The sequence below is a fragment of the Catharus ustulatus genome, chromosome 28 (assembly GCF_009819885.2).
Source record: "Catharus ustulatus isolate bCatUst1 chromosome 28, bCatUst1.pri.v2, whole genome shotgun sequence".
Lineage (NCBI taxonomy): Eukaryota > Metazoa > Chordata > Aves > Passeriformes > Turdidae > Catharus > Catharus ustulatus.
This window is the reverse complement of record NC_046248.1, coordinates 6,259,602-6,526,994: the sequence shown is the minus strand read 5'-3', so window position 1 is coordinate 6,526,994 and position 267,393 is coordinate 6,259,602. Positions and strand designations below refer to the sequence as shown.

The following is a 267,393-nucleotide window of genomic DNA, read 5'->3' as shown; positions in this document are numbered from 1 at the left end:
AGTGGGGCTGCCCAGCCCTGCAGCCCACAGGTGAGGCCCACAGAGACGCTTGGAAAGCTCCAGCCATGGCCTTCAGGGTCATTTCCCCACGTCCTGGCACGGGAGTCAATCCCTCGTCACTCCTCCCCGGTGCCTTCCATTTCCCTCCCATCTCTCCCCATCAGTTTCCAATTTATTTACTTTTCTGATCTTAATCCCCACCTTGTAGTGTAACGTGTTTATTAGAAAGGCACCAGCAGCTAAATGAAGCCAAGCTGGGCTCCGTGTTAAGTAGCAGTCACGCCCAAGTGCCTCTCCATGTGCCATTACTCCCAGTGATTGAGGCAATTTCTTCCTCCGCCACGAGTTTCACTTGTAAATCTCTCAACCAGATACGGTGCAATGATGTGCTGCCTCGTGCGATTATTATTAACCTGCAGCATTAAACCCCTGAGTCGGTGGCTCCTCAGGAAGGGCTTTCTGTGTGAGGACCAGAAGCACGGACATCCTTCCCAGGAGAATGAGGGATCCATTCAGATCCACCTGTAGCCCTCAGCCCGATCAGTTACTCGACAGGGACACACAAATGTTTGCTTTCCCAGTGGAAATATCCTGGTCAGCAGCGCCAGGCCTGTGGGGAGACAAGGACTGGGCGATGCAGCAACCTGTATTTCGAGGGATGCTTCTCCAAGAGGCAGCTAATGTGTGGAGAGGAGAGTAAAACCAAGCATTCTCCACACGTACAGTAAGAAAGGAAATTCCTTGTTCAGGATACAAAAAACCTCCTGGAAGACAACCTAGCCAGAAGGTGCCCGAGCATCACCCATCCTGTCTGAATGGAAAGGGAAGAGGAGCAGCTCCTCTCCACCATGCCCAACACAACAGCCTCTTCCACTCTCTGCAGACAAATAAATCCTTTTTCCATCATGCACACTACTCCAGCACTGTTAGACACAATCTCCCCGTCCCACCCCAGAGAGGCACACAAGGACAGCTCCAACTTCCCCGGCTTGCTCGACCCTGACTTGACTTCAGCTGTGCCCACCCAGCCCTGCTCCTGGACCTGCTCTCCCTGCTCCCACAGAGAGCCAGCTCCCGACAGGGTGGGGGACAGGCACGTTCCCGTGTTTTCCTAGGACTAGTTGTGTTTTGCTTTTGATGCATTTGGAGTTTTCCAGTATACTGAGTTTTCTAGCACTGCTGGTGCGGAGCTGACTTACGAAACACTGGAGCAAAGATGCTGTGCAAAATAAGATCAGTTTCAAATTCAGTGGAACATCCATGACTTTCAAAAACTGATTTTTGATCTCACCCCAGACCCCGAGGAGCGCTCACAGCTCCTGATCCCCCGTGTGCATGCTCCCAGGATTTCTCCAGGCATATTTGCTTTGCTGGGAGCCGGGGCAGAGCGCGCTGCTCTGCTTTGGCGCGCGGAGAGCTGACAGCTTATGAAAAGATGATTAAATGTGTTAGACTTTATTTAAAAAAAAAAAAAAAAGAAGAAGAAGCCTAAATGCACAAAGCTGTTTGCAAGGGGGAGGGCGGAAGCCCGGGGAAAGCTGCTCAGTGTGCAGCCACGGTGCATTAAGCTTCCTCTGAACCCCCCTGATTAGCACCAGGCTCCGTCCGAGCGTGCGGACACCGGAGCCCTGTGCCTTGTGGCAGCCCAGGGGAGCGGAGGGGCCAGGAACAGGCCCCTCATTGTGCCCTGTGCACTGCACAGGGGAACCTGAGAGTCACACCGAGGACGCAGCTGGGTCGGGGGCTGTGGCATGGGGTGGTGGGATATGGGTTATCCACCCAAAGCAAGTTACTGCTGGAGCTTGGCTGTAGCCAGCCCAGTGGAGCTGCACAGGAGCTCCCTGCTGGTGTGGGAGAGGAGAACACAGCCTGACAGTGGGGACGGAGCTGAGTGGACACGTGTGGACTGTCCCACTGCAGATCCCCTGTCTGCCCGTGCCCACATGCCCACCTGCCTGCCCTGCTGGGTGTGGGATGTCACCTGGCCAGGCTGGAGCACGCGACAGAGCCACCAGGGCCATCGTGTCACTGCCATGTGAGCCAGCACCAGCGTGCCACTGCACAGCTCCAAAGGAGCCTGCTGCACTCCTGGTCTGTGCACAGAAATCCCTCCTGCTCGTCAGCGCTGCTCCAGGTTCCAGCTTTGCTCACATGGAATCTGTGCCATCCCACGGAAGGAGTGGACCAGGATCCCTCTGGGACTGGTGAGAGGTGGGTTATGACGCACGGAACACCAGTGCCAGGAGAAACGTACAGCTCATGGGTTTGCAGCTTTGTCCCTCCATCCTCCCCGTGCCAGGTTATGGATGCTGCAGCTCTAAGACAATGAGGCTAATTAGTGGCTTAGGGCCCTGAGCCTGCCAGGGCTGGAGGATGAGCTGAGCCGTGACTCAGGAGGGCGGCAGCCTGGCCCAGCCTTCCCACATTCCTCCCCTAAATCCCCCACACAAAGGGGAATTTAGCCACAGTGACTCAGCGAAGGAGCACAAACTTTACAGCCGGGCTTGGAGCGCCGTGTTTATGTATTCCCCCCCAGCAACACGCTGCTGGGTTTGTAATTAAATAAAAATGTCTCCCTCTAGCAGGCTGTGACCCAACCATCAACACAGGACGTATTTTTACAGTTACCCTTCGTATGTATTCGAGAGGGCTCAATCCAGAGGTAGCAACTTTTGAAGCCCTAAGAAGCGGGAGGGGTTGGCCTTGTTTAATTTACTGTGTAATTATTTTTCCTCTTTTTCTCTTCTCTTAACCTGACACACTTGACATCTTGCATGGGACAAGGAAAGAGATGTGCCGAGGCATTAAATGTCAGCCCCGACTTCATGGTGCTGTGGAGGCTGCATGTGTGTTCGGTAAAGTTCATCCCAGAAAAAATCCTTTAAATAGAGCAGAATCTACACCATGACCTCAGCAAAGCACTTCTGGGGGCTCGTTCTGCCTCCCAAAACAGGGCATACTTAGTGAGGGATTGTGTTCCAGTTTCATCCCGCTTGTCCTGCCTGCCTTTGGTTTTGACTCTCCTCAGGATGAATACAGCACTGGGGAAGATGTTTTCAGTCTGTCCAGGCACCATTCACGCTCGTTGGTCCCCTCAGGAGTGGGGCACAGGGCTGCACCTCCACCAGGGCTGCTCCTTCTCCAGGAGGATCACACCCAAGTTCAGACACTAGTGAGAATTCCAGGTGAGTTAAATACTCATTGCATGCTTCTCTGAGCACAAGATCAGCAATTAAAACTCCATTCCTTTAACAGGATGATTTCCAAGAGCCCCTGAATGCCTTTAGAGCTCAAAACCAAAAAGTCATGCAGGACCACAAGCAGCACCCTCAGCCCCACTGGAAGCAGCCAGTTTCTGTGCCCTCATGGTGCTCTCCAGCAGCAATCCACGTCCCATTTCCAGCTGCACAGTGCTCTGCTCTCCCTTCCCAGGCGAGAGGATATTTATATGTATTTATGTGCTCTGTGTGCGCACAGAGAACACGTTACTGCTTCTGACAGGGCAAACAAAAGCCCACACTCGTGGAAGGCTTTCCCCCACTCCTTTCCCTGCTCTTAACATATCTCTGCATTAAATATTCACACAAAATGCCTTCACAGCTGGGGAAACTTCTGCCAAAGGGGCTCCTCCTCCTTCCCTTTCTTGCACCAGGACAAAAAGATCGAGTGGCTGCATCACACATGGCACAGACCTCATTTCTGAGATGCTCGAGCTGCATAATGATGGTATTTTAGGTTCAGATTAAATTCCTGTTCATCTCTTCCATCATTCCTAACAGCCCTCTAAACTGTACAACTCCTGAATGTACAAGAGAGGCAGAACGAAGTCTGAGGCTAAATGTTTTGGTCTGGGTTCAAGGTTAGATATTAACTGATTTTATTTTCTTAATAATTGCCAGAAGATACAATAAAGCCCTGGTATCTTATCTGGTCACAGATTCCTCAGTGACCAAATCAGATAACATTGGTGCAGCAAGGCAGCTCACAATCTGCCCTTTGAGGGTGGGTATTGATGAATCCTTCCCAAAGGTCATGAGGAATTGGTGTGTTCCAGCTTGTATCCATCGCCACAAGTCCCACGGACACGGGCTCCACATTCCAGCCATGTGGTGGGGTCAGCCCTGGGAGCGAGGCGAGTCCAGCCAGGGCTCCAGTGCCCTTGGACCCTGCAATGTTCATGCTGGATGGTGCTTGGCAGGGTCCCCCTTCGGCCAGGGCACATTCCTAGCTGGAACAGCTCGATCAGCCTCCCAGGAATGAGAGTAAACACTCCTGCAAAGTCATTCCTGGATAAGACCTATCTGCCCAGGGCCAGAGGCTCCACGTGTCCCTGCCAGGGATGTGAATGGGGGAGGCAGCACACTGTGACACGGCTGTCACCGGGGCTGCAGCTGCTGCCACCACCCCCAGCTCCTCTCCAGGTATTGACTCCCTTTGGAGCCCAGTCCATTCCTTCTCACAGTGTGCCCCTCCCTCCACGGCTTCTGCTGCCTCAGGTGCTGCATCCTTTGGTTGGGAAATGCCAATTCCGCCACAAATGGACTGGAATTCCATTTCTCTCTGCAGTTTGGAAAACGGTTCACAAAGAATTCCCCATGTAGGGTTCAGTGTTGGAGCACTGGCACCACCGTGCTGCCTGCAAAATTCTGTGGCATCACCAGAGGGCCGAGGGTCCTTGCAGCTGTGCAGAGGGACCGACAGGGCAGGTGGGAGCAAAACTGCTTGGGGATGTGGGGTGAGATATTCCAGCCCAGACGCTTTTGAGGGGGGGGCACATTTTGGAATGTCTCTTCAAGGGCTCTGAAGGGGGAAAAAACCAAATCCCAACTCTCGTGAGAAAGGTAATTAGCTGAAAGGAAAACATGGAATAGTGAAAACTCAAAGGTGCTGGTGGTGGAGGAGCTGGCAGACTCTGGAGAGAGGCACTGAGGCCAGCAGAAAGGGGATGGAGGTTCAGTGACTGTCTGGGGGGACAGGGCTTCATCTTTGGCTACACCATCCTCCCATGCAGCATTGGATTCTCGGGATCAGGCTCTGACTCTGTTACAGGAGTGTGCCATCCTCTGCCATAAAAAACAGAGCAGAGGGGCTCCCAAAGCCCCCAGGGGCTGTAATCCCGGTGGGAAGCAGTGCTGTGTAACTGGCAGGTAGAATGCTTCACCCACATCGCTTGAGAGTTCAGCTGAGGTGATGGGAAGTAATCCTAGCCGGCATTAAAGCCTGTGAGTTTTGCAGCGCTACAGCTCTTTGTCACATCCCTCCCTGAGAATGCAGATCCAGCAGGACATCCAGGCAGCTCTGGGGTGGGCGCTGACAAACCAGGGCACAACTGCTGCACACAGGCTGAGCCTGGTGCCAGCCAAACACCACTGCCCCAAAAAGGAGCAGTTGTTCTGTACACCAAAGCATTTTGAAGTGACCATCACCACAGCAGTCATCCCAGAGCTGCTCCAGCCTCACCACCAGCTGCTCTGCCAGCCCTGATCCCCCTGATGGCTGAGAGGAAACAGGAGCTGGCACTGTGCTGCTGCAGCTACCTGGGCTGGCTGTGCACAGACCACCAGAGCCCATGTGCAGGAGCTCAGACCATTCCTCAGCTCACACGCTGGGAGAGTTGTCTTCCTGCAGATCAGAAAGTTGACCCAGGAATCAACAAAGAGCAGGACACAGGAACAACCTCACCTAGGCACCGAGTGAGCCTTGCCTAGGAAATATGGCAGCAGTGCTAGTTGTGCCTCCAACTCATCTTTCTGACCCATTTCTGGAAATTCAGAGGTTGTCAAGGGATACTGCAACAGGATCACAAACAGGTTTAGTCTGTGCTTTCAGTACTACCCCGATTTAAGTTGCACTTTGCCAAAATCACCCTTTGGACAGGTTTATTCCAGGAGAATCCACTCACAGACCAGGAATGTAAAAGTACCTTTTGCTTTTGGCCACACAGGACCCAAGAGGAGACAGTCCGAGTCCCTGTGACCTGAAATGCTGTCCCTGGCTCTCGTAATCCTAATCCTGCTGAAAATAGGAACCAAGTGTGGCGTACCCAGTGTAACAGCCTGGGCTGTAACAGGTCCTGATCTCCTCCCAAGAGCACTAAACTAACCACAACCAGGATTTCCCCCTTTTTCGGGTCAGAATGCCTAATTTCATGTTCTGTCATTGGGGTCCCAATGAGCTGTTTCTGAGGCTTCACCCCCACACACAGACACAGACAGGCTCTCTGTTCTGCAGAGCAGCAGTCGATGCCGTGCACTCACTGGCACACGGGAGCCTCCCTGCAGTGCCCAGTGCTGAAGTTTGGGCAGGAGCAAAGGATGGTGCTGGACAATTAATCCTGTCCCCAAGAGCCATCAGAAGAAATAAAAGTCGAGAGGCATAAATGCAGCACGATCAGATGGAGGTGGGTCCTTGCTGTGGCTGCTCCAGCGCTGTCCGTGCTCGGAGGGAGCGAGGGGAAGGGAGGGAGATGAGTGAGCACGCTGCCTGCTGCAAATATTGACAGAACCATTATGGGCATGTATAAAACTCCCATTTGCGTGATGCAAGCGGGATAGTCTTTGAATACTTCTGTCTCAAGGAATTCTTTATTTTGCCATAGAAGAAAAATGTTTTCATATTCTCTCCTGCCGTGCAGACCTGCAGCCCGGCAAGCCCTTTTGCCCTTGAGAGCCATAACATTATTTGTTAACATCTTTATGATGCCAAATGGTCTGTGCTAGAACGGGTGCCATTCTTTAGCTGGGAAACCATATGGCATGCCGAGTAATAAATAAGGTATTGTGATAGTTAATGAACCTAATTGCCAGCAAAGGCTTTAATACAGGGAATGTGCTGCTGAGAATTTAGCACCACATTAGAGATGCAGCAGAGCTCCTCTGACTTCTGAGGCTTAATTTAAGTTCTATATTGCAAACTCCAGAAAATAATTCCAAACCCTCCTGCTGGAAAAGCAACCTGCTGGTAGACTGTGATTATACTGAATTACTAAAATCGCAATCAATTTTATACACTCTGTTAACCCTTGCTGGGGAACTTGGCTCTCCAGGAGTGTAGGGGATGCCACTCTGAAGAGGTGCCAAGGCCAAGTGAGTTGGAGCATCATGGTCATCATCCTCACCACGACTGGTCCTCTCCCCTGGTATCTCCTCTTCTGGGAAACACCCCTGGCCCATCTGCTTACCAGCTAAACTGGCTGTGGGCAAAGCTGGGAAGAAAAGCCACAGCTGTGAAGGGTCACCACTGTTCCTCTGTGACCACCCAAATAGCTGCTGTTCCCATGCCATGGTGACACAGCATGGCACAGAGTGCTGGTGCTGCCACTGCCTCATGGCTCCCAGGAAATGCTCCTGAGGGCAGAGCAGTGTAAGCAAACCTAAAACCACAGTTAAACTCGCTTTTACCCCCTCAGTCCTCAGAGTGGGGAGAGTTCTTCTGGGCTAACAGAATCCCTGGTGCTGCTAAAGGCTGTGAATGTGACCACAAGAGCCCCTTCGGTCCAGAACACCCTGGGATCACCCACACCTGCAGAGATGTAAAGATGCCTCCCGTGCATCCCGGGGTGCAGAGGCCCCTGGTCCTTCAAGGGACCAAGGATTCCTTGTTGAGCTGCTGTGCAGCCTGCAGAAACCCACAGAAAGACAAGGAGGATATACGGGTGCTGGAAGGGCTGTTTACAAACTTCCAGTGGCAAACACGGACCTGCTGTCCCATGGAGAAAGGATGTCCCTTGCCACAGGTCGGAGCTGTGCTGCAGCATGACTGCACCTTCTCTGAGGACTGCTCCAGGTACTGCAAGTGCTCATCAGCATCAGAACCTTGGCTCAGACTCTGCACATCATCCCCTGAAACAGCCTCTTCCTGCAGGAAAAGCTGCCCCTGGCTGGCAGGTCCTTTTCAGGGATTCATCCTTCCCCAGAGGCCACCAGCTCCACAGGGAGACACAGAACGCTTGGAGAAGAGCAGCGCTGCTCCTGCAGCACCTCCGGAGCGGCCAGAGCAGGTTATTGGTTTCTTCCCGGCTCTGATTGCGCTCGGCTGCCCTGCAGTCACGTCCTGCGGCTGCGGCGGGCAGCCCGGCTCTGCCAGGCAGTGACATCCCGGCTGGATGTCTGCCCCTCTCCATCCCCTGGCTCCAGCTGCAGCTGGGTCCTTGGCCACCTGCGGGCCTCTCCTGCCCTGGGCTGGGGCAGGTGGCACAGGGAGCCAGGGCAGGGGGTGGCCAGGGCCAGCACGGAACGGGCAGAGCAGCGAGATAAAGAGCGGCGCAGGGCGGATTTAATACTGTACATAAATACACTTTACAATCTGGGGAAGGCTCAGTGCTAAGAGGAAGCCATTGGAATATTTTATCGTGATGCAGATCGAGTGAAAAGACTGTGAATAAATAAAAGGGAAGATAATTATTTGATGGAGTTCTCTTAGGATATGCCACAGCGGGGAATACTTACAGAGAATACATATTACTAGAGAGACTCAGCTATTCAAGCATCAAACCAACCTATAAATTGTCAGAGGAGAAAATTGGAGGAGAGGAATGGATGGGGGTTTGGGCACCGGTCTCATCAGTAACGCCGGGTTGCTCTTTCCACCTTCCCCATCGCAATTCCCCCTGCCCGAGGAGTCACAGCCCTGAAAAAAGGAAGGCTGCCTCCAATAAATGTCTTTCAGGAATTACGGCCGAGCCACTACAGTACGGAGATGGTGTCGTTTATCTCCTCGCCATCTGCACGGGCTCGTCGGGCCGGGGCGCAGCCGCCTGCTCCGGGCAGCCTCGTCTGTGCTGCACTTGTGCAGGTTCAGGAGCTTCAGCCCCGTCTGTGCTGCACTTGTGCAGGGCCAGGAGCTCCAGCCCCGTCTGTGCTGCACTTGTGCAGGTTCAGGAGCTTCAGCCTCGTCTGTGCTGCACTTCTGCAGTGTCAGGAGCTCCAGCCCCGTCTGTGCTGCACTTGTGCAGGGCCAGGAGCTTCAGCCCCGTCTGTGCTGCACTTGTGCAGGGCCAGGAGCTTCAGCCTCGTCTGTGCTGCACTTGTGCAGGGCCAGGAGCTTCAGCCTCGTCTGTGCTGCACTTGTGCAGGGCCAGGAGCTTCAGCCCCGTCTGTGCTGCACTTGTGCAGGGCCAGGAGCTCCAGCCTCGTCTGTGCTGCACTTGTGCAGGGCCAGGAGCTTCAGCCTTATCTGTGCTGCACTTGTGCAGGGCCAGGAGCTTCAGCCTCGTCTGTGCTGCACTTGTGCAGGGCCAGGAGCTCCAGCCTCGTCTGTGCTGCACTTGTGCAGGGCCAGGAGCTTCGGCAGCAGAGCCCAGAGCGGCTCCTGAGCGGCACAGCCTCTCCTGGCACCTCGCTGCCATCCCCAACCGCATCCTCCGAGGCTGCATCACCCGGCCCCGTTTCGGAGTCCCTGCACAGAGAGGGGTTCCCGGCTGCGGGACCGGGCTGGTGCATCCCCACGGTGCATTTCCCAGAACCTTGAGCCGACAGGCAGCTGCCGAGTGCCCAGCTCTGCCATGCCGGCATCCCCCGACCTCCCCCGACCTCCCTTCTCGCCCGCTCCCAAGTCCAGGCTTTCCAAAAAAAGCGCTGTGCCAAGCCTAACGATGCTGCGCGCTCTGGCAGCGGTGCTCGGAGCGATGCTCCGCGTTTCGGGGAGCGAAGCAGCCTTTCCCTGAGGTCAGAGTGCTTCCTAGAGGCGAGAAAGTGCCCGGCACAGCTCGCACCAGCCCTGCTGCTCTCCCACCCGGCGCCGGTCCCTGCTCCCAGGTCGCAATCCCTCAGGAATTGTATAGAGATGGCACAGACCGAAACCCTGTGATACAGGGTCCGTGAACAACAGCTTTTTAATATGGTACCAGTGCTGTATTCTTTTTTTTCCCCCCACTGTTCTTGGCCCTGTTCCCTACTAAAGCACCCTCACACCCATCCTCTCCCTCCTGCACAGCACCAGCTCTGCTTCCTGGAGGCAGCTGGGACAAAAGTGAATATCGGGAGGGAGCCGAGGAACACTCCCCATCCTGCCAGCATCTCCGCCTGGCACCAGCACCAGGTCTGGGTGGGAGCAGTTTACATCCTTTCCTGACGGGGCTGATGTCACCAGCTCTGAGCATCTCCCGTCTCTCTGGGGCTGAAGGAAACCTTCGGCTCCTTTATGGGGATGAGGTAAGTGACAGCCTGCGGTTCAAAGAGGCAGCCTCAGGTAATTAGCAGAGGTGCTCATTATTTTAAGCGAGACTTGCCACTGCTTCCAGAGCCCTGAACAGGAGCAAAGCTGGTCTCGAGCACGGGCAACCTTTAAGGCTGGCTCAGACAACACAATCAAAGGCAGCCTGACAGCGGCAGGTCTCCCTCCCTCCGCCTGCAGAAGGGAATTGCTCAGTCACCTGCACCCAGAATAGGACTTTGTCCCTGTTCCTGTCATTAATTTATCGCCTGTGAATTAGCAGGGCCCCAGAGACGCACAGAGCCCACCTGTTCCCTCGCCCAGCTCTGACATTTGCAGCCTCCCCGGCAGGTACAGGCCCTGGAATGGTGCCATAAACCATCCTGTGAGGCAGCGCTGCCGGGGGGTGCCCGCCCTGCTCCCCCAGCACTGCAGGGAGCACCAGCCTGCTCCGGGATGGACACAGCCAGCCACGGCTCCTGAAAATAGATCCTATTCTTCCCTGGAAAAGCAGCTCTAATGCCGTGGGGGGATGCTCAAAGGGATGAGACAAAGCACCCTGCTTTTGGTAACGGGGCAGGATGAACAGCAGCCCCCAGCCTGTGCCACCCTTTCAGCAGAGGTCATTCTTACACCAGTATCACTCCATTTACCCCAAATGCACAGCGCTGCTGTAATCACTGCCATTCTGGACTCCAAACAAATCGGCCCTAAATGCTTTTCTGTTTTGTTAAAAGGGGACGGGAGGAGGGCGGTTTCAAAGCCGCCATGGCTGTAATGCAAGGAAATTACCATGTAGGACGCAGGGGTCTGAAAGCTGCACTTAATATCCCACACCTTTCTGAATCCTTTGTGTCATGACAGCCCCAGAGCAGCGGTGGCTGGTTGGGTCGGCAGACGATCCCGCACTCCTCCTCTTAGCCCCACCACCAGTGCAGGGGCTCCAAGTGCCCTGCCTCCTTCCCAGAGCCCTGGCAGAACCAGCGGCACACAGAAACCAGCTCTGCCTCCACCACCAGCTCTTGGCTTGGCTGCTGAAGAACAAAGACACTGGCATTTGTGTCCACAAACTTGGCTGGTTCCGTTCATGGACACTTGTGCCTGTGTCAGGCATCTCCAAAGTGTTAAAAAAAAATGGGCACTAGGGTAAAAGAGCTCCTCAATGTTCTCATGGAAATAAAAACTACAGGGTGGTTAGAAACAACACAGCCATGTCAGACCTAAACCCACAGGAACCTCAACGTTCGACCTCTTCATTTGTCCCTGTTAGTACAGGGAGAGCAGAGAGACTCCATGCTAATCATAGGAAAAGAAAGTTTTTTTACAAATAACCTGTAAACAGTCCATAGGAGAGGAAAAACTCCAGCTAAGACAGCCTTTGCTCCAAGGCTCCACAATGGCAGTCCCAGCTCACACTGAGCTAGATCTCCACAGGGATGTGCAGCTGGCTCTGGAATGCCTTGGCTGAGTGACCTGCTGCTGCCAGAGCTCTTCTACAGAGCGCTGCACCTTCGGGCAGAGGAGAGACACAGGTTTGGGATGAATCACACCACGATGCGTAGAAAAGTCGCATTAGTGGAACCATTCTGAGGCACTGCAGCTCCTAGTCAAGTACTGGGAGCTGGAAGCCATATTTATGAGTGAGATATATCCGCAGAGGGAGCAATAAACTGCAAAGCAAAGTATGAAGGTTTGCAGCAAACGCTGTAAAGTTTTACACTCCCGAAAACTGGGAATAAAAGATGTACCCATTTAAAGCAGAGTGGATGGAAAGGGTTTGCACAGGACTATAAAACAGCCTTATAATAGTTAATTGCTACTTTCTTCTTGCAGCCCAGAGAAAAGAACAGCTTAAATCCCTGTTGAAGAGTGGGAGCAGAGAAAGGAGAGTGAGGAGCAGGGAGAGGAGTGCAGGGAATGTGAACCTTTTGTCTGGGATCCTCTAACCACGCAGAGAAGAGACGGCTTTTGTTCCTGGCACTGGGCTGCTCCTGCTCCCCTCTGTGGGCAGAGCGAGACCTGGGGCAGGGGCCCAGCAGCGTGGCCAGTTGTTAATTATGTGTCATTTAACGAAGATCCCATCGATGCCCATGCGACAGACACCCAGCCAAACATCTGTCCTGCCAGGAAAGGGCACAGCAGTGGGTGGATCCCTCTGGCTCTGATAGGACCCTTGAAGCACGGTATTTCTGACCACAGAAATACAGGGGAAAACTCAAAATGTTTTCTGCAACGACCAAAACAACCAGCCACCTTCAACCAACTCCCACAGAAGCACCAGCACCCACTGGTGCCCTCAAAGGACACTCATCCTTACCACAGCACCTCCCCAGCCAGTGTTCCACTGCAGCAGCTGGAACTCCAAATCTCCTTTGGGACACCAACAGGAGCTGTGCTCATGCAGGGGCCACGCAGAGCCTGACCCAGTAATGCCCTGAGGTGCTGCAAACACCAAAATACACCCCCCGAGCTCTCTCTGCCCTTTATCATCTCCCAGCTGCTGCCCAGGTGAGGGGACGGGGCCAGGGTGCTCCCCCATAGGGTGGGAAAGCTCCCCTCTTCCCTCTCCAGCCCTCTGCAGCCGCTGCTTTGTTTTCAGTGTGATTTTCCCTGCCTGCAGTGGCAGATTTTGTGCAATATCCAGGAAAGCAGAGCCGTGCATCCCTCACTGTAAACATCGAGATGCTGTTTCCACCCATCAGAGCAGCACTTAGGTGGAGATGACAATGGAGCTGGCGCAGCCCTAATCACACACTTTGATTGAAATAAGAGTACAGGGGAAATGGAAATCAGACGTCAGGAGCCAGGCTCTGGTGGAGCTGAGGAGCTGCAGCATCAGAGCCATTCTGGGGGCTGCCTTGAGCTCGGGGGCTGGCTCTTTGGGCTGACCTGATCGTGGCTTGCTAGTGCCTATTTAGAGTTTTTAATCTTCACAGCCTGGAGTCACAGGACAAGGGAGAAAGGCTTCACACTGACACAGTAGGTTTAGATCAGGTATCAGGAAGATATCTTCCCCTATGAGGGTGCTGTGACCGTGGCACAGAAAGGCTGTGGCTCCCCCATCCCTAGAAGTGTCCAAGGCCAGGTTGGATGGGGCTTGGAGCAGCCTGGTCTGGTGTAAGGTGTCCCTGCCCATGACAGGCCAATCCCAGGACATTCTGTGATTCTGTGATTCCCAGGACCAGGCAGTGCCAGGCTGGCAGTGAGGGCAGTAAGTGTCAGCTCCGAGATGCTCTGCCACCTCTGCTCGGTGGCCTCTGGGTGCTGACAGTTTGTGCTTTTATTTCCAGGTCATGTCATTCAACGAACAAAATCAGGCTCTAAGGACTGGAAGCTAAGCACTGCACTGCCAAAAGCCCCTGGGTCAGCTTGCCTGACCTTGCATATCCCAGCACTGCAGTAGCAGGGAGCACAGATTGTTGGCTTTGCTGTCAGAAGAAAACCTCTTTACCATGTTCATCTTTCTAGCTGACATCCTTTTCACGCCTCGTGTGCTCAGCAGAGGGTTTGGCAGTGGCAGGTCTGGCTCAGTGAGGAGGTTTGTAAAGCAAATGCACCTTGGATCTGCACTCGCACTTGTTAGTTTGATGATGCTGCGGCAGCTCCTCGGCTGTCACTCCTAACGATGGATCCTTAAAAAAGCAAAGGCCAATTATATAGATTTGGAGTCGGTAATGAGCCTAAAACTGTTTGATCATTTTGGCTCCAGCTGGGCGAGTGGGAGGAGGACGAGCTGCTGTGGGGACCTGGCAGTGCAGAAGTGCGGGGCTCTGCTGCCTCTTTGTGGCAGTGAAGGTGAAGGAGCTGTCACCATCGCGTCCCCTCCGTGCTGCTCAGGAGGGGATAAATATCTGTAAATATGTATATATAAACACATTAAAAAAGCAAACAAACCCCCCAAACTGCCTAAATAAATAAACCACCACGTCTCTTCTGTAGTTGAAACTTGCAAGTGGAATTGGTTGGAATCTCAGCAATATTTCCAAGCGCCTGAGCATTTGGAGTGAAAACAGGCAGCCAAAGAATGGGCTTTTTCTCCCAAAGCAAAAGTTTCTGGTTTCCCACTTGGCTCCTTTGAAGAGCAAAAAGGGCACAAAAGAGTGACACAAACAACAACTCCAAGAGCATCTCCGAAGCACCTGAAGCGCTTCCTGTTCTCTCACTGTGTATTTTCCAAGCCTGGGCTGGGTGAGGCTGTGCCAGGCAGTGCCTGAGGCCACCAGCTCCTACCGTGGCCCCTGGTCAGGGCCATGGCACCCGCCCGTGGAACAAGCCACGACGGCACAGGCACCACACGCTCCCAGCCAGGCCCGAGGGGACCCAGGGAGGGAGAACAGGCACAGCAAAGTAAACGAGGCTCCAGGGAAATTAAGGCAAAGTGGAAGTCCTGGCAATGCGAGGTAATAATTCCCTTTCTGAACGAGTGACGGTTTGGAATTTAACCAGGCGAACGCGATTAAACCAAATGGATATAAATTCTAGGTGCGGCGGCAAGTAATGAAGTGGAGAAAATGAACAGCACCCAATTAACAAGGAAATCGGATCTGCTGCAACGTGTGGGGATCTAATGAAAAATGAAGACTCAACTGCCCCTCTCAAAATTTTTCCAGATGGAGAACACCCGTTTTACATCCAGCATCTTCTGGGGTACCCAGGGGATTGCAGTGGCTGGGGAGAGCCAAGGATGCTTTCCAAACCCCTTGGAGAAGTGAAACCCCTGGGAAGGCTGGTGTCCGCCTGCTCCAAGGGGATCCAGCCACAGGAGCAGCCGGGCTTGGAGCCCCTGGACAAACCCCAGCACTGGGGCCAAGGGCAGGACCTGGCTGCAGGCTCGTGACAGGGGTGCGCTGTCGCGACAATGGGGCTGCTGCACGTGATGTGCAAACGACTCCCCTATGGCAAACGGGGTTTTACTGCCAGGTATTGGTTAATTACAGGTCAGCAGTGAATTCCCGGGGCTCTGCACGTCCTGTGTGCCCCATTGCCCCATTCCCGCTTCCTGTTCCTATTGCCCCATTCCCGTTCCCGTTCCCATTCCCATTGCCCCATTCCCATTCCCGTTCCCTATTGCCCCATTCCCATTGTCCCATTCCCATTGTCCCGTTCCCGCTCCCCATTGGCCGTTCCCGTTCCCATTCCCATTGTCCCGTTCCCATTCCCACTGTCCCGTTCCCATTCCCCACTGTCCCGTTCCCATTCCCATTGTCCCATTCCCATTCCCACTGTCCCGTTCCCGTTCCCCATTGGCCGTTCCCGTTTTCCATTCCCGTTCCCATTCTCCCGTTCCCCATTGGCCGTTCCCGTTCCCATTCCCATTGTCCCGTTCCCATTCCCACTGTCCCGTTCCCGCTCCCCATTGGCCGTTCCTGTCCCCTTGGCCCCGCCCCCGCCCCATGCGGCGGACCCCGCGCGCACGCCGCGCCCCCGGTGACGTCACGCCGGACGCCGCGGGGCCGCAGCCGCTGCGAGCGCGCTCGTTCAGATCCCGGCGCGGCCATGGGCGCAGCGGCTGCTGAGGCGAACCGGACGCTCTTCGTGGGGAACCTGGACCCCAAGGTCACCGAGGAGCTCATCTTCGAGCTCTTCCACCAGGTACCGCCCGGCGCCCGCGCTGTGTGTACCGGGGAAGGGCGCGGCGGGGCAGGCCGCGGCCGCCATGGCCGGCGGGGCTACGGCGGCCGCCGCGGGACAGCGCTCGGCGGGGCGCACGTGCGCGGGGCGGCCGCTGCCTCCCGGTGTTTGCTTAACCCTCGGTCCCCCGTGGCAGGCGGGCCCCGTGATCACCGTGAAGATCCCGAAGGACCGGGACGGACGGTCCAAGCAGTTCGCCTTCGTCAATTTCAAACACGAGGAGTCGGTGCCGTACGGGCTGCGGCTGCTCAACGGGATCAAGCTCTACGGGCGGCCCATGCGCATCCAGTTCCGATCAGGTACCGCAGGGACCCTCACCAGTTCTCTAGAGGGAAAGTGAACTGCTCTAGCCTGGTTAACCGGGTAAATTGCAAGAGCCTCTCAGCAAGAGGTCCCTCATCTGGCAGCTCTGCTCCTCTCACACCCTCCCGTCCTGGTGCTTCCACCAGGGACCTTCTGTCCCTCATGGCCGGAGTAACCCCTTGGCCGAGCCTTCTCTTTGGGGTTTTATCGGTTATTCCTGCAGCACCTCTAAGATCTCTTTTAAATTATCACACGAGCATTAAAAATCGCATCTGACAGTGGTTAAATGAGGCACATTGGCTACAATATCTCTGCCCTTTCTGGCGGGAGTTAAGACAGTTACAGTGCTTTGTTTTGGTAACTGGGTCATGCGCTTTTGCAGATCGCTGATGAAACTTGAGAGCCAATTCAAAACGTGTTGAGTGTTGCAAGTTCACTTCACAGCCGAGTTCCTTAACTGGTATTTGTAGGTCTCCTGAAATATTTGTCTCTCTCCAGGGAGCAGTCATGCAGCGCAGGATATCAATCCATCCTGTTCCCAGCTCGGAGCTCCTGGCATCAACCCTCCTGGGATGCCTCATCCAGCATCCAACTGCAGCAGGTACGAGTCTCACCAGCCCAGGAGCGTGGAATGGACATAGACATTGCATGATTTACCATGTTCCCGGCTACTTCCAAGGGCAATTTGGTGTTTCTTTCCTGTGGAGGGAATACTAGTGGGATGCAGATGCCCCTTGGACTGCAGCAGTTGTGTGTTCAAGGCTGAAACTCCTCATCTCTTTTCTGTGCAGGTATGATAGAGTTCCAGATGGCATGGCCAGCCCAGGGTTCCAGTCGAGCCTGCAGAGACAAGCAGTGGTACGTGCACACACTCACAGGTTGTGGGAATAGACTTTTGGGATGCTGAAATGACAATTCCAGAAGATTTGAAGGTCCTGGTACAGCGGAGACCAGCTGGGAGGGCTCTGGGTTGTGGGTGAAGTAATGGCTCTCTTCCACTCTGGTATCTGCAGCGTGAGTTGGAGGCCAGCGCAGGGTTTGGTTCAAGCACTCCAGCGAATGTACCAAACCGAGCATCCCTTTTTTCCCTCTTTCCCTTCCAGATGAACAGCGCGGCTCGGCAGCAGCCCCAGTTCGGCGGCAAATACGAGCAGCCCGGCTTTGCCCCTCCTGGCTACCCGCACTCCTTCCACGGCCTGCCCGGCTCCCCGGGGCCGTGGCGCCCCGAGGGGTCAGCACCGCGCAAGGGCCGGCTGGGCGGCCACCCCTACCCCCTGGACAGCCGCCACTTCGGCCGTGAGCGCTACGGGGACTGCGGCCCCGACTACGGCCGGGGCAAGCGGGACGAGTACGGCTACGACGAGAGGGGCCACGAGCCCGAGCACCACTACCGGGGCCGCGAGGAGCACTACGACGACAAGCACCGCGACAGCTGGAGCTACGAGTACCGCAGGGAGAGCTACAGAGAGGCCAAGTGGCACTCGTCACGGCACTGAGGGACTCGAGGGCAGAGCAAATGCGACCTGTTTCTCACTGAGTACATGTATAAACTCCCCCCCCCAAAAAAAACCTAACCCCAGTGAAGTCACCTTTTAGTGTTTGTAAAAAATACCAGCAGTGCAGTCCTGCCAAACTTTGGTCTCAGTATTAAATGTGTTAACTCACACTTCAGGGCTTTACATTAACATTTACATTGTACATTACGGTTAAAAAAGCCGTAGTGGAGTTCTGGAGAAACCACCATTCTGTCCTTGTTCACAGAGAAGGGCTGTTAGAATTTTTTGTGTTAGATGGAAGGGTTTAGCGTTTTGTGGGACTGATGCTGCCTGGTGTCTGCAGCATTCCTCATGTCATTTGTTACACAGAGAATCACACAATGGTCTGGGTGGTACCTTAAAGACCACCTCCCACCCCCCTGCCAGAGGTAGGGACACATTGCACTAGACCAGGCTGCTCAGAACCCTGTCCAGCCTGGCCTTGAACGCTTCCAGTGATGGAGCATCCACAATTTCCATGGGCAACTTGTCACAGTGCCTAAGCACCCTCACAATAAAAAAAATTTTCCTAATATGTAATCCAAACCTACTCTCTTTCAATACCCCGTTGTCCATCTAAAATATCACAGTATTGTTTTGGAGAACATTAAAAGTCTCCCTGGGGAAAGCCCCTGGGTCAACATCCACCTTTGAGGCGGGGACAGCGGAGCTGCTCCGCGAGACCGGTGACGGTGGGGGCGCTCCGGACTGCCGCGGACTACATCTCCCAGCAGCCCTTGCAGCGCGTCCGCCCCCACGGAGCGCGGGCGGCGGCGCGGGAGCCGCCGGGAGCTGTAGTGCGGCGGCGATGCTGGGCGGCGGCCGCGCCGGCCTGGGCCGCCTGCGGATCTGCGCCGGGCGGTTGTGGCGGGGCCGGCGGAGGGCGGCGGCCATGGCCGGCGGCGACATGGGGCAGCGCATGGTCTGGGTGGACCTGGAGGTGCGGGGCGGCGGCGCGGGGCGGCGGGGGGCGCGGGGAAGGAGCGGACGGGACGGGGGGCGCGGGCCCCCGGGCGCGCTGACGCTGCCGCTCGCCCCTGGCAGATGACGGGCCTGGACGTGGAGAAGGACCAGATCCTGGAGATGGCGTGTCTGATCACCGACTGCGACCTCAACGTGCTGGCCGAGGTGAGCGGGCCGGGCGGGACCCCGCGGCTCCGGGGGATGCTGGAACAAAGGCAGGGCCGGCGATCCCGGCCCCGCCGCCCCGGGAGCGCGGCACCGGCACCGGAGCGGGCCCTGCGTCACCGCGCTGCGTGTCCGCCGGCGGGAGCTGCTCCGTGCGCTGCTGGTGCTGGGCACTAAACTTTTACACGCTTCTAAACTTGTTTTCCTCCATTACCTTGATGTTTTGCTCCCCCGACAGGGCCCGAACCTGATTATCAACCAGCCCGACGAGCTGCTGGACAGCATGTCCGAGTGGTGCAAGGAGCACCACGGCAAGGTACGGCCCCGGTGGGCCTCGGGCGGGGCACGGACGTGTCATTAATCCTGGGCGATGAGCTCAGTCCGGCCTGGGCTGGGACAGCTCCTGAGCCGGGCACGCTGCACAGAGACACAGGAGGCACTGCCCGAGTCTGTGCTGGGAGCCTGTGTGCGATGTTTTGCCCAAGGTCTCGCGAGTCATCTGTGTCACAGTTCACAGTGCACTCAGGGAGCTTTAGCCTTCAGCTTCCAGCTTGCCTGAAGCAGCCTGTGCTTTGCAGGCTGGTTTCTGATAATTTGGAATAGTGCTGGAAGCGACCTCCTGGTTTGGGAGCGGGAAGCATCAGCGCAGCACAGCAGCATGAGGCTCCCCTGGGAGGCTGGAGCAGCCGGGGGACCAGAGCGGGATCTGTCACTCAGGGATGTGCCACAGGCTCGCATCTCCCAGGCCAGGGGCTCAGCCTCCTTTCTCCCACTGGGGTTTGGTTCCTTGGTCCTCTCACAGAGCTGCTGGGCACTCCTGCCTCTGTGGGAGCCCTGCTGCAGGCTGGGTTGGGTTCAGATTCTGACACCTCCTCCTGCTCAAGTCTTGTGTAAAATAATTCAAAATAATTCCAGTGGGGAAGGTGAAGCTTGAATGCCTGAGTAAGAGCAGGTGCAAGAGCAGTGCAGAGCTAGTCAAATGCAGATTTCTTCCTGTGGGCTCTGGTGCATGTGGGATTAAACAGGCCTGTAAACACTGGGCTGTTGTCTGTCCCATCAGTGCCGTGAGCCTTGTGGATTTTTTCACTGAAAGCCTCACTTTTGCAGCAAGAGATTATTTTTAGTTCTTTGGGCCACCAAAGAAAGGTTCCTCCTTGCCAGCAGCAAGAGAGCAAATGAATTTTCCAGTCCCTGATGATGAATTGAAATTCAAGTTAGTTTTCAATTAAGGGCTGAAGTTTTAAGATATCCATAACCCCCCCTCTTCCCCCTTCGGCATCTTGCTCTCCCTGGGAAGAATTAGCAAGAGTTTGGGAAATGAATATTAATTTACTGTGATGGGTGCTTTTCCCTGCTCCAGCCGAGGATTCCGGCTCGGCTTCAGCTCAGGAGTGAATTGGAGATGGTAGCATGCGTCCTTGCTGCTCCTGAGGAGCTACTTATTTTTAATTGACTAAGAGAAGAGAAGCAATTAGAATATAGATGAAAATGCTGCCACATAATGAATTTTTTAACCACCACTTGGATCTGTCAAGTAGATTTTTGCTGCACAGTCGTGGAAATATATAGCGTAGCCAGATGGAAATAAATCACTGAGAACACTTGGAGAGGATTTGACATTTAGCTATTGAAAAAAAAAAAAGAAGGGAGGAACTTTCCTGATTTATAGGAATCTTGATAAACCCTGAAGGCAGGATCCTGTTTATTTGTGTTCACTGGTACCTGCTGCTCCCTGCTGGGGAGGTGAGTGCCTCTCCTGAAACAGGCATGGAAAGGGATGCAGCGCTCTCCTGGCTCAAGGATGTGCAGGTGGATAAACAATGCCTCACATCTTAGTAACTGAAAGGAACTCTGAGCAAAGAAATCAAAAAAAGGGAAGGAGAAAGCCCCAAAGCCCACAGGAAGGTCAGTGCTGTCAGGACTGTTCACCTGCCTTGGTTTTCCTTCCCAAGCAGGAGATCCCTGGTGGGAGTGAAGGCTGGGGGTGCCCCAGAGCACTGAGACAGAGTTCAGGAGGTACCTGGGGAACAAACAGCACTCCAAGGGTTGACCTTCCACTGCAGAGTTAAACATTTCCTTGAGAACTGGAGCATTCCTGGCCGTGTCTGTGACAGGGTGTTTCTGATTTATGACTGGTTGTTTTTTGCAGTCTGGCCTCACTAAGGCTGTGAAGGAGAGTAAGATCTCGCTGCAGCAGGCCGAGTACGAGTTCCTGTCCTTCGTGCGGCAGCAGACGCCCCCGGGGCTCTGTCCTCTCGCAGGTGAAGCATCTTCCTCATCCTCCTCCTTAACTACAACATCTACTGCATCATCTGTCCTGCTCTCCCAGCAGGATGCAGGGACACTGGCACGTGTGGCAGGACTGTGTTCCTGTTCTGTGCTGTGTCTTTTCATCCCTGGGTATCCAACCAAAGGCTGAATAAAGATCTTCCAGGTGTCCTGTTACCCAGAACTGCTTTTAGAATTTCATAGATGATCTTGGGACAGGTGCTGAGTGAAATTAATAACAATGGCCACTTTCACTTGGCGAAAAACCTGATGTTAGCATAATTCTTTGATATTTATCTATGTGACACAAATTGTGGGAGTAGTAACTGAGGAATTACTAGAGGTATTAGTATTAAACCCCGTGTGATCCTGCAATGAAAATCTGACAAACCTTTACAATCATATTTGCTAGAAAATGGGATAAATGAGCTGCTTGTGAATGGCTTTGCTTCCCCTGTGATCTCTCCCAGCTCGCCCCGCCTGCTGCTCGTTTCCATGTTGCTCTGTAGTGTCTTTGAAGAAACATCTTGTTTGTGTCTTTGTAGGTAACTCTGTTCATGCAGATAAGAAATTCCTTGACAAATACATGCCGCAGTTCATGAGGCACCTTCATTACAGGATCATTGATGTGAGCACTGTCAAGGAGCTTTGCAGGTAAATGTTCCCCCAATTAAGTGGTTTGAAAGATACCCCGGGATGCCTGTTTGTAGTGCTGGGGCTCTGCAGATCACAGCAGGGGGACTCGCAGGGCTGTGGCTTCTCTGGGTGTCAGTGAAACCAAGGTGCCTTCACCGAGTGTGACAAACCCACAGCAGCCACCAGACATGGTTTTGAATTCAGGTTTTCTTTTTAAGTGGCAGTTTTTCTGCTCACAGGCGCTGGTATCCAGAGGAATATGAGTTTGCACCAAAGAAGGCGGCTTCTCACAGGTGAGCTTTGTGCCTCTGTTTCTGACAGAGCAGAGAGCTCTGCTCTTCCTGAGCAGGATGTGGGGCTCCCTGTGAATTCCAGTACCTGTGCCTGATGCAGGTGGAGACTGTGTTCTTCTGCACCATGTCAGATGTTTGTATTCTCCTGTCCAAAGCCTACTAGTGTAGGGAAAGAGATTTTTAAAATCCAGAGAACCAGAAGTTTCCTCAGTCCTGATTCACTCTGCTCTTCAAAGTGCATGTTTGTTGATCGTGCAAACAGTCACTTAATGGGGGTTATCTGCAAACACAAGAATTGGAAAACTGAGAATGGGGGGTGAGAGTCCTTCTCCTGCCTATTTCCTGAGCTTGGAATGTGCCAGAGGTGGTGGAAGGAGCCAGGGATCTTCTGTGGCTCCGCTCTGATGTGCCCATGCTGGGCAGGAGGGAGGCTCTGGTACCCACAGAGGAAGAGGAGGACTGGCAATTGCAGAGGTCTGGCCAAAGTCGTGGTTGGTGTGCTGCTGCATGGAGCTGAGCCCTGAGTGTCCCTGGCTGCAGCTGGGCAGCTCTCTGGAGCCCTTGGCTCTTCCTTGGAGTGAATTGTTTTTGACAGCCGATGTTGTAGACCCTGTTGGTTTCCAGCAGCTCCGTCCCAGGGTGACATAAACTAATGAACCATGTGTTACTGGTGGTACCACTGGACTTTTACTGCTTCCCTGAGACAGTGAGGGTTATTTTCATTTCTGACAGATGCACCTTCGTGTGCATTAGCTTGGTTTCCCGCAGCCTGGAAGTTTTCAGCAGCATTAGGATCTGGGCATAGCTGGAGATGTACCCAGGCACTTTGAAACCCTCCTTAATTCTCTTTCAGAGCACTTGATGACATCAGGGAAAGCATCAAAGAACTCCAGTTCTACAGAGACCACATCTTTAAGAGGAAAACGGATGAGAAGAAAAGGAAACTGATTGAGAATGGGGAAAGTGATAAAGCTGCCAGCTGATTTCCCCTCCCGCCACACCAGCCCGTAGCACACTCTAGATGCGTCTCCTGGTTCTTTTTTGTTTGCCAGTCTCTTGGGAAGCTGCCCCCTGGGTTACCTTGTTTCTTACCAGCTGTTCAATGCAGACAGAAGCCTGAGTTGCTGCTGCTTTTCAGTTTGAGCGGGGAATCAGCACGCTGGGCCCCAGCAGCGCCCAGGTTCGGATGTTCTAGCTAAACCACGCTGTTTGATACTCCCTGCACCTGCTTTTAGGTGCAGTCTTTCTTTCTCAACACAATAAAACAGGTCAGTTAAAAGCTGGTGGTTTTGGACAGCTTTTCTTTGGTGCTGCTAGGTGAGCTGCTGTTCCTGGCCTCCCCTGGGCTGTCCTGGAGCGGGAGCTGCCGGCCCATAAACCAGAGGGTGTAATGGAGCGGGGTGTGTGGCTCCCAGGCATGTTTTTATTATGGGCATTAATAATAATGGCCATCCAGGGCTTCTCAATCCTGCTGATTGTTGGAACACCTGCTCTGCCAACCCTGGGAATGATTGTTATTGCAGAGAGGCCGTTAAAATGGTTAATGGGGCAAATAAATGAGTCTGTGAAACGTCTCTCTCTTCTGTCACTGACTCCCAGGTAAGCTGGCAATTCCAGTGAGGTTTATTTTTTGTGTGGGCAGGCTTGGAGCAGGGCAGAGCTGAGGGACATGGCTGCACAGGGTTATCCACCACAGCCAGCACCTGCAGAGATGCCTGGATGCATCCCTGTAGAGCTACTGGGGGCCTGGGACTTTGTCACACAGCTCACCCTTGTCACACAGCTCACCCTTGTCCCAGCAGCTCCCTGGTCCCACTTCACGGCCACGTGCCACCAGGATCCACTTTGTCTTTCATTTCCATGTGTTGTTAGTTTTCCCCTCCTTCTTCTGACTCTTTTCTGACCTACTTCTCCTGCTTTTCATATTTTATTCCTTGTTAAGATGCTTTTGTTTTTCTTGAAACATTTTTTAAGGAAAATATGCCACCTGTGTTTATACATTTTTAAATATTGTTTATTTTTGCTTCTGAAGCAATGGTGCCGTATGGGGGATTTTTATCTCATTTCCCTGTATTATGCAATAGCATTCCTGGTTTTCTGCGCTGGCATCATGCGAGGTTCCAATTGAGTACAAATTTGTCACGCACTTGGCAGAGCACAGATAAACCCCACTGAAGTGGGTGTTATTTTGGGCTGGAAACAAAGCTCCCTCCTGCAGGAGGGGCTGGGGAGAGGGGGCAGCAAGGACCCCCGGCTTGCACCGTCCCCTCCTGTGGGAGCAGTTGTTTCCATGCTCTGGAAGCTCCATCAGCATCACACAGTCACGAAGGTTCCAGACACAGGGATGCAAATAAATCTGTTTTGGGATAAAGGATTCCTCAGAGGCAAATACGGATGTGCAGGGAGCCCTTGGTTCCACCCCTTAACCTTGTGGATGTCTGCCGGGTCCAGGCGGTTAACAGCACATCAAACCTGTGACTGCACCAGGACTCGAACAGGAGTCCCCACAGCTCCAGTCGCTGCCAGGATGGAGAATTTCCCATGGAAACTCCTTCCAGACATGAGGCAGCAAAAAGAGCAACCAGTTATCCCTCCCTCCCTCCTTCGTCTTTTCTCTGCCCTTCCCTGCACCTCTCATTCTCTCCATCCACCCACACCGCACTGTTTGGGTGCAAACCACAGAAATCAGGAAAAACACCAGCTCATGCCACACTTTTGCCCAGCTTCAGTGCGGTCTGCTCCCATTCTCTTTTTTAGGGAAACCCTCCTGCTCCCAGACACAGCTGCTGGCTCCACCACGGTGGGCCAGAAGAACTTCTGCCCTCTGGCAGCTGCAACGCAGACCACACCAAGCTCAGGAGGGCAGGGGATCAAACAGTGACCCTCGAGCAGCATTGGGGCTGGGGCTCGGAGGTGCTGGGATGTGCAGGGATGTGCAGGGATGTGCAGGGATGTGCAGGGATGTGCAGGGATGTGCTGGGGACACTGCCCAGCCCCGCCTGGCCCCGCTGCCAGCGCTGCCCGCTGGCCTTGGGAGCTGCGGCTGCAGCTGCATCGCCTCAAGGTCGGCTGCAGAGAGCCCGGAATAGAAAACCTTCAGACATGATTTTTGTCTCCTTTTTTTCCTCCCACTGCCACTGATGATACCCTTTTACTGGAATAAGTCTCTCCTGCTGACAGATAAGCTTTTAGGGTAGTGAAATCTCTGTGACACTTTAAGTGCCCTAAATGACAAAACAAGGACGTGCAAGATTACCCTGTGACTGCTCTGTAGAACACAACTTGTCAGGAAGTTGCCACAGCTGCCCAGGCCCCGGGAGGATGGGGCACCCCATCCCTGCCAGGACCGTCCTTCCAGCAGGACGGTGAGCAGGGGAAAGAGGGAGAAAGGGGCAAGATGAGGAACAGCCTCGCAGGCCAGGGACACGGAGGGGCCTCTGGAATCAGGGACTTGTCTCCCTGCGCCTCCCCACTGATGGATGGGATCCAAATGGCCATAAATTGCCGGGTGCTGCAGCGATGTTTCATCCCCGAGCCGGAGGAGCCGCCGGCGGCAGCGCGGTGCCACGAGCAGGGCACGGGCTGTCACTCACATGCCAGGGAGGGAGAGGTGACACTCAGGGAGATCCATTCCCCTAACAGCACTAACAGCAGCAGGCAGAAGAGCATAAATGGGTGTGATAATGGTGTGCAAGGGCCTAGCAGACACCGTATTTTGGAAAAGAAAACAATTATCTGGCGAGTCAAGTGGCACCTACTGACCCCTCAGCTCTGGGCACTGAGGGCAGGTCACAGAGTGCAAATCCTTCTGCTTCCCTAAGACCAGGCTTTGCTGTTTACCTTCAAAATCCTCTTTCCTGGGAAGTCTGGGGGGAACGCTGTTCAGAAAAGCCACGCAGCCTGTGTGAGGGCACAGCTGTGGAAACTGCCCTGCACCTTCCCCAGACAGAGTGCTCTGCTGTACTGCCAGGGAATAAAATCAGTGTCTGCTCCCGACCCAACAGACAGGACCGGAGGGAGGATCACGCTCTCCAAACTTTGCAGAAGGGAAATGAAGCACAGAGAGATGAAGTGACCTCCTTAAGGTCGCATGGGGAATTTGTAGCAGAGCCAAGAACTGAGCTGAGATCTCCAGGGTCCTCATCTTCTTCCACTGTAAGATATTCCTTCCGCTTTCCCTCCAGCCAAGTTAAAAATAAAACTGAGTTTCGTGTCCCCTTGGCAGCAACGTGACTCCAGTGCAGCATCTGGTCCATGAGCAGCCGGGGCTGCAGCACCAAAGGATCTGCCTGGCTCTCTGCAGTGCCCAGTCTTTGGGGATGGCTTCATGCACGGGTATATATTTGTGTGCATACATTAGTTACGTGGCACTTTCTGTTTTCTAATTAAATGGAACCGCTTCATAGGCCCCTTTGAAGCAAATCTCTGTTGGTTCAGAGAAACTTTCATCACCATCCAGCGCTCTGTGCTGCTTGTTCTCATTGTTCCCCCAGTCAGAATAAACTCCTCACAACGACAGAGAAGGTAGCTCTGGATTCCCAGCGCCATCCCACACGCAAAGCCCAGCCCTTTCTTGGAGGGGAAATGCCTGCAGTGGTCTCTGCAGTGTGAAAGGCTGCCCCGCTGTCCTCAGGGCTCACTCTGGCTGTTTGTGTCCCCTCAATGCCCCAGCGTGTTGCACGTTTCCATTTTCTGTGCCCTGCTCACCACCAGCCCTTTGCAGCAGGGGCAGGATGTTCCCTGCCAGGTGTGGCTCCAGGTGTATCAGTGATGCCCTTACCGTCCCCTGCCCAAGTTTAGACCCTCAAACCGCAGCTCTTTAGCAGCCCAGAGCACCACCCAGCCCGTCCTGAGCTGCGTTCCCCGGTGGCATCGCTGCTGTTGCTGCAGTTGGTCTTGTGGTGTCTCCCAAACACAGGAGCTGCGAGCGGAGGGAGCGGCTGCAGAAGGAGCCGGGGCAGGGTGGGGATGTGGGGATGAGGGGATGTGGGGATGTGGGGATGAGGGGATGAGGGGATGCGGGGATGAGGGGATGCGGAGATGTGGGGATGTGGGGTGTGGGGATGTGGGGATGTGGGGATGTGGGGATGTGGGGATGTGAGGATGTGGGGATGTGGGGATGTGGGGATGAGGGGATGCGGAGATGTGGGGATGTGGGGTGTGGGGATGTGGGGTGTGGGGATGTGGGGATGTGGGGATGTGGGGATGTGGGGTGTGGGGATGTGGGGCTGTGGGGATGTGGGGATGTGGGGTGTGGGGATGTGGGGCTGTGGGGATGTGGGGCTGTGGGGATGTGGGGATGTGGGGTGTGGGGATGTGGGGCTGTGGGGATGTGGGGATGTGGGGATGTGGGATGAGGGGATGTGGGGATGTGAGGTGTGGGGATGTGGGGATGTGGGATGTGGGGATGTGGGGCTGTGGGGATGTGGGGATGTGGGGTGTGGGGATGTGGGGCTGTGGGGATGTGGGGATGTGGGGATGTGGGATGAGGGGATGTGGGGATGTGAGGTGTGGGGATGTGGGGATGTGGGGATGTGGGGATGTGGGGATGTGGGGATGCTGCAGGAGCCCACGGGCTTCCCTTGGGTGCCTGGGCAGTCCACGACAGGTCTGAAGGTACATGCTACCTTTGTAGACACAATCCCTTGTTTCCACAGGGGTGAAGAGCTTCCTGCAGGAATTAGATTGTTTTGTTCTTTGTTTCCAGGGGGGAAAAGGAAGGAAAAGCCCAGGCTAAATTCCCCTGTAGGTATCTGCATAAGCCCAGGACTCTGGTTTGTGTCAGTGTAGAAGGGAAGGGTCCCACCTCTGATTCCCCTGTGATTGGTGTCACACGCTTGGTGCTGTCACTCCTGCCTTCTCCCCTCCTTGGCTCCGTGTTGCAGGGCGGCAGGGCAGTTTGGGATGATGGTTTTGGACTGTGATGATGGTTTTGGCTGGCTGGGCCCCGTGGAAGGCACCAGCAAGCCTACAGCTCCACATCTCCTGGAGAAACAGATTATCCACAGATACCCTCTTCCCACCTCAGGCTCACAGACCCACCCAGTCAAATGGCACAGGCAGCTCGTGCAAGGTCCGAGCCAGCCTGTGATCACCAGAGTGCAGAAATTGGGGCTAATCACATTCCCCCCCACCCAGAACAAAGGGTGATGAGCAGAGGAAAGGAAGGGAATGCATTCCTGGCATGAACAGCTCTGACCAGGAGTGCTGCATGCCCTGGGGCACGTGGAGAAAGGATCCTGCTCTGCCTGGTGCTGACCACACCGTGCAATGGATCTGCTTCTGTGTCAGGCAGCAAAAATGCGAATAATATGTTCTGGGACAATTATTTCCCTTTCCAGAGGGACAAAGTGACTTGTCTTGGGGTCTTGTCTGTGTCCTCTGCTATGAGCTCTAATTGCCCCAAGATGCTCTACCTGGAGAGAGCCTTAATACATAATTATATACCATTAGCAATGAGAATAACATGACAACTGCTTTGGATAATCATGGAGAGCACTGTTCCTGCCAGTCTCCTAGCTACCACAGCACAAACGTACTGGGCTCAATTTGTACAAGAGGGCATTTTGGAAGAATTATCTGAAGCTGGAAATAAGAACAGTAGACACACAGTCCTGATTTCATGGGACTCAGATGGAAACCAACAGGGAAATTCACTGCAAAGGCAAATCAAGTAGTAGGATTTTTAATTTTTTAAACCCACCCTAATTAAGAGCAGAGGTAGTGTAGCCCAGAGGAAGCCTTCAGAAGATTGCAGATGCTCTCTGCCTGGAGATCCTGTGATATCTGGTGTTGATTTAAAGACTCTGGGAAGCTGCACTGCCATCCCTAGGTAAACCATTCCCATGTTTTATGACCATGCTGCTAAGAATTTGTCCCGTATTTCTTGCCTGAATTTGTCTTACTTTCATTCCTAACCACTAAGGATAACTTTGCCTTTCCCTGTGCCCCTGCCCAGCCACACGCCATCAGGATTTCCCTCTCCCTGGGCAGGCATGGCACTGTCAGCACTCCCTCAGCCAATCCTGCAGCACACCTCCTCCCTTTGCTTCTCTTCTTCCTCATTTCTGTGTATCCCCATTTTCTAGAAATCATCCTTACAACTCCAGGGTGTAAACCTTCACTTAATCACTGTGAGGACATGCACAAGTCTTTCTTCTACAGCTGAAATCATCTTTCTTGCCTGAAGCACCACAGCAGCTCCTGACTCCATCTCACCTTCCCTCAGGACTCCTTGCTTTGTCCTCCCCACAGCAGGACCAGGTTTTAATCCATCACAACAGCACAAATCATGCCATGATGCTGCCCTGGGATGTTTGGAGGCTGCTGGAAGGTGCTGCTCACCACGGTGCTGCTGTGTGCTGCACCTGGCTGCTCCTTGCTGGGGGATGTGCTTGGTGCTTGTTCCCTCCAGGAGCACAGAGCCCACGGCAGCGAGCTGTCCCCGTGTCCTCCCTGCCCAGGGCATGGCCCAGGACGTCACTCACACCCTCCTGCTCCCCCAGCTTTTCCCCTGCATGTGTTTTTCAGCCTGAAGGACAGCACTGTCAACCTGTCCCTGGAGAATGAAGAAAAGCAAACGGGAACCTTGGGAGGTGCTCCGAGTGCCAAGGACAAGGCTGGCTGCTGCCAAGGTCACAGGCATGAGGATATTCATCTTCATTCCTCACCATCACCATGAGCCTTAGCTGGAGAGAATCGAGCTGCTTCCGCTGCACGTGTTTAAAGGATGAGGGAGCACAGGATGGTTCAAGAGGAGATTGCTTCATGAGACAATGGCTGAGCTGATAATGCCAGCTAAAGTCGGGCCACTGGGGACCTCTTACAATTTTAAGATCCAATCAACTTTAAAATATTACTGTCTCAGGCAGGCGACAAGTCTTGGAGCAGAAAACAAGTGATCCTGTTTTATTTACGGAGGAAAGGATGTTCTCCCTGTCCTCACCCACGTACTGAAATATTAATGGTGTTTGTCTGCGTAGCTGTGTTAACATCACATTTCCAGAGCTCAATCTATAAAAGCTCTGGTTAAAACACCTAATGCCATGATGCCTGGAGAAGTGGACAGCAGGGATGCAGAGGGCAGGGGCAGCAGGGACACAGAGAAATGCCTCAGGGAGAGGATCTGTATGTCTGTATCTGAATCCCCCTCTCTTCCCAGTGAAACCTCTGACTCCATCACCTTCCTGGCGGCCACTGGCACTGCCCTGCAGCTCGTCCAGCAGCAGCAGATGCCCAGCCTTTTGAGGAGACCTTGACCTTGGCTTAGAAACCCCAAAATTTCCAGGTGCCTGTGACCTCCTTCACCCCTTGTAGCTGCCACCCAGCAATTGCACAAACCCCTGCAAGGTTCAAGCCTCCCTTGCAGAAGTGGAGCTTGGGAGCAGCCCAGCAGCAGCAGCAGCCATGCTGTGGTGCCTGGGCTGGTCATGCTGCAGTCCTGCAGCGCTCCCCACCTGTTGGGATGCTGACAGAGAGCCTGGGAGCTCTTGGCAGCCAGTCCGTGTGCTGGGTACGGCTGCTGCTGTCTGGGAAGCGCTTGCATGACACATCATCACTCTGCCTTAGCCTGTGGTCACAGCGGGACGGCAGCAGGGACGACTGCATTATATATTTTATCATAAACACAAAAGCAACAACCACCACAGATTCTTAATAAAAATGTGTCTCTGGCGCCCGAGCAGAGCGCCAGTTAAACATTGTACCATCAAGCAATTTGCGGCTCCTGCACATGCGATCGTGCAAACGTCCCCAAAGTGCCCCATGGAAAAGTCAATAACATCAATAAAATCAACAACAAATAAAAGCAGCCTGGCTCAGCAGCGAGCTCAATTCACAGGGAACATCTCAGCGACCTTCTGAGCAGGCTCAGTGTGAGAAGCATCCCCACATGCGGGGCGGACGGGGGCTCTCCTGTCCCTGAGCAGCTGCTGGGACAAGTCCTGTCCAAGGGCAGGAGCCCTGGCATAGCCCTGTGCCTCCTCTCTGGACCACACCAGATTTCAGATGGCCAGCAGTGCACTGCCTCCTGTGTGGCACTGAGCACCCTGGCACTCTGACAGCACCCACTCATCCCAGGAACTGTCACGATAGAAGCAATAGCTGAGAGTCATCTTTGCAACCTACTGCCCTTTGCTGGCATGTAAAAGACCTCTCCCAAAACTCTTATTCTCTCCTGTGTTGCCTGACATTGCCCTTCTCTTCCCACCTGCCAGGACCTGTGCTCTAAGTCGTGCACCTTCTTTTATTATGTGCCCATTCATCCATCCCTGAGATTCACATTCCCCTTCCTTTATGAAGAATTAACTTGTTGGAGCTGATTTATGAAGACTGGCAGGCACCTGTGCTGGAGCAGGGCTCTAATACGTTCATCATGAAGTCCTGTAGTTATTCCTAAAAGAGCTCATGTTAATGCCTCACATTAAAATTCATATTTTATTTTTACATAACTAGATGACTCTCTGCAATCTTTAAGATATGCCCTTCAGAACCTGGATTTTTTTTTTTATAATTCTTTTTTGGTGAGGGATTGAAGCTGTGTGGTGACAGCTTCTCAAACACAGGGTGGTGTTGGTGCAGGGTGGCAGGTCGTGTTGTGTGCCCCAGGTCTGGCTGACAGCGAGGACTCGCCAAGGTGCGTCCTCCATCAAACACAGCTCGCTTTTGTCAGTGCAGCAACAGAACCATTTTCCTCAAGAGCATAACCTTTCCCAAATCTCCTTTGGCTAACAGGAGCCAGCTTGCACTGGAAAAGCAGTGAGTTGAGGTCTGTACTCTTGTGGAAGAGCCTTCAATGCATGAGGGGAAAGCGGAGCTGGAGCGGGGGAGCCGCTCCCAGGGAGCCTTTGGTGCGAGCAGGGACGGGCGTGAAAGAAGAGCAGCAGGGGGAAAAGGCCTGAATTGTTTGGTGGGAACACTTCTTTCCCCTTTCAATCCAGCGTGTTTCATTCCCTGGTAGGAACAAATCTACTGGAACCCAGCGAATTTGGCACAAGTTCAGCTCAAAATATAATTGCCCTCAAAACTCAGGCTGGCCAAACTCAAGCCCAGCCTCACATCCCACATTTTCCTGCCATGTTTCCCTTTGGATGCCAAACACCCCAGAGGGATGACCAGGGACCCTCGGGATGGTGGGGACAGGGGCTGCTGGCACCTGCCCAGGGCTGTGTGTTGCCTGCCCACGCAGCTCAGAGCCAGCCCTGCGGGAAGGCGTTGGTGGGAACAAAGCGCCGCAGGAGAACGAGCGGCTCCAGCGTTCTGCTGCGGATCCTAATTGACCACTGAAAGCTGAGCTGCACTACTAATTTCATAGGACTGTAATCAATTGTGTTTCTTGCTCTCAGATGCAGAGAGAGAAAGAAAAGGAGTGGGAAAGTTAATCTGGGTTTTTTTTCACACCGCTGCAGCAGCAAAACCTTGTCCCTGGTTATTGTTTGTGTTCAGAGCAGATTGCTGTGTTGGAAACACACATGGATGATCCCTGCCCCAAAGAAGGTCTGTCCTCAGCCAGGCAGACACAGAGGCCATCTGTGGCATAGCTGTGGCACAACTTTTGGCTTTCTCTGAGGGAAGTGGGGCTTGGAGGAGCCGAGCAGCCAGGACGGCTCCGAGCAGGAGGGGCCACACGAAGCCACCGGCATTGGCCATTGTCCAGGCCATCAGAGACTGAGTGGATATCTTAATCCTGCTCCCACCCTGGACCTGATCCAAGACAGACTGAAGTCAGTGGAAATCTTCCCGTTGCTGCCCTGGGCTTCCAGCCAGACGGGCAGTGGCGTACGGAGTTCCTGGGACACGAGACAGACAGACAGACGGAAAGCCCGAGCAGAGCTGCTGCCTGGCTCCGGTGTGAATGCACAAGCAGATTTTGCTGCAAAGGGGACACCAAGGCTTTAATAGGACTGCCACAACCCCGTGGGGAGCACTGGAAAACTTTCCCCTGGGATGCTGGCAGTGCTCAGCACAGCAAGTTCCTCTGGGCATCCCTGGCAGGGTGTCCCTGCCCCTGTCCCCACATCCCGTATGTCCAGAGGGGTCACCCAGCCCAGCACCGTGGGACAGGACAAACCACGATCCTGCAGTGCCCACAGCAGCAGCACTGCGGGGACAGATCTGCTCTCACTTATTTATTTGTTTTTGAGGGCGGTACAGAAGATGACAGCTCATAAACTGCCTGCCAGCGCCCTCCCTTCCCCGTGTCCTTTGAAGCGCTGCTAACCGCTGGCTTTGAACCCGCTCTGTTTATTGTGAGCCACAACGCTCACGCCTTTGCGACTGACAGAAATTATAGAGCAGGAGGAGAGAGAAAAGCAGGGAGATAATGCAAAATGCCCTCCCAAATAACTTTGCTAATTAAACCAGCTCTGAAGCCTTCCCAAACACCCCCATGTTATGACAAGACGAACAGCGCATTCCAGTGAAACTATTAAATTTATATTGTGCAGACAAAGTTCAGATGCGACCATTGTTGGTTAATAGCTGAAAGTAAGCCAGCATGTGCCCAGGGGGGCAAGAAGCCCATTGGCATCTTGGCTCATGTCAGAAGTGGCCATCAGGAGGAGGACAGTGACTGTAACAGTGACTGTGACCATGTACTCGGCCCTGGAGCGCTGGGTCAGTTTTGGACCTCTCACAACAAGAAAGACCCTGCAGTGCTGGAGTGTGTCCAGAGAAGGGCAACAGAGCTGGGAACACCTTATGGGGACATTGCAGGGCTGGGTTTATGTTAGGCTCGGTCTCAAAGGAAGAGGGATCCCTCTGAGCCTGGGCTGTGTCTCCTCCTGCCAGGCTCTCTCCAGGACACCACAGCACAGAGCAAACACATCCCTGCTGCGTTCCTTCCTGGGTTACAGCAACAGCACAGTGCTCCAGGCTGTGCCAGCACAGCCTGTGAAATGGGAACTCACTATCCTAACAAGAATAATATTCCTTGCAGAGGTTCACGCGCTGCTGCAATTGAGTTATGAAACACCACGAGGGATCAGGTGGACTTTGCAGGAGCTGCTCTTCTCCTGGAGCATTTTTTCATTGTCTTTAGCTAAAATAACCTTTCAGAAAGCTGGAGCAGCATCCTCCTCCCCCTCAGCCCTCCAGTCACCGTCCTCTGCTGAACATTGATTTTTGCAGTGCTCCTCATTTTTCCTGCTCTGTGTATGACTGTGTGTTTCTGCAGAGATGGTAGAAAAGAGACAGCAAAGGCAGAGATGTCTGCATGACCATGAGGTCAAACTGGTCCAGCTTTTGGGAGTCCTCAGAAGAGGCTTCAGGTTGTCCTGTCTCAGGCACTTTAAATGCAAGACATTGACAGCTGAAAAATCCGGGTTTCTCAATGCTGGAGGAGGATGAGTCTGACCCTGTGCCAAGGAGCAGAGTCTGAGGAGCCCCGTGGGGGTGGCAGGGACCTGCCCCGGTTAACTCATCGTTTGTGGTGATTCTGTTGCACTGATGGGTGGCCATCATTTGTCACTAATTAGCCACCAGCCCCCCGGAGCTTTCTGCCTGCTAGTTTAAATCATTATTCCCTCTAAGCAAACAGCAGATAGAAGCAAGTTCCATTCCCTAAATAAGGCAAAGAGCTTTCGCTCAAAGGAGGAATCAGAGTGAGCTGGGCTGCTGTTGGGTTTGGGTACAGGTGTGGTGTTGGTTGGGAGCTCGAACCCAACATGGTCCTGCTCAGCCTGATAAACAACGCTGCAAAGAAGAGACTCCAAAGGAAAAAAGGCAACTTTTGCCTCCAGGTCTGCGTCTCGCAACTCCTGAGCACACGGGGAATTCTGCTGGGGAAGCATTTCCATCCAGCTGCTGCACTGACAGCACAGGAGGGCTGGAAAGGCGTGGGGTGGAGCTCTGCCTGTTTACCACTATTTATCCTTTGTATTTCCCCGGCACCGAAAGGCTCTGGGTCTGAACAGCCCTTGTGTAAGGGGGAGCACACACGTGAGAAAGCAGATTTCCCCCAAAAACATAAAAGTGAAAAAAAGAGATTACAGATACATTATCGCTAACCAGTTATCTATAACCATACAGCGATTTAATTCCAGACCCAAATGATGAACTGACAAATTGCACAGCCCCGTTTCTATTCTGGAGACACCCCCTGCTCGCTGAAGCTCATTTTTTTGGGGAGGAAAATGAGCTCTTCCCCTCAGATCTCCCCGGGGAGCGCTCACACGATGCAATCGCTCCCTCGCAGCATCCCCGACACACGAGTACAAACAGCGACATTTCCCAATATCAAACGGGGAGCGGAGGGGAGCTGCTCAGATCAAGCTCTGCTCTGATCTAACTTGCATCTTGCCAGTTTAAAATCTTAATTGAAATGCTGCTTGAAAGCCTCCTGAGCGCAAGGAGGGAAGATAAACCCAGGCAATGGGCCCGAATGCCAAAGCGCGGCGAAGGAAATCCAAAGTGCTGTTTTTTTCTGGAAATATCATTTTGGGTTGGCAGAGGTGTGACATGTTCCTTCTCCAGAGAGGTCAAGAAGGGAGAGGAAAATCAACTTGCAGTCTCAGTGTAAGTAGCAAGGACCAGCTGGGCAGCAGCGCCTTGTTTGCTGTGACCCTCAGGAGTTTGGGAACAGGGAGGGGGAGCACAGAAGGCAGCAGAACACCAGGTTTGGGCAAAGCTGGGCCTGAAGGGCTCTGCCCACACCAGCTCCCTGCTGTCCGGCCAAGCTGCTCCTCCACGTGGGACAGAGGGTGGGGAGAAACCCCCAAAGTGGCCAGAAACCCCCAGTTATTGATGACACTCAGCAGTATCTGCTACTTGTGAGTGTTTATTTTAATATTTCTATTTCATACATCGGAACACTCTGATTTTTTGTTGTCTGGAGCTGCAGAACCGCCTTGAAGAGGAGCAGCAGTGGAGCAGGAGCAGCAGCACGCTGACACCAGGGCGAGGAGCGCTCACGGCTGTTTCAGCGGTTTGGTTATTTTGGGCACCGCAGACAAACCCTTTGTTCATTTGGGAACAACAGAGCCTAAAAACAAACGAGGTGCTAAGAGCAGGGGGCTCAGAGCTGGGCTCTCATCTGCAGGGGGTGGCTTTGATGGGCTGGGGAGCGGCTCTGCTCTGGGGGACGATGATGATGGTGATGGTGATGATGGTGATGATGGTGATGATGATGATGATGATGGTTTTGGCTTTGCCAGGTCCGGGGGGCTGGATGCTCGCAGGCTCCCTGCTCCCCTCCCCGCGTTCCCACTTCGAGGCAGGGGGAAGAGCCCCGAATATTATCATATATATTATATTTGTGGGTCAAAATCCGCCACTAAACAGCGGCCCGAACAAGAAACAGGAGAGCGGCAGATGAAAATCGCGCCTCGCCCGGGCCCGGCAGCCGCTCCGTCCCGGACAGGATATCCCGGCGATATCCCGGCGATATCCCAGCGATATCCCAACAATATCCCAGCGATATCCCAGCGATATCCCAGCGATACCCCAGCGATATCCCAGCGATATCCCGGCGATATCCCAGCGATATCCCAACAATATCCCGGCGATATCCCAGCGATATCCCGGCGATATCCCAGCGATATCCCAACAATATCCCGGCGATATCCCGGCGATATCCCAGCGATACCCCAGCGATATCCCGGCGATGTCCCAGCGATATCCCAGCGATATCCCAACAATATCCCAGCGATATCCCAGCGATATCCCAGCCGCTGAGGAGCCGCGCACTTCCCCGCGCGGGCGGAGCACCTTGCTCAGGGCACCGGCATTTAGGAGAAAATGGTTTTCTTTCATCTGTCCAAGTAAATCTCTTTCGAGCACTTGTGAGCTGATTGCTGCCAATTTCCGCTGCTGAATGCGGCCATTCGGAGGGAAGGCATTAGGACTAAGAGATACTCATAACATTTCAAATGAAGCAGTTTTTTCTCTTTTTCTCCCCCATCCCACCTCGGGCTGTGTCTCTTTCACCATTTGGGTATTCATTCTTTGAGAACAAGAGATATTTCTCCGCTTGAGCTCTCTGCTATGCAGTGCCTGCCCAGACAGGAAGGCATTTCTGCGTGGAGGGATGAGTCCCCTTTGCAGCTGGGTGCCATATAACTATAGAAATACATAAATATATAAATATAGAATATATTTATATATTTATATATAAATATATAATATATAACTATATAAATAATATAGAAACATAGAATATATTTATATATTTATATATAAAATTATAATATATAAATATATAATATATTTATATATACATATGCATTCATAGGGTGGTTTGGGTGAGACAGGCCTTAAAGTTCATCTTGTCCCACCCCCTGCCATGGGCAGGGACACCTTCCACTATCCCAGGTTGCTCCAAACGCCGTCCAGCCTGGCCTGGGACACTCCTGGGATGGGGCAGCACAGCTGCTCTGGACAATCCCCTGGTGCCCATGGTGTGGGATGAACCCAGGAGTCTCTGAGTTGTCCAGCTCCTGTCCAGCCTCTCATCCAGCAGCTCCCCCAAGTTTTTCTTGGCAGGTCTGCTCTCCATCCCTTCATTCCTGGGCTGCATTGATACCCTGGTGCAGCATCAGCCTTGTTAAACCTCATGAGATTCCCATGGGTTGCTGCCTGCCTCCAGACTGTGCTTTATCTCCTGCAATATTTGCATTGAGAACAGAGCAGAGGGCCTGGAGCATCTCCCAGTGGTGCTGTGCAGAGCCGCAGCCGCTCAGGGTGCGTACCAGAGCCAGGCTACAGCCATTTCCCACTCATCATTCTGTGCCTGAATATTGCCACACATATGTTATGAAAAATTACCCGCTGCTCAGAGAGCTCCGAGATACAATAAGATTCACATCAACATTAATGAACCCCTGTCTCTCTTGCGAGGGAAAGCTAATGTAATAACAGCGTTATATTCGGCAAACAAATGCTTGAGACAATTTTTTTTTAAGCGCCAGACAGTAAACAGGACTGAAAATATCCTCATGAATTACAAGAGTCTAAAATCCTCTACTGAGAAATTAATTTAATAGCAGTAAATACTGGAACAATTTCCCCCATGTGAAAAGCCAGCGCCACATTCAGTTAAGAAGCTTCATTTAAACAGCACGTGGGCACCCACGAGGGCAGGGAAACGTATTTCATCACCTAATGGTCCTTTGGAAAAGGCTTTGACCCTCCCGTGCTGGCACTTGGTGATGGATGTGCCTTCCCCAGTGAAAAGATCAGGAAAGGAAGAGGGAGAAGCTGGAGAGGCTCAGAAGGAGAAAAACACCCAAACCACCAAATGATTCAGGAACAAACTCAGGTTCGGGGAAATTCTTGAAGTTGAGCCTCCCTGACCAAACCCCAGACATTTCCAGGCAGCCCCCACATTCATTGCTGCAGAAGAAAGAGAATGTGGCACCAGGGCTGGTAATTCCCATTGATTTTTGGATGGGGCTGCATCCCCTGGAGGCCCTGGTGTCTGATCAGCAGCATCTGCCCAGGGCAGCGCCGGCTCCTCGGCCGTGATGAGAGCTGGGAGCGCTGCAGGAGCCGGCACCGGCCTTGGGGAGGGCTTTGCAAAGAGTCCTGGTAGTCAGAGTAGCCTTCTCCCCCCATCTGTTCAGCTGTTATTCCGGGCAAAATTAATAGGTCCGAGGATAGATCCGATCATAATGACAATCTGGTCTGCGCAGCAGGAGATTTTATAAAGGAGCCGAACTGCGGCTCGTTGAAAACACTTAAAGTAATTAGTTACAGGGCTAGTAGCTTTCTTTCCTTTTAATAGTAATAACGGTTATTAATGTTTACAAATTACAGCGCCCTGCTGCAAATGAAAGAATGGCTGGAGCGGTTGCCCAGGGAAAACGAGCGCTCCGAAACTCAGCCTGCGGCTCCCTTGGAGATGGATTCTCCCTCCCCCAGCCCACGGTGCTGCTGGAGATGGGCTCCCTCTGCCAGCTGTGGGCATGCCATGACCAGCACTCTCAAACACGAGCTGGTTCCAGGCCCAAACAGCTCAGGTGTGGCCAGCCCTGGCCAGCAGGCACCGTGCTCTCACGTGCCAAGCACCAGGAAAGGCACGGAGAGAATCGCGCTGATGATAAATATGTAGCAGAAGCTCAAATCAACCTGAACTTTAGGAAAGAAGAAAGATAATTAAAATATAAATAGACATGTTTGTTTCAAAGATTGATGGCAAGCACTCGATTCAGCCTGAAGATTAATCAGGGAAGTGTAATTATGCCTTTGCACAAAAAACCCTGCTAAGCCCCCTCCCTGCCCCAAACAGCAGAGGAAGGAGGGCGATGCTGCCAAACCACACTCGAGGCTGAAGCCTGAAGGACAGTCCCCCAGCACAGGAGCACTGATGTGCAGGAGCTGGCACCTTTGCTCCACTCCACAGGTTTGACAGCAGCTTCCCTCGTTTCCCCAGAAATGCTTCATTTCCACACTGTGAAACTCTAACGTGGGATTTCCTTCTATCCCTGTGCCCCCTCACACCACCAAAGCCATTTGTGGGCATGCAAGACTTTATCCCAACAAGAAGACATTTTGTCTGTTATTCTCCTTTCCTTGTAGCCCCTGCAGGTTCTCCAAGGACGTTTCACGTTGTAATTACGATGCTAAATGTGATTGCCCAAGCTCAGCTCGTATGGCCGGCTCATCATGCAGGGGGTGCTGCTCAGTGGAGCGTCTCCGTAACCCCATTACACCCTGGGGCCCTGGGGACAGGGGTGGGAGGTGGATGTAGCACCAGGAGCCTCAGACTCCTCCCCAGCCAGGGCTCACACAGCCAGGCCACAGTGAGAGATTGATTTGTGGGGAGCTGTGCGCGCGTGTCTCAAGCCATGTGTGACGAGCACAAAGATTTGTTTGACATCTCTTCCACGCAAGGTCAAGCTGTACTCTGCTGCTGCTGCTGACTCAGGCACGGGGATGCTGTGGAGCTCCTGCGAGGGTGGGATGCTGTCTCAGCGTGCCCAGCCAGCAAAGACACCACATTTCCCTCTGTGCCACTTCCAGCTGTGCAGCATCAGCCCATCTGTGCACCTGCTTCCACCAGCACCCTCTCCTCCAGACCATTCAGTGCTTTCCCCGGTATTTACTCAGAACTAGGGGGGTTTTCCATCCTGAGTCCTTTGGAACAAGCCTTCAGAGCACTGTGTGCCAAATGGAAATACAAGAAGAGGAAATTCTATGCAAGAGGCAAATGTCTTAACAGCTTTCAAGTTGCTCTCTGTTGCTGTTCTGGCTCTGAGGCTGTTCTGCTGCCCCAGGCTGTGCATCAGACGCTCGCCCCACGGGTCTCTCATTTCCTGGCAGGTCCAAGGTCCCAAGGGAGCTGCCCATCACAAGGCAAAGCACGTTCTCAGCTCCTTGCATGTGCCAGCTGGGAGATGGGTCTCTGCTCTTCACATTATTTACTTTTTATAGACAAACTGTGACCCTGGACTCCTTTTTAAAGCTTATCTATCATGTACTTCTCTCTCAGTGTTGTGCTGAGAGGAGGATGGTGTGTGTGGAGGGATGCAGGATTTATCCTGCAGCATCAGTGCTGAGGATGGAGCTGGCACCCAGAAATCCCCCCGCCCTTCCCAGTGCTGGCAGCAGTGGGACCAAGGTCCCCACACTCCTCTCTACAGAATGCAGGAGATGAGCAAACAGAAACAAAGGAACAGTGGGAATTTTTGCATGGGAATCGAAAAGAACAAGCTGTCATTGACTGCTGAGTGAAGTCAGGGCGCCTTGAGTGCAGCACATCGAGTGCTTTATTTAGAGTATCTGGAGAGAGAACAGGTAAAATAACTGAGTTCAAGGATGAGGCCACGATTCCCCTGGCTTCGGAGAGCTGAGACTCTCCATACGAGAGGTCAGAGTGATTTTCATGAATCAGAGTGGTGGTGACAGATGCTCTCCTCTCAGCTGGAAAAAGAGGACTGAGAAAGCTCCATTCCCCCTTTTTAAATCTCTCTCCATCTCCAGGAGAGCCCACATCATTCCTGGGCCTTCAGCACTCACACCACACCCTGCTGGGACCCCGTGGTCCTCAGAGGGGTCTGGGTGTGGTGGGGCACCATCATTCATACACACACATATGGAATACATAAATACACACACATATATAATGTATAAATACACACACATATATATAATACACACACACACTGGCAACGTGACAGCTCCTGCATCAGAGGGGAGGCAGCTCCCCCTCCACCCACACTGCTAATCTGTCATTGTCTTCTCTTCTTTCATCTCTGACCAAACCTCAGAGCCACTCTGTCTCTGCAAGGAACGGGATGGAAATGCTGCAGGGTCCTGAGGCAGATGCTTTGTTTGGTTTCTTCTCCATGCACAAGGATGTTGGAAAACAAAGTTAGACATAAAATCCCCTAAATTATTTGATGAAGAAAAAGGCCTGAGTGTGTGCCAGGCAGCTTTTAGGGGAGAGGGGAGAGAGGCAGCCCAAAAGCTACTGCTGAGCATATTAAAGAATGGCATTATCAAGTGGAACAGACAAGACATGTATATAATGCATAAGTAGTGTTTGCTGCTTCTCCAAACAACTCATAGATCACCAGGACACCAGCTCCCAGGAAGAGCAGAAAGGAAAAGAGAGAGGAATGCACGATAGCATCAGAAGAGACGTGGCTGCTCCTGAGGAGTGGAAAAAGCCCCAACCAAAGCCTGGGATCTGGACAGGGATTGGCAGTGCCTGAAGGTCTGGGCAGAGCTGGAAGGGATTGGCACTGGGAAACCCAGGAGCCCCACGCCTGACTGAGCTGTCCCCTGCCTTGGGGTGTCCCCAGTGCCACCTGCAGTGCCAGCCCTGGGTGATGATGGGCCCTGACAGGGCATCAGTCTGCCAATGGAGTGACCTTCAGCCACGCAGGGATGTTTTCAACAACTCATAACCATGAGGAAGGTTCATTTGTGTTCTCATCTAGCATATCAAAGGGGTATTATTGCTACAAACCAGAAACCTAAATGAGCCCCTGGTTGCAGCTTTGGATGAAGGCTTTGGACTGAAGGTGCAAGGCGGTGATTAACAGTGGCACAAAACACTTATGCTTCACAAACAAGGCCAGACATGCTGTCCCTCATGATAAGTGATGGAATGAATCGGTGCAGAGCAGAGGCAGAAGGAATTTGTGAGCACACGTGGCTGTGGTGGCTCTGCACTGGGTCCCCCCATTTCCATAATCCAGCTGTTTGGACAAGCTGCTGTTTACAAATGCAATGGCTCAGTGCATGCCCCAGGTCCTGAGCCATCCTGCTCCATCTGCCTCTGCCAGGGCTCTCTTACTCCTGGCAGGTTTGTAAGACCCCCTGTGCCAATAAAAGAGTTGTGCAATTTCATTTCTGCCTCCTGCTCTGAGCTGTGAACCTTTCCCTGTGCTGCTTCCATGACAGAGAAGGGGAGACAGGAGACAGGAGAGGTCCTGCTGGTGCAGCCTGGCAGGGAAATGAGATTGTTATTATTTGTGGGCTGAGATGCTGCTCTCGGAGCTCCGGGCTGTCGCGGCGCCTCTGACGGGAGGTGACCGGGGGTGGCTGTCCCCTGCTCGTGCCACTTCAGAGCATGGTGGCACCTCTGGCTCCCCTCCCTGCTCCAACACAAGGGCACCGCAGCAGTGAAGCCTTGGGAAGCTCCTGCCATGGAGAAATCAGTCACTTTAATTACCCCTTGCACTGCATTTATCTCCATGAAAGGTCCCTGGCTCCTCCAGCGCTGACTGGCAGGGGGGGCAGGAAGGAGCAGCAATGATCTATATGTTTGTTTATTTATTTCAGTGGCACCAGCACAGGACAGGGGCCTCTGCACCCCGGGCTTTTCCCTATGGATCACCAGCTTCCAGACCCTGCTCCGACAGACAGGGGGAGGAATGCTCCAGGATCCCAGCCAGGAGGTGTGGGGGGTAAGGAGACCTGGCACCAGGGCAAACACTGCCCTGCTTTGAGGGGAGAGAGCACAGAGGGGAGCTACGTGCTGAGAAAGCAGGTGAGGAGAGGCAGGGAGGGCAGGGAGGGCAGGGAGGGCAGCGGGCTCTGCCCTGTCCCCACCGCGCCGCTGTCGTGTCAGCCCCGGCAGCTGAGCAGCACTTTGTGCTGTGACAGGGTTTTTTCTGTGATTGACCCCAATTACAGGAGCCAGCCCGCACGGACACGTCTCTGCTGTCAGCCCAGCAGCTGCTGGCTGCTGGAAATGTGTCTGCCCAGATCCGAGCACAGTGAAGGGCAGGAGCTGGGGTTAAGGGCAGCTGGCAGCAGAGCAGCATCCCTGGGAGAGCCTGACACACACAGAGACCTTGTGCGCCCCGTGTCACCTGCTGGGCACCCCAGCACTGCCCTGTCCACTCACACAGGACACAAAGAAGGTCACCTTGCCCCCTCACCTGGCTCCTGCTGCTCCCCCACCACGCTGGGGGCTCACACAGCTTCTGCCTCCCCTGCCCTGTCCTGCTCTGCCTTGGCTGGGAGTGCCCACACGGCTCCACCTGTTCTCTGGAACGCAGCAATTGTGCCCTGCTCAAAGGCCCACTTCTGTTATTATTTTTTTCCACTGTTATTAATACTCAATTTGATTCCATTTGTTCCATTTTACAGCTTGTCTCCTGCAATTGCCTGGCTTTAGAAACAGTTTTATCTGAGCAGGTGAGGCAGATTATAAATAAATGTTGTACCACACTTTGTATTTTAAGCAAATTTGAGACTTTCCTGATTAGGTGCTTTCACTGGAGAACCTCGTTCTGTCGGATAATTGCAACCTCGGTTCTTTATCCTCTCCTTTTGTTCTCTTCTCCCCTTGGCAAAGCTGCAATCTCGCACGAGAACATCAGCAGACAAAACCCTTGAAAATAACTCTCCAGAAGAAATCTCATTTACTTTTTAATCTGGTTCGGATATTTGCCAGCAAAATTTTCCCCGACAAGCAGAGGCATTTATTCCTAGTTATCATACTGGGCAGATCCTCACTCCCAGCCCAGGTAATGCAGTGGAGTGATGGAAACTGAAATCTTTTGATATGTTGTTTATTTGATATAATCTTCCTCCCAGTAAGATCAGCGAGCAGAGGACAGAGTGACAACCTTATCCATTCCAGCTGAAAGGCCACACGGATACAGAGCCTCATTCCACGCACTTTGGTAGGCTCTCCTTTATTTATTTATCTATAGGCACACATGTCTATACATTGGTGTTTACCATTCCTCTTGTTTCCTCCTGACAAGGAGAGTTTCACTGCATTAGTGACTTGGGAGTCCTTTTTCCACGGGACAGAGCTGCTCCCTGAAGCCATCACGGTTTTGTTTAATGAGTGGCTAACGAGTGTCTGTGGGAAGGGCCATGAATTTGTTCTGTGTGGCATCTTCAGAGGCCAAGCAGAGGGAAGGTGCACACCTTCCAGCACAGGGAATGCCCTGGTTCCCAGTGAACTCATCAGACTGAAGCTGGTGAGGTCTGATGAGGGCTCTGCTGCACCCAGAGCAATCCTTGTCCCCCTTTTTCCCTTGGAGCTGTGTGATCTCACTGCAGGGGTCAGGGGGCTCCTGCCGGGGGTCTGTGCTCTCCTGGCACCCCTCTGAGCCCTGCCAGCCCCTGGGCATCTCCAGCCTGCAGCTCCCCTCGGCCAGGCAGAGTCCCCAGCCCGGCCCAGCGCAGGCGCTGAAGTTTCTGCGTAAAAGTTTCCGTCTCTCACTTTTCCTTCTTGGAACGATGCCTCCTGTGGGAAGTGTAAATACAGAAAGATGACAACGTGTGCATTAGCGCTCGTTAGAATGTCATCATTATATCCTGCGAAGTGTCTGCTGAAGGGATCCCTGAAGGACACTTAGAGATGGAGCAGCTGCTCCGGATTTGTTCCAGCTCACATCTCAAAGAAAATGACATTGAGATGGATACGGCACCGCGAGTGGCTCCGGAGCGGGGCAGGGGGGAGAGGGGGATCACCAGCAGGGCAGGATGGACCTCAGCAGGCTGCCCTCTGCCCTCTGTCATCACTGGAGTGCGGGTCCCCACAGGGGAGGGCTGGCCTGGGGATCTGTGCCCCGTCCAGTGGATTCACTGCAGCCACGGAGGTTTGGGTTCTTTGGGGGGAAAACCCAGACACCATCCAGATGTCTGCAAGATAACACACACCTCACCAAACCCTCAAGTGTATTTTAAGCCAGGTTCTCATCTGCTGGAATCAAAACAACCTCACTTATTCCTTCAGTGGAGTGGGAGGTTTGTACAACCAAGGCTTCACTGGCACCAGACCCAGGACGGCGCCAGGCTCAGCCTGCTTTGATGGGCTGGTGCCAGGGGACAGGGGACAGGGGCTGTGTGACAGCCTCCCCCCTCCTGGCTGCCTTCAGAGAGCCAGTCCTGGAGCTGAAATGCAAACAGTCCCAAGGAGGCTCGCTGCAGGAATGAGAAAGGTTAAGAACAGTGATTGACCACAGGAATATCCAGACTCTTACACTGCTGGGAGCCCTCACACACTTCCCTGTGTGTCTGCCCAGCAAATAAAGAAAAAAAGCATTGTCTTCAATTCCCCTGTCTCCCATCACGTCAAGTAACAAAGGCACAGACAGTTTCTTCACCTGACAGCAGCAGGCAGCTCCTTCCCCAGGAGCAGGGTTAGGGCTGGGGACCCTCCTGTGCAGGGGACACAGAGACCTCTCCACACCACACAACACTCGGGGAGCTGCCAGAGACCAGCTCTCGTTCCCTGTTTGCATTTGGCTGTGTAGGTCCCAGCACAATTAATATTTTTTAAAAATCCCATCTGCCAAAAATTCAGCCTGCCTTGAACACATCCTTCCTCACTGTCCAGCTGCTCCGGAGCTGCCCAGCAGCGAGCTGGGTGTGCCCTGGGACAGAGGCACATCTCCTGAGACATCCCCCTGGTCCCGGCTGGGCTGATGGGGGGTCCTTTGTGCCCACAGCCCTGAGATCCCTGCCTGGTGTCTGCAGTGGGTGGCAGGACGGGGGACAGTGGGGCTGGGACAGTAAAACACCAGGGAACAGGATGGGGAAGGGCTTGATTCACCTTCTGCTGGAAGAGTGTCCCTGAAATGGAAAGGAATGGGCTGAGGGTGGAGTTCCAGTGCCACAGGTCGCGTTTGCAGAGGCAGAGGGAGGGACAAGGGCTGCCAGGAGCTGGAGCAGAGATGGTGCCCAGCAGCTGCTGCAGTGATGAATTTGCTGTGAAATTGTGTCGCTCTGGGAGGAGGAAATTAGCCAGAACCAGCTGAAAATTTTTTTGGAAAACCAGAAAATTTCTGTTTTATCAGTTCAGAGCCTTTGGAGAAGCGAAGGAGTGTGGAGTGACTCATGTGAGTGCTGGTGCTCCAGGTCTGGCCAGGGCCAGGACCCCCGGGTGCCACCAGGGTGAGGATGCCTGTGACAGCTGCAGGTGACCTGCTCTGCATGTGGCACACCAGAGGATTGCTGCCTCCCTGGGAAGGAGGGCTCAGCATTTCACACCTCCCTGGGACCTGCTGGCAGCTCCACAAGCTCCATTTCTCTGGGTGACAGACTGCTCCCGTCAGACCCGGGCTGTGGTAACCCTTTCCATTGCTAAATCACCCATGTTCATGGGGCAAATATTTCACACCTACAGAAGCAGATGTACTGTATATTACATACGGTATTGTACATCATACAATGCATATTTGTGTGCTCTGAGCTGGGAGTCAGGTGCTCCACAATCTCTGTGAGAGAAGTTTCCTTTCCAACAGGCGCTTCCAGCCATCCAAACATCGAGTTTCCCAGCTGACATCCACCATTTAACAAATTCCGAGTGAAAAATCTATCTCAGAATGAAATATTGCCACGCTGCAGCCCAGCAGGGCTGAAACATTTCAATCCTGCTGCTGCATCCCTTCCTGCTCTCCCGTTTTCTGCTGGAGGTGAGAGGACCGAGGTGATGGAGGGATGCAGGAGGTGCCAGCCCAGCTCTGACCCGAGGCTGCTGAAGCCACTGCGCTGTCCCCAAGGCTGGGGTGTCCCCAGTGCTGCAGAGAGAGATGGAGACAGTGTGAGAGGAAGGCTGGGCCATGGGTGAGTGCCAGGGTAACGCAACTCCCAGCACAACTCAGCGAAGGCGCAAGAAAAGTGCCCAGATGGCTGTTTTGTTGGAAACAAGCCTCGTTTGGGGTTTTTGTAATGATTAGGAACTAGTTTAAGCTAAAAGAACTGGGATAAGAACAGATGAAAGGCACAATCTGCCGAGGTTTATGGCATCCCCGAGCTGGGTGCCGAGCACGCCCACGGTGACTTACAGCACAGCTGACAAACAGCAACTTGTTAAGCTGCGGTGCCTGGATGATACATCTGAGACTTAAAAGCACAAACAGAAATTCATCCCAGCCCGCCTGAACCCAACACAACTCCCCATACAGGCGAGGCCTCCTCTTCCCTCCTCCCTGCCTCTCTGTAATGCTGACAGAGCGGCTCCCTCTCACCAGAAATCTCTCCCGCATCAAACCCAGGGATTTTTATCCTGTTTTTTTTAAAGCATATGCCTGACTCGGCACCTGCAGCCTCCTCTCCGTGCAGCAGAGTTGCCACCTCCCCAAATAGCTGTAATTTCTTTTTAGTGCAGTTATTTCTGCCCCGTGTTGTTTGCAGCAGCTGAAGGCAATGGTGCTGCTCACATGCGATGAGTTCTGTCTCTGCTCCATGAAATACCAACACTACAACGGTCTGAAGTCACAACACATTAATAGTTTTCTTCATTTTGGCTGTGGAACATGGCAGAATAATTCTTTTTTTAAACAAATGTGTGGATTCTGATGAAGCTGGGGCTCTGGTAACTTTTGCATTAAATCTGCATTTACCTGTGCCAATACACTTGGCTTTATTGCTTTGTTTCTGGTTTATTTGCAGAAAAATATTTTCTTCTGCTTTGTTCCAAACCACTGCAATGGCCAGGTTGAGGACTAAGAACAATGAGTCACATTTCTAACTCCAGGTCTAACTTCCCATTCCCAAAGTGTTTGAGAGGAACTGGAATGGGGTAGTTCCTGCAGGAGTCCTCCTCCCCACATCCCCATTACACTATTTTTTGGGGCATCTATTCTGAGGCTCAGTAGATTCACACTTGCACCTTCTTTTCTTAGTAAAGAGGAGACCTTTTTTTAATGTTTTCTGGCAAATTTACATATTCCTCCTCCTCTCCTTCCATGCTTAAGCTCCCGAAATACAATAAATATTTCACTTTCAAATCTAGATTCATTAAAGGATGCCCAGGAGGGAGAAATAATAAGATATCACTTTACAGCCCAAATAAAGCACAGAAAGACACAGCCTATAATGTATATTTCAGGCTTTAGGTTGAGATAACTCCGACATCGCTCCTGGTTAAGAAACACGGATGGTGCTGTGTCAGCACCTTGGCTGAAAAGGCATCTTCTTGTAATATTTTATGCCTTTGGGGAAGGTCTCCCCATGCTCCTCTGCTGCTGCAAGCAGGAAATGAGGCAGCCAGAGCAGCAGCCCCTCCACTGGGGGAGAGCTCCCATCTCATCCCTCCCTCCTGCACCATGCCAAGGAAACCTTCCAGTTCACCCTCGGGGTTTTGGGTGCAGGCAGCAGAGACCCCGCACTCCCCAAGACCTGCCGTGAGCATCATCACTGCTCAGCCACCGAGCCCCGCAGGTCTGCAGGGCCCGGGGTGGGCAGGGACAGGAAAATCCAGGGATGCGCCGAGAGGGAATCACTGCTGGAGGGGTTTTCCGGCTGTGATTGTTGCTCTCCCACGTATACTCCGGGCTAATCCAGTAATCTCTTATTTATGTGCAGCCTAATTAAGGCTGTGAGTAGCTGGATCTGTGTTTACTCGAGGCACAGCACAAGGAGAAGAGCTCCGGGCAGGGCTGCGAGCCCGGGGTGCCCGGACGGCTCCGGGAGGGACCGCAGGACGCTGCAGCACGCCCTGCTGCTAATTCTGATAAAGAGCAGATAACCCAGACCAGGCCAAAGCAGCTGAGAGCAGCTAATGGGAGGTGATCAGCGCTTGTCAGTCTTTGCTGCTGCCGGCAGCACCGCGCATCCCCAGCCCTGCTTGGGACACCTGCACAGGTGAGGCGGGGGGACACCAGCGTGGTTTTAGATCCCATCCCTATGAAATAAACCCATGGCTGGGCCGATACCCGGCTGGAATCGCGACACAGACACCCCGGTCTGCTCTCTGGTCAGCCCTGCTCGCCCTCCCTCCGCTCCCATCCCGCTGGATTCCCCCCGAGCTGCGCTGGGAGCGCTCCGGAGCTCCCGGAGCTGGGGCCGGCTGCTCCTGCCTGTCCCACCGCCCTGATCCTGCATGAATTCCATTAATTCCTGCAGGGGATTGCACGGGACCATCCTGTGAGTGGCTGTGCACCGACAGGAACCGGAGGTGCAGGTTGCCGCTGCTGATTTACGCCAGGGAAGCAGGTGAGGCATCCACTCGTGTCGGGTCCCGTTTACTCTGCTGCTCTCTCTGAAAGGGGAGCACGGATAACGCCGCCTCTCCGGAGCGTCACAGATGAAATATGCTCCCAGCATTGCATACATTACGATTTTTACACTTACCACAGTGGGAGCTGCTTCTCCCACCAGCTCCCGGAGCAGATCCCACAAGCTGAGCCAGCTAACGAGACTATTACATTCGCAATGTGCACTGCCACCCTACATCTTCCAAACGCTCTCCAAATGGATCTGTTTGGACCCATTTTAAATATAAATATTGCTGGGTTCTGTGCTAAATGTGTACGCAATGCGTTTTATGAAACCTTTAACAAATTCTGTGCAGAAGAATATGTTTTCCCATATGGGCTGCTTAAAGAAAGGCAGATGTGAGGCAATCCAAATCCCTCATATGCTTCTCCTCCTTCTCCCTTTCCTTTTGGCAAACTAAGTCAGGCAAAGACAAATATTGTATCAAAGAGTTATGGAAATAAACATGAATGTAGCTCAAGGGCACAAGTAAGGTTCTGGAATATTTTCTCTGTGCAATTAATAGGTAACATTGCGGGGGGAGCACGAGTACCCAAAACATGCCCGAGGAAGCCAATTTTATTGTGCAGACGGTACTCTGGGATCCAGAGTGAGCTGCGTTAAGCAACATTAGCTCAGGATACTCGTAATAGGCTGCAGAGAAAGATGAGGAAATGTCACAGGCTGAGGGAGGGCAGGTAACAGCGAGCTGCAGGGAGCTGGCTGAGCTGGGACGTGGGGACAGGGTGTGAGGGGTGCTCAGCCCTCGGAGCAGCCTCCAGAAGCCTCTGCAGGTGGCACTGCCTGTCCTGGAGCCCACGCTGGGAAGGATGCTCTGGGACAGCGGCCAGCCTTGCCGTGAATTCTGCAGACGTGGGAACTCTGTGGCCAGTGAAGCGTGCGCTGTGCTGGAACTGCTCATCCTGTGCCCAGGGCCATGGAGAAACAGATGGCAGGGATGCACCCAGATAAATCAGGGGTGTGCTGCACTCTGTGGTCGTGCCCTGGCACCCTGTTCCCGTGCCGTGGGCACACGGGGTCCTGCAGCTGAACCTGCTTCTGCAAAAAGCAGAGGCCAAACAGCACCAAGCTGTGTCTCACTGCAAACCCCACTTCTTACAAGAAGAAAACGAAATAAATATCTAGTTCTTCTGCCAGGTTCCTCAGTTCATTAAATAACCTGCAAACATTAAACCAGATGTTGTGTTTTATCGCTTGACTCAGATCATTATGACTTTATTTCTGACGGGCCTGGAATAAATGAAATGCAGTTATAAAGGTTATTTAACTATTAAAACAACTATTAATTAAAGTTTGCCAAGTCCTGGGGGCCCTGAGGACAAGAGGCAGCTAGGTAAATGTCAGTTATTATTTAATAAGTCCTTGTTGTTGAAATACGTGGCACGTGAGCTGCATTCCCAGCAGGAGCTGGGAGCTTGCAGATCCCTGCTATAAATATTTTGCCCGGTGTTTGCAAGGCAGAGGAAAGGTGGGAGGTGATTTAGTGCCAGGGTCGATACTGCCAGCGACTGAGGGCTCAGTGAGCAGAGGAAAAGGAGCTGCAGGGTGGGCACCCAGCAGAACTCAGCTCCCGAGGGGCTCAGGGGAGTGGGAGACACCGAGAGGGGCCTTGCTCCCTGTTCTGGGGTGACATGGGTGGCACAGACAACTTGTACCAGGGGTGACACAGTGGCACAGATGATTTGCACTACTGGTGACACAGTGACACAGATGATTTGTAACAATGGTGACACGGTGACACAGATGCCTTGCAGTAACGGTGACACAATGGCAGAGATGCTTTGCACTAATGGTGACACAGTGGCACAGATGCTTTGTACCAATGGTGACACAGTGACACAGGTGCCTTGCACTACTGGTGACACAGTGACACAGGTGCTTTGTACCAGTGACACGGTGACACAGATGCCTTGTACGAGTGGTGACACGGTGGCACAGATGACTTGCAGTAACGGTGACAGAGTGGCACAGATGATTTGCACTAACGGTGACACAGTGGCACAGATGCCTTGCACCAGTGGTGACACAGATAACTTGTACCAGTGGTGACACAGTGACACAGATGATTTGCACTAACGGTGACACAGTGGCACAGATGATTTGCACCAGTGGTGACACGGTGACACAGATGCCTTGCACCAATGGTGACACAGTGACACAGATGATTTGTACCAGTGGTGACACAGTGACACAGGTGCCTTGCACTACTGGTGACACAGTGACACAGATGATTTACACTAATGGTGACACAGTGGCACAGATGATTTACACCAATGGTGACACAATGGCACAGATGCCTTCCACCAATGGTGACACAGTGACACAGATGACTTGTACCAGTGGTGACACAGTGACACAGATGCCTTGCACCAATGGTGACACAGTGACACAGATGCCTTGCACCAGTGGTGACACAGTGACACAGATGCTTTGCACTAACGGTGACACAGTGACACAGATGATTTACACCAATGGTGACACAGTGGCACAGATGCTTTGCACCAGTGGTGACACAGTGGCACAGATGCTTTGCACTTACGGTGACACAGTGACACAGACGCCTTGCACCAGAGGTGTGTGTGCTTTGGGCTGCCCTGCCCTCTCCAGCCTGGCAGTGCTGTGGGGTTGGGGCTCTCTTGTGTTTTCTGCCTGCACAGACACGGCCCTGGGCTGGAGCCCTGGGAGGAAGAGAGGTGGCAATAAATTGTACAAGAGCAACAGCTCTGAGCTCATCCAGGATTTCCTGAAACTGCTCTAATGCCACTAATTAGCAGAAATAATGCTGAATAAGCTTCCAACGCATCAGAGCTCGAGGAGTAAAGGACTCCACTGAGCTGGAACCTAGGGGAAAGAAATATGGAGCTGCTTTTGCACATTATGCTGTAATTAGGGCTTGCTGCAGCTTTGTCCCTGTTCCCTCCGTGACGAAGCACGCTCGGTGTCCCACGGGTGACATGTACCGAGAGGAACAGCCACCTCACAGTCCCTGCTTTGTACACGGGAACAAAAATAAAACAATAATTTGATTCTTTTAAGCATGAGGGAGGGGAAGAAGGGAGAGAGAAATGAATATGGAACAGAGCTCGAGCATTAAATCGGGATGAAATGCTGCCAATGTTCTTTTAAAGACAAACCAAGAAAATGAAGGGGCTACACTCAGCTGCCACTGCGACAACGATCGCTCATCAAGTCAAAGTTTCACTCTAATCACTTCAGTTGTTAAGGGGAAAAAAGTAGAGCAGGGCTGGGCTTGGAGGATTACCGCTCCTTGCCACCCTCTGCTCCAGGTGCCATCAGCAGGGCTGAGCCTTTGGCTTGTGAGGAGCCTGCTTGGGGGCCAGAGCACCCCAGATTTCTTGTGTGATCTCTGATAATACTTTGGAATCCCCAAAAACTCACTGCAGGGAGTTTCATCTTATTCAGGAAAGCATTGCTATGATTTTTATTTCTCCTATATCTTCTCTGAGGTGTCTCAGAACTAAACACTAAGGCTCAGGTGAGCATTAAAACCTCCTGTTTCCAGGGCTGGATTTTCCCTGCTGTACACTTTGGAGGGAACTGTATTTCTTGGCTTTCAGGGTATGGGCCCAGGGTTTCCTCTGTGTATCAGCTTTCTGAGCTGACAGGGCTAATCAGGGTACAGAAATTCTTGCCAGCACCTCAGGTAATTGCAGTCTCAGTTCATCATTTTGTGTTGGGCAAAGCAAACACCATCTCCAAGCCAGGCACTCGCTCACCAGCTACTGGTAGATGTCCTTAAAATTTCTCCAGCTTCTTTAAACTTGCCTGCTTGACACAGCTGTGTGTCATTGCAAATTCTGTTCCTTCACAGCTTATTGCTTCTCTAGATCATTAATGACTGCATGGCACAGTCCTGGAGCAGAGCAAATCCCAGGGGCTCACTCCCCTTCATCGTCTCCAGCCACAATTTATCTGCTATTCTCTTTGATGCCACGGCCAGCGAAGCAGTGATGAGAGCTGTGTCCCCACAGAGCCCTTCCTCCAGAAACAATGTGAGGAGCCATGGTCCCACACAGCCCTGCAGGGAGGTGGATGAGCAGCAGCTCTTGGAGAGCTTGGCAGAGAGTCAGGGTTTGGAACACAAGAGATGACATAAACTGGAGCTCTGCTTGCCAGGGCAGCAGGAGCAGGACTCCCTGAAGCACTGGCTGGTGGGGAAGGAGCCCTCTTGTCCCTTCAGCAAAGCGACTTTTGAAGTTTTCCTCATAAATCCTTTCTTAGAAATTCCCTATAAATGCAACTTTGCCAATTTAGTCTTTAGCCCAAGGGAGAACCTTTTGGTGAAAACAGAATTGGAGGTGGAGAGGAGAAGGAAATGAAAGTCCTTTAACACCTCTGTTTTTGTCTTTGGCCAGAACAGCAGCCAGCAGCACGGCACAGTGACTTGTTTTATTTAAAGCTCACTTTCTGCCAGGAGCAGCCTCCTGAGCACCTGGCTGTAGTTGGGATGACTGCCCTGCCGTGAGCGTGGGGATGTGACAGTGCTGGAGGATTTGCTGCCTCGCTCTGGAGCTCTGGGTGTCCCCTCCGTGCTGCCCTGTGCTGCTGTGACAGGCGACAGGGCTCGGTGTCAGCGCTGAGTGTGCTGCAGGTGCCTTTGCCAGGGATTCAGTCCGGAGCTGAAAGGCACCGGAGGAGGAAGAAGTAATTAATGCAAATCCCCAGGGCTGGATCAATGCAGATATGGAGGCTTTATCGTCTCCCTGGAAGGTAAAAGCTCTTGCTGGTTGCTTATTTGAAGAGTTCATGGCACACAAAAGATCTGGAAGTGCTATAAATACCTGCCCAGGTGCCGTCAGCGCCACGGGGACCGGCCACAGCAGGAGAGGGACCCTGTGGCCTCTTGGATCACTGCCTTCATTTTGGTCTAGATAAACAATAAAAACCAACTTTGTGTTTGTTCAGGACCTCCTGCTCTGTCAGTGCCTCTCAGAGCCATGCCATGGGTGCTGCAGCCAGGAGCACTGAGTGGCTGGGGTTAAGGCAAGCTTTAAATACAAATGTTTTTTGTTTCCCAAGGGTCTGTCTGCCTTTTCCTATAATTTCATCCAGTGGACAATTTTAGCTTTTCTTACATGTTCCTAAATTTGCCCACACTTCCTTTCCAAGCCCATAACAGTTACAGAACACAGCTGCCACAGCCCCAGAAGGAACGAGGACAGTTTGGGCTCGGCCATCCCGAGGTCAGGGTCCCTCCTTGCACCCCAGCCTTCCTTCTGCAGGGATGCAGGAGGAGATCAGGCCAGGAGCTGGGATGTGTGTGACAGCTGCTGGGCAGTGGGGCTGCCAGAAGCAGCAGCTCCCCGTGGCTCACCCCAAGGATGCCCTCGTGGGATGGGTGGGAGGTTGTGGTGCTCTCTGTGGGATCAGCGCTTCGCCATCTGCTCCTGAGCAGGCTGGAACCCTGCCAGTGCCCCCTCTGTCAGAGCCAAGTGCAGTTAATGAAGGCAATCCCATCCAGCTGGGGCTGGTCAAGCTCTCCCCAGAGGAGCACAAGGGTGTTAGTGATGTTTTCACAGGATTTAAACTTCAGTACAACAGCCAAAAATAAAGCCAGCGCCGTGCGTGCGTTACCGCTACCTTTTTTGCATACAATTGAATAAATTACCCTTTGTTATGAAACATTAATCCTCTTTGCTAAATGGAATAATTCCCACCTCGGATGCTGCGGAAGGTTGGAGTGCCCTCAGAGCAGACCTGGGCATCCTCTGGAGCAGGGCAATGACAGATGGGGCAGGGGAGCTCCTGCACCCCGTGGGGACAGCCAGGACCTCACTGGAGGCTGAGAAATTCCCTGGGGCATCCTCAGCTAGAGAAACCTACATGTATTTTATTTATTTATACATATATGTACACACACACATACAAAATGAATGTATATTCCAGTCTAGAGAGAAGTTGCCAACTCCCTTTCTGTGGCACTGGCAGATTCCTCTGCTCTCACACAAACACCAGGATCTGATGATGGCACCAGGAGGGATCCATTAGGAGGACACTCCACAAATCTCAGTGTGATGCTACACCTCCTGACAAAATGAAGGCAAGTATCTGGTTCAGATCTGCACTTAAAACAATCCAGAGGGCCATTAGTATTCATCCTGCGTGATCCAGATGGAGTAATAGCAGCTGTATGAATAAAATTAAAATTGGAAAGCTGAGGCTGCCTCTCGCTTAGGAAGAGGCTGAAGATTAGAGCTGGCACTGGCAACGCTTCAGCAAAGTCGGTGCCTCTGTCCAGCTGTGTGACCAGCCCTTCCCTGGGGCAGTGTCCCTCTGCTCTCCACTGCAGGTGGGCAGCCTGCCCTGCCAGAGGGGCCCCAGGACATGGGGACAAGGAGAACCTTCACAGAAAGACACTTTCCTTGGCCTGCACCCCTTGGCACAGCTGGGGAGCATTGCTGAGCCTCCCCCCAGGGCAGCAGCATGCAGGGAGCCTGGCTGTGCTGGGCAGAGGGGATCAGGGGACCCCTGGGAGCACACAGGGGGCACAGGAATCCTGTCTGGGCAGCAAGTGGGTGAAATCCATACTGCTTTTGACCAGGCTGCGAGTTTCAGACTGTAGTTCATTAATTCAAGGAGACAGAATTGATGTCCCTCCCCTTGCCATCGATGCAGTCCCAGGGTCTCTCCAGTCTCCCATCGTATTCCAATAGCCCCGAGTGCCCCTGCAGAGCTGGATCATTGCCTCCTCCAGGGACCCTTCAGAGACGCCCACAACAAACCCACCCAGACCCCCCGGCCCCAGGGAGGAAACTGCTGGGTGAGGATTTCAAAGAGACGGTGGCTGAGTCAAAACACCGATTTTTGCCAAGAGTCCCTAAGCACTATTATTCATGGTTGCTTATGAAACCCCTCATTAGCTGAAAAAGCTAATTGTTGTTGTTGGAAAAACGAGCAGTGAATCTCCAGGTCTGGCGTTCTGCCACCCCAGGAGCCTGGGCTTGTTTACGGGGAGCCTCAGCATCCTTTGCTGTTGCAGTCAGGAAAACATTCCCCAACAAACCCCACCTTTCCATCCTGTACTGCTGACTGTCCTTGCTTTTTCCCTGCCCAAATTCTATATACAGAAACACTCAGGGGCACTAGGGGATGCCAACCAGTACTTTGTGACTGATTTCAGATGGATTCTGGACAGCAGCAAAGTGACCTCTGAAGTGCCCATAGTGGGGAAAACATCCTGCACCTCTGCAAGGACCCGGGTGGAGCTCCTCCAGCTCCCTGTGCCCACCTGAGGCACCGCCCTGGGGTCAGGAGCAGCACCAGGGTGACCACCAGCTCACAATCCACCCCTCCCACCCAGCTGCTGGCAGCTGCGAGGCTTCACTCGGCAGGAAATTGTTTTGCAGGTATTGTTTTGCTAACAATAGCTGTTTCTGCTTCTGAGAATGCTGTTTTGCTTAATACCTGCTTTCTGCAGAGTGGCAACGTGATGGAGTAATAGCCCTGGCACAGCTATGAGGGGTCTGGCTGGTGACAAGAGAACAGACAGCTGTATCCATCAGGAAAGAAAGAAAACAAGTGTAAAGGAAATAAGTGCTCCACGTAGGAATCCCCTGACAACATAAGGTTTTAATCTTCAGGATTAAATGGTGTTTTGATCCCTTACTGCACAATAAATGTATTTGCAGGGGGAAATGTGCCAATTTTATTCTCTGCAAAGAGAAAAGAGAGCTGGACCTGAGCAGTGCTCTGCTTACAGGAAATAAAATGCAGGTTTGTTTTGAAAAGTTATCTGATGGAGGTGACATGAGACCCGAATCCTGCGGTGTGGCACAGAGCACAGCTGGCTGGAGAGCCTGTCCCAGTCCCCTGTCCTGTACCTGCTTTCTGGGGACACTGGAGATCACTCAGGGGCTGCACAAACACCAGAGCATCAACTGCTGATAAGAAAGTGGGAAACTGAGTCCTAGTGATAGAGGGGCTGATCCTGCTGTGGGACAGAGGCAGAGCCAACACTGCAGCCCCAGCCCCTGCTGCCAGCCCTGCCATGTCAACAGCTCTGAGCCCTCTGAACTGAGCCCTAAAACACCCAGTGACCCAAAATCTGTAATTATTCCTTCACATGATCCTAGGATGGTTTCCCTGCACAGAGGAGGCTGTCACACGCCGGGCACCGAGTGTTTGTGGCAATGAATTATTCAAGTTGTGAGCAGCCAGGCATCATTATCCCCATGTGAGATAAAGGAGCGGGTGCACATCTACATGGATGCAGATATAACACCGGCTTTAAAAGGAATCACAATTCTTCGTATTCTCCTCCCAAACAAAACCCCCAAGATGCAACGCTCTGTTTTTCCTTCCTTTGAAAGAAAAGCAGTGAACGCCAAGCCCTGCCAGGCTCCTAATGAGAGGCTGCTGTGCCTCTCATCCCTGCCCAGCAGCCACCAGCCCCTGCTCCACCCCGGCTGCAGCCCTCAGCATGCCCAGTGTGACCCACTGCACACACTGCAGAAATCCTGGAGGAGCTGCTGAGGATTCCCAGCTGCTTCTCGCTCTGTCTCTGAGCTCTGTGTTGATGTCTCGCCTCTGTCCACGCTCAGCAGCTCCAGTGTGGGTGTGCAGCAGCCCCCACAACCCAGCCACGAGCTGGGGGCACCTGCGGCACCACGAGAGCTCAGAGCATCCCTGCAGCCTCTGCAAACCAGCCAGAACACCTGATGTGGTGCCACTGGCAGTGTGGGCCCAGCAAAGCACTGTGACCCTGCTGCCCAGAGCCCCCCAGAACCCCCAGAGCAGGGGGACCACAGCTCCCAGTGCCACCCCCACACTGCCAGGATCTCCAGGATCTCCGTGAGCCAGGCTGTGTGTCAGGGCAGTAAAGCTTCTCTGCAAAAGGAAAAAAAAACCCACCAAAACCCCCTGTGAAGTGTGTGATAAACATGAGTGTAAAAGCAAGCACTTGTTTTAAGAACGGGTAAGAAATCCTTCAGTGCTGTCCCTCTCCGCAGGGCTGATGGAGGGGGCCAGTGCTGCTATTGATCTGACCCACAGCACCCCGAGCCAGCTCGTTACCAAAACACAAAAACAATGTTCAGCAGCACAACATCTTGTTAACTGGGGAGCTGGGGAGCCCTCCTGCTTCCCAGCAATCATTCCAGCCCCGGCTGCCTAAGCAGAGCCGAGTGGCACCGCTCTAATGGGGTTATTAATAACTGCCACGGCCCACGGAGGGGAAATAATGTGCTTGCTTCCATCCATAGATTAGACTAAACCTGGGGGAATTGTCTGGGTGCCTGCCCTGCTCTGTGCCCCACTGACACCGTGGCCATCGGGATGGCCCAGGGCAGCTCCCAGCACCAAACCTCAGCAAAAACATCTCCATTTCTGCTGTGAAACAAATGCACTCGGCGCTTTCTTGTTACGCTTCTAGACCTAAATATAACTAAAAGCCAGAGAGAGGAGAGTGTGTTAAGAGACTGTTCAACTGCAGGCAAGAAAAATCCCAGTCCCCACGTATTAATTTAAAGTTTGAGGTTTTTATGGGGATGCTGCTGAGACAGACACAGCTATGAGTAAATATGTCAAAATAATCTATCAAGTGGAAAGCTGGTCCCTGAGCTGTTCAATGCAAGAGGTAAATTACACAAAGATTATCACTAGATTTCCAAAATGCCTTCCAAAAAAAGAGAAAGAAAGGGAAAGGACAAGATTTGGGTATCTTTCCTAAGGCTTAGACTGTTCCCAGCCCTTTCTTGCTTTCAGGGGCAGTCATTAAATATTGAGGTTCCCAAGCACAGGGTATTCCTGCTGTGCTGGAGCTCCTGACCAGAGCAGGGCTGCTCCCCTTCCCCTCTCTGGGTGCCCAGCCCTGGCTCTGGTGGGAAGGATGCTGCCAAGCCCCAGGGTAACACAGAGCTGGAAACACTGGATAAAATTTGCCCACCCTGCCAAAGGGCTCCAAGTGGCTTGCTGCTAGAAGGGCTAAATTAATCCATTTAATAAAGAAAAACCCTGCCTTCAGAATAAAACAAGATCCAAGATCTCTCTGAGCAGTGTTTCCCTCGAGGCTTACCAGCGCTGTGTTTTCCATCACAAAAATAATGTCCTGTAAAAGACTGATTAGTCAGCTGATAATTGAGTTCTTAAATGTCAAAAACAATATGGTATGAATATTCAACAGATCATGCCATGAAACTTACCTGTTCCATCAACAATGACTAACAGTTTCTATCCCCATTGTTCTTTTACAGATATTATGTTAATTTGACTTTTCTGAGGTGATGAACAAGGCTCCCTTAAAACACAGTTTTGCAGGTTAATGTGTAATGGGCTGCTTAAAAGAAAACAGTTTGGAAGTCGTGCCTGACTTCCTTCCCTGTGCATTAGCTCCAGCTCACAGTTCAGGGAGAGGGCCAATTGAACCACAACTGCTCAAAGCAGACAGAGTTCCTATTTTGTCCTCTGAGAAGAAGAAAGCCTTGGTGTGTAGATTGAAAAAAAAGTCAAATTTTTGTGCTGCTTGAGGTTAAACGCAGCCCAAGGGTCAAGGTCACCACACATTTCAGATATCATTTAATTTGCCAGGGGAAAACACAGGCTGTGCTTTGTTCAGGGCTGTAGCTCTGGTTTTGAAAGGGAAGCAGGGTGGTATTGGCTATAACTCCATCTCCCACACCCTTGGGTCCCAGCCACCCAGCCGGGTTTCCACTCAGCCTTCAGCACTCCCATCCCAGCCAGGAGCAGCCAATTTCTGCAGGAGAACCCTGCGGGATGGTGCCACAGGCTCTGCTGTGCCCTGGGGTCACTGACAGGACCTGGCACCCAGGGCAGCCACAGCAGCACCTTCTAGGGCTGAAGGATTGCATCTCTGCATCTTCCTGAGCGTGTGTTTAATTAACACCTCATCCTAACTGGGAGCTGGAGCCTGGCTCTCAGTTACCCAAGCCCAGATTTATGGGCTCGATGTGGAGTGGTTAGCAAAGACATTTAAAACCCATCAGGCCCTGGGAGAAGCAGATCCAAGCAGCCCAGGCTGCACTCATTATGCTGGAGAATACAAAAATAAAGCCATCAGGCTCACCAGAGAAGCAGGTTATTTGTACTATATTTTTAGTGATTAGTTTCTTTAATAACGCCTTTTGCCTGCAGTGGGAGAAACTCTCCACGGTGCTCTTGCACGGCGCTGCTGATGGATGACGCTCCCATGTGACCAACCAAACTCAATTTTAATGTTTCCTGATGCCACTGAGAAGAATGAAAAGGCAATTATCGTTTTCCTCCAGCCCCAGATGTTGCCAAGCACGAAGGGGTGCAGGCTCCTTGGTTGAGGAACTTTACACTCGACTTCGCTGGGGATTTTCAAACACATGAGCCAGAGCTGAGCTTCAGAATTGTCAACCTTTTAGGGGAAAAAGCAAAATGGAATGTTGGGTTTTTCCCCTCAATCTTGCTATCCCTTACCAGTCACTGGCTGAACCTCCCATGCACGATGCACTCAGGACCCTGAGGAGAGGAGAATGTCCCAGCTGGTTTGGGTGCTCTCCATCCCTCCCAGATCCCAGCTGCACCTCAGCCTTGGCCTGAAAGGCATTTTAAGCCAGAGCTTAAGAGGACAGATCTGTGCACTGCCTTTGCCATGGTGCAGACTTTGTGCAGGAACCATCACTACAAATGATATATCAAGGACCTTTTTAAAGTTTGCTCTGGTGGGACACAGAACCAGGGAGGGCACAAGGGAGGAATCTGCCTTTTAAATACCACTATTTTGTAAAAAATCCACCTGTAAAAAATGGCATAAAAAGGACCCTGTTTAAACAGCATCAATATTCCACCTGACAGAAGCCAGAGATTTGGGGGAATTTCTTTCACTCTTTGAAGGTTTCCATCTCATACAAAGCTCTGAGTATTGTTATGGACAATACCCTGTCACTCACACAGTTCCAGCATGTCTGGTGGGGCTAGGAAAAGAGGGATTTTTTCCTTTCCTGGCAGGGTGAGAGGAGGTGACCTCTCGAGTTAATCACCACCATGGCTCTCCTCTGCTGCCCGGGCTGGATCCCTAATTACACTAACCTATTTTTCATGAGTACAATGGGAGAGAGTTCCAAAGGACCAGCGCTCCCGTGGGGAGGGATTAACCTCCTTCCCTGCTCGGGTATAAAGCTGTTTGTTCCTCCTGTGGCACCTTCACTGCCAGCAGAGCAGCCAGGGGACACGAGGGGAGCGGGGCAGGCACAGGGATGGTGCAGGTAGCACAGGGGATTCCTCAGCAGCCAGGTGATGGCACCTGCCAGGGCAGTCCAGCCTCCCCCTGGAACACACTGCAACCACCAGAGCAACTGGAACTTTGATCAGCAACGCCACGGAAGGGTTTCTGACTCAGTCGCCTGTGTAAAAACCATGCAAATAACCCCAAAATGAAACCCTTGGGAGGACTGTGGATGGCCATCCCCTTCAGAACGGGAGGATTTCTTGGCAGCATCGCCTGTCCCAGTGCCGGCACTGCCAGAGCCGGCAGGAGGGTGCAGGGGGAGATGGGAGGACTCCCCCAGCCCTGGCACAGAGCACAGAGCGGGGGACAGGGATGGGGATGGGACAGGGACAGGGATGGGACAGGGACAGGGATGGGACAGGGATGGGACAGGGACAGGGACAGGGATGGGACAGGGACAGGGACAGGGATGGGACAGGGACAGGGATGGGACAGGGACAGGGACAGGGATGGGATGGGACAGGGATGGGGAGGGGATGGGGACAGGGATGGGACAGGGATGGGGACAGGGATGGGGACAGGGACAGGGATGGGACAGGGACAGGGACAGGGATGGGGAGGGGATGGGGACAGGGATGGGACAGGGACATGGACATGGACAGGGACGGGGATGGGGACGGGGACAGGGACAGGGATGGGGATGGGACAGGGACAGGGACAGGGACAGGGATGGGACAGGGATGGGGACAGGGATGGGGATGGGGATGGGGACAGGGACAGGGATGGGACAGGGACAGGGATGGGACAGGAACAGGGATGGGGACAGGGACAGGGATGGGGACAGGGATGGGGACAGGGATGGGGACAGGGACACAGATGGGGACAGGGACAGGGATGGGACAGGGACAGGGATGGGGACAGGGACATGGACAGAGACAGGGACACAGACCCGGAGCCTCTCGCTGCATCCCCAGGGCCAGCCCCGGGTACCAGCCACACCCGGGGATGCTCAGCATCCCTGCCCCACGATTTCCCTTCCCCGATCCTTTCCCCGACCAGCTGCAGGTCGGGTGCTTGGTTCTGCCTTCCCCAGGTCTGCAACCCGCCCTGCTCCTACCGCAGGAAGCAGAAAACTAGTTTAACATCTCATTTATTTCATAGAGGAGAAAGTAATTCCCTGCTGAATGATTGTCCTGAACCAACAATTCAGAAAGCAGGAATTTACAGTGCCTGCCGGAGCCGGGAGTGCATTACTGTAGTGCTGCTCCATGATGGAGCTGAAATATGTTTTTTTCCCTCCTGTTAGCCTGAAGAGAAAAGCCATTAAATATGATTAAGGTTAAGAGATTGCTAAAATTACAAACAGCCGCCATTCAATTATTTTGGTCTATAAAATGCAACACAGATTGGAGTTATTTCTCCGAAATGTGTTTTTAGAAAATAACATAACACAACTAATGTGGTTTGATGTAGCAAATCAGGTTTCAGATACTCCTTGTAATGCAAAACTAAAAGGTTCATAATTTAGCTCAGAGTTCGTAACTTGAAGTCATCAGGTGGCTGCTCTGTTTAAAAAGTGGGGGGCAAAAAAAAAATCAATCCTGCCCCAACAAATACACCGTGGAGTTGTCTAAAGCCAGAGAGTCAATCAGCTTTAGCACCCATTAAAGCAAAGACAGAAAAATGCAACAACTTGGCATAACAGTCACACATTTTTTATGGAGAATAAATCTCCCCAACAGTTTCTGCAATTTCTAACGCGGCCTGAGGTGGGTGTGAGGGACGTGCAGGGATGGAGAGACTCTGCTGGAGTGGGAGAGGGTCCTGGGAGGGCTGCTGGGTGTCACACAGCTTGTGGGCAGTGGGCAGCACCCGTTCCCCTCCACGCCTCTGGTTCACACAGTGCCAGGTTCACCGTGCCCCAAAGAAACTGCACTACAATGCATTTTCTGTCAGCAAGGTGCAAGGAGCTGAAATAATTGGAAAGTTGGAAAAAAATGTGGATGGGGATATAGCAGCGGCTAGAGACTGGTGTTATTATGGTTAATAAAATATGAGGAATTGCATTATTCTGCTGAAAGCAACACAAACCTCACGGGGTCCCTGGAGGCTGGCTCCAGAGCTGATTCCATCAGCAGGCTTGGAGTGAGCTGGGCAGGGCAGGAGGGTTCCAGGGGTTCCAGGAGGGTTTCAGGGGTTCCAGAAGGGTTCCAGGGGTTCCAGGAGGGGTTCCAGGAGGGTACCAGGGGTTCCAGGAGGGGTTCCAGGAGGGGTTCCACGTGCTGGGCACTCACACCGTGTTGGTGGCTGCCCCATCCCGCAGCCAAAGGAACCATCCAGCTGACCCAGCAGCATCCAGGCCTGGCAAATCCCTGCCTGATGAGGATTTCTCACCCCCTGGATGTTGATTACTCACCTGCCAGCATCTGCATGCCTGGGGGATTCACACATTCCCACTGTGGTTATTCCAATGGCCCAAAGAGATGCCCAGGAAATAATTTCCTTCCACTTGTCAGAGTTCATACCCAAGATCCTTTTGTATTGGGTTGAAAAGGGTTAATGTGTGAGAACTACATCATTTGATGAGTAACTGCATGACCAGGACCCAACGGATCGATAATTTCTTATAAATGTATAAATAATTCGTTCTGCTAATGTCCTTATACCAACCTCTCACGTACCCACCTGTGTCTCACAACAGCAACTCACTCCTTTGTCAGCCCCACACAAAGCAGCCCAGGGCAGAGAAAACACAGCAGACACTCCTGAAGCAGCCAGGGTCAGCTGAGCAGTGGGTTTTCCAGCAGAAACCTCGATAAAAGCACTGGAGCTCAACATCTCGCCCTTGGGAAGATACTGGCAGAGCAGCTGATGGATTCCTCAGCTGGTCAGCAGCTTCTTCCCACAAATCCAAACCTTCTCCACCTTCCTGGAGAGCACTGGGGTGGTCAGGACACTATTTCCTCATTTTTTCCACCTCCAGTCCCTCAAGAGGAGCCTTGTGGAAACACAGATGGGGAATTTCCAGTATTCCAGTCCAGCATTCCCCTGAGCAGCCTGAGGACTCCCTGCACCTCCCTCCCCATGGCCAAACAGCCACTGGGCACACGGACCAGCAGAGAACCCTCTCTGACAGGTAATTAGCTGCAGAAAAAAGCGAATGAAAAACAGAGCCTGAATTAATAACAAGGCGCACACACATTTGTCTGGAGATGAACAATGAATTACTTTAATTTACCAAAAGCGCCTGGTTTATCTGCGGATGGGAGCAGATACATCTTCATTTCTGCTTATCTCTGGGAATTGCAGCAGCAGCTGGGGAGCAAGGCAAGGCAGCCATTCCCATTCCAGTTCCCATTCCCATTCCCATTCCCATTCCCATTCCAATTCCCATTCCCATTCCCGTTCCCATTCCCGTTCCCGTTCCCGTTCCCATCCCCATCCCCGTTCCCATTCCCATTCCCATTCCCATTCCCGTTCCCGTTCCCGTTCCCGTTCCCGTTCCCATTCCCTCGTTGTGCCAGGGAGCACAGACCTGGCACTGCCTGGCTGTACCCACAGTGACCCTGAGGGGACACTCAGAAAGGACAGGGGCAGATGGATCCTGATAATCATTGCTGTTTTAAAGAGGAAAAGGAAAGAAAAGTGCCACTACTTCCAGCTAACCCTATGAACTTCCAGGGGGTCGCTGTGTGATGAAAAAGGGCAAAAAGAAATTAAAACAAAAGCACCAACCAGGCCTGCAGAGGAGCACAGAGCCATGGCTGGGCTGTTCCTGGGGCACGTGGCTGCTCCTCGCCCGGGGAGGCAGGAACAAGGTGGGAGCGAAGGTGAGCTTTGCCTTTTCCTTCAAGGCTCATTGCTTTGCAGTTTCAAGCTTAAAGCTGAATTTCAATTACATGACCACTAATATTCATTTAATGAAAAGTATCATCCTTGCCTAGTGGGCTGCAGGGGGAAGGAAGGAGAGGAAAAAGAAGGACTGAGCATCACTCCTGTGAGACAGGACCTCACCTGTGTCCCAGTGCCTCCCTCACTCCCAGCACGGTGATGCAGTGCAGGGGATACTTGTGCCAGGTGCAGCTTCCTGAATCTCAGTGGGGTGATGCAATTTGGGGAGCTGGGCATTCAGAGTGTTGGCAAAACCCACCAGCAGCATTGCTCTGCTGGTGGGAGGGATGGAGGGAGGGGAGGATGCCTCCCATTCCCGGCTGGAGGGATGGAAATGCAGCAGCACATGGCCCATCAGGGATTGCAAGTGCTGCCACACACCCATCCCAGGCACAGCTCTGCTCACAGCTCTCCTTCCACACAGCCTGGGCCTCCCTGGCTTACAGGGAACAACATTACTGTAGGATTAGGCTTCCATCTGATCCCCATCAAAGGCTCTGGTCACCACCTCTCTGCTTAACACCAGACCTTTCAGGCACCATCAGATTTAACAAGGCTTGACAGATTTGGGATTAAACACAAAAGCCAGACAAATCCGTATTTTCACAGGAGGCCCCAGTGGATGCACTAGGACAGGCAGGATTATGGGGAGAAAAAAGGGAAAAGAGGAGAGAGACACTCACAGAGGGTCTGGCCGGTGCTGCTCATGCCAGGAGCACTGCCCCTGTGCCAGCAGCTCTCTGCCCACTCTCCTCCTCTGCCAGGATGCTGCTCGCTTGTTTTGCCCACTTTCCCCAGCTCAGTCCCTCTCTGGCTGCTGCAGCAAACACCTGGAAGCCAAAGGCATGGGCAGGGCACAGAGCTGGTGAGCCTGGCAGCAGAGCCCAGGCATTCCAGGCATTCCAGGCACCACTCTTCTCCCTTAGCCAAACAGACGCTCAAAAGCAGCAGCTCTGATTGAATTACATGTTTAATATTTAACAAGGGGTCAGGTTAGATAATCAAATACAGTAATTTCACGAATACAAGCCGCACTGAAGTATAAGCTGCATCTCTGGGTGTTGGCAAACATTTCGTTCTTTGTCCATAAATAAACCGCAACTGGAGTATAAGCCGCTCTGTCGCATGCAGCGAGGACCCGCGTGCAACAAAGTTGTCAAATAGTAACAGAACTGCGGCATGGCGGGGTTTACTGGCTCAGCCCGCTCGGGGCTGCCGACGACCAGCCCGGCGCTGCCGCTCGGCAGGGCCGCTCGGGGCCGGCCGCCGCCTCTGGGCTCGCTTGCCCTGGCCCAGCGCTGCCCCGTGGCGGCAGACAGGGACGGAGCCCCCCTGCTCCCACGGCAGCGGGTGGGGACGGAGCCCCCGCCTCCTCCCCGAGCCGTGGTGATGGTGGCACGGGGCCCCCGCCGCCTCCCCGAGCTGTGGTGATGGCGGCACGCGGACCCCCGTCTCTCCCCCGGGCTGCGGCAGAGAAGGGAAGGAGAGAGCTCTCCCGCCTCTCTCCCCGCCTCCTGTGCTGCCTGCAGGCAGCCAGGCTCTACCCGTGGCCCAACAGAGTAACAATTTGTAACAATCGCAAAATGCCGGCTTTTACTGGCAGGTGCTCGGCTCGGCACCCTGGCTGGCACTCCTGAGGTTGTAAATGTCAGAAAATTATTCACATGTTACCCGCTCCTGAGTATTAGCCGCATTTCCGGTGTGGGAGCAAAATTATAGTCAAAATAGTGCGGTTTGTATTCGTCTAATTACTGTATTTTAATTATTTATTATATATAATGCATTATGGAATTGGGGGGGGCGCAATGCATTATGGGTAGGCGGGGCCGCAATGCATTATGGGTAGGGGCCCGCCGCAATGCATTATGGGTAGGCGGGGCCGCAATGCATTATGGGTAGGCGGGGCCGCAATGCATTATGGGTAGGGGCCCGCCGCAATGCATTATGGGTAGGGGCCCGCCGCAATGCATTATGGGTAGGGGCCCGCCGCAATGCATTATGGGTAGGCGGGGCCGCAATGCATTATGGGTAGGGGCCCGCCGCAATGCATTATGGGTAGGGGCCCGCCGCAATGCATTATGGGTAGGGGCCCGCCGCAATGCATTATGGGTAGGCGGGGCCGCAATGCATTATGGGTAGGGGCCCGCCGCAATGCATTATGGGTAGGGGCCCGCCGCAATGCATTATGGGTAGGGGCCCGCCGCAATGCATTATGGGTAGGGGCCCGCCGCAATGCATTATGGGTAGGGGCCCGCCGCAATGCATTATGGGTAGGCGGGGCCGCAATGCATTATGGGTAGGGGCCCGCCGCAATGCATTATGGGTAGGCGGGGCCGCAATGCATTATGGGTAGGCGGGGCCGCAATGCATTATGGGTAGGCGGGGCCGCAATGCATTATGGGTAGGGGCCCGCCGCAATGCATTATGGGTAGGGGCCCGCCGCAATGCATTATGGGTAGGCGGGGCCGCAATGCATTATGGGTAGGGGCCCGCCGCAATGCATTATGGGTAGGCGGGGCCGCAATGCATTATGGGTAGGGGCCCGCCGCAATGCATTATGGGTAGGCGGGGCCGCAATGCATTATGGGTAGGGGCCCGCCGCAATGCATTATGGGTAGGCGGGGCCGCAATGCATTATGGGTAGGGGCCCGCCGCAATGCATTATGGGTAGGGGCCCGCCGCAATGCATTATGGGTAGGGGCCCGCCGCAATGCATTATGGGTAGGCGGGGCCGCAATGCATTATGGGTAGGGGCCCGCCGCAATGCATTATGGGTAGGGGCCCGCCGCAATGCATTATGGGTAGGCGGGGCCGCAATGCATTATGGGTAGGGGCCGGCCGCAATGCATTGTGGGTAGGCGGGGCCGCAATGCATTGTGGGATAGGGATCGTGGTTTTTGGGGGCGTTTGAATTTTCGGGGGGGTTCTGGGGGCCTCTCCACCCAAATTTTGTGCAGTTTTTTGCACGAGGGAAGTTTCCGAGAGGCCACCGCACGCCAGCAATTATCGATAATGAGTCCACGTTAATCAGCGGCGCTGCCCCGCCCCCCAGTCCTCACCCCACGGCGCCGACGTCACAGGCTCCGCCTTTTCTTCTTCTTTCCCCTCCCTCCCCCCACCCGCTCGTCCTCCTTGTCCGGTCCCAGTGAGACCCTCCTAGGGTAGCCCAAAAACCGCCGCGTTTTACCCCAAAACTGCCCGCCCGGCCGAGGGGGGCTACGTGTGGGCGGGGGTCCTATTTTTGGAAGGTCCCCTTTTTTTGGAGAAGTTCCCATTTCTGGGGAGGGGTCCTGGCCTTATCCGAGCCCTCGGGCACTTCATGCTCACCCTGGTGCGGGTGCTGCCCCGCCCCGCGGGGGGAATCGGGAGGGGGCTTGGGGGGTGGGATCAGCGGGGAAACACCGGGTGGGGTTGGAATATTGGGGGAGCGTCTTTGAGCTGCTTTGGGACCCCGAGGATGGGGAGGGGAGTTGGAATTTGAGGGGCGTTATTTTGGGGGTCCCAAGTGCTGGGGTGGGGCGTTCAGACATCCCCTGAACCCCACTCCCTCCCCTTTTCGGATCCCACATTTCAGGGGTGGTTGGGGTGCACTGGGGGGTTCTGGGGGGCTCTAACCCAGTGTCCTCCCCCCGTGACCTCCCCATCCCCCCCAGCTCGGGGGGCTCTAAAGGATCTCTGTGTGTTCAGGGGTCTGTGTGTGTTCTGGGGGGTTCGTGCCCACTGTCCCCCTCCGTGCCCTCCCCCATGTCCCCCCCTGACCCCCCCTGAGCTCGGGGGGCTCCGGGAGGTGCTGGAGCAGCTCCAGCTCTGGGCGCTGTCGGTGTCAGACGAGAAGGCGGCGCTGGACCAGGGGACGTTCTGTTCACCGGCGATTCTGGGACCCCCAGGAACCTCCCCCTGACCCTCCAGGGGGTCCCAAACCCCCCTGCCCTCCCCAGGGTGGGAATTTTTTGTGGGAATCTCGCCCTGGACCAACCTGCGAGGGGCTGACGCCTTCAGGGTGAGACCCCCAGGGGGTTTGGGGGGCTCTGGGTGGGGTTTGGAGAGAATTTCAGAGGGAATTTGGGGGTTCAGACCTGCAGAGGGTTTGGGGGGATCTTGGGGGAAATTCAGGGGGCTTTGGAGAATTTTGGGGGCAATTTGGGGGGGCTTTGGGGGGGGCTCTGGGTGTTCAGACCCCTAATTTTGGGGTTCAAAGCTCTGGGGGGTTTGGGGGAAATTTGGGGGGATCTTGGGGGAATTTTGGGGGGCTTTGTGGGGAAATTTTGGGGAATTCAAGAGGGTTTTAGGGGGCTTTGAGGGAGCTCTGGGTGGTTCAGACCCCCAAGAAATTTTGGGGTTCAGAGCCCTGGGGTGTTTGGGGGAATTTGGGGCAGCTTTGGGGGAAAAATTTGGGGCACTTTGGGAGGAATTTGGGGGGGCTTTGTAAGGGAGTCTTTTTTTGGTTTTTTTGGGATTTTTTTTGGGGGGGGGTTTCCTCGGTGTCTGCAGCAGTTCCAGGGGGTTTCTGGGGGTCCTGACCCCCCCCACACCCCCTCCCCAGGAGTTCATGGTGTCCACGGTGCCCGTGGGGGGCGGGGGGCACCTCAAGGGCTCCCTGAGCATGGCTGACCCCCAGACCATCGCCCAGGGCTGCAGACAGGCGCCCAGCAGGCCCTCAGGGTGGGGGGAAATCCCAGTTTGAGGAGGGGGCTCCCGGAATTTGGGGAGGGGTCAGCCGGGAGCTGCACGGAGCGAACCACGGAGCCGCGGATGAAGCGGTTCTTGACCGACAGCTGGGCAGGGGGAGACCCCCCCAAGGGGGCCCCAAAAAACTCAATGAGACCCCTGAAGGGGCCCCAAAATTCAGTGAGGCCCCAAAAAACCCAGTGAAACCCCAAAAATCCAGGTGAGAACCCCCCCCAAAAATCTGCTGAGATCCCTAAAAATCCGCTGGGATACCCAAAAACACACTGAGACCCCCAAGCAGCCCCCAAAAACTCAATGAGACCCACAAAACCCACTGGGATCCCCAAAATCCTGGTGGGACCCCTGAACAGCCCCCAAAAAACCCAGTGAGACCCCTAAAAAACCAGGTGGGACCCACAAATTCCCCCCAAAATCCCACTGAGGCACCCCCAAAAAACCCCTAAGACCCCCAGAACGGCCCCCAAAAACTCACTGAAACCCTCTGAGACCCCCCCAAACCCCCCTGAGCCCCCCACCCCGCTCCATGTGCAGGTATTCTCGGGGTCCATGACGCTGTTGTCCATCAGTTTGATGTTCAGGTACTGGGGAGAGAGCAAGGGGGGGGTCAGAGGGGTCTGAAAACCCCCTGGGAACCCCCCTGGGACCCCCCACTCACCTGATCCACCGAGTGCAGCGTCCCACAGATCCTGGGGAGAGACAATGGGGAATTTGAGGAGGGGTCTCAGAGGGGCCCTCACAGAGACCCCGCCTGCCCAGCAATCCCCGCACAGAGATCCCGACCAATCCCGGCACTCCCAAAATCCCCCCTGACAATTCCAGACCCAGAGACTCATTCCCACCCCCGCTGTGGGTTGAACCCCTGCACTCATCTGTCAGAGATCAAGGGATTAGAATCCAGGTGAGAAGAATCAGGTGTGTGAAGAACCAGGTGTATTAGAACCAGGTGTGAAGAGCTGTTCCACTCTCTGGGAAACTCCTGCCATCACTGGGCTGTTGTCTCAGTCAGCTACAATAAAGAAAACCAGGCATCAGTGCATTCTCTCAGTAGCACACAAGCCAAACCCTGATAATTTCACTGCTCACCATCTCCCAAGAATGCCCGGAGCCTCAGGGCACATCAGCTGCACTCTGTCCTAGCAGGGTAGGCCTGGCTTAAGAAGAGACGAGGTGATGTGGCATGGCTGAAACTTGGCTGGATCTGCACTTGTTCTCCCGGACTCACCGCAACTGCTCCATCTTTGCCTTTTCCCCGACCCCCACCAATGACAGAGCCACCTCCTTTGTCCCTGGGCCGTTCCCTTTGTCCCTGGACCATTCCCCTTGCCCAGGGACCATTACCTTTGTCTCTGGACCATTACCCTTGCCCATGGGCCACCTCCTTTGTCCATGGGCCATTCCCTTTGTCCCTGGGCCATCACCTTTGCCCGTGGGCCATCACCTTTGTCCATGGGCCATCACCTTTGTCCCTGGGCCATTCCCTTTGTCCCTGGACCATTCCCCCTGCCCATGGACCATTACCTTGCCCATGGCCCATCACGAGCTGGGTGCGGCCCGAGGAGCTTTCTTTACCATGATAATGGGAAGGAAATGCTACAGCGAGAAAGAGTAGGGGGGAACAAAGCCCCCAACCCCCAAAACCAGGGCAGCACCAGAAAACAACATGGGAAAGGCAAAATGAGCGTGTTTTCTGCCAGAAAATGAGTAATAATAGTAATCAGAACTTCTGGAGAAATTTAGGAACATCACTTTGATGTGATGAATACAGGCCATGCCCGTCCTTCCAGCCCAGGTGAAAACAGGAAGGAGAACTACAGCAAAAGCAGAGTGTCTCTTATTTAGATGTATTTCCTAAAGGCTCTGTACTGTTCCCTGCCCAGCTCAGGAGCTGGAACTGCTCTCGCAGGACACGGTGTCTGAAGGAACGCTGCTGCTGTGATATTAAAGCCACCAAAAACAATGACCAAATAGAAACAGATCCTTACCTGGCTCGATGTCCCCATCTCTGGCTCCTCCTCACGGGGGTTCCCTGCTCCAGGGAGGAATGTGCACGCAGCTCCCGACACCTGGGCTAAGACGCTGTCCCTACCAAGCAGAAGACAAGGGGTTAACAAAGCTTTGGACACATTCTGGCCTCAGAATAGTTAGACAAAGCATCCATCAACGTGGATCTTTAATAAGGACAGCTTGCACCTAGGCTTGCAATAGACTTTTGTATGTTATTACTGCAAAGTCTGAACTTATTTTGATATTAAAAGTGTTTAAACAAGACTTACCGTGAGCTCTGCACCCTGCCATGCTGGATATCCTCACACCCATCCAGGCTGGGGCAGCTCTCACACAGGCAGAGTAGTTATAAAAGCATCCCCAGATTCATCAACTGAAAATCAGATTTTCTGACAATTAAAATCAGCTTTAAGCAAAAGAATTGAGTTATATCCATAACCATAAACGAGCAAAGATGCAACGTCTTTTATCCTACAGGCACTTTAGAGATGAGAGTTTCTAACACAGTATGGCAAATACCTTGTAGGTTCTAGAGAACTCAAACAAGCCTTTAGTAGCCATGTGGTACAGCTTAAAGCAGCCTGTAGAACATTAAAATAGGGCCGTGGCAGTGATTGCTTTTTGCAGCCTTTTTAAAGGACTGAAAGTTTTCAGATTCACTGAGACCAATCAGCAGTTGCAGAATTAAGTCTGTGGAATCTGAGCAGGAGCTTCTGTTCAAGGTTTGTTATAAAATCAATTATTCAGGTAACACAGGAACCTCTTCACAGCCCAGACACAAAGGTGTATTTCCCATTATGGTAAAAATCAGTGTACTGTGCTGGCAATGCTGTGTTCTGCAGCTGTGTTCTCACACACACCAGGAAAGAGCTCGACACACACGGACACAGCCGGACACTGCACCCTCAGAAACGCTCAGACACACTCATGCACACTCGGACACTCAGAAACAGACACACGTGGACAGAATAAATATAAAAAGTCATTTACGGCTCACCCTTTACATAATAGGTGATATAAAACGTGCCCCCCTATGTAATAAGTGAAATATCACATGTCCCCCATGGGAAAAGTCATAATTAACATCATTAAAAGAATCTAAAGTACTAGAAAATAAAAAAAAAAAACACTACCACGGGGAAAAAAAAAGACCAAAAAACAAACCAAAACCCTACTTTAAAAATCCACCCTATAAGTATCCATGTTCCCTAAAATAAAACTTATAAAAGACACAAAAACAGCAAACCAATCAATCAAACTACAAAATTAAAAATAGCCCAAATAAACCTAACTTAACAACACAAAACTAAAGTTACTCCTAACTCAATGAACTCGTTATGCCTCAAACCATCAAAACAATAATACCACTGATATATAAATACAAAATCAAAAGATAAATTTAACCATAAAGAGTATCTCCCAAATTATCCATAACTATAAAACATGTACTACAATCAAACAAACCAAATAAATAAAACCCCTATGATATAATAATAAACCAACATAAACATACAATAACACCCCATATATAATGTTACAATTATATTATTAAAAAAACCTAATAAATTAGCTATGACATGACCTCAAACCCACCAAAACAACCGCTACATATTCACAATAATAAAAGCTGTCACAAAATAATTAAAAATCCATCCTCTGCCTTATGCTACAGCCCATAACACCATCGTAAACCTTAGAAACATATCCTTTAAAAACAACACCCCACCAAAAAAACCCCAACAATAAAACACAATTCAAAGAAAACCTTACCAATACCAAAACTAAGACCTTATCCTACACCATGTATAAACAAAACAAAACTATACATTATGAAAAACCATCTTAAAAGCACTACATTTAAAAAAACCTTTCAAATATTAAAAACTGCATCTAAGAAAAGCCGTCTAATAAATTCACAACCAAAACTCCGGCAGCAGAGCCGGTCCTACCGGTCCTACCCAAAATCCCCATCACACATATCAAAAGTCTCTTTTAAAAACCTATTTCAATTCATCCTACCTCAAATACAAAGCCGTCCACCTTCATTCAAACCCAAAATTGCACATAGTCAATAACACCAAAAAATAAAACAACACACTATATACCACCAAAAAAATAAAATACTGAATTAAAACCAAATATAAATACCACTATTTATTAAAGAGCACAGTCACCATCTATACTTTACTGGAATATACTACTATACATCTATACTTTACTGGAATTAAACTAAAACTAAAACTAAATGTATATGTGCAATTAAAATGCATAAGTTTCGGGCATATACCTGATTATATAAAATAATAAAGGATATTATAATATGATATCCTCTATCATCCTCCAATAAACTCTCTCTCAACTATATAGACTAACACACACACACACACAAAAAAAAAAAAACTTAAAAAAAATCTAGTTTTTACTTCTCTTTCATTAGCTGTTATAGATAATAACCAAATCAAGCCGAATTAAATAAATTTCCTTTACTGCCCGCTCTGGAAGCAGAGGACACAGGGGACCCGCAGCTGTCCCCCCCTCTTCTCCAAATCTCTATGCAATCATGGATTAATTTTCCTTTAAACTTATTTACTTATTTCTCTTATCGGGACTCCCCTCCCCGTGTTCTATCATTTAGCCCAGCGGGCTGTCCCTTGTTACTTCGGGCAACTTACCTTTTTTTTTTTTATCTTTTTCGGTTTCTCCGGGGTTTTCCTGGGGTTTGTTCGTTTTCTGTCTTACGCTGATCTGACCTCTATGGCATCAGATCCCCCTGTGTTCTCACTGCCATCCTGGGGAGTTTTTATACAGATTTTCCTGGCCTGAGGCAAGAGTTCCCTTTGTTTCTGCTGAGTATTCTCATATTCAAATAAAACTTTTCTTGGTGGTACCCGGGACAAAAGTCCCTCCTGCGTGTGATGAGGGCTGTGTGTGCTCCCCATTCATGTGTAATTCCTTGGGAGTGCTGGTTTCTCACTTACGGGAACCGGTGATGGGCTCTGATATCGGTACTTGACAGCTCTTTATGGACGATCTGTCCCTCTGGTTGTCTCAGGATCGTTGAGCCAGGTTTGTTGAGATGCTAATCAAGGCCTTTGTCCATGGCTTGGGGTGTGGGTGGCAGTGGCTGAAAAGTTTCTTACTTTATTTATTTTATACAACTTTCTTATATATAAACACGAATTATAACAACATGTATCACAATGCCTCCCCTTCTATATAACCAAATCCTTAGATCCTTAGATATTAATTCCCTCTCATCTGGTAATTTCTACTCACCTTCTTCTAATATACCTCCTATCTTTTTTTTTTTTTTTTTTTTTCCCTTCAATCTCTTTTTGGGAGGGACAAGGGGGATATCCCTGAGTCCCACCTCCTCCGAGTTCTGGGGTACTTACCGTTAGTAGTGCTGCATTTTTTGTTTCTTTATCTGCTGAATTGTTCCTTCTAATCCGAAATTGTATTCCTGTTTGATGTCTGTTCACATGCACGACCGAGATTGCTGAAGGATCTGGGGGGTCCTGAGGGGGTTCAGAGGGTCCTGAGGGGGTCTGGGGGGTCCTGAGGGGGTTCAGAGGGTCCTGAGGGGGTCTGGAGGTGTCCTGGGAGGGTTCAGGGGGGGTCTGGGGGGTCCTGAGGGGGTCTAGGGGGCTCAGAGGGATCCTGGGGGGGTCCTGAGGAGGTTCAGAAAGATTTTGGGGGGCCCTGAGGGGTCCTGAGGAGGTTCAGAGGGGTCTGGGGGGGGGGGGGCTCTCCTCATTTACACAAGTGAGGGTTTCTCTCTGGCTGAGCTAAATTTTGGCTCCAAGCATGGCATTGACACTGCTGGGAATAATATCCAAGAAGTCACGACTGACAGGAAACTTCTGATTGACTGTGATGTGATTCTTTGGGAGGCTGACACTCTCTGAGTTAAAACAGCATCACTAAAAAAACAGAAATCACTGAAACCCCCAGGCTGTCCGGCAATCCATTGCCCCAGGAGCCTTGATGTGCTGCTGTGATAACCGTGGAAATACCTTGTGTCATCTCATTTTGTCACAGAAGGGAATAAATTCCTGAGCTCCACCCCAGCCTGCAGGGATGGTGAGGGGGAATCCCACTTTTCCATCTCCCTCTCCAGCAGGGCAGGGTGGAGATGTGGCTCAACACCACACTGGGCACCCCTGTGAGCATCCTGGGAGTGGGGTCAGGGACCACAGAGCCCCTGCTCTACTCTTCTTCCCAGGGGATGAACCTGAGGCAAAACAGGTGCTTGACCCACAGCAACATCAGGGCGACAAAGTTTGCCCTGCTATTTCCCAGTGCATTGTTTTTGGGTTTTTAATACCCCTCTGAAAGCGGTGCAGCCAGCTCAGCTCTGCCTCTTGGAGTGGGAGCAGGAGATGAGGTGGCTGCAGAGCTGTGTGGTGACTTGGATGTTCTGGCTAACACACCAAAGAGTGTTGATTTTATCCTCCTCACTGGTCAGATCAGCTCGTGAGCACAGATCCAGCCAGGCTGTATAAAAACTCCTTTTCCTGCAGGGAAGAGGACAGCTGAGAGCAGAGAGCATTGGTTTGAAACCCCACTCCTCACTTTGTGGCACAAAAGCGCTGCCAGAGAGCTCTGAAATTCCTTGGTACCCAGGTGAGTGCCCACAGCACAGAGCCAGCTCTGCAGGCTCACACTGCACTCACCCACAGCCTGTGCCAGGGGCAGCCTGCACCTGGGAATGGGCCTGGGACAGGAGCAGGGACTGAGGAGGGGACAGCTCCAGCACCTCTCCCTGTGCTCAGCTCACACTGCAGGTCAGGTCTGGATAATTTTCCCTCCACTTCTGAATTTGAGCAGCTCAAATTCACATCATCCCCCACCATGTGCATCCACAGAGTTGTGGCCAGGTACATCTCACTGCTACAGAGCCTCTTTTGCTGCAAGTCATGGCTTGATTTCAGTGCATTCTTCAGCCTCACTCCTCCTCACACAGCTCCCAAGAGCACAGCTCTGTTCCTCTCCTCTCCACGCAGCTGCTGCCATTGTGCAACCCCAGGACTGAATTGCAGCACCACTGTGCAATGCCCATGCACAGGACAGGAGAGCGAGGCACAGCCAGGAAATCCAATCCCAAATCCAGGTTCCTGCAGCTCCCTGTCCCCCCAGCCAGCTATGGATGCTTTGGAAAATCAGCCTCACAGTGCAGAACATGTTGGGATGCTAGCTGGGATGTGGGGCTCGGCCACCACCAAGTGATCAGTAGAAAAAAGAGAGAACAGCACTTGTTTAATCCCAGACTGGTGCCCTGTGATTTGTATTCTGCCTCTTGATCCAGCAGCTGTGCCCTGCTGCCCCTTTTTTGTCTGAAAATTAGTCCTGAGGTCCGTACAGAGCCTGCATAGCTTCTCTGCAGCAAGGGGGGTGATCACAGAAGGCTTGGGCAGGGAGCTCAGGACAATGCCAGCAAAGTCCAAGATGTTTTTACAATACCAGTAGAAAAGAAATGTAAAATACGCTTCATCACCATATAAAACTTCCTTGGTGTCATGGAAACAAAATTTTGGAATTAACAGGTTTGCCTCTGTCATAGCTTGTTGTCTCACCCTACTCACAGGAACAAGAAAATGAAGGATGGAGTTTGGTTTGGAAACTGCTGTAAACACATCCAGGCCCGAACCTCTTTTAAATTTTAAACTAAGAGACATAAAGGAGCAGATGATTTGTTCTGACACAATGAAAGAAAATCCCCTGGCTGCTCTGGCACCTCCGACCAGCCCAGCCTGCCCTGGCTGCCCACCCCAGAGCCCTGAGCCTGCTCAGGAGCAGCCTGCCCTGGTTTGTCTGGCACTGGAGCCCTCCTGACACTGCCCCTCCAGCAGGGACAGCTCTGCAGAGCACAGCCCTCCCTGACATCATTCATCTGCAGCTCTAGACAAGCCTGTCCATTCTGTGAGCAAATTGGAGCGATGGCCAGTCACCGGTAGCAATTCCCAGTAATTAAACGAGAATTAATTGATTAACCAAGCAATGCACTGGCTTTATATATGGTGTTTTTATTAGCAAACCCTAGTTACTTAAGTAATTTCCAAGGCATATTTATTAGCGCTGCATAAATCTGAGTAAACAAGTCATTTTTAATAGTGGGAATAATTAAAAATGGCTACGTGTGTTTATTGAAGAGCACACCCTGCCAGAGCTGTGTGTGAGGAGGCTTTGTCCCTGCAGCCTGGCACCCTGGGCTGTGCCACCTCCTGGTGTGGCCATCCCAGGCACCAGCAGCCCACTGCCCTGGAAATCATCCCCTCTCCATAGGAAAATGTCCCTTGGCAGGTTTATTTCCACCAGGACACTCCCAGTTGGTGCCAGGGCTGCTCCCCGGTGTACCCCAGCCTGGCAGCAGCAGAGGAACATTCTCCTCCATCCCCCCAGTGTCCCCCACACTCCTCCTCACCTCCCCACTCTGCACAGAAAAACTCCAAAGGCTTTTTTTTGGGGGGGTCTCATGATTAAAAAATTGGCTCCCCAATGCTTTATGCATGCATCTGTTATGCTAAAATAACCCTCCTTCCTAACCATGCCCACCTGCTGTCTTTTTCAATTTTAAGTATTTCTAAGTAGCAATCAAATCAGTATAATTTGTTCTTTATCTCAGAAAAACCATTGTGAAAGAAAAATGTGACCATTATGTTACATCAGGGAAAAATACCAGCCCTTTCTTTCCAGCCTTCTCTCTGTTCTATCAGATCTCAGTCGTCATTATGCCCGTCAGATTTAATATTGCTCGAATGCTCCCAGCTTTCTTTAATCACCGCAACCTTTCTGCCATCCCCGAGCTCCCCCCTCCCCAAGGTTAAGGCTTTTTTCCTTTCTTTTTTAATTCAGATACATAAATACGCATATTAAGAATGCGTTAAGGGTTTCCAGGAGACGGCTGCGGGGCTGCCATCAGCTGCTATTGTGCAGGACGGAGGGGCTGGGGCCGGCAGGGAGGGATGCTCCAGCACCCACGCCTGCTCCGGAGGGACCACAGCCACAGCCCCGGCAAATATTGATGCTGTGATCAATGCCCAGATTAGGATTGACTGCCGGAACACACCCAGGTCGCTGTGAAAACATCCAGTGCTGCAGATTTCAATAAGGGCTGCGGAGCAGAGGGCAGTGGTAAATGATTATTTATAGACTGGCTGCAGGGGCAGGGCAGAGAGGGAGCCCATTAGAGTTCGGATCAATCCCTTCACGTGCCCAGCGCTGGCTGCGATGCTTTGGGGCAGGCTCTGGGAAGATCTCTGATTAGAAGGATGGGCCAGCAGAACCTTTCATCCATTTCCAATCACCTGATCCTTGCAGCCTCAGTCCCCTTTGAGATCAGTGATTATTCAAACATCTTCCCAGATCCCCCTCTGCTCTCTGGCCACCCTGGCGCCCCAAACGCCTCTCTGGAGCCCGGGACTGGCAATACTGTGCTGAGCTGAGCCCTGATCATCCCTGATCATCCTTTGGTCCTTTGGATGAGACTCCAGAGCAGCCTCTGCAGGCACTGCAGCAGCTGGGGAGCCCCAGACACGAGGGTGGCCTCGGCTGGCACCGACCCTGTGCTGTGTCCACGGGCTCTGCCCTGGACATGGACACAGGGACAGTGCTGGGGACACAGGGACCGTGCTGGGGACAAAAGGACGGTGCTGGGGACATGGGGACAGTGCTGGTGTCACAGGGACTATGCTGGTGTCACAGGGACAGTGTTGGTGTCACAGGGACAGTGTTGGTGACATGGGGACCGTACTGGGGACACAGGGACCGTGCTGGGGACACAGGGACAGTGCTGGGGACACAGAGAGTGTACTGGTGTCACAGGGACCATGCTGGGGACACAGGGACAGTGCTGGGGACACAGGGACAGTGCTGGGGACATGGGGACCGTGCTGGAGACACAGGGACCGTGCTGGGGACACAGGGACCGTGCTGGGGACACAGGGACTGTGCTGGTGACACAGGGACTGTGTTGGTGACACAGGGACAGTGCTGGGGACACAGGGACCGTACTGGGGACACAGGGACCGTGCTGGGGACACAGGGACTGTGCTGGTGTCACAGGGACCATGTTGGCATCACAGGGACAATGTTGGCATCACAGGGACAGTGTTGGTCACACATGGACTGTGTTGGTGACATGGGGACCGTACTGGGGACACGGGGACCGTGCTGGGGACATGGGGACAGTGTTGGTGACACAGGAACCGTGCTGGTGACACAGGGACTGTGCTGGGGACACAGGGACTGTGTTGGTATCACGGGGACCGTGCTGGGGACACAGGGACCGTGCTGGTGTCACAGGGACCGTGCTGGGGACACAGGGACTGTGTTGGTGTCACAGGGACAGTGTTGGTCACACAGGGACCGTGCTTGTGTCACAGAGACCGTGCTGGTGACACAGGGACTGCGCTGGTGACACAGGGACCGTGCTTGTGTCACACAGACTGTGCTGGTGACACAGGGACTGCGCTGGTGACACAGGGACCGTGCTGGTGCCATATGGACCATGCTGGTGACACAGGGAGCGTGCTGGTGACACAGGGACAGTGCTGGTGACACAGTGACCGTGTTGGTGCCACATGGACTGTGCTGGTGACACAGGGACAGTGTTGGTGACACAGGGACTGTGCTGGTGCCACAGGTGTGCTGCTCTCTGCATCCCAGCATGGGAGGACACTGAGGAATTGGCCCTTGGAGAAATTTGTCCTTCAGCCTGCAGACCTCAGATCTGCTTTGGCAAGAACAGATGCTAAAAATAAATCCTGTCCTTTCCTTCCCTTTTGACTTCCCAAAAGCCAGGCTAAAAATAAGAGCTATTTGCAGGAAAATCCCCCACCACTAAGACTCCTTTTCCCCATCTCTCTCCCAGGACACAACACTATTGCTGTTAAGTGACCTGTGAGCACATCTTCAAGAGATGAGAAAAATGGCACACAAGGTTCAGAGCATTAAACAGGCGCCCAGGGCTGGGGTCAAGCATTTCTGGTGAGGAGGGAGCTCCTGCTGCCAGCTCTTCTGTCCACTGGGGGATCAGCACTGACCTGCTGACCACATGCTCCGGACAGGGGCTGCAGGACCAGCCCTCCTGGCCAGCACCCCGCAGCCTCCACCCCCTTGCTGCTCTCCCACCCAGCACACCCTGCACACGTGCTCTCCAGCCAGCTCAGCTACACTTCACAGACTCTAGTTTCCATAAATAAAAATTAAGCAAACACTTAACAAGCGTCATGCATATTAATACCCTCCAGGTGAAGGTTAGCATGAGCTGTGATTGTGGCAAATCCACATTTGATTAGATTGACTTGAAAACAGGGGAGATAAACAACCCACAAAAACCTAAAAATTACTGTAATTTATTCTTTTGACCTCTACGAGTTTCTCAGTTTTATACAGCTTCAGCCTCCTTCCCTTCTCAGGGCACTTCAAAGGAGCAGTTGGGGGCACGTGAAAAGTAATTCTGGAATGGCTCCCCACACATACACACAGGCTCTGCACAGTCCTTGGAGTGTTTCACTCAGCCTGGAAAAGCTCCTTGTGGAAAAGAGAGCCTGGGCCTGGGTGGGACATCAGCAGGAGGGGCGAGGATGGGGCAGTGTGGCTGTGGGGACAGCAGGAGGGGTGAGGATGGGACAGTGTGGCTGTGGGGACAGCAGGAGGGGTGAGGATGGGGCACTGGCTGTGGGATCAGCAGGAGGGGTGAGGATGGGACACTGTGGCTGTGGGGACAGCAGGAGGGGTGAGGATGGGGCACTGTGGCTGTGGGGACAGCAGGAGAGGTGAGGATGGGACAGTGTGGCTCTGGGATCAGCAGGAGGGGTGAGGATGGGACAGTGTGGCTCTGGGATCAGCAGGAGGGGTGAGGATGGGACACTGTGGCTGTGGGGACAGCAGGAGGGGTGAGGGATGGCAAACCTGACCCAGGGATGGCAGATCTGACCCAGGGGTGGCAGACCTGACCCAGGGGTGGCAGACCTGACCCAGGGATGGCCCGAGCTGCCTTCCCTCACAGACTGAGCTGTGCTGCTGTTGGGAGGCCAGCAGGATGAGGCTGGCTTGGGAAGCAGCATCCCCCCTGCCAGCCCCCAGACAAACCCTCCAACAGATCTGGACCTTTGCAATAACTTTCCTGCAGCCCATTCAGCTCCCTCTGGGCCCAAGCACACATCTGGGGGAGTGCAGATGTTTCATGAGACCCCTCATGGATGAATAAATAATCTCCCAGCCCCAAACTTTTCCCAGCACAGCAGTCACTGCGTTCCCCACCCTCTAACCCAAGGACATTCCAGCTGCAGACAGCTGTTAACAAACCCCAGCAAAGACGATGTGCAGGATCCAAACCGGGCTGGAGTTGTCCCTGCTGCCCTGCTGAGCAAAAGGAGCAGTTGCAGTGGAAGCTGGGCCGTTGTTGCTCATTCCTGTCCCGTCGGTGGTGACAGTGTTAATCACAGCAGTCTCTGGGAGAAGGATGCTAATGAAGATGTGATGCGGGCAGCGCTGTCCGCAGCCATTTCTCAATTCATTAGCATCCTGTCACTCCGAGGGGCGACCGCAGAGACCTGTGTTCCCACCTTTCACCAAAACATGACAGGATAATAAAGCAACACTATTTTTACTGGGAAAAAGCCAAGTACATTCCTTAAGCTCAGTGTTTGCTGTGGTGAGTCCCTAAAACTGGGAACAGGAGAGGGAACAAAACCCCAGCACCACCAGCAGCAATGAAATGCCTTGCACCCACAGGCAGGTCCAGCAGCCTCGCTGCTCAGTTCAAGGTGCTGCTACACCCATGGCAAGGAGCAGGGAATTGCATGGAATGAGCCTGGAAATCCGTGTGGGTGGCCAAGGCAGGACAGACCTGGCAGCAGTGCCAGCGCCCTCACAGCTGCACAAACTCTTTGTTGGGTGGCAGGGATATGGAGAAGGGAACAGTGCACAACAGGAAGAGCTCACATCTCTGGGTCTGAGGTCCAGACTGTGCTCCACCAACCAGACAATTGTCAGTGTCCCCCAATATTTGTGCTCCATCTCAGCACCTCTTTGGTAGGGCTGATTTACTCCAGCAGCTCCACATAACGAGTGATTTCTGCTGAAATCAGAGCATGAAATCACACTGCATCCTCAGGAAAGATGCAGTGTGCCATAAGCAGCTTTAGGTTAGGAAATGCAGTTCTTCCAGCTGTCTGATGGGTGCCTGAGGTAGCGTGGTGAGAGATAAGGCAGGTTTCCATCGTGGCTGTGAGCATCCCTCTGCTCTGGGCAGGTTTCCATGCTGCTTCCATCACCATGACATCCAAACTCCCTCCCTCTGCTCTGACCATGTCATATGCTACCAGCAAACACTCAGGTGGGCTGAGAAGCTCATGCAAATACTCACTAAATCTGGGGAGACACAGGTTTTACTGTTATCTGTTCTCTTGACAGTGGTTTCATCATCCTTCTGGGAATAACAGCAGCACAGTGCGAGCCAAGGACAGCAAACAGCTGGCACAAAGCCTTGGAAAATACACCTTGTACCCACCCCCAAAAGCACCTGCCTGGCTGATTTGGGATAGAGCCACAAGCCAGGTCAGAGGATGCATCTGCAGACACTGGGAAGAAATCAGCCAGTTCCCAGTCTGGGGCTCGCTGTCACCCTCGGCAGGCAGGGAGGGGAGTGACCCTCATGTCCCTGGTGCAGCAGAGATGAGGCACTCATCCTCCTGTGCCAAGATCTCCTGGAGACACTGCTACAGCTCCTGGGCATGTCCCAGTCCCTCTTGGTGTGGTGGGGTCCTGTGGAGGGCAGACCAAGCCTGCATGGGCAGGTAGGGAGCTGTGTGTCTGCAAGCCAGAGCATTCCAGCTAGGAAAATTAAATTACACTTTGGAAGGTGGAACGATGTGCCTGTGTATGAATGGCAGCATCTGCTTCTAGTGAGATGCTCATGAGCAGCAAGTTTGGCAGATGCTGGTGCCACAGAGCAGCCAGGAGGTCCCTGGCCATGTCAGCTTCCCGAATCCAAGAGAAATCCCACTGCCTGCCTTGCTGTAACGCTGAGAGCAGTCCGTGCTCCGAGGCAGAGCGAGGCCAGCACGTGTTGGCAGTGCCTGGGCAGCACCAGAGACTCGCCCTGCTCTGATTGAATTTCTCTCCTCTCCCCTGGATCCCTGCTGCTTCCCTGCCAGCCTCAGCTGCAGCACAGCACAGTCTGAGCTGTGAGCACACTGCCAGCACCTCCTGCCCTGCTGCCCGAGCCCTCCCCAGGGCTGCCAGCTCTCCACAGCCGTCACTGCACGGCAGAGAGCTCCTGGGGATGGCTCTGGTGCCCAGGGTGGGGGAATCACCACGGGGAGATGCAGGGAAGGCAAGCAGGGAACAGGAGCACACCCAGAGCCAGCCCTGTTGGAGACACAGCCCTGCCAGGACCCACAGGGGGATCCCATCCCCATCCCTGTTTGGAGCCACCCAGCAAGGACAAGTCTGCAGCAAGCAACCTTGTGAGGCAAGGAAAACGTGTTTGCTGCCTTCCCAGATGAAAGAAAATGTTCAGTGCACACTCTGACAATATGGACCTCTCCTGATCTGATGCTCACTCCTCTTGAAAACACTCCAAAAAAGAATAATCTTGCTCCCCATCCTCCTCTCGCAGGCTCACACAAAGGCACCAGCTCTTCTCCATGTGTCTTTTTTTTTAAAAAATAAAGACCATGCACTTCCATTTAATTAAAAGTATCTACGTAGGAACGAGATTAATTAATTCTCCTTCTACCCAAGAGCCCTCTCATTGTGTTCACTTAAATGAGGTTTTAAATGTTGTCTCTGTGCCGTATCTGGGCCAGTTGTCTCCAGACAACACTTGGAATGTTCTTCCAGCTCGTGCTATGCCACCCTGCATCTCTTGGAGGGAAATGAAGAGCGCAGGGCCAGCTACTCCTGCTTTGGAGGATGTTCAGAGGAGAGCTCAGCGTGCAGGTGGCCATCTCCAAGGATCTGCTGGCCCTGCCTGTGCAGTGCAGGACACAGCAGCCTGCACAGCCCTGGAAATGCCGGGGAGAGCAGCCAAAGCTGCACAGCACGGCCGGAGCAGGGTGGGGGAAGCAGCAGCTGGGACAGGACCTTGTGTCCCACCCCAGCAGTGCTATGATGAGGAGCACCAAGGAAACCTCTCCACCCCTCCCAGCAGCAGCACCAGCTCCAACTTCTGTGATGCAAATCAGTGAATCGACACTCTGGGAGGTGCTGCTTGCCAAGCTGACACTTTCTGTAGCCACACGCCCGTTTCTCTGCACGGGTCAAGCACAGGGTGACAGCTGACATGAGAACTCAGCTTTAACCACCCCTAATAAAAGGAAAGGGAGCAAAGAAAATGAACAGGGAGAGGTGACCTCCAGCAATGCTGCAGGAATGGCCTTGTCCACTCCGCTGAGGAGTAGCACGCTCATTCTTTGCACCCAAATCCCACCTGTTGCAGGGGAGACACCTTTGTGCTGCTTTGTGCTTTGATCAAGGCAGGGATCTCTGCTCTCCCCTTTCCAAATGGCTCCCCCAGGTAACCCCTGGCAGAGCACCATGCCTGCATCCCCCACTTCCCAGAGGCAGTTCATGCTTCACCCAAATTCCCCATGAGGAATCCTTATCTGAGTGCCCATGGAAGCCTGTGGGCACTTTGTTCACTCAGATCAGCTCCTTGTGGCACTCGGCCAGTTCACATGGATTTCTGATAAATGTTTTGACAGACTTTTCTGACTTTGGGGGAAAAAACCCGAGAGGAATGGAGGGGAAGAAGAAAGAGAGTCTTTGCCTGCCCGCAGTGCAGATAGTGCTGGGATGTGAAATATTCATTGCTCTTCAACCAGACAGGGACAACAAGCTGGCAACACTTCTCCACCCCAGGTAAGAGGTGATCTCTGTTTCCCTGGCCCTGCCCCAGCAGCAGCTCCTGGTCTTGCTGCTTTCCTGCCCCATCCCACGCTGCCTGCCCTGGAGAAGCCAGGTCTCCATGGGAGGATCTGCTCCTCTGCTCCTTCCTCTGCACCCCGAGGGCAGCTGGAGGCTGCAGGTGGATCTTTAAAGCCGATTTGGGATGCCCAGGCAGCACTCACCTCCTCCCGATTTATGTCTCTGCAGCAAATTCAGCAAAGTCAGTGGATCGCCTTAACCTTTGGTGTTGTCTCTCCCCTGTAACTCTAATCTTTTATTAATCTCAAATACAACCAAAGGCTTTCTGGATAGCAAAGTGACGATGAGGCTGGCAGGTGTGTCACCTTTTGGTCACACATGGGGTCTGTGGATGCTCCTGGTGCTGCCTGCAGCCCCCCCTGTGCAGGACTGGCCTCAGTGAGGATGAGGGACCTGAGTTCCACTCCTGTGATATCCGAATCCCCCAGGGCTGGCAGAGAGGAGCACACAGCCTGCCTGAGACAGGGCTGCGATCTGCCTGGGATGGAAATTTCCACCATCCCCTTCATGCTCCCGTTTGCTCTCCCTGGGTTTCTGTGCCTGCCTTCAGAGCTCTGATTTGTCGCCCTGTCATTTGGACAAATGTTGACGGGCAGAAACAAGCAGGGCTTTCTTTCCCCCCTCCCCTTTTCTCTCTTTTTCCACCTTCCACACTCTCCACTGCCAGTGAGAACATCAAGGGAAAAGGATGAACAACTGACCCATAAAATAAATACAGGGCTTACAGTTTCTGATAGAGATTAAATATTGTAGGAGTCATGACTAGATAAAAGCCAGTGGAAGGAAAAGTCTCAGACCTCAATAGAGCATTAAATAAAAAGAAAGCAGCACATATACACACACCCAGACACAAGAAGATGTGCTGCAAGATTTATGGGGAGCTCCATAATCTGAACTGGTTTTGCTCCAAGCAGGCTCACCTGGGGAGTGCAGCACACACAGCCCTGAGGAGATGAGCAGAGGGAGGACACAGCTCTGCTCACCCTGGCCATGGCTGGCAGCCTCTATCCCAGTCCCAGAGAGCCCCCAGCAGCACTCCCAGTGCTGGACACGGTGACCAGTCCACGGTGACCACAGGGGCAGGGGCAGAGCGTGGGAGCACAGCGGTGCTGGTGGGTGGTGGAGCTCCTCCAGACACCAGGCTGTGATTTGGCATGATCTGCTTGTGACCCTGCAGTCTCAACAGGAGAGGCTGATGCTCCAGGGATTTCCACTGAACACACAAAGGTCCAACAACCACAGCAAACCCTGCTCCTCATTCCCTTTGTCTCACTGAAAACTCTGCTCAGCTCTCCTGTGACCCAGCTCCCGAACCTGGACCTGCCAGGCCAGCACAGATTTGATTTCCCCTCCCTCAGCTTGCAGATTTGTGAAGTTTGGGTTTGCTCTAAAGCAGCCTGCATGAGCAGTGTGTGCCAGGGCCCTGCTGCCCTGAGCCCTGAGCTGTGTCCCCTCCCCAGGACAGGGACACCCTGGAGCTCCAGCCCTGCAGCCAAGCAATCAGACAAACACCAGGCAGCTCAAGCGCAGCACAGCCAGAATTGGAGCCGCTCTTGGCCGCAAATTAGACATTTAAAAACTGAGGAGAGCGAGTGGTGAAGATTAAATGCGTTATAGATTTGCTGGAGGAGAGGCAAGTGAAGCAAAGGTGGATCATTGACACCCCTCAGGCAACTGGGTGAAGATTTGTTTATGTACTGGTGTATAATCAAGTAGGAATGAATTCGAGACACGGGGCCTTAATTTTTCATTTGCAATCAAGGCCACGTACACACCTTTTCTTAGTCACAGAAAAACACTGCCACGCTCGCTGTCCCTGCTCAGCAGCATTACCGGAGAAGGGACAATTACCAGGGGTAATGGGGCTGAGTGTGGGCAGCAGCAGTGGGGGAAGGAGTGCTGGGGCTGCAGGATGGGCTGCCGGGCTGGGGGATGTGGGAAGGGGCTCCCAGCAGGTCCCAGTCACCCCTGGAGGATGCTCTGTGTTCCCCTGGCTTGCAGCAGGTTGTGTGGGAGAAACGTGAATGCCAGAGCACAGCATGGGCACGGGGATGTCTGAGGAAGGACAATGTCTGAGCAGGGTGACAGGGGCAGAGCCTCCCATCCTGGGAATGGACACAGGGACCAGGAACAGAGAGTGGAAAGCTGACCAAGGGCACAGGAAACAGTGGAGAGGAGCTGGAGCAGAGAGGGAACAAAGGTGCAGAAAAGAGCGTGGAGAGCCACAGGCTGAAGATTGCCTTCTCCAGCTCATTGAGATTCCCATGCAGGTCCCGTTTTGAGGAGCTGCTGCCAACCTGTCGCAGCTTGGAGGCAGCGAGGTGCTGTCCCCGAGGGAGGCTGAGAACAGAGCGGAGAGGAGGGCGTCTGATCAAATATTCCCTTTGCTCCTGGCAGCCTTCACATCTCCTGTGCTCGCTCCGTGCCTGCTCGGGTGTGCCAGTGCTGCTCACCCCGCTGGCTGCAGCCTGCAGGGAGCTGCAGGGGTCCCAGAGCAATGCTGGGAGCTGCAGGAGTCCCACAGCAATGCAGGGAGCTGCAGGGGTCCCACAGCAATGCAGGGAGCTGCAGGGGTCCCACAGCAATGGAGCTGCAGGGGTCCCACAGCAATGCTGGGAGCTGCAGGAGTCCCACAGCAATGCTGGGTGCTGCAGGAGTCCCACAGCAATGCTGAGTGCTGCAGGGGTCCCACAGCAATGCAGGGAGCTGCAGGAGTCCCACAGCAATGCAGGGAGCTGCAGGGGTCCCACAGCAATGCTGAGTGCTGCAGGGGTCCCACAGCAATGGAGCTGCAGGGGTCCCACAGCAATGCAGGGAGCTGCAGGGGTCCCACAGCAATGCTGGGAGCTGCAGGGGTCCCACAGGGATGGAGCTGCAGGGGTCCCACAGCAATGCTGAGTGCTGCAGGGGTCCCACAGCAATGCTGGGAGCTGCAGGGGTCCCACAGCAATGCTGGGAGCTGCAGGGGTCCCACAGGGATGGAGCTGCAGGGGTCCCACAGCAATGCAGGGAGCTGCAGGGGTCCCACAGCAATGCAGGGAGCTGCAGGGGTCCCACAGCGATGGAGCTGCAGGGGTCCCACAGCAATGCTGGGAGCTGCAGGGGTCCCACAGCAATGCAGGGAGCTGCAGGGGTCCCACAGCAATGGAGCTGCAGGGGTCCCACAGCAATGCTGAGTACTGCAGGGGTCCCACAGCAATGGAGCTGCAGGGTCTCACAGCAATGCTGGATGCTGCAGGGGTCCCACAGGGATGGAGCTGCAGGGGTCCCACAGGTTTGGGTGTCCCCCAAAGCACACTCAGGCTGCCCAGTGCCCAAACCCCGCTCACCTTGCTGAATGGCATCTCTCCCTACCCTTCCCCGTCCAGTTCTGCATCCCTGTGCCACCTGTAGGCGCTGTCCCTGTGCTCCCCATCACTGCAGGTCTGTGGCTGCTGCTTTCCTGCAGAACAGGATAAGGAGCTGGAGCAGGAGCACACGGCTCTGGGCTGATAGAGGCACACGGGTTAGAGCTGATATCAATGCAGCTCGGCCCTGCTGACAGGGAAAACAGATGGAGAGCTCTGCAGGCAGTGCCAGGAGCGAGGTGTGCGGCACTGAGAGCCCTGAGCAGAGCAGGGCTGCCAGTCCAGGGCCCCTGGGGACCAGGAGAGGGACAGGCTGAGCCTGGAGGGCTGAGCAGGGACAGGGACACATCCTGTGAGACAGCTCAGGAGCTGCTGATGTGCCCAGGCACAGCTCTCAGGGGTCTCTGTGCTGGGCAGGAGTGCTGAGCTCTCATCCTCCTCCTCCCTGCCACAGCTGGCCCTGAGCAGAGTTTGCTTATTTAACTCAAGCTCTTTATTGCACTGAAGTTTGCTTATTCAACTGAAGTTTATTTTTTCACATAGTGTTTGTGCATCTAAAGTTTATTTTCCCTCCTAAAACCTGTTTGTTTACACAAAGTGAGTTTATTTAACTGAAACTAACCGGGGAGCTGCTCCGTTTGCAGCCCAGCTGCAGGGTGTGCAGAGCTCTGAGGAATTCCCTTTCCAGCCTTTTTCCCAGGAGCCTGCAGAGCCCCTGGAGACTCCTCCAAGTGCTGCAGGGATCCCCTCCAGGGCCGACTCTGGAAACAGGACAAGCCCAGCTTAAACCCTTAGTGGTCAGAGACTGAAATTCTTTTCCTGCTTACACTAATTCAGATGTAAATTTTCAAGCCAGCTGTTGGGGTTTAGATGGAATTCTGGTTTTCCCTTCACTGAAATGACAGAACAGCTGAAGCTGCTGGGACACAGCGCTGGGGTGCCACACGTGCCCTGCCCGATCGATGCCACCTGGAGCAGGTGTTATCCCAGGCAGCACAGCACCAGCCTAGAAAATGGGATTGGATCTTCAGAAAAAGCTATTAGCCCCTTGTCAGGACCCTCTGATGAGAGCTGACTGGCCAGCACGGATCGATGCTGCCAGCTCACGCCTCGTCCGTGCTCCCGTGTATTTCAACCACCCAGCCCAGACCCAGGTACATCTCACCTGATGTGAGCTAAAGTGTCATTTATTGCTAATTACTTTACATGGCATAAGGTTTTTGGCAATTTCAGCCTGGCAGAACAGGCTGTAATTACACAAGTCAGACTCAGATACCCAGTTAAAACAATTCCTCACTGTATTTAGTTGAAAAGGGAAGAAAATTAAGAATTGTATTACTGACCTAATAAAATAATTTTGCAATTAGGACCAAATGACTTCTGCAACTTGTGAAAATGTGAAATTCAGAGCAAAGACGACATTCTTATTTGAAGTAATGATTATTTACTTAATTTTCATAAAATCCTGGCAGTGTCCTCAGCTCTGTGTAACGGACCAGGCTCAGCAGCTGTGGGTCATGGGGAGCGTTTCTGCAGCTGGACACAGGACACAGGGGCCACTAAGCCTTGCTATTCAATTCTTACTCTTTCCAGCTTTCCCCATCCAAATTCTTTGCATCTCAGTATCTGAAAAGTTAATGCAGAGGGCTTCGTCAGGTACCTGATTCCTCATGCTTCAAGTACAGTTTCCTGCCATGTACTTGTAATGCCCGTGTAGGGCCAGAAAAGCAAAGGACCGGAGTGTTTAGATTCAATGGGAAGAAAAGCACCACTAAATAACCTTAAAACCCTGAAAGACGTGGACCCCTGAGAGGATAAATTACAGACCCCACAAGTGTGAGACACAATTAGTGCTGGCTTGAGGGGAAAACCATCGTGAGCCAGCGTTGGGGCGTGTGAGCCGCAAACCTCTTCTGTGCTGAAATAATTGCAATAGCCATGGAAACCATCAAAGCTGCTCTGCTCATTTCAGGTGAGAGAAGAGCAAGCTGCTTTTTTGGCTCTGCCTGATGGTTGTTCCCTCAGTGTCGTGGTTTCTCTCAGAAGAACCTTATTTGTGGCATAACCACGAGGTGCACTGAGTGCCCAAGGGCTGGGCAGTGCCCTTGGTCTGGCACCCACACCTGGTCTGGGCAGCCCCTGTGCTGCCACGCACGCTGCTGTTCCTGGGGTGAGCTCCTCCAAAAGCAATTGTCTTCCTCCTCATCCTTTGTGCAAAACATAAAAGATTAATGACTCTAATTTCAGTGCAGCAGCTGCCTCGCAGCCGGATTTGGGGGGCTGTGGTGGAGGGAAAGGCAGGAGGAGCAGCGAGCTGCCCTGGGCTGAGCAGAGCCAAACGGGTCCTGAGGCAAACAGACATTGTGTGCCACCCCCTGGAAATGCCTCCACCTGGAAATGCCACCACCTGGAAATGCCACACCCTGGAAATGCCACCACCTGGAAATGCCACCAGACATCGTGTGCCACCCCCTGGAAATGCCTCCACCTGGAAATGCCACCACCTGGAAATGCCACACCCTGGAAATGCCACTCCCTGGAAATGCCACCCCCTGGAAATGCCACTCCCTGGAAATGCCACCCCCTGGAAATGCCACCCCCTGGAAATGCCACCACCTGGAAATGCCACCAGACATCGTGTGCCAACACCTGGAAATGCCACCCCTTGGAAATGCCTCCACCTGGAAATGCCACTGTTTTCAGGAAATCTGGCAGTGCCAGGACTGAGTGGGAGTGAAGAACGGGGTGAAGGAGGTCACGTATCCCAACACTCACCTTCCAAGGGAGGATTTAAGGATTTGTCTGCTATTAAGAACTTGTGTACTGACCTACCCCAGCTTGGGAAGGCTGGAATATCAGTTTCAGATCAATTTTCTCCAAGGCATTACTCCTCAAAGAAATTAGCAATTATAAACAAGAAAGTTATGAAATCTGCTCTGTATTATAGGCATCAGTACATCAGGTTTAACTCCTTTTGTGCTGGCAGTGCTGTGTGTGACCTGCTTGGTCCCAGCTGCTCCTGCCCAGTGGTGGAATCTATAACAGCTGGGATAAAGAGTGCAAAACAAGATCTAGTTTTGTAACATTAACTTTTTTTTATTAAGAAGACAGATATTTTATAGTACTTCTTTTCCTTTGTAAAAATGGGATACATGAACCAATACAAAATGTGAATGGGAACAGATGGATATGTATTTTCTTACACTGTAACATCTTCCATGGACACCTTAAAACAGAACTGGCCTAAGGGGAAAAAATAAAAAGGCCGGGTAAATAAAGAACAAGGTTGTTTATCATCAGTTCCGCGTTCTTCATTTGTGATCCTCCTTTAAACAAGGTTGTTCTTTCTTCACGCTTCAAAGTCCTAATGATCTAAAGCTGTACAAAGTAATACTCAACAATACATTTCAACAGTGCACTGTATACTGAAGAAAAAATACATAAACCGATATACAACTAAAATTAATAATTTCCTGTTTTTTCTCCTGTTTTTATGCGGGTTTTTTTTTATTATTTTTCCAATGAGTGGGGCCGAAATTTTGCAATCTACCTGAGACGGAAAACACCAATCAAACACATGAACCTGAGACATGTCAACATTGTAAGTCAAAGTTACATCGGTAACACTGCACTACGGTACACTTCCAAACAAATATGGGCTGCTCAGGGCCAGGATGCCCGTCCCGCGCCGCCGGGCCACGGCGCCCCGGCTCCAACCCGGCTGCTTCTCACCGCGATGGGGTTTGGCAATGGTGCTGAGGGCTCAGGGGAGAGCTGCGCTCGACAAAAGCTGCTCGGAGTACAGGGGTGTTCCGCGAGGTTCTGCTCGTGCGGAGGGCACAGACGGAATGCTGCTGGGGAACGGCTGCCGCGCCGCCCTGCTCCCAAAGGAATCCCACTTTGTAATGGTTCTGCCCAAAGACAGCAATTAAAAAACAAACGCACCGAAATGGCCCACCCCCCAAACCCCTAAAAAAAACCCCCAAACCTGACACTAAGTTAATGCTTTCCTTAAATAAATCAGATACATTTGCCACATAAACACAATAAAAAAGTATCGCTCGAAATCCATGATTACTCACCAAAAAAAAGTCAGCATATATAACTTTATACCATCTTCCCACTGTTTGCTACCTGTCGCTTACAATTCCGATTGAGCCAGAGTCTCCTGTGCACCTATGGCTTTAGTGGTCATTAGCACGCTCGTTTCAACACCAATTCCCGCGTTTTACTCAGCAGGTAGGAAAAAAAAGGCAGTTTTGTTCATCCAGCCGCTCTCCAGGTCTGGGCTCACGTGCCAGAGGGGAGAGGATGAGGAGAAGCCCCCGCAGCCGGGAGGGCTCTGCCTGCCCAGCAGGGACCCTGCTCCTGCACCCCGCGGCCGAGCAGCGCCTCTGCCGAGCTCCAGCCCAATTCCCAGCCGCCACCATCGAGAGCACCTGAAACAGCCACAAAAGGGGGCTCGGGGGGTGGTGTCCGAGCCCTGACGGCAACAGGGGAACGGGACATGGGCACACTGAACGGCAGACTACGCATCTAAAATGTGCTGGTTCTCCTCCGATGAGCTCGAGTTCTGAACGGAAACCGGTGAAGAGAAAAAAGGGGAAACACCTTCAGAGAAACGCACCTACTCCACGGGGTCCCAGCTGGCAACTCCAGAAACAGGAAAGGGGAAATGAAGAGCCACAGAAACCCGAAGGGAACTAACGCACAGAAGCCCCTCTTCTTCCCAGCCTCCCCCCGACCCGAACAAACAGAAATTAAACAAGGCACAGAATCTTCTGCAAATGACTTCACTAAACTAAATCCAAGCTGGACTTGGCCAAAAAAATAAAACCCAAACGAACTGAGGTGTCGAACAGCAGAGTGTACTTTACGAGGAATATTTTTACACAGCAAATCCCAGACCTTCCCGGCCTCACCGCTCTCCACCCATTTGCTTTTTTTTCCTTAAAAAAAAAAGACACAAGCTGGTTGCAACTTCCAAGATCACTGTCTTTGTAGCGTTTAAATAGGGCCAGTAGTAACCGTCCACGGTTGGACACCTCATGGGAACCAAGGCTGCTCTAGATGAAGTACTCTTTCTTTTCCTCGGAGTTGTTTTGTCCCCCCTCTGCGTTGATGATGGCTGTGTCTGCGTCGGCCGCATCATCTGCTCCTTTGGCTTCGTGAGTGAAGTATGTACCTGCAAGGGAACGGAGGCTCAGTGACTCTTTGGGGGTGTTGGTGCGGCGCTGAGGGAGCGATCGACAAAGGAAACAAAGGTGGCACCAGCAGAGAAACGGGGGGTCTGTCACATCAGACATGACAACACCACCGAGGGGACACACGCGCCTGGCCTTTCATCCTCCGGCTTTGGTCTCTGTCTTACCTTTATGTCTGGCAAAATATCGCCCTAAAATGATGAGCAGGCAAAGCATCGCAAAGACGACGACGGCCACGACGCCACCAACCACGGCGTGGTCCACGCTCCGTATGGCCCCCTCCTCACCCGCACGGGAATCTGTTGGGATCAGAGCAGGAATGAGAACTGGGCACTCACTACGGCTCTCGGCAGGCTCTGGCTGCAGCTGCTGTCAGGATGGCAGAGCTGCCCTCAGGCTCTCCAGAGGAGCAGGGGTGAAGCACGGAGCTAACTAGACAGATGAGTTCAGGCAGAGGAGCCGAACTGATCTGGCGCTCGACTCGCGAGGTGTTCTCCGCTAAAAGCAGCAGCACTATGACTACGCACGTGGGAGACAGCAGGAGAGGGACGAAGGGCACATGGAGTCATTGGTGGGGGTCCTTTTGGGAATTTCCCTACAGTGCTCCCCAAATCTCAGCCTTCCTGGTGGCTGGGGCACGGAGAAGATCAGTACAATGCGGGAATATTAATTGTTAGCTCTGAGAAACGTCATTAACGAGTGCCCTGCTGAAAACACTGCAACTTCCCAAAACACTCCTTGTCCCAAACCCAACCCACCCAGCACAGAAAATGTTTACAGCCATCCTCTGCCCTGACTGAACTGGGTTCCACCACGAACCCCCAGCTTTACTGTTCAGTGTCCACAAGGACACAGCACTCCTGACCCAAAGCTAGCACTGAGGCTGGCAGTAAGCAGTGACTGCACAGTGCTTCCCCACGTTTATTTAACTCCTCAGCACACAATTAGTTTCCTTTCAGAAGCGCCTCTCCCTCGGGATGCCGTCACCTGGGAGAGGGATGACTGATGTGGCTGAGGAACAGCTCCGGAATGAACCCCGGATGAGCTATGGCCATGTAAAATGAATGTATAGCAGTGTAAACAATTTTAATTTAAGAACGCAGCTACATCAACCCTCGCTGCAATCCTAATGGCAACTGAGATTTATAACACAGTAAAAAACAATTATTCTCCCGCTGATTAATACATTAACATTTTGGAATGGAAGCTAAACCATTGTCTCTTTTTTTTAGTGAGTCAAGCGCGACACCTCTATTAAAATGATTTACTGGCCATACCTTACAATTTAAGCACAGCAGCAACAGAAACGGTAAAAATCTTTTAACTTTACATGATTTGTGAAGTCATATGTGAAGGATTTACCATTTAAATCTTTCACTACAAGAAGCACATGGCCCATAAATCTGCCCTGCCTGCGCCTGCCTGGACACCTCGGAGAAATGCGTTTTGCCAGGACGACTGAGAGAGCAAATGCAAGTCAATTTTTAAGAAAGATTTATCTCCGTCTCCCTCCAAAGAACAGAGCAAATCTCTGAAGCCTCCACCTCTAATAATATTTGAAGTTTATCGATCAAGCGTACAGATCCGTGACAGCTAAAGGTAATGGGGCTCTTTTGAGCCGAGACCTGATACAAAGCTTTCGAGCAGCAGCTGGGATTTACGCTTTCCATCGATATTTCCAATTCTGCTCCAAGATTAAGGAGTGAGGGACCCAAGTAAATAACTTGGGACCAAGAGCACCACAAAGCGCCTTTTAATTAAAACAATTTAAGAAAAAAAGCCCCTCTGAGTAACCTTTGAGAGCAGGAGCCTCAGTGCGGGCAGGGAGATGCTGGGATGAGCTGGGGCATGGCGAGGGACACTGTGGAGATCCTTCCAGCAGCTTGGCAGATAAGGTAAGAACTGCAGCCAAAAAAGATTATCCTCCTGCAAACCAAAAGCCTTCACTGTCACATCCCTGAACTCCACACCATGGCACTGTGGTGACAGTGTGCCAAGGAATTCAGAAGCACAGCAAAGGGAAACCTTCTGTCTCATCTCCAGTGGGAACAGACCATGCTGTGATCACTTCCCAGCATCTGCTCTGTGGTGAGCAGCTCAACATCCCTGCACGCTGAGGGAAAGGTGCCCATGGACACCCATGGGGTGCTGAGCTGGTCCCATGCCCAGGCTCAGGATCTGCTGCTTGCCCAGAGTGGCAGCTGGGGAAATCCAGTCACACCAGAGCTCCCAGTCCGACAGAGCCTTCCCACTGCCGCTCCAGCTCGGCTAATCTGAACCTGCTCTCTGCAAAGCAACTAAACTGGCTCATCTGCTGCAGCAGCTGCTTTAGGCACGCTTCACTCTGCTTTTTCCTTGTTTTTTCAGAAACTTTGCGCCCAGTTCCGCTCAGTTGCGTTTGGAGCAGGCAGCAGCATCCCAGCCTGGGTGGATGAGTGCCTTGTTGACATCTGGAACAGCTGAGGGGCATAAACACGCTGAGTTACGGCTCTGTAATGTGCTTCCAGCAGGATTTTGCATCAAGAGGCATTTTTTCTTCATCATCATAAATTAAGGTTCTGCAAAGACGAAGCTGTGTGTTCGTGCTGGCGGCGGCAGCCTCCACGCTGTCCCACCGACCCACTGCTGCAGAGGGGGCTGTGCCAGAGCCTCGTGCCTCACACATTGCTCACTCTTCCCCCTGACCGGCATCGTGCCAGGAGCAGGGACAGAGGGCTCCCCTGGGAGGGGACTCTGGCCTAAAGCCTTGCCAGGTTTGCTCAGCAGACATTGTTAAGCGTGAGTTCCTCTGCTGAGACGTGCAGGGCCATTTTTCTCAACTGCTCCTCTTAAGGAAGACCCCTGCCAGGTGCCAGCCCCAAGTTCACACTGTCATACACGTGGCTAAACATCTTCAGGCTTACACACAGCCCACAACACGCCTGCTGCAGCATCTCCTCTCCTTGCCTCACCAAACCCCGCATGCTCTGGCAGCATGACCCAGCACCAAGAGCTCTGCCAGCCCAGCAAAGCCCAAATCCAGCGCCAGCGATCCCCACACTGCTCCAGCAAACCTGGCTGTGTGCCACCAGCACAGGAACAGCCCCTCCACATCCTGTCCCTTGCTATTTCTTCGGTAATTAACGAAGTGTCAGGTCTATGGAACAAGGAATAATTCCCCAAAGCCAAGGAAAGACTTGACCTTAATAACCGGAATCTGCTTTAAATGCTGTCTCCAATTCACCCGAGCTATTCCCGCCTCCTATCTCTGATTAAACCAGAAATCACAACTTTATTGCTGAAGAGGGAACAGTCGAGATGGCAGGAACTGACAAAATGCCACATTATTTGCTAATCCTAATATGTTATTCTTCCTCAAGATTTGCTTTTCTCAGCACCAATTCAATTACAGATGCTACAAATCCTTCTGACATTTAATTCCCTCTTGTCAGGGCGCAGTAAATGTATACATGCAGAGCTTTCCCATTAGGATGTTAATATATATTGGAGCAAGCTGGATCCCGGCCTCTCCAGCGAATCATCAGGAATTTTCCTACCAGGGTTTTGTTTTGGGTTTGCTTGTGAGTTTTTGTGGGTGGGGCAGAAGGAGGGAGGGAAGGGCAGGGAGGGAGCAGACATGACAGCATGTTGTCACCAACATGCCCCTCAGGGCTACTCTGCAGCTACGGTGCACCCTGGCTGAACCACTCTTGGGTCGATGCTTTGCTTGGCACCAAAGCACCTTAAAGGAAAACTGCAGCAGGAATGGCACAATCCACTTGTCAGAGCTGAACTCATGCAGGAAAAAAAAAAAATCAATTTGTCTTCCCAAGTGCTGTGCTGCTCCCCCAAGGGACTGGCATGGCTGTGCCCCACAACAGGGGATGCCAGGGTTTCATGGGGTGCAGCACTGGGCCCGTTTGCCCGTGGTGCAGATCCATGAACAGCAGCAGGAGCGCTCCAGAGCCTCTTCCAGGGTGGCCACAAAGAGACTTGGGCAGCTTGAAATTTGTTTTTGCTGATTATTTTTGCCAGCTGCTCGTGTAATCAACAAAATAGTGATTACACTGCTGGAATGGCAACCTTGAAGTTTTCCTTTAAACAAAAAGCACGGCTCAGCAAACAGCACATAGACAGGAGAGAAGGGGTTTGGGACTGGCTCCTACTCATCACAGAACTAAGGAACTAATTCCAAAGGTCAGGAGCAGTACAGAGCAGATGCTGAGCTGGGGATGGTCCCTCTAAGCACTGACAATCATCATCTGCAATTCACACCTGCAGGTTCTCAGCTATGGGGGCTTTGGGGGACTCTCCTACAAAGTGAATGCATTAATGAATCCAGGTTTCTAACATTTCTACCAATGTAAGTGCTAAAACCAGCTTTCTGTGGGCTCTCAAGAAAAATGTTGGTGATGGTAAGAGCAGCACTCTGACAGTCTGGGTCAGTGCTTACACTGAGGTTTAGCAGAGTGAAGACTTCTCTGCTCCCAACTTCTCAGTGAAAAGGTTCCACTAAATTCCACTTTAATGAGGCTTTAAATATAGATGTATCTACGAGTATCCCACTCTTTCTGTCAGCAGCAGCATCTCAAGACTAAAAGCAAGACTGGGTTGGACCGGGCTGTCTGTGATTTAAATCCTTCTACCCACACTAGCAGCTCCAGACCCATCTGGGTGAAACCACCCCACATTTACCTTCAGCCGCGGCTCCCGCGAGGCTCGAGGTGGTGACTTGGGGCTCACCTTGGTGACTGGGTCACCTCTGCACACACGAGCATCCTTGGGGCTCACCTTGGTGACCTGGTCACCTCTGCACACACCAGCATCCTGCAGTGCCCAGAGGCAGCGGCTCCTTCCAGGGACCTCCTGCAGCCGGGCTGAGCCAGCGCTGCCTCTCCACCGCCGCCGCACCGCTCCTGACCCTGCTGCTGCTGCAACCTGCTCCAGCACCCTCCCCAGCCCATGTTTTATGGGACCCCTGCCTCCTGTCCTTTCTCCTCAGCTCCCTCCAGCTTCACATTCTGCAACGTTTTGGGTATCTCTGACCTTCCTCTATGTGCATTTCTGCTGTAAAAGCAGAGAACAGAGGGAAACTTCTATGAAAATGTAGTTTAGACATTAATTTTGGCATATTGGGATTTATTGCTGCACTTGCACAAAAATTTACCTTCAATTTCTGGGTGAAAATTCATGTCAAGCTCCTGACATCGGACAGTGTGGGCTGAACTTCTGGGCAGGAGCAAGCTTATACACACCAACCCCTCTGACAGCTCCTGAGCTTCCAAGGTAACACCTGCACCACAGCAGGGGAAAGGAAACCTCTGCCAATGGCTTTGAGTAATTCCTGAACAAGTGATCTCTTCTAAATCTGGTTACAGTTTAGTTTATTAAATGATTATCTCATCACTATGCCTGAATATCCCACAGGTCATGATTTGGGTGCTTAATGGCCTTAAGTCACTTGAGCACTCCTGAAATTCTGGTGAGCCAATTATTCCTTTTCCCTGGAGGTAGGAAACATCAGGATTGCACTGACACTTCCCAACTGAATCTGGGGTCAATTATTTTGTGGAATAAAGCTTTTGAAATGATGGAGCAGCACCAGAGGTTGGACTTGGCAGGGGGTGCTGGTGGAAGAACAGGCTGCTGTTACTCCATGAACACTACAGACCACTTAGACATGACTTGGGAGGACAGAAATCACTGCCTGTGTGTGACAGGATGAGCTATAATGTTATTCATTCCCACAGCGTGGTGTGGAGCAGGCTACCCCTCCTCCAATTTATTGAGGGGCCGTTAAAGAGCAGCGTTAACCTGCCTGTCGTATCGTAATTGAATTTGGTCTAATTTAAACCAGAGAAATTTGAGGAGTTCATCCTTCTTCAATCAATAAGCTCCCCTTCAGCGACCCATTTCAAGATCGCTTCATAAAAAATAATGCTCCTTGTTTGAATAAATGTGCTCAGCCTGGCAGAGCCCAGAGCTGCATGGCTGCTCCCATGGACTCTGTGTGGAGAGGGGAGCCCTCGATCCAGCAGCACCCCTGGGCACAGCTGCTGACGGGGTTTTGGGCAGGGAACGGTGCTCTGCTTGGCAGGAGGTGCCCGTGCTCTGGAGCAGGGCCAGGAGAGCTTGGGGCAGGTCCCTGGAGTGCTGTGCCCTGCCCATGGCAGAGTCTGTGTGTGTGCACCACGGCAGAGTCTGTGTGTGTGCACCACGGCAGAGTCTGTGTGTGTGCACACCATGGCAGAGTCTGTGTGTGTCCACCTGCACGCTCAGGTGTGCACCTGCATGGCCAGGTGTGCACAACACACACACCCAGATGTGCACAACACACACCCAGGTGTGCACAACACACACAGGTGTGCACAACACATGCCCAGGTGTGCACAGCACACGTGTCCAGGTGTGCACAGCACACACACGCCCAGGTGTGCATCTGCATGGCCAGGTGTGCACAACACACACACCCAGGTGTGCACCTGCATGCCCAGGTGTGCACAACACACACACCCAGGTGTGCACAACACACGTGCCCAGGTGTGCACAGCACACGTGTCCAGGTGTGCACAGCACACACACAGGTGTGCACCTGCATGCCCAGGTGTGCACAACACATGTGCCCAGGTGTGCCTCATGATTCCCAGTGCTGCAGGAACCCTGCCTGCAATAAGGAGCTGACAGGTGCCAGGCCAGCCCTCTCTGTACCCCGCGGGGCTCAGGATGTGAGGAACAGAAGGAGGACTGCGAGAGGCACGGACACACAGAGCTCACAGAGCTCGGCTCTGCACTCAGGCTACCTGGGCGGGAGGCAAGGGATGCATTACTTAATTGCTCAGTCGGCAGAGCCTCGGAGGAAGCTGTGGGCAGGACAGATGTACCTGGAAGGAACAGCACACTGAGCAAACACGGAGCAGCCCCGCGCCCGCCACGCCACGGCCCGTGGGCGAGCAGTGCCCTGCATCCCTCGGGGTGCCCAGGGCTCCCAGAACCGCTCCCAACTGAGCTCAGCTCCAGCACTCACCTGCACCACCCACCTGAGAGCCCCAAGGTCACAAAAACATGAGCTGTTTCAGTTTCCCAGCATTCTGAGCTGGGGCTCTCTCTGGTGCCTCCCCCATACTGACCCATAGGAGCCTGACTACAGCTGACCAGCAGTGACCACCCTCTGGGCAGGCAGCAGCAACCTTGAGAGCAACGAGCAAAATTTTGGAATTCTTAGGGGAAAAAAAATCAGTGGCCAAACGAGATGCTCCACAAAGGCTGTTTGGCAGCACGGACAGGTGCTTGCTGTGTTCTGTTATGGTGGGGGAAATTTTGCCTTCCATTCCAGGCTCAGAAAAAGGACTACACTGAGCTGTGTGCTTAGGGAAAGGTGTGAGCCCCTCTGGGCAGCACAGGCAGGGGTGCAAACACCCATTCTGGGCAAATCCTTTGAGGAATTTTTTCAGCTTCTTCTCTTAATTCATCGAAAGTTGTATTTTTCCTTAAAAAAATGGATTTTTAAAAAGTAAAAGAACTTACTACAGCAAAACAATTTCCCCCATCCACCCAGGGATGTTCACCAGAGCCCTGGTGCATCTTACCTACGGGATCTGTCCTGGGCCTGCAATAATAATTGTTAGCATTGCTCAGTGTTAGAACATCCAGAATGAATCCATCACTTCTGACCTCTTGGCCAAAGCACACCTGTAGTGGCTCGTGGGATGGAAGGTTCCTGATCAGATCAGGTGAGAGGGAACCATTTGATGGAATAAGGTGAGGATTTGGGTGTTTTTTGGGTATTTTTTTGCTCCATGCTGAACCCCTGAGAGGAGCAGCACTGGGCTCCAACCCCCTGGGCTGCTCCTGCCCCATGGCCAGGGCTATGCACCAACCAGAGCCTGGCAGGTACCAGGAGTCTGCAGGGATGCTCTGCAAGGGGGGCAAAAAAAAAAAAAAAAAAGGTGCATTTCTATAGGAAAAAATGAAAAACAGAGATTTAGGTTTGTACCACTGTTACAGGCTCTGCTCTGAATGCACCCAACTGCATCCACTAGAGATGCTGTTATGCTTTAATCAGCACTAATTGGCAAGGACCAGCCATGAGGATGCATTTATACCCCTTTCAGTCCAGTGTGGATAAAAAGAGGCTTGAACCATTAATTGGTTTGGCCTCACTGATGAAACAACACCTCCTTTTATCCCCAGTCTGATGTTGGCATGGTGAGGAATCCCCGAGCAGCCAAGGGTTAGTGCTGGCCACCTGCTTTAAGGGGGGGTTCACACAACATGGCAGAGTCAAGTGTTTTACAAACAGAAGAATAAACTCAACCGGTCTCCAAATCAGCATTCAAAAAATCCCAGCCAGGAGGGAACCACGGTGGTTGGCCTTGGTGCCCTGCACCTCCTGTCCCATGTCTGAGGATGCCACACAGAAATGGGTGACAAAAACAAAAAAAAAATTAAAAAATAAAAAAAAAAAAAAGGGGAGGAGAACCCCAACAGAAAGGAGAGCACTTCCAAGCTGCGAGAGCATGGGGGAATGGCTGTGCCACAGCGACTGCACAATGCAACATGGGCAAGATGCAGAAATCAGAGTGGAACCAGTGTCTAGCGAAGGACAGCAGCGGGGTGCCTACAGACTAGCCCTTACCTGAGAGATCCCCATAGTCCAGCTCCTCGGCCGAATTGGGCAACTGAGTAAAGCCTTACAAGTAAAAACAGACTCGTTTTTCTCTGCGTTTCTCAAGCGACAAAAAACAACACACTTAAGAACTGAGGATGAGTTTCTTGGGGGGGAAAAAGAGAATGTGTCAGTCACTTGCCACTGTCTGCCAGGGCGGGCAGAGCCATCGTGTGACACCAGTGGCCTTTATTACAGACAGAAATGCTCCTCACTCTACACTGTTGGCACACGAACCATGGCACTGAGACCACCCATAACAGCATGCAGAGCCCCCAAACTCTGCCTCTGGCCGCCACAATTTCCCAATTTAGTCCAGGCTGATTTCGGCCCTGCATACAGAGAGCAATGCAAAACTCGCCTCCAATTTTGCACCCAATCCAATTAGTTTTGGTGATGGTGACAAGCCTGGACACTTCTCGATGAGAGAATGCAAATATTGCACAGTGCATGTCATGGCCTGCTCGCAGGCTGCGGGCTGTGTCCTCTGCCAAACCATCCCACAAACCAGCCTGTTTTCATTTGCCCAAACGTGCTGGATTTATGGGAAAAGCATCTGTCCTCTGTAAAGCCATCAGGGAGGCATGTGTTTGTGGCCAGCACGGGCAGCCAGGGCTGTCCCTGCTTGGTTTGGGAGTGCGAGGAAGAGCTGGGGTCTGCAGGCAGAGCATCCCCAGGCTGCACATCCCAGCACCAGTGACACCAGTCAGGGCACACCAGTGCAGGGAGGCCACCCAGACTTACTGAAATGTGGGCTGGGGCAGTGTCACCCTGTGGGCTGCGACTTCCAGGGCTCATCCTTGCTGCTGGCCACCAAAAGCAAATGCATAAGCAAAGAAAAAAATTTGCTATGAAGAGATCCTGCATCCCTGGGCACTGGGGAACCTGGGATTGTCAGCTCATGGGCTGCTACCAGAGCTGGCTGACTGCTAAAAAAACAGCCAAGCTGTGAGTGCAGTATGGTCAATGTGCAGACTTGGCCCCACTGCAGAGCAGCAGTATGTGTATTTATATATTTATATTTATATATACACTGCTCTTTAAAAAATGAAACTCATTTGCAGTGACTGGTTTTTAAATACATCAAATCACCAGGAAGCTACACTGGAATTACCTTCTGAAGTGGGAAGCCATTTAGATTAATAGCAGGAAATTTGCTTGTGTGCCACTCTCAGGATTCAGGGAGCCCTTTTCAGATTTTCAGGAGCCTTTTTCCTATAAGTGATCTGTAAATATAACAGTCAAAGAAGCACTGGCCATACAAAGCTGCACTTGGCAGAGGAGCCCTTCAACTTTTCTCTCTCCAAAATTGCTTCTGTGCAGAGCTCCCTTTAAAGGAACTACATTTTCTCGCTGATGAAAAAGGGCAATGTTGCATCTTTTATGAAGCAAAAAAAAAAATCCTTTTCAGAATGAAATTTGCAACAATTCCACAATTCCGTTCCTCCCTGCACCTGGGACACTCACAAATGCCACCGGCCGGTGTCAAAACCTGTTGTGAGGCATTTAAATAGGCAGTAAATTACTTCTTGATTTTTCTCATTAAACTTTCATACTGGCTACTAAAGCCCCTTCTTCTCACTTCTGAGGGGATGAACTCGAAGTCTGCCACTACTCCTGTCAGAGGAATGGAAGGGAACTTTTCACTCTGCTGCATTTCCCTGGAAATGATAAATGCTGGGCGGGCAGAGCCGGCTCGGTGAGCGCGTCCTGCAGCTCAGCCAGGTGCCCTCACCAGTTCCAGGCACCCTGGCTATATTTAGGTTTCTGTGGCTCCCATGCTACATCCAGATTTTAAGGAAAAGCCGATTTCTCTCCCATGTCAGGCTCTAAATAAGCAATTAGGGATTCCGTTTCATGCCATGCTGCGCAGACAGCGCTCTGATGTTTTATTCAACCGCCCCAAGGACGGAGCTGTAAAATACATTGAGGAACGGATTTGCTATTAGCTGTACTTTTAAGTAGGGCATTTCCAAGGGGGAAGGAGGCAGCTGGACTGGCAGAGCTGCTTGGTGGTGGCACTGCAGAAAGCTCTGAGCCCTTTCCGTGGTGTCCGAGTGGCCGGAGCTCTGGCCGGGCTTTGGTTTCGGCCAAGCAAAACTCATTTTCAGGGACTGAGCACTCTCACAAAAAGGAACAAGAGTGTAACACAATAGTGTTACCTGTTCCTGTACCAAACCTGCTAAGGCCATAATTAAAAACCCACACAGGCCTTCAGGGAAGATTTTTCCAGCCTGTAAAATAATTTACCTGCTGCATTATGGGCCAAGTATTTTCTTATCACTCTTCATTTGTGATTGGGGTGTTCTTATTTTAACCTTCACTCCAGGCTTCCTGCTTTGCCAGCTTCAGAGGAGGCTTTTCCAAATGGCTCCAAACCCTACCTTTCCATGAGAATGAGCAGAAATTGTGCCTGTGCTGAAGCAGCATTACCTGGCTCTTGCCCTGCCAGGGGACTGGGGGAGCCCTGAGCCCCCCATTGCTGGGCAGACAGACGGACAGACAGGCACAGTGCCCTGTGTGGGCAGTACCCACATCCTGGGGAATCACTCTGAGCATTTAAAGCTCTCTGCTTCCAACAGGGTAAGGGCAGAATTTGGAAAAAACTGGGCACAAGGTCAGTGTGTCCAAGGTCATGGCTGCTCAAAACATCCTGCCTGAGTAGGAGCAAACATGAGCTGGGCATCACCCCAGGGGCTCCACAAAGGCCAGCAGCTCCTGGGGGGCCAACCGAGGGGCAGCAGGGGCCAGGAAATTAAAAACTGGCACCTTGATTGTGGTGGGGAGAGGGCAGGGAGGAAAATTGCAGGGCATGGCAGGAAAAGCGCTTTCTGCCCATTCTGAGTGGCGCAGACACTGCAGGCTCTTACACTCCTGGCTCCACCGAGTTCTGCCATTCTGTACTCCAGCTCAAACAGTGGGACCTGTGATTCCAGCCCCACGGGCACCCTGACCCCAGGGGCACACCGAGAGGGAGGAGGGCTGAAGCTGGGGAGCCCCAGCTGGGTGGGGTGCAGCGGAAGCACAAGCCTTCCTGCCGGCCATGACCATGCTGTTATTGGAGCTCTGGCAATGAACAGTGCAGAGAAAGGAGAAAGTGCATCAGAAAATTCACAGTTAAGCTCTCATTTTTCAACAGAAGAGTCAACAACGTTCGTGCGTTAGGTCACTCATGCATCGCTGCCGTCAACTCCATCCCGTGGGGACACGGGGCTGGCAGGGCCTTGGCTACTGCTGGGACATGCACACACACACAGGACTCCTTCCCCCCAGTCCTCTAGGATACACTCCAAAACTTTCAGTGGCTCAAAACCCTCTTTCCCCAATTGAAGCATTGTGCTGGCTCCACACTGGCCTTACATTCCGTTTTCTTTGCTAGCAAGCTCTTTTTTTTTGGGTTGGTTTTTTTTTGTTTGTCTGTTTTATTTATTTTTTTTTTTTGGTTAGTTGGTTGATTTTCTTTTTTCTTCCCCCAATTCATTTTAAATTGTTTTTGGAGAAAATCCATTTGGCTGTATTCATGCCCATGCATTTCTAGTCATTCACAGACATGCTCACTCCCATCGGACATCGGAAAGAACAAATGGCCAACATACAGAAACACCTGGTATACTCCATACACACTCCAGCAACACAAGCTTGGAAAGAAATCCAGAGTCTTCACGGGAAAAGCACCCCACAAGGGCAAGCATGGGGGAGTTCAGAAGAAACTGGCTGGTTTTAAGGCAGGAAAGTCTGTGGCAGCTCGTTTGACAGGGACAGGTTGTCATTTCAGCTGGCCACATCCCTGGCAGCGATCCTCCCCACGGAGGGGAAGTCCTCTGGTTAAAAACAGGCTTTTTGTGGCTGCCTCAGAACAAAGAAAAAGAAGGAAAAACATCAGGAACTGCTTTTAAAAATGGGGCAAGGGCTCACACTGAGCATATGCCCAGCCTGTCCTGATTGCAGCCTAATAAATGCCTGCACTGAGCCTTTCCTGATGCAAACACCTAGAAAGGATGTTGGGAGCTGTGCTGTCACCAGGGCTACCTGATCTTCTCCAAATTTAGGGAACAACACCTAGCCACAAACACGCAGCTGCAAAATCAGCTCTTGACATTTAACACAGGCAGGGAGATCGTCACACAGACAAAGCACAGTGTGCCCCAAGATTTCCCATCTTTATGCCAAGGGGGAAAATGCATTCAGGTAGGTAAATTATTTAGGATAAGAAGTGCAAGCCCCTCCACTTGATATGGCACTGAATGCTTGCTTCCCTCAGTCCTGCCCCTGACCTCTCTCAGAGCCTCAAGGGGAGCAGGCAGCAGAACAGGGTGCTCTGTGCTGGGGATTTCTGTCAGCCAAAAATCAGCCCATTTATCAGAGTTAAAAGGAACTAGAACAGCAAAGTCCAACACGGATTAGCTGTAATTAAAAATTGTCAGAGGGGTTTTGTTCGGTTCTTCAGCTGCAAAGTGAGCTTGTGCCAAAATTGGGATGCTCAGCTCCCAGCCTGCCGGCGTACGTAGGCTTGCTGGGGAACGCAGGGAGCTCAGGAAGCTGTCAAGCTGTTAGCTAGACTGCCTGCAGCAGACGAGAAGGGTTACTTTGCTAGACTGCTATGCTGAGAGGAAAGTGTTGCTATTTGTTTTCCCCATCTCCTTCTGCAGTGTAATAACACAAACTTCCCTGCCGACCTTGGAGGCGAGCGCTGCTCTGTGGAGCATCCCTGGATCCCCAGGGCTGCCCCAGGCCGGCAGACCTGACTTAAAAACTAACTCAAAACGCAAGAAAAATGTTTAAAAATAATAAAAAAAAATCTAAAAAAAAATAAAAATCTAAGAAAAAAAAATCTAAGAAAAAAAACCTCTAAGACAAAAAAAATCTAAAAAAACCCCCAAAAAACCACAACTTTTTCACGTGTGAAGTGGCTCTCTCAGTCAGTAGTGGAGAAGCACTGCCTGGACCTGGGTGCCACTTCCACGGGGTTGTGCTCGCCTGGCACCAGGATGATGCTGGGGAGCTTGCAGCAGAAATGACAAGAGCAGACAGACTTTCCAGCCTTAGACCCATGCTGTGTTTATGAGATGAGTCCACCTGAAACACAGTTTTCCCTTGAAGACTCCAGTTCCCTTTTTGGCTTCCCCTTCCCAGGCTTGTCTTGCCACTCAGCAGCGCTGAGAAATAAGATAAACAGGAATGTGATACCAACCGTGAACTGCCGGTTCTGTCGTCGCCGTTGTGTCTACACACGGGAACAGAGGATTGGAGGAAGGGAAGAAACAGGAGGAACAGCATGCAAAAAAAGGGAAAATGGAAAAAATGGAACAGATAATATATGAGCAAGCTTTCAAAGAACATTGCGTGACAAGCAATAATAAAATGAAAGGCAAAAAGCATTTGAAGTGAGTTGCACTGTTTAGAAGACATGCCTCCAGTTCAAAAGCTATGAGCCTGAGGAAAACAGTAAATTTTTCTCTTTTTCCAGGTCCTTGCCAGAACAATTACTGGTGGTTGCAAAGTCAGGGGAACAGGAGACAGGAGAGAACACCAACACCAACGGTTTGGTTGGCGGGGACAAAACAGAAGCTCCAGAGCAGGATGAGGAGCTGAGGCTCAGCACATCACTGTTACACACTCAAACACTGCCTCACTGGAGCACCCATGGCCAGGGAACAGTCTGCCCCTGCCTCTCCTCCAGCTTCCCAGCCACCACCTGCATGATGAACCATTCTTTTCAGCATAAAGTGTGTTCTAGAACTGGCAACTGTGGACAAACATTGCCAGTCCCTCTGCTGCAGCAGGTACCTGAACAGCTATGGGTAATTAAAATATCCTGGATGCTTTTTTGCTGGTTAGTCTGAAGGTGACTCTACTCCATATAGATAGATCTCACTGCAAATTTCTTGGGGGGCACTGCCTTGCCAACAGAGAGATGCTCTGTGTTTGCAACAGGCAGTTTTAAACGCCCTACCCAAATCTGAAGGCTTTTTCTGACAGTTACTTCCTCCACACCAATAGGTCTAAGCCAAATGTAACCACATTATCCAAATTTACTGGCTTATTTAGCTGTTGGAGGCTGTTTACTCTCCCTGGAGGTAGGTATTCCATGATTCCATATATTCCATATATTCCATGTATTCCATGGCAGGGTCAGTGGCTGGAGCAGGCTGGCTCCTCAGAACGTGTCACTGCAATAAATCCTGGAGCCAAGGGCCCAGCCCAGGCTGGAGGCAGGCAGTGTTTGAGTGAGTAACAGCATGTGGGAGAGCACACAGCAGCCTGGAGCTTGTGTTTTGCAGCAAGGACAGACAATTCACAGCGGCGTTTCCCCTCGCTGACATGCTGGCACACAACCCTGCACGGCCCCTGGGTGGGCAGAGGCAGCAGTGGAAAAAGGAGGACCTGGTTCTTGGCAATTTAGCTGAGGACAGCCCAGGGCTGAATTCCTGAAGCAGCAGCAAAGACAAGAATCATACAAGGAATACACAATACTTACAGATACAAGGTCTACATGCTTTAATTATGGAAGCAAAACAAATAAACCCTGCACAGTTTAACAAACTGCACCGAGATTTGCATAGCAGATTATCAAGCAGTCATTAGCCTGTTTCCACTGCCAACATAGGCTGTTCTCATCTTGGCAACCAAATCTAAGGCACCCTCAAGGAGGCCAGTGCTTGTTCTCCTGCAGAGCTCTGGGGGCTGCAGGGGAAACCTTCCAAAGCCACGAGGAGACCAAGAGCAGGGCTTTGCTTTGGTTTTGGGCAGCAATCCCCATTTGTTTTAACCAAGCAAATGGTGGAAGGGGAAATGGTGGTGGAGGTGGGGGGAAAGCCATTGTTTAGAAGGGGCTGTAAAACTGAGTATTAATTCCTGAGATAGCATCTTGGCATCTATAAATAGTCTCAATTTACTGTCTTCCTGAAATAAAAAAAGTTATGTCAGCTTTTACACTAAATAGAGAATCTGCTGGAAGCAAACTTGCATTGATGTGCTGGAAGAGATTATTAGTCAAGAAACAGTGCAAACTGGACAGTGCATCTCGCTTCCCCGTCCGGGGACAGAGACCAACAGGTTACACAAAATAAAGTTCTCAAGCAGTTGTAAGTGCGAACAAATATCCACGTCAAACAACATGTTGGCTGCAGCTGGAATGACAAAGTTATGATTAGCAAATGGTTTGGATGGTTGCAATAGGAAACACAGACCGGTTAAAGTTCAGAGTGAGCTTTGGGGAGTCCTGTGCAGCCCCGGTGTTCTTTGGGAAGGAGGACTGTGCACACTGACCCCGTGTTAAACACATGGTGCTTCTACACCAGCACGTGCCACAGGAGAGAATGTGAGTGCTTTGGTACCAAACCAGTGCATTCCTGTAAATCCATGTGTGTCCCAGCCCCTCAGTGCTGCTGCTCCCATGACCTGGAGCTTTAGGCTGGACTGGCTGACTCCAGGTGCTTTCCTGAATCCTGGGCACTGCCACCAGCTTCTGCTTTGCTTTCAAGAACAGCCACACCTCCATGTCAGAGCAGGCACACAGCACCCCAGGGATCAGCCCTCTGCCCATGTCCTACAACAAAATCCATCTCTTCTCCAGAAATGCTGACCAGCCAGAAGTCTTTGATACACTCCTGACGTAACTGATGTTGACCAAAGCCAAGGAAAGGCTCTGCTGCCACAAAAAAGCACTGTTCTGGTCACAAGCCATCAATGTGCAGAGCAGCTACACAATCACCCAAGGCTGATAGCTATAATTTAAAACAGAAAGTGGTGATGAAGAATGGGCTGGTTTACCAGGTGCAGCAAAGCCAAGAGGATGTAGAAATCACATAACCAAACAGACTCAACTCAACGTGGGATTTTCTATCTTAATATCAAGGCTTCTCCTCCCAAAGCCAATCAGGAAGAGAACTAAACATGCTGCTCAGGAAAAGCAGAACAAGGCCTTCCAAAATCTTTGTGTACAAAAGCTGCTCAGAGGCCTGGTTTATAGCTACAGAAGGCACCCAAGGGAGGAACCATTGGCCTCTACAAAGCTGCAAATTTCAGTTTACTGGGATTTCTGTGTACCACTGGCCATAAGAAATAAATATCTGCCAGCTAAGACCACTCAGATGACACCCAAGCTCTGGGCACTCCCCACCTCATTAGGCAGCTACACAAGGGCACACACACATATTCACACACATATTTATAAAATTACTGCGTGCAGGCAGCTGGGCAACATTTCTCAGAGTTACGAGCTCCACTACTGAGCCTCCTCATTTTCTCAAATGGATTCTCTCCAACTTCAAACTGTTTGCAGAGTGTGACAGACCAGGCCCTTTAAACTTGGCCGTAATTAGTCCACAGCCTCAAACAGAACAAGCACGATGGAGGAATATTAAACCCCAGCAGCAAAATGGAATTCCCCTGGTTGAATGCTGCAGCTGCAGTGCTGCAGCCTCGCAGAGGTGCTGGGGCTGAGGAGCACACACAGAATTACAGCAGCACATCCACAGAGCAGCGCCAAAACACGCTGCTGCCTTTTAAATTCAGAGAGGCTTTAGCAAGTATAGATATCCATTCAATATACTGCTTTTTAAATTGCTTTCTGAACTGAAACCAAAAGCCAATCTGATCCCTGACGCGTGGAGCTCTTATTCTTCCCGATTTTCCAGACTGCTTCACAAGTACTGACCGGGGCGAGCGCGAATTCCTGCACATCACAGCCCCAGAACAGCAAGCAGCGCTGCAAACGGATCCCTGCTCTGCTCCAGGTCCTTGGGGCTGATGGAAAGGCTACAGAACCCTTCCTGTGACGGGGTTCGAAATCAGAGTCATCCATCCATCCTCTGCCTGACCTCAGCCATCCTCTCCTTCACCACAGCCATCCTCTCCTTCACCACAGCCATCCTCTCCCTCACCTCAGCCATCCTCTCCCTGACCACACGCTCCTCCAAGGATGGATGGAGCTCTCCTCTCCGTTCCAGAGCCCTGATCTGCTCTGTGCAGTGCTCCAGGCTGGTGCTGAGTGCCCTGTCCAGCCGTGCTGCAATGGGCCCTGGGGACAGCTTGATTAGTGGACCAGATGTTTCACAAAAATCATCACAATCTGTATGGATATTGTGTGTGACCAGAACAAAAATAGTCTAAAATTAGCAGAGTGGCTGCAGCCATGCTTCTCCATACAGATTTGGGAGGATTTGGGCTTGATTTCAAGTGCAAGTTTGCACATACCCCAGGCTTCTGCTCAGAAAGGTGATGGTTTGTGCACTGCCTATGCTGTGTCACCAAAGGTAAGGCCACATATGACAGGTCCTGCCCGCTGCTGGCTGGACATGGGACTGAAAGACTGAATTTTATTTCATTTTATTTCCTGCCCCAGGCCTGTCAGCTCTGCTTTTAGCCCCTTTAATGCGGACACATCCTGGATGAAAATGTCAGAAAGGCGCAGAATCATCTTTAAATTAACTTGACATTTTACCAGGGACAGGCAGAACCTTCAACAGAAAGCAAAAGTTAAATAATAAAAAATTTGGGGGAACAAATCCCTGGGCTGCGTCCCTGCACTGTGGCATCAAGCACTGGAGGTGTCACAGCTCGAGAGCAGAGTGGGAATGCTGAGAGTAAACCCAGAGCCCTGGCTGCTCCTGCTGATGTGCCCAGCTCCTGCTGGCAGCCTGGGCATCTCCACATCCCTGGAAAAGCCAGAGACTGCAAGAGAGTCCAATCAGCCAGGCTGAAGCTGCCCTCTCTGAGCTGACTGGGGAGCAAATGTGTTTTTGTGGTTAAATTCCGTGTCAGCACCTGCAGCAGCCCCAGGCAGAAGTGGCCGTAGCTGAGCCCATCCCCACGCTGCCTCCTCACCTCCACTGCAAGGAACCCTGCCAAAAGGATCACTGGGACTGCATTCCTCCTGCCCCCAGCCTTTTTGACTTTTTACTGCTGGGATAAACCCCCTGCAGCTGCAGCTTCTCACACCACCAGCTGTAATGAGAAAAGGACAAACTCCCAGTGCGGATGAAATAACGTCTCTTGTTTTGAGCAAGTTTTTTGGCATGTGGAACGCTCTGAAAACCTGAAATGCTGTTTGTGCTCACAGTTCACATTTCCATGTGCTATTATTTTTAGAGCTCCTGGGGTGACACAAAGGTGTGCTCCTCAGGAGACAGTGCCTGCCCCCACGGGTGACAGCAGTCCCACCACCAGCTCCAGAGCTGATATTCCAGCTCAGCATCCACTCCCAGCTCTGCTCCTGCACACCTCCGAGGCAATGAGAGCTTGCTCCTGCTTGTACCAATCCTGAGCCTCAGGAGGGACTCGGAGCTGTTTGCACAGGATGGGCTGGGTGCTTCCCACGTGCATTCACTGGGGGGGCTGGAGCACCTCTGGGAATTGCCAAGTGGGAACCACTGCCTGCAGTGTTACATCCCCTGAAATACACACACACCCACACCTGCTACTCCAAGGGATCAGTGGGATTTAAAATACGCTCTAATGGGCATTCCAGGGAGGACTCAGTGCTGCTGATGCTGCTGCACAGGATGGAGAGCAGCGCTTTGCAGAGTCAGCAGCATCCACTGCAGGGCTGGCAACACCAGCAGCGTGCACGTGTCACCCCCAAAACCAAGACACCTGTGGAGAAAGTGTGGGAAATGCAAAGGTGCACCCGTGGATCCTGGGAAGCTGGGACAGGCAGGGGAGAGGAGGCTGGGACAGGCAGGAGAAGCTCTGCACCTGCCCTGAGGTGAGGGCTGGGCTGTGATTAAGGACCTTCATTTCCCAGGAAACAACAGCTGCCCAAGCCCAGCATTTCAAGGAGCGACTTCAGGGTAATTCAAATGATGCTGTTCGCTCTCTGTATCGTATTGTACATCTTAATGAAGAAAGCCACAAGGACAATTTAACTGATAAAAAAGGGCTCGGCAGCGATAACAGCTCAAACACCAAAGGATGGCTGGAATATCAATGCTGCTGGAGGATACATGGAAAAGATCAAGCTGTCATGCAGGAAATCTTTTCAAGCACCTACACTAAAGTGACAGAGGGAAAGCTCTAAAGGTCGTGGTGTCTGGAAACTTTACCACTGCTCAGCTTGTCCTTCGCTGGAGAAAGCATCAGGTCAGCTTTCCAAGAGCTCCCCCAGAAACGCCCTGAACCAATAAATCAAAAGGACAACTCCAAGGGCAGAATCTTCTAGGGTCACCTGCTAGAAACTGCTTCAGTGCAGCCTCTCTCCCCATGTTTTATTCAATTAAAGCAAGACAATTGTTTTTCAGAACTACTCCATGGTTCCAGGGGACATGAACTAGGTCAGGGTTATACTAAAAGTAGGGGGAGAAAAGCAAAATAAAACAGATTTCAAGCCCACCTCATCCTAAGGATTGGATTCCACTGGGCTGGCTCCAGGTGCCTGGATTGCCAGCAGCTCAGGGAACACCCTGCTGGCTCCCACCTCTCCTCTGCCAGACGGGAGGAACGCTGGAGCACTTGGGTGAGAAACGGAATTAAGGTATCAGGTGTCTCTCAAGGCTTTGAAAAGTGTTCCAACACTGCTATGTAATTCTAGAGATTATGTTAATTTGATCTAATTTGTTTCCAGCCACAGAGACTCTTAACTACCGAAGGGCAGGATCTGGTGTGGCTCCTGGGCACTGACTGCAGAGGAGTCAGAGGAGAATCCTCAGCTGCTCTGGCTGGGAAAAGCACACTGCACTCATGGGCAGAGGATGGCAAGATGCATGTCAGCAAGACTCAGTGCCAGGGAAGAAAAGAATAATTTCTCTTATCGGCAATAGCAAATCTTCTTCGGACAGATCGCGAGCAGGAACTGCTGGAATCAGGGAGCAATATCACACTTTCATTACTTCCCCAGACTCCTCAGCAGTTCAAAGCCAACACAGAAAAGCATCAAGAAGGCAATGGAGACCCACTGGGTCCTGCCACCAGAGTCTGAGATCCTCCACCCCTGCAAACAAAGGTGAGAGAACAGTGCTGGACAGTGCTCCTTACCCAAGGGACCTCTGCCAGGCTGATGACACGGCCACTTCCAGCTGCCATCAACACCTCCCTCCCCTTCTTATTTTTCATATAAAAAAGCTGGAAAACTGCATGAAGGAAAGCCCAAAGGCTACTGAGCATCCACAGACAAGCACTCACAGCAGGACAGCAACCAACCAAACTGTTATTTATTGGGAAGGACCAGCCACTGCTGTGGAACTGACACAGCAGGCGAGGACAAGCGAGGACAGCACAGGCTTTGGAAAGCAGTGCTGGGGCAATCCCTAAAACGACAGGCTGATAACAACCCAGATCCCAGAAAAAGGACAGTCATTAAGGTCTGCAGGCACCAAGATTAACTGAAGGGGTTATCCAAGCATCAAGACACACTTGTTCCTCTTAGCCTTCCAAAATCCACTGAAAGCACGAGCAATTACCGTCAAAGAAAGAAACCTGTGAGCACGTCCAGGTACAGCCTGTGAGACATGGCCCAGCTCCTCTGCCAACAGCTCTCAGGGAGGCTCTGAGAAAGCTTCAAACCTCCTCTGAAACGAAAGCGGGTTAAGTGTGGGAATCCAGAGCAGGGAGGAAGGGAGAGCGACCGCGGCAGAGCATCCCCGGGCGGGGCGCCCGGAGCTGGGAGCACCTGCAGGAGGAAGCAGAGCACGGCGAGGGTGGCAGGGCAGGGGCTGCTGCCCCTGGCTCGTGTAAGGCACGTTGGGAGGGAGGCTCCGCCGGCGTGTCCCTGCCAGCTGCGGGGCAAAAACCTCGAAAGGAAAAGAAGCCACGAAACGCCCTGGGCAGGGGGTGAGAGTCAGCTGAGCAGCGTCATAAAAGCAAATAAAACGTGAAGGCATTTACACAAGGGGTGGTTTACAGCAACAGTAAATGTTGTGCCATTAGCTATTCAATGGTCCATCCTCACCTGCTGTTTGTCACCTCTGCCTCAAAAAAAAATAACAAACCAAAAAATAAAACCCACAAAAAGCAGCAAGCAAAAGCAAAGGCAGCGGTTGGAATAGGAAAGGTCAGAGAAATGACAATGCGAATGGTTACAAATAAATCAGAAGGGTTTTCCTGATGAGTCAGGTCTGTGAGGAGGTATGAGGATGTGTCAGAGACGTGTCATGATCTTGCTGGTTGTTTTTAGTCATCTTTTCTCACAAGACATGGAAAATCTCACAAGCTGAAAGGCAGCTCCTCAAGAAAGGGGCTGTGGATGGCATTCACTCAATAAAAACCTCTGGTGGAATTCCCTTTTCTGGAGAGTGAGGGAGAAGCTCATCACAGAGAAAGACCAACACTTTGGCACGAGAAAAGGCACCTTGAGTCACACCAGGAGAACTGAATGGCCAAAGACCAAACTTGGTATAAACTGCTCAGAAATTGTCAGTGATGGGATGGAGCTGACATGACTGCCTGTGCTAAGGCAGCTCCAGGGCTGCTGGCACCCTGCCTTTGAAGTACCCAGTGCTGGCCACCAGTAACTGAATTAATCACTTTTCCTGCCACAATTCCCACGTTTCAGGAACACCCACACCCACAGCAAGGACCTGACACATCGAGCTGCCAGACCAGGGCTTGTGCTGTGGGTGGGTGCATTCCAGGGAAAAAAAAAAATACTGCAAGTGATTGGTTTGTTGTTTTTCCCCAGGCTTCATGCTCTGCTTATATACATAAAAGACAATAAACATTCAGGACATTTCCAATGGTTATGAAGGTACCATACCTGTGATGGTGGTAGGGATGGTGGTGGTAGTGGTGGTGGTTGTTGTGGGAGGAGGGATAGTTGTGGGGGGATCTGGATAAAATATAAAAAGGAAAATAATAAAAAAGCAAATTAAGAAAAAAAACAAGCAGAACACAACAGCGGTCAATCGTGATCAGAGGAAAACAAGGATGCTAAGAAGCAGTGCAGGGGTTGGGGACCCTTCCTGGCTAAACCCCAGGGGGAGAGCCCAGCAGCTGCAGGGACAGTGGGGCCAGATCCTCTGCCCACGCTTCCTGGGTGGAGAACCTGGCCCCAACCTCTCCCCCCTTCCTGCCTTCTACAGAGCTAAAAAAATAAATAAAACTCAGCACAAATTAGTCAATGAGAGAGAGAAATGGAATGGGAGAAGCATAAGGAAAATAAACTGCACGCTTTCCACAACGAAAAGACCAGTTTGCACATACAAGGAGAGACACAGTGGAGCTTTGGTGGGTGGCTAGGGACACATCTGCAAACCCAGGTGGGAGGGTTGTGTGAGGGGCCCTGCTGTGCTTCACAGCCCGAGCATTAACAGCACATGAACAGGTCTCACTGTCTTCCCAGGGCCCTGAACCTCACTGCTCTTCCTCTACAAACACACGGCAGCAGGATGTTAAAAATGACTTCAAAGCTGGTAAGGAACACAGAGAAACGACAACATCATTGCTGAATATCAATTTCCAGGTATGAGGAATTCCACCAAGATCTTTTAATTTAAAAAAAAAGTCAATATTTTTCTGACAATTTCAGTTGCACACGCTTGTTTTTTGCTACTAGGGCATCGTTAATGAGAAGTTTCTCTCTGTGACCATTTCTCAGATGGACTGGACCTGTTGAGATTCAAACCCTGCTGCTCGTCACGGGATTGATGTTACACACAGGGACACATCCTTATCAAAACTATCGGGCAGGAGAAGGTAGATATGAGAAGATGTAAAAGAAAAAATATGTATCAATGCCCAGATGATCAAACTGAATGCGCTAAGTAGTCAGAAAGACTTTGAACTACGGATTCATTCGGCAATAATAGAGCACGAAACCTTTCATGGGCTTTTGATTTTAGGTTTCCTCCGTAGCACGTCAGCTGTTCCTCACTAACACATCTGCTACTCTTTTATCTCTGAGCGAGCTCCCTTGGATCCCCTAATTAAGATATCTGAACTTTAATTATATACTGCACCTTTATTATATTCCACCCAACTTCCCAAGAGTTAAGGAACATCACCTCATGGCTGGCTGTGCTGTGAGCAGTCACTGACTCCTCTGCATCCCAAGGATCTCAGCCCTGTGCTTCCCTCTCTCTCCTGACCCACCCAATTCCCCAGGAGCAGTGGGGACCCTCCCAGCTGAGGCACAGCAGCCCTGGCCAGGGCCCCAGACCCACCCTGGCCAGCCTGGGACTGGCTGTGCTGTGGGCTCTTCCTCCATAAAAGGAAAAAAATAAAAAAAAAATTTAAAAAAGCCCCCCAAAAAGCTGGAGTGCTAATCGAGCTGGAAGTTTCTAGCAATGCACCTGCCCACGCCCATGGGGAGGAAAAGCATCAAGTGAATTTTAGAAATGAGCAGGTTTGCAGTGTGTGTCAGTGTGACTGCACATCCCCATCCCACGCTGGGAAGGTGCTGGGCAGGGCTCAGCTGCTGGAAACCACAGCAAACCCTGCAGAGATGTCCCTTTGAACAGGACTGCCTGAATGCTGCCTCTCCTGGGGCTGTGCCAGACCCTGCCCTGTGTCTGCAGCCCCCCAGCTCCCACCCCAGCGTGGCCTGGACAGCTCACACAGCTGGCCTGGAGGGGACAGTGAGGCACGGCCACCACGGCTCCTGGTGCCCACAGAGACTGGAGCACAGACACACACCCAGAGCTGCTGGGGAACTGGCTGCTGCTGCTGGTGAAAAAAGCCAGAGGGGTAAGAACTCCACTGAGCAGGGTGAGACCCCCAGGCTGAATCCCCTCAGCAGCAGCTCTGGACCAGGAGGCTGCAGCTGACACCCACAGCCCAAACACTCCCTGCCCCCTCTGGATTCTCCCTTTCCAATCAAGGGCTAAAAGGATTCCTTGTGCTGTCCAGAGTGGCACACCTAGCAGGATGCCCCCAGATGTGCAGGAACTGGAGATGATGGTGTGCAGAACCCTTCTCCTCCCACGAGCAGCCCTCCTCTACATGGGCACCCCATCTGCCAGTTGGAACCCACAGCTCTCCATCCCCTGGGAACCTGCATCTCCTTCCAAGAAATGCTGTCCTGGGTCTCCTCCTGGGGATTTAGTCCCAGGAAGAAGCAATCCCAAGGAAGTCCTGTGCTGTCTATTCTCGCTCACATGCAAAATGCAGAGTAATTATGTGAGGTTTCCCACCAGCTCTAAACCTCAGGTCAGTAATGCTGGGGAGGTTCCCCAGCCCTGCCTTGGCCCAGGATGGCTACACAGAACTACAGCTGCCCCACAGCTGCCTCATGGCAGCAGCTTTCATGGTTTCCACCCCGTGGGGAACTCCTGTGTCCAACTGCTCTGCTCTCTGCAACATTGGTTGTTTCTTCCAACACTGATGTAAGCAAGCGGGGTTTTTGTACTGTCACCATGTAAATTACCAATCATAAATGCCTATCTGACTTCATTTTGTAAACTGGAGTCTTGTGGAGTGAGAGGCACTAGAAAAACTACCTACATTATGGGGTACATGGGTTTTGTATAAGCTCAAAGCTGTTGCGACCTTGAGTCTTTAGTCTTGAGTTTCTAAGACTGGGCTTAAAATCACTCCTGCAGAGGTGGCATTTGGAGAGGTATGGGAGGTTCTCCACTCCTTGACTGGATCAGAGAAACTACCAGAAAGCTCAGACTGCAGAGCTTCAGGCTGTGCATGGAACAAACTTCAAACCAAGGTTCTGTCCTGCAGCATCGTTCAGGTCGGGAGAGACCAAAACCCACCAGGAACTCAGCCCAGCCACACACAGCTCCCCTTCACAGAGAAAGTTCAGATATGCAGCCCAAGGAACAGCTCATCATTAAACTGGGGGATTGCTCTGCAAGTGTCTCCTGAATCTCCACTCCATGCAACACCTCACGGCAGGAGCGTGAGGTTCACAGCGATGCCAAAGGAACGCAGAGGAAAGGAAGAATTAGAGCAGGTACTCAACAGTGCTTTAAATGATGCTGAGGCATGGTTTAGTGTCTGCCCAGCTTCAGACAGGCTGAGGGCATCTCATTCCTCCAGTTTATTTACTGGTTTGTAATTATCTGGGGATGCTGGCTGATTAACTCGCTAGTGAAAGGCTCAGAACCCCCTGGACCATCGCTCAGGCCACTGGAGGAGGCGTCACCAGAAGAAATGACTGAGAAGTCCAAGGAGAACTTCACAGTTCTCCCCACGCCCCTGCTCTGGCTTTTCCTAAAAGCTCCCCAGAGCCAGGACAGGCTCTGTGCCCGCTGCACACAGAGAGCCCCAGCAGCACCCCCAGCCCCTACCCCAGCCCAGCACAGCCTCGGGGCCTCAGCAGCTGCCTGCAAATCTGGCATTGAGCAAAGGTTAAGTTCTGTCACAGCTTTCGGAGCAGGGCATGTTGCAATGAGGTGCAAAGGATCTAGAAGAACGGTGGTTTTCTCACGTACCGTATACAAACAGCATGTAATCCGCATGTGATTTCCCCACCGCGTTGGAAGCCTCACAGCGGTATGTACCATTATCTGTTTTGTTTAGGTTACTAATGAGAAGGTTTGAACCAGACACTACAACGTGTTGAGGCATCTCATCATCTACTCTTAACCACCTCATGTCCGTAGGCCTACAGAGGAGGGAGAAAAAGAAACAGTCACATTACTATTTTCCTATGGTCAAGATGGCATCTTCAAAAGTTCATCCACAGACAGAAAGCCCAAACCAAGAAAAACTGTAAAGAAACAACACATACTTTTTTTTGCACTACTCAAGCCCAGATGCTGTCAGGCTTCCTCAATTTTAATTTATTTTAACCCAACAGGAAACTGTATCCAGAGCTTAAATTTTCTGAAAACACTAATGCAAGCAGGAAGAAAGTTCATTAGTGGTTAATCATTCGCTTACTCAGCAAACCTGAAAGCTCTGAGGCTACAGACTCAGTGTTCATCCACGGGGTGCTCTGAGGGCAGAGCTGGACAGCAGAACAAGTGAGGTTTTGTCAAGTTTGAACCCTTCCCCAAGCTGCCAGGGACCTGGTGCCCTCAGCAGGGGCTGTGCCGTGCACTGAGCGAGTTCCAGCCCTTCTCCTGCCCCCCAGCCCACCTGGCAGCCCCTTCCTGCACCCCACACTGGGGGAACCCTTGTGGGCAGGGGGTCTGCATCATTCAGGGAATGAAATGAGCCTGGTTTGTTAGAGCTGGTAAAGACTGGAAGTGCTAAAAGGCTTTTGGGGGGTTGAGTTTGTGAGGGTGTTATTATGATGTGTTTAAGCAGCAGTGAGGGGACAGATCAGCTCTTTCTCAGCAAGAAAATTTCAGCACCCTCCAGGAATGCTTTAACTCCCTTAAAGGGGAGTTTCCAGCAGCACAGCACTCCTCAGCCTGCCTGGCTCCAAGGCTGGCAAGTGGCACTTCACCTTGCTGGAGGTATCCCACGGCTCAGGCTCTTCCCTGGGTCCAAACAGCACATGAGAGCCAAGATGCAGAAGCTCCTGATGCTTCAACATCCCAGCCATGCCACTGCATGGATCCAGCACCAAGCAAACTCAGCTGGGACTGGCTGGCTGGATTTGGACACGGGCTCAGTGCTCTGTCCCTCGCTGCTGTGGCACACGAGCCACGGTGTGGGCAGCAGAGCCCAAATGCAGTTTAACTCCAGCATGGGTGGGAAGGGTTTGAATGCTCCTGGTTGGAGTTTTTGAAGGGCTCTTTGTGCTGTGCAGTCCCCAGGTTTCCCAGCTGGTACATGGCACGGCAGCCACTGCTCAGAGAAGTGTGTCCCTGGATGCCCCACAAGTGACCATTTCAGCATTTTCCCACTTCTGCCATAGTTTTAGGGGATTGTGTCTAATCTAGCAAAATATCTCTATTAATACCAAATAGAAGTTTCTCCTCTCTGCTATTTTTCCCCTCTGAGCTTCCTTCCCCCAATATTTATGTTGCCAAATTTTGCAGAGAAATCACTTTGCTCAGCTGGAGAAACCCCCTTCACCTAAAACCTCTGTAAAAGATTTCATGAAGCCTCTTTCTCTTAAAAAGATGGAGCCAAACGCAGCTCATTATTGGACTGTGTATTTTCTTAGCTTCAGGAGACCCAGGCAGAGTGACCTAGAGAAGCCAATTCCCAGCACATCACCAGCACCACGCAATGTGCAGCGGCAAGCTGCCAGGGAGATGTGTCTGTCCTATTTAACATGGGAATGTCTTACTCATAGCCTGCAAGGAAAAAATGTAGAGAAGCCTGTTCATTAGATTCCCAGCTGATGGCAAATGGGAGGCACTGCAGGTACCCAGGGGAGCAGGAATGCACAGGGGCTTGGCAGGCTCTGAGCAGGGAATAGCTCCTAAACGGAATTCAGCAGGGACGTGCCAGCCTCTGATGCACGGGGAAGGGATTGGCCTCGTGCCCAACAGAACAAACTGGCAAGTGGGAATCAAGCAAGTACTATGGGAACCAAGAAAATCGTGTGGAAGGGGATGCAGGCTACCAGGGAGGATGGCACTGCCCTGCCCACAGCGCCGAGCTGGACGGGGTCCAGCTGCCCACGCCCCAGCTCTGGGCACGCTGCCAAGGAGGCACTGACAGAGCTCAGGGATGTTTGCAGAAATCTTATGGACATGACGAAAATAAAGAAGGATAGTAAATACTTGACAGCCATAAATCCAAGTGGAAGAGAAAGTATTTTGAAAAAAAAAAAATAAAGCCGACAAAACTTAAATTAGAACAGCAATGAAAGTGTGAGAAAATCTACCCTCCCTTGCCAGGATTTTCCTAATGCATAAATTTCTTCAACTGCCTAAGAAAGCCTCAAGGGCTTGGCAAGAAGACGAGAGAGAATAAAACTGGTGTTGTATAAAAACCACAGGGGGCACCAAGGGGGAGGAAAACCATCACACAGTCAGCACGAGCAGAAGCATGGACTGCCTTACCTGGGACCCATCCCACCTCCCCAAGGCCAGTGCTGCCTGCTGGGCTGGCACCCACACACCAGCACCTCCTGGGGCCACAGCTGCAGCCCTGACCTTGCTTCTGCAGACTAACCAGACCCAAGGTGAGCTGCAGATTAATGCCACCCAAGCCATTCCCTGGGGGAAGAGGTGTCCAGCCGGGAGCCTTTCCCTTCTGCACCCGAAAGCTGCTGCACGGCGGCCAGTGGAAATCCCTTGGCCATTGGGTGCACAGGAATAAATGCAAATCTAACCACATGTCTTTGGGTGCAGGAAGCATCTCTCTCCTTTGCTGTGGGACATTGTCTTCTCAGCAGAGAATGGCAACAGGAGCAGTGGCCACGCAGCATCCCGTCACCACCGGCCACCCCAGGGAAGGGTCCAACTTACTGTGGCTTTCCAAAGGCTGTGCACGTCAGCTCCAGCGGCTCCCCTTCTCTCGTCAGGCCTTGCAAGGGGTAATTCTGAGAAACCCGCACTTGAGGCTTATCTGCAGGACACAAAACACGGCTCTGTGAGCCCCGCTGCAGGAGGAGCCGGAGCCCAGCACCGCCGGCACCGCGCCGGGCTCTGCTCTCCGCTCATCCCCGACCCGCTGAGCCAAAGGGAACTCCTTCCATGCTGGGGGGAGCTGCAGAGACGTGGGATGGAAGGGATTGGGGTGTGTCAGCGGTTTCTGCACCACAACACCCCGAGTCCACGAGTGCTGACGCTGGGCTGGACAAGAGATGCTCGTTAGAGACACAGACAGAGCCACGGCCACTGCTGCCTCTGTGTACACAACAGGAGGCTGCACCTCCTCCAGACGAAGCTCCTCTAAATCCTACAATAAACAGAGAATTAAAGCATGGATAGTTAGGGAGCCAACTCAAAAACACTTTAGTAAGACCCTGCAGGAAAAAAAAGAGCCAAACCACAAACCCAGAGTCCACAATTAAAAAATTCATTACCTCCCATGACTGAAACAGAGATTAAAAATGCAATCTGAGCTGTAGCTAAAACATTATCAGTGCAGGGAATCAATTCAAGGCTACAAGTGCCATTAAGCCATAGATATTTTTCAGGAATTTACTCAACTGTAAGGAACAAAGGAAGGAAAAAAATCAGTATGCATAAAGGTTGAAACAATTTAAATGTTTCTATTTCCTTTGAGAGTAACTGCTACCCAAAATATTGGCTGGCTGCATTTTATTAACTGTGTTTAACTCATTAACATGCCTCCTATGGAATAATAGAGATTAGGAAAAAAAACCTGCGTGTCAGGATTTAACCAATTTAAACTCTCATAATTTTCAGTAATGGAATAAGCTACACAAGTAAATCCTCTCCCGAGATGACTCTACCACAACATTTCATCAGCTAATCCCTGTTACAGATGCTTCCTGCAGCTCTGGAGCTGGGCTGTGCCTGTGGGCTGGGGCAGTGGGACAGCAGCACTTCGGGGTGTCACCAGCTGAGGGGACACGTCCCAGTCCCACAGGACATGGGGCAGCTCTGCTGTGCCTGGAAATGCCTCCAGCCCTGGAGTGGCAATAGCTCTGCACGAGGAGCACGGCAGGGCGAGTTCACCGTGGTGTTACACAGCAAATAAATCACCTGCCACATCCTGGGCACTGCTCACCACCCCATCCACAGCTCCCACCCCAGAGCATCTGATCCCCTCTGCTGATTGCTCTGTGTCCATGCTGTGGAAGGAGCAGGAAACCTCCCCAGCCCAGCTCACTCAAGGACTGAAACACTTCCTTTTGCTGCTTGCCTTTCCCTCTGTATCCCCCTTCCATTAGGTGAGTTTAGTATTTCTAATGAGCTGTTTACTAATGACAATTACTTATGGAAATCAGGACAATACAGCCAGGCTCACAGCACTGAGAACAAACTGCCACCTCCACGAGTTCCCACCAAGTTGGGTGAGCCCTTCCAGCCCCTGGGGTTCATCAGCCCAGCGAGGGCACTGAACTGGAGCTGTGCCACGGGATCAGGCACTGCGAGCTGTCACCTGCAGCAGCAGTCTGGGTTTGTCAGCACAACCCCAGAGCTCCCTAATGGAGCTACCACAGCAAAGGACTCGCCAGCACGCTGGGAATTACAGAGGGCATTAGGAAAATGCACCCTGAAGGGTTCAGAGGGATGGCTGGACACTCCAGAGAACTGGTTGCCATCAGGATCACGGCACGCAAAAAAATGTCACAAGAATCTGGCAGGGCAGTGGTGTCTTCTTCCCTTTGTCCAAGGACGTGCCTTCAGACAATCTCACACTCTACCTGCAGTGCTCAGGCCGTGCCTCACGCCCAGTGAGTGTATTTGCTGCGGATTATGGACTCTGAGAGCAGTGAAACACTCCTGGTTTCTGAAATGCCGAGCGCTGGGGGACCCCGAGCCCGGCTCCTGTGACATTTAACAGCTCATGGGCAGAGCAGTGCTGGCTCCACGGCGTGCTCCAGCCTTTGCCACTGCCCTGGAACCAGGGAATGTTCCAGCAGGGATGCCTGGGGCTCTGTGATGACCACCTGGGATGGAAACACAGGACACCAGGCAGAAGCAGCACTCCTCACCACCAAGAGCACCCCAGTACCCCAAAATCCTCAACCTGGAACTCCCTAACATCACACCTGGATTGTCACATAGAAAGAAACTCTTGCATCTGCACACCCAGGCCCTGCATGCTCCATGGCAGCCAATTAGACCCAACAACCCAGAGCTATTTCCTACTACGCCTCTTTCCAGCAGCTTAAAAAAAAACAGCCTCGTAATTTAATAAGGCACCTTTATTAAGCTAAATTCATTCAAAAGCTCAGAGTGATATACAAGGTTAAATACCAGTCGTCTAAAGGTTATACTGTAGCAGCAGCCAATTTGAAAAACTTATTACAAAGCCATTCTGCATTTGATGAGATTTCTCTCACAACAGGCACAGCACGTGTCTGTGCACCGGGGTCTGCTGGGGGCTGCAGCACCCCAAAACCCTCACCTACCAAAAATCCTCACCTTCCTAAAATCCTCACCTTCCTAAAAACCTCACCTCCCAAAACCCTCACCTTCCTAAAATCCTCACCTTCCCAAAAACCTCACCTTCCTAAAATCCTCACCTTCCTAAAATCCTCACCTTCCCAAAACCCTCACCTTCCTAAAATCCTCACCTTCCTAAAACCCTCACCTTCCTAAAATCCTCACCTTCCTAAAATCCTCACCTTCCTAAAAACCCTCACCTTCCCCAAAATCCTCACCTTCCCAAAATCCTCACCTTCCCAAAAATCCTCACCTTCCCAAAACCCTCACCTCCCAAAAACCCTCACCTTCCCCAAAATCCTCACCTCCCAAAAATCCTCACCTTCCCCAAAACCCTCACCTTCCAAAAACCCTCACCTACCAAAATCCTCACCTCCCAAAACCCTCACCTTCCCCAAAATCCTCACCTCCCAAAACCCTCACCTTCCTAAAATCCTCACCTTCCCCAAATCCTTATCTTCCCAAAACCCTCACCTCACAAAAACCCTCACTACCTCAAAACCTTCACCTCCCAAAAACCCTCACCTTCCTAAAAACCTCACCTTCCAAAAATCCTCACCTTCCCCAAATCCTAATCTTCCCAAAAACCCTCACCTCCCAAAAACCCTCACCTCCCAAAAATCCTCACCTCCCAAAAACCTTCACCTACCAAAATCCTCACCTTCCCCCAAAAGCCTCACATCCCAAAAATCCTCACCTACCAAAACCCTCACCTTCCCAAAACCCTCACCTTCCCCAAAATCCTCACCTCCCAAAAATCCTCACCTTCCCCAAAAATCCTCACCTTCCCCAAACCCTCACTACCCCTCAGGATGCCACCAAAGCCTGCAACCCATTGACTTTCACAGCTCTCAAGCTCTGTGCTTGGGAACTTACCAAACCACTCCAGTTATTCTGCATTTGTCCCAGTTCTTCCTTTTTTAGCTGCTCGCCCATTTTTGTGCCATCAGCAAAGATTATTAACAGTGACTTTTTAAGAACTTCAAATGCTTCAACTGAACAGCATCAGGCCAAGCACCCAGGCCCCTGTGTTCCCTCTAAAAATACCAGCACTGCTGATTACTCCCTAATGACTATCCTTTGAGATCTGCCAGTTAGTGATTTCTTAATCCATTTAAACATGCACTTCATCGATAATGCTTAGATGTCATTAATCAGCCGAGATAAAACATTACACCGAGTTCGGGCCCTTACAAAAGCCTAAGCCTGTTATTTGCAGCCTGTTATTTCCTTTCATCAGGCCAGGCCAGGATCTGGGAGGCAGGGGAGCTCCCTGCCCCACAGCCTGGGTGCTCCAGGGGCTCAGAGCTGACCAGCACAGCCCTGGGTGCTCCAGGGGCTCAGAGCTGACCAGCACAGGGTGCTCCAGGGGCTCAGAGCTGACCAGCACAGGGTGCTCCAGGGGCTCAGAGCTGACCAGCACAGCCCTGGGTGCTCCAGGGGCTCAGAGCTGACCAGCACAGCCCAGGGTGCTCCAGGGGCTCAGAGCTGACCAGCCCAGGGTGCTCCAGGGGCTCAGAGCTGACCAGCACAGCCCAGGGTGCTCCAGGGGCTCAGAGCTGACCAGCCCAGGGTGCTCCAGGGGGGTCAGAGCTGACCAGCACAGCCCAGGGGCTCAGAGCTGACCAGCACAGCCCAGGGTGCTCCAGGGGCTCAGAGCTGACCAGCACAGCCCAGGGTGCTCCAGGGGCTCAGAGCTGACCAGCACAGCCCAGGGGCTCAGAGCTGACCAGCACAGCCTGGGTGCTCCAGGGGCTCAGAGCTGACCAGCACAGCCCAGGGTGTTCCAGAGGCTCAGAGCTGACCAGCCCAGGGTGCTCCAGGGGCTCAGAGCTGACCAGCACAGCCCTGGGTGCTCCAGGGGGCTCAGAGCTGACCAGCACAGCCCAGGGGGCTCCAGGGGGCTCAGAGCTGACCAGCACAGCCCAGGGTGCTCCAGGGGCTCAGAGCTGACCAGCACAGCCCAGGGTGCTCCAGGGGCTCAGAGCTGACCAGCACAGGGTACTCCAGGGGCTCAGAGCTGACCAGCACAGCCCAGGGTGCTCCAGGGGCTCAGAGCTGACCAGCACAGGGTACTCCAGGGGCTCAGAGCTGACCAGCACAGCCCAGGGTGCTCCAGGGGCTCAGAGCTGACCAGCACAGCCCAGGGTGCTCCAGGGGCTCAGAGCTGACCAGGCCAGGGTGCTCCAGGGGCTCAGAGCTGACCAGCACAGCCCAGGGTGCTCCAGGGGTTCAGAACTAACCAGCACAGTCCAGGGTGCTCCAGGGGCTCAGAGCTGACCAGCACAGCCCAGGGGCTCAGAGCTGACCAGCACAGCCCTGGGTGCTCCAGGGACTTAGAGCTGACCAGCCCAGAGTGCTCCAGGGGCTCAGAGCTGACCAGCACAGCCCTGGGTGCTCCAGGGGTTCAGAACTGACCAGCACAGTCCAGGGTGCTCCAGGGGCTCAGAACTGACCAGCACAGCCCAGGGTGCTCCAGGGGCTCAGAACTGACCAGCACAGCCCAGGATGCTCCACGGGCTCAGAGCTGACCAGCCCTGGATGTTCCAGGGGCTCAGAGCTGACCAGCACAGTCCAGGGTGCTCCAGGGGCTCAGAACTGACCAGCACAGCCCAGGGTGCTCCAGGGGCTCAGAGCTGACCAGCCCAGGGTGCTCCAGGGGGCTCAGAGCTGACCAGCCCAGGGTGCTCCAGGGGCTCAGAGCTGACCAGCACAGCCCAGGGGTCAGAGCTGACCAGCCCAGGGTGCTCCAGGGGGGTCAGAACTGACCAGCCCAGGGTGCTCCAGGGGCTCAGAGCTGACCAGCCCTGGGTGTTCCAGGGGCTCAGAGCTGACCAGCACAGCCCTGGATGCTCCAGGGGCTCAGAGCTGACCAGCCCAGGGTGCTCCAGGGGGCTCAGAGCTGACCAGCCCAGGGTGCTCCAGGGGCTCAGAGCTGACCAGCACAGCCCAGGGTGCTCCAGGGGGCTCAGAGCTGACCAGCACAGCCCAGGGTGCTCCAGGGGGCTCAGAGCTGACCAGCACAGCCTGGGTGCTCCAGGGGCTCAGAGCTGACCAGCACAGGGTGTTCCAGGGGCTCAGAGCTGATCAGCCCTGGGTGCTCCAGGGGCTCAGAGCTGACCAGCCCAGCCCAGCCCAGCCCAGCCCAGCCTTTCCAAAGGGCACGCTCTGCTGGGTCTGCCACAGCCAAGAGGCTCCTGCCCAAGTGCTGGGAAAGCAGCACGTGGTGCTTTTGGCAGTGCCAACAGGAAATCTGGCACCAAGGGCTGTGCCAGGGATTCAGCCGAGCAGGCTCTGGCCTCTGCCAGCCGAGCAGGGGCCGGCTCCAAGTCTAAAATCCGTTTTCTGATCCCTGCGTGGATGGCTGACGCACCTCCTGGCAAACCTGCTGCCAGATGGCATCCCCAGGAGCAGACCTGCTGGCCAAGCCGTGCTCCTGCCCACTGCAGGTAAATCCAGCCTCAGCATTTCCCAGATAATGCTCTACACATCTCCCTTCAGGTGGGCATTGCTTCATCCAGCTCCTCACCCTGCTCTCTTCGGTGCCCAGGAGGGCTGCTCAAAAAACTGACTTGTGGGAGTCTCTGCTCTCACTCAGGGAAGAGCAGAAAAAATGAGGTTTTCGATATTAAAAGAAGTCAGTAAAGTTACCACTGATCCTCAGGTGTAAACAACAGCCACCTTTATTCCAAAATCCAGTGGGGCTGCTCATCAGGAATGCACTGTGCGTCAGAGCCAGCCCAGCCTGGCAATCCCCTGCCTGCTCCTCACCTCTGACAAGGACAAGAGGCTGCACTGCTGGTTTTCAGCCAAAATACAGAAATCTATTCAATAAATAGATCCCGTGTCTAAAATAAGGAATGAGCAGGACTGGCAGATCACAGCTTGTCTGGAAGAGCCTGTCAACCCCAAACACAACTCTGCAAAATTCACCCTTAGCAAAAGCAATTTAATCATTTTGCTTGTTGCGGGAAAAGGAATGCCAGAGCCCGACAGGCATTTTGGGGATAAACACTTCTCTTTTAATATTTAAGCACACTCTGCTGCTTAATGCCTGCAAATGGCAGAGCCCCGGCCGCCCCACACGCTCCGTGCTCCCAACAACATTCCTCCGAGAAAACCTTATTAATGAGCTCACAAACGAGCACCCAACTGGGAAATGTCACAAACAAGAGTGGCTAATGCCCCAGAAAATCAAATAACTGAACACTCGGCTGATTGTGCTGCTTTTCATATTCACTAAAAGAAAAAAAAAAAAAGAAAGCTTTAAATCAAAGTTTCTGAAGGGGTCAACACCTCGCTGAACAAAACAACTCATTTATTTGCTTTTAGCGATCTCCAGATGATAAATTACATTGATGTTAATAACTTCACTGCAAACTATGCAATTAATATTTGTACTGGACGGAAATGTAAGGATTACTGGAGATGAGGCAGCAAACGTATGTGGCTGATTTTAAACATAATTGGGCACAAAACGTTCTCCTATCACAACAGCAGAGGCTGCAACAAGACTCCACTGGGGCAGGCTTTCAAGGTACACGTGTAGGAATTACAAAAATGAATGCACAGGTAATTATAACTTCAGAGAAGGACAAAAAGCCAGCCCAGAGAAAAGGCCAAAACCCAGTATCATGTAATGAGAGCAGCAAACGCTCCACACGGGCTCACCTCGCACGTCTCCCAGAATATCTGGTTCCATTCAGTTCCTTAATGATATTTTAATGCATTTTGTTGCTTCATTTCCTCTCTAAAATTACACCCAACGCAGTGGTGTCCCATGGCTCGCTGATGGATCGGAGCCACGGGAAGGGAGAGACTGCAGCAGACCTGGGGCATTTCCACTCCAGGGCATCTCCACATCCAGGATGTTCCTGGGGCATGGAAGTGTTGTTGTGGCCACTGTGAGTGCACAGCACTCTTGGTGCAGCCCTGCTCTGCTTTTGAGGATGTCAGGGGAGGGTTTCACACATTTGCAGAGATTCCTGTTCACCACAGCCACGTGCAAGCTTCACCTCAGACTTCACCACGGGTGTGCTGTGCCAGGCAGACATGCAACAAATGGCTTACTCCATGAGTAGGGCCAGTTAACACCCAGCACTGCTGTTTTCTGCTTTTTTCTGGGAAAACAAGCCCCACAACTTGCGAGTTGCATCTCAGAAAAAATATCTCCCTACTCTGAAATTTAGTCAGACAAAAAACACCTCATTATCCGAGCAGGCTCCATCCATCATCCCCCTGTCCTTCCCCAACACATTTCATGCTCCAGTTGGATACATTAATGCACAGAAATACGACATCTGCTGAGAAAAACATTTTCTTGTGCCCTGCTGATGTTCTGGAGGGGTGGATCCGCTGTGCCCATGAGGGGAGCGGGCAGGATTTGTGGGGAGAGGATTTGTGAGAGCAGAGAGTGGAACACGCAGCCCAGGCAATGCCCTGCTGCAGGGAAAGCAGCTGATCCACACGGGAGGAGCAAGGAGCTCCAGGTGTGACTGAGCAGAGCTGGGGGCCTGCAAGGACACGCCATGGACAGGGGCAGGCATGCAGGAGCTGCACAAGCATCTTCTGCTGCACATCCCACAGCTAAACCAGCTGAGAAGGCGCCAGTGCAGCAGCCCCAGCTCCCCAGGGCTGAGCTCCACGGAGCTCTGATGGAGATGCCTCGGCAAGGACAAGAGGCTCTCCCTGCTGCCCACGCTCTCCCACTGCCCAACAAATCATCCTCAACACAGGAGAAGTTCAAGGGTAAGAGTTTGCTCTGAAATTGCCTTTTCTTTGAGCTGCAGCAGGTATGAAATGCAGGTGTCTGGCCATGCTCCAGCCCTGGAGCCACAAGGTCACAATCCAGGACAGTTCCTGGGCAGGGGCTCCTCTCTGGCCATCTGCTGCTGCCCACCCAAGGAACACGCTGGGCTAACGGGGTCAAGTCCCCACATTGGAACGTAATTACTTTTAACAACCTCAGAGCTGAATTCAGAACATAAAACCAGAGCAGCTGAGCTCCCTTCTCCTGCTCATCCCCGAGGAGGCTCCGTGGCTCATTCCCACAAACAGCTCTGGAACAGCCAAGGAGATGCAAAAATCAGCAATAAGGGCAGAACCTGTGCAGGGATGCAGCAGGGCCTCCAGGGCAGGAGCTGAACAAAGAACTGTGCTCTAGGGGAGCTTTGTTCTCATTGCATGGGCAACCCCTAAGGCTGCCAACCAAGGAGGGATTCCCTTGAGGAAGAAGAGAAAAAAAATGCTAGCTTTTTTTCCCCCAAAACAATGGCCCTCTCCTACTGCACCAAATCACCAGGAATCCAGAGAGATTTCTGAAAGGAAGCCTCAAGGTTGTCCAACGCCCTTTCAGCCCAGCAAGCTGCAATCCCCTCACACAACAGGGTGGATGGCATTTTTTGCTCTTCCCCGTTAAGTATTTGATCAAGCCTCACAAAGGTGCTAATGTATTATTAAAGCTAATGGAGCTCTACAAGAAATGTTAATGGACATTAAGTTTGCATAAATGAATTACACATTAGCACAGTCGCAAGAAATCTCGGATCTGTCAATTTAGGCAGTATCTGATCATTCCTGTTTTCCTCATTACAGGAACATTACTTCCCGCTAGTTTCGGAGATACGAGAATTGTAACCAAGATGTTCATAATGAAACTACATAATGAAGCAGATGAAATAAATTAATGCAAAACTTCCTCTCCTGCTTTCAGTGTGATGTAGTTGAAGGGACCCTACAAAAACAAGGACTTTGAATTGTCTCAGGGCCGGGTTTTGCAAGCACACGGCCTCGCTGTAGGGACCATCCCACTTTGCTTTTGGGAGATGTTTCAGAACACAGGGATGCATGTACACAGCTCCACAATTTCCACCAGGTGCATTTGGGACCACAGATATTTCCAGGTAGCTGCTTGCTGCTGTCATGTACAGTGGAGCAGCTCCTAAGGGAAGTGAGATGCATTATTAACAATGAACATGCCAGCAGCAGCACAGCAAGCAGGCTGGCTTCCATCAGCGCTGCTACCACAGACTGCACAGAGCTCCACACTCTGATGTGCAATTCCAGGTGATGCTGTATGTTCACAGAGGGCACAACACCAGGTGTTTCCTCCTGCACAATACCAAGTTTTTGCCACGGTGGCCAGTTGCTTTGGAGGGGAAGTAGAGAAACACTTTTCAGCGATAAGTAGGTTGCTAGAAGAAAAATACTCAGATTTAATCTGTTCTGACAATTAACAAGCCCAGACAGAAACCTTTGATGAAAATTCTATGCACAGAGAGTTATTTCATCAGAGAACAAAGGTAGGTATTTATGGATCTCAGAGGGCTGGGAAAGTCATGGCTTCACCCATGAAGTGCTGCCTTCCACTGTGACTGTAACAGGATACAACGCTGGGATTTTAACCTGTAGGGAATGGCTCCTGAGCTCCCCAGCACACAGCCTCACACATGAAGAGAATGAAAGGTTCTGCTACTCACACATGACTTCCAGGTAGCGCTGTGTCTGCAGGTCTTTGACCGCAGGGTGATCCACCAGGCAGATGACAGGGACGCCGTCGTCCTCGCGCCCCACCTTGAGCAGGAGCTGGCTGGTCACCGTGTACATGTCCGACCACCGCTCCACCTCCGACTTGCCTGGGCCAGGAACAGGGACAGGCTGTGAGGCCAGGCTGCAGCTGCACCCTGCCCCTGCCCCCTCTGCGCTCCCATCCCCTCCTCTCCACCCCAAGGAAGTCCAGGTGATGTTACCTGATGGTTAACAACCATCCCCAAACCCAAATCAATGAGCTACAAATCCCCTCCCACTCCTGAACCAACAATTAGCTACAAAAGTGGCTGAACAGAATAATTAATTAGAAGTAGTAAGGGTAGGTGGGAGCGTTCAGCAGAGCTCTGTTTGAGGGAGGGGAGCCCGTGATGGAAACGAGCAGGAAGACAAGACAGAACGAGACAAGACAAGACAGGAGAAAAAGGATTTTTCCAGGAACTCAGCAAGCACCCGCTGACAGCGCTGCTCTGCTCTGATCTGTGCCTTTTTATTTAAGAATTCACAGGCAAAATGCTAAGAGTAACTTCTGTAGCAGAGCTCTTCCAGACACCAAATATTGCTGTATAATATATGAGAGTGAAACAGGTGACACACGCAGACACCCCTTGATATTTGGAGGAAAAGCTTTCCCACGAGCAAAGCCACACTTCCTGTGATTCACAAACTCACAGCCAAGTGTTTAAGTCTCTACTCTGCTAAAAAAACACATCTGAAGACTGAGCAGGGTGAGGTGGTATTAGATGAAGCTCAGCACTCTTGGCAGAGAACTCAGAGCTGGGATTCGACTGCCAGCACAAGAAAACTCAATCAAGGAGCTGGACAGGTGAGGCAGAAAGGGACAAACATTTTGTCCCTGCTGCCCACTGCTCTGGGGAGGGGATGCAGAGGGGATCATTAACTCCCTGCACACCACGGTGCTGGGACTCAGCAGGCACCACTTGGCCAGGCAGCAGGATTGCATCCCACCTGTATCAGCATCCTCCCAGCATGTGGCCTGCTCAAATGCTCTGAAGTGCTGGGCTTAAAGAGAGGATTTTATCCTGTCCTTGCAGGGGGGTGGGTTTGAGGTAATGAGTCTGGACTTCTGCAGAGAGTCCGTCAGTGTCTCAGACTGGGTAAAGCACAAAGGTGTTGTCAAGCGAGCTCACATCTACATGCAGACTTAAACTAACAGGATGTCACATGCAATCAGAGTCAGTGACTTGAATGTGCAAGTACTGGGAGCCTCCAGACTTCAGGGAGTCGGAGAAACCCATCTTAGATGAATATTCAACTGAACACGGGGAAAAGGCTCCACAAACAAGGGAGCCAGTCGTGAAGGTGAATTGCAAATCTTTCCAGCCCAGAGCGCAGACGATCCCCCTCGTACCTAAAGCAGGGCAGGAAGTTACACAAGCCATGCAGAAATGAATTCAGTGCACAGCTCTGGGCTCCTCAAGGTCACCTGCAGTTACAGCAGGACTCCAGAACCCGGCACTTGAGGCTGGCAGGTAGGCAGAGGACCAAATGGAGTTCAGCCCCCTGCGTTAGGGAATAATCTGTCTGCCCACACAGTCCTTTGTTCCTCAGCTGGTGCTCAAAGAAACTCGCTCTACTTTTTTTTTTTCCTTTTTTTTTCCCCTTAAACTGGCAGCAGAGAACAAACACCCAGCGTTACATAAATCACTTCAGCTCCCTGAACAAAGCAAGGGGCTGAGAGGACACATCTACCCGTGAGCTCCTTGTTGCCTTTGAACCATCTGATGGTGGTGGCTGGTCTGCTGGCCATGGCAGTGCAGTTCAGCTCGATCTCCTCTCCCTCCACAGCCGTCTCCTTCTCGATATCAATTACCAGATTGCGTGGTGGGACTGCAGTGGGAAACACAACACAACACACGCCAGATGAAAAAAACATCTTTTGATCGCTAACACAAGACAAAACCTTGAGGAAAACCTGTAAAATCTACTGAAGGAAACGAGCAACCAGCATTTATTTGATGTTTCAATCAATCAAACCCTTTGATAGGTGGTTTTGCAGTAATTGGAGTGAGCACTTTCACTCTCCACCTAATAATCACCGCAGTCTCACAAATTATTGCTTATCAGGGTTGTAACTCTGTGTTCCCTCTCCCAGGCAGGCAGGGCTCCAGGGAGAGCCGCAGCCTCCTGCGCCACTCGGGTGTGTGCTGCTATTTAAAAATCCAGCTTGACTCCGTGCACATTTCCTGACTTCCCTGACAAGGAGAGGAAACACAAAAGCTGACACTTGGCACTGCATTACTTACCAAGCCTCTAACCTCCACGGCAATTTTTCTCTCCTGCTGTTCAGCTCCGAGGCTCAGCCGTGAGCATGGAAGGAGGCCAGCAAACATCAACCTCGTTTAAGATGCTTGAAAAGCCACTGAGCACAAGCCTGGAGTGGAACACCATCCCTTGGGAACAGCCCTGCCTCCCATCACACCCCCACAACATCCCAAAGAGAGGAGGGGGCTGGCTCTGCACCCAGCCACAAGTGCCACGTCCTCTGGGGTGGGGATCTGCTGCTCTGCCCAGGCACAGGATCAGGAAAACACAAAGCTGGAAGACTGTACCCAATGAAAAACCATCCAGTAATACTGAAAAACAGGCTGTAACTCCAGGGGTAACAACCACTGCAGCACAGCCCAGAAATGGGACAAATGAGCTTAAAAATTCAGGCACAGAAACAAGGGAATCTGTTTCCCATGAAAGCACCAGCAGCAAGGCAAAACCCAGGAAAAAGTGAACAGTGAGAGTCCTTATGGCAGAGTCACGGCTTCAGAAAATCCCAGAACTTCCAAAGGAAACTCAACTTTGCTCTGATCAATGTGATTAAGCAACTGCATAGTTCAGATGTGACTCACAGGTCTTCAAGCTAATGAAGAACAAATATGTATAAATACCATCCAGATGATCAAATGGACTAATTAGTCACTTGTGGCTTCTCTCTAAAAAGAACAGAATGAGCTACATATTTGAGACTTTCACATGTTCCAATTAAGCATGAATAAATCTACATATTGTGTGACAGAAGACATGGAAGTGCTGCAGCAAAGGTGCAGCTCCCTCTGAACAGAGGGGACACCTGGGCACCCCCTGTGCCCTTCTGGGCTGGCAGCACTACAGACCAGACAGCAAAACCAGGCTCTGCCACAGCTTCAGATCCATCAAAGGCTGGGTGATGGCCAGGGGATTCCTGGTGGGGAACAGCCAGTGCCACTCCTCCACCCTGGCTCGTTAGTTCTCTTAATTAGGGAGCCAACGATAGAAAAGACAGCAAGAAAAGCCACCCCTGGCATCACAGTGCCCAATCTCTCCAAAATCCCTCCTTCATCTTCTCCTAGTAAACCTCCCTCGCCCTGGCCTGCTTCCTGAGCTGAGGTTTGACCCCAGTGCACGATGAAGGTGAAAAGAAACCGATCCCTGATGGATGAGGGGGAAAGGCAGCACACACACACTGGCCATGCCACAAAGGCTTCTCAAAAACAACTGAAGCACAAGGCAAGAAAACAGATTTTTCCCTCTGTTCTGAAGCACGACTCGTGCTTAAAAACCCAACAAAACCCTGCATTATGTCTCCCACTTGAGAGGCATGCAGTGCTGGCTTACAGGTGAATGAAATGAGTATTCTCATTTCAAACATCTTCTCAGCGTTGCCAGCAGTGAAATTAAATCCAACAAACTGTTTTTGCTTGTGCACGATTAGAGGCAGGAGCTGGAAGAGCTTCCCTTGCCTGTGAGTGCTGGAAAGTGCATGGAAACTTTGAAGGTGTTGATAACTGCAATAGCTGGAGTGAAACTGCTTATAAACATCACTTAACAACGTATAAAAACCCAGGACCCAAATCTCATTAAGCAAAAGAAGGAAGATTTAAACTAATCAGCAAGTGAGATCTCACATTAAGTCACCCTCCCTGATTCAGGTTCTCCCATTAATGGAGCCTTAAAAGCTGCTGCTAATCGGCAGGAGCTGCTCTGATGGAGCTGCTGCCACTGCCAGTGCTCCTGTGGCCACATGTGCCCAGCCATCAGCACCCAGGGATCAAATCCTTGCTTCAAATCCCCTCCAGGGGGCTGGAGCTCTCCCAGTGAGCACAGAGCCCCATCCCAGTGACCCTGTGTGCCCCAAGGCTCCCTGTGAGCACAGAGCCCCATCCCAGTGAGCACAGAGCCCCATCCCAGTGACCCTGTGTGCCCCAACGCTCCCAGTGAGCACAGAGCCCATCCCAGTGACCCTGTGTGCCCCAAGGCTCCCTGTGAGCACAGAGCCCCATCCCAGTGACCCTGTGTGCCCCAAGGCTCCCTGTGAGCACAGAGCCCCATCCCAGTGACCCTGTGTGCCCCAAGGCTCCCTGTGAGCACAGAGCCCCATCCCAGTGACCCTGTGTGCCCCAAGGCTCCCAGTGAGCACAGAGCCCCATCCCAGTGACCCTGTGTGCCCCAAGGCTCCCTGTGAGCACAGAGCCCCATCCCAGTGAGCACAGAGCCCCATCCCACTGACCCTGTGTGCCCCAAGGCTCCCAGTGAGCACAGAGCCCCATCCCAGTGATCTTGTGTGCCCCAAGGCTCCCAGAGCTGCACAGAGCCCATCCCAGTGACCCTGTGTGCCCCAAGGCTCCCTGTGAGCACAGAGCCCCATCCCAGTGAGCACAGAGCCCCATCCCAGTGACCCTGTGTGCCCCAAGGCTCCCTGTGAGCACTGCCCCTGCTCTCACCCAGCACAGTGATGGTGGTGTAGATCTCCTGGGGTGGGTCAGTGTAGAGCTGGCAGAAGTACCTCCCCTCGTCAGAGATGGACACGTTGGTCAGGGACACTCGCAGCTCGCTGTTGGAGAAGTTCACCAGCTGGAACCTGCTGTCCTTCAGCGCTGCAGGGCAAGCACAGCCTGGGTGACTGCACAGAGAGAGCCAACGTCCCCTTCCACCCCTCCACACCCCAAAGATCCCCCCTTCCACCCCTCCACACCCCACAGATCCCCACAGACAGCAGCACACTGAGGTGAGCACCCCCGGGCTCCTGACTGGCTTCCATCCTGCTTCCTACTTTGAAGCTGCACCACAAAATCTTTTGTGACACACTTATCCACTGGACATGCAAGTGATGAGAGATTTCAGTTATTTCAGTTTGGGTATAAAGCAGCACAGATTGTCCTGAAATTTTCAGTCTTTGGTCTGAAGAGATTACTCCTGAGAACACGGCGCTGTCTCGGTGTCGCCCTGCTCAATTTGTTTGTGTCAGCTAAATATTTGGCACTCAATTGCAATTCACCCTGAATTACAACAATCAATTCCCATTGCAAAGTAAGATGCTCTGACTTTTAGAGGGGACTGTGAAGTTTTCCATTAAGGAGGAGATTATGATTGTCTGTCTCACCCACCTCCACGGAAGCAGCTGAACTGTAAGTGCCCAGAATTGCACAGACAGGAGGGATCTCAGCAAATGCCATGTCCTGAGCACGAGTGGGGCACAGGAGGAGCCAGGAGCAAACGAGGAAGGATAAACTTACGCCTGAAATCTCTGAAATAGATGGTCTGCCTGTTGGGGTTCAGGAGCTGGATCACCGAGTCATCGCTGTTCTTGACACGACAGCTGATGGTGGCCACGTCCCCCTCCACCACCGTCACGTCCTCTGTCACCAGGTTCTGGCCATCACCTGCAGGACACAGCAAAGGCAGGGTTCAAGGTCAGGAACAGCACCAGTGGGTTCCACCTGGGAATGAAAGCTCTGCTGCCACCACGGGAGGAACACGGGAGCCGCTGCCTCTGGGTCCTCATCCAGCTGGTGGGGAGAGGAGCAGGAGAAAGGAGCTCTGTGATGGGACAGAGGAATACAGACTGCTGCCCCACACAGAAACACCAAAAACTCCCTTCCTCTCCCAATGGACACATCCTGTTAAATTACCTTGAAAGAACAACTCGCTGTAAGAAGCACTTATCCCTGGACTGGAGCAGACAGACTTCAGGGAATCAGTCGTTACTCACTCTGTGTAATCAGTAGGTGCTATTAATGTCCAGAGGCAGGGAAAAAAAAGGATCCCATGCAATTATGCTGTGGGAGCCTTGTAATCATTTACAGGTCACCACCCTGGAAACTCTCCTCCTAATGAATCGAAGCATCACCCGCGCGCTGAGACGCTCGCCAAAGGAACAGGATGGCAGTGGGAACTGTGCCTTGCATTTCAATTTTTCCATAAAAAAATCAAAGGGAATCAAAGTGGGAGAAATGTTGAGACTTTGGCAGTGCTCCAAATGAAGCCAGGACACCTGGCCACAGGCTGGGTGGGCAGAGAATCTTCTGCTGCTCCAGAAACCCAAAAATGCAGGATTAGGATAAAGTTAGCACACAGGAAATCTGGGGATCATATCTAAGCCCCAGTTTTTCTCTCACCCTGCATTTCTTCATTTTTCTTTCCAGCTTGCCTTTATTATTTGACATCCCTTGGAAACAAATGTTTGACAAAAAGGTGTGTCGTTTGGAAAGAGAAAGATTGATAAACCATCAGACTCCTCTCCACGCCTGATGGGCACTGAGCTGAAGTCTGGGCACATTTTTCTGCCCTCTCAGTACAAATTTTAGATATATTCTCCAGACTGATGAACTTTGAGGAGCAACAAGATTTACTATCAAACAGTAACCCTGTATTGGAGCACAGACCCCCAGCCCTGCTCAGGAGGGGCAGAGATGCTGTCCCAAACATCTCCTGGTCCTGCTCAAAGCCCTCTGAGCACAAGGTGAGCACTCAGCCACCCCTCCACACTGCCAGCACCCTTCATGTGGTGTTCCTGAACCTTGGGGACACGTGTTAATGGCTGGACTCGATAATCTTAGAGGGCTTTTTCAACCTAATGCACAGCCAGAGCCAGGCCCTGGCATCAGTGACATCAAACATCGCCAAAGTGCTTCCAGCAAAAATATTAAACATCACTAACTGCTTCTGGGGAATAATTTTATCAAACCCATTCAAAACAAGGTTCTTGCACAAGGATCAGCTTGATATGTTCTCATAAATGCAATATTCCCTACAAATCATTAACAAAGCTATTAAGATTCGATTTCCATCTAAGCAATTATTGCCAGCATATTTTTTTACATTTACTTTAAAAGACTCAATCCTATTTTCAATTCATTAAACTGTTCCTTGCGTTTACTGAATTTTACATCAGCTTAGAAGACTATTTGAATTAATAAGAATTACAGTAGAAGTAATTTAGAAATAAATTATTTGAAGTTCAAGCCACTGAAGCTTTCCACCCTGGGACGCTGCTGTGTTAAAGCTGCCGAGGGATGGCTGCAGAGCCCAGCACCTGGTCTGGGCTGGCACCAGATCCCTCTGAGCAAGCTTTTCCAGAGTTAATGACAGCCAGGGAGCACATGAGGACAGGCTGAGCCCCTCACAGCAGCTCAGCCCCCTGGGCTTTGCTCTTTGTTCCCATCAGAGGGGATCTGATCATCCCCTGACCTCACCCTGCTTCACCAGCCAAGGCTTGCCCCCCTCCCACTCAGGGCATCCACTCCCATCTGCTCCCAGGAAAGAGATTTCCATGAGCGGCAGCAATTACAAGCTCTAAATGAAATAAAAATACAGCACAAAGCAAGAACTCCTCAGGCCCGTCCTCGTTGTCAACACGTCGGGAAGCTTCTCAGTAAATATTTACTGCCAGGGTATATGTATTTTGAGGAGCATTAAAGCACACACGCAGCATGACAATATTTTGGAACAGAAAAGGACAGGCTGGGGAGGGGAGATGGAATTTATGGGCTCAACTGGGAATCTCAGGAGCTAAGAGAAGCAAAGGAAAATTACTGTTGAGAACCAATGTTAAATCCCTGGCAGGGCTTTGGAGGGGCACAGCACAAGCAGATCCAATGGAAAGCCCCCAGCAGAATGACACAGGACAGATTTTGATCTCTTACATGAAGGGACTGTGACAGCACAGTGTCCAGGTACCACACCAAAGCTTCCCCAACACCAGGGACAAATCCTCATCCCAGTGAGCGATGGGCTGGACAGACACCACGACAGACAGACTCAGGGACCGGCCTTGGAGCCTTGCAAATCTCAACTTGGAGCACAAGGGATTGCTCCAGAGGGAGGGGAACAGGAACAGAGAGGAAGCCACTTTCTGGGGGTCTCTGGGGTGACTCCTGTCTAACACAAGCACTGGTGTTAACGAGCAAGGGAAACACCACAAGAGGTGTCTGCAGTGCCAGGAGGAGGGAAAACACAATGTGTGCTTCCTTCATTACCCAAAGCAATTCTCCAGCCTCATTTACTGAATCTCCCTAGGCAAGGTGAGAAATGACACCTTGTTTTATACCTGCTGGAAGGGGGGAGAGGGGGGACACGGTGCTTGAGGGACGCTCTGGCTGCCACCTGCACAATTAATTTTTGCACTTGTCTTCCTGCCTTAGACCACTGCAGACTCTCCTCTTAGGGCTGCAGACAGACACAGACGAGTAAATTGTGTTTCAAACAAGTTCCCCCCAGCTGGACACAGCCCAGGGACCTTGGCTCATATGCAGCGGTCACATTTAAAATCAATTCTTTCTCCGCTTGTAGGACACTGGGCTAGAGGGAAGCGACAGGGAGAGGAGAGGAAAGATTAAAAATACGTGCTGGGGAGCATGGTTTTTCAATTTCTATGGAATTTGTAACCACAGGTGCCCCAGCGTGTGCTGGCTCAGCCTGCAGGATCCCGACACAAACGCTTTCCAAGGAGGAGAGGTTTTCATTACACCTGAACTGTGTAAGCCTGTAAACCTAAACAGAATTCCTCATAATAGATTGAGTCAGAAGAAACAACTCACACACATACACAAACTGTCCACGTGCTCAAGGAAAAAAGCAACACAGTGCTCCATCCCCAGAATTAACACAATCTGAATGTCAACATTCATCTATCTGTTTCAAGTACCTAAAAGGAACGTGGTGGTTAGAGCAGAGACAAGTGGGTTTATAAACACTGAGCATCCACCTCCCCAGCAGCTTTGTCTCCTTTGTGCTCCTCCTCCTCCCTGAGCTAAACAGCTCCTCTGCTCTCTCATCCATCACTGAGAGCTTTGTCTCTCCCCTTTAACACAAATATCACCACTGGCCTTCCAGGAGGAGAACCAGAACCAGCGACTCTTGGGCATGGATGGGATGCAGGGAAAGGGAGGAACCCACAGCCCATTTAACTGTGCTGCAGATCTGCTTCCAGGGAGGGAGGAGAGGAGAAATTCCAGGGCAGTGCTGGGAGAAGCCACTGGAGCTCTGTGCACCCGGGCTCCAAGTCCTGAGAGGATGCTTTAAAAGGCTGCACTTGTCACACTTGAACTTTGGAGGAGAACAGACAATCCACACTGATTGTGCTGATTGGAGCTGACTCCACGGCATCCCTTCCTGGGCAGCAGCTGGAGCCAGGCTGCCCATGAGCACAGGGACACGTGTGGCTCTCAGAGCAGCACCAGGCTGGGGCAGAACGCAGCTCCTGCAGCCCCCAGAGCCAGCCTGGACCCTCCCCAGTGCCCAGAGCAGGACAGAGGGGCTCTCACCCACTGCCCTGGGCTCCTGGCACTCCTGCACAGTCCCCAAGCAAAACCTCTGAGAGCCTGGACCCAGAGCTGGCACCCCCGAGCAATTCTTCTGTCAGGGTGGCCCTCACCCCAGAGGAAAATCTTGTTTTCCACCAAGATTCACAACTAACCTTTTACAACAGCAACTTTCTCTTTTAATAAGATGTAATTACCAGCTCTGTGACCCTGAGTCAAGCCTCTTTGAGATTTTCCTGCATTCAAGTAGCTCTTATTCCCTCTTCAGCATCTTCTCCATGGCCAGAAACAGACTCAGCAACTCCAATTCCCTGGCAAAGAGCTCTTCAAAAAAAAGTGATGGTGGCAAACAAATAGAATTCTAGAAAGATCTCTCTTTTGAGTTAATTCTCTGCAGGTCTGTCAGCTGCAATTCAGCACTGGGGAGCCTTGCCCATGAAAATTCCTTGCTGAGCAGCAAGAGGAACAGGGATTTTCCAGCAAGGTGCAGCTGAGCTGAACTGGGCAAAGCTTGCTCAGTGATGATGGGATGGGGTATGGCAGCTCCACGTCTCTCTCTGAGGCAGAGACCACAGCAAACTGACACGGCACTTGGATTTTCACTTTCAGATTTAATGCCTGTTATCCTTTCTTTATGCTGCAGCCAGGTTTAAGAGGACTGAGGCAGGGCAGTGCCAACAGACAGCTCTGCTGTGCCAGGTCTGGGATCCCCTGGTGATGCTCAAAGCCCCAGCTCCCACTCAGCAGGGAAGAAAGGAGGAGTGGGAGGAATTAGCATTCACAGAATTCACAAAATGTTGATTTCCTTGAGTCTCCCTGGCACTGAGTGCGGGGACAGAGCAGCTCCTGCTCCAGGATCTCATCCCGTGGCACAGGCTGTGCTCAGCCCAGCAGTCCCAGGGACCTTTCCCCTCTTTCTCAGCACAGATTTTTGTGAGCAGCACTTCCACACGCCCGCTCCTCTCCCCGCTCACACTTCCCCTGAATTACTCTCCACGCTCCGAGGGAACGTGCAAGATGGTGCTAAAAATTACTTATTGTGAGAGCGGGCTTGCGCTGTGAAACAGCCACTTCAGAGAAATATACGGCAAATTCAAGAGAGTTGTGCACAGATATTAAATTGGTGGAGGAAAAAAAATGCCATTGCCACCTTTATGGCTTTTCTGGCTTAAAGAGTAAGAATAAAAGATGACAATAGCTCTGAAATTACACTGGAGGCTGCGCTGACTTTAAACATAGTGAATATCTATGTGATGCAATGGCATCAGGGAATTCTTTCCACTGGCTGAAACCAAAATGGTGCAGGAACAAAAATCCTGTGTTACGCCCAAATTAAAATATTTCCTTGGATCTGAGGAACAAAATTTTTTTTTTTTTCTGCCATGAAGACGTCTGCAGCCGTGGCCAAAGCGTGTTTCAGATTGAGCAGCTCCTTCACCCTCCCTGACACTCCTGCTGCCGCCAATCGCCCCCTCTGCGCAGATTTATGATCTGTCACCTGTGCTGGGATTAGATGTCACCCTTGTCTTTCTATTACCCAGATATTGATAGATCAAACTCCCTGGCCATACGTCGCCTGTCCCTTCAAAGGTTACTGCTGAGGATCAATACCCATCTGCTCTGTCACTGACCAGAGGGGACTGGGCAGAGCTCGGCTCGGCTGCTCTGCACATCTCACCCTTGAATTCCACATTTCTAATGCCTCTCCACAAAGCACAGGCAGCTTGCTTTGGTTCCAGCAGCTGATGGAGCATTGCCTGGACAGCAAAAGGTCACTCACTAAAGACTGTCCTCCCCCATAAGGGCAGGGGCTCATCCAGGCGTGCCCCAAGGTGGGAGCGGCTCCTCCTGCACCAGCAGACAGAAATCTTCTGTGGGAGCCTGGGAAGGGGAGGGACAGGAGCCAGGAAAACCACAAGGGCAGGGAAGGGCAAAGCTGTGAGTGACCCCTCTGCAGAAATTGCCAGCCACCCTCCCCTCGTGTGCCCCGACACTCAGCACCCACCAAGGACCCCCCAAAATCCTCATTGCCATGCCCCAACAGTGCTCCTGACACTCAGCACCCACCAAGGACCCCCCAAAATCCCCACAGCCATGTCCCAGCAGTGTTCCCCTGACACTCAGCACCCACCAAGACCCCCCAAAATCCCCACAGCTGTGCCCTAGCAGTGCCCCCAACACTCAGCACCCACCAAGGACCCCCCAAAAATCCTCATTGCCATGTCCCAGCAGTGCTCCTGACACTCAGCACCCACCAAGGACCCCCCAAAATCCTCATTGCCATGTCCCAGCAGTGTGCTCCTGACACTCAGCACCCACCAAGGACCCCCCAAAATCCTCACTGCCATGTCCCAGCAGTGCTCCTGACACTGAGCACCCACCATGGACCCCCCAAAATCTTCATTGCCATGCCCCAGCAGTGTGCCCCCAACACTCAGCACCCACCAAGGACCCCCCAAAATCCCCACAGCCATGTCCCAGCAGTGTGCTCCTAACACTCAGCACCCACCAAGGACCCCCCCAAAATCCCCCCAGCTGTGCCCCAGCCCTGCCTGGGAGCAGCATCAGCAAGGGAGGAGGTTTGACAACTCGAGATGGTCCCAGCAGGCTGCAGCCTCCACTCAGTGTGTTTAAATAACACTCAGTTAGCACCAACACATGTTTATTATTAATGGAGCCCTAATACACAATTCCTTGGCTGCATTTATCTTCCAGCTACATCGCTACCAAGGGCAGATCCAAGAAGGAGACCTTGATTAAACCCGAGTTTCAAAGGGGTGGAATTTCCTTTCCCTGCCCTGACTTGCTCCATGAGGAGCAAAACCCTGATCAGGAGCAGGTGGCTGCAGGTGAGAGGAGGAAGCACAGATCAAATATTCACTTTTCACAATCAAAGAGCATGTTCTGTGCATCTCCCTGACCAGAACAACACCTGCTGCCTCACACTCCTTTCTGTCTCTGCCACAGGGGTAAAGCTGCAGCAGCCCCTGCCAAAACCTGAGCACAGAGGAGAGAATTTACATGTTTGCAGGTTTGTCACCTGTTTGTCACCTCTGGTTTTGCCCTGCAGCTGCCACCTGCCTCACACCAAGCATGGCACTGCTCACACCCCGAGCTCCCCATCTGCTCTGTGCCACCTTGTCCCAGCACATCCCTGCTCCTGGGGGCACCTGGGACAGGGACACGAGGAGGGGAATGTCCAAATCAGGACAGGGACACAAGGAGGGGAATGTCCCAGTCAGGAGAATGGCACAAGGAGGGGAATGTCCCAGTCAGGAGAATGACACAAGGAGGGGAATGTCCCAGTCAGGACAGGGACACGACAAAGGGAATGTCCCAGTCAGGACAGGGACACATTGAGGGGAATGTCCCAGTCAGGACAGGGACACGACAAAGGGAATGTCCCAGTCAGGACAGGGACACATTGAGGGGAATGTCCCAGTCAGGACAGGGACACATTGAGGGGAATGTCCCAGTCAGGACAGGGACACAAGGAGGGGAATGTCCCAGTCAGGACAGGGACACGAGGAGGGGAATGTCCCAGTCAGGACAGGGACACATTGAGGGGAATGCCCCAGTCAGGACAGGGACAGGATGAGGGGAATGTCCCAGACAGGACAGGGACACAAGGAGGGGAATGTCCCAGACAGGACAGGGACAGGATGTGGGGAATGTCCCTGTAAGGACAGGGACACGAGGAGTGGAATGTCCCAGACAAGGAGGGGAATGTCCCAGTCAGGACAGGGACAGGATGAGGGGAATGTCCCAGACAGGACAGGGACACGAGGAGTGGAATGTCCCAGACAAGGAGGGGAATGTCCCAGTCAGGACAGGGACACAACAAGGGGAATGTCCCAGTCAGGACAGGGACAGGATGAGGGGAATGTCCCAGACAGGACAGGGACAGAACAAGGGGAATGTCCCAGTCAGGACAGGGACACAAGGAGGGGAATGTCCCACGGCACTGTCCAGCTGCAGGGAGCCCCTCCATGGACCCCATCATCCCAGCCCCTCAGATCCAGACACTCCCTGTCCCCTGGGATGAAGCCATTGCATCATTATACATGTTACATAAATTATCTGAAGGTCTGCTCCTCAATTCCTGGGTCCTGGCACCTGCCCCAGGTGAGCCCCACAACGCCAATTCCCATTAGTCAGAGCCACAGGGCTCCCAGGAACAAGGAATCCTGTTTCTACTCAGATGATGGGTTTCATTTTACTCTAATGAGCAGATATGTCTTATATCCATACCTGTAACCCATTTCTTGCAGACTTTTTCACATCCTTTTTATTTTTTACTGTCAGTAGCATCTGTCACAACGTGCGGCTTAATAATCTCTTTTAAACCCAAGAAATCTGTATTTCCATAAAGCACCCACAATGAATTCTGATCAACATCAGTCTGGTCTCTTCCCTATAAAAAGGACCTTCTTTCAACTGCCTGCATATTTAAGTCTGAAATCTTTAGCTCACCACTGAAATAAACCAGAAATGAATAACAAAACTAATAACAAATGTGCAAAATGTCCTTAAAGCAAAGGACCAACAAAGAATACACAGGAATACTGTGGTTTTTTTGGGGTGTCCTGGCCTGTTCCCATGCAGACCAGCAATAGGCACTCCCCCCAAACAGGTGAAAGAATCTCAGCAGCAACATTACGATCACAGTGAGGCCTCCTCCCAATTTCTGCTTCCCAGGAAGGATAAAAAGGTGTAAGAGAAGCCTTTAGCCTAGATCCCAGATCAGACATAATGATGAATGCTCACCTAAAGGGCAACATATTTGTAAGTTTTAAGTCTCTTGCAACACCAACTGTCCTGATTCATCCCCACGATAAAGGCAGCCCTGAGAGCTATTTTACCATATTTATTATTTTACAGAGGAGGAAGAAAAAACGTGGAATCAGCCCTCAATCTGCCACCCGTCGGATTTATAAATGTTAGTACGGGACCAGTGCTAATATCTTTAAACATTAATCTCCTCACTGCAGATCCTGCACGTCCCCCTTCAGCTCTGCCTGGTGGCTCGCCCAGGCTTGGGGAAATAAAATGCATCTTGGTAGTTTTTTTCCCTTCATCTATGGGATTTGTTTTGACTAAACCCATGAAAAGAAGAGAAAGGGCAGATGCTCCTGAACACATTCTTGCCTGCTGTCAGTGCTTTGCCAGCTGAGTGGAAGGCACAAAGCTCTGCTCCAGTGTTTATTTTTAAAGATGCAGCTTGCCTGATCCACACTCATTCCTCACGCCTTGTTTTCAATAGAGGCTCTGTTCTCTTTGCTGGCTGCCAGGACAAAGGCAGAGCTGGGAGGAAGGGAAGAGAAACCGTGTTGTGCACACGAAAATAAACCCTCGGGTTTATAAACTGCATCAGGCCAATCCCTCTCCCTGCCTCCACAGGTGCAGCGACAGGAATGCACAGCCTATGACCAAAAAACACAGAAATGATGAGACAGAAAACAAGTCTGGATGTGTCCTCGTCATCCCACCTTCCTCAAGCCTGCACCCAAACCCCTCAGGTGCCCACCCCATCCCACAGCAGGCACAGCCAGCACTGCTCTCCTCTCTCAGCCAGCCCTTTGTAAATTTTATCACTTATTTCTTAAAGTTGCAATTGCCTTTTAAGATTAGATTGTATTTAGTTCTTAATTAAATCGTCATCGTTCTGCAAAACCCCACAGGCTCTGAGGTTTAGATTGTCATTTTAAACAAAAGTAAAATGGTAAATGCCTCTTCCATCCAACACCATTAGGTATAATTAAGCAATGGGTAAAGCATACATCGTGCTATAAATGTCATTTAGTTTTACAGTGAAACTCATCAACATTTATCAAAACACTGCCTGGAGAAAGAACGAGACAGCTCCAGAGAGTGACTTCCATTCGCTGCTGCCTTTGAAGCGTCTGCTCTGAGGGAGAGCTGCAGCAAGAAAAGCCTTCCCGTTTTGTATTTTTATCTTTTGGGCTGAAATGTTCAGTTTCTGCCGCGTTCCCATATGTGGCAGGATGGGTGGTGTGAGGGAAGCGTGTCCTGGAGAGCCCCAGAGGTGGGATGAGCATCTCAGGTAGAGCCCAAGGTAACACCAGAGCTAAGGGATGGAAGGTGGGGACAGGACGGTGCCATGCTCCTGCCCGGGGACAGTGTCCCTGTCACAGCACTGGGACAGCCCAGCTGTCCCCACAGCCCTGTGCCACAGCATCCTGCAGCCTGGAGGGCTGGGACAAATGGCATTTCATCCCTGCTTTCAGGTGAGCCCCACCAAAGGGATGGGAAGTGTAAAGAAAGACAAACACCAGCCAGGCACTGCTTCTATTTAAAATCTCAGCGTTTCTTGTGCTCTCCTGAGAAGCACTCAAACAGTCAGACTGAGCCAGCTGAGAAGCAGTTTTCAGTGCACTGCTCCTCCCTGATGTCCCCATGGCAAACAGCAGCAGGCACTGGCTCCATCCACAGGGATTGGGCTCCTGCTTCCCTGCACTGAGCCTGACGCTGCAGCTCCAGGCACCAGGCAGAAAAACAGATCTGAAATTGATGCTTCATCATTACCCGTCATTAAAAAATTATGCTGTTGTACAATCTCACAAGTAGCAAGGAGTGAACGCTGAATGCCTCTGCAAGTGTTATTAATTCTCCCTCCCCGCCGTGGTGCAGAGGGGTGCTGTTGGGTGGTGAGGTTCTCTCCTCCTCCCTCTCTTCCTCCTCCTCCTCCTCCTCCTCCTCCTCTCCCTGGAGCCCTCGGCATCTCGGCTGTGCTGCAGCTCTCTGCTCCATCTCCATCGTGTTGGCAAGGCAACGGGAGCAGGGCTTGGAAGGGCTGGATCCCCCAGCAGTGCCCCAAACCCAGCCTGGATCCACTCCTGGAACCAGCCCAGGGCTGGATCCCCCAGCAATGCCCCAAACCCAGCCTGGATCCACTCCTGGAGCTCCTGGAAACAGGTGTGCCCTGCTGCAATGCCCCAAACCCAGCCTGGATCCACTTCTGGAGCTCCTGGAACCAGCCCAGGGCTGGATCCCCCAGCAATGCCCCAAACCCAGCCTGGAACCACTCCTGGAACCAGCCCAGGGCTGCATCCCCCAGCAGTGCCCCAAACTCAGCCTGGATCCTCTCCTGGAGCTCCTGGAACCAGGTGTGCCCTGCTGCTGGCACCCAGGTGCTGGAACTTGCAAACAGAATTTCAGACCTTCTGTGCTGACAGGCACTGACCCCCAAGAAAATAATGTTTTTGATCTGAGGCTGTGGAGAACGCATCCAAAACTGAGTGATGGAACAAGGATCATGGGTGTGTGGTTTGAATGGAGGTGTGTGCTATCACACGGTGGAAAACTTGGGATTTGAGGTTTTGGAATATGGCAGCGTATAGAGAGCAAGATGGAGGGTTTAGGGTGGAGGTTTTGTCTTTCTTCTTCACCTTCTTCTTCACCCAGGGACCACTGGGGACCTGTCTGGGGCTCCCTCTGCAAACTGCACACCTGTCACCTGCAGGGCTTGGTCACAGTTGGGCAATTCCCAGCCCAGCCCTCTGGCTGACACCCCCACTGCCTGCAGTGCCCCATTTCACAGGGACACGAGCTGGGGACAGCAATGCCTACAAAGCAAAGGTGACACCAGACATGACAGAGCCATGCCGTGCTTGCCATCTTATGGAAAAATCCCCAAAATCTGCAAAAATACACAAAAAAATAATTCTTCCCCATTTTTTTTTGCCCTTCTTGTTCTCAAGTGTTTTCCACCTCTTACTCTCTCTCACACCCATGGGAAACCCTTGCTGGCAGCCTGCACCAGGATGTCATTAACACTTTGTGCTGCTGCTCTGCCACGTTTCCAGGCTCAGGTACAAATGAATTTTGGTCAGCACACACCTGCACTCCCCCCAGCACACTGCCTGTCCACAGGCAATGTCAGAACCACCAGCAGCAAAACAAACTCCTGATCCCCAGCCCACTGCAGTGCCCTGGAGGAGAAGGGAGTATGGATTTGCAGGTGGAGCGAGCAGTACAGCCAGGGATTTTGGAAACGGACACCACATCCAGCACCAATCCCTCCAGGTCACCTTGTTTGAAAACTGCAAATACAGAGAGGCCACTCCACCAAAAATCCGTCTTCTTAACTGCTTGAAACTAAATTTAAAATGCATGTATGCAGTGTTCCTCTCTGCTCGCTATTCTGAGCTTCTCCTTTGGCCTTATGATAAAAGAATGCAGGAAATTATAGCCAACCTTCCCCCAGCCCGGAAAAGGGAATTAATTACTGCAAGCACAAAGTCAGCGCTCTTCCAATAAACCAATGCAATCCATCCAGGCTCTGAAAAGCAAGGAAAACATCCCGGGGGCTCGATACCTTGCTAGCCATTCACAGCATGCGCCGCCGTGGATATTGCACAACAGCTGTGCCCGGGACTAGCACAAAGCCAACATTATCTCTGCCATTATTAGAATTAAATAAAGCCTCTCCTCCTCAGTGTGCCCAGGATTACAAAGCACCTCAAACCCCTGCAGGCTCTCGCCACGGTGGTTTTACTGCTTTTAGGATTAGAGGCACTGCAGTGACCAGGGACAGAGCTGCCCAAGGTGCCACGCTGCCCCAGCCCTCGTTCCACCCAGAGCATGGGTGACCTTCCTTCTCTGGAAGGTTCTGAGGAGCCCAGGGTGGGCACAGGGCAGGGATGTGGGGCTGGGGGTCACTGCTCACACCCCAGCTCCAGCTTTGCTCCTCCCTGCCCTCCTGGGCACAGAGCTGGGCAGACCCCAGAATAATCTGTACATCACTTTTTGGCTGCAATTTTGGACAAGTTCCTGCTCCCTTGTGCCCACGAGGAGCAGCTGGGCAGCACTGGTGACTCCAAGGTGCACCAACATCCTCCCTTCTCTCTGCTGTGCACACAGTGAGTGCATTTCAAATAAAAACACACTCCAAGCATCAAAGCCAGGCAGGCTCCAACCCTCCCACTGCCATGTCACAGGAGACATGAGACCTTTTACAGATGTTGCCAACAGCAGCTGAAAATCTAGCAGACATTTGCTTAGCATTTCTTGAAAGAACAGTTTCAATTAGACACATTCTTCACAGTTCTCTTCTCAAACCCCAACAGTTTGAAGAGATCTGCTTGTTTTTGCCAAGTTTTCACGAACTGTAAGCCTGGCCCCCTCGCACTCAGCACATCAAGGGTAGGATATTTAAAACAAGGCTCATTTTCAATGGAAATGCTCCACAATAAATAACTCAGCAGTGCTGTTGTGAAAATTTCAGATTTCAGCAGTTGACTTTTAATCAGGAGCTGCATTTGCACCTGAGAGCAAGAGAAATCCTCCCCTTAATCACTTGCATTTCAAACCACTTTATAAAACCTGCTCTGAGTGAGAGCACAGTCTGTCCAGAACACCCCTCCTAAAGCCCCAGCAGCCGTGACCTTCCTTCCAGTAAACGCTGCTCTCCCCAAACTGGATGACACACCACATTTTGGAGCTACAAATGAAGCACAATTCCTCATGGGTATTTTCTAGCAAGGCACTGAAATGACAGGCTGGCTTTTAAAACTGGTTTATAAACGTTTAAAAGGGTTTTTTTGCTGAGGAGCCACTTGGGCAGATCCTGTAGTAAAGGTGCTTTTGGGCTGGGGATTATTTTTTTTGCTAAACCTGCCAGGGCTGTGTGTTTCTGAGAGGTTTGCAGGCAGGCAGGTTCTCTGGGGTCATCAATCTCTAGGTGTCATCAATCTCTGGGTTCCTGCACCAACACCTTGACCCCAGACCCTCGCTGGAGCATCACTCCTCCCTCAGCTCACCCCCTCATGCTCAGCCTTGCAATCATCACCCTGGGATAACCCCCCTGTGAATGGAATGTATTAAGCTCAGCTGATGAGATAAAACACTCAAGTTTTGTGGAAAAGTGCTTTGACACAGACACCATATGCTCAACACCCACAATGAGGCAGGTGACTTCAACCAGCAAAATCTCCTTTTCCTGCTGCCTGCACTTAATTTGGGAGCAGCTCACCCTGCTCTCATAGCCTGATCCAAGCAGTGTGCGTGGGGATGGATGGATTCAGGGGGGCTGAATCCTCCTTGTGGATACCCTGCAGCAGGGTGATGCACAGCTCTGCAGTCTGGGCTGCTCACGAGAACCAAACAAGCCATCCTGAACGTGAACATTTCATGGGTGTGTTGTTTTGTGTACAGTAATTTCACTGTTATAAGCCACACTGAGTATAAGCCGCACTTCTGGGTGCCAGCAACTTTTCATTCTTTGTCCATACATAATCCACACCTGATTGTAAGCCGCACATTACAATACAGAGTGTGATAAAAGATATCTGTTCTATCAGGGTAGGGGCAGTGATCGTTACCTCAACGGCAGATATTCTGCTAATGGGCCATCCATTGAAACCAGGCAGGGCATTGTTCTTTATCTTTTCACAACCCATCCTTCCTCCAGCCAGTCATTTTCTGCTCATGGCCATTGAGTCCCACTGTGGGACTGATAAAATTACTGCATCCCATTGGCAGTTGCTCCAGCCAGGGGGAAGAGCCCAACATTTCTTACCAAGATAAAACAGAGGTTTTGGGACACTAAGGGAGCCCCTTTCTCCACTGGACTCCAGAGGAAAACCGGATTTCTCCACATCACCACTGGAGCTCCGGAGGGAAACTGCACCTTGTACAGGAGCACTGCTCCAGCTGAGCCACATCTGTCACTGCAGGAGGATGCAGCCACCATGGAATGGGACTGCTGCCAACACCCTGCCTGACGGGTGTCAGGTTGTACTCTGACTGTGTCAGGGTTTGGGGTTTGTTCTTTGTAGTGCTGTATTTCTATTTTAATTTCCCTAGTAAAGAACTGTTATTCCTAATTCCCGTATTTTTGCCTGAAAACCCCTTGATTTCAAAATTATAATAATTTGGAGGGAGGGGGTTTACATTCTCCATTTCAAAGAGAAGTTCCTGCCTTTCTCAGCAGACACCTGTCCTCCAAACTAAAACAGCAACTTTTCCTTCTTTGTCCATATATAAGCCGCACCTGAATACAAGCCGCACTTTGGGTTTGGACCAAAATTTCAGTCAAAATGGTGCAGCTTATAATCGTGAAATTACTGTAATTTCCCAAAAAACGAGTTACATTCTGCTCATTAGCAAACGGCACTGCACAAAGCAGAGGGCTCTGCAAGCAGATTACATGCGGGGACAGTGGATAACGACTCCAGTCAAATTCTATTTTCATGTGCCCAGAGAAACAATAGCGCAATCAAACGGGGGGAGGGAATTAGAAGGGAAGGAAATTCATCTGCCATACCCTTCCTTTCCATCCGAAATGCAATACAAGGAATTAAACTTGTCACTCTCAACTGCAAACCCGCGACGGAGCGGAGCTGCCCTGGCATCCGTGAGCCCAGAGCCCGTCCTTGCCAGCCAGAACATTTGGGAGTGCTGGCATGCAGGATGAGAAGCACTGCTTCCCTGAACCCTGCACCAGCTGCTTTTTCCAGGGGAGCTGCAAATTTGCAATGGTTCACCCCGAATGGGCAGAGCCTTGTGGAGACACAAGCACTCAGTGTCATTATGGGCACAGCACTTGTGCCGCAGACCGAGCCACAGCCCACACTGTACCTGGTGCCTCACTCAGAATCCCAGGGACCAGTGCTTCACTCGGGCTCAGAGGGTTTTTGTGTGTCTTCTAAACAAACACCAACAATATTTTCTCTGATAGTTACCCACACAGACACGAGCAGCCTTGGCAATAACTCACTGCAGAAGCCAAAGTGCTTCTTACTCAAACCTCACTTCTCATTAGGAACCCACCACGCTCTAGAGGAAACATTCAAAATAAGGAAGCTTTGACAGACTCTGATACAGATCCCAGGTTTGTAAATAAGTGGGAGCTCAGTCCCCTGCCTACGTGACACGGTGCTGTCACCAGCACCAGCCTGCTCCCACTGTCCCACTGTCCCCCTGCCCAGAGCCCCACTGGGGTGGGCACCTTTGGGGACGAGCTCAGGCAGAGCAGCTCCTCCATCCTGCCACCCACAGCCACTGAGGATGGTGCTGGTGGCCAGAGAATCCAAAACCTTCTGAAGCAGCAGCCGAGCGTTTTGCTGCGCTGAGACTGGCTCAGCTGAGAACAGCCCTTGCAGCAATTTGTGGCCCAAAAAAGGCTCAATTGTGCCTCTACCCACTGCCAGAGACCATTAACGGTGAAACCCCAAAGAGCTGCAGCTTCTCAGCCCTCTTCCCTTGCTGCCACCCTGGTCACCCTGCCAGGGCCGGAGGGAACGGGGAATGTTCCCAGTGGTGATCCCAATTAACAAGCCCACAGCTATTCACGTTCAAAGGCTTCGCAGCTTCCATTGAGCGTTTCCCTTTTGTCTTCCTGTCCCTTCCCAAAGCCAGGGCTCATTACTGCTGCAGCCCCGGCTGTAATTGCTTGGGAATGCGGCTCTGGGCACAATACCCCAGAGAAGCTGCTTTATGAGGCTCCTCATGCTACTGAAGAATGCCATGAAAACCCCAATCCCAGATGTCTGGCTCGGAACCAGGGAACTTGGCCGGCCTGACGAGATTTCCATCGTGCTGCTGCAGCATTGTGCTTATGTAAGGGCACTCACAAAGGGACTCTGTGGAACAGAGACTGCCCTGGGCCAGCTCCCCTCGGGGGAACGAGCTTCCAGCCCAGCAGCACCTTCCACCTTTCGTGCCCTGCACACGACCTAGAAAGGAATTTGGCACCTGCACTGTGGTTCTGCCCAGCTGAGACCACGAAGGCACCTTCTGCCCACAGGGAACGAGCAGTCAGAGATCCTAAAGCAGGGCAGGGTCAAGAAACATCCCACTGCCTGCCAGATGTGCCAAACTCGGGCAATTTGGGCAGTGTGGATGGTCAGAGCCATGGGGCAGCCTGTCAGCTGCTCCTCACAGGTGAGCAGCAAGGAAAAACACCTTGTGGGTGAGCTCTTCAGCATCACAGAGACAAAGGGACAACAATCTTGTTGGAGCAGAGGAACAGGTCGGGAACAGCCTCACAACTGCAGCAAGTGAATTACTCGTGCACGAACACCCCTCCAGTAATGGGCAACCAAATGACACGGTGGAATCATCCACGTTAACAGCTCTCACGTGGCTCAGAGCACTCAGAGCAGGGTTTGGACCCAAGCCACATGCTCCAGTTTCTGCCTGAACTGGAAGGGATGACCAAGGGCAATGGGAGGCAGCATCACCAGAACAGCTCTGATCTCTCTGCAGCAAATTGTCACCCGGTAAGAACCCTGCTCCTGCCAGGCCAGGCACAGACTGACTGTGCCCTGCACCCAGCAGAGCCCAGGAGAGCGCTGCCACAGGAACTGCACTACCCAGGGCCCTGCAGCCGCAGCGCTGCGCTGCCAGCAGCACTCCAGGAACAGAAATAAACAGCAAAGCTCTCAGGGACACTGCCAAGCTCAGACAGCCAGACCTCCGAGCAGCACCAGGAGCTTCCTCTGCCTCCCCATGCTCTGGCACACCTGAACACACAGAACTGCTGGCCACCGCTAACAAAAGGATTTTTCTGAGTTCAGCCCCGCTTCTGCTGCCATTATTTTTGTCACCAAACACAACCCACGTAAGACGTGCCAATGTGTCACGGGTACACACAAACCATCACTCCCCAGCCCCAAAACACACCTCCTCAGCAGCACAGGAGGGAAAGCAGCTCTCCTGGCTCAGGGGCAAAGCCAACTTCCCCAAACCATCCCCACTGTGCCACCAGGCAGGAGCCTGCAACCCTGCCAAGGACAGGAGAAAAGGAGAAAGGAGAATTGACCGAGGAAAGGATGAAGGGAAAGTCCTTAGCCAGAGGCTCCAGACCACAGGAAATGCAGGTCTTTACTCATTGAAGACAATGCTGAATTTCCCTTGTTTGTCAGCTCGGGTCCTGCTGCCACATCCCTCCTTCCCCGGGGGTTGCAGGGGAAGGTTTTCTGCGAGTGACACCCATGGCGTTTGACAGATTGTCCTTCTGCGACAGGGAAATGGAGGATCGGGCTGCTAAAAGCATCAGCGTGCTTATCAATCTATGAGCAGCATCTTTAAAGGTCACAAGTGGGGAAAAAAATAAAAAATCAGCTACTCATTCTAATTCCTCGCAAACAGGAGCTCGTTTTTCACAAATCCACCCTGCCGTGCTCGGTAACGTGACCTTTCACTTACAAAGAGAACAGCCAATTTCTGACTCTCATGCATTACCCTCCCTTCTTTTCCATAAATTAAACACAGCCTTTGTACCTCCTAACAGGCTTTTCCAGCAGTCCCCTAAAGCTGCCACAGCTGTTCTGGTTTTGGTCCTGCTGAGGGTGTGGAGCCCACTCAATGGGCAAATGGGGAAAAACAAAATTTCACTGAAAAATGGGTTCTGTCACCACAGGAGTGCTGGATGCCACTCCAACCCCAACTTTGCCAAGACTATCAGTGGGATACTGGCCTCCTCAACGGGAATTTTTAATGGTACCTGGTGTATATGAAGACAATACAAAACCTGACTATAAGAACGTGACCTTTCCATTTCTCCACAGCTGCAAAAAAAACAGATCAAAACTGGAGTCAAGTTGGAAGACATGGAAGTGGAGCCAAGTACAACCTGGAGGATTTGTGGAGCCCTCAGGGGAGATCACAACGCGCCTTTTTTTCAATCCTTAACTACTCCAGACTGCCAAACCCAAACCAGAAGCACCCCAAAAAGCCACTTCAGGGCTGGAGGTGCTGACCTGGGCTCCCACCCAAGGAGGCAAAGGAACAGAGTCATCACTCCCTACAGCACAGTACACACCACAGAGGTTTAACAGGATTTGCTTGAAAAGCCACGTATTTAACACAATTGTTACATTCTGGAGCAACAGATGCTGGCCATGGGAGGAGAGGTCGATCTTCAACTCCTGCACTTACTCAGAAGAACCTTCACTGCACTCTTTGGCCACTTTCCTGCACACCTTCAGCTCTTACAGGAGCAGAACCCAGGACATTTACCACAGCTGTTGTGCAATTGTCTCTGATTTCAATTATCTCAGCATTCTGGTGCTGAAGGTATCTGAAATGTCGGTACAGGATTCCACCCACCCATCACTGCCCCACTCCACTTTGGCCAGGAATGCTCCTGCATCTCCAGCCAGCCTGGCACCTCCTCCTGCCGGACAGATCAGCTTGGGAAGGGGCTCACACTGTCCTAGAGACCACCCTCCAGCCTGGAGAGAACCACCAATCTCCTGGAAAAGTGTATCCTGCTGGTGATGCCGGGCTGGGCAGCGGGAGCACTGGGGGCGAGCTGCAGCTGCTCACCTTGCACAGGTGCACGGCAGAGACAGGGACCCCCACCCCATCCTGCACCAACACCCCTGCTCCTGCACCACCAGCCATGGCAAGGCAGCAGCAGCAGCCCTCCTGGGCTCTGCTGGAGGAGGAGGAGGGTGATGAGTGGGCTCTGCTGAGCACCAGGACCAACAGCACAGCGCTGATGGGGACCCAGCCCAGGAACGCGTCAGCAGCTGTGGGAGGGGAGCAGCCACGTCTGCACCGGCTTGTGGGAGCTCTTGGAGGGGATCTGGGATTGTCTCCACCCCCAGTGCTCTGGAGGTGAGTCAGGGATGAGTCAAGGCTGCGGGCAGAGGTGAGCACGGACCCACCACGCTCGGCTGAGGCTGACCAGAGCATCAGCATCCTCCAGCCACCGAGCAGCCTCGCCTCCAGAGCTAGTGCTGCTGCTGAATTATTGATCCCAGCTGCTCTATCAATTGCAGGAGGCAGAGCAGATCACAGGTAATGCACCCTGTGTGAAAGCAATGCTGGAAAACTCAGTACAAAAGAAAAAGCCTCATTTTACAGATTTCAGTTTAGTTGTGTGTTGCCAGCAACTCCCTTCATCCATATCGTTATCGCTGGTATTTTATATCGGCTCTGTGCTTTTAATCCTAACTTTGTGTGGAAAATATTTCTGAGAACAGCCTTTGTTTGCCACCCACCACTGCAAGGCTGCTGCCAGCTCCCATAGCGGCACCGCCGACAGCATGTGCCAGATGAAGAGAATGGCACGTACCTGTCAGTCTTTGTCAGAGCAGCTATTTCTGGCTTAGGTTTACATGCACAGCCTCCTGCAAGCTGCTTGAAATCTCCATTTTACAGAGGGATCTGATGCTACCTGAATGCTGGCAGGTGTCGGCACGCTGACAGCGAGCGGCCAGCGCCGTGGGGTCCAGGCTCAGGTTGGAAAGGGCTGACTACAATGCTCAGCTCACAGCTCATTTCTTCATAGATTTAATTAACTCAAAAGCTTTTTGCCTCCACACTTGCAAAAAAAAAAGCATTTTACATCTTAAACTAGGGATAACAAGGGCAGTAGGGCTAAATCTCAAATCGATGTACAGACACTGCAAGGCTTACGAAGGGCTGATGAGAAACCAAATAAAAATGCTCTTTTGTGTTCATCAGCCTCGTTACGCTCCAGCCTTTCATCCTCTGTTGTGCTTCAGAGCTCCAGCACAGTGGTCTGTCCTGGGGAAGCCTTTTGGACCAGATCTTTGATGCACCTTCCTGAAACGTGGCCTTGAATGACTAAATACTGTATGGAGAAACACAAGCACACCCCAGTGCCTGCCCAGGGCAAGCCCCAGGATGAACTCCTTCCCCAGACACTGCTCAGCTGCAGCTGAGGCTCAGCCTGCTCTGGCTACCAAAACACAAAAATGGGAAACACTAAAGCCTTGGGAACCATCCTTTTTGATGAAGGTGATGTCCAACACCACAATATGTTCACCAGCACCCTCCCAGAATGATTCTCTTCTGAAGAGAGAAACAGACTCCTGTCTGCGTTTGGAAACACTTTAGAACAGGCTGAGGGAAAACTTGTTTTTGTGTTTAAGCATGTGCAAAGTGTGCAGAAGGATTCAAACCTGGCTGAGAAGCCTGTGTTACCAAACCAGGAAAAGCTCTAAGGACAAAGCTCCTGACTCTACAGAGCCAGCACAGCTTGTGTCCACCCAAGGGGGTTCCACAGCTCACAGTGGCCCTGCAGAGCCCCAAGTCAGATCCTGTTTGGAGCACTCCTGCACACGGATGCCTCTTGCTTTTCAAAGCCCTTTCCCAGCTGGAATAGCCCAGCTGAGCACCAGTGCCAGGGATGCAAATCCCACAGAGCAAACACAGTGTGGTGAACAAGAGAGAAGTTTCTGAGTCCATCCCCTCATGGTAGCACAGGCACTGTCAGTAGAACCTGGGGCTGCTGCAATTTCCACTTAGCCAAGTGCTTTCACAAAGTTCCCACCCCAGGAAAAGTAGCAGGTTCTGTTTTTCCCAGTGCAGGGATACTGCTCTGTTCCATCTGCACAAAAGCTGTTTCTCCTCAGTAACGGTACAAACTCTGATCCTGACCACAATCTGCAGCTCGCCCGCACCAGCATCATTTCAGGATGAAAGCTGCAAAGGTGAAAGAGTTTCCCAACTGAAATTGTGAGAGCAGCCTCGAAAATAGCATCACACTAAATCCTGCAGCCAGGGAAAAGCCTCAAAAGGCATTTGCTGCACGTGGATTCTTTGAATCCAGTGACTTCCCTTTTCATCCCCTTGAGTTCACTGAGCAGCCAGAGAAAACTCTTCCAAATGCAGTAAAACAAAGTTCAGAGGAAGGTGCTGAGTGATTTTTAGCGCTCAGGTCAGACACTCCGATACTGGAGCTGGAACATCCTTTAAGTAATTGTAAGAATTTTTTCTCCCCCCTTCCCTCAAAGGCCAGAGGCTGCTGCTGAGGGGCACAGCTGATCTCTTAGAGTACACACATGACTGCTCATCCCATATGTATATTTTAAATTAGATGACACCAGGAATGGCTGAAACCACCACAAGTGTGTAGAGAACCCATCAGGACAGAAGGCGCTGTGGAAAGCCAGGAGCTCCCCGGTTTCCATCTGGAGCAGAGCTCTGGAGAGGCTGTCAGAGAACTGATGCAGCAGTTGGGCATCGGGGACAGTGGGGACAGGCAGCTGTGGCACTGCCACACCCCCAGTGCCAGCTCCTGGAGCCGCTCATCTCATCGCAGCAGCGCCAGCAGCTCGCTCACGGCGCTTCATCTTCGCTCCACCGCAGCTGGGACCGCTCCTGCCGCCTCAGCACCACGAAACGTTCATGGGCTGGAAGAGGACTGATCTGCTGGGCTGGAAGAGGATTGATCTGCTGGGCTGGAAGAGGATGATCTGCTGGGCTGGAAGAGGATTGATCTGCTGGGCTGGAAGAGGACTGATCTGCTGGGCTGGAAGGGGACTGATCTGCTGGGCTGGAAGAGGATGATCTGCTGGGCTGGAAGAGGACTGATCTGCTGGGCTGGAAGAGGATGATCTGCTGGGCTGGAACTGGAGGGCAGCAACAGGGAAGAGCAGAAGATGAAGCCAAGTTGCCGTGGCTGAGGTGGGAGCGGATGCTGAGAGCACCAGGGGACGCAGAGCCCACCAGGCACAGGCTCAACAAATATCCAGCTTTGAGCATCCCCTCCCCTGTGGAAGCCAAACACGGGATTCCAGGGTAAGGAAACAGGGATCAGGGCACCCCTGGGGCGGGGGAACCACCCTGAGCACGGCATCCCCCGCTGGGAACATCCCCCTGCGCCTTTTATCAGGGATGTGCTGGATAAAAGCTCTGCTTCTGCACGGGAGTGACCGAATCTACAGGGATATTCCGTGCAAATTGTCTGGTTAGAATAATAAATAGTGGCTTCTCCTTATAATGTCGGCCGCGCACAACACGTTCATTTGTGATCCGAGGCTCCGATTTAAGGGAGGAAGAAAGGATCCTCGCCTGCCTGGAGATAAACTTAAGTAAATAATGTTTGCCATCAACTCCAAATGAAGAATGACAGTTAAATTTTATAATCATCTTCACAGCTCCAGGACTTACTTTATATTTTCTCAGGCTCATGACCCAGGGGTTGTCATAGCAACTAGGAAATCCTACCTTATCAGCCTCTTACATTTACATTCCTTACGGCTGCTTCCCTTTATGAATTAAATCCATCACGGTCTTCTATTCTCCAAATAAGAAGTTCTTAGGATTATCTCGCAGAAACAAGGATCAAATGCTTTGATTGAAACACTATGCAAAAGCTAATTCACTGGTGGTTTTCTTTAAGGGAAGATTGACTGTGCTACAAATAAATGGCTCCCATCCAAGCATGCAGTTGGCAGCCGCTCGCAAAAAAAAGTTTAGAGAGCAAACACGGTTTCTGCAGCGTGCTGATGTCGCTGGAGAACGTTTCTACATCTGGACACTAAGAAGGGCACCTGCTCAGGCAGGCATCTCTCGTTTACAGAATGTAACAAAGATTCAGTGCTCACAGGAGGAAATCTGAACACAACAAATCCCCATCCAGCATGGGACAGAGCACTGCTGAGAGCTCCATGCACACACCTGGAAACACAAAGGTGGCTGGTGTACAGACACTGACCCATCAGCCTGGGGTCTGTTCAGAGACAAGGTGTCACCAACAAACAGCATAAAGACCCATTATAAATAGTTTTATATATATATATATATATATTTACATATATTTGGGTGGGGGGCAAGACCATTTAACTGCTAAAATTTGATTTTTCCACATTCAATGAGCCCAGATTCAGAGCCCTGCTCAGTATTCAGCGAGACCAGCAGCAACATCACTTGTCTCTGTCCTAAACAACACAGAAATAAAATAAACTTTAATTCCCAGAATGTTTTCTGCAGGAGTCTCTTGATTAACAGAACTCCTATAAACTGTAATGAATTTCAGAAAGGCAACTCTGCAGTTACAGACCTACAGGCATCAAGAGTTTAATTTACTTAATGTACTTTTTATTCATTACTGGTCCTCCACGAGAAGCTGATCACCAACTTGCAGAGTGCATTGCTTAATTATCCATGCTGCACTTCTTCAGATGAGAACTATCGGAGCCGCCTGTCAATACGGCGGGCGGGGATCGATTGATGCAGGCAGGGCCATGCTGCTGGAATGCCAAAGACTGGCAGCCTGCACGGAGCAAAACAATCAGGAACTCATCTCACAGCCTGCAAAGCCTTGCTGCTCCCAGCGATGGTATCTGCGGCGCGCACAGATGGCGAGCAGAGCCCGGCGCTGCTCTTCATGCGCCGCGCGTCGCGCGCCGTGCAAACAGCTCCTCAACACCTTGTCCTGCAGCCTGCAGCCAGCACTACCCGTGTTCTGGCTTTATCTCTGTCCTCCACACGGGGGGGGACAATGGGAGTGTGTGATCCAGTCTCTGGATCCCTCAGTGCCCCAGGGAACAGGTCCTGAAGCCAGGACTGGTCCCTCGAGAGGCGCGCTCGCCGACAGAGCCCTGGTGAGGCTGAGATTCAGAGCAGCACGGAGTGTCAGCACAAAGTGCCACCTCCACACCAGCAACTCAATAAACACCAACTTCTTTGGCATCAGCAAGCAGACAAAATCTGCATTTCCAAGGAGTAAAGGCCCTAGGAAGCTCTGGGGCTGTCCTGGGGGCCATTCTGCAGGATCTCCCCATCCAGACCAAAACACTGCCCACCAACACCTTCACAGCTGCAGGGTCTGACATCTCAGCTCTCCCTCCCCAGCAGCAGTGATGCTGATTTCAGGGAGAGCTGTGGCAGCCTCAAGGGTGGCTGAGGATCTGTGCCCTTGGAGCCATGCTCCAAGGACGATGCCCAAGGAGCTGTGCTTGGTCTGAGACGTGGCGGTGTGAGCCTGGGACAGGAGAGACTCTGGACCTGCCGTCCCCGGAATATTCACAATCAGTGGATCAATAATTCATTATATAATGCGAGAAAAGGTAATCCACTGTTTGAAGTCGAAGCTTAAACAAACTCCACTCAGTTACAGCACGGTGAGGTCTCGCTGAGCTCGATATCCAGCCACAGGCAGTGGGAAGGGACACGTACATCCCTGCTCCAAAACTTCCCCATCTCTGCTGAACAAAACTATTCACAGCTCCAAGTTAAGCCAGAAGCCCTTTGCAAAGGGATGCTAATTCAATATGAAGTAACATAAGTCAATATTCTTGTTTCCCCTTTCATCCTCTCAGCCAATATAAACTAATACAAATGATAATGACATGGCACCCATGACCCCTTCAATACGCTGCTCCTCTTGGCAGCTGGGTGTTGATTCTCCCCTTAAGCAGACAACTCAATTTGAGTGAAAATTAACTCTGGGCAAAGGAATACCTACATTGTGTCAGTGCAGAGCTGGTGATGCACTCCCAACAGCAGCACCACGTGTAATGCCCCTTTCTGAGACCTGACACTGGGTTTTCAATGCCAACCAGATGCTTTGCTTGAGCAGCCAAGGCTGGAACTCAAGCACATAAAGCAGGGACACAAAGCTGATTCTGAGGGGATTGGATCAGCCTTGCTGTCATTTCTGGACCATTTGCCAAAGGTGTCAGAACTGGGAATATGAAAGGTGCTGAAGCAACCAGACCCTCAAGTCCCAATTGTCAGAGGCAAACTCAGCCTGAGCTTCTCCTCGGGCTCCTCATCTGCCTCAATGCATCAGGAAAACCTTAAAAAGGTAAATATCTATACCAAAAAGGATCTCCACATTCCCAACCACCCCATGGGCACAGTAAGTGCTGACTGAGAGATGCACGTGAAAGGGAAAATGAAGCCTCCCACCTTTGCTGGCATCCTCCGAGCATCACTAATGCTTTAGCAAAGCTGGTGGCCACAATAGGGGTTTGTTCTTTGCATAAAAGGGCACAACAGCGCACAAGAAACCCTGCTGATAGTTAAAAGGCATAGATCCAAGGTCAGCCAGGCTGGGAGCCAAGGCTCTGGCAATAAACCGCCAGATCTGTTCTGAAGTGGGGAAAGCAAAAGACCTTTTAATTGTAGAGCTCTAGAAGTCTTCCATATTAATTTAACGTTCACCTTGGAAGGCGACCTCGCTGCAGACCCTCTGCAGAGCACAGAGCATGGGGGAGACCACTGCCAGCAAGGAGGAACGCTTCTCCCCAGTGTTTAATCTCAATAATCAGGATTATAAGAGAAAGGCCACCAAAGCAATGTCCCAAAGCCAGCCACGATGAAGACAGCACGCCCAAAGCTCCTGCAAGCTGCTCACACCTTCATTCCCAGCCCCATCCGCTCCCAGCACCAACATCAATCCTGCACCTGAGGAGCCGTACGTTCTACAAAAATAGTTACTGTGGGAGAGGCTTTGTAAACTGAGTGAGAAAGTTCATTACACGATAAAAATTCCAACCGTGCCACCGGGATGTAAATTGCCTTCGTACCCAGAGCTGACATCTTAAACAGTTTAATTTAGGTACCGCTCTCAGCAGCTTTGGGTGTCTGCAACAGAAACAGATGCCTTGAATCATTTCAAAGTATGCTCCTGTCAGAAATGTCCTTTCTGACACCAAAATCAATTTCCTTCTCCTTTACTAACTACTTTTCCAAAAATAGAAGGGGAAAAGTTGCCTCATTTTATCTATTGTGAGCGGCACAAGACGTGCGCCAGGCTCCAAGGAGGAAGATGGCAGCGCGCGGCACGTGCGCCTGCGGTAATTAGTGCTATTTTGATAGAGCAACTGGCAACGAGAATGAACCTGATCCATCTTCATTATGGAGATCTATAAAACCTTTGACAAGCCCCGTGTGAAGGCAGGCAGGCTCCTGCCTCGCACCCACAGCGGTGCTCCTGCACTGGCGGAGAATGCGCGGCGGGGCAGGGATTGAGCAGGGATGGGGACAGGGATGGGGACAAGATGGGGACAGGATGGAGCAGGGATGAGGACAGGGATGGGGACAGGGATGGGGACAGGATGGGGACAGGATGGGGACAGGATGGGGCAGGGATGGGGCAGGGATGGGGCAGGGATGGAGCAGGGATGAGGACAGGGATGAGGACAGGGATGGGGACAGGATGGGGACAGGATGGGGACAGGGATGAGGACAGGGATGGGGACAGGATGGGGCAGAGATGGGGACAGGATGGGGACAGGATGGGGACAGGGATGGGGACAGGGATGGGGACAGGATGGGGACAGGATGGGGACAGGGATGGGGACAGGGATGGGGACAGGATGGGGACAGGGATGGGGACAGGATGGGGACAGGATGGGGACGGGGATGGGGCAGGGATGGGGCTGGGATGGGGATGGGATGGAGCAGGGATGGGGACAGGATGGGGACAGGGATGGTGATGGGATGGGGACAGGATGGGGACAGGGATGGGGCAGGGATGGGGACAAGGATGGAACTCAGATGGGTTAGGGATGGGAACAGGGATGGGAACAGGGATGGGAACAGGGATGGAGCAGGGACGCTGCCCTCTGTGCTCCCCCTCTTCCCACACACTTCCCAGAGCCCAGCCTGAGCAAACCGAGTGCACAGGGCCCGTGATTTTCTGCTGATGGTCAGATGAACACCTCAGCAGTCCCCAAGACCTCGCTGTGCATATTTGAGCAGCTGCTGTAAATCACGGCTCTTCAGCAGGCTGCAAATCCAATTCAAACAAGAGGCACTGCTACCCAGCGATGTGCTGGGCACAAAAACATCCTTCCACCTCTAACGAGCTGCACCAATGAAAGCCTCTCCTTGCTCTGCAGAAGGCTGGCTGCTGCCCTGGCAGCCCTGGGGCCGTGGAGCAAAGGGATGGGGACAAGTGCCACCACTCCTCCTGCACAGGCAGCACCACCAGCAGCCTCCCTGCTCCTCAGCACATCTGGAACCTGCCCCTGTCTTCCCACAAGCTCCCTCACCTCTGCTCCCACCTGGTGTAAGCCAGTGCCTCCAGCAGCTGGAATTGAAATTCACTGGGAATTTGGCTTGCTCAGTGCCAGCCTGGCACCCAGACACCAGCAGGGTGACGTGGTACCTGGGGAATGCCACCCTCCTCCTAGGGGCAATGAGAGGCCAAACCCCAGCCCATTTCCCACGCTGGAAATCTGCTCATGAGCCTACAGAGAGCCAAGAGCCACCAACACCGAGGCTCTGGGTCACACAGCAAGCAAGGCAGGTTCCTGAAGATGCACTACACAGGTTACTGCTGGACTTGGCAGGGCTGGGGAAATGGTTGGAGTCAATGATCCCACAGGTCTTTTCCATTCCAAACAATTCCATACAATCCTGTGATGCTGGCTTCAGGAAACCCTCACAGATCCTCAGCCCAGGGGCAATGTGTCCACTGCCAGCTGCCTCCTCCTGCAATGTAAATGCTCCATTAGTTTGACTCCTGCCCAAATACACCGAAGTATTCCCAAGGCTGCAGAGATGCTGTGCCAGGGTCTGCAGCCAGCGCTCCCTCTGCACTCACACACAAACAGGGCAACACCTCCTAACAGCAACCTCCTTTAAACTACACAGAGGAAAAATCTGCGAGGATTTGTGTTCTAAAAGGAAACACGGTGCGGAAAAACAAGCTCAGAACAAGCAAAGTGACAAAAACGCAGCCTGAAGTTGATATTCCTGACAAATGGCTTCGGAGGTGCGGAACTGCAGGATGGATCAGCTGGGGAAGGGCATCTGCATATCCCATTAACGGGGCTGGAGAAAGGCCTTGGGCAGCCACGGCGCTCGCCCTCATATTTTAAGTTTATTTTTCCTTGTCTGCCCAGCTCCCCAGGGCAGGGGTAATGACAGCACTTCATCAGCAGCAGTGGCGGGGCTTGCATCCATCCTGCAGCGACAGCTGCGTCCCCAGCCCGCCCGGGATGCGGTGCCCTGCAGCCATCGCTCACCAAGCACTTTCATTAACAAACTGCCCTTAATTACAGCCGTAATTGCGAAATTATTTCATAGCCGCAATTATTCTTCTCAGCCCAATCCAGGCTATTTAGGCAGGGCATTGTCTCTGCGAGTGGCAGCCAGCCAGATCATCTCCAGCCCAGGGTTCTTCTTGGTGGTGCCAGCCCCAAAATGCAGCACCAGGGGCTGGGGGAGCACCAGGGTGGGACCCTGGCAGGGCTGGCACCGTGTCCCTCCCCAGGCCACCACCCCAGAGCAGGGACAGTGAGGAGCTGGCTCAGGGACAGGGAAAAGGAAGGTCAAGAAGGGACACGGCCCTGTGAAATCACAGCTCGGAGCTTTCCTGCCTGACTGCTGGTTTTCAAAGTTCACCACTTAAAGAACGATCCCAGATCATCTTGTAACAGCACAAGATCAAGACAAATGGGAGGTTTTCTCCAAAAAAGACTACAGCTTTGTTAGAAACTTCTCATAGATCATCCTTGTAACAACTTTACAGCCAGGAAGTGAATCTATTTCATTTTGATCATTTCAAATACTCCATTAATGAGAAAAATTGAGGTATATTAGTCAGAGATCTGAAACACAGAGGAAGCACAAGCTCAGGGCGAGGCTGTGAGCAATTCCCATGTCAGGCAAGTGGGGGGAAAGAAAAGGGGATGATGCCAGAGGGCAGGTTAGATGGGATATTGGGAAGAAATCCTTCCCTGGCACAGGGTGCCCCAAGCCTGGAGGTGTCCAAGGCCAGGCTGGACAGGGCTTGGAGCAGCCTGGGATGCCTCAAGGCCCTTCCAACCCAACCCAGCCCACTCTGAGATTCACTGCCTGAGCCCTGCTGCAAAAGCCTCGGACTGGTCAGATCTGCTCAATTAATTCCACACTCTCCCCTGCTTCTGCTGCTTTCTAACATCTGAAGTAACTATGGCAGCTGCCAGCGGGCAGAGGAACACCCAGCACAGACAAATGCATGCAAAGTTTTCGTGTAATAGAGGGTGAAAAAAAATAAATCAAACAGCAAATCAACCTGCCATGACCTGAGCTCCTCTCAGCTTCCGAGTCCTACCCAGTAGCCGTGCTACAATGCATCTCTAATGCCTGACCTGGTTATGGATATGCAAATATTGGAACAGCACCATGCCCAGCTCTGGGTGTACCTGGTGTGCAGACACGGGGCTGGTGCTGCTCTGGGTTCCCAGCCCACTGCCCTCCTCAGTCCCTCCTTGCTGTGCTCTGCCAGGGCCATCTCATCAGGCTGGAGATCCTACAGAGATGTTCTGCAGAGTGAGCGCTGGGCTTTGGGGGCTCTTTGAATCTGTGTAATTTTGGAAATTCTAGGGTAATTTTGGAAATTCTAGGGTAATTTGTTTGTCAATTTTATTAGAACACAACACAGAGCCGCCTCTGCTCAGGGCAGTTGGTTCAACCAGAACATTTCCCTGCAGATTCCCACACCTGGGAGCTGCTCAGGGTGCAGAGGGGAGCAGGTGACTCTGCTCTCACAGCCACAAGAGGTGGCCAATGCCACCCGAGCACCTTGGCCAGACAGGATGGAAAATATCAGCACCCACAGGGTGGAATGTGGAGGGCAGTGCAGACACAGCTGCCTGCACGTGTTCTTGGAGAGCTCAGGTATCTCAAACCACAATACATTTGTGATCACGGTGCTACTGCACTTCTCAGTCAAAGCAGAGACATTCAATAATCACCCAGAAAAGCACCATCTGTTATGCCTTATAGCTTAATTAAACTAAAATACAGAACTCCTTAATTCTCCCAGCTCATAAAGATAAAGGTCATCCCACAGCTTTACTGTCAGGTATCCTGCACAGAAAATGCAGAGGTTGGAATTCCTCACCCACACATCACTGAGATGTGCCCCATTCTCCCAGCACACACAGACAGGATTCCAGCAGTGTGACAAGGATTGATGTGTGGACTAACACCAGGGTGCTGGCACCCCCTTCCTGCCATCCACACCCTCCTCATCCTCACCCAGCACCTGGAACACTGCTCCAAAGGACTGCAACACCAAGGACTGTGCCTATCACAGGATCCTGCTAAAGGCTTTGCCCAGGCTGCCCTGCTGTCCCATGAAGTGCCCACAACAGCAACACTGATATTTCAAAGTGCCAGCACCCCAGTGTGCCCCATCCTGAGTCCTCCATACCAGCATGTCCCAGACAGAGGTGTCTTGTACTGGAAAACCACCCAAATATTGCAATGGGAACCAAACATGAGCAGCAGTGATGGCTCCAAGGCAGCAGTGGGGTGGAAGAAGTGACAGAGCCACTGTCATTTTGGGACTGAAACAGGAACTGAAAGGCTCCCTGTGAAGAGGCCCTGGAGAAGGCACCCAAGCTCTGTTTTTTTCTCTTCTGCATTCACAGGCAGGGAGAAGGTGAACAGAACTGAGTTCAGAAGATGACTGGGAACGGCGTGACCCAGCCTCAGCCCCACTGCAGGCACTGCCAGTGTCCCTGACCTGTCAGCTCCATGTGATGAGGCTCCAGCCCCTTCCCCAGCCTGCCTGCTCTGCCAGCATGGGCATCAGTCCTGATCCTGTCCTGCTGTGCTGCTCGATGGCCAATGACTCCACACCCACAGCTCTGCTGTCCCCAAAGCTGAGACTCTCCCTGCCCCACCACTGCTCTGCTCACAAAGATCTGCTTTGTCTTTCAGCACAAACCCCAGCACAAGCCTCGCCAACGCAACCAAAATTCAATTATTGGTTTGTCAGCTTTCACAGCACCTGGGTAGGAAATGGGGAATTCAAACCAGTCTGGAGCCTTCAGGCTGCCCGAGCAGCTCCTGAGCAGGGATGAGCTGCACCACAGGGTGAGCAGCTCCTCTGGAACACGAGGGCTAACTGAGTATTCTGCGACCATGGGGGCTTTTCTTGCTTTCTGCTTCCTGTAGGTGGAGGCAAACTCCTTGCTGAAGAGCAGACAGACAGGCAAACAGCCCGGAGGTACCTGCAGAGCTGCCAGGGAACAGCCCGCACATCTCCAGCAGGGATGGCTCCGGCAGAGGAGCATCCTCACCATCCCCTGCCCCAAAACCAGCTCCTAGCCCAGGCTCTGTGCAGCCCTACCCAGGCTGGAACAGCCCCAGTTGCTCCAAGCTGTGCCCCGGGGTGGCTGCCCCACAGCACTCCCTGCACAGCACCCTGGATGCTGATTTTGCCAGCCCATGGATCACCATGGCACACGGGCAGGGGTCATCACTCGCCCATATTTCACCTCCCTGGGGTTTTCAAGCTGCCCAATCTGTGTAGGGGTGTCACTCCCTGGCACACACAGGTTTTCAGCAGCACAGACATCCCATCCATCCATCATCCATCCCTCCATCATCCATCCATCCATCCATCCATCCATCCATCCATCCATCCATCCATCCATCCATCCCTCCATCATCCATCCATCCATCATCCATCCATCCATCCATCCATCCATCCATCCATCCATCCATCCATCCATCCATCCATCCATCCATCCATCCATCCCTCCCTCCAGCTGCACCACATCCCCAGTCCCCAGCAGAAGGGAGGGATGCCCAGCACAGCAGGCTCAGCCCCGGGGTATTTTCAAAGCCCTGGGCTGGAAGCTCCTTCCCCCAGGAGCCATTCACTGCCTGGGAGCACCACCACAGCCTCTAACGAGCTGTCTAACCTTGCTCCTCTTCTCCACCCAGGCTTTAAAATTTAAAGCTCCAGCCAGCTCAACATGAATAGATGAGCAAGAACATCACACTGCTCTCAGTGTAGGTGCAGTGCTTTATATCTTCATTAATATTTCAGTCTCTCCCATCTCCTCCTCCTCCTGCAACTGGCCTCATTTTATTTATATCTGCAAGACACCACTCTTAACTCTCCCAAGTTCTTGTTTGCTTGGAGCAAGGCTCCCTGCCAAGGGACTGCACCTTCCTGGCACTGCCTCTGTGTTCTGAAGTGCAGCCCCGAGGCCAGGGGACAACGAGGAGCCTCTGCCACCACATGGACCCTGACACCACTGCCAAAGAGGTGACATTTGGGGTGGCAGCACCGGGCTGTGGGGCAGCCCCAAGCCTGGGCAGACCCAGGAGTCCAAGGTCACACTCCACACGTCAAGGCCCATCCCAGGGATGGCAAACCCAGCTCTCCGAGCCCTGTGGTCAGTGGATACTTTCCTGACTTGATTATGAAGAAATTAAATTATACAAATATTTCATTAAATATCTTTTTAAGCCTATTAATATTAATATCAATTCTGCCTCTTATGTGCCTGGCATTTAAAAATCCATTTTAAAAATCTCAAACTAATTTAAGATTTACATCTAGAATACAAATCAGCGAGCAAGGCTCCCCACTCTCTATTTTGCCTGGCACCCATATCTGCCCAGTTACTCTTAGATGTCACTCGGTGACACTCACACAAGATGAATATTCAAAGCATGCTCTCGCCTGCAAATGTTTTACAGCTTTCCGGCCACTGAATTTGTTTAAAGCCGCAATTATACCGAGCAGGCAGCCCCTGGAAGACCAAAGTATTCTGTTTGTCTGCACGCCACCACATCGCTCGCACACTGATACGGCTGCAAATTAATAATCAGGATTCTGAGGAGGGGAGGAAGGGAGTTTGCTCTGCTGCCAGGTGGAACTGCCTCCCGCGATAGCCTCGCCTCTCCTCCTTCCCTGCTCACACCTGCAGGCGCCCCGTGCATTTATTCCGAGAGCCACTTTCTCTGCAACCATCTTGCACGACACACAGCTTCTTTTTAACCACCCAGAAGCCCAGGGAAAATGAAAAAATTATCTTTTCCGAGCAGCCATCCAACAAATGAAAGGCGAACAGAAAATTAGCATCGTTTAAACATTGCTGCGTCAAGGAGGACAATTGGGAGAGGCTTCTCATGCTGGCCAAGCTCTCCAGTGCCTGAGCCCCTGCCCAGGCTCTCTCTGAGGTCAATATTCCCTAGATGGCTTTTTAAAAAAGCTATTAGCAGCCCAGGCACTTCCCCAGACACTTCTCTGTCTCAGGTGCTCCAGGCTCCAGGGAGGAGCATTCCCAGGGGAGCACAGACACTGAGGAGAGCAGAAACCCCCAGGATTATCTGAGCTCATGTCCTTTGGTGGCAGCCCAGCCATGGCAATTCCTGCTCAGGTCACAGGGTGACAAATGCTGATGGAAGAACCCTACAGGGCACGTTTTGTACAGCCCAGGAGGGCACTGCAGGGCGGTCACTCGTCCTCAGGGACAGCACACGGATATTGCACAGGGAGGGAGCTGCCCCAGGGATGACAGGAGAGGCTCAGCGTGGATCCACAGGGCTCAGGGTTAGTCCAGGCTGATGCTGCAGCCCCAGGCACTGGGAAGACAATGGGGAGCCCCAGGGGTACCACAGCTGCCCTGGTCTGGGGCACTGGCACTGCAGTGTGACCCAGCTGGCCCCCAGATCCCAGTCCTGAGCATTTCAGACTCGGCTGCTTGGGGAACCACAGGCAGCTCCAGCGCTCAGACTTCCTTCCTTGTTACCTCCAATGACTCACGAGCTTGTATCAAAATATTTTCTTTATAGCTGGCAAAATCTGAATCCAAATTTTCCTTCCCTCTCACAAATGGAAGTGTAAGTGCTGCAGATGCAGCCAGGGAGCTGCTCCTCTCCCACCCAGCTCACAAACCCAAAGGATCACACGACATATTCTGAAGGGCAGCACCCAATTAACATCATGCTAAATAAAACCTCCTTTCATGCAGAAAAAACAGCACATCAGCAAACCCATGGCCCTCACACCAGTGCTGCCTGGCTCACAGTCAAGGCACACAGAAGCAGGAACAGGGAGAGGCTGGATCTGCACCCAGAGCTCTGTGCTGACCACATCCACTGGCTTTGGCAAAGATGAGAGCATGGAGCCAGCCCAGGGCTGAGGGAAGGAGCTCATCCCCATCAGCACTGCTGGCAGTCCTTAAGACATGGCTCTGCCTTGTGCCAAGTCACTCTGCTTTCTGGACGTCCTTTCTGCAGCTCCTGTCCCTACAGTCAGCCAAGAGACACAAGGGAAGGTCCCTCTCTGCATGATCTGTACCTTAAACCAAACACCATCATCCTTTTGAAGCAGACACACAGCTAAAACCCACAATGCTAGAGAGAGGACTCAAACAGCACTCTGCTATTTGCTTGATTTGCTGTCACTGCCAGGGCCTGGCTGTGTCTCAGGTGTGTGCCCTGTCCCTGAGCTTCACCCAAAACACGGGGTGAGAGGCAGCATCCCTGTTGGAGCATCCCTGCTGGAGCATCCCTGCTGGCCTGGCCACTGCATCCCTGCTGGAGCATCCCTGCTGGAGCATCCCTGCTGGAGCATCCCTGCTGGAGCATCCCTGCTGGCCTGGTCACTGCATCCCTGCTGGAGCATCCCTGTTGGAGCATCCCTGCTGGCCTGGCCACTGCATCCCTGCTGGAGCATCCCTGCTGGAGCATCCCTGCTGGAGCATCCCTGCTGGCCTGGTCACTGCATCCCTGCTGGAGCATCCCTGCTGGAGCATCCCTGCTGGCCTGGCCACTGCATCCCTGCTGGAGCACCCCTGCCCCAAGCACCCTCAGGTCACCCTGGGACACACCTGCTGCACCCCACAGCTCCATGCTCAGGGCAGGAAAGGCACAACAAACCCCAGAGATCTTTCTCTCATGGATTATCTCTCCTCCCATCTAAATTACACAGCAACAAGAAGCTGCTGACGAAGTTCACCAGCTGAGCTTCGCTTTACGGCACCAACCAGATCAGAAAACAATTCTCTGTCTTCTTGTCACGTTAAGTGTTTCAATATCCAACTCAGTGTTCCCAGTCTAAAAATTTATGAATTCAGTGAGCAGCCTGTGCAATATCTTCCCTTTCTATCCATCTGCTAAGGAAAGAAATTACACTGGCCATTTGTCACGATCATCATTCCAAAGATAAGTAACAACTGAAATAACTTTAACTTACCTTAAGACCTGCAGCTACCATAAAAAACAGCTGCATGTGCAGGTTCTGCCATGCTGTAATAAGAGATTACTTTAATTTGATTACTCAGAACAAAGGTAGTAGAGGACCTAAAAACCAGGGCAAATTTATCATCTTGCAGAGCCACTGTTATGTTTGGCTCATGAACGTTATCAGTGTGTAGCTACAAAACACATCAACTGTGCAAGAGAATTTACAGAACTTGTAATTTTCATCTAAACAGCACTGAGGAAATGTGATCTGGGTTGGGGAAACTCGAGTTTCATTCCCAGCTGGAAACAGCACACACATCCCTTTGGTTTCCTAAGTAAAGGGCACAGGCAGTTGTTTGTCACGAGTGAAAAGCAGAAGGGAATATGCAAAGTGCTGTTATTTAAGAAGAGAATTGCTGGGAGCATTTTTGCTCACCCAAAGAACCTGCTGGCACCTGGCACATCCCTGCCCACAGCCCAAGGGCTCCATTTCCCCGTGGGCAGCTCAGCTGGGCTGTGCCCACGCTCTGCACATGTCAAACTCATGGATGGCATTGCTCAGATGTGTTTGGGTCCAAGCAGGTTCAAGTGGCCACAGGAGAAGGGAATGGCACAGCCAGTCCCTTCCTCAGCTGCGTGTTCAGGTCCAGAAGCAGAAATGCTCTCCTGCCACCCAGCAGCATCCCAACACCCAGAGGGCTCAATAATCATCTCCAGACACTCAGCTCCCCTCCTCAGCTGGACCAGGGGGGTTTCAGTGTCCCACCTCGCACCTCCCAGCCATTCATCTGCACAGGCACAGTGGAAGCAGCTGGGATTTGCTCATTTGGAGCAGAGCCCATACCTATCAAGGGTCAATTAATCTGCTTGTCCAAATGCAGAGACAGGAGTTCAAATTAAATCTTGAGGCTCAACTGCCTTAAAAAATTCCTTCCCCCGAGGGCTCGGCTTCGAACAGCCATCACAACACAGCAAAATAATTAATCTCTGCTCAAACAGGGACTAAATGAGACTGTGGGATGGAGGAGCTGGGCACTGTCTGAGGAGGGCTCTCGGAGGAGCAGCGAGGAGCAGCACGCACACAGTCTGTCAACACTGCTCACCACCACCAGCCACGAAATTTCTCCTCATCAGTGGCTCCATCCTGCACCCAGAGACACAGAAAATCCACCTCTCTGAAGCACAAATAAAGCAGAAGTGCCAAGACAGGAAGAGAGCAGGACACAGCCCAACAAGGGGAGACAGAATCTCCAAATTCACTTCTGCAAAGGACTGGAGACATGCCACGCCAAGGGCTCACTTCACAAAAACCCAGGCTTCTCTTCAGCATCACTTTGCAAAACTTCACATCAGAAGCAGAAACCAAGGGCAAAACTAATCAAAAGGATACGGATGCTACGCGTGGAGTGGGGAGGGTGGGGGAAGGAGGGATGGGGGCTCTGCTCCCTGCTAAATTTAGTCTGATTTTCATCTGCCTTGAAAGTGCCAGCACTAGGCAAGGAATAAAACAAGGTTAAAGAATGTGAAGTTGAAAGCGGATGTCTTCGTGTTTATCTACAAAAGCAGCACAACTTTTAAGAGCATCATCCCAAGCGAGCGCGCCGCAACGCTCAGCTGCCAATTTGCATAGCAAACCAGCCTGGAGAGAGGCTCTGCCAGCACATCCACGGCCCCCAAACAGCCCAGAGCCCTCCTCCTCCTCACTGAAACCCTCCTGACTCCCACAGTGCAGCACAGCTCAACCAAAGCAATTCCCCATCTCAGCAGGGTTTGCTCCGTCACCTCCCCGCACTAAAATAAACACCAACAAAACAAACTGCTCCTCAGCTTGTCTTGGGACTTTTAGGAAATTTTAAGTCCCTGTCACTGACGCACTGCAGAGTCAAGGAAACTCCAACTTGGAGGAGTTTCACTGCACAGCTTCTCCCAACTTTCCACAAGACTAGACTACATATGGCCACTATTTTCTTCGCGGCGTGTCTCATACCACTGCTTGAGAGAAACCCAAGAATCCCACATAAAATCTGTGGACAGGCTCTAAGTCGTGGTTAACCGCCGAGGATCATCTCAAAAAGAAACCTCGGGGGATTTGGCAAAGCAGGCGGAGAACCACCAGGAATCAAAACAGGCTTGTGACTCATCTGTGGCATATAACTGGCAAGAGGCACCAAGCACAAGTGGAACAGCCCCGGAGCCTTAATGAGCTTGGCTCAAGATAGGAATACCAGCACTTCTTTCCTGGGAAAAATGACACCAGCTACAATAAAGGTGCCCGAAATAAAGAGGCTTCCAGCGTTATTGATAAGTCCTACAAGTTTGTTAATAAAGGCTGCAAATTACCAGGCTGAAACCTGTCATTTACTAATCAAATTTAAGACTCATTTTCCTCCTACAGACACAAGATGAATTATTAATTCCTTCATATCGCTGGTGGAGGAGCAGCCTCCAACACTGCACAAGATGAGATCTTGGAAGCTTCCCACCAGCAGCACTGGGGTGGTCACTGCAGATGACATTTCTGGGTAACCTGGGGTCTGACATGGTGCCACTGAGGGGTCCATGGCACCAAAATCTTCACTGGACGAAAATCCCACTTGGATTTATAGCCAAAATCCAACACCAAGTGCCAAGAAGGAATTCCCCCACCTGTGTACATCAACATTGCCAAGGATTTGGGAGCCATCAAAGGAGGCTGTTTTATTCCAGACATTCACACCAGGATTGATTAACGACCCAGGCCATCTCCCTGAGCCCTTCTGAGGAAAAGGGAAAGCCAAGATTTCCTACAGGATTGCCCATGGAAGCACAGCTTTAACCAGCAGTGCAGCACAGCCCCTGGATCCTGCCGTGCCCAAACCCACTGGTGCTTGTCCTCAGCAAACTGGGCAGAAAGTTCCATGCTAATGTGACATTTTACTGTCGTGAAGAGAGCCCAACACTAAATTAGAACATAAACCAGGCACAAACATTCCTCCAGATGCAGCCAGCTCGGCTCTGCACCCATCTCCTTTTGCTCCTCCGTCACACTGAGTTCTGCTCCGTGTCCATGAGCACAGCCCTGCCAGCCCAGGCAGCCACAGAACGCTGCAAACCACAGCAGCTGGCTGCAGATAAAGCCAGTGATTAGAGCCTGGAAATATCCCTTTAAAAACCGAGATTGGAAGATAAATCCTGCAGAGCCTGGGATATTTATCCCGGCGCGTTCCAGGCGCAGGGCACGCCGGGGAAGGAGCGACTTTAAATGCAGCATCAGCTCCTGAAACAGCAGAGCCTGCCCCAGAAAGGCCCTGCACACACAGAAATGAATCTCTGAATGAACCCAACCTACCCAAGCCCTCTCAAGGATTATCCATTTGTGTCCACACCTGCACAGCCAGCGCGGATCTGACCGTGGTGTCCGGGGGGAAAAGCTCATAAATCCAGCTGCAGCTCCCTGGCTATCAGGGAAAACCACCAAACCACATGCAAACACAAACTCTGAATCAATATACAATGAAATACAAGCAGGCCACCACAGGCCCTGCAAATTAAACAGCACGTTCACAGCGCATCACAACTCGGCGCATTAATAATTAGCATGTTCTTTGTTTCAAATTCAATGAATTTATATCATCCTTCAACACTGTTTAGCCAAAGCAAATAAAAAACAAGAAAATCACATTACTTTTTCCCATCCATACTGAATGATCTGGATATTCACATTCAAATTTGCCATCCTGGATTAGCTGAAGGCAATTACTCGACTTGCTGAATTCTTTTACAATAATTTAAAAAGAGAACTCCAGTCTGTTCTAATAAGAAAAATGAAATCCCATTAGCTGCGTCTCCCATGTATATTAACATTTCTTTTGTTTAGAAAGGTTAATATCCCCCAAATAAAGGAGCACAGACTGCTTGTTAAAATAATTACATCATGACATTTCCAAAGGGTTGGCAGATAGACATGGTTTCCAGCAAAGACACAAACAAAATAAGAGGACTTCTATAAAATTATCCAGACTTAAAATATGGGAGGAATCAGTGTCTCTGGACATTCCAACAGCTTTTGGGTGGTTGGATTCACCTCAAGGAAAACACTTTCCTATCCCAGCTGCCATGATACACAATCAGGGTACCTGGTTATGTGGTTTGGAGAGGTTGGACCTTCAGCAGAACATTGAAAAACCCCAAATCCACTGGTTTTCTATAGAATTGGGCAAGAAAAGAGCAGAGAGGGCCAGGTTGAGCTTCCACTCACTGGGGAAGGGAGGCTTGGACCCCATCAGCACAGCAGAACACCTGAGCAGCACGAGCCAAACACCTCACAGGCAGAAACCAGCAATGTTTAAAGCACTGTGGTCCCAGGAATGCCCAGATCCCAGGGGTCAGAGCCTCAGATAACCCCCTGCACATCCCTCCATCTGGGACTGGGAACGGCTCCTGGTCACCTTCCATCACTTGTTCAACAAATTCCAGATGAAGAGAGCAAACAAACAAACTCTGCACCTGCTCAGTTCTCACCTGTGATTGCACTCTGGCACCGGTCACAGAACCCTCCCCATCCTCCTCCTCCCCACTCCTTTCAGGGCACCCAATGGATTTGCTTTGGGCCACCTCTAAAATCACATTTGGCTGTAACACATTTGTGGCTTCTTGCAAAAATCAGCTCTCTTCATTGCATGAAATATTTGCATATTTTAAAGCGCTTGAAAAGCAACAAATGTTACAGTTTCCAAATGATTTTGGAACAAGCACATGTAATTAGCCCTGTCTAACAAATCTGCTCCCGACTGTGGTAGTAAACAACTGAATTTAAGCCAAAACCTGTTTCAGAGACATCAAATGTCAAGGTCTGACTGCTGTTCTGGGGAGCCTGGCAGGTAACACCTCCTTGGGGGCTATGTTTGACTGAGCCCTGTCAGAGGATGAGCTGCCCTCAGTGCTGGGCTCCTCTGCAGTAAAACACACCCTGGCATCCTGCAGCCTCCCATGGCAGCTCCACTGCGGCTGGCATGGCTCTAACATGGCACTAACCTGACTCCTGGGCTGCAAAAACCACCCCAAAGCGTCCCAGAGTGCCTCCTCTTGGGGTCCAAGGCAGCAGCAGCGAGCCCTGAGAGCAGTGCTGGAGTTAACCCACCCCAGCAAATCAAACAAATGTGCTGGTGATGGCAGCAGGCAGCGATGGATCTGGAGGCAGCCCTGTCAGCAAGCTCCCAGCCGGGCTCCCACTCCCACTCAGGGTGGCACAAGGTGGAAGGCAGGTGGCAGGAGGTGGAAGGCAGGTGGCAGGAGGAGGAAGGCAGGTGCCAGGAGGTTGCCCACTCCCTCTCAGAGCTGGCCAGGTGGCAGCAGGGCTCCCAGAGCCACGGGCACCTGTGCCCAGCAGGGCATGGGGATGCAGAGCTGCAGCTCCCCAGACCCTGCACGCAGAGGGAATGCAGCTCTGAGACTGGAGACACCCAGACAGCCAAGGGGAGAGATGCTCACCATGCACAGGGACACAAAACTGCCCCACACCTCCTCACCAGGAGCTGCAAGGACAGTGGCACTTGGGAACAGGCAGGAAAGCAAACCCTCTGACCCAGCCAGGGTGACTCCAGGCTGGGCAGGAGCACTCTGCTCGCAGGGCAGGATGTTCTGGAAAAGGCCAGACCCATCTCCAGGTGAGAAAAGCTGCTCAAGGCAGTGCCAAACCCAAGCCTTGGGACAGAAGGTGACATGGGAGGTGACAATGAGGACACCACCACTGGCTCCCTCCCCTTTCTGCTCTGAAACAAAGACAGAAAATAGTTTTTTCTGCAGAAACCCCTGCAAAATGATTTCTGTGAGAGCATTGGACCACAATACTGCACTGTAAAGAGGTTTAATGCTGATGATGAAAATCCATCTTTTCTTATTGCCTCTTCCATGGGCTGGGAATAAAGACTGCCTTCATCCCGAAAAGGTCATGTTTGCATTTCTGGTAAACACAACACTTTGTTTTTTCCTCTCCACCCAATATGCTCAAGTGAGTCACATCTGGCTGACTTGTCAAAAGATAGTGAAAGTTTGAGGAAATGGTGTTCCACAGATGTTACTGCCTAAAAATAACCTTGCCACAACTGATAACAATTTTCCAGCTCAGTGGCCAAATATTCTGCTCCAAGGCATGTATTGCCAATCGAGATTATTGCAGATGCCAAGTTCAGCAACTTGTTTCTTGTCCTGGAAAAACTTTTCTCTCCTACCCTCTCCTGTCAGCACAACCACATGAAATCATTCCAGGATTTCAACACTGCTACTGTTCTACCACAGGGCTCAGACCTATCCATCACAAATACAAATTCAACGCTGCTTAATCTTCACCTTCCAAAGGAATAATTTTCAAATCAGGTGTCTGTAATAAACAGTTGTTCTCTCACAAATTCATACGAAGAAAAGTGCAGATTTGGCATCTCAGGGCAGCATCTTTCCAAGCTGTGTCTTTAGCAGGGACACAGAGAAATAATCACATTAGAGTGTCAGCCAATAAATACTGGAGGAGCAAAGCACAGACAAAGCAATTTCTGCAAACTCTGCTCAGATTGCTTCTACAGTTATTGATAACAGAAGAACCGAATGCAAACGACGTCGGGCTGGCAAAAATAAGAAAAATATCTTCCGGAAAAAATTCTATAAAATGAATACCGATATCCCATTGCCATCTAAGTTAAAACTCTGCAGAGGATAAAGAAACTTCAAAAGCCGGTGCATTTACTGTTGAAAATGCTTTACATTCCATGACTAAATCAGCCAGGCACGGAGGCAGCTCCATCTCCGATTGTGCTGATGCTCACAAACTGAGCTGTGCCCCGGCTGTCAGCAGAGCCCTGACTGAACACCGTGTCATTCCCGAGATAAAGCGTCCACAGGCAATTCACCAGGTCCTGAACAGGAAAGAGCGATGACCTCAATCCCCTTAGGAAGAATCTCTCCCTAAAACGCCTTCAAAAAGTGAGAAAAAAGGATTCTGCAGGAATCCATCATCTCTTCCCTAAGCAGCCAGCCTTAACGCCGGCCCTCTGCACTCGTGGCCTTCGATAATTCAGCATTTAGATGATGCCTGTCCTCTGTGACACACAGCTGCAGGTTTGGGCACTGAGGCACTGCTGTGTCCCTGCTCTGGAGCAGCACTGCTGCTGACACACCACAGCTGCAGCTAGGGACAGCCCCCCAAAATTCAACTTTGCTCCATCTGAGTTTCTTCTCGGGAGAGGAAATGCTCTGGATGGCACCACGGCCACCAAGATGACTGAAACCTAACCAGGAGGGACTTCATACTTAAAAAACTCTTTCTGTTTGGTTTTCTGACTGCTGCCTCGATTCAGAAACCTAATAACAGATGGAAAGAAGGTTTTTGCTAAGTCTTTCACAAGCATCAATTCAACTGATGGAACCAAGAAGATATTTTCCCTCAGCACTGCTGAAAGAAAACATGAAAGAATTTGAAAATCCCACAGCAGCTCCTTCCCTCCAGGGGAGATGGATATTTGATATTCTGAGTCTCCCTACAGCAGAACTGCAGGGAGAGAAGCAGGCAGTGCTCTCAGGGGTGCTGTGTGTGCTGTGGGGCAGAGGGAAACTCCCTGCAGCTCCAGCCCTGGGGTTCAACCCCATCTCTGAGCTCAGCCCCATCCCTGAGCTCAGCCCCAATCCCTGAGCTCAACCCCATCCCTGGGCTCAGCCCCATCCCTGGGCTCAGCCCTGAGCTCAGCTCCATCCAGGTGATGGAGAGGGAAGGACGGGACAGGGGCAGGACCTGCAGCAAGTCCTCAGTGGACACTGCTGCAATCCTGATGGGACACTCTGCTCCCACCCCACAATCCTGATGGGATACTCTGCTCCCACCCCACAATCCTGATGGATACTCTGCTCCCACCCCACAACCCTGATGGATACTCTGCTCCAGCCCCACAATCCTGATGGATACTCTGCTCCCACCCCACAATGCTGATGGACACTCTGCTCCCACCCCACAATCCTGATGGGATATTCTGCTCCAGCCCCACAATCCTCATGGGATATTCTGCTCCAGCCCCACAATCCTCATGGGATATTCTGCTCCAGCCCCACAATCCTGATGGATACTCTGCTCCCACCCCATGGTGGAGCATCACTGCTCAGACATGGGTTTTTCTGGGAGTCTGTCTGCAAGCTGAAGAGAATTTCAGAGGCAGGGAAGCAGCACTCCCAGCTCCTGGTGCCCAGAGAGCCCTGGTGACCCCCCAGCACCGCAGCCAGGTGCCTGCAGCAGCCCTGGCAGGAGGCACAGGGACAGCACGAGCAGAACACGCCAGAAATAAACATCTCGCTGAGAAAGTTTTGTAACATCTCCCATGCCTGTCACATCCAAATGTTCTCTGCAGAGACAGATGGTCCAGGCTTCTATTAGCAATGAATAATGAGATGTGAAGTGGAAGGTGTGAGATGCTGCTTAACCTTGCTTCCCCCCAGCACCCTCAGCCCTGAACCGTGCAGCATTTGATATTTTTGTATTGTAAACCACCAAGAAACACCACAATAATCACAAGTTTGCCATGCACCGCTTGTTTCACTGCCTTTAAAAACAAACCTGCTCCTATTTTAGCCTCCTTCAAGACTGGCAAAGCTGAACCATCTGCCACGAAATCACGCTGGAGCCAGCCACAAATCAAAGGAGGCGCCCGGCGAGCATCCCAGCATCCTGCCAAGTAGCCAGCTCCTCTCACCTCACATGGGGTTATCCTGGAGGAACAGGGGGTGCTGGGCTCCCCAGGGGCTGGGGGAGCAGTGAGGGGTCCCCCACCCATCCTGCTTGCTCCTGGGTGCCAGGCTGGCAGGGAAGCTGGCAGGAGCAGCACAGCCAGGTGATGCTTCCAGCTGGAGCAGTGCCTGGCTGGGCTCTGCAGGCTCCTGGGAGACACAGTCTGAGAGCAGAAGGGAGAGAACACCCCTCAAACACCTGAGGGGCAGCTGTGGAGCAAGGAAAGCTCACCCCTGTGCACAGACAGCAGGGTGCAAGGTGCAGGGTGCAATGTTCCTGCAGGTCTGGGAAGTTGAACGCCAAAGCACAGAGCTTGAGGCAGCCCTGGCTGCTCCAAAGGCCATTCCAAAGGCTGCTCCAAAGTTCCAAAGGCCATTCCAAAGGCCATTCCAAAGACCATTTCAAAGGCTGCTCCAAAGGCCATTCCAAAGGCTGCTCCAAAGCCCATTCCAAAGGCTTTTCCAAAGGCTGCTCCACAGGTTGCTCCAAAGGCCATTCCAAAGGTTGCTCCAAAGTTCCAAAGGCTGTTCCAAATCCTGTTCCAAAGGCTGTTCCTGCTGCCCCTCTCACCCAGCTTTGCCCTCTCAAACCCATCCCCACCAGCAGCAGCACCAGCTCATCTCTTCATCCAGCACTGCTGGAGCAACGGAGCTTTGAGAAGGAATCATTGAAAACTATTTAAAACATTTTGTTCAAATTAATGGGGCTATTTCACACAAAAGTGCGTTCCCTAGAGCTGTGTGCATTTGCAAACGTGCCTGCTTAACCGGTTTTAGCAATTTGTAGACAAAAGTTTGGCAACATGATACACCCATCTGGGGAATACACATTATGTCTTACTTAGATAAACAGACATAATAGCTATTCTCTTCTCAGCACCTCTGCTACCACTTGAACTCAGTAATAGCCACACAGGATCACTGCTGCACAGGAGGAAGGTCAGAGCAGCCACCAGGGACCTGGTGTTTCGTCCTGGAAGCTCTGAGAGGCTTCAGCAGCATTTCTGGGATCACCACGCACGCAGACAGGGCTGTAAATAATCCAGGTTGCCTTCAAAATCCACTTGTAATGATGCTGCCCACAGCAACCCTCTGCCCTTTGCCTCTGGATGACAGTAATCCACAGGGTCTGCTCTCTCCTGTCCTGTCTTTATCAAGGAGTGGTGGTGTGCAGGAGCAAGGGAATTTCTGTGGGAAACCAAAGGATTGCCTGGATTCTGTCAGGACACTCACACACAGGGAGTGCCCTTTTGCTGTTGGACAATGGCAGTGAAACCAAAGGGGACGAGGAATGGAGAGTGTGCCTTGGGTTATAACCACACCATCAACATCAGCATCCCTTGTTTCCTCCCCAAATGGGATGAGAGATGAACCTCACACCAACCAGTGACCACCAGGACCTCCACGCTGGAATCAGGAGACGCTGAGATTGGGGACAGCTCCTGTCTGACCCACCTGCACCCCAAATTCTGACCAAGCTGGGACACCAGAACCAGCAGCTCTGGGATCCACACTGAAATCAGGAGATGCTGAGACTGGGGACTGCTCCTGTCTGACCCACCTGCACCCCAAATTCTGACCAAGCTGGGACATCAGAAAAGCAGCTCTGGGATCCACACTGGAATCAGGAGATGCTGAGACTGGGGACTGTCTGACCCACCTGCATCCCAAATTCTGACCAAGCTGGGACATGAGAAAAGCAGCTCTGGGATCCACACTGGAATCAGGAGACGCTGAGATTGGGGACAGCTCCTGTCTGACCCACCTGCATCCCAAATTCTGACCAAGCTCGGACACCAGAAAAGCAGCTCTGGACCTGCCTGCTCTGTGCACACACACAAACACAACCAGTGAGTGTTTGTTTGTACACAGTGATCACAGGGAGGGCCCCACCAACTACAGCAAATCCTTTCTTCAGGGCACACAAAACCCTCTCGCAGGAGCAAGTGCTTTAAATCCAATTTGCCACAACAAACAAAGGCATGAAATGCTGTGTAACCCTCACACAGGCATTTGCATTCCTTATTGTTAATTTGGAAAGGGAAACCACGTTTCTGCCAGGCAGATGAAGCTGAGGTGCTCTGTCAGGACAGAACTTCCCCAATGCTGCAGCCAGTATTAATGGGTTTGGAAGCCTCACGGGATCAGAAGCACAAATTAATCCAGTTTAACAAAGTCTGAGGGCACACTGTGCTGCTGCAAACTCCTGGATGTTCATCTGGAGGTAATCAATAACTTAAAGCACTTCCTACCTGTTCCATATTAGAAACCACAAAAATGACAAACAAAATGGTTTTTTTTTTCCCTGCATTGTCTTTACTGACACAGTGCTGCAAAGATTGTATTTCTGAGCAGCCTGGCATTCCCACTGAGACATTCAGATCTGACTGACCCCTCTCAAAGCTCTTCCCTGTGCCTCAGCCCTTCCCACAAAGGTGCTCATGATTCAAGCAGAAAATTTCTTTTATAATCAGGACCCCAGTGCAAACTGAATTAACCCCAGAGAACTCGCACCTGAGAGTTAAAAAATCAGATTTACTGATTTTTGATGGGAAGGTTTTTACAGCAGGATCCAAACGCTCCCATCCTGATGGAGGCAGGGACAAATCTCTGTGGGAAGGGAGAGAATTTCACACTGGGGAAGGAGAAGGGGCAGCCTGGTCAGGACCAGCCACAATCCCCACCCAGCCCAGGGCTCCTGCATCCTGCATCTTGCATCCTGCTTTTCCAAGGGGCTTTCAGAAAACCATGGTTTCAAATCTGATAACCCAAACTCAGAGCCACAGGTTTAAGTTGAAGTTAAGCCTGACCTCAGTGCAGTTTGAACTCAGGACAAAGGCTGAGGGGAAGCCCCCAGAGCCCAGCCCCAGGCACTGGGATGCTCCAGCCAAGGATTGCAGGAGGCAAACACCCCTTGGGACAGCAGGACCCAAACCCACACCCACTGGGCAAAGAGGGGCCCAGGCCACAGGGTCTGAGCTCCTCCTGACACCCAGCTGCTGTTTTGACAATAGCTTTTTTTTTTTACGAGACATTTGTCATTAACAAACTTTAGACAAGGTTAATGAAAGTTCTGTCACTTTAATGTCTCGCCTGCTTTAAATTACAGATGTCATCTGCCATGACTAAAGAAAGGGCACTGAGCAATAATACCATAAACTATCATCTCCAGGGACACACAGGTAATTGCATAGCTCATTAAAAAACTGTTTTAATTATTAATTGACCGTGTCAGAGTTGTCCTTTGAAGTCAGTTTTAATTTTTTTTCCTTGCAAGCACGATGGTTCCAAGCTGACCTACACAACTTTCTGTACCACCTCCAGGAGCTGGAGGGAAGGTTTGGGACCTGGCTCACAGCGTGGTGGCTGTGGCACACACTCAGACATTCCCAAATCACACGGGTAATGGTGGGAAATGAAAAGGCTTGAGCAATGAAGTGAAAAAACATCCTAAATGTTGGCTGGCCACCAAACCTGAAAGAATAAAAAAAAATCTGAATGGCTGACAGGCCACAGACATGACAGGAAAAAAATGCAGGAAGAGTTTTGGTAGTTCCTGTGGCTACAAAATCATCCAAGTCACCCTGTCCTGGGTGGCTCCAGCTCTGTCCCAGGTTGTCCCCTGCACTGTCCCCACCCCAGTGACTGTGCAAAGTGCACAGCAACAGGGACCAAAAATGGGTTGGAAAATTATACTGGAAATCCACACAGCTAAATTAAGAGTTTCACTCAAGAGAGCCTCTCCTGAAGTTGCCACCTTGGGAAATTCTTGCCTGTGACCCCAGGGATGGTGTCTGGAAACACAAACACACAGAGGCAGCTCTGCTGGGCTCATGGATCCAGCTAGAAGGAAATTAAACACAAACCACCACCTCCATAAAAAACACCTGCACAAACCCTGCCTGAAACACAGAAAGAGAGCAAGACACAGAAGCAAGCTATCCTGCAGAGGCTGTGCATCCAGGCATTCCAGGAGGGGAGAAATCCCAGGCGAAGCCGTGTGTGGGTTGGGCTTTTTCAGCTTCTGTGCTGTTTTCTGTTAAACAGCCAAGTGAAAAAGCCCCAGAGGAAGCAGAACGAGCTCACAAGTCTCAGCAACCCACTGGGGCCTCTTGTCCTACAGCCCAGGAGCTGATAGGAGATGTTTGCACTGCGGGGAGGGCTGGGGCACAGAGCTGTGTGCTGCTGATCCTGGGAGGAATCACAGCCACACTCACCTGCATCCCAGCTCCATCCTCAGCTCACCCAGCCCTGGGCAGCCCCTGCATCTTCACACTGCCCAAGCAAGGGCAAATCACCGAGCAAACAACAGCAGCAAGAATTTGGGAATAAAACCCACCTATTTTCAGTGAGAAGAGCCCCAGTGGAGAACACAAACACATTAACTCTTCCCTGCACTGTAATTCCCCACAAGAGCAGCATTAGCAGAGAATTGAGTCTTCTGGGGATGGCAGTTTCACCCCAGCAGGTTTTGGGGGTTTGTTTTTCACAGAAGGAGCTCAGTGAGCACACACTGGAACGCTGGCAGCAAAATGCCACCCGAGCCCTTGGTCACAGCAATGGCCAACACAAATTCCCTTCCTCTGAAATCACAGCAGCACCAGGGACTGCACAGGCAGGTAAAGATCAAAGCACTTCACACGCTTCCTTAATTGCCAAGCGCCAGACTGGGAGGAGAAGAACAAAGTTCCAGCTCAGGATAAGAAAACACCTTGCCCACAAGCAGCAGGTGATTGCACACCCTGAGGAACCTGCAGGAAAAGGGGTTTGCAATGGCAGGGCTGCCTCTGAGCTCACACTGGGGCACAGCACACGGATACCTGCTCAGTTTGTCTTGGGCACCAATTAATGGTCCCAGGAAGCTGTCACACATCCACCTTGATGCCTTGGCTTCTCGAGCACATGCCAAGAACACAACTCATTTCTTTCTGGGCATGAGCTGCAGACTGACCCTTCCCATCCTGAGTGCTCTGAGGCAGATCAGAAATCCACCCTGAGAGCCAACAGAGATTACCCAGGGCTGGGGCAGGTCCCTCCCTCTCCCAATTCCGTGTACCTAGGGCAGGGAAAGCCAACATCCCCTCCCATCACCCAAAGCCCCAGCACAGCAGAATTTCCCAACAGCAGCACAGCCAGCCCCAATCCCCAGCTGGAAGGAGCCAAATTTGGGATGTACATGAACGATCACACCCTCAGCAGCTGCACAAAGCCAGCCCAGAGCAGCTCCCAGGTGTGTGCAGCAGTGCCAGTGCCGTGTGAACAGCAGGGTTTAATGGAAGCGATGTTTTTATCGCACAACTCCATAAATCCCCATCCCACTGCCCCACCAGCTCCCTTCCTGCCCAGCTCCTGCTCCAGCTATTTGCCAGTGTAATTGAATCCTTCTCCCAGACTCTTTATATTCTGCTCTGGTTTGGGGACAATGCTGCTGAAATACGTTTACCATCCATCTTTCTTAACGTGTTTAATCTAAATAGAAGACTCAAATCCAAGATTGTGCAGTTGATGGATAGCTCACCTTCCTCCAGCAGCACGCCTTAAATGCCTCCTGCTACACTGCTCTCAGAAAGCTCCCAGAAAACCTGCATTCACAGGGATTTCAGCCTCTCCTGCCCACTGAGTGATCATATATTCTTATTACAGTAGAGCACCATTAAAAATTGATAAGGTTCAAGGAGTTGCCACGTGTAAGACAGAGATGTGTGAACACACTTTGCAGACCCCCAGAGCCACAGGAGACTTTCCCCAGTCCCAGCTGCAGAACTGAGCCCCTCACTGCCCCAGGCACCCCTCAGTACTGGCAGGGTCTGTCAGAGTCAGGGACCTTCAGCACCCAGGTGTGCTGGGCTGGCTGAAAAGGGGACAAAAACAAGGCAAAGAAACACACCCTGACTACTCCTCAAACTGGGCAAACCCAAATCTGCCTCCCACACTCTCCCCATACCCAAACACCACATGCCCCATAGTCCCAAGCAATTCCTGGTGAAACTTCAAGCACAAAATCAGCACAGATAATAACTCTGCTATTCCTATTGATGCCCTGTTATATCTGTGAGGGTACTGAGGCCTGGCTGCCCCATCCCTGGCAGTGTCCAAGGCCAGCTGGGACAGGGGGAGATGTCCCTGCCCATGGCAGAATGAGATGAGCCTTCAAGCCCAGTCCAGCCTGAATCATTCTGTGTTTTACATATTTAGATGCACAGCTGGGATATTTCAAGGTACTACAACAGAGTCCATTACTGATGCCACAGTGTGAGAAATGCACTCCCATGTACCCAATAAAATTCTGTATTAGAAGAACTAACTTGAGCATTCTGGATAAAATGCCTGTGTTTTCCTGTCTCCAAGGGGCCTGGAGTGCTGCATTATGGCAGCACTCACAATGAGGGCAACACAACCCTGCAGTTCTCATTGTGCAGGGCTCTAAGGAGCCCTGTGTTCCCACATTTTGCAGAAGCACATTATTCTGTGCTGCACAGAAAACTGCCTGCTCTTCCAAGCACGACAGCATCATCCCCTGGAGCAAACAGCTGGCGGCACTCCACATCCCATGGATTTTCTCCATAATCTCTGCTTAATCCCAGCCACACCCCGTGCCCAGAACCCAGATATTCCAGCCCAGAGGAACACCAGGGGTCAGCCAGGGTCACTGCACCCCCAGCACTGCCAGCCATCTGTCCAAGATGTGCAGGTCTGGTTGTGCCACGAGCCCCTCACGTTCCTCCAGCCCTGAACCAGACCTGGGTCCTGCTCAGCTGCCCCAGGGACCCTTCCCAGCCATTCCCCACTGCTGTTTCCCCTCCGAGCTCACTGCCAGCTCCAGGGCTCTTGCTGCAGCTGCTGGGGCACACAGCACTGGCACCATCACCAGTCCTTCATCAGAAACCTCTCCTGCCTTCTGTCAGTGCCCTTCTCTCAGGCAGCTCCACACAGCACTGACTCCTTCTCTCTGCAAATCTCCTCTCTCCTGCATGACTGGCTAACCCCACCTGTCCCTTACCCTGTCTGTCCCTCACACAGCATCTTCTGACCTTGTCTGTCCCTTGCAGCATGGCATGTCCCTTCCAGCCCACCCCATCCCAAACTGCAGCAGCCTCTGCTGCTCAAGCTCTGTCTCCATCTAACTCTTGACCAGCTAGCCACTCTTTTATACCCCCATCCTCACTGGGCAGCCAAGGCTGTCTGCACTCCCCAGCAATCAGCAGAGCTGTCACTCATGGAGCAGAATTGCCTTCTGCACTGTCCTGACCAGCACTTCCCACGCTCCAGCAGAGCAGCAGCTGTGCCAAGGCAGTGCCTCCCGTCACCCCTGGCACACCTGGCACAGCCAGGACACTGCCAGCAGCCAGGGACTGACACCCAGGGACCTCTGCTGCTGCCCCAGACCTGCTGGAAAAGCTGGTCATGCTGCCTGGTGGAGCAGGAGTTTATTGAGAGATCCCAAACCAGAGGTGTGCTGTGCCTCTCCCCGTCCACACAAGCAGCAAGGACCACCAGCAGAACAGGGATTACCCCAGAGTGATGAGATTCCTAAATCCTGGCAGAGTGAAGGTCCTTCCCAGGGAAAGGGGAGATAAAGCACAAAAGGTGCAATAATGAACTGAAACCATTTGTATTTCTGGGAACAAAGCTGACCCACGCTCTCACTCCTAAAAGCTCACCCTCACTTTCACAGCACAGGCAAGAAAAATCTATGAGGTCAATGTCTCACATCAATTTTGCTGCTCCTCCTCAGTCAATGAAATAGTTAATTATAGTTTTTCTCCTGGCTTAATGCAAGGGAGAGGAGTCGACCACTTCATTTAATAATTTAGCTGAAATGTGTCCACATGAGAACACATTAATTTCTCATTCAGTTTTCAAATTGAATCAATGTAAAAGCTGCCAACAATAGAGGCAGAAATGCAACCCCCCCACGCTGACAGCAGAGCAAAGTTCCTCGTCCTCTATGAATGACTTTTGTCTCCAGGCCTGCAAAAGAAATCAATGTACATCCCTGCCTGGAGAGCGTGACCCACCTGCGCCAGGCGGGAGTAATTGAGCACAATTAGACACACAGTTCAGAGAATTCATCAAAAAGAACAAAAACAAAGACATTTCCCACCGGATTCCTCAGCTCCTTTCCAGGAGCAGGCTGCCCTGGTGGCTGTGACACAGTCCTGGTGGCTGTCACACAGCTCTGGTGGCTGTCACACAGTCCTGGTGGCTGTCACACAGTCCTGGTGGCCCTGACACAGCTCTGGTGGCTGTGACACAGTCCTGGTGGCTGTCACACAGCTCTGGTGGCCCTGACACAGTCCTGGTGCTGTCACACAGCTCTGGTGGCCCTGACACAGCTCTGGTGGCTGTCACACAGTCCTGGTGGCTGTGACACAGCTCTGGTGGCCCTGACACAGCTCTGGTGGCCCTGACACAGCTCTGGTGGCTGTCACACAGTCCTGGTGGCTGTGACACAGCTCTGGTGGTTGTCACACAGTCCTGGTAGCCCTGACACAGTTCTGGTGGCTGTGACAGAGCTCTGGTGGCTGTCACACAGTCCTGGTGGCTGTCACACAGTCCTGGTGGCCCTGACACAGTCCTGGTGGCCCTGACACAGTCCTGGTGGCTGTCACACAGCGCTGGTGGCCCTGACACAGTCCTGGTGGCTGTGACACAGTCCTGGTGGCCCTGACACAGCTCTGGTGGCTGTCACATAGTCCTGGTGGCTGTCACACAGCTCTGGTGGCCCTGACACAGTCCTGGTGGCCCTGACACAGCTCTGGTGGCTGTCACACAGTCCTGGTGGCTGTCACACAGCTCTGGTGGCTGTGCCCAGCCTGTTCCGTTCCACACCATCCCACACCTCCAGTGCCCCGGGTTCAGCAGCTGTTTGTCACAACCCTGCAGACCTGACCCAGCTGCTGATTTTCTGCTCAGAGGTGGCAGCTGTTGACTAACTTTGGATTGCATTCTTCAGAGGCAGAAACTGCATCTTTTGTATGTCACACATTTGGACACAAGCAGGAAAAGAGTCAAGTTAAAGCCAATCACTGCTTCCCAGGTCACACTTCCCTGGTTTTACCCCTCCACCTTCAACTGAAAAAGCTGAGGACTAAAACTGGGTGAGCACTAAAAGGAACAATCCTCAAAGTCTTCTGTAAGTGCTGCCCTGTGTCCTCAGGATCCCAGGAGGAGGAAATCCCAGTTACCCTCATGGCTTCACATCCTCACCCTCCCCAACAACACACCTGGCTCAAACAGGTCCAGGGGAAGGTGGAACTGAGTGAACAGGTTAAGACAAAGGGCACTTGTGATGCCAGCACTCCTCTTCCCATAAATCTCCTTCCTTTCATATTAAAGGAACCCATTGACAGCAAATGCATTTTTCAATATTTCAGCCAAATATAGACTCGCAGTGAACTCGGTCATAAATTCCCCAGGAGGCAGAGGCTGGCTGGGGAGGGCAGGAGCTGCTCTTACACAACGTGCCCTACTTCACATCCAGCATCCTGTGCTGCCAGCTCAGTGCTGCTGAGCACACCCCAACAGCAGCCAGGGCACCCCAAAGGCAGCCAGCACACCCCAACTGCAGCCAGGGCACCCCAACAGCAGCCAGGACATCCCAACTGCAGCCAGGACACCCCAACTGCAGCCAGGACATCCCAACTGCAGCCAGGACCCAGAAACCAAAACACCCCCAGTACAGCAGCCAGGACACCCCAAAGGCAGCCAGGGCACCCCAACTGCAGCCAGGACATCCCAAAGGCAGCCAGGATACCCCAAAGGCAGCCAGAACACCCCAACAGGAGCCAGGACACCCCAACAGCAGCCAGGACACCCCAACAGGAGCCAGGACACCCCAACAGGAGCCAGGACATCCCAACAGCAGCCAGAACCTGCAGCCAGGACATCCCAACAGCAGTCAGGACCCAGAAACCAAAACAACCCCAGCACAGCAGCCAGGACACCCCAACTGCAGTCAGGACACCCCAACAACAGCCAGGACACCCCAACACCAGCCAGAACATCCTAAAGGCAGCCAGAACATCCCAACTGCAGCCAGGACACCCCAACTGCAGCCAGGACAGCCCAACAGCAGCCAGGACACCCCAAAGACAGCCAGGATATCCCAACAGCAGCCAGGGCACCCCAACTGCAGCCAGGACACCCCAACAGCAGCCAGAACTCAGCAGCCAGGACAGCCCAACAACAGCCAGGACACCCCAACTGCAGCCAGAACTCAGCAGCCAGGACACCCCAACAGCAGCCAGGACCCAGAAATCAAAACAACCCAACTGCAGCCAGAACCCAGCAGCCAGGACACCCCAACAATAGCCAGGACACCCCAACAGCAGTCAGGATACCCCAAAGGCAGCCAGGATACCCCAACAGCAGCCAGGACACCCCAAAGGCAGCCAGGACCCAGAAACCAAAACACCCCCAGCACAGCAGCCAGGACCCAGCAGCGTGCAGGAGGTGTGAGGGCACTCTCCTTGGACAGAGCTGTCCCCCAGGCTCCAGCCAAAACCAACCCCAATGAGCCCAGGAGGAGCACAGAGCCTGCACAGCGCTGCTGCTGCTCCCTTCTCAAGTCACACACCTCTCAAGGCAGAGAAGATGCTCTGAGAACAATGCTGCTCCCCACAGCCTCTTTTTAAGTCTATCTCCAAGGGAAAACTCGTGTTTGTTAAACCCCAACACATGTGAGGAGCCACGACAAAGCAAATAAAGCCGCGGAGGTTTAAGTTGCAGGCAGGACTTTACGGTTTATGGCTCGCAGAGATCTGCTCTTACTCATCTCCTCCCGTATTACCAACTGCTAGAGGAAAATGATCCTTAAGCTCTTAAGAAGCCAGAGGACAGGGAAATTGCTTAAGAGAGAAAGGAAGTGCTGAAGCACACGCTCTACAAAGCAGTCCAGCCCTCCTTTTATTCCCTGCAGGAAACCTAAGGGATAAACAGCAAGGAGATGCTGCCCCTCTGACTCTGCCCCAGCACCCCGTGTGAAATCCCCTCCAGAGGGGTTCCCAGGGCAGCCAAGCCCACCCTGCCCTTGTGGGGCTGGCTGGCTCCAGATCAGGCTCTTGTCCCCAGGTCCCACCTGCCCTGTGAGCCCAGGCAGCGTTTGCCAGGACACACACACCCCACCTCAGCAAAGCTCAGGCTGCACTGAGATCCTATTAGTGCTCAAAGGATTGAATTAAAAATACATGAAACATGCAGAGAATGGCACTCCTGGATGTGGCTCCAGTGCCTGGAGCACCTGCACAGGGAGATAACACTGGAGCAGCACCAGCTCTCTGTACCAGCCTCTCTGTTTGGATCACCTCGGTTTGATGTCCAGGAGATGGACATCTGATGGACCTGAGCTCCCACATCAGCAGCTGGCAACAAGGAGTCCTGGGGCAGCTCCCACCAGGGAAATCCTCTGCTTTGGGAAGTGTATTGCAGCAGTCTGGGGTCAGCACAAATGAGCAAAAAGCACCACAAGTTGCAACACCCACAGATCAATGCCCCAGGTGTGCAGAATCTTCTGTTCCATCTCGCTGCCACGACACGTTACCCAGCCTATCTCTGTGACAGATAATCAAATCTCTTGTCTACCTTTCCTTTATTAATCCTTGCTTAATCCTCTTTCACATTTTAGCTGCAGCTTTCATTAGGGAAAGTCTGATTTCTGAAAGGCATCAAAAGCATCACCTTGACACCTGTCACTCCGAACACACCTTCCACAGTGCAGCAGTGCTGCAGCAAACCCAGGGCTCTGTGTTCCCTTGTCCCCATCTGACACGGGGCTGAAATCCCAAAAACACAATTCCCTGGCACTTACAGAGAGGCTGAGCTCCCCCAGCTGCCAGCCCTGCTGTTTGAGGCACAGCTGGAGGGAAGGGGCTGCTCCTCTCTGCCATGGATACCTGACAGTGCTCCAACAGCAAAGCTGGAGCTTTCCCTGGCTCTGGAGCAGAGCTCCTGCACACAGGACAGGTGGGATGGTGCCTGCAGTGCTGACCAGGTCAGTGCTCCCCACCCCTGGCTCCTTCTCTGTGTTTTTTTCCTGCATCTCCCAGGGCCTGGGGCTGTTTTTCCCCTGCTGCTGATCATTCCTAATGCTGTCTCCCAGCCCACATTCTCCTCCTTTGCCATCCCGTCGTGAGGTCACGATGCATTTGTGACAAAGTTGCCATGGCAACAGACTGATGACATAAACATAAGCTGAGGATTTCTCTGCAAAGCGGGAGGAGCAGGAGATGGGCTGGAGGCTGCTCCTCAAACAGCTCTCTCCAGCAAGAGCTCTGGGAATAGAGAACATTACTGGCAAAGTAAATTGCTTTTTGTGAAAGTGTTCTCTTTTTTTGAAGTTTTCCCCCATGCAAAAGTCTCTAAGTCAGAACCTGCCCATTATTTTAATGTGCTGCTCGGTATTTAATAATCTTCTGCCTCAGACACCAGTCTGTTGCCATGGGAATGACAGCAGCACAAATATGGGATTAGGGCTATCAGGCAGGAGAAGAGAAATTATGAATAAGCAGTTATGTTCAATAATTAGCAACTCCATGAAAAAACCCCAAACCATGAATTTAGATGGAAGCATTTATCTCTGTGTTTGAACACAAGCACGAGCTGCTGCTCCAGAACGGGATTCCCACGGCACACACGGCTTTTGGGCTGTGGGTCCTGCCTGGGAACACACTTTATCTTGCTCCTGCTCCTGTTTTCCCCTTCTCCCCTACACAGACCTCTCCACAGGTGTGGATTCTCCCAAAGCCATTCCTCTGGGAATTCCAGCTGGGAGGTGCAGCCCCAGCTCAGGAGGGCATTGCTGGAGCGAGGAACATCTCCTGCACACCCAGACCATGAGCTGCAGCTCACTGCAGCAAATTAAAGCTTTTAAGTCTTTCTTCTCTAAAAAATGGGAAAAGCTTTCTGCTTTAATTGGAATTAGTTACAGCGGCGCCGAATAACCGACCTTGAATGGCACCTGCAGCAAACCCTGTTATTGAACCAGATTCACAGGCAAGGAGGCACTGGGAGATCTGTGCCCACTGCTGGATGTCCTGCAGGGGAAAGGGAGGATGTTCCCCCTTGCACACAGCTGTGACACTGCAGCAACACTAAAGCCAGGGAGGGGAGTCCCACAGGACACTCCCCAAGGTCAAACACCCTCCCTTGGCCAAAGCAGCTGGGTCCAAACCAGCTCAGGGAGGCTGCACAGCCTGCAGGAGCATCCCTGGGATGGGGATGCTGCAGGAGCACCCCTGGGATGGGGATGATGCAGGAGCACCCCTGGGATGGGGATGATGCAGGAGCATCCCTGGGATGGGGATGATGCAGGAGCACCCCTGGGATGGGGATGATGCAGGAGCACCTCTGGGATGGGGATGCTGCAGGAGCACCCCTGGGATGGGGATGCTGCAGGAGCACCCCTGGGATGGGGATGCTGCAGGAGCACCCCTGGGATGGGGATGCTGCAGGAGCATCCCTGGGATGGGGATGATGCAGGAGCATCCCTGGGATGGGGATGATGCAGGAGCATCCCTGGGATGGGGATGATGCAGGAGCACCCCTGGGATGGGGATGCTGCAGGAGCACCCCTGGGATGGGGATGCTGCAGGAGCACCCCTGGGATGGGGATGATGCAGGAGTACCCCTGGGATGGGGATGATGCAGGAGCACCTCTGGGATGGGGATGCTGCAGGAGCACCCCTGGGATGGGGATGCTGCAGGAGCACCCCTGGGATGGGGATGCTGCAGGAGCACCCCTGGGATGGGGATGCTGCAGGAGCATCCCTGGGATGGGGATGCTGCAGGAGCATCCCTGGGATGGGGATGCTGCAGGAGCACCCCTGGGATGGGGATGCTGCTCCCCCTGCTCATCCCTGCTGGGCATCTCCCCACAGCAGCCAGGAGAAACCCCAAGGGAGCTGGTTCCTCTCTCTGGCTTTGCTGGGGAGTCCAGGTTTGTGTCTGTGCCACAAAACCTCGTGCTCTTGGAGCTGGGAGAGGATCTCCAGCCTCACTTCCTATTCACCTGAGATACCTCCCTTTTTGCATATCTGTTGCTATTAAAATTCCTCTTCCAGCGTGTAATTCCCTCTACTAGCTTCTCTTGCTTATTAGAGAAGACAAAAAGTATTCTGAGCATCTGATCAGAGAGATCTCATTTTCTCCAGGCACTCCACTGAATTTAATTCTAGATTAAGCATTATTTAAAAAAACAACAAACCACCCCTGCTGCCTCCTACCTCCTCACGCTCCCTTTCAACACGAGGCTGGAGAACACTCCCAAGCCCAGGATTCCAGCTGTATTTAAAAATTACTCCTTGAAGAGTTACACTCCTAAATATACTACAGAAAATCAGAAGCAGAAATCACACGACAGGAAGGGCTGTTTGGGATTTCCCCACAGTGCTGTGAGAGGGAAAGTTCTGAGCCCTCCTTTCCTCACCCAAACACGAGAATCCCAGCAAATCTCCCAAAGCTGCTGAAGCATTATTTGAAGCATTATTTTACAGCCCATCATTTCCAGACTTACTGCTGGAGCATCTCCTGGCTGACAGTGCCTGATCCGTGTCCGAGCCCGACCCTGTCCCGTGCCAACACCAGCCTTCCAATCCCACCTCCAAACGTGCTCACTTACCTAAAAAAGAGCCAGGAAAACAAAATTAGCACAAATGCAGCAACTGGGTTATAAAACCCTGGACAAAGACGAGCTTCAATCCAGGGAGGTGCTGACAGCTGTTCCTCCAGTTCCACAAATTCAGAAAAAACCACACAACCAGATGAAGCCTTGGCCAAGTAAAGCCCCTGAAGAGGAGGAGAGGTTAATAAATGCTGAAACAACCTTTGGGGCCTTTTTATTTATACCTACATACATATGAGCACAGGGATTTGAGGAATAATACTTCTCAAATCACTCCTACGATGTTAACACTCCCGAGTATTAACTTGCCCGTGCCTGAAGGAAATGGGTCAATTTTAATTCTTCAAACAATTCTTGGCGGCACAATAACTCATTCTCCAGGCTGCAGATAGTGAGCTGAGCTCTGGGCCCCAGCACAGCACAGGGAAGGGGGGTGCACCCCCAAAAAGGGGCCACCAGAGGAGCCTTATCAGAGAAAAACAACAGAAAAATCCACTCAAAACCAAAAACAAAGGAATTAGAGCTGTGGGAAGTCTTGATTGCAAAAAAAAAAAAAAAAAAAAGGAAAAACAAACAACCTGCCTTTGCCAAGACATCTTTTCACTGCTCAGGGTCACAGCCCTGTGCCTGGTGACAATGACACCTCCTCCCAGCAGGGACAGAGCCTTGGTGATGCTCCCAGGGCAGCACTGGGTACCCAGCACTGGGGACACTCCGTGCCACTCCATCAGAGCCACATCTGGCTGCCTGCCAACAGGACAGCTCTGGCAGGTACCCACAGGTCAGTAATTCTCTCTGGAGTTTTCCTTTTTGGTTTTTTATTGTATTTCCTATGCAGCACCACCTGCAGACACAAGGAAGTGTCACAGAGAGGGAAACCCCCTGCTGCCAAGGAGCCCTGTGTGCACAGAGATTAACAGCAATCACAGCAGGCACAAACACCTGCCTGGAAAAAAACTGTCCTGAAATAAAACCCTTCAGAGACTCCACGTGTTCAGTGGCTGAGGGAGGAGTGCAGTGGGACAGGTGGAAACCATCCAGCTTTGTACTGGGCACAGCAGGATGCTCACACTGCTCTGTGCATCAATTCTGGGCTCTGGACACTCAGGACCAGCCCAGACCCAAACCTGGGTCACACAGAGCCCAGGCTGCCACCACCCACCCCTCACACCACAATTACACACACTAATTACACATTTAATTGTTGCACATTAATATCACCTCAGCCCGCAATTACAGCTTGTTCATGTAAACCTAATCAAGGAAAACCAGCATATTTGCATAAAAGTTGTAATGAAAAGTATAATGATTTCACTAACAAGACGTGGATAAGAACGCGTATCTGTGACAAACACTTTGTGTCAAGGAGAATAGAAAACGATTTTCTTTCCTGAAGATTATTTCAGGCCCATTTAACACAATCTGTACCACTCTGGTGATGTGCAGTATCTCACACACATCAAGTCATATCTCGATAATGTTCCTGACTTCAAATAAAATTTCATTACTATATTTAGTTCTAGGATGGTTGGGAACGGTTGCATTGTTAAACTTAATAAAAATTGGAATTTGTGGAGTTATTAGGCAGTCCTCAGTGCCAGTTTTGCTGCTCGTGGTTTGAGCTCTATCCCGGCCCCCCCGTGCTGTCGTTTACATCCCAGCTTCATTTTCACCCATAAAACAAGCAATTAAGAGTAAGTACAACTGCTTTGGAGTTCCCGAGGCCAGAGATAAAAATAAATTGGCTTTTATAAATTCACTTTTTGCAATGGTAAAGCAAAAAACAGCCCTAATTATCAGTAATTTGTTACCTCTAATTTCAGCAGCCAGACTGACGGATCCTTCCAAGCCCTGGGTGGGGTCCAGGCATAGGAAGGCATCTCCTGGGTAATCAAACTGCAGTTTTTGGGGTACTGATCATCAGGGATGTGGCAACACCTACTCCATCCCCACACCTTGCTCTAACAGCTCGCTGTGAAGTTTAAAAACCTGGGCTTAACACCCTAATTTCAATTTTCTATGGAAACTCTACAGAGATCAGCCAGACCCGCTCAGCATCAGGAAAGCATCTTCCATTTCCCACTTCTTAAATGTTATTTCCTCTCCAATTACAACTTCTTGCATCTCATCCCATCTCCTCCGGTCATTACCAAGGTGGCTCCTTAGAAAACCACATTACCAAGGTAAGCAGAGAATTTCCAGAGCACAGATAAGCGACGGGGGAACGAGTCTGGCGTTTTGTGCGCAATTTTGAAATCCGTACTGCAAAGGTAGCAGCTGCACTCAACATCTGGAGGGCTGCACTGCCTCAGAGCGCTTCTAGAACAAGGAGGAGCCGTGCCAGTCTCTCCAGCACAACCCCTGCGAGTTCAACCGGCTTTATTTGTCTCCCTGACAACGCAGCATGACTCAGGCTTCGGCTCCCCGGTAATTAAGAATTTCATTTGAGCAAGAGGTCAGGACAAGGGAGGCACCAGGGCTGAGTCCGGGAGGGTGGGAAGGGAAGGGAAGGGAAGGGAAGGGAAGGGAAGGGAAGGGAAGGGAAGGGAAGGGAAGGGAAGGGAAGGGAAGGGAAGGGAAGGGAAGGGAAGGGAAGGGAAGGGAAGGGAAGGGAAGGGAAGGGAAGGGAAGGGAAGGGAAGGGAAGGGAAGGGAAGGGAAGGGAAGGGAAGGGAAGGGAAGGCAAGGCAAGGCAAGGCAAGGCAAGGCAAGGCAAGGCAAGGCAAGGCAAGGCAAGGCAAGGCAAGGCAAGTTCAGGCAAGGCAAGGCAAGGCAAGGCAAGTTCAGGCAAGGCAAGGCAAGGCAAGGCAAGGCAAGTTCAGGCAAGGCAAGTTCAGGCAAGGTTCAGGCAAGGTTCAGGCAAGGCAAGGCGAAGGGAAAGGAAAGGAAAGGAAAGGAAAGGAAAGGAAAGGAAAGGAAAGGAAAGGAAAGGAAAGGAAAGGAAAGGAAAGGAAAGGAAAGGAAAGGAAAGGAAAGGAAAGGAAAGGAAAGGAAAGGAAAGGAAAGGAAAGGAAAGGAAAGGAAAGGAAAGGAAAGGAAAGGAAAGGAAAGGAAAGGAAAGGAAAGGAAAGGAAAGGAAAGGAAAGGAAAGGAAAGGAAAGGAAAGGAAAGGAAAGGAAAGGAAAGGAAAGGAAAGGAAAGGAAAGGAAAGGAAAGGGGCCATGGGCACTGTGAAAAACCAACATGGCATAGCAAGAAGAGCCTGGTGCTGGTGCTGATGCTGCTGGGACATGAAGGCAACCTGAAGGAAGGCTGGCCATGGCCAGGCCAGCACTGCCTGCCCCTTCTGGCACGCCAGCACGTCCTGGCCGAGGCAGACCCCTGCCCCAGTGCCCCTCAGTGCCCCCAGCAGCCAGCACACCTCGCCCTGCTGAGGACTGAGCACTTTGCACCATCTGTGTTCCCCTCCTGTGTTTGCATTTTGCCCGCTACCTATTATGAAACCGTGCGTATAATCTCACCATCAGTTCATCAAGGGAGAATTTAAACATGACACACCAGTAATTGAACTGCAGGAGGACCTGGCTAATTCGTGGCGGTGATTAAGAGCCACTGCAGACTAGCGAATTTTACAAGCGAGTGAACATGCAATAAAAATCTCGCTCATTTGTTTTGACAAGTGTCACTTCACATTAAAGGTACACTCCACCATGAACTCCAGTCTGGGAGCACAACTCTATTCCCAACATGGCCCCTCATTAGTCCAGACTCAGCAGAATGCTCTGCCATGTGCTCAGCTGTGACTGGGAGCGCTGGGAAAGCTGCAGGGCCAGGACAGACCCCGAGGGGAGCCTGCCAAGCACCCCCTGCAAACAAAACACCTTCTTTTCCATCCTCCATTTCATTTTCCTGCTCTCTTGTCCTTGTCCTTGTGCTGTATTAGGTCAAAACCAGAGTCAAGACTAGCAAAAAATCCTTTGGTGCATGTTGCCATTTCCCAGAGAATGAGCCCAAGGCTGAAATACAACTTTCAGGGATTTATGGAACATGCCAGGAGCATTCTGCTGTGTTTCTCAGCTCCAAGTTGCTTACACTGAAGTGGTTAATGATGGTGAAGGACACTGATGCTCAAGACAAACCAGAGTCAGAGAACAAAGCCACCAAAGTCACCTCCAGCACCAGGAACAGGGACAGGGGGTTTGCAGGGACACCCCAAGGGGCAGGGCAGGGGACAGGCTGCGGCTCTGCCATCGTGGGGAGCGATCTGGGTTTTATTTACATTTCTATTTACATTTTATTTCCATTCCCCTGCACTGGAAGTTCTGTTATTGGTACCCTGGGTTTTCATTTCCGAGTGTGCGCGCAGGAAATGCCAGGGGAAGCAGAGCAAGCGTCTGTGACTCAGCTGCAGCCTGGGACAGGGCTCTGTGTCCTGCAGGGATGCTCCTGCTCAGCCAAGAGCAGCAGGGAGCAGGAGCCAAGGAGCTCTCCTGTCACGACGCTGGCAGATGGGACACAGGCACAACACTGGGGCTGACACAGAAACAGCTCCAACCAATGCACACCCCTGCATTCCTCTCTTTTTTTTTTTATTCTAGGAAACTTTGCAGTTCCAAGAAACCAGGCTGCCCCAAATTGTGCACACCCCGAGGGTGCAGGGCTGTTCACAGGCGCGCTGGGAAGAGCCACAAAGCAGCAGTTGAGCCCTCACATAGAAAATCTCTCCTCAAACAGCGAGAGGAGCTTCAAAAAGCCGACTCAGTTTCCACCGAAAAGAAACTCATTCTATGCTCCTGCCTGAACAAATTGTACAGCTTTCCATCAGGCACTTTCATACCCGTGTACTCAACAACTTCAGAGATGGTTTAAAAAGAAATATGTTACAGGAGCCCTGCCAACCACAAAAAGGTCTTGTGACTCAAAAAGATCAAATCTGAGAGGAAAAAAAATACTTAAACATTTTTACACAAACCATTTGAAGTCAAAAGTTCAAAAATTAGTATTTTTACATGCCTGCTCACAGGCAGATGCCCTGAGGTTATTTTCTCAGCCTCTCTATCTCCAGCTATCTCCTTGTAACACTCCGCCTTCCGTGCTGTCTGCATCCAGGCAATTAACTTCAAAATTCTGCTACAGGCACGGGGTGCTTTGAAAATAAACAGGAGGATCTTTGAGAAGCAGCCATGGCTGAGCTAGGTGGGAGCAGCAGAGTTCCCAAAGAGGCTCTGAGGGGGAACAGCCTCAGTGCAGAGCCCTGGGCACAGAGCAGCATCCCTGGCTCTGCATCCCTCACCAGCTGTGCTGCACCTCCACAGCAGCCTGGGGATGGCAGGACAGGGCAGGGACTCATGGAGGCTCCAGGATGAGGGGCAGGAAAGCCAAGGAAAGCTGAGTGTCCATCAGTGTGCTGTGAGCTGGCACAGCCCAGCTGCCCCAGGACACAGAAAATGCTGACAGAGAGAGCCCAAAGCACAGCCAGGACCATCCCAGGTGAAGGTGGAAGCTTTGGTTTTCCCGAAGGCAGCAGGAGGGATGGCACTGTGCTGGCTCCAGCTGCTCTGGCCATGGCAGAGGCATTGATCAGCTCCCACCATAAATCCCTGCAGGACCACAAAGCTCACAGTGCAAGGTTTAATGCTGCTGTCATTTTCGTGGTGCAGGGTCAGCAGTGGCTGCACAGCCCAGTCCGAAATGGGATTAAAGCTCATGGTCACAAAGCAGTGCTGTATTCCAAGGCGCTGGTTTTGCAAAGCCAAGCTTTGCCAAGCCAGGAGTTCTCTGTGCCACAGCTCCACTTTGCTGCCTTCCACCCCAGCAGCCAGCAAACCCCTCCACAGCTTTTTCTGAGGCTCTGGGACACCACAAATCCCTTCAGCTTTTTCCTTCCAAGGACATCCAAGCTCTGGAGAATCCCTCCCATGAGGAAAGGCCAAGGAGCACAAGGCTCAGCCCAGCAGGGAAAGGTGAGTGGTAAAAGGCTGCTGAAAATCCTGCATGCTCCTCACAACAAGTTCCTTGGTCACACTTCAGAGCTAAAGCTGATACCCCTTCTATCCCAAATCCCAGACTGCCCTATTTTGCATCTTATGTTTATACAGCACATGGCAACACTAAGTCTTGCAAAATATCCCAAATTGCTTTCGAAGGGGTGGAATGAAAAGAGAGGCAGCCACCAACAGGCTTAAGACTGAGATCTGCCAGAAAAAAAAAATTAAAAAAAAGGATTAACCTTCTTTACTGGTAATTTAAGAATATCAGTAATTGAAAAAAAACAAAATCTCATTTTCAGCCTCTAAACCAGGAAGAATAAAAATGTGCTGCTTTTACAGTATTTTCGTTGCTGGGTCCAGTAAACCCAGCCTCTCAGGCAGGGATCAACAGCTGATTCCTGATGAACCTTTCAGAGACCTTCAGCTCCCTTCAGAGGAGTTTCTGGGCGGCGTGGGGGGTGTCCGTGTGTCCGTGTGTCCGTCTGTCCGTGGGGACGCTGCCAGGCCAGCGCTGGCCCCTCCTCAGCAGCCACAGCCCAGCCTGCAGAGCCCTGCCTGCTCCAGCTCCCCGTGAATTGCAAATTCCCAGGTTGCCACAGAAACCCTCTGGGTACCACCAGGCAGCATCACGGTCATCTCTGCCAGCACGGTCATCTCATCTCTCCCATCACGGTCATCTCTGCCATCCTGGATGCTGTGCAATCCCTGGGCACTGTAAAATCCTGGGCACTGTGCAGTCCCTGGGCTCTGTGCAGTCCTGGGCACTGTGCAGTCCTGGGCACTGTGCAATCCCTGGGCACTGTGCAGTCCTGGGCACTGTGCAGTCCCTGTGCACTGTGCAATCCCTGGGCACTGTGCAGTCCTGGGCACTGTGCAATCCCTGGGCACTGTGCAATCCCTGGGCACTGTGCAATCCTGGGCACTGTGCAGTTCTGGGCACTGTGCAATCCCTGGACACTGTGCAGTCCTGGGTGCTGTACAATCCCTGGGCACTGTACAATCCTGGGCACTGTGCAGTCCTGGGTGCTGTACAATCCCTGGGCACTGTACAATCCTGGGCACTGTGCAGTGCTGGGCACTGTGCAATCCTGGGCACTGTGCAGTGCTGGGCACTGTGCAATCCTGGGCACTGTGCAGTGTGCAATCCCTGGGCACTCTGCAATCCCTGGGCTCTGTGCACTGTACAATCCCTGGGCACTCTGCAATCCCTGGGCACTGTGCAATCCTGGGCACTCTGCTGGGCTCCCCACACTGCTCTGTGCAGTCCTGGGCACTGTGCAGTCCCTGGGCACTGTGCAGTCCCTGGGCTCTGTGCAGTGTGCAATCCCTGGGCACTGTGCAATCCCTGGGCACTGAGCAGTCCCTGGGCACTCTGCTGGGCTCCCCACGCTGCTCTGTACAATCCCTGGGCACTGTGCAGTCCCTGGGCACTCTGCTGGGCTCCCCACACTGCTCTGTGCAGTCCCTGGGCACTGTGCAATCCCTGGGCACTGTACAATCCCTGGGCACTGTACAATCCCTGGGCACTGTACAATCCCTGGGCACTCTGCTGGGCTCCCCACACTGCACTGTACAATCCCTGGGCACTGAGCAGTCCCTGGGCACTGTACAATCCCTGGGCACTGTGCAGTCCCTGGGCACTCTGCTGGGCTCCCCACACTGCTCTGTGCAATCCCTGGGCACTGTACAATCCCTGGGCACTCTGCTGGGCTCCCCACGCTGCTCTGTGCAGTGTCCAAGCCGCAGTGATTAATCACTCCTGCTTCCCCGGCTGACATATCGAGGTGGGGAAACGACATCCTAAATGAGCAGAGCTGATTACCTGGGAAAGCAATTCTTCAAGATAGCACAGCTAACTAATAGCTCCATCTGCTACAAAAACACATTCCTGAGCCCCAGAGTGGTGGCAGGGTACAGCCAACAATTTCGTCGCAGCTGCCAGGTTTGAAATTGTTTGTCACAAGTTGCCACAAAAACGTGGGCAGCTCTTCGTCCTTCCTCTCCCTGTCTCCTGCAAGAGCAGGGAATCTCAATCAGAAGGTCCGTGGGGACTGGTGACAGGGATGCTGAAGGTGAGATCTGGACTGGAAAAACAACCTGATACTGTGCATTAAATGCCTGGCCAGAACCATCCCTTTTTTTATCTCTCTGATTCCAAGCAGGAATTGGTGAACGCCCATCCCCTCACAAGAGGGGCTCCAGCCACAGCTGGAGGGTGGGAATTTATCGAGGTTCACCAGTCCCTACCACTTACAGTTAACCCACATTTGCACAGGGAAACATCCCAAAGCCCAGGTGATGCCTGTGCCCAGACACTGACAGCAAACAGCACATCTTGGTCCCACTGAAGCTTTTTGAAATGTAAATTCGCCCCAGGAATGCCCCACTAGTCAATTTTATTTATATTTTTGAAGTATGTGGACACTTCAGTTTGCTGCAAACGAGGCAATTCAGAGCTGTGCCCACTCTGGAGTCACTTTTCAGTGTCACTCTCATGACTTGCTCAAACCTTTTTGCAGATTTTTCCCCTAGGATCCTAACATTGGGGTTCCCCCTCTTGCTGTTCTCAGCCCCTCCTGAAATCACAGCTTTAGGAACATTCAAATGACACATTTAGTCACATCCAAATGGCTTCCAACAAAAAGAGTTACTGGGAAACTCCACTGCCTGCAATCTGCACCCATCCATCTTCCCTCCCCACTCAAAGCTCTCCAGAAAAGCTTTGCCACGAACGAAGCCACACTTGGAGGTTTTGCTGATCCAGGCAGGCACAGCAAACCTGGATTTTTTTAATTAAAATATGTTTTATTATTTACTGGATTTTTTTATTTACAGTCCAAACCCCCAGGAGAGGCAGCTGCCCCTGCTGGGTGTGTTTTGATGCTTCTGACATTTTAACTCCAAAGCACCTCGCTCCCCTTGGCTCCTCAGCACATCCATTTCCCTGAGAGCCCTGCCACGCTCCCATCATGTGTCAGCAAAAGCCAGGAGCTCTAAATTAGGACCATTTGAGTGATTTGCTGGCTGTGGTTTATTTATCACATTTGTGAAATAAGTAAATTACCATGGTATCCAGTGGAATGATAGAAGTTCAATCACTTAAGAAATTAGCCCATCAAACAGAGAACCACATGACCCTCATCTTGGATTTTCAACCTGATTTAATAACCTGGTTGTGGTGGTTGCTCACATTCAAATCAGAACTGAAGGGCTATACACTTCTGTAATTAATACAAGAAAACAGCGAAGGCAAAAGCATTCTCCTAAAAATTACTTCGCTTTTACCTAAACATATCTGTTGTGTTTCCCTCTGCCTTGGAAGGAGGGAGAAAAATGCCTCAGGAGCAGAGATTTCATAATTTCATTCAAAAGTCACCACTCATGTGTTGTGCTGTTGACAGCTAATTAAGTTCTCCCAAGGTAAAATAAATGTAATGTTTTAAAGCTGCTTCCTTGCTTTAAAAAAAATCTTGACTGATATTTCACTCACTTATTATTAATCAAGGAAATACAATGAAATAGGGAATTTGAATTTGCTTCAGCCAGAATCCCAGCACCTTCTCCATCCTGTAAGTAGGTCACTAATCAGGTCTGGGTTTAATTTTGCTCAGTTCTGTTTCTTGGCACTGACAACGATCACCCTGGACACAAGTCCTGACTCGGCAGCTTCGGTGATTAGACAATAAACTCCATCTTGCTTTGTAAGGGCAAAAGATGGGGAAGCTGAGCAGAGGAGATGAAAACACTGAAATACAGCACCCACACCTGCAGGGCTGCTCAGCCCTCCCTCGAGCGCCTTTGGGAGAGAGCCTTGGGCTTGTGCTGCCCCTTGGGTTTGTTCTGTTCTTTGGGTTTGTGCTGCCCTTTGGGTTTGTGCTGTTCTTGGGTTTGTGCTGTTCTTGGGTTTGTGCTGCCCCTTGGGTTTGTGCTGTTCTTGGGCTTGTGCTGCTCCTGGGTTTGTGCTGTTCTTGGGTTTGTGCTGTTCTTGGGTTTGTGCTGTTCTTGGGTTTGTGCTGTTCTTGGGTTTGTGCTGCCCTTTGGGTTTGTGCTGCTCTTTGGGTTTGTGCTGCTCCTGGGTTTGTGCTGCTCTTGGGTTTGTGCTGTTCTTGGGTTTGTGCTGCTCCTGGATTTGTGCTGTTCTTGGGCTTGTGCTGCCCCTTGGGTTTGTGGTGTTCTTGGGTTTGTGCTGCCCTTTGGGTTTGTGCTGCTCTTTGGGTTTGTGCTGCTCCTGGGTTTGTGCTGTTCTTTGGGTTTGTGCTGCTCTTGGGTTTGTTCTCTCCCTGGGTTTTTTGTGCTGCCCCCTGAGTTTGTGCTGCCCCTTGGGTTTGTGCTGTTCTTAGGTTTGTGCTGCCCTTTGGGTTTTGTTCTCTCCCTGGGTTTGTGCTGCTCTCAAGGACCAGGCAAACCCTCCCTGCACAGGCAGCACCCACAGCAGTGGCACAGCCCTGGGAGCTGCCCCCAGCCCTTGGAGCTGCCCCCAGCCCACAGCAGCTCCCTGGACACACAGCAAAGCAGATCCTGCTCTGGGGATGCTGCAGCAGAGACTCGCCTGTTCTCTGCCCCACTCTGACCCAGAGCAGCCCTGCTGTCCCTGGCCAGCTCAGCACACTCAACTAAACCCACGATTCAAGCACTTAACCCATCCCAGCCAAAACACTGCACACCTGAAAGCAGCCTCAAAGCATCATTTACCAGCTGAGCTGTTTGCAGAAGCAGCGAGGAGAGAATCTCTGGAGCCACATCCTGCAGGGAGAGCTCAGAGCGCTATCCTCACACCCTGCCTGCAGCACAGAGCCTGCTCCTCATCCCCTGAGAGGAAATCTCAGCAGTGATGGCTCATCTCAGCCCCAGTGCTGCTCAGGTGAGTGGGATCCCTGGCTCTGCAGCCAGCACAGCCCTAAATCACCCCAAGGACCAGCCCAGTGAGTCTGGGGTCACTGCTGCTCTGCCTCACCCAGGGCAGCACAACCAGTGGGACCAAGAAAACAACCCATATCCAGGGTGAAACAGAGCCAGGGACAGCGCTGGGGCTGCTGCTCCACAGAAAAACAACTGTGCCACCTCAGGGCCACCAGGGCTTGGTGACAGCAGCCACCAGCACAGCCCTGCACCTCCCTGCCCTCAAACCTGGGGTGAATCCAGGCAAGGAAAAGATGCAAGCCAGCTTCACCAGGGTGCTGCACTGCAAAGCCTTCTGCAAACAAAAATAAACCTGTTTACTTTGCCAAACCAAAGGAACTTGGTGTCCTCTTTGTGGCGAGTTATTCCAAGATGGTTTTCGCAGGAGGCTGCCAAGGAGAATGTGAGGTTTGTGGGCTGGGTGCCGGGGGGGTTTGGGTGCTGCTGGAAGTGATTGGGCTGGAGGTTGTTTTTGAAGTTCTCTGATTTGCTCAGATTTCCCCTGAAGTGACCTACAAAAGCAAAGGGGAAGAACTTGTGCTTTATTTTCTTTAGTTTACTGCTGTCAAAGACACCTTAAAAGCTGTCGGGAGATATTTTTCCTCTCGTTTTCTTTCTCCGTGCTGTAAATTCAGGTCAGGCCCGCATTTGAAGATTATCAAAAGGCAAACTGGAGAAACTGTCTCCTCTGAAAAAGCAACAGGGGCTGTGTTTGATGTCCTGGGGGCTGCTCTGGCAGCATGGCCCCGGGAGGGTCCCAGCCCAGCTGGAAGAGCAGGAGGCAGAGATGTGATCCAGCTCTGAACTGGGGACAGACACAGCTCTGCCAGCGCCTGCTCCAGCTGGAGCTGCTCACAGGGTCGGACACAAGCAGAACCTGAACGCCCTGGGAATGCCATGGCACAGCAGGGCAGAGAGGTTTGGCACTCCCAGAATAAATCCCAGAGGGTGACACCAGCCTCCCACCGAAATCAAGGTGCACCAGCCCAAATCAAGCAGGGAGTGAGGACAAAACCCACTCACACCCAAAAAAAAAGCACAGAGCTGGAAGGCAGAGCGCTCTGGTCCGAGGGCTGTGCCTCTCCAAGCCCTGGCTGCTGGGGATCTCCCAGTCCACAGCCAGGAATCTCAGCTCAATGATGTGCAGAGGACACTCCAGGCTGCCTTTCATGTTTTCTCCTGTGTGCTGGGGACGGAGGATGAGGGAATTCTTTACCCTGAAAATACTCAATTATTTTAATAGGATTACATTGGAGATTGACAATATTTAGAACAGTCCCTGGAATTTATTAGCCTGCCAGCACTCCAGATAAGTAATTTGAATGCAAAGATCTCTTAAATTTAAGTAACTAACTGGCAAAGAGCCAATTCCCACCCGCCATGGTTTTAGGCACAACACTAAGTTTTGGAAATGAGCTCCTGAACTCAGCAGTAAAACACCTCCACCAGTCTCACACCCAAACCTTCCACAGAGATCTCTCCTAAGGATATTTTTGCCTGATTACAAACACAAGGGCAGAGGAGCTAAACCCCAGAGATTAATCCTCCCCTTTAAAACATCCCACATTAAGAGCAAACCAAGCTATAAATTCATGGAACACGGAGTCCAAAATGACATGGATGAATGTTGATGTTCTTCTGCACAAGAACATGTGCAGCACAAAATGGCAGGACAGCTAGACCTGGAACTGGGACACAATCATTTCTGTGAAGTACAGGAAGAATTCCTGGCTGTAGGGAAGGGGTATGATGGAAATGTCCATGCTGCAGTCCCAGGGACAGGATGGGGTCACCCCTGGGCAGGGGGCAGCCCAGCACAGCCCTGGGAAGGGGCTGCAGAGGTGGCCAGAGTGGCCCTGGCAGGGACAGGGCGCTGCAGCAGCCTCGCTGCCTTCCCTGGCTGCAGCACACAGCTTATTTACTTGGGGGGAGGGAATTAATAAAAGAGTCATAACTGCTATTTACATAAAGCTTGACATACTCAAAGCCCTGTGCAAACATTGATCCTTAACAGCCCTCCGAGGAAGGGCAGAGTTATCCTCTCTCCACATCAAGGAAATCTCTGACTGCGCTGGCAACAGCTCCAGCTCTGCTCCAGTCACCTGCCCAGGTGTGCTGCCACCTCTGCCCAGGTGTGCTGCCACCTCTGCCCAGGTGTGCTGCCACACCTGCCCAGGTGTGCTGCCACATCTGCCCAGGTGTGCTGCCACACCTGCCCTGCTCCCCACGGCAGGGACACCCCCAGAACCGAGGAAACCACCCTGAGACCCCTGCCAGACCACCCGAGTGCTCCAGGCTGGCAGAAGGAGCCAGGGAGGGGAGCCCATGCATGTGGAACAGACACAGGCCTGTGGACCTGAGCAAACTGGGGCTGGCTCCCCTTGCAGCCCCCACCACATCCCTGCTGCAGGGCTGGCCCCCAGCACCCAGAGCAGCTGCCCTGACAGAGCAGCTGGGGAGGAAAAGGAGGGCTCCAGTGGAGCTTGTCACCTTTGTCACAGCCATTCACCTCCAGTTTTTGCAGACAGGACAGGAGGGGTTGGCAGGTAAAGCAGGAAAGCCCAAGCAATGTCCAGCCCTGCTCAGTCCTGCACAGCTCCTCGTGGGATAGGTCCCCAGAGCCCCTGGACATCACATCCCACTGGACATCACATCCCCCTGGACATCACATCCCACTGGACATCACATCCCCCAGAGCCCCTGGACATCACATCCCCCTGGACATCACATCCCCCAGAGCCCCTGGACATCACATCCCCCTGGACATCACATCCTCCTGGACATCACATCCCCCACATCCCCCTGGACATCACATCCCCCTGGACATCACATCCCCCTGGACATCACATCCCCCAGAGCCCCCTGGACATCACAACCCCCCGGACATCACATCCCCCAGAGCCCCTGGACATCATATCTCCTGGACATCACATCCCCCTGGACATCACATCCCCCACATCCCCCTGGACATCACATCCCCCTGGACATCACATCCCCCACATCCCCCTGGACATCACATCCCCCTGGACATCACATCCCCGGGACATCACATCCTCCAGAGCCCCTGGACATCACAACCCCCTGGACACCACATCCCCTGGACATCACATCCCCCAGAGCCCCTGGACATCACATCCCCCTGGACATCACATCCCCCTGGACATCACATCCTCCTGGACATCACATCCTCCAGAGCCCCTGGACATCACAACCCCCTGGACATCACATCCCCCTGGACATCACATCCTCCTGGACACCACATCCCCTGGACATCACATCCCCCAGAGCCCCTGGACATCACATCCCCCTGGACATCACATCCCCCTGGACACCACATCCCCTGGACATCACATCCGCTGGACATCACATCCCCCAGAGTCCCTGGACATCACAACCCCCTGGACATCACATCCCCTCCCTGAAGTGCAGCCACACATGGAGCTGCTGCTGCTGCTGCTGCCAGCTCCAGGGGCAAAGGACAGTTTACAAAAGCCAGTGGACACCAAAAAGTCAACTGAGGAGCAAACAAAAGGGCAGCTGGGGTAAAAGCACAGAAAAATCCATCAGCAGGGCTCAGCTCCTCCTCCCTCCAGCAGGGAGCTGCCTGAGCAGTGCTGCACCATCCCAGCCCTTTGCTGAGCTTTTCCCCTCCAAATTCAGCTTCCTGGCACCCCAGGGTGTGAGATACAACCCAGATAGGGCAAAGCAGGCGCCCCTTCCAAAGGCTGCCACACTTCTGAAAAGGCAATTTAATGCTCGCTTTGTGTTCAAGCTGGGGGAACCAAACAGAGGAGAAGGAACATGTACAGGCATTATCCTGCTGGCCAGCCACCAAAAAGGTAATTAAAAACCTCCCCCCGAACAGGTGGGTCAACAAAACCCAGCATTAAATCCTGGGATTGCCAAGCAAATGTGTGTGAGTCGTCCCAGCAAGTCCCTGGGATGTGGAAGCACATTTCTGTATTTCTGTGCTCTGACACCTGGCCCACAAAGAACTGCCCTGGATCCACTGGGAGCCTCCAGCAGGGACAGGATGGGGCAGGGGAGCACAGCCAGGTGTGCTGGGGATGGGGATGGGGCAGGGGGGGCACAGCCAGGTGTGCTGGGGATGGGGCAGGGGGGGCACAGCCAGATGTGCTGGGGCAGGGGCAGGGGGAGCACAGCCAGGTGTGCTGGGGATGGGACAGGGGAGCACAGCCAGGTGTGCTGGGGATGCTGCACTGCACAGCTCCAGAGCCCCAGGACACTGCACACCTTGGAACTGGGGCAGGAGAGGGGTCACAGAGCCCCCCTGGTCCTGTTTGGGGTCAGAGGATGCTCTCAGCCTCCCTGAGTCATGTTTGGGGTCAGAGGGTGCTCTCAGTCCCCCTGGTCCTGTTTGGGTCCTGTTTGGGTGCTGTTTGGGTTCAGAGGATGCTCTCCGTTCCCCAGGTCCTGTTTGGGTGCCCTTTGGGTGCTGTTTGGGTGCTGTTTGGGGTCAGAGGATGTTCTCAGCCTCCCTAGTCCTGTTTGGGTCCTGTTTGGGGTCAGAGGATGCTCTTAGACCCCTGGATCCTGTTTGGGGTCAGAGGATGCTCTTAGACCCCTGGATCCTGTTTGGGGTCAGAGGATGCTCTCAGTTCCCCAGGTCCTGTTTAGGTCCTGTTTGGGGTCAGAGGATGCTCTCAGTTCCCCAGGTCCTGTTTGGGTCCTGTTTGGGTCCTGTTTGGGATCAGAGGATGCTCTCAGCCCCCCAGGTCCTGTTTGGGTGCCCTTTGGGTGCTGTCTGGGTGCTGTTTGGGGTCAGAGCCCCAAGCCCTGCCGCTGCTGCAGCCCCAGGCTGGTGCCAGGAGGGTTCTGCTCCAGAGCCAGAGGAAAGCAGGAGCCCCAGGGAACAGAAGCCAGCCCAGCCCTGCGGCCCCAGCACAGAGCTCGGTGATTTACAGCGCAGGCAGTGCCATTACAGCGCCCGCCTCGGAAGGAAAAGCTCCATTAAAAGATTGCTTTTAGTATGAAATTTCACCGGAGATACATTTTCTCTTGTCAAGGGCAACAAATTGCCCACGTAATTTCAGCCCTCTGCAGTAAACATCCTAAAAATACAGACTTTTTGCAGCAAATCACATTATCCTGAGCGGGGTGTGCTGGGTTCTGCTCCTCTGGAGCTGGGCTGGCCCCAGCAATCTGCACCTGCCCAAATCCCAGAGCACACACCTCTGCAAGGCAGGTCTGAAGGTAATCTGTGAAACCTGGGGACACAGAAGTGCCAGGACTGAAAAGCACGGGTAAAAGCTGCCAGGAGTGTCACTGGATCCCCTGCAAATGGAGGAGTTTCAAATCTAAATCAGAAGTTATCTAACAGATCCTGTGTCAGAAATGATAATCTCTTTCACACACCCTTCTGTGATCTTGGGTGCTCACACCAGGAGGAATGTGATGGTTTTGGATGCATTTTTAACTGCAGAGGTGTGTTCTGCTCCCAAACAAGACTCAGGGAGGCTGTTCAGATCCTAAAACCGAGTTTGTAGCTGACATTAACCTGCAAGTGCTCTGATAAATTTCTGCCGTTTTCTGAGAGGTCAAATTTGACAAATTTGTCATTAAATCTCCCCTGAAAACAATACACATCCTGATCTCCCCTGTTTCCCCTGGTGCATCTTCTTCACATCAAAAGCAGCAAGGACAGACACACATCCAGCAGCACCTCTCAGGTTTGGGTTTTTATGTGAATATTCACTCATCCATCTGCTAAAGAACCAGGAAAGCTTCCTCCTCCACTTTGGAAGATCATAAAGAATCACATTTAAAGCACAGGGACAGATTCCCAGCAAAGCCACAAAACTTCCTTCAGCAAGGCAAGCACAGACCCTGTCAGCTCTCCCAGGGTGACCCTGCTGTCCTCAAAGGACCTCTGCAAATGTCAAATCATCCATGAGTGGCTTTTCACTGGGGATGAGGCCAACAGCTCAGAAATCCTGTGTGCTCACAAGGATCAGGAATTCTGTCCCTTAGCATGGTTGAGAAATCCTCAATGTTCACATGGAACAGGAATTGTGTCCCTTAGCACAGCTCAGAAATCCTGAATGTTCACCTGGAACAGGAATTCTGTCCCTTAGCACAGCACAGAAATCCTGTGTGCTCACATGGAACAGGAATTGTGTCCCTTGGCACAGCTCAGAAATCCTGTGTGCTCACATGGAACAGGAATTCTATACCTTAGCACAGCTCAGAAATCCTGCAGGAATTCACAAGGTGTAGGAATTCTGTCCCTTAGCACAGCTCAGAAATCCTCAATATTCACATGGAACAGGAATTCTGTCCCTTAGCACAGCTCAGAAATCCTGTGTGTTCACATGGAACAGGAATTCTGTCCCTTAGCACAGCTCAGAAATCCTGTGTGTTCACATGGAACAGGAATTCTGTCCCTTAGCACAGCTCAGAAATCCTCAATGTTCACATGGAACAGGAATTCTGTCCCTTAGCACAGCTCAGAAATCCTGAATATTCACATGGAACAGGATTAGCACAGGGTGAGGACACTCTGCACCCCTCACTGTTTGATATTCCAGCAATACAATAACTTGTGTGGATTCACCCATCCCTGCCCTGAGTGCAGCCAGCAAGCAAAGCTCCCAACAGTCCCAGGCATGAGCCTTATGAAAAATACTGCATAGAAATGCACATACATTAATGCTACAGACCACTGGGTACCTGCCAAAAATGATGGAATACCGCAGAGTTTACTTATTTCTTCTTAATGGCTCCGACATTCCACCTGAAAAATGGGTGCTGGAGCTCCATAATTGGGGATAAAAATTAAGCAAGAGTTGCCATTTGTCAGCAGGCAGGCTGCTGGCACACATCGCTCAGGGATCAGCACAGCACACCTGGGGCTGAGAGCCCAGGGTGCAGCACAGCCAACACCTGCAGCACCCATCCAACACAGCACCAAAGCACCAGAAAAATGTGTTTATTGAGCACTGTGAGGGAGCTGTGCTCTGCTGTCCACTCCCAGCATCACCTGAACACGTTCTCGTCACTGGCTCCTGCCTGACCACGAGTCTTCTCAGCAGGCATCACAACTGGGTCTCAATTTAATGCACTTTGATGGTTTTACTGTGACACAGGATCAGGGATGGCTGGGTAGGAAGGGACCATCCTGTTCCACACTCCCTCACATTCCACTGGACCAGGCTGCTCCAAGCCCTGTCTAATCTGGGTCTTGAACACTTCCAGGGGTGTCCTTCCTCTCACCCCTTTCTCTTGTGGGCAATGGGGCAAAATTTTTAAAGGAGGACAAGCTCCCCCAGGCACCAACATCAGCAATATCCTCAAATCCCCATTGCACAGGGCAGCAGGGATGTTCTCCGTTCAGTGGCTGTGCCCCAACACACATGGGGGAAAATTCTCCTGTACCTTCTTTCCCTCCCTGACATCATGGCAATGCCAGAAAATAAAAATAATATTTTCTTTTTGCTGCCAGGTCGATTCCTGCCCCAAGTCCAGCCTGATATCCCCAGCAGTGATGGGAGCCTTTCATCCCCACTGCTTCCCCCAGCTCCAAGACAGACCTGCCACAAAGGAAGACAGTTTAACACCCTTTAATATGTAAACAAGTTTTCAGGAAACTGGAGCGAACAGGGAGGAAGAAAAGCAGGTTTTATTTACAGATTTCCTGACGCTGTGAAGGCACATTTTCATTTCAGTCCCATCCAAACAGCTCTCCGCTGGGGAGTTCCGCCTTCATCTCCTCATTCACTTCTGTCCGTCCTCTCAAAGGAGCCAGGCAAGGACTGAGATCCTCTCGCTTCTTCCCAGCCACAAAGCAGCCCAAAATAAACACGAGAAGGCTCTGAACCAGTAAATATTCCTAAGTACTTGACACCCAGTTCCCTCTGAGAGCTGCACAGATTGCACATTCACAGAATGCCGGGATTCTTCGCACATTTTCCAGGCCATGTTTCCCAGAATTTACACAGTTTCTTCCAAAATATTGTGCAACATATTACACCACCAGAATATGCAACTGCTTGGCTGGACACACAACACTGGTTCATTTTCTCTTTTTAATCTCTTCCAGGTGATGTTTCCACGTACGACTTTCTCAGCCAAGCCAACAGCACAATAAAACCATTCCCTAAACCCCCTGAAGAGTTCAAACCAACATCCACTCTGCACCGACAGCCAGCCCTAAGAAATTCCTTCTAGGAGAGTACTGGAAGCAAGTCCAATAAGCAGAAAGCCAATTTAATTATTTCAAATTCAACTATCCAAGATCTCCAGCCTCACTGGGGAGAGAGAAAATCACATCTAGGTGTGTGTACACCTATATCTGTGCACACAGAGCTGCATTCCTGCCCTGGCTGTTCACCTGTAACCCCAGCAGCCCAGGTGAGGTGCCAGCCCCGCTGCATCAGCGCTGTTATGACCACAGAGCTATTTTGGTTTTATGCACAGACTTTACTACCACCTTATAAAAGCAGGATTTCCAGAAGGCAAATGGACCGACGTCTCAAAATAGAGTGTTTACATTAACGCTTGGCAAGCAGAGCCTGCACGCAGAGATGAATAGAGATAAGCTATAAAAAACACCGCGGACGCTTCCTTGCTGGAATAGCAGCGTGTAATCCAACTGTGGGTCCTGCTGCCAAGTGTTACACACAGCATCTCTGTGTGTGACAGCTCCAGCCCCGTCCCCACCGCCCCTCTGCCAGCAGCAGCGATTCCGGAACGCTCCGCTGCAGAGCAGCTCGGAGCTGGGGATGCCCAAACTCACTGCCCTTCCATTTGTGCCAGCACTAAAAGATCGGGAAAGGACATAAATGCTGCCTGGGAGGCACGAGGGATGCAGGAATGAGGGCGGAAAAACAAACCTTAGTGCACCTCTCTGCTGTTAATGGAGAACAAACAGGCTCTGCGGATGGAATTACTGCTTGGTAATTAAACGTGTCTGTTTGTTCCACACACAACACAAAGTCACATAAAACAAGCCAACCTGAGCCAGCTCTTCCTGCCTGAACCAGAGCTGGATCACCTTGCAGCAGTGGGCACATCCCACTGAATTTCTGCCCCAAGTGCTGACCCCACCATTTAAAATTTCACATTTCTGAAAACTCTTAACAGCCCTGATTACACTGGATTTCGGTGATTTTAACGCACCAAGTTTTGTTTTTAGAGCTCCTAATATCACCTGACATGCAGAAAGAATCCTTCTTGGATTTTGGTTTGACACAACACAGCAAAGATCCCTAATTCAGTTAATCGCTCATCACATAAACAAAGAAACCTCTTGAGAGCCAGAGAGCAACACGCACATGTATTTGCAATGCATAAGAGGATATTTTTTTTTAATGGTAACAATGCAATCTATTCAGTGTGAAGAGTCTGGGAGGCCAATTAAATACTTTGGGTTCCATAATTATAATTGCAGTAATGAATAAGAAGGAGCATTACAGCTTGCACAATGCAGTTCCTCCTCAAGTCAATGATTCAGTTCTTGTCTGCTTTCAAGTAACCTTTTGTGTCTCTTCATATCAGATCTTGCAGATTACTTTGAGTGGAATAAAAATATCCCCAAATATCCCAGGTAATGAAATACATTTGGCATCCCTTGATTATGCCTACACACAGCCTACAGAAGGGATTATGCACTAAATGGATAACACGCATTTTGATTAATTTTAGACATTAGTGAAAATTCGTGAGGCTCCAGCTACCATCTGAATGCCCCTGGCAAGCCTCTGGTGACAGGGGAAAGCTGAAACTTGATTGCCTGGGGGTTTTTGAGGTTTTCTCCCCCTTTGGAAGAGCTTTTCCTGATCATCCCTCGCCTGGAAAGCAGCTTTGCTAAAGGACTCTGCTCCCTCATTTTCTTCCCACAGCAACTTTTATCCACCATGTGTCTGCAGAGATCAGCCTCGGGAAATTGAGGACTCACTCCCAGGAAAGTTAACCCCAAACTGCTCCATTTCTACTGAGAAAAATAAGAAATAGGTTTTGGTTGGTTGGGTTGAATGGTTTGGGTATTTTGCCAAACACTCCTAGGGCTCTCTCAATCTTGATGCCCACTGTACTTGGCCGTATTTTGAGAATCAATCACCTTAAAAAAATCCCTGAACTCCTGAGCATTTCCACACATATGAGATAGGGGATTTTTCCCATAGCATTATCTCACTTAGCAGAACCTTCCCCATCCTCTCTCACACAAACAAAGCCTGAAGGACAAGGGTTAATGCTGGGCTGCAGCTGCACAGGCACCAACTGCTCCCTTTGACTCCAGAGAATGAAAACTGGGGATTGGAGCAAACCCAGCTTTATGAATTCAAAACTTGAGGCACTGCCTGCAAGACAGCAAAGCAGCATCCTTCATAGATGCACAGAGGAAGGGAAAAGTTAATTTTATTGATGGAAGACCCAAAAAAAGGCAGATCCTAATCTGGGGGAGAGAAAAATCTCCTGCTCTGTACAATAAATGGGAGCTGGAGCAGCAGGGATTTATTACCTGAGGAGACAACAAGCCCAGCTCCTCTCTGGGGTTACAGCAAGGTGCTTTGGGGCTGTCACTGCTCATCAGGAGCTGGGCACAGGGGTCACTCTGCACACCATGGGAATGAGGGAAACCTTGTGAAGCAGCGCCTGCCTGCCCTGCCCACCTGGGCACACCTGCAGCATCCCAGCTTCACTCCTTGGTCTTTCCCACAGAAAATCTGACCCAAGGAGCCAACCCTTGCCTGGCTGAGGATGGCCCAGAGGCCAAAGGGAGCTCCTCAAGATCACTAATTACTCACTCCAGCAGGGCAGCTCTCAGGAGCTGTCACTGGGGCTCACTCAGCCCCACGCTGCCGCAATTAGCGCAGAGCTGGAGCAGGGTCCGAGCCGGTCACGAGCTGACATCTCCTGTTGACTGAATTAGAGCATCTTCTAATGAGGCTGGCTTCACAATCATTTTACATCCATTTGCTCGTGTCAGCATCAATGTATTCAGCATTATCTACCAATTAGTAAACCGGAAAAACATTCTTTAGATAATCTAAAATCTCGCTAAAATATTCAACGTGTCATTCATTTACTACAAACTGCCCTATAAAAACAAATTACTGGAACCAGCTGTCACAAAGCAACAAGTGTCTCAGGACAAAGTTGTTTTTAAACCAAGGGCTTTCCAGGACACGTGTGATGTGCTGGCATTCTGGCTTCTTGTCCAGCAGAACTGGTCACTCACTGTCCCTGTCCCCAGCGAGGGGTGAAGCCACCACAGGCAGTGACACCACCAGGAGATCACTGTCCTGGAGCTCAGGTGACTCTGCATGCCTTGGCAAACACAGGGCAAAACCCTCTGGTTTGGGGTTATTTGGGTTTTTTTTCCTCTTGGTTTTGCAGGTTCAGGAAGGGAGGTTTGGAGGGTGGCTGTTTGTTGTTTTTTTTTTAATCTCTTGAGCGTGGCAGAGCAGTAAATCTTGCATTATGCTCTGAAGACTGTCAGGTTTGAGGTTCATTTTGGTCTCAGATTAGACTCCTGAAGCAATGAATCTTCCATCACAGAGGCCATTACCAACCCAGCTTTCCTTCATTTTGCACTGCTTTATCCCTGATTGTGTTATCAAACTCACCTCCAACCACCTCAGCCGAGAGGGCTCAGCAGATCCACAGGCTTCCCCTGCCCCAGTGGAGGTTCAGGCTGGATATTGGCAAAATTCCTTCCCTTAAAGGCCTGTCCAGGCTGTCTGGAGGGGGTCTCACCACCCCTGCAGGGATCTAAAGCCATGTGGATGTGGCACTTGGGGACACAATTTAGTGCTGGCCTTGGCAGGGCTGGGTTAATGGCTGGACTCGATGATCTTACAGGGCTTTTCTAACCTAAACCATCCTCTGCTTCCAAATTACCATATGCAAATCATGATCATTAAAAGGCATTTATAAAAATCAAGTAAAACAGCCCATGAATATTGAAAAACGTTTAAGTGTTAAGTTAAACGACAATTTTCAAAACACACGAAGGAAATCTGACCGTAACCAAGCAGTCCCATGAAATACCATATCTATCATCAACTTTTTAATTACCAATTGATCAACATGTAGACAGCGTAATAGCTTACAGCTTTTAATTACTGAACTATCAAAATTCCAACCAAAAAAGGAACCTCCAGAGATGAAACTGTAATGCTTGATTATTCACTGCTACATAATGAATGATTTGTTTTTAAACAAGATGTCAAGTTCCTCATGTAATCCATCTGGATGTGTGACTCTGCAAAGCTCACACTGCCCATACTAAGTACTTTGGGGCTCCTCTTCTGCCTTCCCTCCTGACCCCACCAGTCAAGGGTTTTTGGGGATTTTCCCCCCTTGAGGCAAAACAGTCCTGAGCCAAGGGGCTGGCAGAAAATCCCAGTGCCAGAGCTGGCAGTGGATGCAGCTCCCTCCAAAGGGCCAGGCTTTGCCTGGCAGAGCAGAGCTGGTTCCAGTCCTTCCAGACTGGGCTGCCCAAAGCAAGAACACACCTGGGAGGGTGAGCATGGGTGGGATCCCCAAAACAAGAACAGAGGGTGGGCATGGGTGGGCTGCCCAAAGCAAGAACATACCCAGAGGGTGGACATGGCTGGGATCCCCAAAACAAGAGCACACCAAGGAGGGTGGGCACAGTCGGGACGCCAAAGCAAGAACACATCTGGGAGGGTTGGCATGACTGGGATCCCCAAAACAAGAACACACAAGGGAGGGTGGGCATGGTCAGGATCTCCAAAGCAAGAACACACCCAGAGGGTGGACATGGGTGGGATCCCCAAAACAAGAACACACCCAGAGGGTGGGCACAGCTGGGACCCCAAAGAAGAACACATCTGGAAGGATTGGCATGGCTGGGCTGCCCAAAGCAAGAACAGAAGGTGGGCATGGGTGGGCTCCCCAAAACAAGAACACACCCAGAGGGTGGGCATGGCTGGGCTCCCCAAAACAAGAACACACCTGGAAGTGTTGGCATGGGTGGGATCCCCAAAACAAGAACACATCTGGAAGTGTTGGCATGGGTGGGATCCCCAAAACAAAAAGAGCAAACCCAGAGGGTAGGCACGGTCGCGCCGCCTCTCACCCCTGTGCTGGAGCATCTGGATGCAGCTCCCAGGTTCTCTGCGAGGATTTAAGCGTTGGCATTACACACAGGAGTACTTCAGGGTGGGGAGAGGCTTTTATCTCTGCCCTAAATTCAGCACTGAGCTGAACATCACATCCACAAATCCCCTCTGCACGCAGCGCAACCGGCCTCTGCTCCCGCGTTTTATCCTAATAACCGCTCCACCTCGGAGCTCCAAATCACCCCACAAATCTCCCTCTCTGTGGGCAGACACACACAGCACACACGGGTTTTCAGGCCCGTGATCAGGATCGCAGAGCCCTCCACAATCCGTGCCCCCCGGAGAGGATTCTGCCAAATCCAGGCTTTTTGCGTTCAGAGAGGAGACATTTCCCAGAAACACTCGTTTGCAAAGTCAGCCTTCTGAGCAGGGATGTAAAACACCCTGGAAATAAGACTGTTAAACAAGGGTGGCTCAAGCAGAGCCCATTAGTCAATTAAAAATAAAACTACCAGCAGATCACACATTTGCTCCTGCAGCCCAGTGTGGCCATGAGCATCCCCGAGCCCTGGTGTAAAACCCTGCAGATGCTCCCTGTGCTCACCAGCCCCGGGTATCTGCTGACACAACAGCATCTGTTCCCACAGAAACGGGCAACAAGAGCCTTTTATTCTCCCTCCATCCCAGCCTCGGAGCCCCAGCTGCTGCCAGCCAAGCCCGACAAGACTTCCCCCATAAATTCACCCACCCAGCCACATCTGGGCTTTGATTTCCACACGGAAACCACAAGCTCCTTCCTCGCACTTCCCTTGGGAAGCCGCTCGCACGCCGAGCTTGTACAGATTTCCACATAAGAAATTCAGTAATCAGTCCAGGAGCTGTAAGCACTTATGACAACAATATCTATCAACACTTAACCATATTTACAACTAAATCATGTAAATACCAGGCAGCTCTCCTCTGCATGCTGATAATCTGGACAAATGAAGGCTGGAAAAAGCCTCTCCAAGAGGAGAGCAGACAAACAAAACCACGCTGGGTGGGAAACAAGCGGTGATGGCACTCCAAGATCAGTGACAGCACTGAGGACACGGTGGCAGAGCCCCAGGGTCACCCTGCCTGGCACAGCCACCCACAGCACCTGCCTGTGCTGGGCTTTGTGCATTTTCTGTACACACACGCGTGCATTTCGTGTCCACGTCGTAAATACTTCATCCACGGGATCTGTGGGTTTTTCAGAAAAACAGGGACAAGCTGCTTCAACACCTACCCAGAGCTCTTCCCTCTCCATCTGCCTTTGAAATCCTTATAAATCCTAGGAGCCAATTCAAAATTAAAAGATCCCAATTTCAGAGAGGCTTTTCTGTCCCCCTCCCTCCCTCCCCGAAGATAGACCATTTTATTACACCCATTAAACTGACAAAAATGACTTTTCAGCTGCTTCACTGAAATGCCGCTTCTACAGCAGTTTAGGCAAACACTTTCCCAGACCTTTATAAAGGAAAAGTGATTCCGTATGTAATTGGATTTTTTGGCACAACAGAAATACCAAGTTATTAAAACTCTCACATGGCTTTGGATTGTGTCTTTAATGGACGCCAGCATCCTCAAGTGCTACTGAGACATTTTACATGAAGCAACAAGGAGCTGCATTTCCAAAGGTTTCCCAGAGGATTCAGGGACAGATTTGCTCTTTGGGCAATGAAATCCAGGAGGAGAAGGGAATGATCCCAGCACTTTGCTCCTTGTCCGTGCACAGCCACCAACATCCACATTAACTCCAGCACAAAATCCCCCATCCCTCAGGACACCCACTGGATTGGCCACTCCACTGGGAAGCTGCAAATGACCAGGCTGAAAATAGCTTATTAATCCTCATTTATTTCCTGCAGGATCCTTTCAGCCACTCCCCCCCCTTGGACAGGATTTTTACACTCCCACAGACCCCATCATCCACAGAGAACTATTTTCATTTCCTCATCCTGCCTTGTCCAAAGAAATCGGATTTAGAGGGGAAGGAGAGGAAGAAACAGTGACTTGTGGATACAACAGGTTGTCCACAAGATATTTATTCTCGCAGGAACTGAAAAAGAATCATTCTGCAGGAAACACAGAAATCCCATTTAATGGGAGTCTTGCTAAACCTCTCCTTTCCAAAATAGGAAGGAGATCAATAGATCCAGCCAACCTCAACACCAAACAGAGCATCCCAAACCCGACAGCTGGGCCTTCCTGAGCCGCATTCCACACACACCACGTCGTGTTAACAGGAAAATTTTGGATCCCATTTGCTCATGAGAGCCTGGAGGAGCGAGTCATCCTTCAGCTGTGCATCCAAAACTGTCCCAGAGTGATTTAGGAGCCACAGCAGTGGGTTTGTTATAAACCCTCTGTTTACAGGGCTCCACGGATTCCTACAGAGCAGTAAGTGATTTGCCTCCACATATTCCCTTTTTCCCAATCTCGGAGTGTCTCCCCTCTCCCTGATGTCTGAAGGGAGCACTGTTAATCTCCCGTCTATCCCACTTTAATCTCCACCCTTCCAGGGAGAGGAGTGACTCTGCAGCTCGTGCTGAGGAAGCAATACCTGGCAGTTATGGATTCAGGGAGTTGATTAAACCTGCACCTTCTGTTAAAGATTCTCCGGAACGATTAAGGGTGTAAGACCTTTAAATCGAAGGAAAAGCTGTTTGTGTGGACAGAGCTCAGCAACCTCAGCGTGGGACTCGCTTTCGGTGGCTCTGCCTACCCGGGGATGAGTAATGTCTCCTTCAGAGCCACCCACGGACCAGGAGCTGGGGAAAACTGCTCTGTGACTGTGGCAGGGCAGGAAAAGCCATTGTGCATCGTGACCCTGCAGACACAGCCTCTGAGTGATGCAAGTCTTCATCCCAAGCAGTCTGTAAAATCACGGCAAACCAAGGGCAGGAGAGTGCCAAAGGGGAAATCACGCTCACATTTTATGCACCAAGAGAAATGTTCCTGCATCCGCCCCCCAACAGCGACTGTGGACAAGCAGCAGGAGCGGGTTCCACAGTGCTGCTGCATCCCAGGGACAGGGGTGTCCCAGGGCTCTGTTCCACAGAGATGTGCTCTGTTCCTGCCCTGCAGGACAGCAATGCCCCAGGCACACCTGGGCAACCTCCTCCAGACTGCACAGAGACCACGAGGGTGGCACAGGATGGACCTGGGGACCCAGAGCTGCTGTCACACCGACACCAAGGCCACTCCTCCCAGGACAGGCAGGGTTGTGGCTCTGTTTGTCCCTGCTGTGCCCACCCTGGAAGAGCTGCTGGCTCTGAGGATCCCTAACAAGCCCAGCGAGCCCCAGCAGCTCTGGCTGACAAAGCCACGGCACGGTGACAAGTGCCCAGGGCTGTGATGGGTGTCACATCTGCCCCAGGCTGCCAGCAGGACAGGACAACAGGGATGGCATCGCTCAGATCTCAGCATCCCTCAGAGAGCCGGGCAGAGATCTGGGCACGGAGCTCCTCAAGAGCACAGCGTGCTTGCTGCTTAACAAAGCCTGGGAGTGCATGGCAAGGCCTGGCTCAAACAGCTAAAACAGCGCCTAATCCCACACAGAGTGGGGAAAACAGGAGGGACAGCCCTTGGGAGCTTCCACCAAGCTTCCAACATCATGTCTGCATTAGCTCAGGCAAATGAAGACGTCAAAGAGGCAATGGGAGCACAGACAAACAGCTCCAGTGTTTTCAAGTAAAATGATTTAGGATGAGAATGCAAAACAAACTCAGCCACAGCAACAGCTCTCTAAATGTGGGTATTTCAGGTTTTCATTACTATGAAACCAGTTAGGATTAGCTGAACAACCTCACAACAGGGTTTCTGTGACCACAGGCACTGCAGCAGTGCAGGTGGGTGGATGGATGGATGGATGGATGGATGGATGGATGGATGATGGATGGATGGATGGATGGATGGATGGATGGATGGATGGATGGATGGATGATGGATGGATGGATGGATGGATGAATGGATGGACAGATGCCCACTTGCACTCAGCCAGCACAGAGAAGCCTTTGCTGAGCCAGCAGCTCTCCCCCCTGGTTTGACCCAGCAGTATTTCCACACACAAAGGGCAGCTTGCCCACAGTTATCCTGTGTCACACCAGGGCAGCGAGGTGGGAATGGCTTTGGAGAAAGTCACCGTGCTTCTCCAAGGTCAGGGATGTACTGGCATCACAGAGCAGCAGCACTGTGACAGAGGCACGAAGTGAGAGCACTCTCTCTGCAGAATTAGGGACAGATGTGCCTCTGCTTGGCTACAAAACCAGGGCCATGGGGGCACAGGGAGCCTTTATTTCTGTGTGTTAGCCCAGAGGCTACGCAGGAAGTTCCCTTTCCAGCCCAATTCTCACAGAGCCCGACTTTGCTGCAACCCCAGCTCCAAAGCTGAACACGAGTAATGTTGAAAGTGCTCTGCCAGGGAAGCTGCCAGGCAGCCTCATTTAAAAACAGGGAAGCAGCAACAAGCAGTTCCTCATGCTTGATCCGATTACTCTGATCTCTCTTTTGACGCTGCAGACTCAGACTCGTATTTCTATTGCTGCACGGGGGGAGGAGGGAGGGAGGGAGGGAATGTCACTTTGCTGCTTCATATTTCTCTCTTCCTGTCACACTCTGGAGAGGGGATATAGACTGCAGGAGCTGGATGGTCTGGGGTGCCACACCTCACAGAGGAGGGGTCACACAGGTCCTCAGCACCCCACTGGGCTCCCATCCACAGCACTACGCTCCCAGAACAGCCCTGCTGGAGCTTGGCCTCGTGCTGTCCATGAAAAATTCATCTCTGTAAACAGCATTACTGCTCTAACTAAAAGGTGGTTTCTATCCCAGATGTTGAGGTCAGAGAACCACCACATCTGGGATTAGCCCCCTGGTGCATCTCTGGGAAGGGAAGGCTCCCACTGCAGAGCCCTGCTGACAGCGTGGGGAATGCAAGGACATTCCTGTCCTGGAAGCAGACCTTGGGGGAGATCATAAATCAGGCTCAGGCACTCACTAACTGCTAAAAGAGGACACCACGAGACCTGAGCAGTTTATTCCAGACGTAACCTGAGCCCTGGGGTTTATACAACCAACTCTTCAAGTCTGAGCACAGCCTGAGGAGGCAGTGTGACCCTGTGGGCAGCCTTGGCTCTGATGGCTCACGGGCATCTCCTGATCTCCATCCCCTGCCACTGCTCAGGGCTCCACAAAATGGGACATTTCCTAGGGAAGCTCCAGCCAGGAGTGCAACTGCTCAGGGTAAACTTCACAGCTGGCATTGGCAGAGGAGGAGAGTTTCCAACACAGCCTTTTCCCAGTGCCAAATGCACACCTGGGCTTTAAAAAATACTGGCAGTCGTTTACTGTAAAGAGACGATTCCCCCTCACTGCTGGCACCTGGCTGAGCTGCCACTGAGAGGGGAGGGGACCTGGGCTGTGTCCAGGGCAGGACCCCCAAACACAGGCAGGACCAAGGCAAAGCCACCATGGACCTGCCACAAGGCAGAACCTGTGTGTGAGTCTCAGCAAACCAACAAGAGCTGCCAGCACTTCCAGGGACAAAAAAAAACAACCTTAAAAAAGCAAAACTAAAGACATTTTCCAGTTAAGCTACAGCCCACAAAAGTTTTATATCTCTGAGCGAAGAGATGTGCCTAAGTATCTCTTTGATCCTTCAGACTGGAACTTAATGGGGTATCAAATATTCTCCAGATTCACCTTGAGAATTTGGTAAGGGCAGAGTCTTTGTAACGCTCAAGTTTTCAAACCACAGAAGAACACAGAAATGAAAACCACACCACAGGGTAAAAATAGCCAGCCCAACCCTACAGAGGGACATTGTTGGTCTAAAATAACCAGGAGTGGAGGGCAGCAGATGTCCCTGGTACAGCCCAGCCAAGTGTTTCCAATGCAATCAGCCACCAGGCACACACTGTGGGTGTGCTGTGGGCTCAGCAAGGGCTCCAAAACACCCCCAGAACCAAATCTCCCTGGGGATTTGTATTCCTTGCTGGAATTTGGAACGGGTGAAAAAGACTGACACGAAACTCAGGCTTCCAGAGCCTCGTCCAGCAGCGTGCAGTGGTTTGTGGGGCTCCCCAACACCTAACTCAGCAAAGATGTGAGAGCCCGATGTGCAGCGCAGCAGGAAAAGCCAGAGGTTCAACAGGTAACGAGGACACCGGGAAGAATGAAAACTGTTTTCACAGCAGAAGAGGCCAGCAGCAGGCGGGTGGTGGTCACACATGGGCAGGGCCATCACAGGAGCCGCCTGCAGCCACAGCAGCACAGCTGGGGCTCACCCTGCCCTCGCAAATTAAAACCTGGAGTAACTAAATCCAGCTCGTGGCTGAAGCAAAGGCCAGCTCCTCTCGGCCGACAGCTCGCTGTGTTCCAATTACCAGAGCTGAGACACAGCCCCGTGGTGTTTCCCTTCCAGCTCGCCGGCCACACGTCCAAACCCACCCTGCTCCCCAGCACGCTGCCCTGGAGCGCCCAGCCCACGCTGGGCGACCTTCAAAGCTTCTGTGGTGGAGCTCCCCAGGAACCGCAGCAGCAGCTGCTCTCTGCAGCCTGCAATTACACCCCGGGAAAGAGCCTGATTTATGGAGCTTAAACAAGTACATACCACTCCTAATTACAACATTCCACCTAGGGTCTCTCCTTCTCGGCAGGATTCCACACTGTCCCTTTATTTTGCACCGGTGGGTTTGCACCTCACAATGCCCCCCGGAGGAATGAGCACAACTTTTTTTTTTTTTTAACATGCAGCATCCAATTTCTCAGTAGACACTGGCTGCGTGTCCAGCTTTGCTTGTGCTCTCAAAGCACTGTGTCAGGCATTCACTGCCTGGCTCAGCTCCAGGGAAGGCTGCAGCCTCACGCTCCGCTCCTGGAGCCTGCTCAGATCGGGAGCTGCAGACAGCAGCTGAAATGTTGGGATCCAGGAGGGAGCCCTGCTTTCCTGACTGAAGAACCACCAAGTGCTACCACAACCCAGAAGAGGGAACAGGTTGTCAAAACCCCTATACAAAGTCTGACCATAATCCCTATAAAAACAGCCATTCGAGAGAAACCTCCAGAAAACTCTGCCTACATGCAGGAAGGCGGGTTTGCCTTTCATAAGCAAATGTGTTCTGGGGAGTGCTTGGATGGTCCATGCAAGCAGAGGGTGTATCCAGGCTGGAACACAGGTTTCACTCCGGGTGGCCTCAGGCAGACGCAGGGTTAAGGAGCTGACCCATTTTCCACCCAGCAATAGGGCAGAGAGCTGACCCATGGCACGGACACGATGGCACGGCCACGGCCCCACCGGCGCTGGCAGGGCCGGGGGAAGGCTGGCCAAGCACCGGGCTGCCGGAGCCAGCGCTGTTTGATTACAAAGCCTCCTTTATTTACACACCAGGAGAGACAGCACAAGGCAAACAAAGGCGACGGCAGCGCAGCATCAGCACAACGGCCGCTGATACGGCCGGGGGTCCCCGGGGCAGTGAGTGCTCCTCCAGCCTGCTGCACTGCGGCCACCTCTGCACCAGCAGCGGCACCTGTGCAGGGGGATCCTGGCAGTGCCCATCCTGGCAGTGCCCATCCTTGGGACATCCACCTGGCAGTGCCCATCCTGGCAGTGTCCATCCAGCAGTGTCCATCCAGCAGTGTCCATCCTTGGGACACCCAGCCAGCAGTGCCCATCCTGGCAGTGTCCATCCTGGCAATGTCCATCCAGCAGTGCCCATCCTGGCAGTGTCCATCCCGCAGTGCCCATCCTGGCAGCGTCCATCCTGGCAGGGACGCCCATCCGGCAGTGCCCATCCTGGCAATGTCCATCCAGCAGTGCCCATCCAGCAGTGCCCAAGCTTGGAATGTCCATCCTGGCAGTGTCCATCTTGCAGCGTCCATCCTGACAGTGTCCATCCTTGGGACGCCCATCTGGCAGTGTCCATCTGGCAGTGCCCATCCTTGGGACGTCCATCCTGGCAATGTCCATCCCAGCAGTGTCCATCGCAGTAGTGCCCATCTCAGTAGATCCATCCCAGCAGCGCCTATCCTGGGGACACCCATCCTGCAGTGACCATCTTGACAGTGCCCATCCTTGGGGACATCCATCCTGACAGTGTCCATCCCAGCACTGCCCATCCTGGGGATGTCCATCCCAACAGTGTCCACCCTGCAGCAGGTGCTGTCAGCTGCCCCCTCCTCAGCGCAGAGCAGAGCAATCTCCTCGCCTTCCCATCCTCAGGAGCCTCCTTGGCAGTGGTTCCAAACCAGATTGTCGTGCTCATAAACCTGGGCTCGACTGCCTACTCGCAAGACAAATGAGCCCGAGCTGCAGCCCAGATGGATCACTTTATTCCCCAGCCCCTTCCCCGCCGGCATTTGCGGCGCATGCAGAACGCCGCGCGTGTTGCTTGAAGGCCAGGGACGAGCAGCCTCGCCTCGCTTGCATACAAAGGCTCCTTGGAAACTCACTCTGTGTTTACAAAGGAGCCTGGCTGAGCGCAGCCGTGCTGGGAACGCTCGCTGCCTTCACGGGGGGTTCTCCCAGGTCGGTTTGGTGTCGGCACACACGGAGGGTACGGCCACAACCAGCCCTGGCCATTCCCTCGCAGCTCCATCCCAGCGCCGTCTGCAAACACCTCCTGTGGCTTCTGCTGGAAAGTTGTTCCCGTTGTTCTCCCTGAAGTGCCAGTGCAGACAGACTCTGAGCTCCTGACAGCTCTCTGCAGCCTGGCCCTGTGCACAGGGGCATCGGGAGCTCCGGTAACTGCAGAGCACGGCGAGCAGCTGGGGAGCAACCACAGAAACGCACGGATCCACCCCATCGATCACACACGCTCATCCCAGGCTGCCGGCTCAGCTCACACCGGTCTCACCGCTGCCTATTGCTGCTCAACAGCCTCTGAACGAGGCAGCAGAAGCCCCAGCCTCGCTGCTCATCACGGGCTGCCAGCACGGCGGTGACAGCGCTGGCACCGCTGTGCCTCGGGTGGCAACCGTGCGGGAGACACGACAGCGCTCTGCTCCGCGCTGACGCCGCTGCCGCACGCCAGCTCTCCCTTTGCACAACACTGAAGCTAACACTGTCACCCTGGAAAAGGGGGAGAATCGGGGGAATACGGGAAAAAACATCCTCAACTGTAAGGAAATTTTGCCGAAACGCAGACAGTGATTTTATCCTGTGATTCACAACACAGCTCTGCAACCACAAAATATCTGTCTTACCACAAGCTCGGCTCACGCTGCGCGGTGTTTCTCACCCCGGCGCACGGGTCAGGCACAGCCACTGCAGCCAGCATCCAGCCCTGCTTTTGTTTCCCTTCAGCAGCTCTGCGATCCCAAATCACAGTTCCACGCTCCGGCTGGGCAGCGGTGAACAGCCTGAGCCTGCCAGGGGATCACTCTGGGCTCCCGTTAAAAGCTGCTCTTAGAGAATTCGAGGTGAGCAAGACAGCAAAACAAAGGATGAACGCGGCCGGGCTCGTATTTCCAACCTGGGCGTCTCTCAGTACCACGGTTCCCAGGTGACACCGGCGGGAGACGCAGCAGGCAGAGAAAAGCACCAAACACACAAACAGCGCCTTGTGACGAGACATCTGAGAGGCGACAACACAGGAGCCCGGGGCGCGGGGGAGCGGAGTGGAGAGGAGCGGAGAGGTTCGGAGCCTTTCCCCGGAGCGGAGAGGTTCGGAGCCTTTCCCCGCTCGCAGCGCACTGAGCCCCCGCGCTGGCTCCGTCCCTTCGCTCCGGCTCCCGGGCACGGGGTTGCGCAGTGCCGGGATCGGGGCAGCGCTGGGATCGGGCACAGCTCGGATCGGGCACAGCCCGGATCGGGGCACAGCCGGGATCGGGCACAGCCCGGATCGGGCACAGCTCAGATCGGGCACAGCCCGGATCGGGCACAGCCCCTTCGGGAAGCGCAGCCCGGACCGGGCACAGCTCAGATCGGGCACAGCCCGGACCAGGCATAGCTCAGATCGGGGCACAGCCGGGATCGGGGCACAGCTCGGATCGGGGCACAGCTCGGATCGGGCACAGCCCCTTCGGAAAGCGCAGCTCGGATCGGGCACAGCCCGGATCAGGCACAGCCCGGATTTGGCACAGCCCGGATCGGGCACAGCTCGGATCGGGCACAGCCCGGATCAGGCACAGCCCGGATTTGGCACAGCCCGGATCGGGCACAGCTCGGATCGGGCACAGCCCCTTCGGGAAGCGCAGCCCGGACCGGGCACAGCTCAGATCGGGGCACAGCTCGGATCGGGGCACAGCTCGGATCGGGCACAGCTCGGATCAGGCACAGCTCGGATCAGGCACAGCCGGGATCGGGCACAGCTCGGATCGGGCACAGCTCGGATCGGGCACAGCCCCTTCGGGAAGCGCACCCCGTGCCGGAGCCGGCGGGAGGCACCGGCCCCGTTCGCAGGGGAGAACAAGCTGAAAACGACCCCTGCGCTCTCCCCCCACCATCACCCCACCAAAAAGAAGAGCGGGGAAGGCATGGACATGTACACAGGCTGTGAATAAAGCTCTTTGTTCGCCGGGCTGGCGGCCCCTTCGTCCCCCCTTTCCTACGAGCGGGATTCAACAGATCGCTCAATGGCCTCTTGTTCTTCCCAAACATCCCGGACACAACACCCGCTGCTGCGGCCCCGAGCCGCCCCACGGACATACCGGAACCGCGACCGGCGTTAACGGGGGATGCTGAACCGAAGCGCTCCGACACGAGCGCGGGTCGCTGCTGCGGCTCCCGGGCTCGGTGGGGAGCGATGCCAGCCCGGGTGCGGGGCTCGCCCAACGCACCGGGGACACCGCACCCCGAGGGTGCCGCGGAGGGCACCCAACCGGCCCCGCTCGGGGACCCTCGTTAGCATCATTTAACCAGCGCCCGCTCCAGCCGCAGCGCCCGAGCCCGGCGATCGCCCCGAGCGCGCCCGGCTGGGCGGGGGGCGCGGCTGCGGCAGGGGCACCGGGGGAGAGAGGAGAGGAGAAGAGAGGAAGGAACGGGCGGAGAGGGAAGGGAGGAACCGGGAGAGAGAGAGGAAGAGGGAGAGCGAAGCGTCGCGCAAGTTCCACTCAGATTCCAACAGGTTCCCCGCTCCCGCAGGGGTGCAGCATCCCCGCGCCGCCGCAAACACCGGGGGGGGGGAAGCGGAGATGGGGGGGATAAAGGGGGCGCGCAAAGCAATTAGTTTTTAATTGCGGGGCCGCCGATGACCCCCCGGGCAGCGGGAGAAGCCGCTTCCATGGAAACCGGCAGCGGCTGCCCGCACCGCGCCGCCACGCGCGGCTGAGCCCGCCCGCCGCTCCCGCCGCCGGGGGCGCTTCCCGGGACCACCGCCCGCTCCCAGCACGGCCCGGAGCGATGCAGCGCGGGCGGGCTCGCCCCGGACCGCGCCGCAACCGGCGGTACCCGAGCGCCTCCGCCATCCCCGAGCGCGATCCAACCCCCCCCCGTCCCCGCGCCGCCCGCCCCGGTACCGGCCGTGCGCGGGGACCGCGTCGCTCGTACCTCGGGGGATGATGGCGGCGGCGGACAGGAGCAGCAGCAGGAGCGGGAGGAGCCCCGGGGCGCCGCCGCCGCTGCCCGCGGGGCCGCTGGGCTGGGCGCGACCCGCCATCGCCGGCACCTGCCTCGCTCTGCCGCCGCCGCGCGCCGCCCGCGGGAGATGGCGCGTCACGGGGCGGGGACACGCGACACGCCCCGCGCCCGCCCCGCGCGCACCGAGCGCCGGGCCCGACCCCCGGGGCCGCGCCGAGCCGGGGCAGCGCCCGAGCAGAGCCGCGCCTCGCACCGCGCCCCCCTGCCCCGGGCCGTGCGCGCCCTCCGGAGCATCCTCCTCCCGCGCTGGGTACCAGCCCAGCATCCCTCCCTCCTTCCTTCCTTCCTCCCTTCATCCCGCGGTGCGGCCCCGCCAGCGCGCTCCGGCCCGCGGGCATCCCCTCCGCATCCCCGCCATCAGCAGCGTGTGTTTGTGCCCGCTCTCTGTCCCCTGCGCTGTGTCCCCTCGCCCCACCACACCGGTGCCGGTTCCCCGGTGCCGGTTCCCGGTGCCGGTTCCCCGCGCCGCTGGAGGCGGTGTTGAGCCTTGGCGGCTCCGGGGGAGCGGAGAGAGGCCGGAGCCCACGAGCCCCCCGGCGGCGGCCGGGCTGGGTGAGCGCAGCCCGGCAACCAGCCCGCCTTGGCTGCGGATTTCTCACCCACGCAATGCATTCAAACGGAGCAAATGAAGAAGAAAAGCCCCGGAGTTGCCCCCCTGCCGCTCCCCCGAGCGCTCAGCTGTGCCGGAACACGCGGCAAAAGGAGCGGCCGCGGTCACCGGGGGATTCGTCCCGCCCGGGAAGGGTCCGAGCTCTTCCCCCACCCACGGCACCAGGAATAGAGCCGGAGAATCGCTGACAATGGCACCGTGAGAGCGTTAATGGAGCAAATGCAGAGCATGTCAAATATTCCCAACCTTATTAATTAGGTTATTCCAAGTTAACCTGAGGCAGGTGAATTGTCAGTTCGACTTTATCATCCCAGATTCTGCCAAGCTTGAGGTTAAAACCGCCCAGGGCAAGCACTGAGTCACACTGTGGGGCTGGAGAGAGCTTTCACCCTTTGAAATGTGAAACCAAGCTGGTTTCACACACAAGAAAGCCAAAAATGCTGCTGCCTGTGACTTTGTTTGGGGCACCATCCCTCCCTGTATCCCCACCTCCCCACGCCACTCTGTCTCCCATGAGGACAAGCCTCTCTGCTCCATAGCCACACCAAACATCTGTTTCCTGCTCAACAAGCAGAATTTTGGACCACCACAACATCACGATTCCATAACAAGTGATGAAGCGCTTGTCTTATGCTGGGACCCCAAATTCCCTCCTCTCCAGGAGGACTCCAGCCCCACTGAAGGCAGCAGAGCATCTCCACGGGCTGCTGTGCCATCCCATCCCATCCCAGGCACCCCGTGTGCCTGTCCCTCATCACACAGTGCAGCCCCCCTGCACCACATCAACCCTGCGACCGCTGCGGCTCAGCATCAATTGAGAGACAACCCGTATTAACTAAACAGGTTTATAATAATTCAAATATTCTGAGGGTGAGGACAATGAGTAGTAGGAAATACAATTTGCATAATAAATATCAATATCACAACAGCTAAAGCAAACCATGACAAATTATCTGCTGGTAAATGGCCGGGAGATTATAGAATGCAAATTGCAAATGCTGAACTCTAGGAAATGACTTTCCTGACCTGCCACGTCTCGTGCAGCAGACGGAGAGGGACTGGGGATGGACTCAAACTGGCGATGTTCCTGCTGGAGACGTCTTAGTGCCTTCCATTATGCATCAACTTTAATTTCAAGAGGAAAGCGATTTCCTCTGTCCTGGAAGCTTAGCCTCAGATTATTTGTCACAGAGTGTTTAGCAGGGATGCTGCTGCAGCGCGAGGCCCGTTGGCAGTGATTGAAAGCTGCATTAAATCAAATCACCAGCAGCCAGGGACAGCACGGAGCCAGGAGTGGCACTGGGAGAGCGGGCACAGGGGCTGGGCCATGAAGGACCACGGAGACTGACCTGACCCACGAGCACGGGGTGTGACCGAGGATGTTACGGGATGAGGTCACTCCCTGAGTCCTGCTGGCCAAGGGGCACTCTCTGCTGGGACTCACTTGTGCCAGGGAGGCTGGAGAGCCCTGTGCCAGCTCTGGAGCAAGGCAGGAGGCTGTGGCCCAGGGAAAACCCAAGGACCAGCAATGCCTGTGGATGCCACTCCAGAACTTTACATCGGGGTGAGGAGAGGAGCCAGCGACAGAGCAGAGCTCCCAGGACGCTGCTCTGAAGTGCTGCATCCCCTGAAATCGAGCTGTCCCCAGGCCACCAGCAGCAGCTGTAGCGATGCCCACACCAAGGATCAGCTTTCCTTGCCTTGCCTTGGGTCAGGAGGGCAGGAATTCTCCTGGGAGCCTCACCCGTGCCTCCTGGAGACCCTCCCATGTGTCATTCCGGCTCCCCCCGCCGCGGTTTAGCACATCTCCAAGACCAGATGGTGTTTTTGCATTTTAAACCAAATAAGCCATTGTTTGTTAATTCAGCCTTTAAATCAGAGCAGAAATGAACTTAAAAATGAGAATTCCAATCTGTGGTATAATTCCAGAGACAGAGCCAAGCCCCACAGTTTCAGACACAGAAATGCAGAAGGATAGAGGGATTTGTGCTCTATCCCCCTGTGACACAGCACAGGACAGTGGCTTGGACATGCTTGGAGTGGCATTTGGAAACAGGATGAAGCCTTAGATCCATGGATGAGCAGCAGCTGCTGTCGACACACTGGGCCAGGGATTGCAGCAATCCTGGTGCAAACTGGCACCAGTCCTGCCACTGCCACCACCGGGAGCAGTCCTAGGGGACACAGCATCGCCCAGGGGGTGGCTAATTACAAATAACTGGCACTAATTGCATCCACTGCAGAAGAGTTTATGGTAGAAGCCGTTTTTGGGTGGGATGACAAAAGCAATGATCAATTAGTTCCCTTCCCTTGGACAAAGGGAGCCAAGGTGCTGATGTTCCTACATCCATGTGAGAAGGGAAAGAGAACCCAAAGTTTCCCCCCTAGAAAAGGGAGATCCTGCAGAGCCCATCCAGGAGCTGCCATTCCTGCAGGGCTCTTCCAGCCTCACATGAAAGGTGCAGCAGAGACCGCGACCAAACCGCTTCCCCCTCCCTGGCAGTGTTTGTTCCCTCACCATTTTCTGTCAGGAGAAATAAAACAGCTGTCGATCTCGGGGAAAGCGCCCGCTCTGAAATTTTCAAAGAGCTGCATGGAACTTTAGCCACACAATTCACATGAAAGCGGCGCGGGGCTAAATCCTGTGTAACTCTTTGGAAATGGAGGAGTTTTGTCAAAAGCAGTCTGCAGAAGGAATAATCAAGTTAGAGCATTTCGGATTTAATGCCTCGCCTGAAATCCATCCTGGGTGTGCTGTGTCCCCTCGTGGGGCAGGACCCCAGAGCATCTCCCCTCACCTGTCCCCAGCCTGGGCAGCCCCAAGTGCCTCTTTATAGATCAGGTCAAAGAGAAAAGCCTAATTTCCAGGCTTTCATGTGCTGTGACAAAGTTGTCGTTGGCCACGCTCTCCCTCTATAAATTCATGGTTTAGTTACAGCACAAATCGCTCCCAATATATTTTATTTATCTGCCTTCCACTGCAATGAGCAACGAATTTGTTCAAAGTTTCCAGGGGTAAAAGGGAAGCTGAAGCTCAGAGCTGTGCTGAGGACAGGGGGAACGTGGGGCTGTCCAGCTCCATCAGGGCTGGGAGCTCTGGGGGTTGGTGTCCAGTGGTGTCACCTCTGTACCTCACTGTGCTGGCACCCGCTGCAAGCACCAGATTTCACACAGAATCTGCACAATCTGCAAATTCACACCGAATCCAGCCCAATACCCACTGGATATTCCCATTAGCCCCTTTCCTGCAGGTGTGAGGGGCTGTTTTTAAATTTTCATTTTTGTTTCTAGAGCTAAAAGATTCCATTTAATTATTTTTGAGCAACGAGTGTGACAATAAAACGCAAAAGTCTTTTGATTTTGGAGCAATCCTATTGAAGATCTGAGGGGCTGTCATCAGTGCAGCATCAGTCTTCATTATCTGATTCTTTTTTCAATTGGCTGAGCTTTACAGAGCACAGGGCTCTTTCAACAGGATGATAAAGGGGTATTTGAAATAAACAGAGAGAGTCCCCAGCCAGCGAGTACCTCGGATTGCTGCGGACTGTGACTTAATGCTAACTCCTGTGAACTCCAGCTTTTTATCTTTTAATAAAAAAGCCATACAGATGGGATTCTTTGCTCAACTAAAACCTTTGTTAGGAGGGAAAAAAAAAACCCAAACCCTAAGGAACAACAGATACTAAAAGTATAAAAGTTCTCCCTGAGCAAAGTCTCTTGCATGGATTTATTCAAGACCTCCCAAAAAAAAGAACATTTCCATGGCACTGATGGCTGATGTGTTGCTGTCCAAGCCCTGAAGAGGAGTGGGCTGGCAGCTCTGCTCACACCAAGCTGGGGTGAGACACACTGCTCTGACTCACCCTGGAAACTCAGGCTGTTTCCACCCCTGAGTTTACCCAAAATTCTCATTTTTGCCCCAGATCCACACTCATGTTTGGCACAAGGAGCTGCTGTGGCATTTAGTGCCTGATAAGGTGTAGGCTCCAAACACTCACTTTCCTCTCATCTCCCACAAGCACCACCAGAAAGGTTAAAGCTCCCCAGTCTGCTGAAACAAGATGAAATATTTTCAGAATGTTTTAAAGAAACCAGATTATTCCCCAGTGTAAAGCAGGGCCGATCCAGCCAGCCTGGCTCCCCTGCCAGCCCAACCTTTTTACTGCTGGAGAACGAGCAGTAAGCTGTAATTCAGATTTTTAGGTGTTTTTTTTTTTAAACACGCATCTAATTGAGAAAGGAAAGGGACAAATCATTTTATGCTCTTGCATCATCCTTCCTGCAGATGAGTCTCTAATGCACCCGCGCCATAAAACGCAGGAACTGTGCCCTCTGCATGTTGTCGTGACAAATTTCAAATCAAGAGGGTGCTTGAATGGGATTTATTACAATTGGAAGACAAGAAATTGTAATCTTTATGAGCCAATGACACAGAGCCTTATAATAGGAGAATGAAGTATCATTTTAAATGTAAAGCAAATTAGATTACTGGGGTCAAACCCTTCTACAGAGACATCATGTCTTCAGAGTGCCTCGCGCATTTGACATCCTCTTTTCAGGTTCCACATTAGCATTTAAGTGTTTTTTAAGTGTGTTTAATATTCTTATAGGAGAAAAGTGCCTGGAAAAGTCAAGACACTGAGATCACAGGGAGGGGAGGGAGGAAGACATCAAAATAAATGCCAGCCCTGTGTGAGGAGGGCTCCAGCACCCCTGACACTGGCTGAGCACTGAGCTCCTGTGTCCTGCAGCAGAGCTGGGCTCAGCCCCACTGCCCAGCCCAGCCCAGCACCCAGGGTTCGGTGTCAGCATCTGCTGGGAGCAGCCAGGGACACTCTGGCACTGCCAGCCCAGCCCCACGCTCCAGACAGGCACCACAGCAATTTACTCGGGGTTTTCTGTTTGTTTGTTTTGTATAAGCTGCTGGGAGAAAAACAAAATCCCCCCTTTTGATCCCATCAAAGGCCTTATCTCCCCGCCACATGATGTCTCATGGGTGTTGTCTGCCCCACCCAAATTCCCAAAAACCCAGCTCCATCCCAGCGGTGCTGTTTGACCCTGGGGTTTGGAAACATCCAGAAGGTGCAGAGGCAGCAATCGCTGGTTGCCCAAATCACAGCACAGGGTTTGAGCCTGCTAAAGCATTCTGCTCCTCGTTTGCACAAAGTGAGCCTTGTGAAGTGACCTCTAAGGACACCCCAAATCCAGCAGGAGCAATAAATGCACTGCTCCCAGTAAAGGACTGGTTTTCCTTCTGGCACTTCACTCCTGCAAGAGGTAGCAGGTCCCGAGCCAAAAAGTGAAGCTGAGATGATTACACCGACGTGAATAAACACCTGAGCACACAATGCAAAAACTGGGGCCGTTCCTCTGATTTCAGAGACTTCACATCTTAATCATCTGTCAACAGCAGCCGTGCAGAGGAAAGGTCTCCCAGAAGGGATCCGAACGCCGCACATGAAAGGAAGAGCCTTACTTAGCCTAGAGGGAATTTCAAATGAGGTTCAGCATTACTGCAGCTCTCCCTGTCAGGAGCAGTTAGGTTTTCACTGGCTCCTTTTGTACCAGCCGGGCTCGCTTTGAAGAATTCGCAAACATCTTCACCTTCAGCTCCCATCTGCGCCCCGCTCGTTCCTGGCAGGGTGCTGGGGCTCCAAAGGCACAGCCAGGGCTGGGACCCAGCTGCAGCAGGTGCTGGGCAGCAAACAGCAGTTTACCCCTCCTGGCACAGAAAAGCTGCTCAGCAGACAGGTGAGGGGCCAAGACAAACACTGCCAGAGGGTCTCGGGAAGAAGTGGACATCCTGCTGGCCAGAGCTGACAGCCCAGGAGCATTCCTGGTGCTGCTCCAGGATCAGCAACCCCTCTAACCAGAACAAGGAGACTCTGTGGAGACTCTGCTTGTCTGTCCTTCACCAGGAGCATCCTTCTTGTTCATCACCAGAGACAGCTGTGGGCACCAGCACGGGCTGGGGAGAGCAGCAGTGCTGCCACACACACACAGCAAGCAGGGAGAATGTCAGTGAGGAGAAGTGCAAAGATCTCCCGGGGGTGCTCACAAAAGGACCCCAAATTTATCTCCTTAAGCAAAAGACTTTGGCTGACTGGGGATTTGGGAGGGCAGACAGGGGCAGGTTGATCTCCAAACGGACTTAGGGAGATAAAAGGAGAGCTGTGCTTTCCAGTGGGATTGCTGTGCTTTCCACACCAGCCAGGATGCTGCAGGCAGCAGCAGTTGCAGGTTGCCATTGCAGAGCTCCTGCCATTCCCTGAGCTGGATGGATGGCACCCAGAAATCCCTGAGCACAGCCACCCTCTGCTCAGCATCCTCCGTGTCCTTCCTGCCCTGCTCAGCTCCCCAGGCTCAGTGCATGGAGCCATTGTACATAAACACACACACGGGGTTTTAAACATGCATCTTAGCCTGGTAATTGCGGGGCTTTTGTAAGCTTGTCTCAACTTGCCGACAGCTACAGAGGAAAACATAATTCGTTAACTCCACGCGAGTATTGAAGAACAAAGCTGGAACTCCCATACAATTATATTTTATCTCAGAGCAAGGTGAAATCATTAGATATTAGTGAAGTGCAGTGGCACAAAAATGATCTGTTAGCGGGGGTTCATTACATTGTATTTCCAGAGCCAGGAAGATCAATGTGTTCATGCATCATGAATTAGTCTCATGCCTTCGTCTTCGCTGCTCTCCGGAAACCCAACATGATCTATCGCCAGCCATACATCATTGTTTCAGCATCCACAGCAATGACAAAGCTCCAGTTTCCACTTGTCACACTGACCAGCTGCATTTTTCTGCACAAGAGACAAAAAATGTCGAGGAGGAGGAAGAGGGTCATTTCTGGGCCAGGCTTGGCAGTAAATTTCAGCCCTTCAAACCTCTCCTGTTTCTGTAGATCCATCACTTTTATAATCTGTGCCTAAACTTGCTTTCCTTGCTTGTGCCCAAAGCCTGGAGGAGCTGAGGGAAATGGAAGGAATAAATCCATTAAGGGATTCTGCTGAGCGCCTTCCTGCTGGTGCAGAGCTCTGCCTCCTTGGGTGCATCCTCTGGGCTCGTGTCTGCAGCAGAGGGGTTCCATCCCTCAACCCATTTGTCCTCTCCCCCTCTGAGTCAGTTGGAAAACAGCATTTCCCAAAGCCCTGTCAGTGTGAGCTCTCTGGAAGAGCCTCCTCTGCTCTTCATTGTTCTCTCCTTGTGCACCCAGACCAGGAGATGCTGCCTCCACCTTTGCTCACCACCAGCCAGGGCAAAATCCTCTTTTTCCCTGCTGAATAATCCAGTCAGAAGTTTGAGTGTTCCCCTTTCCCTCTTGGCCACAGAAACACCCACGGCTGCACGCTGCAGTTGATGATGGAGAGACAGGCAGAACGTGGCAGTTGTGTGACTTCTCCCACCTGGCCAGCTCTGATGTCCCCTCACCATCCCAGAACATCTCCAGATGTCACTGTCCCTGACTCACAGGGCACTGTGCTGGTGTGTTCAGCCCCACAGAAGCCAAGGTAACACCTGGCTCTCCACCAGTGCCCCCTTCCCTGCTGGTGGGCAGAGCAGAGGGGCTGTTCCTGCTCGGCTGGAGGGAGCAGGGTGGGCAGGAGCTGCCTTGGCACTGCCAGCCCCCCCCTCCCAGCCAGCGCTGCTTCTGGGCACGCAGGGCCAGGCTGCAGTGTTTGTTTTTTTAAACCCATTGATCAGCACTGTTTGAAACATGACAGTGTGCCAATACTTCCCTTGTTACGTGACAGATGACTGCATGGACCCAGGGCTAATGCTGCTCTCGCTCCTTATTATTCACTAATGCTCACAAAGCAGCTGACAGTGGGCTGAGCTCTTTAGGGCAAATCGTTTCTTTCCTGGCCTCGGATGCTTTCAAGGCAAAGATTCAGCCATGGCTGAATTCTGGGTTTGTCTGAACACCTGCCCTCCCCACCAGCAGGGAGATGCCAATCCTTCCGTGGAATCCCAGAATCCCTGAGGTTGGAAAAGATCCCCAGGACATCGAGTCCAATCTGTGACCAATCCCTGCCTTGTCCCCAGCCCAGTGAGTGCCACCTCCAGGGATGGGCACTCCAAACCTCTCTGTGCAGCTCCAATCCCTGAGCACCCTTTCCATGGGGAAATTCCTGCTGCTGTCCACCCTGACCTCCCCTGCCCAGCCTGAGCTGTTCCCTCTCCTCCTGTCCCTGTTCCCTGGAGGAAATCTCAAATCCCCCTGGCTGTCCCCTCCTGTCAGGAGTTGTGCAGAGCCACAAGGTTCCCCCTGATCCCCTTTTCTCCAGGCTGAGCCCCTTTCCCAGCTCCCCCAGCCAGAATTACTGTCCCAGTGCTCCCTGTCCCTCTGCAGGGCTGGGCAGGGGCTCCTGGCCGGGGCAGCCGCTCCAGCCCTGCCCTGGCCCTGGCTATTGACAGCAGCGAGCAGGGAGCCTTTCAGTGCCTCTTTGTTGGCTTTAAACAATGACTGTTGCCAGAGCTATTTTCGCTTCCTCTCCCTCGCTTGCCCCCTCCATACAGCGCTGGGGCTCTTTTTTTTTTTATTTTTTATTTTTTTTTTATTTTTTAAATCAATGGGCTCAGATAGCGCCGTACTCAAAGTGACCTTTCGAATCCCAGCCGGAGCCAGGTCAGCTTAAATTGTGCTCTCCGCCCCCGCAGAACATGAAAGGCTTTTCATTCCTGGCTGAAGGGCCGGAGAAGAGCGTGGCTGTTTTGAGGACATCGCTGCGAGCCCGGGCTTGGCATGAACAACAATCAGAGCCTTCCTGCCCTCGGTGGCAGCACCAGCACCATCCTCTGCTGCATCCTGATGGCTTGGCCACCCCATTTCTGAGCTTGGAACTGAGATATCCAGCTGGAATCCTGACACCTGAGTGCACGTGGAAATCCAGACAAACCTGAATGTTGTCTCCACAGGGGTTGGCAGGCATCCCACTGAACACGCCTGGCAGCTCCCCAAGGCTCCAGGCTTTGCAGGGCCCGCACCCAGGCAGGTATTTTGTCTGCTAGGGAAACCAGAAACCTCACTTTGGTGCCCTCCAGTCCATAACTCTCACCCACATCACTAAATTCTGGCATGAGCCTCAGCTGCAGCACCACGGAGCCTCGCCCCAGGAATTGCACAGCCCCATGGATTCCCTGTGATCCCATTTCCAGGCTGGATATTTTCCTCCAGAGAGACGGAACAGAGCGAGACCTGCCATGCTCAGCACAGGCAGGAGCATCTCCTCTCACAGGGAAGCAGGAACAAATTGCTTCTATTTCTTGAAACCTCTTCCCAGGTGTACTTTGCCCTTTGCAGATGGAAAGGGGAGTCAGCTGGGCTCTGGCAGCGCTCTGAATTCGCCTCTGTTTGGCACCACAGACAGCCTGGATCAAACACATCCAGCTACAAAGACATTCCATGGAAATGGAAATATAGAAAAGTTCCATGGAAATGGCCAAACATGCTTTGCCTGGGGCGCTCTCCTTAGGGAGCAAAACCTCAGGCTCTGCTCAGCCCAGCCTTGTGCTGCCCCGTGCCCCTGGCACAGCAGGGTCACAAACCCACCCTGGATGTGTGTGTGCTGCCAGCAGCACCTCAGCCCTGCCCTGCAGTGCTGCCAGGCCAGCTCGTTAGCGCTCCAGCATTTATCCAAGGGCCAGAGATGCAGGGAGCACAATGGAAAATGAGCAGAGCTGTGCTGATGCAGTTTGGGAAAAGCTGTTTGTTCTCTACAGTAAGCATCCTGCTCTCCCAGCAGAAATCCATCTTCTGCTGCCTGAAGTGATTTTTATCCCCATTTTATTTCAAGATGATGCTCAGCATCTTTTAGCATTTTTCTTGAAAGTAAGGACCTCAACGGTGTTTCATACTCAGAGCTTAAATGAGTAGCTTGCTAATTATTTACTTGACCACTTAGGCTTCTAATATCTGCAAACTGGTTTCAATTTTCTCATTATTGGGAATTAGTCAAAAAGACACTGTGTCACTACGAAAAATCAATGGCTTTGATCATATTTCCTTTGCCACTATTGGATGTTTACAATTTAAGCTGTATTAAATTACAATTGGCTTCAGAGTCCAGATCTTATCGGGGCTGATTTGCTTGGCGAGTGGAGGGGTCGCACAGTTGAACTCGAGACTGGCTGGACTTGATCCCAGCCAGCTACTGATAAAGAAAACAAATGTTTTAAAGATAGGGAAGGGGTGGGGGGAAAGCTGATCCTCAGAGGGTTGGGAGCTGTGGGCAGGTCCCCAGAGCTGGCCATGGCTCAGTGAGGAGGAGCTGATGGAGCTCCAACCCCAGCACCCCCTGCCCAGGGGACCCTCCAGTGAGGGTCAAAGCAGGGAGTGACCACTGACCAACCCTCATGGTCAGGCTCTGGAGTGGCAGCACACAGATGCAAACCCTGCTCTGGACATTTTATCTGATTCCAAAGCCTCAGGGAATGCAGGCCACAGCACAAGGTGCTACAGGGCTCCATAAATATTTAAAAGAACAAAAACCAGGCTGGGTTTGACAGGGACCTGGCTCGCTGTGACTCAGCCCTCATCCTCTCCTCTGCCTGGGCTGGGATCCTGGCCACCCTGCGTGTTTTAAATTAATATCCATGAGTCTCCTGCCTCCCTGGCAGCACCTTGGCTCCTCAGTGAGTCACAGCGGGCCACCGAGCTGGGACAAAGCCCTGCCTGTGTATCTCCCTCACCTCTCCAGCCTTTGTACGTGGCTTTGTCTGCACAATGCTTTTGTGGAGAGACATGCACGGGCTTCTCTTTCCTCTAGAGCCTCTTCACAGGCTGATTTGGACTGAAGGGTGCAGGAAACAAGCTCGTTTTTCTCGGGCATTGTGTTAAAAATACCTTCACCTCTGCAAGAAGCAGCTGCTGCTCCTCGCTGGCATCTTTCTCTTTCAGACCCTGGTGCCCCTGGTTGAAGGGACAAAAGCACAAGGATAAATTGAAGGGACAGTGCTGCTAGAGAGCTAAATATAAGTGCCCCAAGAGCAGTGTTTCCCAATTTGAGAGTTGTTTGCTGCTGGGTTTCTACTCCCTGACAAAAGCTCTCTTTCACCAGCCTTGGAGAAAGCGCCAGCGAGCCCTGGGAGCACATGGCCAGGGGGGACGAGGACTGACACAATGGCTCCTCTCCCAAGTGCCAAAATCCAGACACATTTCACTGCCCACGCCTGGGAATGTGGCTGCACAGCCCTAATGAGGCTCGGGTGGGCTGGGTGGCCCCGAAAGCGCCCTGAGATGTGATCAGCAAAGCCGAAACTTGAGGGATTGTAAGCGCTTTTGACTGGGCATTTTATTCCCGTGTAGGATGCATGGAGAGATCTATTATGGCTGTCAGACAGGGCTGGGGCTGCAGAGGAAGAGTTAAGTGATGCCCAGTGACACTTGCTGTAATCAGATTTTCACATTGTTTGAGGAGATACAGTTCCTGAGCTCCCCAGCTGTCCGGCCTCATAACCAAAAACATCTCCCAGCATGGGCAGGGCGCAGCTGGGGCTGAATTCCCGAGGAGGCCACGAGCCCAGCGTCAGGAGCACGGCCAGGAGCACCCCAGGGCAAGGCTGATGCTGTGCTGGGAAACCAGGGCTGCTCCCCTGGCCCTGTGCATTTCTGTCACTGAGCTGCTCCTGGAAGTGGGGAGTGTTCTCCTGACCCCAGGCAGGGCTGCAGCCCATCCCAGGGGGCTCAGCCACTGTCTGAGGCCAGCAATTTTGGAAAAAACGTCAAATCCCCAAGTCACACACAGATGTTTGGGTTTTTCCTTTCTCTCTCCTGGACAAAGAGCTCACTGGAAAACAGCAGTTATAAAAAAAACATTTGTGACCCAGCTTGTGCACACCTCAGAGCTGGAACCCTGAGTTCAGGGTGAAGCCACCACTGAGTTGGTGCCTTGCTCCACTGGAACTGAAGCCTGGAGCCCTGGGCAGCCCAGGGATGGCCAGCAGTGGCTGAGCCCTGGCCACAAGGCACTGCACAAACTCAGGAGTGCAGCCCAGAAAAGGATGGGGGCACAAACAAGGATGCACGAGTGGCTGGCAATACATCCCTGCTGGTGGTGCAATAAAGTACATAAAGCCCTTATTTTTCTTAATTATTCCTGATATTTCACCTGTCATGTTGTCAGCTTCCTCTGAGAGCAACGATAAATAGTGCTTCTCATCTCACACCCTCAGGGAAAGCTTGCTATTTATTCCTGTGATGGGCAAGACATCATGACTAATTAGGAAAAATGGGAGCCCACTTGCACCCCAGCAGGAGAGGTGTCATCAGCAGCTGCTCTGGGGGAGATGGGTTTGGGCTGAGGACCTTCAGCAGCTGCCCCTGAGGCATTTGGAGAAGGGTTCCTCCATCCCCCAAGGACTGAAATCGCAGAATTAATGGATTTTCCATCAGGTAAGTGGTCCTAAGTGGGCAGATGCATTGTCAGACAGACTGCCCAAGAGATGAATTATTAAATTATGAAATTGGGGTGTCCCTCCATCCCCTCACAGACCCAGGGAGCTCAGGCTCTGCGCTCCCATCACAAATCCCAGCCAGCAGTGCAGTTCCAGGGCTGGAGCATTCACTCCTCCTCTTCCCCTGCCACCCCCACACTCCCATCAGAGCAAGGTAACGGAGATCACACTGCAGAAAACAACTCGTGGCAACTGCAAATACCTCAGATTAAAAGTAAGGGAAATGAATGCAGAGCTGCTGTGCCACAGACAAGAACAACGTGTGCTGTAAGTCCCAGATGTGTGCTCAGCACCAGAGGCCTCATCCCCTCCCTTGTCCCCTGTCCACCCATCCCAGTGGATGTCCCGGGTGCACACCAGGGATGCAGACACAAGCAGCTGCTGGTGCTCAGCAGTGCAGAGCAGCTCCCTGGGGATGGGAGGGACCCCCCACACCCCAGCCAGTCACAGCATGAGCACAGCAGCCAGGAGGGAGCTGCAGGAGTCTGTGACATGCGGCGAGGCCGGGCAGAGCCGGAGTCTTTATGTTGGGAAAACTAATGAGCACAGAACTCCTCTTGTCACTGTCACGTCAGCGAGCGCCGGCGCGCGTTGTCGCAGCCTGTTCCGCACTGTCATGTCGGGTGAGAGTTATTTGTTTGCAAATTCTACCTCTGGGCACCAGCCCCCTCTAAATAAGCTGTCAGAGGCAGCGGCGGGTGGGAGAGGTGCGTGGGGGAACCTCCTCACAAATCGATGTAAAATAAGAGATCGCAGTCGGCAAATCTCCCAACTGGGAGCTCAAAGCAGGAGCGGGCAGGGCTGGGGAGCAGCAAACCTGGAGCAGCCAACCTGGAGCTGCCAACCTGGAGCAGCAAACCTGGAGCTCCCAATCTGGAGCTGCCAACCTGGAGCAGCAAACCTGGAGCAGAAAACCTGGAGAAGCAAACCTGGAGCTGCCAACCTGGAGCAGCAAACCTGGAGCTGCCAACCTGGAGCAGCAAACGTGGAGCTGCCAACCTGGAGCAGCAAACGTGGAGCTGCAAACCTGGAGCTGCCAACCTGGAGCAGCAAATGTGGAGGTGCCAACCTGGAGCTGCAAACGTGGAGCTGCCAACCTGGAGCTGCAAACGTGGAGCTGCCAACCTGGAGCTGCAAACGTGGAGCTGCCAACCTGGAGAAGCAAATCTGGAGCAGAAAACCTGGAGCAGAAAACCTGGAGCTGCCAACCTGGAGAAGCAAACCTGGAGCAGCAAACCTGGAGCTGCAAACGTGGAGCTGCCAACCTGGAGCTGCAAACGTGGAGCTGCCAACCTGGAGAAGCAAATCTGGAGCAGAAAACCTGGAGCAGAAAACCTGGAGCTGCCAACCTGGAGAAGCAAACCTGGAGCAGCAAACCTGGAGTTGCAAACCTGGAGCTGCAAACCTGGAGCAGCAAACCTGGAGCTGCCAACCTGCAGCTGCCAACCTGGAGTAGAAAACCTGCAGCTGCCAACCTGGAGCTGCCAACCTGGAGCAGAAAACCTGGAGCTGCCAACCTGGAGCAGCCAACCTGGAGCAGCCAACCTGGAGCTGCCAACCTGGAGCTGCCAACCTGGAGCTGCAAACCTGGAGAATCAGACCTGGAGCAGCCAACCTGGAGCAGCCAACCTGGAGCAGAAAACCTGGAGCTGCCAACCTGGAGCAGCCAACCTGGAGCTGCCAACCTGGAGCTGCCAACCTGGAGCAGAAAACCTGGAACAGCAAACCTGGAACAGCAAACCTGGAGCAGAAAACCTGGAGCTGCCAACCTGGAGCTGCCAACCTGGAGCAGCAAACCTGGAGCTGCCAACCTGGAGCTGCCAACCTGGAGCAGCAAACCTGGGGCAGCATTGCAGCCCCAGCACGGGCCCTGCACTGGATGCACTGGGACAGAGCCAGCCCCAGCTACGGGGGCGAAACCGGGCACAGCAAACTCCTGCGTCAGTGCCTCATTTATCCAGGGTTTATCTTGGCTAATGTGCCCCGGCTGCCAGCTCTGCTGCCTTCCCACCCATCCTGCTCTGGGCTCCCAGCCATGCTCTGGTGATCCAGAGCTCCGTGGGGATGAGCAGCTCTCCAGAGCCATGGGATGGGATGGGGCAGAGCTGGGGATGGGCAGAGGGAAAGGTGCAGCTCCATCCCCAGCCTGGGTGCCAAGGAGCTGCCCCTCTGTGCCGGGCTCTGCAGGCACTGGCTCCCATCCAGGCGGGAATGTGGCTCCTTCCAGCCCCTGCTGAGCTCAGAGCCAGCTCACAGCCTCTCCCTCTTTTCTCACGTTCATTTTGGGCTCAGCGCTGCCTCCCATATGCCACCAGCATTCCCCATTCATAAAACCCCGCGCCTCGCCCGCGTCTCCGCAGAGACACTGCGTGCAGAGGGAGCCAGGCTCCAGAGCCTGCCTGCCAAGCACATTCCTGAAACCAGGAAGACTCCAAGAGTTGTGAGAAAATGTGGAAATGACGTCTTCTGGAGTGCAGGTGGGTGGAAGGCGGGAGATGCCCTCTGGGGCCCTGGCACCTCAAAGTGGGCCAGCACTGGATCAGCTCGCTGCCTTCCCTCCTCAGGGTCAGGAGGGAATTTGTCACCTTCGGCACAAATCATCCGACCTGTGCTCAGAGCATCCCATGAGCAAAGCTCCTGGGGCCTCTACAAGGTGAGGAGAAAGTTTCTTCCTTAGGAAGGGGAGCAGAAAGGAAAAAAAAAACTCCAGGAAATATTGGAGCACCCAGACATTTCTTCACTCAGCAGGGACTGGTGGAATTCCTGTTTGCAGATACAGTTTCTTACAGCAGGCTGGTAAATTAAATTAAAGCTGTTTACTCTGTATTTACAGGCTTACAAATAAATCTCAGAAAACATTTTAGCAAGAGAGGCGGGGGGAGGAAAAGCATTTTCTAGGCCTGGTATAAACAAACAAAGTCATGAACCTCCTCAAAATTCCTTATTAGCCCAGGGAGAGGGGAGCTGAGGGTTGGAATGGCTGGGATAATGCAGAGCTTGGGAGAGCAGCATTCTTCACTTGCAGGTAAGAGGAAAGAAAAAATCAAAGTGGTGCTGAGAAAGGGAAGAGCTGTCCCCATCCCTCATGCCCTGCCTTCACTGGCTGTGGCACAGCATCCCCACATGTGGCACCCCCAGGCCCATCCCAGAGCCTGTCCCAGGGGTTTCATGAGCTGGGAGCACATTTTCCACCTTCAAGGAGCAATTGGCAGGCACCATACATTTTGGTTATTTCATTATTTGGTTTAAGGCTTCTCCCCAAAGCTCCAAGGCAAAGGCTGAGGTTGCTGCTCATGTGCACCCTTTGCAGCCCTGCAGGAGCCAAAGGAGCTGCTGTAATTAGCAGTGTGGGATCCCCACACTCTCAATACGATTTTTCTGTCCAGACAGAGCCTGGCACTGATGGTTACCCAGCAGGAAGGAGGGAGCCTGGCTCTGGTACTGGCTCTGGCACTGGCTCTGTGACCAATCTCTGCTGTCAGGGGGCACAAAGACCCAACCAGAAACCCCACCCCGGAGCCAGGAAGCCGAGCCACATACCCGAGGCATGAGGTAATGAGCTTAAAGCCACACATCTAAACATACAGCTCGTAAATGATTAGCCCCATGTAATGAAGCTCTCTTTGCTGGTGAGGCATTAACCAGAGACTGCATGGCCTTGCTGACTCCGAGCAGCTCTTCTCTCCTGCATTCTTGGGTTTCCCAGGAAATCTAAAATGAAAAGCCCCATTTCAAAGGCCCTGTTCCCAGATTTCCCTGGAGTGCAAGGAGGTGACCCCAGGGTCACAGCACACGCTGCCAGCACCCCTCGGGTCACAGCACATCCCTTGGGCTGATTTCAGCCCTGGAGCTGGGTGAGGCCGTATCAGAGCCAGCCCTTTTTGAGGCCACACACCAACCTTGCCAGCGTTCCCCCTGGCCCCCAGCTCACTCCTTCCTGCTGTGATTCAAAGCAGGGCAGCCAATTCCTGCTCTCCTGGCACACCCCAGCATACCCAACACGTCCAACACTGCCTGGGCTCCCCCATGGGACACAGGAGCAGTGTCCATCCCATCTCCAGCCTTTCCAGCCAGAAACTCCACCACACCCCTGCTGCCAGCTGTGCCCCAAAATCCCCAGCCCCATCTCCTCCCTTGTGTTTTTGTTAAGAGTACAAACTCGGAGTTAAATCAATCCTTTCCCAGCGCTGAGCGCCGGGCTGCTCGCCGTGCCCTGCTTTCCTTTGAACCTCACCTGCTCGGAAATAAAGAGCTTGGACTAATCTATAAAAATATTTTGGATGCTGTGTTCAGCAGCTCTGGGCTCCTGCTTTCTTCTTGTCCTCGCTGATTGACACGGGTGTCTAAGAATAGTTTACATTTGATGCGGGAATCATTAGCGATGATCAGGCAGGCGCTGCTGGGGCTGCGCCGCGCGCCCGGGGAGCCAGCGCCGCTTTCAACCTCCGGCTCTTTGTGTGGGTGACAGAGCTGGGGCTGCCAGGGGATGTTTGCTAATCAGCCTGGTGGCTGCAGCCATCCTCTGTGCTGGTAGTCAGGCTGCACAGCCCTGCCTGCAGGAGCTGAGCCTGCAGTGGGGCGCGCTGGGGCACGGGGCTGTGGCTGCTCACACCCAGAGCGGAGCTGGGAGAAAGGAGATGGGGAGAAAAGCGACTCCTCTTGCCCTGAGTGAGCCTTTCCCCAGAGGAGGATGGGAAGCAGAGGGAAGCAGAGCTGGCTGATGGCTCCCACTCACGGCACTGAGTCCATGGGCACGACGGACTTGGCGCCCTTGGCTTCCCCGGATGAGCTCAGCACAGTCAGCAGCACTCAGAGCTTGTTAAGCAATCCCTCAGTTTTCTGCTGACTTCTCCAGCTCTTCTGGATGGAGGAAGAGCTGGCACCCACCCTGAAATCCCAGCATCACTCCTGGCTCCCTGCTCCCTGCACAGGGCACTGGTAGCCCTGTGTCTGCCACGCTCCCTGCAGGAGAGCTGAACAAAACCCAGACTAGCCCAGAGCCCCCTCGTGTCCCTGGGAGGGCACCGAAGGACCAAGGGGACCAAGGGGACACCAGCCATGGCTCAGGGCTGATTCTCGTGGCTCATCCTGCAGGAGGGAGGGCAATGACCTCAACCCTTCAGCCCCAGGGTGAGAGGCCCCAGCTCCAGCCCCAGCAGGGACATCTCAAGCAGGAGCGCACAGAGGGAGGAAATTATTGTTTCTGCAGGAGACCAAGCAACAGGCTCAGCAGCTCCCTGGATTTTCCTCCTCTCTGGAGCAGTGTGTGTGGAATGCTGTGTGCAAGGGCCCCGCACCGAGCAGGCTGCTGGAGAGGTTGTAATCCAAGCTTAAGGACAAACAGCTGGTGATTAAACAACAGATGGGAAGGAGGGAGAAGGGGACAGATTTTTTCCCCCTTCCTTGGTTTGGGTTTTTTTTTTTTTTTAATTTTTAATCCATTCCCCTCTCAGACAGAATGCAGAGGAGAGGAAACCCCCCAAACGCCCTCTCCAAAGCAGAGGAAGGGTTTAATTTGCACAGATGTTCGGGAACAGAGAATTTCCCACAAAGTGTTACAGCCTTTGGGGAAAGCACACACTTACAATAAATCCTTTCCTACCTCTTCCAGGACCAGAGATCCCCAAAGCTGTAAATTCTTCCAGGGAGAAGACCAGATAAGAATCTGGGCTGGCAAATAGTTTTGCCCCAAAAAAGCCCAACTATTTCAGCCCTGATGCCTCATCCTTCCTGGGATTTTCAACTTCCAAGAGAACGCAGAAACCCCTTCCTTAGCATACCAGAAAAAAGGATCAGACTGTGAAAGAAGCAGGGTGCCCTAAAATGAGAGCTGGATGCTGCTCTGCTCCTCTCCCCACAGCCCTTTGGGACGTCTCCCTGCACAAGAACAGCGGGGAATAAAGCCAGGGATGGTTTTAGCTTGGGTTTTCTCCCTTTTCTGCAGAAAGAGCCCTCCTGTGCAAATGAGCACCATGATAAAGTATGCGAGACAGGCTTCCCTTTGGAAATGGGAGATTACAGCCGAGGGATCACAGGAACACATGCAGAAAGCAAGGCTGCCGCTTCTTCCCCAATTATTGTGCACTCTCGGCTCTATTTTGTTGACCTCGCACATTTCAATCAGGCTCCAGCACATTCTGCCTTCACCTGCTCTGAATCAAAACCTGGAGGGCTCAGATCTCCCTGCAAAGGAACCCTTTGATAAGCTTGTTACGGATGCCAGGCAGCTCTGGTTCGGAGGGAGCTTTTGTACAACACCATTGCAAATTTATGTCGTCACCCGAGAAAGTTGCGGGATTTACTTGGCAGCGAGTGGGAAGGCGAGGGAGCTGAGACACTCTTGATTTGCTTCAGCAACAAAGGGCTGGAGAGGAGGAGAGCACTCCCCAGCAACCACGGCCAAGGGGAGAGCTGCTGAAGCCAGATCTAACAGAAATACAGCTAGAATGAAACCAGGGAGGAATTGGGGCGCTCCGTGGAGGGTTAAAGCCAGAAGCATGTGGCACTGCCACCGCACTGGGGCTGTCAGGCAGCCAAGGATGGCTGCGGCTGCTTTAGAGAAATCCTCACCCACAGCCAGGGTGTGCAGGGCTCCAGGGGCAGGCAGGGGCAGCTCTTGGGCTGTCTGACACCCCTGGGTCCAGGTCAGTCCTGCAGGTCCAACCCCTGTGCCCACCGGGCACATCCTGCCTGTCCAGAGCCCATCTGCCTCCCCACTGATGGCTCCACACTCTCACACTGGAAAGGGAAGGGCTGAGGCTGTCTGGGTGCAGCCTAATTATAGCTGTGGGCTGCAGGGAATCAGACAGGCTCCATCCCCAGGGCTGCACTGAGCACTTGGGGACTCTCCCACCTCTGCTGTGTCCCGGGCAAGGCCAGCTCATTTTTCACACACAAAATTGTTCTTGTCCATCTGCACAGCTCTGTGGGCACTGGCCACTTTGTCCTGCTGCTTTCCATCTCTGTGCTAAAGCTTCCCTGATACTCCAAGCTGTTCCCTTGCCTTTCCTCAAGGTCTCTCTGAGCACATCCCTCATCCAGTGAGGGATTTAAGAGATAAAATGGAAACCCACCACACACCGTGCCCTGCTTCATCCTCGCCAGGAGGACAACGTGGCACAAAACAGGGTTTAAGAAACCATTAGGACATTCCATCCTGTTTTCCTTTCAAAGGCAGAAAATCCCACAAGGTGTTTTATACTCCTGTTTTACACATCCCCCTGCACCCACCCCTGCTGCACAGGGCAGTGCCCACTCCCCTCCCTCTCACCCACGAGGGGCTGCAGCCCCAGGCGTGCCCCTTCCCTCCCTCCACATTTCTCACTCTCCCTCTGCATGGCAGAGTTTATTTCTGTGATGAAAGCCCAAGCTGGATTTTGTGTTTTTGCACGGTTGTGGCTGTTGGCTCACAGGCTCCGCAGCAGTGAGGGAATCCAGCCCCTCCAGCCCTGAGCAGAATAACCCAGCACATGCAAACTCCGCAGGGTAATTGGAAACATTTGCTGCTGCTGCTCTGTGGAGGCACAGGGGCACCAGGAATGTTTTCCTTCTCCCCCAGGTTTGTCTCATGGAGATCCAGCACCCGAGGCTGAAAGAATTTAGCAGAGTTCGTGACCTCCAGAGCCCCTAAACCCAGCGGTTCAGGCATTTTTGTGTTCTGAGTTGTCTCTTACCTGAAGGGACTCTTGTCTTTCAACCCCATGTTCAAAGAACTGCCAAATCCATTACTGAGCCAAAGCCAGGCTCCCTGCTCTGAGCAGTGAATTATCCCTGGACTTGTTTGGAGCAGATAATGATGATAAACCCGAGAGTTGGATTCTCACCTGGATGCTCTGGATACAGCTAACACCCAATACCCTGCAGGTAATTTTGGCATCCTTGCCCTTGTCCCTAATTCTACCCCCAGCTCTGGGCAGCCATCACCACACTGTGCCTTCCCTGCTCCCAGATCTGGGGGACAATCCCTAATTTCCCATGGCATGGATGAGATGACAGGGTAGAAGCAGCAGCAGGGATTGTAGCTGCCAGGCAGCACGGGGCTGTTTTGTGCAGCAGGAGCACATTCCATTCCAGGCAGGATGCTCTGACCCAGCACACTGGAGAGGCAACACGGAGCCCATAGCCCAACCCTGAGCTGAGCATGGTGCTCTCCAAACACAGCATTTCCTCTGCAGCCACACCACTGCCTCAGGGGAGCGGGCACAGAGCAGGGAGGGAGCCTCAGAGCATCCAGCCACTCATCCATCCATGGATCCATCCATGGATCCATCCATGGATCCATCCATGGATACATCCATCCATCCATCCATCCATCCATCCATCCATCCATCCATCCATCCATCCATCATCCATCATCCATCCATCCATCATCCATCCATCCATCCATCATCCATCCATCATCCATCCATCATCCATCCATCCATCCATCCATCCATCCATCATCCATCCATCCATCCATCCATCCATCCATCCATCCATCCATCATCCATCCATCCATCCATCATCCATCCATGAATCCATGGATCCATCCATCCATCCATCCATCCATCCATCCATCCATCCCTCCATCCATCCATCCATCCATCCATCCATCCATCCATCCATCCATCCATCCATCCCTGCATCCATCCATCCATCCATCCATCCATCCATCCATCCATCCATGGATCCATCATCCATCCATCCATCCATCCATCCATCCATCCATCCATCCATCCATCCCTCCATCCATCCATCCATCCATCCGTCCATGGATCCATCCATCATCCACCCATCCATCCATCCATCATCCACCCATCCATCCATCCCCCAGCACTGGCAGTGAGAGCACCAGCAGAGCTGAAGGTTTTCCAGCGCCTCAGCCCCTGAGAGCAGATGGAGCCAAGGCAGGATTGTGTTATTTCTCCTGTACTGCAGCAGAGCTGAACTGCAAACTGCAATAAAGCTCTCTCAGAGCGTCCCTCAGCACAGAGCAGGCAGAAAGCAGCTCAGCACAAGGGAGTTTAAGGAAGCTGTGCTCTGGAAGGCAAGCCAGGCTCTGCCAAGCCAGGCTCTGGATCACACACTTCCACCAGACTCCCTGTGATTCCTTCTCTCCACTGCTGTGAGGTGCAGGCCACATGAAGGAGGAGAATTCAGCTCTCGCTTCGCTTGGCCCTGCTCAATGGGCAATATCAGGCTGTGGACACAATTAAAATCCTCAAACATGTGCAAAGCCAGAGACAATTAGTTCGTACTCCAAAATAACTTTGCCTCAGCCACAAATGAACATGCCAAAGTGCCAGAATATGTCTTGAACTTGCAGATGCCCCTGCATGAAATTTAAACTCGGCTTTCCCTGTTCTCTCCGCCCAGAAAATCCCGCTCTGAGCACGAGAGAAGGCATTGCCAAAGCCAGGGATGCTTCAGTAAACGAGATGCAGGAGCCAGCGGATCGTTCCAAGTCCTCCCCCGAGAAAGCAAGCTGCTTGCAAACAGATTTGCAAGTAGTGAGGGGGATAAAAAAAAATAAAAATCTGCCAAGTTACTCATTCAGGAGACATTCAAAGCAGCCAAAGGACAAATCTCTCTACACTGTGCAACATGGTGCAAAAATCCCTGAGTGTTCAATCAGAGGCGGACGTGTCAGAGCCAGCAGTGCCCAGGATGGTACAAGGGGAACAGGACAATGTGGGGCTGGAATTATGAGGAAGAGCCCCTCTCCTCTGTGCCCCTCTGCTGATTAACCACCCTCAGCAAACCTGCTCCAGGCTGTCTCGGTGAACAGCCTCGGTTTTGTGGCAGTGCCTCCAAAGTCCTTGCTCAACCTCGGGAACACCTGAGCAAAGCAATCACTCCCGATGCAATCTGGATCGCCCTCCCGGCCCAAGGGTGGGAGTTTATTAGGCTGGCCCACATCAGAGTTATTGTGCTGTGTTAAATTTATTGGTACTATCTCACCTCATTAAATGCTTAAATAGACCTGACAAGACAGAAAAATGGGACTTTTAAAAAAAAAAAAGAAGAAGGAAAAATGGGAAGGAAGCTGGTGCTCACATGCTCGGAGTCACCTCTAACGCAACAGCCCCCGAGCGGACGGGGAGGAAGGAGGGAAGGGATGTTCTACATCCCCAGAACAGACATGCTCCTCGCCAGGAAACCCCCAGAAAGCTCTGGCACCCCTCCAAACCCCACTGCCCCTCCAGCCAGAGCAGGCAGGGATGAGGAAGGAGAGAAGGGAGCAGACAGGATCCATCCCACCCGTGCCGTTAAACTCGGCTCAGCCTGGGCAGGGCAGGGCTCAGCTCTGCCCAGCTCACACCACACTTGGTTCTGCTTTAGGGGGACAGCTCAGCACAAGGGCTGTGGGACCCCACTGCCCCGTGCCAGGGCTCTGTTCTGCTGCTATTGCTTCATTAATTAAGCACCCACTGGCTGTTAATGATAGGAGGTGTTTATCACACAGGAGAATCAGCTCCCAAGCAGCTAAAGGTCAGTGATGGGTCCAGCTCCTCCACTGGGGGTTACACACACTCCACACCTGCAGCTGGCAGCACCATCCCAAATCCCCGTGGAGCTGGCAGCCCCTGGCTGTGCCCAGAGCTGTGTCTGCATCTGCTGCTCAGAGCAAATGGTGGGCAGAGGGGCCAGGCAGCAAGGAGCTGTTATTTCCCCATTCCAGGGCTATTACAGCTACGGAGGGAGCAATGCCCACTGACTGCAGCAATGAAACTCTGCTCCCCAGCTGGGATCTGATCCAAAACAAGGAGTCAGGACAGGAATTCCTGCACCCTGAGGACTGCAACGGGCTGCAGGCATCACCAAGGCCAGAATGCAGAGCAGGACAGGCAGATGAAGAGCCCTGTCCTCCCTGTGTGGCTGGAGGGAGCCATCAATCCCAAGCTGTGCATCCCCAGGCAGTGCTCAGCCCGCTGGAGTCTCTTCAGGAGAGATGCGCCTGAAATCTTCGGAGCAAGTTGTCACACAAGAGTTTTATCTGCCCTGGGAGAGCCATGGCTCACTCGAGCAGCCTCTGCAGTGCCAGCCCTGGGAACCCTGCTGGGCTCCAGCAAGGCTCCTGCAGCAGGCAGGCGTGCTCCCCAAACCCCAACACCTCTGGGTCCCGGAGGAGCCGTGCAGATCCTGGCTAATTGCTGTGGGGTGGCCTTTGGCACTGCCCAGGTCACTCCCTGCCTTCCCAGCACACTTCAAAGCGCCTCCAGGCCGGCTGTGCTGCTCCCCAGAGGAGCTGCAGCTGGGAAGGGGCTGCTTTTCCCACAGAACTGCCTCGCTCTCACAATGACAGCCAGATTATCACAAGAGACCTTCGCTCTCATTTAACAAATTAAATGACTGGATTTTTCATGAGTTCAGCATCTGAAGTACTACGCTGTTTTTGAAAATCCTGGCTGTAAATGTCATCATGCTGGGCCCTTTAGAAAAACCTGACTGCAGGAGTGGCTGGGAACCTTTGAAACCCAAATCCTGCGCTGCTGAAGCGCTGACCCTAAATCGATCCTATTCAGGAGCAGACACCCATCTTTGGATGTGAAATTTACTCTCTACCTTCATTTTTATTTAAAGTGGAAGCATTATAAAAGGAGGCAAATAATGAAAGAGCTGAGCATCCCTTTCCCCCTCGTTTCTGATCCAACAGCACCGAACAAATTTCACACAAGCAGGTCCTGTATCCCACACACTCGTTCTCCTTCTTGGAGCATCCATGGGCAGGATCTCACCTTTCCCAGGACAGCTCCAAGGGCAGGGAGCCAAGGCTGTCCCACCTTTATTAACCCCATCACAGTCCCTGTGTAAAGTCACAACTCAGACTTGGAGGATGCCCTTTCCTCTGGTGATGTGGAGCTCTCCCTTCTCCCCTTAAAACAGGCTGAAAAACCTCCCCACAGCCTGTTCCTCCCCATTCCACATCCACATGGATCACAGGAATGTCAGCACAGGGCTCAGGAGCTGGAGCTGTGGGCAGCTGGGAGGCCAGAAGGAAAATGCAACACAAGCACAGAAATAAATCCCTGGACAGAAGCAGGAGAGGCCAGGCTGCCTCCCGTGCCAGGCTGTGCTCCCAGGCTTGCTGCAAGCTCTGCAGTGGCTGCAGGGGTTCAGGGCAGGAGCAGGGCACACACAGCAGGTCCCAGCAGTGACCCCAGGAGCAGGGCACACACAGCAGGTCCCAGCAGTGACCCCAGGAGCAGGGCACACACAGCAGGTCCCAGCAGTGACCCCAGGAGCAGGGCACACACAGCAGGTCCCAGCAGTGACCCCAGGAGCAGGGCACACACAGCAGGTGCCAGCAGTGACCCCAGGAGCAGGGCACACACAGCAGGTCCCAGCAGTGACCCCAGGAGCAGGGCACACACAGCAGGTCCCAGCAGTGACCCCAGGAGCAGGGCACACACAGCAGGTGCCAGCAGTGACCTCAGGAGCAGGGCACACACAGCAGGTGCCAGCAGTGACCCCAGGAGCAGGGCACACACAGCAGGTCCCAGCAGTGACCCCAGCCCAGCCCAGGCTCTGCTCAGGTTTGGCTCCAGCTGCTGAACCTCCCCTTGAGCAGGCTCAGACTGCAGCCTGGGCTGGCTCTGCTCCCTCCTGCCTTTCCCAGTGAGTTGTTCTTGTGTCTGTGCCCCCAGCCAGGCACAGCTGATGGGGCACAGAGCACACAGAGCCCCAGCAGAGCTCACATCTCCTCCTGCCTTGGCCAGGCAGCACCTCAGAGCTCTCCAGCCCTGCTCATAGAGCTGGCACAGCACCAACAATCAGCATCATTCCTGCTGTGGCAGCTCCAGAAACACCCTGAGAGTGGGGGAGGAGGATGCTGAGAGCCTCCCTGCCCCTGCTTCCCCCAGAGAGGCTCCCAAACACAGCCCAGCCCTTCCCCTGCCTGCACACCCACCAGCCACCCTCCACCGGGCACAGCATCGCACCAAAACCGCACCAGGAGCACAAACCCTCCTGTAAACCCACAAACTTAATATGCAGGGAGCGAATTCTTTAAAAAGAGCCCTAAAAAGCAGCCTCATGCTGCAGAAAAAGGGGGAGTTCGGGTATCGAACAATAATAGCAAGATATTATCAATGTAGAGCTGTGATTGTGCCATATAAAAAATAAAATACACACTGGTTAATCAAAGAACTACAGACACTTTTAAGTAATCCCAACTCTGGCTTTGCATAACTCCATATACCGCCAGCAGCACTCCTGTCGACCACAAGAGACCATCATATACATCAAAAATTCTCCTTTAAATTTATTTTCTGTAAAGATTGGTCTTTTGAACTGCAGTGGTGGAAGCTTAAGGGGACAAAAATCTGCCTTTTTTGTCTCTCCGTCTTGTGGAGGATGCTGATCTGTGGGGAAAGTGCTGCCACAAGCCTCTGTGCCTTGTCAAGATACCCGTCCTTTTCATGGATCACTTCTTTTATCAGCCACTTGATTAAGACATTAAAAGAAGGAAGGTGAAGGAAGGTTGTGCAGCAGGAAAAAGGCAGCAAGAAGCTTCCTCCCCCTGGAAGGCTGCACAGAAACTGCCTGCTGTCTTTCCAGGAGCTGGGCTTAGTGGGGAGCTGGAGCTCTGGATCCTGCCCCTGGCTGGGGCACAGAGAACCAGGACCAGGCAGAGCCACCAGGACCAGCCCCGAGGGCAGCGCTGGGATGCTCAGGCAGGTTCCAGCTCCAGCTGCAGCAGGGTGGGACCCCTGGGATGGGGCTCCCCTTGGGAAGGGAGCTGCAGCAGGCTCCTGCCCAGCCCTGATGGCTCAGGGAACAAAGCTTTCCGTCCCCCTGCACTAGAATGGCAACAGGGGCTTAGGCTTTATTGGCTACGAGTGACAAAAATAGTTGTGGCCTCAAGGCACAAGCACGGCGCTGGAAGCCCTGGGGGTTGGAGGTTTGAGCTCAGATGTGGGATCTCTCTCCGAGATAAAAGCGGGACATCACTGCCTCGACTTCCCTGAAACCTGGCTTTATATGCAGTGCTCTTGCATTGTCAAAGAAGTTCATAAAAGTTAAATTAAATACTTGCACTTCCCCTGTGAGACATCAAAGCCCTCCTTATTGTAGCAGTGGGGACAGCAGAGGTGGAGGCAGAGCCAAGCCCGGCATTCAGGGGTGTGTTTGAGAACATGCACCAACACATGCCTGATATAAACACCGTGTGTAGCTGAGGCTTTCATGTGCTGCACAAAGCCTGGAGCACACAAATCCCTGCTCAGTCCCGGGCGTGGTACCAAAGGCTTGCTAAAAAAAAAAAAATCTGTTTCAACTTCTTTTTTTTGTGCAGAACATGTTTAGTCTGGACAAAGAGATGAAGAGATTTTCTTTCACAATGACTGGGAGGCGAAGGAAGGATCGCAGGAACATCAGGAACATCAGGGCTGCCACCAGCTGTGAGCTCCTGAGAACCCACCAGGGCAAGCAGCGACCCTGGACAGCAGCAGTGGGACACTGCCCGCAACAGGAGCACCAGGACAGTGCCTGGCAGTGACCCCAGCACAGCCAATCCATCCACCCCCAGGTCAGAGCGAGGGATGGACGGCACTGAGGGTGCCCAGAGCAGCTGTGGCTGCCCCATCCCTGGAAAAGCTCAAGGCCAGGCTGGACAGGAGCAGCCTGGGGTGGTGGAAGGTGTCCCTGCCATGGCAGAGGGCAGAACCAAACGATCTCTAAAGTCCCTTCCAAGCCAAGCCCTTCTATGCCAGAGGCAGCAGCACTCCCTGCTCCCATGGGCAGGGCTGGGAGAAGATTCGGGGGTGGGCTCATTTATGGAAATCCTGGCTCTCAGTCCCGGCAGAGGCTCCAGACTCCCCAGTGTAGGCAGTGCATTAACGGGGGGAGGAGGCACATCCCTCCAAACCTATTTACTGCCTTTAATAATTCATCCTGGCAGACGCAGCCCGCGCCGAGCGCGCTCCCTCGGAAAGCAGAAGCCTTTCCCACCGCATGGATTGGGCTAATGTCTTCATAAAAGGTTCTCAGCCAGACCTCCTCTCCACATCAGCAGCACCAAAGGAAAACTAATAGCTCCAGCTGGCACTCGTTGAAAAGTCACTTAATATTTCACAATGCAGGGAGCTTTGTTTAATGGGACACGTTGTTTTTCCCTAAGCAGTTGGAAAACCCCTTGACATCATATTAATAATGTCAAGTTTTATTGGCACTCTGATTTGAAATGATATTAAACTTTTCAGACTGTCTCGACTGAAGTAGGAAGCTGTTACGATGCAGACAGTTTGGATAACTGGAAAAATAATGGGTCTTGTCAGCCACAGCTTCCAGACTGCAAGGGGATGATGTGAAAATCCAGGAATGGGCATTTATTCTCTGTCCTGTGCAGGAGATGTGATTCCTGGCTGCAGACACTGGCTGGGCAGGGAGATGGCACGGCCAAGAACAGGAGTCACAGCTGCAGCAGCTGGAATGCAGCACAGCTGGATACCCAGAACATCCCCAGGCAGAATCAGCTGAGGGCTGGCTGTGCCCAGGGCAGCTGGACAGGCCTGGCAGTGCTCAGTCCGTGAGCACTTTCCTTCCACACACACCTGCAGCTTGCCCAGGCACCTCCTTCCCAAGGCACAGCTCTGCTGAGCTGCCTGTGCTGGCGAGGAGCTGCACAGGGAAAAAATAAGTCACCTAAATGCACGATAAACTAGAAACTCTTGTATTATTTTCATAGACATGTTTCCAGCTTGCCTGCTGTCAAATGACTCTTCATTACCAGTTTATTCTGGGCCACTGCCTTAAAGAAATGCAGTTGTGACAACCAAAGGCTGCTGGCTGCACCTGAAGGATGGGATTTTAAATTGCACCTTTTCTCTTGCATGACATGAAGTGGTGATATTGTAACTGGGTTTCTCGGGAGGCTGGAGCAGCCCCTCCCCAGGTCCAGGCTGCAGCCTCTGGAGCTGATGGGATTTACTTGGCTCCATTAGGAGGTGCAGAATGAGCTCTGGCTGCTGCATGTCAAACAGCAGCTCTGAGCAGGGCTCAGCCTGTGCCCGGTGAGCTCACCCAGGGCATAAATCCTCCTTACACCACTTACCAGGACCTTCTGCTCCTCTGAACCTCCAAATACCTTCACCAGAGCTCAGACTGACTTCCAAACAGCTCCCCACACAAAGCACACGGCCCTGCCCCAGAGGGAGCCCCGCTTTGCTCAGTGTTTATTTATGATTTCATTTCTATCAGGCCATAATGACCAACACTGCCATTGCAGGTAGGTTACAGATGCAGCTTGGTGGGTGTCAGTCCACCAGGAACTGCCCTGGGGAGCCCCCACCACCCAGTCCCTGCCCTCCCAGCCCTGTCCCAGCCCAGGGCAGCAGCACTGGTGTCCCCAGTGCCTGCACACCACAGTCACTGCTCTGGCCACTGCAGCCCCTCGTGCCTCTCTGCTGGCTGTGGGTGGCCTGGAAAGGCGGCCTCTCATTTTGATTATTTCCCACAACTGTGCTGTAAATCTCATTTCAATCACGGTTTTCCACTTTACCAGGTGAATAGCCCCATTCTTGCTGACAGAACAGCCAAGGCGGGCGCTCAGATGTGCTGGGTAATTTACAGGACAAGCTCAGCTTCACTCATGCAGATTCTGGCCCTGACTCTGTGTCAGATTTTATCAATTAACAATTAACAGTGTAATGGACATCTCCTAAGCCCCCTCTTTCCAGTGACGTCTATTCCAGAGCCTGGAGCAGTTTGATGTGCTGCCCTTCCCTGTGCAATGTCATCGGCAGCTCCTGCAGCCCTGCTCCCCACCAGCCCCACCGAGGCTGCCACAGCCAGCACTGACATCCCACAATTATTGCAATTAGCCACAAGCTGCACCAGAAAATGGGGCACAAAGCCAGTGGGCAGAGCCCCAGGGGCCCACAGCGTGTGGGTCTGAGCACATCAGGAGCACAAAATCCCCAGAGCAGAGGACAAAGCAAACACTCTGTACAGCTCTATAAAGGAGCAGGCAGCGAATGCTCCCAGGGAGTTTGGGGCTGATAAGAGCAGCATCAAGGTAAGGTCCCAGCTTACCTCTGGCATGCCATAGATCATGCATCTTCCTGTTAATTGGAATGCACAGCGGACTGCAGTGTCTTCAGGTTTATATATAGGCTCAGACACTATTGTTAGCAAATTTATACAGCCACACTCGCCGGCGCTGCGCTGCTCCAGAAATTAAACAAACTCGCTCTCAGTGGGAGAGTTATAAATAAGTGACTCGCCCACTCACGAGGCTGCTCCTGCTCCTCTCCCAGAGCAGACACAGCTCCTGCAGCTCCTCCGTGCAGGGTTCAGCAGGAGGGTTCCGTGGAGGGCTCCCCTCGTTCCCAGCCCATTCCCACACCCCAGAGCTCCAGCTGGAGCACAGAGAGGTGACAGCGGGTTATGTGATGCTGCCTGCCCAGTGCCACCCCAAATCCATCCCCCTGCTCCTCTAGGGGGGACAAGGTGGGCAGACCCACCCTGTAAAAACCACAGGGATGAGCTGAGAGGAGTCAGCTCATCAGCACCAAAGCCAAATCCATTACCAGCAAAGTTCAGTGTATCAGAGTGACACAAGAGAGAAGTGTTATTAAGAGTCTGAGGTTAAGAGAAATTACTGTTATTTGATTTATTTAAAGCCTGCTAGATGTTGTTTATCAGGGCAAAAGTTAAAGGTTGGTATCAGGTTGCCAGAGGTGAAGAAGGGATTTTCCCAAGCGGCTCGTGAGGTTCAGCCCAAACCGCAGCACTTCCAGGAGCATTTCTGGAATGTCATTAACATGCAGCCCCAAGGTCAGGCTGTGCTCAAATAGCTCAATTTCTGACATTAAACTCGGTGTCACTGCTCTGTTTGGAAATCTTGACATATAATTTCAAATTAATCACTCCCCCAAACCTCTGCATCTGCCACCAGCAGCTGACTCAAACCTGCCCATTTGCACATCAAACCAGGGAAACAAACATTTCTGGTTATGCAGATGAGCTTCTATTCTCCTGGATAACCACAGGTAGGAGGCTGTGCGTGCAAAGCGGGGACACGGTGATGAAAACATCATCTGAAATTAAACTAAGTGCAAATGAAAAGAATTTTGCAAGTGCTCTTTAAGTGCATGAAAATGTAACAGGGCCGAGGGCTGTTTGGCTTTAGAATGCAATAAAAATGCTTGACTTGCTGAATTCAGTCTGCTTGTGTCTAAGGGGGAGGAAAACACGCCTTGAGGAAGTTCTAACCGCGGGTGGATTTTTATTTTTACCCCCCACAGCAATATTAGAAAGTGTTCCTAATTATCATTATCCTAAACAGAAGCATCTTTCCTGGGGAACCGTGTGCCACGAGCCAGGAGGGTTTGGAGAGAGAAAAGAGCCCCATGCAGAAATTCAGCCAGGGGGGCTGTGAGCCCCAGCAGGACCGAGCACCCCTCAGTCACATTTGGGGTTTGGGTCCCCAGGGTGTCCCCTCCCTGCCCAGGAGAGCACCCCTCAGTCACATTTGGGGTTTGGGTCCCCAGGGTGTCCCCTCCCTGCCCAGGACAGCACCCCTCAGTCCCACCCGGGGTTTGGGTCCCCAGGGTGTCCCCTCCCTGCCCAGGACAGCACCCCTCAGTCCCACCCAGGGTTTGGGTCCCCAGGGTGTCCCCTCCCTGCCCAGCAGAGCACCCCTCAGTCACATTTGGGGTTTGGGTCCCCAGGCTGTCCCCTCCCTGCCTCTGCACGGGCCCAGCCACAGCGTCTGTTTCAAGAGCCCCCAACCTTTAATAATCGTTTCTGCCGCTATCTGAACACTTCCTAATTCATCCCCTTCTGTCCCTGAAAATCTAAATCCTATTTAAGTTAATGCCCTTCATTTTCATTTATAAAGACAGATACAAAATAATTATTTCCTATCTCTGCTGTTTCCTTATCTTCTGTCCTAATAATTCCTCACTGTCTCCCTTTCATCATCTGTCTGCCGTACAAGAAACTTTTCTGTTAGTTAAAATATTCTGTGTGTTCGTTTTCCTCTTCTTTCATATCTCTGCTTCTCTCCCCACCTGCCCCGGCTCCCCCCTCCCCAGCCTGCCCCTGCTTTTCATGCTCACCCTTCACACTGATTTTCACATCTCTGCTGTTTGCATTTCGGCTGGCAATCGCGTATGCAAATGCCGGCATCCCACCTCTGCAGGCTGTGCTTTGATATCCCTGCCCTGCCTGGCTGAGGTGTTTTGCATCCGCATCCTGCGCTCCAAAGGACGGCCCCGTCCTCACCCTGATGAAAGCAGCGAGGCGAGTGGGAACAGACGTGTCTCCTGGTGACAATTTGATTAAAAGGAAGGAAAGGTGTTTTGTGTGGGAGACCAGCCCTGCCGGCAGCACAAGAAGGAGCCCCCGTCCTCCAGCAGCCAAGGGCACGGGGCTGGCACGGAGCTCCTGGAGGGAGCAGGGTCCGAGGGATGGAGCTGGGTCAGCAGGGCAGCTCAGCACCCCCAGACCTGCTGTGCTGACCCCAGAGCTCTGGGGCTGCTCTTTGGGCTCAGCCCAGCAGTGATTTCCAGGGGCTGAGCATCCTCTTTGTCCCCCATGCCCATCTCCAGGGCAGCCCCAATGATTTCCAGGGGTTGAGCATCCTCTTTGTGCCCCCATGCCCATCTCCAGAGCAGCCCCAGTGATTTCCAGGACTGAGCATCCTCTTTGTCCCCCATGCCCATCTCCAGGGCATCCCAGCAGTGATTCCCAGGGGTTGAGCATCCTCTTTATCCCCCATGCCCATCTCCAGAGCAGCCCCAGTGATTTCCAGGACTGAGCATCCTCTTTGTCCCCCATGCCCATCTCCAGGGCATCCCAGCAGTGATTCCCAGGGGCTGAGCATCCTCTTTGTCCCCCATGCCCATCTCCAGAGCAGCCACAGTGATTTCCAAGGGCTGAGCATCCTCTTTGTCCTGCCATGCTCATTTCCAGGGGCTGAGCATCCTCTTTGTCCCCCATGCCCATCTCCAGGGCAGCCCAGTGATTTCCAGGGGCTGAGCATCCTCTTTGTCCCCCCATGCCCATCTCCAGGGCAGCCCCAGTGATTTCCAGGGGTTGAACACCCTCTTTGTCCCCCCATGCCCATCTCCAGGGCAGCCCCAGTGATTTCCAGGGGTTGAACACCCTCTTTGTCCCCCCATGCCCATCTCCAGGGCAGCCCCAGTGTCCTTCCCTGTGCACAGCCCCTGGGCAGAGCCTGTTGCAGTTGTGAGGCCAACACCCCCCAGATCACAGTAATTACAAATACCAGCCCTGGTGAAGCCAAATCACAAATCCAACAGCCTCTAAATCAAGCAGCAATCCCTCAGAGCTGCCTTCTGGGGGGTACCTGGCAATCCTCCTTCCTTAAAATGTTTGTACTTCTACATCTCATCCCATCCCATGGCGCACCAATAAAATCCTGCTCTGTGTGTCCATGTACACTCATTAAATCCCTTTTCTCACCCCCAGCCCTCGGTGTAGCCTGGCTGCTCTTTTCTCTGCACGGTGAGTTTTCTCTCTCTCTGGCTGGAGAGTGTTTGTGTGTTTGCAATCACAAGAAATGGGAGCCTAAGTGCTCAGAAATTGTCAGCAGAGCTCAGAGCAGCCCAAATGCATTTCTAACAGCGCTCCCTGGCAATGGCTCCAGCCTCCCTCCACCCTCACACTGTGCAAAGCCTGCATCCTCAGCACCCTGCCTGCCCTCTCCCAGAGCTGCTCCTGCTTCCCAAAG

At 52.4% G+C, this 267,393-nt stretch overlaps 3 protein-coding genes across 3 annotated transcripts; 2 read left to right on the top strand and 1 right to left on the bottom strand.

The window, feature by feature from the left end:
* Positions 1-15,596: 15,596 nt before the first annotated feature.
* RBM7 (RNA binding motif protein 7) lies at positions 15,597-18,264 on the top strand. Its single transcript, XM_033081717.2, has 5 exons — positions 15,597-15,744; positions 15,920-16,082; positions 16,585-16,687; positions 16,878-16,944; positions 17,190-18,264. Exons 1-5 carry the CDS (start codon positions 15,649-15,651, stop codon positions 17,580-17,582), a joined length of 822 nt encoding a protein of 273 aa, XP_032937608.1. The 5' UTR covers positions 15,597-15,648; the 3' UTR covers positions 17,583-18,264.
* A 165-nt stretch (positions 18,265-18,429) lies between these two features.
* On the top strand, positions 18,430-23,226 carry REXO2 (RNA exonuclease 2). Its single transcript, XM_033081896.1, has 7 exons — positions 18,430-18,561; positions 18,666-18,749; positions 18,988-19,065; positions 20,899-21,010; positions 21,563-21,671; positions 21,893-21,946; positions 22,800-23,226. Exons 1-7 carry the CDS (start codon positions 18,430-18,432, stop codon positions 22,927-22,929), a joined length of 699 nt encoding a protein of 232 aa, XP_032937787.1. The 3' UTR covers positions 22,930-23,226.
* Positions 23,227-92,470: 69,244 nt separating this feature from the next.
* On the bottom strand, positions 92,471-233,660 carry CADM1 (cell adhesion molecule 1). The gene is made up of 13 exons (XM_033081518.1): positions 233,552-233,660; positions 139,113-139,259; positions 138,321-138,473; positions 135,319-135,456; positions 133,539-133,694; positions 123,445-123,544; positions 120,562-120,734; positions 116,937-117,008; positions 108,438-108,470; positions 103,217-103,270; positions 101,382-101,462; positions 94,770-94,901; positions 92,471-94,583 (listed from the first exon to the last, which is right to left on the bottom strand). Exons 1-13 carry the CDS (start codon positions 233,658-233,660, stop codon positions 94,465-94,467), a joined length of 1,467 nt encoding a protein of 488 aa, XP_032937409.1. The 3' UTR covers positions 92,471-94,464.
* Between the last annotated feature and the right edge of the window lie 33,733 nt (positions 233,661-267,393).

Excerpts from the sequence above, each read along its gene's own strand:
- RBM7 (XM_033081717.2), top strand. The coding sequence starts at position 15,649 with ATGGGCGCAGCGGCTGCTGAGGCGAACCGGACGCTCTTCGTGGGGAAC. Across the intron at positions 15,745-15,919 it reads TCTTCGAGCTCTTCCACCAG|GCGGGCCCCGTGATCACCGT; the intron begins GTACCGCCCGGC and ends CCCCCGTGGCAG. Across the intron at positions 16,083-16,584 it reads GCGCATCCAGTTCCGATCAG|GGAGCAGTCATGCAGCGCAG; the intron begins GTACCGCAGGGA and ends GTCTCTCTCCAG.
- CADM1 (XM_033081518.1), bottom strand. The coding sequence starts at position 233,660 with ATGGCGGGTCGCGCCCAGCCCAGCGGCCCCGCGGGCAGCGGCGGCGGC. Across the intron at positions 135,457-138,320 it reads CACCACCATCACTGTGCTGG|TCCCACCACGCAATCTGGTA; the intron begins GTGAGAGCAGGG and ends TTCCCACTGCAG. Across the intron at positions 133,695-135,318 it reads AGGCAACAAGGAGCTCACGG|GCAAGTCGGAGGTGGAGCGG; the intron begins GTAGATGTGTCC and ends TTCCTGGCCCAG.
- REXO2 (XM_033081896.1), top strand. The coding sequence starts at position 18,430 with ATGCTGGGCGGCGGCCGCGCCGGCCTGGGCCGCCTGCGGATCTGCGCC. Across the intron at positions 21,672-21,892 it reads ACTGTCAAGGAGCTTTGCAG|GCGCTGGTATCCAGAGGAAT; the intron begins GTAAATGTTCCC and ends TTCTGCTCACAG. Across the intron at positions 21,947-22,799 it reads AAGAAGGCGGCTTCTCACAG|AGCACTTGATGACATCAGGG; the intron begins GTGAGCTTTGTG and ends ATTCTCTTTCAG.